This window comes from Apodemus sylvaticus, chromosome 2 (assembly GCF_947179515.1).
Source record: "Apodemus sylvaticus chromosome 2, mApoSyl1.1, whole genome shotgun sequence".
NCBI lineage: Eukaryota > Metazoa > Chordata > Mammalia > Rodentia > Muridae > Apodemus > Apodemus sylvaticus.
The window spans coordinates 132,293,648-132,582,005 of NC_067473.1; the positions used below are offsets into that span (position 1 = coordinate 132,293,648).

At 44.1% G+C, this 288,358-nt stretch overlaps 1 protein-coding gene across 1 annotated transcript; it reads right to left on the reverse strand.

Annotated features, from left to right (window-relative positions):
• Positions 1 to 4,968: 4,968 nt before the first annotated feature.
• On the reverse strand, positions 4,969 to 234,280 carry Pdzrn3 (PDZ domain containing ring finger 3). Its single transcript, XM_052174441.1, has 10 exons — positions 233,468 to 234,280; positions 219,303 to 219,389; positions 211,332 to 211,439; positions 27,200 to 27,447; positions 24,169 to 24,256; positions 11,860 to 11,958; positions 10,712 to 10,774; positions 9,134 to 9,235; positions 8,167 to 8,283; positions 4,969 to 7,412 (listed from the first exon to the last, which is right to left on the reverse strand). The coding sequence occupies exons 1-10, from the start codon at positions 234,188 to 234,190 to the stop codon at positions 5,856 to 5,858; spliced, it is 3,192 nt and encodes a 1,063-aa protein (XP_052030401.1). The 5' UTR covers positions 234,191 to 234,280; the 3' UTR covers positions 4,969 to 5,855.
• Between the last annotated feature and the right edge of the window lie 54,078 nt (positions 234,281 to 288,358).

The window sequence follows — 288,358 nt, forward strand, 5'->3', positions numbered from 1 at the left end:
TTTTGCAGGACATTAGTGAAGTCTGCCAAATCCATGGAGTTCTTAAGGATTTTTGGTGAGATGACTTACTGAATTAGAGAATATGTTTCAACTTGGGAAACCAGTGAAGGAAGGCTCATTATTTCCGAAGAATGTTAGTGTACCAAGGTCAGTTCCTGCTGGTTAAAAGGAAAACCTAGTTACAGGCTCCTGTCCTCATAGACCATGCCCTTTGAGCATTATTGTAACTGCAAGCTAAAGAGAAAGCAGACCATTCACACAGAAAACCCCATCTGAATAAAACCCAAAGAAGCCTGCTTTGTTCTGTAAGTGCTTCAGGGGAATTCACATTTAATCAAAATTGAAGACCACAGCCTTCGCATGAGAATTCTTGCATCTTATCTTGTTTTACTGATTTCCTGTTAATTAGTTGATGCTCTATAGAAACCCTGAAATGCTCAAATAATAGGAAAATAAAGCCAGGGTGTTATGACAGCTTAAGGCAGAGTTAGGTTTGCTTCCTTGGTTTGGGGCAATTTTTCTAACAAGTAACCTGTAACCTACTTCTGAAGGCTATGAGGACATAATTATTTGGCTAATTTTCATACTTCAGTTTATAATCCTCATTAGTTCTCCAACTAGTGTTCCCTAGGCTATGGAGAGCCCTACCTCAGCATGTTTGGGATTCTTGCTATTCTCTTGTTTTCATTGAAGAGATGAAAAACTTCATGCACATCCCCTGTTACTATTTTTGTACATTTTCACGTGTTCTTGCTAGGAGAGTTAGGCTATCCTGTGACTCAGAACTCCAGAGGGAACTCTGTGAAGTGCCTGTTACTTTAAGAGCAATAGCTTTTATTGGCACCATGAATGTGTTACAAATATTATGAACATAAACTGGGCAACACTGTTTTGCTCCCTGAGTAGATGCTGGAACAGTGATGGTTTTGATGAGATCTGAAGGGTTTGACTCTGGGAGTGCCAATTCCAGTCACTTACTGGGCAAAATTCTTTTCTAGAAAAAAAATTAATTTTTTCTTGTTCTATGTGTGCATTTTGTTCTCATGTATGTCTGTGAATTGCATGCATGCCCAGTGATCACAGAGGCCAGACAAGGGCATCAGATCTAATGGAATTGGAATTATAGAAGCTGGTTGCGAGCTACCATGTGAGTGCTGGGAATCAAACCTGGGACCTCTAGAAAAACAGCCAATGTTCTTAACAATCCTAAATTCCATATTCTTATTCCAATTCTCTCAAGCTCTAAAGTTTTGATCACATGTGTATGTCTGTATATGTTGGGGGTTGTGTGCATGTGAGTGTAGGTGCCGGCAGTGACCAGACAAGGGTACACGATCCCTTGTAGGAGCTAGTTACAGATGGGTGTGGGTCATCTGAAGTGGGTGGATGTTGGGACTGAATGCCAGTCCTCTGTAAGAGCAGCAAGTTCTCTTAATGGCGGAGTCATCTCTTTAGGAAGATTTTTTTTCCTTTTTTTTTTTTTTAAATAATTGAATATAATCTTCACTTACATTTCAAATGGTAAAACCTTTCCCAGTTTCCCCCTCCCCGAAAACCTCCAACCCCTCCTCCCACCTCTGCCTCCAAGTATATGCCCCTCCACCTGACCCACTCCCACCCCCCCTCGATTTCTCTTTGTTGGGGCATCTATTAAGCCTTCACCTGACCAAGGACCACTCTTCCCACTGATGCCTAACAAGGCATTCATTCCTCTGCTACATTTTTGACTGGAATCATGTGTACCCCTTGGTTGATGGCTCAGTCCCTGGGAGTCCTGGGGTGTCTGGGTGGCAGACATCATTGTTCTTCCCATGGGGCTGTAAACCCCTTCAGCTTCTAGGAAGAATTCTTATTGTGAGTTTACATTGTTGATAAAACCTAACTAATCTTGAAGAACTGACCCAAGAGTTTAGTGATGTAAGTTCTCTACACACACACAACCTAATACCGTCTGTATCAGTGATGTTCAGTAGAAATAGAATGTGGACCACATACAAAAACAGTTTGGGTGTTTGTAGTATGTACATGCTTGTATGCATGGGAGCACATGTGAGGGCCACTGGTTGATATTGGGTGCATTTCTCTATTGCTTCCAAGCTAATTTTTGAGACAAGGTCTCTCATTGATTTTAGAGCTCACTGACTGACTAGACAGGTTGGCCAGTGAGCACCGGAGCTCCACCTGTCTCTGCCACCCTCCCCTCCCTCCCAACCCCATCCCCACATACCAAGTTCTACAGTAATAGCCATGAGCCACTGCGCCCAGCTTTTGTGTGGGTACTCGAGATCTGAACTGGAGGTCTGATGTTCTGTCAGTGGGGATTTCACAGACTGAACCATCTCCCCAGACCCTACCTATGGCATTTAAAAGTTTTGTTGTGTTTTCGTTTGCAAAGTGAAACTAATGTGTTTTATTTAACCCAACATATGTGAAGTTACTGTAATTGCATTAGAAATTACTGCATTTTTTTTCTCATAGAAATTACTGTAAAACTTTGTATGATTTTGAAAAAGTATAATATTTTTGAAATGCATTTCCATTTAGACCAACCATATTTTATTCACTGATTTTTGGTAGTGCTGGATATACTACCCAGGGCCTCATGCTTTGGTTTTTACCATACATTTACCATTTAGTAGCTGGTTGTGGCTAGTGGCTGGTGGATTAAATGGTGTAGTTCTGTATACTCAACAAAGACTCACTCTACAGAGAGTTAAAGCCAGGGGTATCCAGACAGCAGAGTGGTTATACTGAAGAAGAAGAGCTTGCAGGTACTCACACTTCCTAAAGTTAAGTAGCTGTGAGCAAAACCATTAGCATAATGCCCCTAAGATTGTAGGGACCAGTGATTAAGCTGAATTTTAATGATTTCAAAGGCTGTGGCTGTCATAGGGAAAATGCCATCCTTGATATTCAAAGTAGGGATTCAGCTCAAAGGGCTCTGCAGGATTCAACCACAAAGAGGAACACAAATCCATACGGCTTATATTTTGATCCAAACCCCGGCTTCTTATGTGAGTAAAAGTGACTGGTAGCTAGGGCTCTGTAACACCTCCAAAACTGTATGCAATTTACATGTTATAGAAGTACTTTCCCCCAAACCCCCCTGAAGAGAGGCCCATGGCTTCTATCAGATTCCCAAATGTGTCCTAGAAGCCGGGCAAGAGGGCTAGTAGACAGACACCTTGGTAACAGTACATGTTATTTACATGGACTCTGGGGTTTCTCAATAGAGCTGGGAGAGTGTTCTCACTCTTACCCTGAGACATCCCTGGATTTGCCCACTAGCTCAGAAAGTATGTATCACAAGGCCCTTGGGAGCACACGTTCATATAAGAAATGGTAGATTCATGTTTCCTGCCTTAGACTCACTCTGGGGCATCAATTAGTGAAATGCTTGCAGTTTTTGGTTGAGAGTGCAGGATGAAAAGCATGGAAGTTGACTGTGCACATGCACGCTACCTGTCCCCTGAGTAGGAGCTGCTAAGAGGTCTGGGACCAGCCGCTGAGTTCTCAATTGGAGCTTGGCTATTAATGAGCTACCTTGTACTTCTTGCTTCCTGTTTCCTTCTGATTGTCACTATCATGCTTTTTATATTTTAGTTGATACCTTAGAGAAATTCCAGTCTGCACCACCTGAGCATGACGTGTAGCTGGAAATCTAGAACAGCAACTTTAAGGTGTTTTTCCTAAGTGTGCAGGCTGGCCCCTACAGGTAGAGATATTTCATGAGGCCAGATGAGAAGGGCTCCTATTTAATAGTCTTTGGCATGTTGTGCCTGTTAGGTTCCATCCTAAGTAGTCTTTCTGTTCATGGGCCATGCATGCAGCTCTTGCTGTTAATGAGAGAAATGGGAGAGAAGCTATATTCTAAATAAAGGTCAAGAGTATGCATTCCTGTACTTTATAGCAATGTATCAGATGTTTGTATTCTGTGAAATATTTTCTAGAGGATGGGAGATCTAAGTGCTGGGTCTAGAAGGCAGTGTGGGAGCTGTGGATGCTTCTCTGTTGAAAACTAAACCTGAGAACTATTGGGACTTTATAGCCCAAAAGCGTTCTTTGCAAAGTGTACTTGATTCACTGTGCAGAGCTGATTAGGCTTACGCAGTAGACAGAATTATCTTAGTGATGGCTGGTTCTAGAAGAGGTAGCAAACAGATACTTTACTAGTGATGAATCATTTTCTCAGTGTTTTATTTTCATTAAATCATTTTGTTACAAGTATAACTAGCAATTAGTCTTAAAATTCCAGCCCCAAAGGAGAGATCTGGGCTCAAATGGGGTCTGTGGGAAGAAATCATTGTCTGAGATGCCTAGGACACCTTCTTGCCATTTCAATCAAAATTTCAATTAAATCAATGAGTAAACCAGATGGCTGGCGTGACGGCAAATAAAAATGATGCCCTTCCTAATCTTATCTTTAGTTTCATTTTTCAGTGGGCATTATAGCTGAAATTGGTGTAAACATCATAATTGTGGAACACTGGTAGCAAATCCTCCGCTCAAGATCTTGACAGTTGAAATAGTCTGGAAGAGACCCTGTTTCCAAGCCCAGCTACTTTAGTGACCTCTGTGATGCCAAGAAAGCTATTGCCTGGTGGACAGACACACATCCAAGATGGAAAGCTGGACGAGACGTTTGCTAGGATGGGCAGAGTAGTGTTTGAGTAACCAAAGCACCTTCCTCTTAAACACAACCCTGCAGAGATGCACTTGCTCACAAGAGTTCCTATCCACAGGATACTGGGCTAGGTTGACGCTTCCTGGGAGGCGCAGCCGAAGCCCAGGAGGATGTGGTATATTTGGTCCCCATTCTTTGCCACCAGCCAGTCCTTGCTTTTTCATCGGTCTCTAGGCCGAATGGAGGAATCTGACGGTCTGAAAGTCTTAAGAGGTAGCAGGTAACACAAACCTAGAAGGGGCGGGAAATCGGCACTGCAAAATAAACACCCATGTCCAAACGTGTCAAATAGAAAATAATAATTTATTTTAACTTCATTTTACTTGATGTTTGCAACTAATCATGATTGTGTGAACTTGCTTGGTTAAGTCTGTCCCTTCCAATCTACAAAGCAAAGGTCTACAACAATGAGCACTTAAAACTCCACAAACGGTCTCCACCCACGACTTCCCTGTACATGCAAATTCTTCCAACAGGCGGCAATATTTGCAAACATGCTTTAAGCGTCCACAGAGCTGCAGGAAATTTTGCTTTCTTTTCTGTTAAAACCTTGATACTCTTCTTGGGAACCTTAACCATAAAAATGTTAAAAATGGATAACCCTAGTAGAAACGCTGTGAGTTTTGTGTGTGTGTGTGTGTGTGTGTGTGTGTAATCACCAACCAGACTTTATATGGGGTTGTGTCGAAACCCCGACTGATATAAGCTGTATGAATGAATGGTGAGTTGTATGAAACACATTCAGCGAAGTGACGTTACAAAATAGGGTCCCATTAAAAATACATACTGGCAGTTGCATTTTGTGTTTTAGGCAGAAAAAAAGCGTGTTTAACCTTCTTTTATATGAATATAGTTTAAACAAATTATTCTGTGAAAGTATGCTTAATAAAAGATCTTTTGGAAATTTAAACACTTTATGAAAAAGGTTAACAAGTAAAAAATTACCATTGCTATTTGAAAAAAAGCTGCTTGTTAATATTGCCTTCTAAGAGAGTAAGGGTGTATTTTCCCTCCACTGAAAACAGAGCCGGGACACCCAAAGTTGCAGGAGTGGCAAATTTAGACTATCAACATGATGGCCGGGCTTATATATACAAAAACTTGCCGCATTGAACGAGGCAGGGATGTCTACCCCAACGGTAGTAGTCTCTCGTATGTACACAAGTGAGAGTTATACAGTAGTCACCGACAGGAAGGAATTGTATACCCTAGTGCCATCTGGCGATTTTGTGCCGTGGGTTAAGAGTTCTTGGATAGTCATCCAATTGTCAAAAATCTTTTTGTTCCTCTTCTTCATCATCTTTTTGTGGCTCAGTTCCAGGATGTTCATTTCCTTCCTGTCGTCGGAGGCCTGCTGCTCCTTCAGACAATCCAGCCTGCTCTGCATCATAAACTCGCGCCTCCGCCTCTGCTCCTTGGCCTTCACCAGATGCTGCTTGCGCTCCTCCTTGCTCCAGTAGCGCCCCATCTTCATCTCGCTCATGGCGTCGTCATCCGTGGTCAGGCCACTGCGCTCCTCGCGGATCTTCAGCGCACGCTCGCGTAGCAGCCGGTCCCGCACTGGCCTCTTGGTGATGTAGCGCGTGCCGTCACTGCGGATCTTCACTTTCCATTCCATCCTGGGTTCCGCTGAGTTGGAAGAGTTCAAGTCCTTGCACATGCTCACCAGGCTCATCTGGCTCTGCGCATACTCCACCGCCGACTTCTGCTGGATCAGGTGCATGTAGCTCTGGTAGTGTTGCGCGTGAGCAGGGATGTGCGCGTGTTTGTACGGGGAGTGGTGATAAGAGGGCAGGTAGGCGCTGCCCAGCTTGGGGCTGCCTGTGGGGCTCCTGCTGCCATCACTAACTCTGCGCTCTTTGATCTCCAAAGCCTGGCTAGGGTCCAGCTCTTTGGCGCTAGGGTTGTAGTTTGGAGGGCTTACTTCAGGATCCTCGGTGATGGCGAGCAGATTCTTGGGCGATGGCCTGTAAGCTTCGATGTTAGCTGTGGCCCCTTCACTACTGCCCTCGGCCACTCTCCGCAGCGAGTTGTCCGGAGAGATCTCCAGGGTGAGTGGGGTACTCCTGCAGCTCTCCCCAGTGTTGTAGGCGCTTGAACTATCCTTGTCTGACTTTTCCGGCAGCTCAGTGATGTCCGAGAGCTCATGGCGGCGCACGTCCACACTGGTGTTGTAGTTGCGGAAGCCACTGTGGTGCAGCATCCAGGACTCGCGGTACTGCTCCTTGAGCTGCTGCATCTTGTGCGCGCGCACGATGCTCAGGCACTCCAGCTCGATGCTGCGCAACTCCTCATTGAGTAGCTCCAGCTCCTTGTCCACGCTCTCGGGGTCACTCTTGCCAGCGGCATCCAGCGGGCTGTTGGGGTAGTACAGGCTGTAGGGACTGGCGCTCTGCACCTGGCACTTGAGCTCCAGCAGTTCGCGAAAACGCTCACACTCATCCTCTGGGATGCCCAGGTAGTCCACATCAGTACAGTCTGCAGAGATGAAGGACTCGTTGCTGAAAGGCAGGTCGCCACTGCCCAGGGTGTCCTGGCTGCAGGTCAGCTTCCTCTGGCCCGCCAGCGGGTTGGAGGAGGCCGTGGCATCTTCGCCGTTATTCTCCTGTTCTGAGCTTTCATCATTGCGGGTGCTCTCATCCGTTCGCCCCACACCACTGTCTTTCTCGTGCTGATTGGATAAGATGGTGGCTGTGTCTGTGGTCCCGCCGTCTTCCTCATGCTTCTTCTATATCAGAGAAAGGGACAAGAACAACCTGTTCATGAGAAGTCTGGGGTAGGGTTTGGGGGTGGTGGGAGGGGTTGGGAGGAGGAAGTACCCAATGTCATCTTTTGTGTAGGACAGTTTAGATTGAGCTCTAAGTTCCTAAGGCTGACTCGCAGCATTTGAGGGACCTAGGGCCCAGGAAGTGGCCAGCCCTATCTCTATGAGTCTGGGCCAGACCCGTACCCTCACTTTTTTCAATCTATAAAATGGGGAAGATAATAACCAAATAGTAAAGGAACTCGTAAATAGGAAGAATGTGTAAGTACTCCTAAGAGACTCAGTAAATGGGTAATTAGGACTCTGACAGTGGCGCAGGAGGGAGCTGCAGGGCTCTGAGCAGCTCAGGTTAATCATAGAATTGCTTTGCTTTCAAAGGTGTGAATTAATTGTATTTTCCGAGTACACACCAACGGAGTAGTAGCAATGTCTCCGCTTTGTGTTTTTTAAGCCATAAAAGCTTTATAACCTAGGTGAGGTGGTGGGTACCTGTAATCCCAGCACCTGGGAGACTGGTTGCTTTGAGTTTGGAATTCACTAGTAACCATGTAGCCATTTCCAGGGAAGAGCTTGGTGAGGGAATTTATCAGCTTGCATTCATTCCCCTCAGGCTCAAACAGAAAAGCTCTCCCGAGGGAGTTTTCCGATGGCCCCCAGCATCTTGGAAGACGCTCGTTCTCCTTCGCTGGGGTGGCGTGGGGGCTGCCGCAGGGTTTACCTGTTGCAGCACACTGGCTGTGAACTGCATGGCCTGGTGATGCTGCTCCTCCAGCATGTCCATGTGTAAATCATCCAGAAAGTCGTTCCTGTCGTCGTCCATCCAGCCCTCATCCAGCTAGGAGAAGAGTGACACGCACGTGAGAGTCTCTGTTATCACCCTGAACTTAGAATCACCATGGATACACATCTATGGGTGTCTCTCTCTGAGTGATTCCAGAAAGGTTTAGCTGAAGAGGGAGGGGCGCCTTTTAATTTGGTCATTAAACAGGAGAAATCAAGTAGAACAGTGGATTCATTTCTCTGCTTCATGACTGAACACAGTGCAGACAGTCGCTCCATACCCCGCTTAGCCTTTCTGCCACGCTGGCCTGATTCTACCCTCAAACTGAATCAGAGTAAGCCCTTCCTCCCCGAAGCTGCTTGGAGACTATTTTGTCACAGCAAGGAGCTTTCCTTCCAGAAAGGACATTACATCAGAAAGAAGAATTGTAGGGCTCTTTCCAAGAGTCAACAAACCACAGTCTATAGACGTGGAAAGGACTTCATCGTCTGACTGATGGAACTCCACCCTACCCCACACTGGGGAAGCTTCTAATACCATTCCTCCACCCCTGATTTGATACTTTGTATCCAGACTTAGTGGTTAATGCAGTTAGTTACTATTTGAAAGACTATTCCATTCACATTAATATGCCTTCAATGTACTAATAAGTGGGACTTAGATCCAGGCTGGAAGGGGCATCTGTCAATCCTGCAATGATTCTTTTATTAGTCAACCTGAGGTGGGTAGGGCCCGTCAGGTTGGCTAAACCTTTGAATGGATCCCAAGTTGCAGTAAATTCAAACTCAAGGCGGTATGCACCTTTAAGCTCAGATATACTCTGACATTGCTTTGCAGGGCTAGGGACTTGGTTTTGATTATTTAAAAAAAAAAGTCTAACTTAATTCACTGGACGTTGACTTACCTGGAGCTCAGGCCTTGCAATCAGCAATGAAAAGTTCTTATTTTCTTCACTGGTTAGAAGAGCCACGGCCTCTTCACGGTTCTGTACTTCTATGCCATTAATCTGAAAGTAAAAGGGAGGGTAGGGGTGGGTAGCAAGGGAAACGCTGCGTGGAGCAGAAGTGTCCCATGGTGCTTCAGGACTCACCACTCACACTTATAACATGGATTCCATTTAGCTTTTAAAGAACGCTGACTTCTGGAGAGAAGGGTCTTGCTTAGCCGGAGGCTGAAATATTGTGGAGGGATCCAGGATATGATCCAGAAAACCCCTGATGCTCAGGCCACATCTGAGCCCTGGAATCTGACATCGCGTTTGGACAGGAGAATACATAGGGACTATATAACACGGGCACTTCCTGTTTACAATAGGGGAGAAAAGCAGAGGGTGCCTGCTGGGAGGGAGAGTGAGTGGGCAGCAGAGAGGGACCTGCCGTGGATCCATGGGCCGCCTGTGCCCAGTCTAGCAGGCTGGGTGGTAAGCCAAGTAGAAATGGCTCTCACCTTCACACCGACGGGCAGTGTGAACCCGCTGGCAGGACATCTGCCTGCCTGGCTCAGCAACTTTGAGTTCTGCACATTTTCGTTCCTGGGCTGATATTCCTCCAGGGACACCACGGCAGACCTGCTGACTTGGAAGTCGAGCCCTTCATCTGACTTTGCCACTCTATGTCAAAGAACCAAGAGGTGGCAAAGCGGGAGACACTGCTGGTTGTCATCATCCAGCCTGACAACACAGGGATACGGGGAAGGGTGTGTGTGTAACCCAGGCAGGGTGCTGGGGACTCCTTTTATTACTTCCACTTCCTGTTTTCAATGGTTATGGTTCTCAGTCAACTGTAGCAGCAAAACGTATGCTGAGGGCCACAGCCCTCAGGTGTGATGGTCTGGGTTTCTTTCCTAGGGAAAGACCCTCAATGCTCTCACTAAAGGCAGAGAAACAATATAGAGTGTGGTGGGAAACCAAAACTATACATGGTGGCTTGTGAAATGGGGAAAATGAACTGGTAGATTAGAAAGATGAAACTAAGACTGAGAAGAGCCAGAAAGAGAAGCCCGTGGGACAGAATGAAGCCAAGGCTCTGTGGCCCCACAAAAAGCCATGGGGCTGATAGACATCAAATGATAGGACGCTTGCATAGCACCAATGATGGCCTGGCTTCCTCCTCAGCACTGTATCAAACCAGGTGTGCAGGAGGTGGAGACAGGAGACCAGAAGTTCAGGTTCATCTTTACGAAGTGAGTTTGATGCCAAGCTGGAATCCATGAACATCTCCCCCCTCATCTCCCCCAAAATGATTACAGCTGGAGGAAAGAAGTAAGCGCTCTTATACAGGGTTCAAGGTAAAGATGTCACCTTTAGAACAGACTAGCTAATTAGTATCATTCACTAATCTAACATGGTTAGTCTGACTGAATTCCTGGTCTTTCTGAACTCCCCGGTTCCTGTTCTTAAACCTCTCCTGCATTTTCAACCTGAGAGCTATTTGCGGAACTCGCTTCTGTGCTGAAGATGTGCATCCGTGGACCGTGCACCCACCTGGATGATGCGGTCTCCTTCGCGGATCCGTCCGTCCTTGGCTGCGATGCTGTTAGGGTCAATCTGAAATACACAGTAGACAGCCTCAGCATGAACACAGGTACTTTCGAAAGGCTGTTGTTAACACATTATCACACACGTCCTTGCCTTTCTTTACTGAACAGATTTACAAATAGGACCTAGCATTGCGCACAGGGAGAAATGAACTATCTGTTTTAAGCTTCCCAGGGACTCTCAGAACTCGGCTTGCAGTACCATGCCCGAGGACTGGGCTCGGACCTGTAGAGCTGAGCTGGTGAAGAGGCAAACGTGAGAATAACTAGAAGCAAGTCAGAGACACGGATTAGGTGACAGGACACCCATAGGTGTGCTGCCTGGCAGCCCTACCTTGATGGCTTCCATACCAAATCTTGTTATCAAATTTTGGAAGACAGCTTTAAAAGTGAGATGTATAACTGGGACGAGTGGGACCGAGGATGACAGGGGTGACTTAAAACATGCTGACGTGACATGCAAAGCTTGGTGGGTGGTGCTTATCCAATGAGTTGACTGTGCAGTCTTTAGCAGATATGGCTCTTAGCCCAGCCCATAGAGACAGATTTGATTTCTTTGGGAAATTGGTTTTCTGCAAGCACAAGGAAGGGCTGCGCATGCATAGGAAAGTATTCATAGTGAAGTCAATTTCTCCACTCCATCTCTTCTAGAAAGATCGCTACGTCTTTCATCTGTGTACTTTGATAAGTCTACGTAAGTTACGTTTGATGTATATGACTGTGTATGCTATGACAGGGAAGACGGAGAGAGACTTTAAAAGATAACAGTCTCTCTGCCTCCCATTACACTTGAGTTGGGGAAGTGTGAGGCTGCTCTTCCCTCGGGGCTGAGCACGCAGACCATGGAAACGACTCCATTTTATGGTTGGTTTGCAGCTTCTCAAGGGTAATTTTGCCTTATGTACCAACATTAGAACTTAACCCCTGCGTAAAGATGTAACTCTGTGGAGTGTGATGGAGGGGGGCGTGCATCCTGTATCTTTCCAAAGATTCTCTTGGGGAGCTAGGTCTAGGGTTTCTAAACAAATACAAAGCAAAACAAAACCTAACCACTTTGGCTTTGAGAGGTTAATTTTCAGACCTTAGCTTTCATACCTCGCTTATATAAATCCCAATGTCGTCTTCGTCATCCGTCCGGTAGCACACAGTGAGGCCTAGCTTGTCCTGGCTGTTCATCCTGTAGAGGCCCACTTCCTACACAAAGAAAAACCTTCTCTGTGAGATTCCAGCAGGAAAGGGGAGCTGGGAGCGTGTCGAATGCTTTGAAAATATTTGGTTTAAATGATAAACTGGATTTCTTTGCATTCGACTGTGTAGAGCCAGTTAACTTACCAAACAAAAAGTGATTATGGACATGGGATCAATGCCCTGGGCATTTCTGACCTCTCAGTCAATATAAAGTCATTTTGAAAATAGTTATTTTATTGATCCTCCCCAAGAAAAATTACCCATATTTCAGTCAGCGTCAGGACCGCAGGGGTAGGGCTTTTAAAAAGCATTCTTTCAATGTCTGCCACGAACAATAATATTTCCACACCCCGAATGTTCCAGCCACTTCGGTACAAATGTTTCTAGCATGTTGGGCTAGATCATCTCACGCTGTGCCCCTTAATATGCACAGGCGTAGAACTTGCAAACAGATTACGCATAAATTGATCCGAGAAGGAGAGTAACGTGATAGTGTGCAATTAATGCTTTCTACAACAGCTGCGATATTTACAGTCGAAAATTAGTTTCAGCTACTGTTCCTGCAAATTAAATAAGATAAAATAGCAAACTGAACCCAATGCTGGGACCCACGGTGACAGGCAACGTTATTGTTTGTGCCAATTAGTCTGCACTTCCAAATGAAATCGGAACTTTGAAAATCTTGGGAATTCTGAGAGGATGCTTCTGGCTCTCTGTGAGTGGTTTCCGAGCCTCCTCACCCGGCCACTCACTCTGCCAGTGACTCAGGTAGGGTTGGTGCAGCTGGGGCCAGTTGGAGGGGCTTCCGGCTGACAAGTTATCCGGCCAGCTTTTTGGTCTGATTTTTAGTTTTTGCTGGGTAACCAGGAGGGTAGGAATGGCTCTGAGATGGCATCTTCAGTATACTCTATGAGAGCCACTTCCAAGAGGCATCTTTTGAGGGTATGAGAAAGGCACGGCAGCCTCTGTGGAGAAAGCCTTCCCCTCATGAAAGATGAGGTGCCCAACAGCACTGATGCCTTCAAACCTTCAAAGCAGAAAAACAGGGCACAGAGGTCCCAGGACAGTGTGTCAAAGCCTTGTAAATGGGAAGAAAGAAGGTGAATGTGGAAATGTGACAGGCAGCAGTCCCTATATCAGCGTGGGGAGCTTGGCTTTAGGTTCAGGTGGGCACTGCCCTGATCTGTTGTGTGTAAGATGGTTAAGAACGCAGGCACATATGCAAATCCCTAGTCTACCTTTATCTAGAAGCATCACCCTGGGCTTGCTGGCCTTTCTTTGCTCACAAGCTCAAGCCGGCCTGGGAGATGAAGCTCACAGCACTGGGCCTGACCCACAGTGAGTGGCAATTTAATAATTATGTTTGGGTCACAAGTAACCAGTGGTTACAACAAGCTGTTGGTGCAGCACGCCCCTCCTTAATAAGATGCTGTTGGTTTATTTTCTGATCACTGATATGTTAATTAATTCAGTGACTTCCTAATGATAGCTCTAACAATATGGTAAATTCTCATTAAATGAAACTGTTAATTTCTAATGCTCTAGTTGCATTAGATGGAAATTTCCTTCCTTGTTTGTGAGTATGCTAGGCAGGCCAGTATTCAGGGGTATATCTAATCATGAGGGTAATCTGCAGATCCTTTGGAATAACTAGTTTTCAACCTCCAAATACAAGCAGCATACCACATTTCTGCTTCCAATACCTCTCATGTATCCTCATTGGATTGTACTCCAATGACTGTGCTAAAGAGACCCTTGTTTGGCCATTTGTGGGTAGACAGTCTGAAATCAGTGAGATTTCATGATTAGTGGCTCAGGTCTTCCTAGCCAGGTACAGATCAAATGCTGCCACTGAGCCTTCCTGGGCTCTGACTCACAGGGCCCATTTGGTGCAGTCACAGGTTGGAGAGAAAGCAAGGCAAACATTGGAGGAAGACAAAGGAGAGAGACAAAGTATTGTAATTCCACTTCCAGTAGGATTAGTAGTGTGAGGGAACAGGTTAGGTTCTCCTCTGTGTGACTTCCCTTGAGATGACAGTGTCTTAGAAAACTAGCCCTCCTGGACGTGTGCTTCATGGTAACACTGAAGAACTCACAGGAGTTGAAGGAAGTGTATGGAAAGTTGTATGACATTGTCCTGATAACCAAAGGCATATCTGTTCAACTGAAGGTGGAGTTGGGCAGCTGTCCACAGGATAAGTTAAATACTCCTGCATCGGTCAGCCACAGACTGACAGCAAGGCAGGCGGGCTTGCTCCAGGGACCTTTTATCATAGCCAGGCGTGACTCTGTGACATGTGCTCCGAGTGGCATATGAGACCAGGAAGATGTTTGGAAATCATTTTATAGAAAGGAACCATGTATTGCATTAGGGGTTTCTGAGAAGAAAAAAAAAGATTTATAAGTAAGGTCCTCTCCTCCACAGAAAAGGATTAGATTTATCTATCTTGGTACTAAATATGTCAATACCTAAATCAAGTCTTTAGCACATGATTTTGGTAAATCCTATCTTGACAAGTACCTCCCTATCATTATTTTACTTGACAAAATTGTATAAGTATTAAGCTAAAAGACTTTAGTTCATCTTAGGGCTGGTGTGGTTCTGCTTTTTCTTGCCCATATAGATTTGTGCTCTAAACTTTTTATAACCTGGGGGAAATTTTTAGTACAAAATTGCAAGCAGAAATAGAAAATATCTTTAAAGTGCCAAAGAGATGGCTCAGTGAGTAACGTACTTGCTGTGTATGCATGAGGACTTGAGGTCCTATCCCCTGCAAGCTGTACATGCATTTTCAACCATAGCACTGGGGTGGTAGAAACAGGAGGACCTGGGAGCTTGGTTGCCAGCTAGCCTAGCTGGAAGAGCAACATCCTCCAAACTTAAGGTGGTATCAGGTAAAAGAAAGTACTGGAAGCTGGCCTCTGGCTTCTACACGTGAGTATACATACATACCTTCAGAAAACACCCTGAAATGTTATGGTATTTTCATCAGTGTCCCTGATAATTAAATCAAGGACCACTCATGCAAGTGTACTCGAACACTCCATGTGTTGCCATTAACTTGGCTTTCAGTGAGCAAGTTGGGGTTGGCCATTCCTTCCCTGAAATGCAGCAACATCTCAAAGTTCTTGAATTGAGCCCCGACGATGTGGGCACATGGAAGACTTTACATCTTATATCATGCGCCTGCTCATAAAGTACAAGCAAATTAAAATTATTATCTAAAATTACCTTTGGACTATATGCATATGCTATATATCAAATATAAATGAGCTTTATGTTTAGACCTGCTTTCTAGCATCTTTACCTCACGATCTATCTGCAAAGATTTCAAAATCTGAAACACAGCTTGTCCTAAGCAACTGGGGATACAGGATGCTCAACCTGAAATCGATTCTACAAAGCTGCTGTTTCAAAATCTGTATGGTAGAGAATAAGGTCCTTTTATTATAGTTGTTCTCAGTTAGAGTTAGTTTAGAACACACTGTCCCTTACAACAGCAGACTGAAGTAGAGATCAGCACTGCATTCAGCCTTTGAGCCCTGCTGTCCATCCTCAGTTTGGCTGGATCTGGCTGAGAAGCTATAAAGACAAGACTCCATTGTGGACATGGATGTGTGGTTCACCTGGCTCCAGCATAAGACATCCATCATTGGTAAGGAGACAGCAGGGGAGGGCACATGCTCTAACTGGAAATATTTGCCTTCTCTCAAAGGCAAATGTCAAAGTTCTCTCTTCTGCACCCACTGTAGTTGCCTATGAAACAAAACTTCATAACCTGATTGACTTTTAAGTATAAGAAAAGCAGCACCATTCTTGTTGAAAGGTGGTACAGTGGGAACAATTTTACATCTTGTTCTAAAAGGATTTGAGTGGTGGATGAACTGATGTTGGCAGTATACTTGATAAACAATAAACAGGGGCATCTGGAGATTAGGCAAATGCTTGACATTGAGCTAAACATTCCTCATGTTTATCTGGAAATTCTTAGAAACTCTTAAATGATAAGTTTATCCTTAAAAATAAGTTTATCCTTAATCCCTAATCTCCATCCCAGAGAAGAGGCTGTGGCTAAGCCAGAGTGACCTTAGCAGGTTTTTGATGATCTTGAGAAAAGGAAGTGTTACTTTCTTACAAGGATTAATTTTCCACTGTCTTTGGATCTGCATTGATCCATGTTTTAAACTTGGCTTAACAATGACAGGAAGGCATCCCTAGCTAAATAATGGATTATACACTATCAGCAGCATCCAGTCTTACCATGTAGGAGTGGTATGTTCTCAAAAAAACTGAATGAACTTGAGATTGTAAGGCAGGAAAGAAATACCTAATGAAAACACAAGCCTGGCTTGGTTACCAACAAAATGGTGCCAACTTCTCTTGATCAAACTTTTCAGCCATTTTACCTTTCTTAAATGAGACTTGGTAAGAAAGAATGGACGTTGCTCAAAGTTCTCAGGGAATTGCTCAGTTTTCAACATTTATTTCTGCTTCTGAGGAAGGAAGCCTAGCCTTGTTGAGCTCATAGTTGAAGGCATAGAGGTTATCAATACACAGCTGTCGTGATGATGAAGATAGGATTTCAAAGACGACCATTAATCAAACAGGTATGAATAATGCATCAGCATTAGCTGGATTACACCATTCCCATCCCCGGTGTCCTGTTGCTTATTGGTCTAGATGGACTATTTGATAAAAATGAGTAGCTGAGTCACATTTCAGATGAAACTTACATGGTATTCCAATTAGCAGTATTGATAGGGACACACCACCTTCATGATTCAAGGTCTTTGTTTCAGCCTCAGCAAAATAAATTGGAAGAAACCCCAAACCTAACTCGAATGGTTTATTCCCCTCCGAGAAGCCCAGTCACTTCTTCATAATTTCTTGTCCTACTAATCCAAGATGGCTATCAGATATCTAAACTGTTCCTATATGTACTCATGTAGTGATGTGTCTAAAAAGATCACGGTTTTACTTGAGACCTTACACCAAAATATTTATTTCTCCCTTCACTAATTATTTAGGAGCCAACATTTTGGCCACAGACTATTCCAGACACTATTTGGGTGTGGGCAGCAGAAGAGCCCACTCTTGAATAGAGCTTGGACGCTACCGGGATCGTCAGACAAGATGCAGATGATTGTGCTATTGTCCTACAGTGCAATTCAGCAAACAGTCTCTCAGCGATGTGATGCTAGGCAAGACTGAACTCTGATATGCCAAGGCCCTGGTTTTAGAGGGTGATACATACAAAGAGAGGATCTTGTGATGCTGGGGAAGTTAAGAGGAGGCTGACTCAACCAGAGTCAGAACCATGCCAGGTTCACTCAATGAGCACTCACCCTTTGCCTCATAGTCTTAATGAGAAATTCCTAGATAGATTACGGTCTCCCACAGTATCTCCAGGACCATCCCAATTCCCATCTGGTCTACTTCTGTTATTCTGAGAAATCAGAATCATGTCAGGATCCTCCCCTCCCCATTAAAATTATATATGGCCTTTCCATTCTGGTCTTATAAGGACATCATCGAAACAATGCAGGTGACAGCAGCTCTTAGGCCGGATAGGATGTTACTGCAGAGTCACCGGGGAAATTAAAACAATAGAGTACGGGGAAAAAAACCTTCATCAGACATCTATTTTCTTTTTAATTGCCTGCAGGAAGACCTGGAGCAGGTGTTCAGTACCTGAAAATTCAGGGGTAATTATTCAGCTGCTCCACTCTGGGGTATACTTGAGAATAAGCCCTTTAACGCTAGGCAATTTCACAATAACAGGGATTTGACACTTACCTAAATATGATCATTTTGTGTACTTTAAAAGGAACAACATCTGTTTTCCCCTCTGCATTGGCTTTGATAACATCCCAACACACTTGTATATATTTTCCTCACACAGAATAGGCATGGATCAGTTGCCCTTCTATCTCACTCAGCACGGATGATAAGCATTACGCTGAGAATGTGCCTTCTACTTGAAGACAAACCTGATCCTTCTGAAATCAGATCCAATATCTGCAACAAGACAGGTGGGGACCTCGCAGAGACACTGCCAGCAGGTCTAAGAACTCCTGTGAGGAGCAGGGACAGTGGCCGTGTGTCTTTCTGAAGACTAGGTCTGCTGTAGTCATAAACTCAGATCTCAGCAGGGGTCTGTTTGTTGACCCTCTCAAGCTGATAAGTAAACTTATCTCAGTATCCTTCTGCCGATGCCACCTGCCACGGACTAGAGGTACAGCCACTGTTTCCTAATGGAGAGTCCCCACAGCGAACCTCAGTAAGACAATGATGTTTCTATCAGTTTTATGCTACAGGAAGAGAACACCTGGGCCTAAGGACTTTATACAGAACAGAGGTCTTTTTTTCTTTGTACCTTATGATCTGGGAGGTATAGAAAGCCTAGTTCTAACATCTGCTTAGCTCTGTCACAATATAGCAGAGGTACCATAGTGTCTTAGTCAGGGTTTCTGTTCCTGCACAAACATCATGACCAAAAAGCAAGTTGGGGAGGAAAAAGGGTTTATTGAGCTTACACTTCCATGTTGCAGTTCATCACTAAAGGAAGTCAGGACTGGAACTCAAGCAGGTCAGGAAGCAGGAGCTGATGCAGAGGCCATGGAGGGATGTTTCTTACTGGTTTGCTTCCCCTGGCTTGCTCAGCCTGCTCTCTTATAGAACCCAAGAGCACCAGCCCAAAGGTAGTACCACCCACAAGGGGCCCTCCCCACTTGATCACTCATTGAGAAAATGCCCCACAGCTGGATCTCATGGAGGCACTTCCCCAACTGAAACTCCTTTCTCTGTGATAACTCCAGTCTGTGTCAAGTTGACACACGAAACTAGCCAGTACACATGGCAAACACATGTTTGAGAGAGAGAACACATGGTTCTGGGAAGCAAGACACTAAATGTAGAGGGTCACTTTACTTTGTAGCAATCAGAACAGATGCATCCCCTGAGCCTGTCTTTATATCCCCTGAGCCTGTCTTTAATCTCGCTAAATGCAAAGTCCCAGTGACCTGATTACTACCCACCAGGCTCAGCTCCTTAAAGGTTTGCCTAGTTCTTCACATGTTCCTTCTAGAGACCATGCAGCACGCAGACTCCCTATCTAACTCAGGCCCCGTGGTTTTCCCTTCTCTGCCACTATATTTCATGAATTAGGGCAGGTGCTTCTCTAAAAGCTAAAGGTGCACTATATGAACTAGTGTTTACCTGAGGAAACCCATCAGGACTAAAAGAGCACAGGAGGAAGCAGCCTTCTCACCTGCAGGACCTAGTAGTCACCGCCACTCAAAAGAACCACCAATGGGAGTGTCCGTTTGCTGGCTCTTCAGTGAAATGCTAAGCTAATGTCCAAGGGTCCTGATGGTCAACAGCAGTAGTTAGCAACCTGTGGCTCCCAACCCCTTTGGCAAGCCTCTATCTCTATCTGTATAAAAAATATTTATATTACAATCCTTAACTGTAGCAAAATTACAGTTATGAAATAGCAATGAGAATAATTTTATGGTTGGGGGGATCACCACAAAGGGGAACTATATTAAAGGGCCATTTGAAGGGTCACAGCTTTAGGAAGGTTGAGAACCACCGGTCTAGAGGCTTTCAGGCGAGCAGGATGGTGACTTCCTGATGGTGTATTTCTAAGTGGCTAATGGTAGACTAAATATAACAAGATGCTCAGAAAGAAACGAACAGAGAACGGACTTGTAAATGAGGTTGACTGAAAACTCTCCTAGCATTAAAATAACATGATTGCTGGGCTTGGAGTGCTAGCCAGACTGCGGAGCTGGTCAAGGTGCTGACTGTACAGGTCTATCAGCTGGAACTGGATCCCCCATATAAAGGTGGAAGGAGAGAAGTTAGTCCGTGGAGTTGTTCTCTGGCTTCTACATGTATGGCATGGTACATGTGCATCCTCTCCCTCCCCTCCCCCCCTCTCTGTCTCTCTCTCTCTTTCCTGCATCCCTGTCTCTCTCACCTATACACACATACACACTCTGAGTATTTCAATGATGTGGGTTATTCATCTCTGCTTTATTATTTTTTTTTTTAAAGAAAGTCTCTATGCCCTGTCACATGTCTTGGGGATGGCTTCATCTGTTCCTAGCCTGTGATGATTGTGTAGGACAATATGGATGGCATTAGTGAAGTGGGAGCATATACTGGTGCCACACTGAGTGACATGCCGGAACCCACACCTTACTGGTGTGACTCATGAGAAGGAGGAGATGTGGAGGCTTGGGCTTGGTTCCCTGAACCCATCGCCTCTAGATCACAGATTGTGGACTGAGACATTTGGGGGACCTTGTGAACTTGTGACTCTCTTGTAGTTTTAGGGGCCAAGGCAAGAGGAAAAAAAGCAAGAGGAGGCAGGGCTGCTGGTCCTTATTTCATACCCTGAATAATGAGGTTCTCAGACACCGAAGAGGCTCTTAGGTTGTTGATGTTGAAAATATTGCATCTTTTAGGTAGAAAGAATCAGTCTGGGGCAGACTTAATGCTGTTGATATTTACCCAATATTTATTTATCTTTAGTAAAGATAAAGAGAGCTGCAGTGGGCTCCCAGTCCTTGGAAGGCATCCGCATTAATAACACTGGGTTTAATAACACTGTCTTGTATTTTGGTGCACCGCTTTTATCTGTGGTAGTTGATCCCGACTTTCTACTTGAGGCAGTGGTATAGAAACTACCTTAGTTGAAATTATCTGAATTGAAGAGAAATACCTTAGTTGAAATTATCTGAACTGAAGAGAAATTAAAGGCAAATTACAGTTCTTGTGATAACCAGCAATGGGAAAATGTCATATGGGAGAGTGGTCCAAATGGGCAGGCATTGTCGAATCTCAGTGTACTATAAATATGAGTTCTTACAAACAAGACTATGTTTCTGGGGAGAGCCTATTTTTCCATCAGCTCCTCAAAGGGACAAGAGAACCCCCTGGTATGAAACCAACTAATTTCAACTAAACACCCCAAGCCACAATGTCTATGCTACTCCAGAAATCTAGCTTCTGAGATATTTGGAAGCTTCTAGAAGACTCTCCTTGTTCCTGTTATGATGGCTGTCACACAGCAGTATCATTCCATGAACAATGGACTCTTCTGGGAGGACCCTGTTTTCTTTTACAGTATCTAGAGAATTTCAGACAGAGGAATAAATGCCAACAGATCCAGAAAGTTCGCCAATGAGGTGTAGGGAATCTGTCTTTTGCATGTCTCCCACTCCCCTTGCGTATTTACCATGCCACTCCAACAGTCAAGGCCTTAATATCCTTCATGAAATCTGTTTAGTTTTGTATTCCCTTAATGCACTTGACCATTGACCCGTCTATTGGAAGAGGGTGTATTCAAGTATCCTGGAAGAGCAGCTGGCTGCTTCAAGAATAAAATGCTAAGTACTAAGCTGTGTCTGTCCATACCTAGCTGTCAGCGAGCATCCCTTTTTGTTGGCTGATTCTATACTTTTATTGACCTTCACCCCCTTCTGCAGTCAGACCCAGGTAGCTCTCAAGGATGTAAGAAGAAAACAGCTGTTCTAGGCTATCCAGCTGCTTTTACTGTGAAACAAGCCACTGCCAGTCAGCACCTGTTCTTCAGCAGGGCAGCCTAGACTGCACAGCAGTGGGCCAGAGAGTAGAGAAAATATGAATGGGTGGATTTCCTCTGGCTGACTTTTACATAGAGCTAAAGGGCTCACCTGACAGTATCATGTGCTGTCTTGACCCTGCTCTACAAAGTTAGTTTTTACATAAGCTCAGAATAATAGTAATAGTAATAATAACAGTAATAATAATAGTAATACATATTGAACTATTAAATGATGGTTTCCTGAAAGTACAAAGAATGATACAATAGAATTTGATATTTTTCAATTAACTCAATAGTGACAAGAGCACTGTAGTGGTTTGAAAATGCTTGGTTTAGGAAGTAGCACAATTAGGAGGTATGGCCTTGTTGGAGGAAGTATGTCACTTTGGGGGTGAGGTTTGAGACGCTTGCTTCTCCTAGCTACCTAGAAGACAGGCTTCTCCTGGTGGCCTTCAGATCAAGATATAGAACTCCCAGCTCTTCCCCCACCATGCCTGACTGGACACCGCCATGCTCCCGATAATGGGCTGAACCTCTGAACCTGTAAGCCAGCCCCAATGAAATATTGTCCTTTATCAGAGTTGCCTTGCCCTGGGGTCTTTTCACAGCATTTAGGAAATGTAAAGAAGGAGGTTTTGGGGGGCAGGTCTTTTTGTTGTGGGTGGGCTACATTCAGTCACCCTACTTATCACCCTATTGTTGAGTATTGTCCTTGAGTAAAAAGTGGTGTTTCAACACCAACCATGGCCCTATAACCTGATAGCCCCCTGGGTGCTGTAGTGGCAGACATGCCTTGACTGTAGCCAATACCTCTCTAATTGGACTTAATACTCATTCAACAAGAGGAAAATTATGCTTAGCACGGGAAACCTAGCAAACTACTTGGTGCTAATGGAGTCGTGGATCTTGTAGGAGTTACCCACAACTGCTATGTTACTCAACCAATATAATCCCGAACTATATTCTAAATCTTAGTTCTTATACCCACAGACAAGTATAGTCCTCATTCCTAATCAAGGAAACTCTTCTTTGCAACAGATAGCCCATTACAGAAAACCATAACTATTCTAAATGCAGAGTTGTATAGCCAAGTCCCAACTGATACATTTGTAATACAACTCCTACACTGAAGCTAAAGTATTATTGTGGGAAAAGGGATAGAAAGATTATAAGAACCAGGGGAATAGGGAGTTTGCTATCAGACCGAGTTTCCTAGCAATTTCAGAAGTTAAAGCCATTGTCTTAATTACATTTTTTTTTTTTATTGCTGCAAAAATCCCCACCATGACAGAAAGGCAAGTTGGGAAGGAAACGGTTTATTGGGCTTATAATTTCTACATTGTAGGCTATCACTGAAGGAAGCCAAGAAAAGAACTCAAGCAGGACAGGAACATGGAGGCAGGAGTCGATGCAGAGGCCTTAGAGGGGTGCCATTACTGGCTTGTTCAGCTTGCTTTCTTATAGAACCACTGGCCCTAGTATAGTACTACCCACAAAGGACTGGGCCCTCCCCATTAATCAGTAATTAAGAAAATGCATTACAGCCGGATCTCAGGGAGGTATTTCTCTGTTAAGTTTCTCTCCTTTCAGCTAAGTCTACTTTGTGTGTCCAGTTGACATACAAACTAGCCGAAATACCTATAAAGTCTCACCAACATGACTGGCAAACAATGAACTCAACAAGGACAGCAATAGATGTACAGACACTAAAGTGGATGGAGACCTCATCCCTACACACAGTGCTATACAGGCCATTAAGGAATGGGAGAGGGGGAGAAATAGCCTTCCCCAGGGAAGAGCACACAGATAGGTTACCAGATACCAAAAGTCAGCCTGCAAAGGTCACACCTACATGTAACAGTATGCAGATCAAGTAGGATGTATTCAGGAATACACAACCACAACTAATGAAGAAGGAGGCCATGTGAAAGAGAGCAAGAAGTAGGAAAGGGAAGGGACAATGATGAGGGTATAGTATAGTCTCAAACATAAAAGATATTTAAATAGTGGTGATCAAGGTAAGGAGGTTTACAGTACTTTTGGTCTGTGTGTGTGTGTGTGTGTGTGTGTGTGTGTGTGTGTGTGTACTTGTCTGTGCATGTATTTATAGGGCCATATATATCATATGTCATCTTCTATTATTTTCACTTTATGGTTTGAGAACGGGTCTCTTTCCTGAACCCAGAGTTCACTGACTCAGCTAAGCTACCAGGCCAGTAAGCCTTCACAATCCACATGTCCCTGCTCTCCCAAGTTCTGGGGTTATAAACACGTCACCATACCTGACTTTTATGTAGGTGCTGGGGATCCAAACTCCAGTACTCAGACAGCGAGCACTTGACCACTGAGCCACCTTCCCAGTCCCTGGGACCTCCTCTTGGCAGTTTGATGCGGGGACCTGACGGTTGGGCTTTGTCTTGAATTAATGGAAGGAGGAAGAAGCCGGACCCTGCCTTTCAAGGGATGGTAGCCGTGTAGATTACCGAAGGAGATACGGATGTTGATAATTTCATTATCACCCATGAACTACATCTGTGTGTAGAGAACTCTGGCCTTTTATGAGCCCAAGGGAGGCTCCGTAAGGACAAGAACAACAACAAGAAGAAGCCATGGCTCCTACCTCCAGCTCCAGCTCTTCCCTGTCCATGTCCTGGTGGATGTCCCCCATGTAGTCATTAGGATCATAGTATTCATGGGATGAGGGGTGCCTGGAGAGAGACAGAAGGTTGTCAGGGCCCTGGTTCTTAGATACTCATCTGTTTTCTTATCCCCAGCCACTGTCAGTACAGGAGCCCTTCCAGCTCGCTTTCCCTCTGTATGTGGCTCTTAACACCTCCCCCCCCAGTACTGCTATCTGCTGATGTGAAACAGTCCATGCAGACAGGGACAGTATTTCTGGGGAGAGTCTGTTGCCTCCATCAGATCCTCAAAGGTACTAGGAACTCAAAAGCAAAGCAAAAGCAAGCAACCAACCAAAACCATCAAAGAACCTGGTCAAGCTTAACTTCCGCTGGAGAGAGTGAATGTGCAAGTTAAAGACAGGCTGGGCCTTGTTTCCAGACTTCCTTCCCTAGCTCACCATCATGGATTGATCATGAGGTCATGCAACTGGTCTCTAGACAGAAGACGGGTCCATGTTCATTGCTGTTGTGTCTCGGGGCTTACTTTTAATCTTGATGGCAAACGCTCATATGTGAGCAGCGCTCAGGTGTGCACTGGTCTCTGAGACCAGTTTCGAGTGCCATGCTGGACACTGCTAAGCCATTTGCTCACACAGTGAATTTTCACTTTTGTTTTTTTTTTTGCATTTATCCGCCAGTGAGAAATGTATTTGCCTCCACAGCTTAGCCTGCTCATGTGTGTGATGTGAGTGTCCTTGCAGACATCCCTGCTCACAGGTCCTTGTGTGTGCATATGTCTTCATCCTTCTTGAAAAGCCAGGAATGCACGTTTTCAGGCTGGCACACATAAAACAATCTGAGCCCAGGGTCTCCTGGAAATGATGTTAATGGAACCTCCAGGAACAAGGGTAATGGGGACTAGAGTACATTTGGCCAGTGGCTCTGGAGGCGCTTTGAATCGCACACCAGATGCTGATCAAAAGCTCCTGCCTCCAACGGTACTTGGCTGGGGACCCAAAGCACCACATTTTTACAGGTCAGGCAGCAATCAAGGGGGCCCTGGCGGTCCCTCCCAGCCACTTAGTTCAGAAACAACAGATCAGACATGGGCGGAAGGGCAGTCCTTCTGTTTCCAGACCAATCAGGCAAATATCCATGCCTGCACTTAAGGGGCTTTTAGACCTGAGGATCCCGCTGTCCATTCTGGGCTTTCTGTTATCAACCTAATACCCCTGCTCAGCCTCAGCACACAGTCCCGCTGCTGTGTGACCTCTGGACTTTGTGATATTTCTCAAGTTCCCTCCAGGGGATAAGCCATGTCATGTTAGCTAGACTTAAGAGGAGATTAGGGGTTTGGTCTAAAAGGCTGTCACTCTGACAGTTTACCATCTGAGAGTCACACATGGCCCTGAAGGGCTCATCAATAACACAAGTCGTTCTGGACTGCAGTGTCAAGTAACTTGGTTTTAAGGCCATGCACAGGGAGAAGACCAGATGCTTCCCAGGATCAGCTGGGACACAGCGGGAGGGTCATGGCTGAGAGGTGAGATAGGGTAGCCCTGCTTTCCCACCACTGTCTTATGCTGAATAAAACCTTTATACGGCCAGTCTCTGTAGGTAAATAATGGAACACTCACTATATTACTGTATAGGTAAATAAGGGCCCTCACTCAACAATGCTCAAGTCTCTACAGACAAATCAAGGAGCACCGAGCGGGACCTCAGTCTACAGCATCCTGTCTCTATAGGCAAATAAGGGGGTGACAGTTCTTTGCAAGCTGGCGTGCTGTGTGAATGGTGAGTGTTCATGAAGGTCCTGTCTCCTCCCTGTTCATGCTGTCAGCTGCACAGGACTTCATTCCTGTCAACTGGGGAATTAGCCCCGGTTGCAGATGACAGCTAACCACTAAACCCACAAGATGAAAGGCAAGCCTTTGTCCAGGATTTGACAGAACCATAGGAGATGTGTGGGTGCTCCAGCTCCCGGGTGACTAATAGAACTCCAACAGGTACGGTTCTCTGCAAGAGCAGAAAATTTCTTTGAAATAATGAATCCAGGCAATTACCTGAACCCAGGCAGAGCTGAGATGGGGAAAGACAGGGGAAAGCTTGTGTCAGCTAAAGAGGCTGTGCCCTCAGGTTGCATGGTTCCATGGGTGAAAGCTAAATCTAGCTGGGCATCTTTAAGCCAGTGGTGTTGGTAGCTTTCTCATTTTTGACTTGTTCCTGAATTAACAGCCACTGCCGCCACTTCACTGAAGGCTTACCGGGTGATCAGTCACATGCTGTTTTGTTTAATTCTTCAACAATTCCATGAGACAGGCATAGCTTGCATCCTTATCTTACTACAGCATAGAAAAACTAAGGCTGAATGTAATAAAGGAAAATGAGGCAGACTCCATGGTAGAAATTAGTTTGGGAATCATGTCTATCTGACCAAGTCTTCAAATTGATTCATGTCTTCCGTAGAAGGTAGAGCTATGTAGAAAGACATTATTGAGGTGTTTGATCACAGCTACTATGCAATTGGTACACAGCAGTAATGATTTATATGGGGTAGGCCTGGGTTTAGTGCCTGGATGTGGGGTTGAAATGAGACCCAAGAAAGCAGAGTGCATAACCTCCAGGGCGCTTTCTCTGCTCAACAGCTTACTTTGTTGTCTATTTAAAACAACAATCAGCATTCCCTGCAGTGGTAACTAGGAAAAAAAAAAACCTTCAAATTACTCTTTGCAGTGATTAAATTTTACTCCGATACAACTTTTACAACAGTTGTAAGTAATTTTGTTCTTAGAATATAATTTGAATAACTCCGCTCCAGGGTTATAATAAAGTCATTAATATGTCGGAACAGTTTTGAGCAGGATCCAATTTATTGCCTCTATAAACAATAAAGTTAAACACAGGCAACTTGGAGGAAAATTATCACATGCATCCATTTCTTTCTCTCCATGGAAAGGAAGAAGGCGACCTTCCTGGAGTCCGTTGGCTGCACGTGGCAAGTTAGTAAGTCATGGCTGGGATACTTACTCTTCAGGCAGCAGGTAGGGATCCAGCACAGGTGGGCTGGGAGAAGACATCTTGGTCAGGGCCATGATGTGCTCAAAGGTGATGTCGGTTTGGGTGCCGGTGTCTACCAGCTGTGACTCTGAGGCAGGCATGAACATCTTGGTTCGAGGTGTCCTCCTCAACACCTGTACCACAATGGGCTCCTTGGCTGTCTTGAAAGCTTCCACAGCCTGGTCATGAGTTGCTCGGGATAAGTCTTTGCCATTGACCTATTGAGACATAATTAGAACGGGAAGATTATCAAAAAGCAGGGACTGGAGAGATCCGTGCATGTTTTAAGGGCTTCTAGGTGTGAACAGCCAAATGGAAGGACACTGTCAGGAGAACCAGAGAATGTTCAGTTCTCCCCAGGGAAGAGCTGGTGGGGGTGGGGGGGCTGAGGGGCTGGGGGGAGGGGGGAGGGAGGTAGAGGCTAGCGTAGAGGTATACAGGTCTGGCATGAAGTAACCAAGCTCACAGCAAGGGTGCCTCGGCCTCCAACCACAATGTCTTCAATGCAATTTCATCACTTGCTAATCTTCCTCATGGAAGAATACAGCAGCCTCGGGCTCCAGGCCTTCATCAGGGAATGAGAGCTAACTAGAAATTAATTACATTGTTTTGTTTTCATGGTGTGTAGTCTTCCCAGTTTGTGTTAAGTCTTCCTTTTCTTTAAAAAGACCACTGCAAATACCATATACAGGCCATAGATAGGAACACTATAAATGGAGAAAGAGTTCCAATGGCTAAGGGCTGGGCAAAAAATAGCTAGCTGAAATTTCAGTTAATATAGCATGTTGCTACTTCTGTAGCCCCGGTGTCTGTCTTTACTGAATGCCTACTGTCAACTCAGCATTCTAGAGACCTGAAAGGTAAAGCTATGTTTACCTCTCCCCTCCATTTTCTGCTCTAGGCTCCAGGAGGGAACCACATTTGAAACCGTGGGCATTGCCTGGCTAAGTTAAGACACAGGGTCCAATGCTTTCCCAATGGTACTGACAATACTAAATCCACATAGCTAACACACGATTAAAACCCCAAGAGACCCCCGACTGCAGGGAATAAGCCAGAAAGTGACATAACAAGATAGCTGATATCCTCTTCTAGCTATAGGACACCACACACACACACACACACACACATACCTGGGATATACCCTGACACATACTAATTTTGAACAGGATCTGCAAAATATATAAGTGTGTAAAGCTACATATGAACATCAGACCATTTGCCATGGGGAGTGAACATGGGGTTTTATTTTGCTTCACACAGCAGTGTTACAGTTTATAAAAGACCAAAGTTGTAGAGGAAAGAGAAATACACTGCTAAGTGGGGTAGGAAGGAGGGGGACTTAGATGGCAGTAGTCTCCCAGCTGTATTTAGAAGAAATTCCTCACAGAAGAGTCCTCTCTCTCTCTCTCTACACACACACACACACACACACACACACACACACGCGCACGCGCGCACTCGCGCATACACACACATGCACACACACACACACACACACACATGCACACACACACACATGCACATACACAGTCATGCAGACTTGGATCTTAGGACTAGTGTGGTAGACAGACTGGCCATCCCTTGTTCTGTGTTAGCTCTCCTAAGAGAATTCACCCGGATCCCCTTCTCCCTTCCCATCAGACCAGGGATCTTGCCATGCCAGGGAGACCTGTGCTATGGTTCTGAGTGACTGGCCTTGGCCCACTATCGTAGGAAGCTTAAGGTGGATTTATTTTTTAAAAGAGGTATGAAATAGGGATGGCCCATCTTGGATTCTGGGCAAGCCATTCTGCATGTGGTGGCATCTGGGGAGCATGTGGAGAACTAACCAGTGAGGTTGATGTAATCTATGGACCATGGTGGAAGGGAAGGCAATGGTTATCCTTTTGGTGATATAGTCCCTAGATTTTAAGTTATTGGATTTGGATCTTAAATTTCCATAGTTCAGAATGCCATAGCAAGTGTAAATATGCACAGACATACCGGAAAAGTAGATACATGCATTTTTCCAATGCTTCCTTAGAACGTTCTTCTAACTATACAAGAAGGACTTGTGGGAGTGAGTCCCTGAGGGCTGCAGCCTCATTAGCTCATTTCTATTGAACGGTGGATAGTGCAGAGCCTTTACTCAAATAAATTCCACAAACCTGCCTGAGAATCACCACATGAACATTTATGTGGTGCCCCCCAAAAGGGATGCACACAGCACCTGTGCTGATCAGGCTAAGTTTAGACTCCCCCATGTCTTGATGGACTCAATGACAAAATCGTGTGGGGGTCTCTGGAATTTGACTGTGGGGCACCTGTCACATTTCTTCTATGCAGCTTTGGAGAAAGAGAGTAGTCCAGAACTGTGCCTAAGAGATGTCTGTCTTTCCATCATTTCCATGAAAATGGCATTACTGCTTATAGCTGGCTTTCACTGAAAGACTTCTGACACATGTGTGTAAGTATTCAGTAGCCTCGCACCATGTGATTTCTCACCAAACACAGTTCAAGTTCACTCCTGAAAATGCCCAGTGACTTCCTCTCTTACATTTAGGGATTAGGTGACCAGAGACAGAAATGTGGAGTCAGGCCAGAGGTTTGTATTCTGGCTGAGTTTTGGGTCTATTTCCTCATTGGATGCAGATTTAAATACAATATAATGCTTCTTTGTGTTAATCTGAAGTTTAAGATAATATACATAATAGTGTAACATGCTGATGTAAAAAAATGTATTAGGACACCAGTGCTGAAGGTCAGCCTAGACCACAATAGTCCCTTTCCCAGGAGAAAATAATCCACAAACCGCAGCCTCAAGCTCCAGCCTGGCGAGCCTGCCTTGAGAGATCTGTTTACTGAAAGCCTTCCAGCGTCCTGCCCATCTTGTGTTCCTAAGCAAACAGTGTACACATAAATCTTTTCCAGCTTCAACTTGGGATGCTCAGGGGGTGGGAAGTGGGGGCTGAAACAGATAAATTTCTGAGGACTTGACCCCTGCCACACAAGCTCCTTGACAAGGTATTTTCAGGATCATTTCATTCCTTTAAAAGACGATGAGACAAGGCAGGAGTTTACTATCCTAGACGATCCATTTTTGCAGCCAAATTTGTTTTGAATTACCTCGTGCACATAACACTTATTACTCTGTCATCTTGCAATCACATCCCTATGAGACTTAGTGAGGTGATGACTCTGGTGCATGCTGGCAGCCAACCGAGAATGACAACCTTTATTCTCGGGATTAGCATGGCATCTACATTACACTCAACGCTGGTGTGCAGATGATGGCTACGATTAGGGAGGGGACGTGCACATCCAGTGACGTTTGGCCCAGTCAAATTAAATATCATTAACTCGCCCAATTGAGCAGATTGCCTTTAAAACACTTTATGCAGCTCTAAAACCAAGTAAATGGAATGTTTTGGAACAAGAAATGCTGATTGCAAAGTTTATCTTTATTATAAATTAAATGCCTAAGTTATTCACCTAAGGCTCTGGTTGGGTTCCCCACCCCCAACCCCTGGGGAATGAGGCACAATTATGGAAAAATCCAATCACTGGGTCTTGCTTGAGGCAAACGGCACCACAGAAAATATGACACGACACTAAGAAACCTTAAAGAGGCTCTTTAGTGTAAGGTCTTTTGTGACAAGAGACGGTTATGCTGAGAGCTTGGGAAGAATTCCTTCTTGGCTCCAAGGAAGCCTGGATAAAGCCAGTGCTCTTGTAAAGCAGTACTTGTGGCTCTCATTTCTATAGCTGATCAGAAAACAATACAAATTGGTAGATAGTCCATTCGGGGCTGAAATTCATTGACAACCCATTTCTCTTCAGTCATCTGCTCAATCAGCTAGTACTGGCTGGGGTTATTTGACTCTTGGTTGTCTGAATGCCCCCGGAAGCGTTTCCGGGGGAGCAGAAAGCATGAGCACATGGGAGCTACTTCAGAAATGGCCAGAAGACCGCACAGCAGATGGCGTTTTACGGATACAATCCTGGAGCGGCTTGGTTTGGCTCTGGCGACCAGATATCCCAGAGACTTAGGACACTTGCTTCTCCAACATGAAGACTGTCACAAGATATACCACTGCCTGTTGCTGTCATATCGTGTCATCTCAAAATCCAGGAGTGGGCCAGAGAGACGGCTCAGCATGCTAAAGTGCTAAGTGTGCAAGTCTCACGACCCAGTCTTTAATTGTCACTACCCATGTTTAATCCCCCCCCCCCCCCACTCCCAAAGCCAGATGTGGTACCGTGCATCTGTAATCCAAGGACTCCTACGGTCAGATGGGAGGACAGAGCATAGGAGATGCCTGTAGGCGTGAGGAGACCCTGCCTCACACGGCGGAAGGGGAGACCAGCTCCCGAACACCATCCTCTGACCTTCATCCCTGTGGCATGGCAAGCCGGAGTCTGCATTACCACACAGACACAAAGTGAGCAAACAGAGTTCAAAACCAACCCCAGGCAGCTTCCAAAGCTTTCTACAGCCACGCTGTAACACCAAAGAGACATGACGTGCCCTCTTGAACTTGGAAAGTATCTATTTATGAGGAACCACTGGGTTTCTTGGGATTAAACTTACCACAGTCACCTCTTTTCCTATGACACGTGGAAATGACCCCAGTGTAAAATGCTAATCTAGTTTTAAAACGGAACCGCTATAAATTGTGCCCCTGGATAAAACCCAGCTTTTATAGGGATCATTTAATTAAATACAGAGGGCACCGATCCCATTTTTATAAAATATCACACCTCTGTTTTCAAGCTAATTAAAACTTTGATTCCACTGAAGCAGGAGGTCATGGTAAACTCCATGGTGGGAGAGGAAAGGCTTTCGAGGCCTTGCTTAGGCTGAATAAAAAAAAAAAAATCAGGAAACTTCTGTGTGTCTTAATTTATTTCAAATTTATGATCTGCTCCAGGGCTCAGGAAGAGATGGTGATTATTCTAACATGTAGGCGTTATGGAAGTTAAGAAAAAATATGAGTCTTGATGAATAAATGGTGTTTAAAGATCGTGCTGCTGTGAATGCTTCACACATGTGCATACATGCACCAACTTATGCACACACACACCCCACAGCACACATGTGCACACATACTTCTAGACTATATTTACCTAGATCTGGGTTCCTATGCAGTAACAATGTGAACCTACATAAATAGCTTGGACTCTAACAGGCACCTCAGGGGTATCCTTGGGAATTTCTAAATGTGCCTTTCAACTTTCCTCACCTGCAAAAAACCCTCCCTTACTTCTTTCCAGTGTCCCCACCAATGAGCTTGTGGCCTGGGTGATCTTTCTCTTATATAATGTCAGTGATGGAACTCAGGACCGTGCACACAACCTGCCATTGAGATCCTCTGTTAGTGGACATTTTCCTTTTTAGAGGAGTCTTCCCTGTGCCTCACTTAGGCACTGATCATTTTTAAAATCATTTACTCTTTTCCTAAACAGGAATATATCTGGCTCTAGCCACTGAAAAGTAAGTTGAGGCATTGATGCTAAAAGTCGTACATATACATACTTAAAGTATATCTTAAATATTTAAAATGCTTCCTTCTCCAGGAACACTCCTATTTTGATCTGACCTCACTCCTCTCTTTAGCATCTAGGCTTGATAGCCTTACCATAGAATCTCATTTAAATATGGCATCTGCGGACCCACAGCGAACACTGGAGACCCCTATGGAAGAGTTGGGGGGAGGGTTGAAAGCCTTGAAGGGGATGGGACCCCTACAGGAAGACCAACAGTGTTAATTAACCTGGACCCCTGGGAGCTCCCAGAGACTGAGTCACCAACCAAAGAGCATACGTGGGCTGGACGGAGGCCCTGTCACATATGTAGCAGAGGACTGCCTTGTCCTGTCTCAGCAGGAGAAGAGCCACCTAATCCTGCAGAGACTTGGTGACCCAGAGGGGACCACCCTCTCAGAGGCTATGGGGGAGGGGATGGGGAAGGGCCTCTGTGAGGGAGGACTGTGGTGGGGGAGGCAGCATGTGGGATATAAATAAAAAAAACAACCCTGGCACCTGGCATCTGCCTGTCCATTAAACTCAGCCTGTTTGATGAGTGTGTAAAATGCACACAGGCTCACACTCTAGAAAGGTGATTCTTAAAGCAGCTGAGCAGTGTCTGCTAGGACACCTAGTGCTGGGCACTTGGAACAGGGCCCATCCCCCTCCATTCTCTGTCGATGCCCGAGCGACTTCTCTAGTATAAGGCCCATGACTGCTCAGGGAGAAGCATCTGTGAACTTCAAGTTGTATGAAACCATTGCTCATTCTGGTCAAAACATTGTCAGAGTGCCCTCTGCTCTGGGCGAAGAATGTGCTCTAGAAAGGAACCAGTGCACTGGGAAGGATGAGGAGGCTTTGACCAAGCTCGCTCCCCCCAATCCCCGACCCTGGGGGTTCTGAACTGTCAGTGATGAGGTGGGGTCATTCAGGTGAAGAATGGAGATGAGAACACCGCAGCCTGTGCCCCGCTGAACTACACTGCTTGAGGTTGACCAGCAGTGTGCTCCGCAAGCAGGAGAGCCAGGAGGCTGTAATCACCGAGAGGGCTGGCTGGTGGGCAAGGTGTTCACTTTTGAGGTGCTACCCAAAAAGAGAAAGAAAACACCCAGTCCCTACTTACGCTACACAAGGGTCCTGCTACTTATTTACGAATCTTTGGGTTTTGAGGAAGTCTTGCTACATTGCCCCAGCCGGCCTTTTAGCCTCCTTCCTCCAGCCACAGTCTCCCAAGTGCTGATGTTAGTTGCACTTTGCAGTGTTAAAAGTCAACACTATTGGCTTTCCATGAGGCAATGGTGAACACACAGTAGCTACCCTGAGGGCAGGAGGCTGGTAGGTCCTGGAAGCGTCATACCCAAAGTTTACAGCAATTGTTTCATTCTATCTTTTCCATTGCTCTGGTGTAAACTCTGTTGCTTCAGAAATAGCTTATGGGACACTTTTAATTCATTAGGTTGTTTTCCTCAGGAGCTGCATAAAAGAAAACATCTACCCTCAAGCTTCTAATCTCTCCCTCCATCTCTCTCTCTCTCTCTCTCTCTCTCTCTCTCTCTCTCTCTCTCTCTCACACACACACACACACACACACACATACACATACACACACACACACACTCATGGGGGGAGAGACAGAGAGAGAGAGAGAGAGACAGAGACAGACAGAGACAGACAGACAGACAGAAAGATTTATCTTGTTGACAGGAGGACTTTTAAATGATGTTAAAAAGTGTCGAGCAGTCTTTTTACATAGGGAGGACCCTCATGATTCCTCAGAAAGCTGCATAAGAGCTATCACTGGACTAAAACCTATGGCCTGCCTTGGAGCTGTGGTCTGAGTGCGTGGGATGGAAAGCAGTACCACTATGGGCTCCTTCATCCCAAGCAGGACATTCAAATCACATGCCTTAGTCTACCTGTCAGTGAAGTGGGTTAGTGACAAGACTAACTAGGGTGCTGATGGAATTAACTAGACCCCGAAGAGAAACTGCCTAAGATTCATGCCCCGCATCACAGCAAGTGCTGTGTGTTAGTTATTGTCCTCAGTGATTTGAAACTGACATGTGCTGATCAAGTAGTGACCCAGGCTCAGTAGACCAGCAGTTAGTAGTACCCAGCGCTAAACATCCCACCTGACAAGTGGGAGGAAAAGCCACATTTCAAACAAATCCCTGGGGAAATCCTGGGCAATGCTTGTTTCTGGGACCTGGGACCCACCTGAGGTCTGACATTCTGCATCTCGGATCCTTAGTGTCTGTTGTGTGTCACACACTGAACTAAGAGCTGTGTATATATAACTGGATCCTGGGATCAGCATCCCTTCTCACTGCTGTCCCCCAAACAATGACAAAAGCAACTTATCGCTTGTGACTCAGTCTGAGGTCCAGTCCCTAGGGAAGGGACCACGTGTCAGGAGCTGTGGAGGCGGGAGGCTCCTTGCTCTTATCTGGGAGGGTCAGAAAGCACTGACTGGGGAATTCTGTTGCTCAGACAGCTTTTCCTTTCTCCCCAAGTCCAGGGCTAGTGCCATCCTCCGTTCAGGGTAAATCTTCCCCCATCACTTAATTCCCTCCGGGAAATCCCTTATTCATATACCAAGCGTACATGTACCAAAGCATGCACCTCCTTGATACTCTAGGTGTTTCTTAATGGATCAAGTTGACAGTCAAGATGACCATCATAATCACATCTGCCTAGCAAGGCCCACCAAAGAGTAGTCAGTAGTAATAATCATTGCATCTTGGATGAGGAAATAAAAACATCATTGGTTAGCTAAGCAACTCCTAATATGGTGCTCATGAAGGTTGATATTGGATTTGCAGCAGACACATTGTAACCTCTGAGCTGCATGGCTAGTAGGCTGCCATTTGACCTGGGTTCTAGGAGGTTGAGGTGTCGAAACAAAGGTATGAGGTATAGGGGAAGCAATGCGGAGAGGGAAGGTTGACCTTAGACAACAAAACAAAACCCCCTGATGCTTGCCTAAAGAACAAAGACTCTGGTAAAGGATGCAGTTTGCTTGTATGTGTGTTGGTGTGGATGCCTGGGCTTGGCTATGGGATCCAGTGGACCCAGCCTGCTGACCTTACAGGAACCATCTTCATAATGGCAGCACGTTTAATAAACAGTAGGTTCCGCTATCCACTCTTTTTCTTTTTTTAATTGAATATCATCTTCATTTACATTGCCAATGGTAAAACCTTTCCTGATATCCCCCCTCCCCAAAGACTCCCATCCCCCCCCATGTATATGCCCCTCCACCCGATACACTCCCACCTCCCCCACCCTCGGTTTCCCTTTGTTGGGGCCTCTATTGACCCTTTACCCGACCAAGGACCACTCCTCCCATTGATGCCCAACAAGGCCTTCTTCTGCCACATTTTTGGCTGGAACCATGTGTACGCCTTGGTTGATGGTTCAGTCCCTGGGAGTCTTGGGGCATCTGGGTGGCCGAAATCATTGTTGTTCCCATGGGGCTGTAAACCCCTTCAGCACCTCTGGACCACCCTCCAGCTCCTCCATTGGGGACCCCACACCCAGTCCAATAGTTGGCTGCTAGCATCTGCCTCTGTATGTGCAAGGCTCTGGCAGGGCCCCTCTGGAGACAACCATGGCATGCTCTATAGTAGTATCATGGTTTGTTGACTGTTTAGAAGGTGAATCCCTGGGTAGGGCAGTCTCTGGTGGCCTTTACTTCAGTCTCAGATCCACACATTGTCTCCCGTATTCCACTCTTATCCCAGTCCCATCCTGCTCAATGGCAGGGAAGCTGAAAGCAAGGGAATTGTGACGCTGCCTGTCAGTGTGTTTCTCCCTGAGATGTCACATCAAATCTCGATGTGCATGCGTCCTACAAACACCCTCCAGGTGTTCTACGCTCTCTTCTGATGAAACACCAATTAAAACGGTACAGTTAGGACAAAAGTGATGTCAGTCATATGTTAATACAGAAAAAAAAACCCAACATCACACGTTTCAAAGTTCTTCAATCCTAAAGAAGTCAGGGCCATAGAACAAATGTTAAAAAATGTTTATTGGATGTAACGACTTCAAATTTTCCTTATCGGGATAATGAAATTTCCTAACTCTCCTTACATAGCACAAAGGACAGGCCAGTGGATACCAGGGAAAAGCAAACTTAATGAAGATAAACAGATTTCCTGGCTCCTGTGGTCTTGTTTCTCCAAATTTTAGGGTAACCCAGACAACCAACGATTTGAGATGTTTTTTCTTCCTCCTTTGTTTTCCTTCCAAAGAAGCAGAATTATAGGATGTGACACTTGGTTCACAGCTAATTTTGGCTTTGCATAGCCAAGAGGTTCATCTCAGGAGGCAAAACTTTCATCCTCTGAGAAAATGCAATTGTATTAAACCACACCTTTTGCAGTTCACACCCACCCAATGACACAGTACCCCAGATCACTTAAGACCCCGGTGCCATCCTAGAGACAGACTTCTGGAAGTGGAGGGGAAAGGCTGCCCTCTCTTCTCTCTTTCCTAGAGTTGTCATCTTGTCTCCAACAGCATCTTACATACACTATAATAACTATGAATTAAGGAAGGAATTTTAAATGTTCTCTGGACCAAACAAAGGTACCTGCTGACAGCCACCCTACCTTTTGTTTCTTTGAGGTAATAATGATGTTCAGCGCTTCTGAGCATCTTCTATGCACCACCCACTATGCACAAGCGTCTTACACACAGTGGCTCATTTATTTAGTTAATAGCCCATGGTGCTGTGACCCTGAAGGCAAGCAGAACCAGAAGCGGGAGCTGCCCCAGAGAGTTTAGAGTCTGGTTGAAGAAGAGAGGTGGTAATGACGCCACTGGTGAAGGAGGGAGAATGAGGAAGAGGGCGGAGGAGCGAGTGCGAGGTGGAGCAAGCGTCCATGGGCAGGAGATGCTAAGCACAAATAGGCTAAGACAGAAGCAGGGAGGAAGGGAACGTTCTGATGGGCGTAGCCACAGTCAGAGCTCCAGTGAGGCGACACAGCGGCGTATGAGGGGAGCCTTGTGCACAGATGGACTGGATGGGGAAGTGGGGGCTGTTATGTGCTGAGACTAAAAGCCTACTGAGGACCCTTAGGAGGTACACATGAGACGGCTCTTTAAGATTTAGTCTTTACAGTGTTTGCTCAAAGTATTTATTTGTTAAATATATAAGTAAAGTGAAACAATAACTATAGTCACATCAACATGTCTACCACCTTCCCCCATCTTTTAATCAAGTCTATTTAGTATGATACTTATGATGTAAATTTGCCAAGGAAGTAGAGTTTAGAAACTTGTATTAGAACTTTTATTGTGGCATTCATTTTTTATTTAATTGACTTTACATTTTGCTTACCACCCCCCTCCTGGTAATTTCATCCCACAATCCTTCCCCCTCTCCCGGGTACCTCCCCCCCATCACCCACCTTGGCAAGTCTCTGTGGGGCCTGGTGCATCCTCTCCCACTGAGGCCAGACAAGGAGCCCAGCTAGAAGAACACATCCCATGGACAGGCAACCGCTTTTGAGACGGCCCCCACTCTAGTAGTTCAAGATCCACATGAAGACCAAGCTGCACATCTGCTACATGTGTGCAGGGAGGCCTGGGTCCAGCCTCTTGTGGCATTCCTAACGGTCATTCACTGTTCAAAACAGTGCCATACTTGGTGATTCTCTGCATTTTCACTGAGTCCCACAGGGACTGTTATGTTTGTTTTTGCTTTTGCTCTCTCCAGTCACCTTGTCCCAGGCAGAAAGCTGCAGGTTCAGAGCCTGCAGCTCACCCTTGTACCGGCCTCTGCAGAACACTGGGTCTATCTATAGTCACAGCAATGGGATCACTATGGAGACCAGGGATCTGTGTCGGGGGAGGGCCACCACTTTGTTGCTTATGTAGCTGATATACAAAATTAAAGCACAGAACTCCTGAACTCTGCTCAAATTCTGTTTCTTTTTCTTTCTTTTCTTTTTTATTTCAATTTTAATTTAACTTGGTAGGAAAATTTAGGTTGGAGGAGAAAATATTAACTTTTCTCCAGTGTGAAAAACATTTCTGATTTTTTTTTTTTTGGTCATTTCTTTGAGAATTTTATACAATGTGTTTTGATCATACTTATTCCCCTCTCTTAACTCTGCAAGATCTGTCCATATTCCCCTTCCTGTTTTGATTTTGTCCTGTTTTAAAATCTAGCCAAGTATGATAGCATATGCTTATAGTCCCAGAACATGGGAGGCGGGGCAGGAGAATGAGGAGTAGCTGGCCAGTCTTACTATCTAGTGAGTCTGAGGACACCTTAAACTTTGTGAAACCCTGTCTCACAATTGCAAGAATGATAACAAACAAACAAAAAACAAAAACAAAAACCAAAAAATAAGAAAACTGCCAACTAATGCCAACTCCAACAAAACCAAACCTAACCCTCCCATCTCTCAGCTCCAATATGATTTACAATACATATAAATATTCCATGCAGGGCTTGCACTAACCTGATATATGTTTACTGAACTTTGAAAATATGCAGTTTTTAATGCCCTTTTTCGAAAGGAAAGACAACTTCTATTAGTAGAATGTATAAATCCTAAGTCATCGCCACTGAATTATGCAGGTTCTGAATGGCCACCATGAGAAATTAGTGTGGAATTCTGGGAAATATTGGCTGTGTGTGAAGAACCAATGGGAGTGAGTGGGGATGACTGACTTTGAGGGCGGCTACGGGCGGGGGTGGGGGGAAGATTTAGAACCATCATGAATCAAAAATAAAGTTAAGTTTGTACTTCTTTCTCCTAGATTTATAAATGTGGCTGGCACACGGGACAAAAAGAATGATGGTGACATTCTGGGGTATTTATCACCTGTAAAACAGGAAATAAAACGCCTCGCCCTCTCAACTTTGCAGTTGCTGAAGGGCTTTAAAGAATGGTCACATTATAATAATTGATTCTTGCTTTTTTTAATTTTTTTGTGATTAGACCTTGAGAACGAGAATTGCGAAATGATTCCATATCTTAGCATCTGAGAATGTCAGGGATGCAGGAGTGGTGACATATTTGTTGAAAGAGGCAGAAATTAAAAAAAAAAAAATTAAGGCTTCTTGTGGACAGAGCAAATTGATTTAAAAGTGCTACAAGATCCATGAGGTGTGTGCCAGGTGATTAAATGCTAGGAACAGATCCTTACAGCTAACAAAATCAAAGTTGGAAAAGTGTTCTGAATACTGATTTTGTGCAGCTCTGTGTTTATGTGTGAGAAAGAGAGAGGAAGGGAGGGAGGGCAGAAAGAGAGAGAAAGAGAGAGAGAGGGAGAGAGAGAGGGAGAGAGAGAGAGAGAGAGAGAGAGAGAGAGAGAGAGAGAGAGAGAGAGAGAGAATGAATCCCCAGTCACTTTTCAACTAGTTTTCTGAGACAGGGTCTCTCAGTAATTCAGCTAGGCCGTCCGGCCAGTGAAAGCAAGGGCTCTAGCATCTCTGCCCCCCAACCCACCCCAGAGCTTGGATTACAGATCTTGCTCCTGCAACGTTCAGTGAAGATGCTACTAATCTGAACTCAAGTCCTCATACTTGGGTAGCAAGCCCTGCTGATCCAACCCCCATTAGCCATGAGGTGATTCTTTATTATGGCAGGAGCTTTGTTAGGCTGGTACCAAGGCCTCCTGTATTGTTTCAGACGGGCTGCCTGAACAATTCACCAGTCATCTTCTTAGACACAATTCGATACCTCCTTCCCTAACCATTCTGCCACATCCTGGAAGCAGGATCTGGACTCCCAAGTCCCCTCCCATCCAATGGATACTCAGTGAAACCTTCTTGATTTCATTTTCGTGTCTCAGTTTTAGTTATATATCTGGGTGGTGGGTCCTCTGGAACACCCTGACTGTCAGGTTCAGCAGCAATCATAGAGAGAAGCATCTTAATTGAGGTCACTTGAAGAAGGTCTGTTTATTATTTTTTATTGACACAAGGTTTTATTTAGTCCTGAATTGATTGCCAAGGCTGGCCTTGAACTCTGATCCTCATGGCTCCAGGTCCTGAGGGCTAGGATTATAGGCCTGTGCCACTATGCCTGGTTTATTTAGTGCTTAGGATCAAACCCAGGGCTTTGTGCATGCTAGACAAGCACTCTACCTACTGAGCTGTAGCTATAGTCTGAAAGTCTGTTGAGATAATAAAATAACCTTTGGAAAGCTCCAGCTGAGTTCTCACTATGGTCTTAGGGGTTAGCCTGGCTCAATCCAGCAACCTCTTATTTGCTGTTGAATTGCTGAAGAGTTTTAATCATGAACCCCCGAAGGACTGCTATTTTGAAAGGAGGCAGAATACAAGTGTTCATGAGGATGTAGGAATTAGCTTTGTGGACACAGTCTCTCCAAGAGAGAAAAATGTGTAGCAGTTTCTAAGATGATTTATTAGACACTGGTAGAATTTGCTAGAAATCTACCAGGAGGAAATCATCTGGGAAGGAGTTAATGAACCAAACAAAACACTTGATAATGCAATTAGAATTCTCGGAGACGGAGGGGTTTCTTCCCAGAGAGAGGAGATGGGGGATTTGGTGTGAGAACATAGAGGCTGAGGTTGGAAGAAGAAATGTAAGTAACTGTTTACAGAGTATAGCTATCAGAGGGTGGGAGGAGATGGGCTGATGACCCGGTACAGTGAGTCAGGGCTCCCAGCTGGGTGGAGGCAGACTCTCAGTGTGGCTTCAGCTGAGTGCTGTGTGGCTCTGAGCGAAGCGAGGAGATTGCTAGCGGCAAAAATCTGGATTCCCATCCCAGGGAACAGTAGAGACAGCCACGGGAGGATGCACACGGCGCTCTAGTTGCTTGAGGCAACAGTAAATTTCCCCCTGCTTTTGTTTGGGTCTGAGATTTTCCCCCCTTTAAATCTCTTCTTAGCAGAGTTTGGAATCAACACAATAAAGCCCTATAAGCCTTCTATACTCTGACCTTATTCCCTTCAGCCTCACAGATGACCAAGCATGGTCATGACTGAATATATATGGGGAAATTCTGGCCATGTCCTTGTCCTGGGTACTGCAATGAGAACTATACATAATGCAGGTTATCTTTGATTTATATGAATGTAAAAATCTAAATAAAAACTAGAGATGTGACTGCAAGTCCCATCTTCCCTATATTAGTTCTTTAGCATGGTAAGGATGTGTTTACTATTTTGTCTTCCTCAAACATTCCTTCCTGTAAATATATATTGTGGTCACACAGCACTGTCTACTTTCCCGAGTGTTTTTCGTCTCCTCTAACTGGAATGTTACATGTTAAGTGTGAGACTGTCCTATGGAACAAAGCCAGCATGTGAGATGGACACATGAGAGAACCTTTTTGAGGTACCTGCCCTTGAAGACGACAAGCTCCTTCTGCTCTGTGGTCTTGGCCAGGCTGACAGCCCCATGCTTCCTGTCACAAAGCTTGGGATTCAGACCCTTTGACATTCCTAGCCCTTGCCATGGGCCATTACTGTTCTAGGAGAACATGGTGTAGATCTCACCCTGTCTCTGGGTGGAAATTACTATGAGGACATGCAGGTTATACATTATGTCCAGTGACTCTCTACCTTGTAGAAAGTGTTCAAAAATAACATAAAGAAATGCTGAAATTGGAACATTTTTTTCTCCTAGCGATCTATACATTTTCACCACTATGCCTTTCAAAGAAGTCTTGCTTTTATCCATTTCTCCTAAAACTGTTCTCTCTTGTTCCTTTCAAAGAGATGACTTAGCATCAATGATAACCCAATGATGTCCAAGAAAGCTGGCCTTTCTAAATACACATCCATCACTATGTCTGTCTCCATGGATACCTGCAATCCCCAATTTTGGAAGCCTGGCTGCCCTCACTTCCTCTAGTGCTGCTTTATCTTTTGGTCCCCACAGCTTTGACTACTCATCTGATGTGTCCACATTCAGAGCTGCTGCCCTGCCTTAGAGTCTCTAGACACAGCAGAACCTTGAGCACTGCTGGCATCTAGAAGAACTTTCACTTGCGCTTTGAAGGAAGGCCAGAAGGTGCACAGAAGCCCAGTCACTGTTCTACAACTACCCAGTCACAAAGCCACAAACGTTTGGACAACCTGATGATTCTAGATTGGAGCAGTGTGCAGCGAAATCCCTCTCCTTTTTCAACAATAACCAGGAGGACTTATACACGAGTAAGGTATCTCCTTGACATCCATTTCACCTCCCAAACTGCAAATCACTCCCAAAGGAAACAGCATGGTTTCCTGTGCCCATACTGTTGTGCTGACGCTGTAGCAGAACCAACCTCATCACTCTCGAGTATGCAGGCCACCTGGTGACAGGGACTGTCCTCTCCATCCTATGGTATGGTGACAGGTAGGAGATATCTATTTATGTGTGCTGGAGGAACCCATGGCACACCTGTCATTGAGTCAGAGAGTCTTGTGTCACAATCCTGTTTCTGTTACCCACTGGCTAGGTGACCCCAAGCAAATCAGGCATTCTACAGCCTCAACTGTCATCTTGAAAATGGAAATAACAAGAGTGTCTGTACTGGGTAGGTGTTGTGAGGATAACATGAGGGTCTTGTTCCTAAAGTGTGTCCATGACAATCCTTCTCCAGAGTAATGTATCATGAAAATGACAACCAAATATCTTGATGTTTAGTGAGATGTTTATGTTGTTAGGGAGAAATCAGACAAACATTCAGGACAACACAGACTTTAAATGCCTAGCCCAATGATATAAAACCTGGATGCACAAACTATCATGGAAAGGAAATGAAGACAAAACAAAAACAAAAACCCCAGGTCCAGGGAAACAGAGAAAGGCAATCCTCGTTAACAAGTTATTCTAAGCAGGGATGCAAGGCTATGGCTTTACATGTAGAATATGTTAACTGGTGTCTAAGTTGCATAGAGCATGCACTACAAGTTACACCCTACAGTTACTTCATAACTAAATAAAGTGGAAGGCAGCGCAGATGTGGGTTAGTATGACTTTGGGTGGGGAGGGCTGACATATTTTTCTTCCCACCTCCTGTTGGTGAAAATATTTGCTACAAAGGAGAGTAACTTCCTTCTATCTTTCAGAGACTCCCAAAATAGAAAACAGCTGCTTGATAAGGCAAAATTGGCTTGTAATTTTCTGAGTTTCCTTTTATTAAGATGCATGCCACTTTTAATGTAATATGCCTTGGCACTGTGGGTGGATAGGGGAATAGATGGTTGCCATGTATGGAAAAACAGGAGGGTGTCGTCAGGGTAAACTGCTTAACACGCTGGGAGAAAACTGTGGTTCTCCCAGATGTCGTTCAAATTAACTCTGCGCCCATTGGTAGGAGGCTGTGCATAGTAAATCTTGCCTGTGTTATTCGGGTCATGTGTTCCTTTTTACAAAAGAAACATGTTTGGGCCTTCAGATTTCTTTAGCCAGAAGCATGCAAAATGCAGGGGATGTGTGTATAAAAAGATGAACTCTAACTGGAGCCTGACAGATGCCTTCTTTCTTTTGCAACAAATGCTACAGCATGGGAGAGGGATTTTACTGCTGAAAAACACGTCACATTAAGAAAAATGAAAAGCACCCTTTTATCCTCCTCTCTCCCTTTCCCCTTTCTCTTTCTTTTGCTATAATGGGGATTTGAACGTGGGGTCTTGTGCATGCACTTTACCATTGAGCTATTATCTTCAGCCCAACATTATAGACATGCATGCATCTATGTATGCGAATATGTGCTTGTGTAAGGCACATGTGTAATTGCACATGTGTGGAGACTAGAGGTTAACACCAGGTGTCTTTCTCAATCACTCTCTACTGAGGCAGAGAGTCCCTCCCTAAACCCAGAGCTCACCAGTTTAGTTATCCAGCTAGACATCTTGTTATAGAGACCCTTTGTTTCTGCCTTCTGAGCCCTGGGATTATAGATGGGCTGCCATCCAACATCTCATTACTTTTCAGAAACAGTTTTTACATTTATTTTTATTGTGCATATGCATTCTATGCATGGCATTATGGGGAGACATGCATATGCCATGTCACATGTAAAGGTCAGAGGACAACTTGTAGAGTTATTTCTCTCTTATGTGGGTTCTAGACCTTAAGGAACTCAGGTCACCCAGTTCCTATGGTAAGCGCTTTGCCTCTAGGGCCATCTCAGGAACACTTTATACTTTTAAAAGATCTTTATAGCCAATCTCATTTCTCTCTGAATATTTATGATTTAGATTCCTTCAGAATTTGGGGTAGGTGGAGATTTAAATATAAATATGTTATTGGGTTACTTCTTAACAGTTGTATTAAATTATATTAAGTATTGAGTAATTCAAAGGCATCCAAGGTAATAGATATATAAAGATTGCTACAATGATACCCATGAGAAAAGCACTTTGAGCTTGATTGACATGTCAAGTACCAGGACTAGCCAAGCAAACAAAGTGGCCTTGGGGAAGGACTTGCTGTCCCAGTCATCAGGAATCACTGCTCAGCTGTAGTGCCATGTAATAGCTATGAATGCCCCAATCAACAGGACAGAATAGGAAAGCCAGGGGCAGGCTCCAACACATGGAAAAACTGACATTTCCTCTTCATGGGTGGAAGTTGGACTTTTATCTAAGGGATACTAAAAAATTCATTTATGAAAAAAAATGGAGTTGGACTCCAACACTGTATCATGCACAAAGGCACAGAAAGACAAGACTGATGAAAATCTGCACATAAACTTATAAAATATGCATGGAAGAGAATAAAGGAGGCTATCTTTATGGCTTTGAGGTAGAAAACATACTTCCTAACAGATGTAAAATGCAAACCACAATAAAAAAAGATGTATTTGGTTCCCTGGACGATGTCAAAAAGACACACAGACCTCTGCAAATATGCAAGAGATTTCCCAATACTTTGATTTAATGAGTTGGTACACAGGTCATGCCTTTAAAAACCTCGAAAGCTAAGAGAAAAAGATGGAAAACCCCAATAGGGAAAGAAATTTCAGCAGGCCATTTCACACACAAAAAATGAAACTTAAATATGGAATATACACATAACACATAAAATCTGGAACCTCAGTAAAACATGCTGAAGTGACGTGAGGTATATCTCTCCCTAGTCACTTGAAAAATTAAGAAGTCAGATGACACTAAGTATTGGCTCTATTATTGTAGTGGGTTGGCCTGATGCTGCTTGTATTCTAATGCTAATTTGGGATCCCCCGAGTTGTCCCAGAGTTGAACAGTGATTGGGAAATAATGATGCCAATAGCTAGGTAGAAGAGACATAGGTGGGGTTTAGATTTCAAGAGCTTGGGGTCAGGGAGGAGGAGGAGGAGGAGGAGGAGGAGGAGGAGGAGGAGGAGGAGGAGGAGGAGGAAGAAGAGAAGGAAGCTGGTTAAGGGTCAATAGAGCACAATCCTGAGGACTGCCCAATTGCAGTTAAGAGCAGTCCAGATGGACCATAGTAAATGGTAAGCAAGAACTTACCTGACACTTAAGGTAAGTGTCACTCTCCCTTCAATGCTTTTCTTCCTATATCTACCTCCTTGTCTCTCTCTAGTTACCTGCACTTCTCCCACAGCAGTGGTTCTTCAAGTGCAGCATCCAGCTTGGCAGCAAGTCGTACACTTAACTAAGTCATAGCACTTAAGAAGGGAGCATGACCCCCAGGGCTCTAATAAGCCCTGGAGGAGACTCCAAAGCAAGGTTCAGTCTGAGAAAAACCTTGGTAGAATTTCTGAACCTTGAGACTGGTTTAAGGATGTAAGCTCAAGTGAGATTCATTTCCCTTCGTTTTGCATTTTTGACAAGTTAAACATCAAAGAGACAAGAAGTTAAAAACAAAGTGGTATGAGAGAGTATCTTCCATCCTCTGAGTACTGGGATGGAGGATGAGGTGAGTGAGGCATGCATAGAGTGGAGACTCGTGTAGACATCGACTTGGAAGTATCTTACAAAAGGTTCATCTTCTAATGCAGTGTTTCTCAACCCGTGGGTCACCACCCCTTTGTGGGGGGGGGGTCACATATCTGGCATGTCAGATATTTATATTACAATTCATAACAGCAAAACTACAGTTATGAAGTAGCAACAAAATAATTTTTGCAGGTCATCGCAATATGAGGAACTGTATTAGAAGGCTGCAGCATTAGCAAGATTGAGAACAGCTCCTCTAATGGTTAGAGTCTAACCCAACACACAGACACATCCTAAACATGTCTAACAGGAGAACCACAAATGATTGGTTGGTGGTTAATTTCCACTGTCAGCTTAACAGATTTAGGATTATCATGGAAATACACCACAGAGTGCATTCTTGTGGGTATTCCCAGAAATCCATCCTTGATATGGGAAAGCAGGAAAGAAATCCATCCTTGATACACAGGTGGGACCATCTCACAGGCTGGGGGCCTGGACTGAATGAAAAGGAGACAGAGCTATACACCAGCACTTGCCTCTTTTTGATTCTTGGTTGTAGATGTGTGCACTGTGACCAGCTGCCTCACGCTACAGCTGCCATGTTTTCCCACTATGAGATGGCTGTACCCCAAAACTGTGAGCCTAAACAAACTCCCCTCCCTTAGATTATTTTGATAAGGTACTTGATCACAGAAAGGGGAAAAGTAATAAAATGGGTCAATGGTCTTATTTTAATTTTTTAACTTTTTTGTAGTCCTGGGAATGGAACTTTGGGCTGCACAATCTGCTCCTAAATTATTCCCCAGCCCCAGCCCCAGCCCCAGCCAATGAGACGCTAACCCGACGAACTACCTCCCTGGAAGTGGAGTCAGCTGTCATGTTTTGCCATCCTGGTCATAGCTGTATGGCTCAGCAGCAGAAGGATGCTGGTACTCAAATTCACTCCTTCTCAGAATTCTGAAAATAAAGAGTAGCAGTGCCTGTCCTAAAAATACATTTGATTCTGGCAGAAGTCTGCCTATCACCATCCACATTTCTGGAACTTAATTATATTATTGTCCTAATTACTGTTGCGAGGGGAGTGTCTGCACACTCAGGAGGAAGTGTGGATTTAGTTGGAGCAAGGACCCTGCCGCAGTGGGGTGCTGGGCAGAACATGAATGGTGGCACTGTGGGTGCACACGGAGATGTCCGATGACTGTTTACAGACAGATGTATGGTAACCTGTTTCACACGTGTAAACCAGACATTATGGAACAGTTTACTTTGAAAACGTTATTGTGTAAGGACTGGGGATATGGCTTATGGTTAAGTTCAGCAAGTGTTTGCTTGATATCTGTGAGGCCTTGAGTTCAACTCTCAGCACTGAAAAACAACAGGTTCTCAAGCAAAATAACTTTTAAAAAGCCAACAGATGGTTAAACTTTCCGTCTGCAGCTATGTGTCTGCAATGTGACTTCTGTGCTGCCTACGCATCTCACACGGACTTCCGAAAACCTGCCAGAAAAGTGTTAGTCCAGCTTCTTCCAGGATTTTCGGCTTAACTGAGAAGTGACACCAGCGTGAACATGTACCATGCTCCCTGAGAGTTCACGGGCTAAGGATTGATTGATGGTACCCCCAGCCCCTGACATGCTGACTCAGTAGGTCTCGGGGCTGGGTCCTGCTGCTTCAGGACCACCTTTGAGAACTAATGAGTTAAAGGAAACAGAATCTTCCAAAAAAAAAAAAAAAAGAAAAAGAAAAAGAAAAAGAAATCTTCCACAGTCAGATAAACCATCTTCCACACTTAAACCAAGGGTTGAATACAAAGACAGTTGCATATTTCTGCCAACAATTTCCCTTCATTTCTGCACCATTTCAGGTTATTCTTTACCCTGAACTGATATGTATAATCACAGTCATTTGAAAAAATATTTTCCAGCGAGGCAGGTGACCAGATATGTCAAAGGACCCTTTTCTCTGGAGTTTATCAATGGACTCATAACTCAGTGTGCTCTTGTGTGCCCTTGGTGAGCTTGAGGAAAAGTGGGTCATTCTGAGTAGGACAAATTCACTCCTGACACTTGTCAGGGCAGCCCTCGCCAGTCAATAGCTCAGCTGACTACATTTCACCAACAGTGTGACACCTGTCACACAGACGAAGGTGCTTCGGTTAGGGATCGGTTTTCCGGGCTTTGGGACCTGAGCTGCTTTCCTGTTTGACCCCACAGTGGTCAGAGAACACAGGGTGTGATGTGAGCACAGGTGTGGTGCTCCTCGGAATGGCTGACGGCATTCTGTTCTCTATCCTCCACCCCTACCTTTTGACCATGACCCGCCATGACCCGTCACGCATCATTAATGAGCACAACGGAACTCATCTATTAAACCTGCATTTCTATTCACATTTCCATATGTTTCTTCTTCCCTACCATGGCAGGTGTGTGGGTGACAGAAACACAGAGTGGCCCGCTGATGATTCTCCAGTAGACCTATCAAACTCGCCTCACTGGCAACAGAGACATTTGTCATTGCTAAAACCCACCTTAGACCAAAGTGGGACCCATTTAATACAGTTCTCCTTCGGAATTTGGTAAAGAGGTCTGGATAGTTACTGGGTTGCGTGGCAAGACTGGGGCACCCCAGAGAATGATGCAAAGCACCTTCTGGGGATGACATTTTTGGGGGTGGGTAGGAGGCTGGAGATGGGTGATAAGTTGTAGAAACTACTAGGAAGGGAACTATACAGAGTTTAAAGGATGAGGAGAGGACTTCTTGGTCAAAGAAGGTCTGTGAAGAGAAAACCCATTGAAGTCTTAAGAAGGAGGGATGTAGGTAAGAATGGGCACTGAAGGGGATCCCAGGACCAGGGTAGATGAATAACTGCAGGAAACTTATGGGCTATTAGAAGGCACCCAGGGATACAGTTTTGAAGGCCACCATGAAGCAGTTCCCTTTATTCTAATGGCTCCAGAGAGAGAACAAGCACAGGCTCAGAAGATCCTTGGCACATGGATGGTTGAGCCCTAGGGCTGAGAGAACCAAACAACAAAAGCTACGCAGTCCCCTCCATCTTCCTGCCTCACCGCCTAGGTCCAGTCCCTGCCATTACGGGTATGTATATCCCCACCCTTTTCTACATACTTATTGACTATCCTATTTCTTGTTCCTCAAAGCCATGAAAGAATTCAAGGTGATATCTGGAGAACAATGAGACTTCCTGGATTCATAGTGTAACAGGGAAGACAACATTAATATGAAACATGGACATAAGGCAGAGAAACATGAAGGGAAATCACAGTGGGCAGGACACGGCAGGCATACTCTATAGGAATACATTAGTGATCTATGGCACCGAAGGGATGATGTTCAATACAGAGATACTGCAGTGGCTTCCTTACAGGGACATGATGGTATTGTATGGCATGGTAGAAATTCTCAGTGTGGGGATGCACTGGTCCTTCAGAGTGGAAAGGCATGGCATGCTGGGAAAAGGTTCATGCAGGGATTTTGCAGTGGGCAGAGCATAGGGGCAAGAGGGCATGTGGAGATGGAGTAATACGCAGGGCACAGTGAGAAGGCTCTATGTAGGGATACGGCAGTGGGTGTGGCATGGGAGAAGGGGTTGGAGCAGTAGGTGGGGCATGGTGGGAAGGCTCCAGAGCTGGCAGAGGGTGGGGATGTTCCATGTAGGGATGTAGAAGTGGGTAGGGCATGATGGGAATATCCCATGCAGGGATGCAACAGTGGGTAAGACATGGTGGGAAGGTTCCATGCAGGGATGGAGCAGTGGGTGAGGCATGATGGGAAGGCTCCATGCAGGCCTTGATTCCACTGCAGGCTATTCTGTTTTCATTTCTTAACACTAAACAATTTATGATCCACTGTTTACCAATGAGAAAATAACACGTAGTGACAGATAAATACATACATTTAAAGAGTGACTCTTGTGGCCATAAACAGTTCCATTCTCATAAGGGGTCTCAGTTTACTTAGGTGGAAAGAGATGATCTAATTTAAAAAGCTGTATTTGTAAAAGGAGTCTCACAAAGTTACTTAGGCTACTCTTCAACTCATCTGTAGCCCAGGTGGTCCCCAAACCTGCGATCCTCTTCCCTCTGCCTTCTCCTGCGGCTGGAATGACAGACCTGGACTTCGAGGCCTGGGTAGGCCTTCTGTTTTCAAACCCTTTTCACCCAAAATGAATTCAGAAGGAAAACTAGCATCGAAAACAGTGCTTTTAGCATTGACAGGCTGCTTAAGCAAACACACTCCTATTTGCAGGAAATCTCGGCCTGGGTCAGCACTGCTGTGTGGAGGTCAAGTTTATGTTCATCCAATTAACTGCCACTGACTCTGTCCATACTTAATCATACCACGGCCCGGCTGCCTCGCAGCAGACCCACAGTTGCTCTACAGCAGTAAACTCATCTAATTGAGTATTGCACACAGCTAATTAAATATGAAAACAGGATTGTGTGCAGTCAAGTTTCCAGCCTGCCTCATAAACTTGCTGATTCTAATTTGTATTTACCAGAGAAATCTGGGCTTGCCTAGCCTATGAGTTAATAGGTCGATGGAGAAAGGATCACAAACAAGGACAACTGCTATGTCCGGGGACTACACTGTGACTGGGTAAAGTATATGCTCTTTAAAAACTAGCAACTCTTCTGCACAAGGCACAACTTTAATTTTAATACCAAGGGCTAAAGGGCCAGGGCTTTTTAAGATCATCCATTCCGGGGGAAATGCCTGGGAAGTCAGTGGGAACTTCCCACTACTTTGGAGGTCATTTCTCTTTGCCTAGCACACACCCTCCTTGTGGCCTGACTTGAAATGACAAGCTTCAAGGGGGATCTGCTTGGAGAGTACAGGCTCTTCAACCACACAGGTAAAAGCAGTCTCAACACACTGTCTCTGTCTGTCTGCTCTGTCTCTCTGTCCCTCCCTTTCCTCCCCCTTCTCTCTCTGTGTTATGTATGTGCCCAAGTGTCTGTGTGCATGAAGGGCAGAGGTCAACCTCTAGCATAATTCCTTAGGAGCCAGCAACTTTTTATTTTTGATACAGGTTTCTCACTGGGTAGTCTCTATCAGGATTACTCTCTTGTCTCATCACAATCTCAAAGACTAGCTATCTCAGCTTCTGGCCTCTTCCCACCTCTGCATTCTCAGCTCAGAGATTACAAGTAAGCACAACTAAACCTGGCTTCTGCGGGTGTTGGGGATCGAACTTGTGTCCTCATACTCGCACTGACTCTAATCACTTTATCCCAGCTGAGTCTAATGTTGGCCATGCACTCACTGGCATTGCTGACAAAAGATTTGTGTAAAGAAAGGTTCTCAGACCTGAGAGTTGTGGTGCAGAGGTGACACCCATCCCCCACTTATAATGCCTTTGCATGTCAACTGCTTCATCTTTGACTGGGGATAATAATAACTCCGTCTCCAAGCTGGGAGTGGATTCGATGGGACACCAGACGACTGGCATTTAGCATATTGTCAGTACACACTAAGCTGTAGGTAATGTTGTAGCTGTCTGCAAGTGTGTTTTCCTTGTGAATTTGTAAACTGGCGTGCAGACCTCAGGTAAGTGAGTTCCTTCCAGTATCTAGTTGGAAACAGAATTCCCTATCAGAATTATTTCCCTGTTGACTCATCGCAATCTCAAAGACTACTAAGATCACACAGACTCCCCAGGGGAATTTTGGATGGATGCTACCTCTGATCTTTTCTATTCCCTTCCCTGACTCTCCAGAGGAAGACCAGCAAAATACCCAGACAGCCATTCCACGTCTCCTGCTAGCACCGCTGACATCCCGCATGCCCTGGAATCATAGGTGTCCAGCTAACAGAGTCACAGACCTTGCCATGGGTATTTTTCCTTCCTTTTCACCCATAACTTGGCACCCATCCTCATCTGGCTTCCAGCCCCAGAGCTGAGAGGCTTGAACATGAGACTCTCTGTGCTATCCAATTTCCCCCAAGTAGAAGATTACACTCTTGACTACCTCCAAGTATCTTTCTTTTGGGCTTTCTTGTCCTTGAATTGGGAGGTTGAAGTTATCTGATAGGCCAATCTTTTCAGCTGCTCACTTAAACTCCCCATTACCAGAATGCACAGACTCTATCAAGCCCCCCCCCCACACACACACACACTGGAATACTGCAGGTATAAAATCCCAGGAAAATTGCAGCCCTCACCTGCTATGGGAAGACCAGGGTAGGAAGAGACTTGCTTTGTCTCCTCAAAAGTATTCAAGTGTCCCTCAAGGTCTCAGCACAAGGGTGTCAATGACTGTGTCACCCTTTAGCAAGCAGGTTAAGTTTGTTCTAATGTGGTTATAGGTACAATAAGGTGTGTGTGTGTACAACCAGAGGCAAAGCCATTGTTCTGTACCATTAAGCTCACAGCAGCTTCCCCCCCCCCCCAAGAAATTATAGGCAGCTTGCCGATGGCCCTAATGAAGAGCATCTCTTTGAATTATTTCTGGATGAGGAAAGGATCAAGCCAGAGCCTTAGAATATTTGATCCTCTTTGTGCTGCTGTTATGAAGGCTTACTGAAGCCAGACACCCTGGACTTTCTGGAACTGTAATTTATGGAAACCTTAATTTCTCTGTTCTAATAAGGTTTTGCATAATAAGGGTGAGGATACAATTACTAATTCCTCCAAGAGTTTTGTGAATTCCTCTGTGCTATGTTTTGGGTGCCCAAAGAATAGGTGGAAGGAGGAATTTTACTTAGCTGGCACAAGGTAGTGGGTCTGAGAAGTAGTTTGGGCTCCCTGAAAATAAATCTGCATGGTTCTATAAACTGCTGACAATACATATTTCAGGTGGAAGTCATTTACAGCAACTCACCGAAGGATACTTCAGACAGAAATAGCCACAAAATTTTACCTAGTAAAAACCAAACCAAATCCAGATTTCCTTCTGTTGGGACTGTAGTCTGGCCTTATGAGCAGAAATAATAAGGTTGAATAAAAAACGAGTTGACAAGAATTTGTTGTAGCTATCATACAGCTGAGCTTGGGAAGGCAGCTTAGTATTCTAAAGGTATATGAATGAAATTCACCTGAATGGAAGCTTCAGGATAGGTTTGGTGCTGATGATAAAAAACAAACCAAAACAAACCAACCTAACTAAACCAAACCAAACCAGGCACAGAGTTTTGAAAACTACCGTTTAACTTCCTCCCTCTGCAGCAGCCAAGCCTAACCTAGACTGCTTGGCCATCGGGGTCTGGTACGCAGCTCAGCTCACTTCTAGATGTTTGGCTCAAAAAGAGATCCCCCAGATCTCAGGTAAACTGAGGCTTAGAACATACAGCATGACGATGTGAGGGATGGGGACAGACCATCAGTGGTGGCAGTACTGTTGCTCACATCCTCCCATACGTCCCTAGACTGCTGAGAACAAGGCTTGTGTCCTACTAAGTCCTGAGCATGGAGTTGGAAGCCAAGGAGAAGTCTAAGACTTAAGAAGCCTGTTTTTAGCAGGTGGGACAGTTAAAAAAACAAACAAACCTTAGAATGCCTTACTGCAAAGAGCCAGCAGACATACAGACAGACACACCTTTTATTCACCCAGCATCATCACCCAGTATCATTAGATTTTGCCCTCAGATGCACATTCAGCTGTCTTGCTGTGTCTTGCTAGGGACACCCGCCCTCTGGTGGTTCATTCGAAAACAACACACAACTAACTGATCGAATTTGTTTTATTAAAGTCAAGCCTGGTTCTTTAAAAAAATGTATTAATAAGCCATTTGTTGTTATGAATCAAGAAACACACACCCATTTTTTTTGCTTGCCATCATGTTATTCTACTATGTTGATTTAAAAAACTTACCGGACTGTGATTTTTCTGTTCACTGAAATTATTTTTTAAAGTAGCCAAACTGATTCAAGAGGAAAATCCTTAACTGCCGAGTTAGGTTAGCAAGAACCATGTCAAAGCACCTTGTGCCAAACGGGACTTGAATGCTTAAAAAGAAAGCCATCAACATAGATGTAAAATAAGCTCTCTGGGCTGTACTGAACACATTCCCTGACATTTCAACTGAAAGTTCATGTTGTGATGTAGAAGCCGTGACAAATCACCTGCTGAGGGTGACAGTCTATAAGACCTAGTCACTTGCTTCAGAAGTTGCTAAGAGACAGTATGCAAGTGGCAAGTGTGAAGTATAAATGTGAACCATGTCCCGGTACAAGATGCTGCCGAAAGGAGGACTCAACAGAGGATTTCGCTGCACTGTAAGCAGTGCCTTAAAACTGTTTTAAACAGACACAAAAGCTGCAAGCATCCATCAGCCCCCCCACCCCCTCCTCCCCGGTCTCCCCCAACTTGTTTAAAGGATGCCTGACCACTCTCTGACCCTTCTTGTCTGGCTGCTCTGTAGAGCGCTTAGTTGTCATGGCGCTTGGTGACACAGCTGCTTCAAACACATCGCAAAACCATCAACAGCTATTTAGACTCTCAAAATCAAGCACCGGAAAGCTGCTAGGAAGCACATTTCTTAAGAGAGTTAACAGAACATCTCCTCCGGAGAAGCGGGCCAGGCAGGCTTAGGCAGAACACCAAGGCGCGCGCGCACAGAAATTCCCGATTCCTGCCCCAGGAGGGATGCTGCCAGGTGAGTACCGCGGAAAAACCTGCCGCGCTGTTACCTGGCAAACTTCATAGAGTAATTTGTACTGCTCCTCTTGCTTCTGCGCGCTGCACAAGCTGCATCCCATGTTGGGAGGAATGTCAAAGAAAGCCTTCAGGACCTCCTGCGCCTGGGAAGCCACTCCTTCAGCATGCAGGCATTGAAGGGCTCTCTGAGAGCCTCAGGTGAGTCAGGCAGCTACAAAGCCTCACACAGGCATGGCTCTCAGAGGCTGCAAAAACAACTCTCTGCTTCCTCCAGGCTTCCCTTCCTTCCCTCGCGGCATGCGCGCACGCACGCGCGCGCACCACGCACTCACACAGGGACACACGCGCGCGCGCGCGCGAACACACACACACACACTCACTCACTCACTCGGCTCCCTCCGAGTGACTCTGGCAGCTGGATTGTGGTCCAATGCACACGTTATATATACTGCTGCTCATGCATATTAATCAGGTCTCATTGACTATTCATAACAGACAATGATACAGAAGCTATAATTGCCAACTATGACAGTTGAAATTTCTCTAATTAACAAGCAAGTGCTCCAGTGGTAGGGAATAATAAAAAGACACTAACAATTTTGCAAGCCATTTTCTGGCAGTTACAAATAAACATGACTGCATTTTTTTCCAGCAGGGTCTCTTAGGATAATCCCTAATGCATTTCAGCTAAGTAGAAATTCATTTTTAAATATATCATAAAATTTCTGATGATATAAAATGTATTTAATGCTGCAGATAATGATGGCACATAAACAGATTTTATGGAAAGGACATGTTTTGAATAATATTCTGATAATGTTTAGCACTGTACAAAGTTGTAGGGGAAAAAATCATTCCACCTATGAATAAAATATACAAATGTAAATTGCAAGCTAGATCCGTGAGTATGTAAAGTAGCTGGGGTGGTGAGGAGAGGCACTGCCCTACAGGGGAGCAAGCAGATATTATTACCAACATACCCTGCCAATCCCAAAGGCAGCAGAAACTTATTTGTCAAAGTGACCTGGAAGGAACAGAGGCTGCCAGCCTTGGGCCGTATCTCCTCAACTATGCAAATGCCACAGATAGTGCAGAGGTGACACTTTAGAGCCAATTGTCACTGGCTGTTACTACTTATGCTCTGGCATCCCACAGCTGCCCAGGCTTCTGTAGCTGTGCCTATTGCTGTGTGTCAAGAAGGCAGGAAGAGGCAACCGAAAGGCAGAAGGTGAGAATGGACAGCTGTAAGGGGGGAGGGGAGGGAGGAGAAGGTGGAGGGAGAGGGAGTGGGGGGGAGGGGAGGGAAGGGGGGAGGGGAGGGAGGGGAGGGGCTCTCTCTGAAGACAATGTTTCTTGCTTCTCATTCAGTCTGTCCCACTGAACAAGCTTCAGAGCTTTTTAAAAAACTACTTACAAACACTACCACCCATCCACCCAACCCAACAACCAAACACCTGCTTGCCCTCTGCCTGAATATACTGCATAGGTGTTTCTTCCTCACCCAAATAACATTGATGAAAGTTCTCATACCAGAGCCATCACCAACCCCCTCCTTTGATAAAGGGTGAACTGTCTGAGAAAGACTCCCACATCCCCTGTCAAGAGGTGTCATGGGAGTGCAAGAATAATGGCTCCATTTTCTGGGAGTGGAGACACACCTGAGATGCGAGTGGACCTGTCCCAATTAACTCCTACTTAGGCTGCTGGCCAACAGGTGGGCAGGGTCCTATTTCTCAGACAGAAAATGAGGCACTGCCGCTTGGCTGGGCTGGCTCACAACTTTGATGGTTGGAGGGGAGGATGGCCATTTCCATGTTGGGTCCTTATCTGATGCTTCTGCCTCAGCTGGTACAAGGGGCAGGCGTAGACTAGACTGGAGGGTGGGTCTGGGCTGGAGTCTTGATCGGCAGCTGTGGAGGATTCTGGGATGGATCTTATCTATCCAGCATCTTGTGAAGCCTCATTCTCCTCACCTGTCATGGTGGGCATGCTAACCAGCTGCCTTCAGAGCTAGGTAGGAAACAACTTGGAGAGGGTAAGCCTTTCAGACACAGACTGGAGGCAGTATTTATCCATGCCCTTGTCCATCCCTACATCCAGTCCATCACTAAGCCTGGTCTGCTCAACCTCACTCGCCTAAAAGCCCTCTAGTGACTTCTAATCACGTTTGGATGAAAGCACAAAAGTTTCCCCAGGGACCCAGAAGGCCTGGCGAAATTTGGTCCTTGCCTATGCATTAGCTGGCCCTCTCCTCTCCTTCCCAGCGCTGACTCTCACCACCCTCCGAACCACCCACATCCTTCCTTGTGGATAACAAGGGCTCTCTTTCAAAGCTGTTCTTCCCTTCTCTTTCTTATTAACCCTTGGCCCCAGCCCAGCCCATAGGAACCTCCTTGAGGAAAGCGTGTGCTACGTCACCGCAGGCATCTTCTACAGGCACTGGCTTCCCATCGCGTTCATCCATGTGTTGTATTACCATATTCCTTTCCTTAAGATGATATAATCCCTCCCGCTGCCGTGTGTGTGTGTGTGTGTGTGTGTGTGTGTGCATGCACTCACATCCATATGTCCACATGCAGAAGCCAGAGGTGGACATCCCATGTCCTCCTCTATGACTTCACACCTTAAGATAGGGCCTCCTGCACTGAACCTGGAGCTTGCTGCTTTCGCTGTGCTGCTTAGCAAGCTCAGGGATCCTCCTGTCTTTGTGTACCTGCTCCTCCTCCACGCGCTCAGTTTCAGTAACACGCAGCCACATCTAGCTCTTACATGGGTGCTAGGTCCTTATACTTGCCTGGCAAGTACTTCACCCAGGAGCCATCTCCCAGTCCCTGGGATAACTTCAGAATCAGTGATGATCCTACTTACAGATGTTGATTTACTGTTTCCCTGCAGGAGGCTTACGCTCCCTGAGGCAGTCTCAGCATCTAATCACCCCCCACTCCCATACCCTCTACCCCCACCCTCCACCAGGACTCAGGAAACACAGGTTGGTTAGCTGACCCCACCACCACCACCCCTGCCAGGACTCAGGAAACACAGGTTGGTTAGCTGGATGATTGGAAGGGAGCCACCTGCCAGCCCCACAAAGTCATGACTGCAAGTGCAAGCTGTGAGCACCCTTGTGAAACAGAAAGCACTGTGCCTGCCAGGTGTCCATGGGAAGGGAAGGCTCCCTGTCATGGCTTCTAAAGTTACAGAGCCCCTTGGCTTCACAGTCTTTCTTTGTTTACTTACTTTCAAACAACCACAAATAGATGTTGAAGTGAAGGGAAGTTGAGTGATTAGATAATATATATATACAATCTTGTTATGTGTCTTTCAAGTTATTATCTCAATCTAAGAAAGTTGTAGTAAACACTCCACTGGACTTCAGCACAGTGCCTGTTAAACGGTGGATTTGGGAACATTTTGTAAGTTTAAAACTGTTGAAGCAAGTTGTAGGTTCACACCTGTAATCCCAGCAGTGAGGCAGGAGGACTGCCACAGATTATGGTCAGCTTGGGGTATATAACAAGACACAATCTCACAAACAAACAAACAAACAAACAAACAAAACATTCCGAAAGTATCAGGGTATTATTGATGTAACTATCAATATTTAACAAAATGCAAGCAATCAGAAACTTAAAAGTCATTTGTTCATTAATTCATTTTAAAGTAGCAGTAACTGGCTGAGACAGAGCCCAGTGCTTGCTATGTAAGCATGAGGACCCAAGTCCTCACGTGAAGCTGGGTGTGGAAGCACACATCTGGATCCGTGTGATCTCCTGGTGAGATGGGAGGCACAAACAGATATCCCAGACTTAGTTCATGGTCACCTAGCCTGGTGTATACAACAGCGGTTGTGTACAATAGGAGGAGAACCACACACCTCCTTGCTGACAGTGGGGACGGGGAACAGAGAATATACCAGACCAAGCTCTACCCCAATTCTTGGCATTAGAACCTCACATGGAATTAACAATGCAAACCTCCCATGTACCCACAGTGCCTAAAACGAGACTAACCAAGCCTACGTCTGCACCAGCGCCCTCAGTTTGGAATGACAGACCTAGCACAGGTACAATGCCATCTCACTGTCAAAGTCTTCATAACTGAGCCTGTAAGTATCATGGTCTTCTGAGGGAGGTTCGCTTGTGCACTAAAGCATTGGGCTACACTGACCCTGGTGGCAGTGTGAGGACACACACTGTTAGAGCCTGCAAGGGAAAAAAATGAAAAACTGCATGTTGCATGAAGACACACCCGGGCAAAGATATTTAATGTCTTCTCCCGTTAGTAACTGCATTATTTGAAAACCCCAACTAGCTTGCTGGAGCACTGGGCTGTTTCACCGCTTACCCTGTACCATCCTACACCTGCCTCTTTCTGCCTTTGTGGACATTTTTTAAAAAGTGCAAAGAAGGGTCAGCAAAGATCACTCAGTGAGACAGGAGCCCATTTGAAAGCGCTGAAGGGGCCCAGGGCATGTCTTTAGTAACAGGTCTTTGAAAATCTATAGATCACTGGGGATTCTGCTGGCTCATTCTTTTGTCAATTTGACACAAGCCAGAGTTATTTGGGAAGACTTCAGTTGGCCTGTGCTAAGCCTGTGGTGCATTATCTTAATCTATGTGAGGGGGCTCAGCCCACTGTGGGCAGATGTCACCCCTGGGCTGGTGGTCCTGGGAGTGAGAAGGAGGCGGACAGAGCAAGCCAATAAGCAACATGCCTCTATGGTCTCTGATTCCGTTCCTTGCCTCAAAGTTTCCTGCCTTGAGTTCCTGCCTTAAGTTCCCTGAATGACAGATTCCAAGCTGTGAGATGAAATCAACCCTTTCCTCCACAGGTTGCTTTTAGTCCTGGTGTTTTATCATAGCCATAAGAGCATTCACTAAGATGGGAGTGCCACTCTAGGTCAGCAGGTGTGGTTGTGAATTCACCTGAGTGGAACTGCTGAGTAAGCTCTCTAGAGGGAACATATTGTTTTCTGCAAACAGACTGGGTTACCTTGTCTGATACTTGAAATAGGATCTTCTCATATTCTCTGCTGTATAAAAAAAAATGCAGATCTCATCAGACCATGCACGAAAACTTCCAGATGGACTTCCTAGACAACAATATAAATGGATGTGGAATGAGGGGGCAATGAGGCAGGACAGTGCCACACAGAGCATGTGTGCCAGTGGGCGGGGAGGACAGAAATGTCCTCCCTAAACCTTCCAGCTGGTTGGCTTGATCCTAGAGCCTCAGCCCTTCCCCAGAATGTTTACCACTTCCTTTCAGATCACACTCACTAATTGGTCTTCCCCATCATTCCAATCGTGTTCTTCTCTCAGATTTTACCTTCCATCATGGCTAGAGTATTCATTACACACATGTACATGTGCACATGAACATGCACCTAACAAATTCACCATAGCACAGGGTGCAAGTTCTCCAGCAAGGGGCCAAGCCCTTCTATCCTTGTCCCTTTTGCTTCAGCACACTGGTGACTGGCAGCGTTTAGCTGACTTAGATGATTCACTCTCTGCCTGGAGCACCCAACCTCATGTCCATTATTATGCCCTTGACCTTGTCACAGCACTATCCTGCAGGCAATGGTGAAGCTTCTGTAGACCTCCCAGGAGAAGCTAGCCTGTGTCTACATCGCTTTCCTCCTCCTAGCTTGGAACTCTTCTAGGACCAGATCCCTTGTCTCACTCAGATCAAACTGCCCAACTCTCCCCTGTGAGGGTGCTAATTGTATACCCAATAAACGAATTCAATATCAGATACAGAACGAGAGTCTGAACTATGCAGGGCAGCCTTTCCAAGTTAGTTGAATATTGAACCAACAAACAAGATATTCAACATGGACAAAGGGATTACTTCCACAAGAAAGTTAAGGCCTAAGGCTTGGGGAAGATGTCTTTTCTGCCTTGGGTATGAGGATTGTTCTTAGGAACCCTGTATACCAGTTTTGGCCAGGGATTCAGTCAATAAGACAAGGCTAGTTTCTGATAGCTTATCTGAATCACAGTGAGTGGTCCCTGGGCTTGATAGAGAGTTGGAAAGTTGTTTTCAAAACAAAAATGCAAAGACAACATGTTCAAAAATATCAGTCAACGCCAAACATCATATGAGTGTGATTTTATTTCTGAGAAGCTCTCTATGTTCAGAACATCAGCTCAGGATCTCACATCTCATTTTAAACAATGAAAAGAAAAAAATTTTTCTTCTGCAAATTGATTGAGGGGCTGCTGTCTCGAGGGTGTTTAGGAATCTCATAGATTACTCTGGCTGTTGGAGACTGACAGCTTCCTGTTTGGGCATGAAGCTCTTAGAGATGCTGTGTCCTGCAAAGAGGTTGGGTAAGGGAAAAGGCAAGCAGCCTGCCAAATATGTACCACAGCTGCCTTCCAATATCAGACAGACAGATGAGCATCTGCCTCCAAGACCTGCTTAGCAGAACACGAAGGCCAAGAATGTAATAAAGGCCAGCAACAGGGGAAAGGCACCTGGTAAGTTCATGAGAGTGGCAGAAAAGATCTCTAACTGCTCTCATCTTCAACAGAAAGACCAGGTTGCCTCATGTCCTTGATCTACAAGATCACCTCCTGTTACATGTCTAGTGTTGACAGCCACAGCACATTTTGATGGTTCCCGGACCTCTTCCTGTCATGGGTAACAGATGAGTCTCCCCATTCCTCCTCCCCCCAGTTGGCAATTCCTGAGAATGGATTCCCCTAAATGCCTCTAGTGATCCTCACTCAGCCCTAGAAGACTTCACAAAGGATGTGGGAAGAACGAGTTGAGTTCCTACAAGGTCATCATGTGGGCTGTGGTGTGGGCATCTGGATAGGGCAGGGAAGTATGTTGAGATGACTCAGCCCAGTCTATGGAACAACTTACGGAAGGGGTGATGAGCTCATAGCACCTTGGGAACAGGGCTTCTGGGGTGACCACCTGCTCCAGAATGGCAGAGGAAGGCTCGTCAAAGAGCAAAAACTTGTCAGATTTCTTAGAACATATTCTACAAGTGACCAATAAATCAAGAAAAAAGAATTACAAAAACAACCATCTTGAATGATAGAAAAATCCTCTAGCATACCCTAGTTAAGGGTCATCAACCTTTCCCAAAAGAGTAGGGCTAAAAAGAAAATATATTTTGTGGGATAAGCAAAATCAAGACTATCATACTGTCTTGTATATTCATAACAACCCCGTAGAGATAGAATGTACCTATTGTTTGCAGGCCCTACCAAGATGGGCTATATGCTGATATGGTGTGGACCGTAACTGGCCAACAAGGACATCTGAGCTTGAGAAATGGTTCTTTGATAGTAATGGGAGGATGAGCTAGAGACCCTCACCACTCCACCCAGCCATTCCTGTTCAACCCAAATAGGAACTGTGGCTGAAGGAGTCAGGGTAATGTGCCCAATAACACACAGCCTGCACCTGGCAGCAATGAGATCAGAGTTTGACGTAACCCTAAGGCAGGTAAGACCTTGCCTGTCCATTAGGAATGCTGATGTATGCAGCAGGCTTTATAGACTATCTCCTTGTTGGGAAAGGGCTGGGTCTGGTAAAGAAAACAGCTCAAGAGACACAATGTCCTCACAAAATGATCCTAAATCAACACATGTTCTGTGAAGAGCGACCCTGCCAGCAGGACCGCGCAGGCCTGGCCAGTACCAGGATATGTCTAATCTTATTCTGGACAATTCTTCCTTACATGCATAGTCAGAAAACTACTCAGCCCACAGAGGTCTCTTATAAGTATGGGGGATAAGAAGTATCTTTAGATCTACCTCTGGTCTCTGGGCTTGGGTAATAGGATAGATGTGTAACAGGCTTCATTCTGCATGATGTGTGGAGGTGAAAGAGAGGCTCTGTGACCCTGCCTAGGTTTCCTCGCCCACCTTGCGAGTGCTCACAGACCTGAGGGAATCCGGTGGATGTGCTCCAACCCTTGGACACAAGGTTCCCTTGGGCAGCAAGAAAGCCCGGGTGTGAGACAAAGAGACAAGTGAGAGACAGAGGAGACAGAGGAGACATGGAGACAGAGGAGAGATGGAAGGTAGAGGTCTGGGTCGGAGTGGCAGGAACTGAGACAGGGGCTTAACGCCTTGGGTTCTGGAGAATTTAAGCCATGCTTATGGTGAGTGGCAGGCTCTGAGGAGAGAGAAAGGTAAGTGACAGGGTGATCAGAGCACAAGAGAGGGAAAAGGAGAGACTTTAAGGACACTTGAAAACACTACTGGTGTGTCCTGGAGAGTCACAGAATAACAAGTTGGTAAAGAATGCCCAGAAGACAACCAAGTTGCAAAACCATGGTGGGGGGATAAGGGGGTGGGGAGTAGCTAGGACCTTATCTCATTGTCTTACAAATTAAGTTAGGGGTTTCAAACTAGATGCTGGAGCACTGTCCACATTTAATCTCCAAACAAATTCTAATTAAATGGTAATTCTGAAAACCAGAAACATTTAAACATCAATAGTTGTGATCTAAAACATAGGTTTAAAAAATCTTTTGTTGAGTTCACAGGAACTTGCATTCCCAAGTGGCAAACCTGAGCAGGAGCAGGGCAAAGCTGTTTCCTGGAAATGGGGGGTTGGTTCTGACTCAGCTCAGCTGCTCCTACCATGGCTACAAGGAGCCAGGCTTATGCAAGGTTGGGGCTACATCACAATATAAACACCAGACCTCTGTCTGAGGCCACAGGTGGCAGGTAGGCCCACTGCAGGGAGGCTGTGGCATCAGGGAGCTCCTTCCAAGGGAGAGTGAGAACTTCACTGTTCCCAGCCCGGTGCTGTCATAGCCCAGGGCTACAGAGCGTGAATAGCAGTGGTGTCTGTCTGTGCTGGAGACTGAAGCCTTGTTTCCCTTTCAGTCCACTCATTCAGCATCCTTACTCACACCAGCCACTGTTGTTTAGGGACTAACACGGCGCACACAATCCCATGAACGCCTCATGCTTCCACAGGGCACCAGTCGCTTCGGCTAAGAGGACGGATGCTTTCCCAGTTGTCATATGCCATCCATTGCTCCTCAGCATAGGTAACATGTCTATAGCGTCTTGTCCTGTGAGGTCTTCTTCCCATTTCTCCTTCATGGCGTCCGGCTATAGGGAACTGCTATGATTGTTCATCAACTGCCCCCTGGTACTATTTATAAAATTATTTTCTTTAAATTTGCTCACTTGATTTTACTTATGCTTTTGAAATGAAATCTATTCCCCACAATGTAGAAAATGAATCACTTGCAATGAGTGAACAATACTGTATAGCAACTGTGTGAATTTAAAGAAGACTTAACTCTATACCACATAACACTATAGTACATTACACTTAAAGCTTGACCTGTTTGTCAGGTAGAAGGAGTTTCACCTTGTGCAGAATTCCGGCCTCACTCTGACTTTTCCCCACGTTGTCTCACCAGCTCTGCATGTGTGGCTTCCAGAACCAGTCTGTTTTCTGAAGGATATCCATTTGGGAACTGGCATATCTTCCCTTGCCTTTGCATGCTGCAGCCGTGAAACTCCATCCCTCTGCTCCTACATGCATATTAAAGCCAACTCCAGCTTCGTCACCAAAACTAGAGTTCAGCAGTATCTGCAGGGATCGGCATTCTGCCGCCTTCTTGAGGCGCAGCCTTCCGTCTTCCCAACCGTCTAATTTAAGTAGACAAAGGTGAAGCTAAGGGCTTGGGACAGGATGGTGTCCAGGACCAGCCTTAATTAGGAGAAGAACTTTAAGTTCCTGAAGTCAAGGACCAACACAAGGGAGAACTTGCTGAGTGGAGATGGTCCTGGAGCCTCCGGGCATGTGGCATAGGCAAAGTCCTCAAGAACTGTGCACTTGAAGGTGGATGAGGATGACAGAAGTGATGCTTGAGGAGGAGCCTGTGACTGTTGATACTAGGGGGCAAGGTTGGACAGAGAGATAGGGTAGGACTTCGGAGATGTCTCAGCCAACAAAAGCTTGCTGCGTGAGTATGAGAGCCTGACTTTGAACCCTAGAACCCTGTAGAAAACCTGGCCATGGTGGCAAGTTACCCTAATCCCAGTGCCGGTGGGGTGGGGCAAAGCCAGGGAGATTGCTGAGACTCAGTGGATAGCTCGCCCAACCAAACTAGCAAGATCCAGGCCAGTGAGAGACTCAGTCTCGCTGCCTCCTACCCCCTAGCCAGTATGGCTTGTGTCTTGAGGAATTATACCCAAGGTTGCTTTCTGATATCACATCCATATGTACACATGCACAGACACATGAACATACACAGATATACACAGGCACCTAAGAGAACACATGTACAGAATGGAAAAATGGCACCAGATTTGAGGCAGAGCAAGCTTAAATATGAATTTTGGACTGGGCATCCAACTGGCAAACGGCTTTGGAGTTTCTTCAGTGGCTCTCAGAGGGAACCAAAGCTCCAGTGGATATTTTGACAGCTTTCCCCTTTGGCCAGATACTGGAATTCAGGACACGTCCCCAGTCCCCATAGCAGACTGTTCTTTCTATGAGCTTGGAATTGAGTCATGGGCCACTAGTCTGTGAGGTCTGAAGAATCCAGGTAACAGTGGGGTGTCGGGCCTACATTAGCTGGGTGACTTGGGCATTAAACAGAAGCTGGCTCAGGAGTTTAAAACAGCTCAGAAGATAAACAAGAAGCACTAAAGACACTTACTTGGGGAAAAATTGCCAACTGAGGCTTCATAATTCACTTCTACCTATGAGGTTCAAGTGCCATCAAGTCTGAAATTACTTACAAAGCTTCTACCCTGGATTTACTTTCTATATAAAAAGACACTTCACAGAGTAAGTTAGAAAATGCCATCAAGACCAAGGATTTGTTTAAGAGGGAGATTCTGCCAACAAATGGGTAACACTAATTGTTTTTTTTAATCGTTCTCTGGGAAAATATAACAATCTAGTATATTTGTGAGCTGGATGGCTAAGCACCAGTGACGTTGTCCTTAATCTTAAGACGCGAAACCAGATATATGTGTGTCTAAATGCTAATAAAAGTTCTCTACCCTATTAATGGGGAGAAGTTGAACACTAGATCACAGGCAACACACTCGCTTAGGATTCTGGTCTTATGGCCAGACAGAGCCCAGGGGCAGAGAAAATGGAAGTGATTTAGAACAGTCTCTGGTAAGATACATTTGATATTAGTGGGCTTGCTGAAGCGAAACAGTAATACCAGAGAGATACAGAGGTGTGAAAGCCATTATAGTATGTCCAAATGGTAGGAGGCCATGACGCTGACATCTTTTGGGGGAGTAGCCTGTTATCACTGGCAGCAGTGTGCTGACCAATATCAACTAGAAAGCTGATGAGTGGGTGCTCTAAAGCCACAATTTTGTTTTTTTGGGAGGGAGGGAGGGAGGGAGGGAGGGAGGGAGGAATGGTAAGACCCTGTTTTACCATCTCCCTTTCCCAGTAGGAGAGACCCACGAGGAGGAGAGTGAATTCTGCCCAACTTGCTATGGCCTCTCTTGGGGTGAGCCCTGTAATGACAGGAAATGGACTGGATTTCACAGATGTGTATGGATACTGAGTGCTTCTTCAAAGATTTGCTTGGGCAAGGCATACCATGGCCCCTGTCAACCGCCTCATCAAGTAATTATTACCATCATTTGGATACCACGGAGTGGTGTAACTAAGGAAGAAACGTGCTACAAGGACACAGTCTTATAAGCATCCAAAAAGGCTTCAGTTGTTAGTATCTTTCTTGTAAGAGCAAACAAAACAACTCCTAAGCCATACTCAACCTAAATTAGGGAATTTGAACAGCGCATAAATAACTAATCAAACACACCCTTCCTAGGTTCACCCATTGTCTATGGAGCTGGCCATGTGGGCTTAGAAAAGACCCATGACCCAGGGTAGTGCATGTAGATGGAGGAACAGAATGGTTTTGGGCATGAGGAATTCCCCACCTGATGGAGAGGTGGGGGAGCTCATGGAAGGAGGAGGCTTCAGAGCCTCTCCAGTCACATGCTGAGCCATGCTGTAGCACACGAGTTCTCCATGTCTGTGCCTGCTGCATCCCCTGCCTGCTGCCCCACGACCCGCTGTCTCCCACAGCATTTCTGTCCTTCTCCTGCCAGCTATGTGGTGACAGCACTTTGGCAGCATTCTTGACTGATTCTGATTGGCTCGGGCTCCATCTTCCTGCTCCATGCCAAACCCCCAAAACACAGCAGGCTTTTTGTGGTCCCTTTTAATTCCTTGTTCTTGCACCATCTCCCCCATCCCCAAACCCCATGCTGGTCACCCAGGATATTAGTTCTGTTTTTCATTGCTGTGGCAAAATACTGGATATGACCTAAGGAAGAGAGGACCCATTTTATTCACAAGTGGAGGGTGGCTGCAGTCCCTCATGACTGCAGGAGCATGAGGCAGCTAGCCAGGAAGCAGACAGAGAAGGATGTCGGTACTCAGTCTGCTTTCTCCTTTTCATTCACTCCAGGATCCTAGCCCACAGGACAGTGCTGGCCAAGTTTAGGGAGGGTTTTCCAACCTCAATGAACACACGCTAGAAAGTCCCTCATGGACATACCCATGGATTTCTTCTCCTTCATGATTCTAGATGCTTCAAGTTGTCTATATTTACCATTACATTCAGACACACAGGCGCCCTCCCTTTTACGCCGAAGACCTTAGGCTTTCCGTACTAATAGGCACGCGCCCCTGGGTCACCGTTCATCCTGATGGGACTGCTGGCTATACCTCCTGTTTGTCCCTTTCCTCCAGCCCAAAGCTGTTCCTTATATGTCTTCCAGATTCACCTGGCCCCACCTCTTCCTCCAGCCTTCCCCTAACACTTCTCCACAGCCTATGTCTGACAGCCTTTACTTTCACCCACTTAAACGATTATTAAGTTGCTGTCCAGGATGTTTAGGGTCTCGTAGGATGCGGTCACCTTGTTACTTCATGGCAGCACTGAGATGTGTCCCTAGCCCCCTTCATCTAAACACCACTACCAGCTCCAGTTGCCCCCAACTGCAGACCTTTACTGTGCCCCCCACTCCTCATATATTGGGAGGCCAACAATATATATTTTGTTAGGTCTCAGTAGATGACCATAGGCCCTTCTGGCCACATGTGCCGGCTCTCCTCTTTCGTCTAAATAATGAGGTACATCTCAGAAATCACTACCTTTCTACGCCACAGCATAATACCTAGCACACATGTCAACCTTTCCCCTCCTCTATCATCTCTGTGCACGCTCGTGGAGAATATAGCAATTGGAACTGTCTGGTGCCATCTGAAGATACCTCTTATCGACAGACGAGCAAGGTCGGGCACCTGGGATTTGGCATCAGGTTGTTGCACCGCAGATCAGGCTCCAGCCCTGGCTGCCTCTCCCTCAGCCAACATTTCATCTAGCCACACAGGACTGTGAAGAATTACTCACATTCCATCACTCTGCAGAGGGTAAGGCTCCTAGAACCAATGGCAGATTTTTAGATTTCCCTCTTTCTCTTCAAACTCCTGTCCATGTCCACTGGGGGTGACACACGTAATATTTAGCTCTTTCCATCAAGAATCTCAGGGTCTCAGCAAGCCCATAAGCACATAGGCAAACTGTCTAAACAAGCTTTCAATGAGCCATGACAGGTGCAGGGAAACCAGAATGGGCAGACAAGACAAAGAGTTAATTCCACTTGGTTTATCACAGAATGTGTCGTTTAAAATACTAAACGCTGATTAAATCTTATTTTCCCTTGGGGAAACTTAGCTTCCATAGGAGCAACGGGTACACTTGATATAAAAAGATTCCCAAGAGAGAAGCATTATGGCCCTAAATAATTTAGGACAGAATTATTCAGATTTTTGGAGTGAAGTTCGTGGGTGTAGTAATGGACAAGGAACACGAGACAATATAATTGGTGACTACCCTGTGAAGACGTTTGCAGGGTCTGTCAACTCAAGCTGGAGAAGCCATGGGGACCCCCGACAGGACACAGCTACACCTGCTGTACCGGCCCAGTGAACAGCCATCACCATGGCTACCACAACCCAGTTTCCAAGGCTAGAAGAGACCTTTGCATTCATCTTGCGAAGCGGGGCAGCTGGATGAGCAGGGCTGATTTCTATGGGCCTTTGAACTTCTGATTCTCCTATACTTCTTTGAGTCTCATTTTAAGCCTGGTCTTTGCAGAGGTAGGGGAGGAGAGCACAGATAATTAAAGCTGAAAATATTCTCATTTTGTGGTGGGGCTAACAAGTGAAACTCCGGGTAATGATGTAATCCAACTTGTCAAAAAGGAAAATGAAAAGAGAAGACAGAAGGCAGGACAGAGCCTGGGGACCTGTGTGCCCTGTCATCTTCTAATTAACTAACTGATCCTTTAAACTGTCAAACTCGGCGAGACACTCTATGGCCTGGCGTCTGATTAATATTCATACTTAGGCACAGGATGCTCTCTGATTTAGGTCCCAGTGGTTGTAGTTAAACATCAGTCTTTAAAAAAGAGAAAGAAAGAAAAACCTGCCCGGCAAGCGCAAGGGTCCAGGTTTCACATTCGTAGGGAAATGAAAGGAGACCACCCCCAGGTCCCCGATCCACAGCAAGAACAAATCCCCACGGATCCATATTGATTTGTGAGTTATGATAAGGACTTGTATATTGAAAAAATAATTCTTTTGCTTCTTTCTTCTGGCAGCCATCTTGTTAATCACACTTGCAACATTATTGTTAAATAAGTGAACAGCACCTGTAGACTTCCATAGCATGTGGTAGTATAACCAAGCTTTTAATTTCAAACAAAAATAATTGAATATATAATTTAAACAAAACAAGCTCAAACTGAACATTTATTTAGCTGAACTAGTAGTAACCTTGACTTTTTGTTCATATAACTTGAGCTCCAAAAGGATATTATAATACAGACTTTTACTGACATGCAAAAGATATTTGTACCTGGTGTATAAGATGTGACTATAGCTGTGAGGAAACATTGTGGACAGTGACAAAACCAGGAACCTCAGGAGTGCATTTTCTTTACTGACTTTACTCTTTATTTATTAAAGACCTGACAAAGAAAAAAAACAAGCCAGCCCAATCTACTGCATTTGCTTTTAGGAAATATTTCTTAAATTTATTTTGGATTATATAAATGTGATATAAGGCCCAGGGTGTAAATCCATTCTACAGTGTCCCAGGACTTCCCTGGCAATCCACCAATCTCATCAACACTTCTATCCTGTCTCCTGTAGAGCTTATTCAACAGTCTCAGCCTATTGTTCTGTTACTGTCAAACTATTTCAACTTACAGTAAAAAAAAAAAAAAAAAAAATCGGGAACCCTGAATTCACAAACCGGGACTGTAATTCACAAGCATACTAACTCTAAATGGTATGGCCCTGCCAGATTTGGGGTATTCTCTGTAACCCACAGACATTGGAACCAGGTAGGTAATAAGAAATATTAGTACACTCCAGTCATTTTCATTGATGGAAGATGGCATGCACCCACAAAGTTCTAACACAGAGAAGAGGGGGTTCCAGATTGATCAGATACACACAGGCTGGCTCAACTTCAAGAGCAAATTCCTTTAGGCTTATTTGTATTTCTATTAACTAGTACAGGAGATAAGGAGGAAAACTATTCGCCAATATATCATCATGGCTGCTCTGGGTCACGCCCACCTGCAAAAGCCCAGCTGTGACAGGTTGCTCAGGAAGGACTGGCAAGCGTCTCCCTTCTTTCTCCTCTCTTGGAGGAGGTCATCAACATCAAGGATCAGAAAGCCACCCCTAGCAGTCAGTCATTTCTGTGATTTCTTACATTTTTACAAAAACAAAAACAGAAACAAAAAATACTCATAAAATTAAGAAGCTGTCACAGTCCAAGTGTCACACATGCCCACTTCCACTTAGAGTGGAGCCCTCAGGGGACCTACCGTTGTCAGTGCTGGTCCAGACCTGTGGACTCCCCGTCAGGAGGGTACCACCACAAAGGCAGGGACATCTCACTTCAGAAGGTACTCTAGGTACCCTGCTTGCCAGGTGATACCTTGTGCTGTGCTCCTCCAAGCTGCAGAGACCTCTTGAGGTGGGGAGCAGGCTCCTGGGACACCGAAACTGGCTCAGCTCCACGGGCAATAAAGTAATTAATGGTGTCTTTCAGGGCAAGCGCAGTAAAAAAAAATAATTGCTCTCCAATTTTTTACTGCTAATGAATGATTGGTTCAGTCAATATTTGTGTTGTTGGGAGGGGATGTGTGGATAGAAGTGTGAGTGGGTTGGAGAGGGAAGTCTTAGGGATGCAGATACTCAAACAAGTCTATCAGTTCCCTGACCAACTCTAAACTGCAGACCACAAACACCAGAGAACACACAGTATGGAAGATAGCACACTGCTTAACTCAACTGAGGCCAAAGCCTGATACTTAGGACAGGGTGCAAAGATACTCCAAATAGAGCCACTAAAGAGAATAAATAAGTAGGATTTTAAAAAAAAATGCTAAAGCTAAATTGGCTTCAGCGACCAGACTGTTAGCAGCTACCTGTCTCTCGCGCCTTGTCTAGCACCATGCCCACTGTGTCAAAACATAGCTTCCTCCTGTTTCTCAAAAGAACAAACAGCTTGCTGACGCCAGGTGACTCCACCCCTTGTAATCACTTCATGTTCTATATGAGGTCATCAGCTTTCTCTCTATTGGATTTCACAGACACTGAAGCGTCTCACCACACAGAACTGCATTAACAGCAGACTGTAAGATAAACATACTCTCGCTGCTCCCTGGGGAGTGGGTGGCTTTACTGTGCAGTAGAGACCCTGCACTTCTGTGTAATATGGAAGGGACATTGCGAGAACCAAACAGAATTGGCTCAGTTCCAGTACACAGAGAAGTGATCTGGATTCAGGGGTGCTTGCCGGTGGATTTGGTGTAGCCATGGACATATTTATCCCAGACCACAATAATATTTTGACTCTGATGGAAGAGGAAAAATGGCTTTCTGGCTATAGAAAGAAATATTTGATCTTCAACTATCACCCCAAAATTTGGTTGAATCTTGATTAGCTGTGGAGAACTGATTCCAGGACTCTTGGTGTATACTAATCTGTGGGTGCTCAAGTTCCTTACATAAAATATGTAGTAATTACGCATAATATCCTCTGCATATTCTCTTGTATACTCTGATTACTTATAAACTGAATTGTAATGCTGTACAGATTGTTGTTACCCGTGTTGTTTATGAAATAACAAGAAAAAGACTGTGCTTGTTTAATATAGATCTGTGTGTGTGTATGTGTGTGTGTTTGGAGATCAAATCCAGGGCTTTGCAGACTCTAAGAAGCATTCTACCATTGAGATTGACCTTCACACAGGGGAGCACACCTGTGGGCAAACTTGTGTGTGAGTGTGGACGTGTGCATACCAAGGCACATGTGTTTAGGTCAGAGGACAATCTCGGGTGTCAGTCCTCGCCATCTGCCTTGTCTGAGGCTGGGTCTCCATAGTTTGCAGCTCCTCTTCACTCACTTCTCACTGACTGGGAAGCTTCCTGGGATTTTGTTTCTTCTTCTTGTCTTGGTATAAGCATTGGAACTACAGATGTATATGCAACTGTGCCTGCATTTATTTTGGTTCCAGGATTAGAAATTAGGTTCTTAGGCTTTTGTGGTAAATACTTTCTCTCCACTGAGGGATCCCCTTGGCCCTGAATTTAGTTTTTGTGTGCTTTTGTTGTTGTTTCTTGGGTTTGGTACTATCTGTGATTAGCTAACTGCATGGATAGCTTATAGAGAGGCAGGATAATAGATTATCCAACTGAAAATAAAGACACCATAAATATGCTAAGTTAGTAATGCTATCTATAGCCATGGTGGGGGTGAGTAGAGGGTTTTAAACTTGAACAAACTTCACTTCCACCAACATGATGACAACCCTTTGATGTTTTCTCCAGGGAACTGTACATTCACTATATTCCAGAATTCTCTAAAACTAGCATGGCAGTGTATACTTTAAGTGTGCAAATCTATTCTACTTAAATGTGCTTTTCCTATCACTCCACTAATAGATCTGAACAGGTGTAGATTATGATGGTAACTCCATGCCTACCAAATAACAAAATATAAGGCCAAGTCACTGTGGGAACAGGCTTCTAGAATTGTCTAACTGGTGGTCTTATTCACAAACTGATTTTAATGCTTATACTTCGAATACATATACTTCCTTTTCTTTCTCTATAGGGTACTCCATTTTACTTGGTTCCAATTTTTAGGCAACTGTGGCATGATCTCCAAACAATACCCATCCGTCACTAAGTGGATATGGATGAGTAACTGTCTTTTATAAGATATTCACGAGGGACGGGCTCTCGCTAAGCTTGCAAACGGAATTCTTTAAATGGCCACCAATCTGGTGTTTAAAAAGTCATCTGCAGTTGTCCTTAACGTGTTCTCCTGCATAATTTATTGGGTAGCTGTCAAATATGTATGTGCACGCCTGTCTCGTAACCGACATCCGTACAGTGATGAATGAGATAGGAAGTGGGCTATGAACAACAAACGGACACTGGGCCATTGAATAAATGGAAGAAGAAGAGGGCAAGGATGAGGCACACCGGTAGGGAGAAGCGAGATCTCTCTGTTCGCCAGCAGGTGGGCCCAGCAGCGAACCCACGTTTACAGACACAGACTTACTTCACAGAATGACTTGCTCCGCACCATGGGTGCGATGGGCTTTCTTTCCGAACCATACTGACTGGGCCCTGCTTTAAAGATGTATATCACCAACATATAATTTTATACAACCCAAAGATTTTACAATGCCACGTGTATTGATACTATAATGTAAAACATAGCTTGAAAAACCTCTTAGATTTCCCCGAAGAGAATGCCTCATTCCTGTTAGTGGGGCCAAATAACGCAGTCCTTAGGGTTCCCTATGCAGACGATTGATGTCCAACGTAAAGCCGCACAGCGTGGTGTCTAAGCTAACATGCCCGTTCTGTTTGATCTCCTTCCATTTCCTGCATTGTACTCAGCGCCTCTTATCCCTGTCCAACATCAACAGGTCATCCAGAGAAGGGTCAGTGTCAGCCAATATAAATAACCATTATAAAACCTCTAGCATGCTTTAAATCAACAAGCCAAGTGGCTTATGCTGTTTAAAGTATAAATTCCAAATATTTTCATGGCAGAGGGTAGGCAAGGTCTATGAAAAACACAGTTAAAAAAAACATTAAGAATCAGAGTTAAATAATCCAGTCGTAGTGAGCCATGCGGGCACATGGTTCCCTATTTTAAAACCAGCTTGCAAACAAATGTCCATGTAGCCCTTCCTTCCCCTCTTGGAGAAGACAGCCAGCTTGGGTTTGAGGACCACAGGCGCCCGTGTTTCACAAGAGTTTCACACACATGGCTGACATTACCACCGTGTTTATAAACCCAGGGAGGCTCAGCCAAGACTATAACATCTAGAGAACTGGAAGAAACTCAGAGTATGAGGAGGAGGAGGTGACAGATTCCCCCTCTTGCCGCTTTCTTTCCCTCACCAAAGTGTATGAATAAAAGGAGACACTGTAACTACTACTAAGTGTCTCCAGAGAAAGGTCTATAGGAGGAAATCATGGGAAGGGGGCTGATGGGAACAGGCCAAGACTCACTGATGTCTGTCTTGGGAAGAATACTGAAGCCCATCCAACTTCCACATTCCTCTCCTTTTGTTCCAGTCTTACCTCTGTTGTTCCTAAACTCGGTCTGCCTGCTCTGGTGAGCCATGTGGAGCAGTTCCTACACATGCTAAGGGGGACACAACCATGCAGAACATGTACAATAGGGACTATAACCCTGAAGGAGCACTACCTTTATCATCGTGGAAAAAGTTGGCTGGGTGTGGTGGCACACATCTTTAATCCCAGCACTTGGGAAGCAGAGGCAGGTGGATTCCTATGAGTTTGAGGTCAACCTGGTCTGTGTAGTGAGTTCTAGGACAGACAGGGCTATATAGTAAGAACCTGTCTAAAAGGAAAAAAAAGGAATAGGAGAAAAAAAAGAAGCTCTAAAACAAGTTTGGAAAGCAAGGCATTATTTCCTAGATAACTAAATATGGTTGTTTTAATAATCATAAGCAAATGAGTCCACAATGCCCAGGTTGTGTCCAGCTTGAGACCTAGGCTGTTTAAAGCCAAGGATAGCTTTGAATGTAACCCCAGGCAAAATTGTGAAACTGACTTAAAACTGTGTGTTTGTGTCTGTGAGCTGTTTTGTAATTTAATTGCACAGTTCTCAAGCATGAACTCTGTATGGGAAAACTTCATGTTGCAATGTCCAAGGGTTAAACAAGTTTGAAAGAGGGTGTTTATAAATCTCATCACTGCATATTGTCATACTGGCCAAGTTTAGATGCTTTACCTGTTTCCATTTTGGTAGGGCTGACTTAGCATTTCCCTGGAAATGTATTTTGATTTTCTATCCCCTTCTGTAGCTGCTTTCTCCTGGAACCCCAGCCAGTTCTGCATATCTTCCTCTGAGCTATCTGCTCAGGAATGCACACGTGCTTCCTGGTGGACTGAATGCATGTCTTTAGGAGCCTTCTCCCAGCTTGTGAGGTAAGTTTAGTTTTGATTATTAGGGAAAGATATGCTTTACATGTTTATTTTAAAAAAAGTCCCAATGACTGGCCAATGATAACTTTCCCATTATGGTGATCTCTGCTGATTTCCTCTAAGATCCATCCCCTGAGTTACTTCCTTTGCTCTTTATGGTAACTCCACAGGGCAAGAACTTTCTGGTCCATGCTATTATTCCCATGTGCAGACAGAAAGGTGAGGCAATGACTCACGATGATTTAGAGCTAGAACCAGAGGGAACGTCAACAAATCCAGCAGTCGATCTGGGACCAATAAATGCCTACAAGGGAGTTTGGCCTTTAAGAAACGGCCACTCTGTGATATCCATGCTTGTGGAGATACACATCAGATGCAGGAAGTCAATGGACTCACCAAACCTGCTACCTACAGTGATCTAGCTTTGCCCATCGAAGTTCTCGAGATCCAGGTATAATGATTTCTGTTTTTATCATTTATATAACATATATTGTCTTTAAATATGATACCCATTCTCAGTGGTCTGCCTAGGTAGAAGATTTAACAGTTTAGCCTGCCTTTCTCTAGCATCAAGCAAATCAAACAGAAAATCAACGATGGATTTTCTTTATTCTCTTTCTTGTTTGTTTGGTCTCCTACAACCCAGGAGGGTCTTGAACTCACTGTGTCGCTGAGGACGGCCTGTAACTCCCGATTCTCCTGCCTCCATCTCCCAAATGTTAGTGTGTGCTGCTACACCCTGCTAAGTTTTTTTTGAACTAGGCAAACTGTACATTTTTCTTTCAGTAGGCCAATTGTCCTCATCTGACTCCATGTTAATTTTGCTGATGAGAACAGCAAAATTTGACCAGAACAGGCTGATTTAGATAATTCCATGTCCATGGACCAAAAAAAAAAATAATAATAATAATTGATGACATCAGCATAGTTATGGGAATTAGACTTATTAGTTAATTATAAAACCAGTAGAGGGAGCACAAACCCTGCATAAATAATCAACATTTCTGAGTGTCTTACAGAACAGCAGTTATGGAGATGAGAGAAATGTGCTTGAAGACTAAATGAGAAATTTCAGAAAATGCTCCAAGTTTTCTGGGGACACAGCCTATAGAGTCTCAAGGGTAAATATTGGCTTCTTGGGCACCCATGATGATGAAAAGTGGTGTGTGAATGTGTGTGTGTGTGTGTGTGTGTGTGTGTGTATGCATGTGTGTTCCGTTGTTTCATGGTGTTACACTCCCATCTGTGTTTGTTCATGATGCTGCCCTGTCCACTGGTGCAGTTATTATAGTCGGAGGGTGATAGTTGTGGAGTTGGCAAACACTTTCGTATCCAACCTACATCAGCAGGGTTTTCAATATGCTTGATCCAAACAAAAATTTAAGTATAAGTGAGCCAGTTTTCTTTTAAGAGACAAAAAAGAATTATGCTTGTGGGTGACTAAAGATTGGACAGAAGTAAAGTAGACTAGCAGCTATTGGTACAAAGAAAGAAAAATAAAATCATTCTTTAAAAAGCAAGAACCTGCATTTAGTCCTGGCTTGGGGGTGGCAGTGGCACACACGCCTTTAATCCCAGCACTTGGGGGGCAGAGGCAGGTGGACTTCTGAGTTCGAGGCCAGCCTGGTCTACAGAGTGAGTTCCAGGACAGCCAGGGCTATACAGAGAAACCCTGTCTCGAAAAACCAAACCAAACCAAACCAAACCAAACCAAACCAAACCAAACCAAACCAAAAAGGAAGAAAGCCTAAGAGGATGAAGACGATTGAAATACATTATGTGCATATATGGGAATGTCAGAATGAAACTCACTATTATGTGTAATTAAGAAAAACCATTCTGCCCTAGGTACTGCTAATATTTGAAATAAATGGTCACTATTTTCTAATTTAAGTCAAAGGCTATTCACAAGTTTTGTGATTGATATGCCTTATGCCTTCCACCAAAATAATGCTGTAGAAACAGAAGATAAAAGGCATTTGTTCACAGGTTGAGAGGGGATTCAGGGTCAAAACACTCACAAGTAGTCTAACTCCTTAAAATTTAGTTGTAGTCAGATTAAATATACTAGTACCACCTGATATGACATAACATTTAACCAAAAAATAAATATTGTAAATAACTTGATTTTTGTATTGCACGTTTGTTTTCTTATCTTCCTATACCCAACAAAGGCAAAGCAGAATGTAAATCAAATTAAAGAATGCACATCTTTATTTAAACTATATGTTGTATTCTGATACTATTTTTCTATTAAAGATTAATGGTCAACAGGGAAGATAGCTTAGCTGGGAAAGTTCTTGCCTTGTAAACAAAAGGACTTGAGTTCAAGGCCCACAATCCATATAACAAAAGCCAGGTATTGTGTTGTCTGCTTATAACCCCAGTGTTGCACAGATGAACACAAGAGGATCCTTGGGGCACACTGGCCATCCATTCTAGGCTACTGAGAAACTATTTCAAAATAGAATTACGAACAGGGCCTGAGAAATACATTGGAGATTGTTCTTTGGCCTTTACATGCATACATACCTGAGTGTACACACACACACACACACATACACACACACACGCTAATGGGGAAGGTTCTCCACTTTGGCTCATATTGAAACACAAAGAAGTTGGGGTCAGCCACACTGTCACAGAGCCTGCTGTAGAGGTGTACCTGTGGACTCCCTCTAACCACTGTCTGCAGTGAGTCTCTGGCCCATGGACATCCTGCTAATCCACTGCTCGCTATTCTATAGATGTCACTATAGTCTGAATACTTATGTTCTCACAAACATGCATAGTTAAATCTAATGTGCTAATGAAGTTAGCAGGAAGTGCCTTTGGGATGGGATCAATGCTCTCATAGAAGAGAACGAGAGAACTCTCTTATCCCTTCCTCCAGAGTAGGAGGTATTGAGAAGGTATCAGCTATGACCAAGAGACAGACTCACACCAGACTCCTTATCTGCCTGCACCTCTATTCTGGGAAGTAAACTCCTGTCTTTCACAAGCTAGAAGGCTGTTATATAGCTGAATTCTCAGAGGATTAGGGGAGGGGATAGGATCAGTCAGGAGACCAGAGGGGGTACACTGGGTTCAGGATCTAGGATCTGGTTATCACAGGAGATGGTGGCTGGTCTGCTTTTAATTTTTACCCTTATTCCCTTGAAAAACTCTGAATGTGATGGGCTCTCTAAATGTGGCCCTTATCAGTAATCTTCATCTCATAATGGCTTTGCCTTCTGTCTCGATGTCCTCCTTGAGCAATACAGTAGGCGTCCTCTTGCCTGAAATATCTGATACCCAGAAGGAGGTTATAATTTCAGGCAACTAGTCACTCCCAAAGCCAAAGCCAGTGGCTCCCCTTCGGAAAGAGTGGCTCCCCTTCGGAAAGGTTCCTTCCGCTGTTTTGAAAACAAAACAAATCCCAGAGTTCATCAGCTTTCTGGGAATGAGTGCTAGTACACCTAAAGGCAGATACTTTTAAGTCATTTTTATCTACACTGGAAGAAAAATGTCCCAAAGCTTTTAAGGTGAACTAATGTGTCTTGAACACCTGGTATGTACTACGGATGACCACAGAAATGACTACATGACTTCATAGTTCCCAAACCACATTATGAGTTTAGCATTCTTTAAAATTCTTACTTGACAGAACGCAAATCTGGGACTCAGAGCAGTTAGGTAACTTGCCAAGGTTATTCAGCTGTCACATGTCTGTCCACGGAAGCCCACACATGCCTTTTTGCTAGAGCTCATTACAGACCGTTTTCAAATGACAAAACATGACAAATTTCATGGAAGATGGTAGAATCCATTATTGTTAGAGTTCTCTCTCTCTCTCTCTCTCTCTCTCTCTCTCTCTCTCTCTCTCTCACACACACACACACACACACACACACAGTACTTTTGGTGCTGAGAATTAACAACAAGAAAAGAAGTAGTAGCAAATGAGTCCTGCCTTTATAAAAATTATCAGTAGGGTCAAGAGAATGACGGATGGCCAAATGATTCTGAGTGCCTGCATCAAGAGTCCTCACAGGTCAAGGCTAGGCTGCTCTGGGAGCCACCTCTCCCCGTCATCTATCAGGGTTCAAGACCAGGATCAGCGGTCCTGGTGTTCTGCGGCATTGTATCCTGATTGATCTTGACCATTGCTTGGAATGGTCAGGATTTGGGAAAATGTAAAATCCTTCCCAGGAAGCACAGTAGATTTCCGGCAAGTGCGGCCCACTCATTTTATTTAATAAGAAATTGATCAGCAAATGAATGATGCCTGTTTCCATCTGGTAAAGAACTTAACGGAGGCTCTTTGTGGATTAACTAGGAATACAAACATTCATTTCCTTTTGACTATCATTCATTGTAACGAGTGACAGTTGGTTTCAGAATCAACAGACCAGTTAGTGGGTCTCATCTAACTGTGTCAGGAAATGGCTGAAAATCTAAATCCTGTCATTTACTTCAGTGACAACAGCCATGCTTGAAAGAGCTAACCATTAGTCAGGCCTATGTTCCATATATATGTTTTTATTTTTAGCACATCACAGCCATGCACTGTCAATTCTGCAGATAATTCAGGAAGCTATTTAAACCTAGGGCAGGTAACTCAAGCTTAGAAACTGCAAACATCCTAAAAGGACTCATTTGGACACTTCTCCCACTGAATTAAATAGGCACCAGGGAGATCTGTGCCATCTCATGAATATATTAGGTGTTGATCAGCACAAATGTGTTTATATTAAAAATGGCTCTTTGGCTTCAATTGTCTGTTTAAGAGATACCAGTTCCCTATTGGGACCTGCTGATCATAAAGTCCTCATGATAATTTGGACATAAACACACATAACTTTTCATGTAGGCGATTCTCTCTTTTGGAGCGAGACCCAGAGAGAATATTAAAGCATTAGGGTGGTTCTAGGGATAACAGATGTATCTTATCACAGATGTGTCACACACACAAAAGGAGACCTACATGTCACAGGCATTGCCACGCTATCCCCTGCTTGAAGAATCCAAAGGACAGGGTTCAGTCAGGGTTCAGGGGCAGCCAGAGAAAGGGTCATGATTCACCATGGCGGGGCCAGTACTCGGACACAGAGTCTTTAATTGCTTAGTCGTCATTTCCCATATACTCTGGGGTGACATTGGGCCTAGAGTGATGAAGAAAATAAATGCACGGCGTCTCATGTGTTCTGCCATTTTGAAATGCTCTATTTATTGGCTCAATATTCATTAAAGAGAAGAAAAAAATTAGAGTTCATCTTTCATTTTTTTTTGCATCAATACCATACATTGTTTTGCCTGAGCATAAATTGGCATATTATGCTCTTTCAATTATACAGACAGCAAGATGTCATATGACGTAGGTTGCAATGACACTGTTCCTTATGCTCACATTTCTGATTGTTAAGGCTTGCATTTGGAAGGCATGGGTAATCAGCTCGGAGCCCTCCAAATGGAATGGCCTGCCAGAGGTATAGAATGGATTGTTACTGAGGCATAATGGAGTCTGTGAACAAATGAGCTCTTGATGTTGCCTAAGGTCAAGATGTTTTCTTTGTTTTGTGTGATGTTACAAGAAGTAAGTCTGTAACATTTCCATTTGGGCGTAATGGCGGGCCAGGAAAAAGCGAAGCCTTTGGCTGGGTTCTTCGTTCCCTGTGTGCTGGGTGGGGGCTGTCCCCCAGCAGTTCCTAGCAGTCAAGGCTGCGGTCACTGTTATAGTGGTCACCAGCAGGTAGGAGGTGAGGTGTGCATGATGCTGAGTCCCTTGCATGTGGTATCTCATGTGCTGTTGCCAGCAGCCTGCAGCTGGAGTGGTACTGGATAGACGTTTGCAAATGATGAAAGGAAGCTTGGTGGGGCTACGAAGCTCAGCCACGATTCACTGTGGATCAGCTTTGGTTTCAAGCTTACGGGCAAAATGACAGGTAGCACCTTGAATGTAGCTTCCCTACTCCTTTTATAAGTAGTTACTGTGCGGACCATGAAACTCCTACTCCTAGACTAAAAAGAAGACAAGAGAGGTTGGTGTATAAGGTACAAGAAGGGGTGGCTGTGTTAATGGCAATCTAGCTGCCTCCTACAGGCACAACCTGATATTCAGGGAGACCTGGGAAGAAAAGGGCTGGAAAGACACAAAGTGTGGAGCTCAGATGGTCAAGTGGAAGGGGCTGATTATCCAGATACAGACTGTGGGAGCCGCTTGCTTAGTCACTCTTCTAAGTCCGTTGCTTCCAAGACACTGGGCACCACTTAAGGCTTTGCCACGCACATGGATTGATGCTCCTCCTTTTTACCCATAGACCTAGTTATTTGCAGATGTCATATACGCGCATCTGCTACAAGGTAATTTCATCCTTAGAATGGCCTTGCTAAGCTTCATCTTTTAAAATACGACCTTCCGATTCCATTCTGTCAAGTTGCTGAATATCATTGATCTTACTTATTTGGGTATTGGCTGGTTGAACTGTGTAGGTGAACTGTTATATAGGAGTCTAAATTCCACAGGAATACAGCAGATACGATCTGTCTTCTACACAGACTTCATATTCACCACTTGACCTCGGGAGAGCAGCCTGATACGTTGTATGGTCTCACTGGATGTCTGATGGAGAAGGAATTGGGTCTGCTTAAGAGTCCTTCAGAGACATTTGCATTTTGAACTCACCCTCCGCCTCCACCTGTGTTTACTGTGGCACAGTGGTGCCAGGTGAACACTTATCTCTGGGTCTCAGGATTTGCTGAGGGCTTTGGGAAAATAAAACCCCAAACAAAAAAGCAAACTGAGCACTCCTTCTATATTTGACAAGGACAAGCTTGAATGGGCCAGGAATCATAGAGTCAGGCCCTCCGGTTTGTACAATCACAAAGCTAACCTGGTCTGAACATCGGGAAAATCTTTCGGGAGTCACAATTATTGTTGTACATTATTTGTGTTTAGTGCCAGAGAAACGATTTTCTTTTTGCAATATCTCTGCCCCAATAAAATTAAGAACTTAGTGGAGGCTCCAAATATCCCCCAAAGGACCCAGCTGAAAAAAATTTATTGTTTCTACTGCCAGAGGGACTTATGGTTGCTTTCTTAATAGGTATGGTCAGATATACCGTACGTTTCTTTGGTCACTAGGTGGATTCATTTATCTTTCTTTTGAAACACGCGCTGAAGGTTTTAAGCAAAAATAAGGCCCTTCAATTGATTAAATCTTCCACGGAAGGACAAATCGCCCAGCGGTTTCAGAATATATCTCCAAAACAAGAAGGCCTTGAAATGAAAACAGACACTGAAGACTGTATTTTCTGACTGCCAGTCAAGCTAATTATGCTTTATTCGAAAGCTTTGTCTATCAGCAAGAAAGGAAAAGGCAATTGAGGGCTCTGTCCTCGAACGGCTGGATGCTGCTTGGGAATAGAGCAGTGTGTTCACAGCAGGGTGCTGCTGTAATTGGCAGTTGCACTTTCCCTGCTACAGGGTTAATTCTCTAGCGGAAGAAACAGGATGTTAACGGGATTTTACAAATCTGACACATGGCATCCTATGTGAAATGGTTGACAACGGTTCTTCTCTTTACCCAAGTAAACATGGGTAGGGCCAAAGAGATCTGTGGACAGAAGAGAGGCCTCCGGGCATATCAGGGAGACCTTCGATCTGGGACCATCAAAAGCATACATTTAATAGGAAAAAAAGAGGTATGACAGTCCAGGTGCATGTGTCTCTGAGAGCCAGTGATGACACCGCAGCCTAGATAAGTAACCTTCATTAGCCTCAGTTGATCCTGCTTGTGGCTATCCCACTGAGGGTGGAGGCACAGAAGTCTGAGTGAGCCCGTGGCATTTGGGTTGGGGTGGGGTGGGTCCCTGGAGTGGGGTAGGACTTGGAATTACAGAAACACTTGTGACCCAGCAAACAGTTTTGGGCTCATCTCTTTCTCATTCTCTGGACACCCAGAAAATCTAGAATGCATTTTTAGGAAGAGCCAAATTGTTTTGATGTGGATCCCAAAGGGGGCTCCTTCACCACAATTCTTCATTCAAAACCATACACCCAGTGAGGTCCCTGGATTCTGGTTTAACTCACAAAGAGAATAGAAGAACAGTCTGGTACATAAAATGCTAGGCAGGAATGCATGCATTTCCCAGGAAAGGAACAATGACTTGTGTGCCTCCTCTTGAGCATATTAAGTGATGCATCATTTCATTCTTCTTTGGAAGGCCACTTGGGTAGCTTCTAAAAGGGGACAAAAATGGGTCCCTAGGAATGCATCCTGGATTCGCTACTAAGATACCCCGTTTATTGCTTCCAGTCACCATCGAGGGGCTGTTATCAGACTTGGCTGACGTTCCGTCTGACCCTAGCAGCAGAGATGAGGCAGGAAGCAAATTCACATCAGAGCCTCCGATCTCAAGAGCATCACATGGAGGGATTAATGAGGAGCTTCCAAGCACCAGGTACTGGCAATAAAGGCACGGAATCAGGTGAAGTCCTGATTTTCATGGGGAATTAAACCACCTCTTGATGCCACACTGTGACACTTAATTGACAATCTACTGGACTCTGCCTACGTGAGGGGAATAAGATTATAGAGGTGTATTTTTGGTCTTTTCTCTCACAGGTACACACACACACACACATACACGTCCAAGAATAATTTGTGTTTCTTTATTGACTCCCTTTCTCCGGCTGTGTTTTCTCTCCTGCCCAATATTCTTCAGGAACCCTCTCCTACCCTGGGCTGTTTTTAAGAAGGGAAGGGAGAGGCCTTTGCTTTCTCTGATGCCCTGTCACCCTCAGATTAGAGAAGGGTCAGCTTGGTGCTTTGGTGGCTCCTGTACCTTGCTCACATGTTACTCAATGGGAAGCCACAAAGAGCAGCCGTGACAGAGCCCAGCTGGTATTGACTCACCAGCCATTTCTATTGTTCTCACGGCCAGAGTTCTACCCTCTATCAACTGCTTTTCTGCTTCATGGCAAATACACATGCTAAGTGAAAGAAGCCAATCACAAACAAACACTATCTCCATGAGATATCAGGCGCAGTCACGTTCATGGACACAGAAAGTAGGACATAGTTCACCAGCGATGGGCTGAGCGGGGTATTGAGAGCTGTTATTTATTAGGTATGAGCAAGTTCTTTTTCTAACGATAAAAAAGTCATGGAATTTGGTGGCACAACAATGTGAAGGTATGGCTATGGAAATGGGGTCAGAGACACGCAAACTGGCAGCCCTGAGGACTGAGGAGGGTAAGGACAGATTGCAGGGTTCAGACAAAACAAGCGCGTCCAGGAAGAATGCAGCCCAGTCATTGCACCTTTGGCTAACACAATGCAAACGTCAGGCTTCCAGACCATACTGTTAAAGCTTTATGTTATTTAAAATACCTTCCACACTCTCCCCATTGTAGCCGAATTCAGTCACTCCTTGGTTTTCTCCTTTGAGTTAGTTACTAATTTGGGATCCATCTGTGAAAATACCATGGGGAAGACAAAGACATACTTGATATTGGATGGATTTTCCACAATGATGAATAGGTTAAAATCAAGACCTTGGGTAGACATTTCAAAAAACTGTTTACACTGCTTTCTGTCAACTCAACAGTAGGTAATGTTCCTCAAGCACCCCCAAATAAACAACCCCCAAATCTCCCACTGTGTTGATTAAGGCAAATTAAGTTGAGAATTTGGAGTCAGTAATGCTGCCTCTACCACGTAGCAGCTGAATGAAATGTGCTTTCCAACTAGCCTTACAGCCTCGGCTGCTGCAGTTTTGAAATGGGATAGTTAGTACTTCCATCCAAAGAGTCAGGGAGCTAGTTCAATTGGTAGAGTGCTTGCTGAGCGAGTAGGAGTTTGATGCCCGGAATGCAAGTAAAAAGCCAGGTGTTGAGATGTGTGCTTGGAATCCCCGAGTTGGGGAGATGGAGACTGGAGTTTGTGGGCCAGCTAACCTAGTCCAGGAAGTGAGTCCCAGAGCCCAGTGGATGACCCTGTCTCAAAACACAAAGGGGTCAGCCAGGTGTGGTGGCATAAGCTTTTAATCCAAGCTGGGGATGTGGTGGTAGGTGGGTCTCTGAGTTTGAAGCCAAGCTGGTCTATATAGCGAGCGCCACTATCCAGGGCTCCATAATGAGACCTTGTCTCAACACAAAAGGAAACCACGAAACCACCAAAAGCAGCAACGTGGGATGATCCTGAGGAAGAAGAACCAAGATTTATCTTAGGTTTTCAAAGTCATATGTGAATGCAAACCCTTGTACCCGATATCAATATGTACACACACACACACACACACACACACACACACTGCTGCAACCATTAAGATGTGTATCAGCTCTTGATTCAGAACTGGCACCTGGCAGGTATTCAAGCAGTACTGCACTGTATAAAATATAAGTTTTCTTCCTTTTAAAAATGGATTAAGGTGCTGGCCATGGTGGTGCTTGCCTGTAATCCCAGCCCTGGGGAGGTGGAAGCAGGGGGCCAGGAGTTTAGGCTGCCTTCAGCTGTATATTGAGTTCAAAGTCAGCACTGGCTGGCTACTTGAGACCGTCTCAGAAGTGGACTTAGCACACGGTATGGATGAGCTCTGAGCATCCTCAGCAGTCAGCCCTCTGAGATTCTGAAGCACCCTGGGAGTCATGGTTGGTGATCTTCCATCACGCCAGGTAGACACACTCTTGGACACGATTGCATTTCTTAATCAGCTAAGTGAAACTTACTCTCTGTGTACTGTGTATGCAGGGCCAGCCCAAGAGCTTCAGTCACTTAATGTTGAAAGCCTGGCCAGAGTGTCAGGTCTGTCCACAGCTGTCATTGCTCAACAACACAATCCCCTAGAGGTATGCATTCATTTATCAAATCCTTATTGACTTAAGCTGCAGGGTTTTCTTTTCTTTTATAATATTAAAAATATTACTTCTGTTTTAAATCACTTTCTTGACAGAATGGAAATAAATAACCTAATTACTTTTTACATGCTACTCATTTCTGATTGGATGCAATGATGGAAGATGAGCACTTATGTAAATACCTTGCTACCAAGTTTTGTAGAGTCTCACCTTCGGGACTATTAACATGCTGGGCCAGATAAATATGCCTTCGTTGCTGTCCTGCATGTGGTAGCATATTTAGCAATATCCCTGGGCTCTGTCCAGATGTCACTAGGATACCCATGCTGTCCCAACCAAACACATCTTCAGATATTGTCACTCATCCCTGGAAGCAAAATTCCCTCCATGTTATTACTACCCTTTAGGGCATAATATTAGGCCTGCGGTCACTAACTATGGCTGTCGGCTAAAACAATAATTAAAATATTGAACACAAAAAGATTCACGGTTATGACCATCAGTTGTGAATAATTTAAGATATTGTTATATTTAAACCATGTCACTCAATCAATAAATATAAATTAAATGTAATAATAAATGAAATTGCTTTGTAAACTGTATAGTGTTACAGTGCTAAAATGACACCAGTGTACTTGGGGACTCTATGAAGGATATGTTACTTGAGGGAATAACTTTTTATTAAGCCCGTGCTATGTGCTAAGTGCTTTATTTCCTACAGGCTCAAAAGAGCTGCTGGATGGAGGAGCAAAGGAGGGTCAGGAAAGCAAAGTAGAATGATGGAGGTCACGTCAAGATCTGAATATAGGACTATAACTTAGCAAGTCTGCGGTCTCCCATCCACTGGCAGCCATATGCCACACTGCCATTAGTGGACTGGCAGGAGATACATAAGAAAGATCTTTGACAAGCCCTTCCATCTCACCTGTATCTAAACAAACCAGCCTGGTCCAGTGTGAAAACCACAGCATGGAAGTGAAGCCATGTAGTTGTCCAAACCAAGTAGCTGTAAACTAGCACCTTGGGACCTGGGGTTGGTGTGCTCTCCTTTCTTTTCCCCTTAAACATCAATGATGAGTCTTAAAGAAATATACTTAAACTGATGCACATTAAAACAACAACAGCAGCAGCAACAACAAACACCTCAGATTCAGTTTAGCAATTTTTAAACTTTGTGTCTATCACAAGTTGAAATGTGCCACACACCCCACCCCCCCACTTCAAAGATGTGTGTGAGTCTAAACTTCCACAACGTGACCTTATTTGGAAATCAGTTCTCTTCAGAGACACTCCAGTAAAAATGAGGCTATTAGTGTGCCCTAATCCAGTATGACTGGTGTCCTTATACTAAAAGGGAACACTTGCACGTGGAGACGACACATATACAAAGAGGTTAGGGAGAGATGGAGAAGACAATGTGAGGCGAGGGTTGGAGTGAGGCATGTTCCAATCAAAGGCTATCAAATTTCTAAGCCAATGCCCAGAAACTAAGAGTAACCAAGGGAAATTCTCCTACAGGTTTCAGGGAGACCCTGCTCTGCCAACAACTTCATCTGGGATTCTTAGTCTTCAGAACTTTGATTCTGTCTTCCTAGCTATCCAGTTGATGGTAGTTATTTACTATAGACAGAAGAATCTCATACAGCGTCTATACAGCAAACATATACAGAGGTTTCTAATGGCAATCCTTCATCCAGATAAAAATTTGCCTACCACGTTACCCACAATCAACTACTATCCACTAATAATAAATGGAAAATTCCTAAAATAAATACCTCATGTTTTAAGGTATGCGGCATTCTGAGTGAAATGATCAAATCTCACCCCATCCTACTCTGATTCCTTTGTCCAGTGTATCCACACTGTATGTGCTGCCTGCCTACCAGTCACCTAGTAGCTATCTAAATTATCACATTACTGGTGACAGATTACTAGACTGTTATACAAGGAGTTCTGTTTTCCTTCATAATGACCTCTAAGCACAAGAGCCCCAAGGACAGCAATCTGTGGGTGCTAAATGAAAACTATGACGTGCCTTTGAAAAGGAATGAGGTGAAAACTCAAACCACAGCAAGAAAAAGAAAGCTGGGGAGGTGGGGGCGGGGGATGCTGAGGTGGCTGACATCAGAATGACTTGTTTCCTAGATAGCCAAGATCTGTACATGTCTGAAAATGTTTTTATGTCAAAGAAGACAAAGAAATTCACATAGCTTCCCTCCTCCCTATCACACCTCAAAGAGTTATAGCTATATTGCAAGGCAAGTGCTTGCTTGGAATTGAAAAGGCTGGGCGGGGCTGTAGATCGTCGGTAGAGCTCGCGCAGTGAGCATGAGCCCCAGGTTCAAAGGCCGATGTCGTGAAATGATGAAAGGTAGGATGGGATTAAATTTGCATAGGGATGATAATATAAGAAAATCATGTGTATGCATATATACATAGGCGTGCACTTATATGCAAGCTTATCCAGGGAGGGTTGGATAATATCTGTAATTTTGGGTAGCCATCAGAGGTCTCGGAAGCAGCTCTTGAGGATAAGTAGGGATGACTGCACTTGTAGTTTTATGAGCATGAAGCAAGCTGAGTATTCTGAGGGGAGCTTCTCAGGGAGCTGTGTCTGCCATATGCAAGACTTGGCGAAGTGCCATGGCGTCAGGGCCCTTACCCATGCCAACTAGCAGCTGGGCCCCAGTCAGTCTTCCCCACAGTCTGGCCTCTAGAAGGGCTTCTGTCTGCCCCTAGCTTCTCCTGTCTCCATGGCCTCTTTGGTCCACCTACAACCCCCCCCCCCCCACCCGCAGCCATCTTCGACAGCTTGCAGGTCAGAGATCCATGTGCTGCCATTCCTAGGGTTAGAATATTTGCTTATTATTTGGAGGGATGTGCAACAATCACATGCAATTTAAAAATTCAGACATGTGATTGCCACATAGATAGATTTAAAAAAAAACAAACAGTGGTGGCTGTCTGTGTGTGTGTGTGTGTGTGTGTGTGGAGGAGGCTGTGCTAAATGCATGAGCAGTTAACATTCGCATTCTCATTTAACTGAGAAGTGGGTCAAGAGATCAAGAGAGAGTGGTGGGTTAGTAATATGGAGGTGGGCTACAGAGTTTTTTCTTTTTTTCCCCTCAAACTTCCAAACTGCATAATGGAATACTGATTTACTAGCCCTTAAAATACCACCATGAAGAGACATCCCCAAGAGAAGTTAAGAAGTTTACTACATCTGGAATATCTGGGGCAGTGCGGAACACAGCACAGGGCTTCTCCCTGCTAAGGGAGTTGGATGCTGCTACTTAATTATTTCAATCCTGGCTTTGTTAGAGCTGCCAGCCTGGGATTTGTTTATAGGTGTCTTTTCCTTCCCATCTGCCTGCAGGGGCTCACCCGAGTCGTTTGTCAGGGGCTAAATAGCCCGAGGCCACGAGTAGACATTTACTTACAGAATCTTTAGACTCCTTTAAATAGGCCTTTGGGGTTTAGACACTGACCGTTCTGCAGTGATCAGCTCTGGGACACCTTGCTGGGTGTTGCTTTTAATTGACTAACCTCTATGTCGCTGTTCTAAACCCCTATAACCCACATGTGCCCTCGGTCTAAAGCTTCTAATGACCTTTCCCTGGCCCTCAACACATATGGCTGAGACAATGCAAACATCATTTGCAAGATGAGTAAATTCAATAACCCAATTACAGCTGTACCAAAGCACCATTCATCAAACTCCGGCCTCACCACCCTGTCTCTCTTAGTGCTCTGTTTTTCCATGGCCAGGCATTTGGGGGAAAGTTGCTAATCGATTTAGGAATGATTAAATTGAAATTTGTAACACTTTCCATTATTAAACCTTCAATCTTCATTACCACAACTTAATGATTACATCACGGCCGAGAAAAACAAATTATGGGTAGCTGGTACCATTCAGGATGCTGGAGTGGCAAGTACGTTGTCATAAATACCAGAAGTTTATGTGTGTGGGCATATAAATGATTGTTTGACATGTATAGAGGAACACCGAGTTGTCATTTTCTTGCCCAATGAAAATGTGCATTAAAACTTGGCCTATATGTCACCCTTTACTGCATGCTTTCCCTTTTTATGCGGATGGTGTTGGATAGCTGAGAGGGGACAATGTAGGGGACCTGGGGGCCTCACAGAATTAAGAGATGATGTGGATCTGTGCCCAGGAACCTTACTTCTAAAAGATGCTTGGACCAGAAGTCCCATGAGACCCTGAACAGAGGCCGAATGCTGCAGACCACGGAACGGTTCACACCTTCCCTGTTCACACATTTTTAGGTATAATTTATTTCCTTTTCTCAAATGCCAATATTAATGCACTGATTGAAAACTAATAGTGTTTTGTTGTTGTTGCTGCTTCTAGGCAAGCCACCCACTTTATGCAAATTCTCCATGCATCCTGTAGTTACCTATACTCTCAATGTTCTGTGGCCCTGAGAGACAGGCACCACCTCCCACCTGTCTTCTGGCAATCAATATTCCAGTAGGTCTAAGCATTCAAAACAATGGACAAATGCCTAGTAGCAGAGGAAAAAAATAGGATTTGAAAATTGTTAGACCATTCGAATGCTCAGGGATCTATGGGATGGATGGTGACCACAGCGATAAAATTATAATGGTTAAGTATAAGCACTTTCATTACAATTTCCAGACCCTCGGTGGTTTTTCTAGTTCTCTTGTTTTACTTGTGAAGGGACAGAGGCTCTGCTGGTTTGGGTGATTAAAGTCTTATGACATGCAGATACAAATAGCTAAGTAACAGCCTCTGGTCAATAGCCCTGGGGATTACTCTAAAGGCAAACCTATCTGTTCTGGCCAAACCACAGGTGATGGTGGTTGCCCCAGCCAGGATCCTCACTACGGCCTCAATGGGACTCTGTAATAGAATCACTCAGAGCGATGCCATTCCTGGGACCTGACACTCAGCAACTAGGAAGCGTAATAAACGGCAGTTGTCCGACGCCACCAGGGGCTGCAACAGCTTATTATGAGGCAATAGATAAGTGATATAATGGTCATATAGCTCTGAAAAGCTAAAACCATGAGCTTAACCCCAACCTAGCTAGCTGACTGTGTGGCCCACATTTATGTTCACAACGCTACCCTGCCTGCTTAGTGATGTTAAGTCACTCCTTTCCCCCGCTTCATAAGGGCAAGCACACTTTACTCCTGCTCCCACTGCCGCCTTGCTAGGGACTTTCAGAAGTAGCTGTGCTCTTTACCAGTCTGTCAGTCACCAAAGAAAAGGTCAGGGGTAACCCGCTTATCCTCCACGCAGATGGGAGAAATCCCAGCATGTAGCAGGTGTGCCTTCTTGTCTTGATCACTTCGGGGGGGAGGGGGGGGGCTCTATTACACAGGCTGCCTCTGTACGGCAAACGGCTCCAATAAGCAAATATAATCACATTTCCTAATTAACTTATTTATTAAAAAGGGTGGGGTAGATTCAGCTCAACAAATAGCATCTTCCACCAAGAGGTTCACACATTAGAGCAAATCACAGAATAATAAGATCATCATCATGTATTCTGTCTTCATTTAAAAACTGACTCTGGTCAGGAGGAGGAGGAGGAGGAGGAGGAGGAGGAGGAGGAGGAGAAGGAGAAGGAGGCAGCAGCAGCAGAGGCTGTTAAAACACTGCAGGTTCCCAACCCTAACTCCAGTTGGTACAAGCCCAGAGCAAATGCTGCTGTTGTGGTGACAGTGTAAATTTTTAATCCCAGAGAATAGCTCTGGCACCAAACAAAAGAGGATCAGCAGGAGCGCCCATCCATCCCAGGCCTCAGAAAGGTCCCTCTGGCCCAGTGAAGGGGGGAAAATGAGCCGTGAGGTATTAAGAAAGAAGCAAGCTGTGAACTGAACCAAACAGGGGGTGGTGTGGCTCATGACCCTGCAGCCTCATCACGCAGCCCTTCAGCCACAGCGTTGCTAATGAAGGGCGATGCCTGGAAATGAGTGGAGTGATCTGGGCTGTGAGGGCAAGGGTGGGTGGGAGCAGGATGCCTTCCCTAAGTCCGCTGGGATCAGAGCTGAGCAGGGTGGGTACCCAAACTTGGATAAGGTGATGTCATCACAGTGCATCAGTACCCAAGCATGTTTTAAAAAAGAAAAAAGAAAAAAAGAAAAAAAGAAGAAAGAACTGAAAGCAAGCAAAAGTACAGAAGGAATAGAGATGCCTAAAAGGAGGAAGTGACCGGAGAAGCTGTCTAGTTCTATGAGAGAACAAGAATGGGAAGTGCCACATGTCCCTGTCTCTGAGGTTGTGATGAAGTGAGGGTCTCACAAGTGCCAAAGGGACCCTGTGGAAGCCCCCCAGAAAGGGCTCTCACCCGCCTCGTGTCCTTCCTAAAACCCCACAAGCAGCTGTCCACAGCGACTGCAGAGCATCAAGCCAAGCCAAGCCAAGCCAAGCGTGCTGGCTGATACAGGGCGTTGGCCCGGGCTGTGAGTTGAGACCCGAAGCCTCTCTCCTTTCATGTTCCCTGTCATTTCTTTTCTCCTACAAATGAAATGAGTAATTCCTCCTCATGGCAGTCAATTTCAAATTCACAGGGCCCCCCTTCACCTCTGAACCTATTATATTTTGTTGCATAAAACCCATCTCAAAATAAACCTCTCAAAGTTGTAAATTAAAAAATAAACATTCCTGAGAAATGTCAAAGGCAGGCCTGAGAGAAAGGCCAAAAAATCCATTTAGGGGAATATTGCAGTGGATCCATCCCCAGAAAATTGGGGGGAAATGCTCAGTCTGATGATTGAATATAAATTCACTGCCTTCAGCCAGTCTGTAATGAAATGAACCGTTAGCTAGGGGTTACTATATACTTTTAAAACTGACTCTAAGATGAGCTGCATCTACAGTGGAAGGAGATCAAACAATATGTACCGGAATATTAAAATACAAGCCAGCAAGAGCAAATAGCACAGGGGCAAATGCCTCTGTGTAGCACCATCTCTGGGTGTGCAAATGACAAGCCACAGAGAACATCCGTCAAAACAGCAGGATGTCACACACACACACACACACACACACACACACACACTGCTGAGGCTGACAGACTTTCTGCAGGTACTGTATTTGCTTCTAGGAAAGTTTTTCTAAGGTCTCATCAGCTCCCAGCCTTCATGGTTCAGTATGTGGTTCTTAGGAGTGTAGTAACAAATAAGGCTTCAGTAGTCAGCCTCTAAGCTGGCCTCTTAGTGACTCGTGACTCCCAGCGTTCACACTTGCACACCTTTAGATCCATCACTCCCCTGCGATATCTCAGAGTTGTTCTGCATGAATGACAAAGGGGAGCTGGTGCGTTGGTCTTCAGCTTCTAACATTAGGGCAGCAGAGAGTTGGTGGCTCTTTTGCTCGATCCTATGTTCTATCTTCTTTCCTCCATCGTCTCTTTAGTCTTAGTGTTTGATACAGAGGAGACCGGATGGCATCTCAATGAGTCCCTTGGAGACATCTGTAGGATGGCTCTAACATTTGTACTAAGGCCCTCTAGTGAAGAGCCAAGGCCATGACAACAACCATGTGAAGAAACCTCACTTATGGATACCAACCCTTTAGATGACTCAAGTCCCAAATTTACAGCAAGATACTTTGAACCTAAAAAACACACTAACTATCTCCCAGGTTTCTTCTAACCGTCAGGAACTGTCAGGGATAGACAGCATTTGTTTCTTAAAGTAGTGCATTTGGGTGTAATTTGTTACACAGCAATAGATGACTATCAGAACTACTGTTGACAGCACATATTGAGTTCAGAGGATGTAAGAGACAGCCTGCGAAATGCTGTTCATGGAGTCACTTAATAATGCATTGGCGTCGATAATACAGGAGTCATTATTATTCCTATACACACCTCTTGAGGTCATAATGAGCACTGTGTGTCATGCTTGGTATTCAGAACACTGTCTGACACACAGTAAGAAGCACTTATTGATGTTAGTTAGTTAGAGGTTCTTATACCCATTGGACAGAGGAGAAAACCAACTTGCAGGAAGTTTCCCTGGCTCTGCCTACAAAGAAGCAACAAATCCAGGTGCCTTTTTCCATGGACCTACAAACCTAAATGAGAACACTCTATCTGATATTGGCATCTTAAGAAAGCAACCATCCACCCAGAGAGCCAAGGCAAGCAGCCGATTGACCACACCCTTCTTATTCACTATGGAGTCCTTTCTGTATCGGCTACAAACTCAGCCAACCGTATTCTCCAATCTCTAGAAATATTCTCCCACATTCAAAACCCAATGAAAGCCAGGGCTCAGTAGTAAAATGAGGCCAAAACCAACAGAGATTTTTATTTGGTAGGGAAACTCATTGAACATTTAGAGTATAGAACCAACTGAACACCACCATGAGTTTCCCAATGCACAGCCATCTTTGAGATGGAATAGTGGAATATTACATCAGAAGAATGAAAGATCACTGCTCTGGCCAAATCTGGAAATTCCAGAGACACTGATTTCACAGTCTGTATTCCTGGGTTCAGAGGGAGTGGCAGAATTTTAAAGAATCAAAAGAAAGCCCAGCTCTCCAACCCACACTGTAGTTTTTCTTAAAATATCCTACAGGATCAACAGGGATAAGAAATATGTCAAAAGCACACATTGAGCAAGTCTCTGAGGATTGAACTGTCAACACAGCTTTGATCCTCAGAGCAGAAATTTAGGTTCTATATAACCTGCCACTGAAAGAACATCTGCTCCCCACTGGGGGCTTGCAAATCATGAGAGTTTGTGGGGAAAATTTAGGAGGAGGGACCAGGTTGGTAAGAGGAGGTCACTGCTGGCAGGTCCTTGAGGGTATCTTGTCCATGGCCCCTTTCTTCTACACTGCAGAGTTCTCTGTTCATGTCATAGACACAGCTCAGAGAAGGGTCTGCCCTTTCCAAATCTCATTTCATTGAGATTTGAATCTTATCAGAATAACCCAGCAACCTCAAATCTGTTAAATTCCTTGTTTTTAAGCGTTTTCCAGTTATGAAGGACCAGCTTGGAGGGTCCTTCCTCTTTGGAAGCATAAAATTTCCTGAGTGTTCCTGTCTCCTGTTCCCCCAAAGTCACTCGCCATATTCGATACCACCAAGAAAACCCGGGGAAGAAATATCCCCTTTCCTGCTGTGGGCAGCCACCTGCTAGATGTAGTTAAATCCATGACTGACATGTATGCTCTACCTGAAAAGACCACAACTTGTGAGATTCCTAGTGAGTACCTGGAGATTATCCACATGATGAGGACTTGGAGTAATAGGGAGAAAGGTTTTTCTTTGCTCCTTTAGATTCCATCCACATCATCAATAGATAATGGGGAACCTCTGTCCTATCTTGCCTTGAACCAAGCTCCTATAAGGAATATAGAAGCAGCTCAGATGTGTCTTTGCACATCTGGGGAGCTCTGTAGTGTATGTAATTTAAAAGAAAGGAAGCAGTGGCTACCATCCACATGTGGCAAGAGGTAGAATGGGGACAAGGAGGGCTAAGATGGCGGGTGGGAGCTGGAAAGGAAATTAGGTTAGGTCAAGGAATAGTGTAGTACACTGGAATATAATTCTAATACAGACGCAGGCACCAGGTGTTCCAATAAGCCCCTTTGTTTGTAATGTGATTTTATTGGAAGCAATCCAATTACAGAGAAGTTCAAACCACCATCCTTGGGGTAAGACCTAAGGCTAGGGTCTAACTATTAATAACTGTATTAATGTTTCTCCTTATCAGGTGACTGCCTGTCCAAGAGAGCCATGATCCCCAAACAACTGGGGATTGAAGCCAACTTGGCTGAAGCCCCTGCTATTAAAATTGTGGCCCATTGGCTATTATGTCTGAGCCCAGGGTTGGCCTCTTGAGATTTGGTGTGCTGTCTTACCTGACCTCCTGAGCCATGCCTCTATTGAAATGGAACTTGCCCAGGATCCAGGCAAGTTGTCTTACATCTTTGTGTTCTGTACACAAGTATTTCTTTGAGGTGGAAGGCTTTCTAGGTGCAATCTAGTTATCTTCTAGTCCATGCAGTCTACACATATCCCATCCTTCCAGGACATGCTATCTAGTTAATACTTGCTATGGCCTGATTGTGGAATGTCCCTCAGAGGCCCATGTGTTTGGATCATGGATGCAGGATTGTCACACTTTAGGAGATAGGACAAGGTTGGTGGAAGACGGTCACTGTGGTCCGGTCTTTGAAGGTATCTTTTCTCTGGCCCTTTGCTGTCATGCTCTCTGTTTGTCATTCACCATGGAAAATCTTCTCTGCTGTGTGGTCTCACTTTCATAATGCCTGTTGCTCAGAAAACACAGGCAGAATCCTCTAAAACTTACCACAGGCAAAATAAATTCTGTCTTAAAGTTGTTTGTGCATTTTGAAGAAGCACTGAGAAAGTAACCATTGCAGTCCCTTAAACCTGACGTATAAAGTGTTGTCCTGCTCCATGCCCTAATTGTCCGGTCCAGGCTTCTTCTGAAATAACCAAAGATGCATCGTCCTTCTCAAGAAGGAAGGCTGAGAGTGCTACCATTCTGCCAAAATGCATTGCAGCACAGGCCAGCCAATATGGCATGATTCCTGGAATCCATGTAAAAGTAGAAGGAGATAGTAAAATCCACAAACTGGTCTTCTGGCCTCCACACCCATGCCATCTACACACTTCCATGCTTGTTTGTGTGTGTGTGTTCATGCATATGCTGTTGTTCCTGTTGTGGTTCAATCCAGAGTGAGAACGGCTTTCAACTCTTTAACATTACAGTCTTCCTTTGGACATCATAGGGCTCGGGGAACTACTCTTGATGGTACTTAATCTACAGTAAATCGAGCTCTAGTACATTAGAGAGCAGAACAAACACGTGTGCCTAGCCTTGTCTCTGCTTTAGTCTCTAGAGATGACATTTTTTCCTGTACTCTGAGGAGGTCAAAGAAGGAAACACAACTGTGACTCTCACAGAAACAGTATGTACCCCAGCATCTCCTGGGGCACTTGAGAGGTGGGTAAAACACCAGAAACAATCCACAAGGGTTAAGGGCGCTTTCCTTTCATGCCATCTGTGAGAAGCCACAGACATAGACTTTCATGAACTGATGTGTCCCTGTGCTGGGCCATTTTATGTGAGCTTGACATAAGCCAGAGTCACCTGAAAGGAGGGAACCTCAACTGAGAAAATGCCTCCATAAGATTGGCTGTAAGGCATTTTTGGAACTTACGATCAGTGAGGGAGGGTCCAGCCTACTGTGCATTGTGTCTTCCCTGGGTTGGAGGTCCTGGGTTCTATAACAAAGCTGGCTGAGTGAGCCATGGATAGGCAAGGAAATAAGTAGAAACCTCTGCATCCTGGTTTCTGTCCTGTCTGAGCTCTTGCCCTGGCTTCCTTTCAGTGATGGACTACAATGGAGAGGTGTAAGCCAAATAAACCCTTTTCTCTCCAACTTGCTTTTAGTCAAGATGTTTCATCACAATAGCAGAAACCCTAGCCAGGACAGACCCCCATCTGGTGGAATTGACATTATGGAGAAATATGTGAAAGCAAGTAATGGATTTTAGCCAGACACAAACCCAAGCTGAGGGCTGCTACTATATGGCCCAGTGAACTGTCCCAGGAAAGAAGGATGCTCCGAGTTCCCAAGTTCTGCAGTGTTTACAGAAGGAACAAACCCACCGAGTGTTCTCCAGAGGCTACTGGGAGAGCTTCCTGCAGCTCTCTGGCCCTCTGTGTTGTCTGGTGAAAGCGGCTGCCATGCAATCAAATGCAGACCTGTTCATTAAAGGGCAGGGAGTGGAGACACTAAATAGGCACGTGTGCCACAAAGTCAGGCGGGCAATCTGGTTGATCACCTGATTCACAGCACAGACCTCACAGAGGGGTCGTCTGGAAGGATTTAGGAGACACCACAGGCATAACCGAGTCCCTCTGCGGACTGCACGCACTTGGAATGAGGGTTGGTGGCTATGATGGTTAATCTCACTGTCAGCTTGACCCAAGAAAAACCACCTCTGGATGTACGAGTAAGGGTACGTTCTAAAGGTCTAACTGACCAAGAAACACCATCTTGAATGTGAGTGGCATTATTCCACAAGCTGTGTGCCACACTAGAGAGAGGAAGAAAGAGGTTGAGACCCAGTCTCCATCTCTACCTCCTGACTTTGGATGACATGTAACCAGCCACCTTGCACCCTGCTTCCCTCAAACCGTGAGCAAAAGCAAACCCCTCCTTCTTTAAGTTGCCTCTGTCATGTGTTTTATCACAGAAATCAAAGTCGCTACTGTAGTGGGAAAGTGGCCGTTAACTGTAGCAGTGACCTAGTCATGACCCGCATAAGCTTCCGAGCTGGTAGCAAACTCCCTCTACTTTTGTCTGATTTGTTTTCTGGGGAAAGACAGAAAGTCAATGATCCCAGTCCCCTTTCTAGAAATGAAAAGGGCAGCCCGATTGGTGTAAAGTGGAGGGAGGTAGGCTTAACGGAGGAGGTCAGGACGGGTGTCTCAGAAGGAGTAGAGTGTGGAAACAAGGACATACTTTGGTGCATTTGGGAGGCAGCGTGTATTCCTCATAAAGTCTGGGTGTAAAGAGAGATGGGTGAGGCTGTGGAGGGACTTGGAGTAACCAACTATATTCTCCAATGGGACTTAAGAATGTTTCATAAGGAAGAGACGTAAACAGAAGCTTCTTTGATGCATTTTGAGAGCTACAATGATCTGCAAGAATGAGTATTCAAACTGCAGTTAGAAATTATACTAGTTTAGGGGTGTGGCAGTAGGTCCTCCTCTAGGAAGAAGGTAAATGGCTATGTGTACAGTGCCAGGAATGAACCCCTTCACCAGGCTTTAGGTCCAATGAGGCAGCTGCTGATGAACCCCAAGTTGGAGAATTAGGGAAATCATAATGCATAAAACTATTAGAAAGAAAAGACTGAAGATAGAAAAGATGGGAGAAAGGAATGAATGAATGAATGAATGAATGAATGAATGAGGCAACGAGGGAATCAGGATGGAGGCCAATAGTCCTGGCAAAAGTGATAGCAGTGATAGACTACACAGAGAAGGGAAGACAGGAAGCAAACAGGAAATGGGTATAGTTAGGAGCTGATAGGCAAGTAAGAAACAGACCCTAGAAGATCTCTAAGATGCACTGTGTTCAGTAAGTTGGCAGAGATACCGGAACTGGAGGAAGGCAGTAGGAGCGATGGGGTCTGGGTTTACTACTCTGCTTGGCTTTGAGGTGTGTCAGACATAAGCAGGACTTTATTTGGATTTGGGCTCTGGAGGAGGCTATGTTAACCCAGAAGCTTCAAACGCCATGAGATGGCTTGAACGTGCAGTGGTGTAATGAGCTCAGAGGCTTGCTGACCGTGAAGTAGTTAGCTGGCCAGTGTGTCCTAGGTGACACAGGGTGCTTGTTGGATACGACAGCAGGATGGTCTACATACATGTCCTCAACCAAAAGATGGTTTCAAGATGCTGGGGGAGGAAGCTGGACTCTTGTACTGAAAGAAAATCAAGCAAGAATCAGTTGTTTCTTCAGCTTGGCTACTATTGAAGGATTGGAGGGAGGCACAGTGCTACGTGGAAGGGAATGAAGAGGGCTGATGTACAGAGGCTTGCTGCTTAGAGCACAGTCCAGTTCTGCAAGGGCAGCCGTGTAATCTCATCACAAATTCAGAACCTTGACCTCGAAGTCCTCCACAGACTCTTCCCGGTGAGTCTCAGGTGTTCAGGTCCAGGCCCTGGGTACAGCAGGCTTCTTTGTGAACACAAGGAAGGTCCTTGCTTCATGGAGAAGCAGTGCTCCCCCAGAGGAAGGGAGATGAGAGCAGAGTGAACTTGAGAATGAAGTCGGAAGAAGCGGAGCTTCCAACCTTTCTTCCTCTTCCCCTAAGGAGCCATGAGAACAACCTGCCTGCTGGACTTAACCCTCTGCTCCATTAAACAAAGAGAATGAGAACCCCTGCCTCAGGACTGCTCTGAGCACGGAATGAGACGCTGGATAGGCACTGCGAGCCCAAGAGAGGACGCGTGTGCACACAGGCACACTCACTTGATAAAGCTACCTTTTAATATTCAGTAGCATTGTTTCACAACTAGGTGAACTTCTCTTAACTTCTTCGTAGAATGGTGCTTCTGTCAGAGTTCAAGTCACCCGTGGAAGAATATTTCAGTAGATCACACACTACTTCTAAACCCAGGCTGTTCCTGGTTGGAGTTTTTCTACATCATTCACGTAACATGTAGTAGCACAGGTTGTGGTGGCACAACAGGAAGAGTATGCCAAGAGCCAGGGAGGCAGAATTGGGTGGGAACCGGCCTGCAAGCCTCCTCCCTGTGGACTAGCTCTCATACTATCAGAATGTGCTATGCAAGCTGCCAAGGGAGAGAAACAACTCCTCCTCCTACCCAGCTATAAAGCCCAAGGACCACAACAAAGTCCAGCTTAGCATGATATCAGCAACAGAGGAACAATGGCCCTCATAACTTAGGGGTAACCAACGGCTGTCTAATTGGACCTAAAGCCTGTTAAGTAGGAAGGGATTCATACCTGGCACCTCACACCTAGCCACCTACCTTCCTCCTAGAGGAGGACCTACTGCCACACCCCTAAACCAGTATAAATTTTAACTGCAGTTTGAATACTCATTCTCACAGATCATTGTAGCTCTCAGAACTCATCAAAGAAGCTTCTCTTTACAGACGATTCATACTACCACAGAAACCCACAACGGGTCAAAATGCAGAGACCAACTGACCATGGGTACCCAACCCCAACCAAAATATCTGCAATACAACTCCTATACTTAAGGCCCAGAGAACACCAAGGATGGGGCAGGAAGGTTCTTAGAGTCAGAGGACCAAGACATCTGCTTTGAGACAGTGTCTGCTGTATAGGACAGGGAAGCTATACCCACGAACCTTAGGAACATGGTTGCCTAAATAATACCTGTATAATGACAACAGTAATGTGACTGTGAATAGTACCACAAGACTTGACCCCTAGATGAAGAGCTATAGGAAATTAATAGCTACTGAGAGAATCGGTCTTTACCAGAGATGGACCCCATGATAGATTATCTGACCTTAAATGGACATCCTTAAACACATACACATATGAACAACACTCAATGAACTCAGCAGACTGTGCATGTGTGCACACATGCACATGCAGGTATGTGTGTATGTCTATAAATATGTAAATTAAGCTCTAACCTGGACAGTGTTACTGCTATCAAGATCCAAAATAAGATCTTTGCCAATGTCAATACCCTGGTAGTAGAAGATGCTCATTTTAAACTGTAAGATGGTGAAATGGAGAATTTTTAATTTTTATAGCTGCACCCAAAGACATGCATGTAGGGTATAAAGCATGACAAATCAATTAAGTCATTCGGGGGACAGTGACTGATGCGAAGTCAGCTGTTACATCTCCATATTAATGTTGAGCAAGAAAGCAGGGAAAACATACATGCAAGGCAAAGAGGATGGAAACACAAAATAGCAGCCAAGAGGCCATCCACAAAGCATCTATGTCGAGTAATTAACAATCGGTCTGGCAATGAGTGCCCAGGACTTGCTGCTTTCAATTTCTTTAAGTGAATTTAAACCTATTTGCCTGGCCCTGCTAGTACACAGCACGGGAGGTGGCTAAGAAGTTCTTGTGCAGAAAACCTTCATCTTCCTCAGAGGAAGTTAAGTGGATAAGGCTGGCAGAAGGCTAGGTAAGAGCACACTGTGAGGGTAGAAGAAGTTAACAAAATTAGGCGCATGACCACAGTGGGGCCTGGGAGCTATGAGTGGCTGGCTTCTAGGTCAATGGCTCAAACCCGACTCTGATGGGTAATGAGTGAAAGTTCTATGGCCTGTGTACGAGCCCACGATGGGAGGACTGGGATCCTTATCTAGGCACAAGCACACGGCTGGGACTTGGCAGGAGTTGGAGCCTGAGGGCATACAGACCAGAGAGGCAGGGGAAAGAAAAAAAAAATTACTCTACCAACCAAGACAATTTTTAGACAATCTCAAAACAGCGCCATTAAACCAACCAACAGAAACAGAAAAGGCTGCTTAATGGTTACAGGGTTTCTGTTTGGGGCAATGAAAGAGCATCTTGGAAAATGATAGTCGTGGGTGGTACAACCCCGAGGAGTAAGGGAGGCCACAGAACTGCATAAAAAAGATGGCCACGGTGGTAGCGTCTTACCTATATTTTACCACTATCTTTTAAAAATAAAAACACCACCCTACATTTAACTCTTTGGGCAACGAAAGTTTCTAAAACACAGGAATCCATACTCTGTAAGTTGAGTGGCAAAGCTGGGATGTATTCTGATCATTCACGAAGTTTCCAGCAACAGATTGGAAAGGGCAACGGGTAGCATCAGTATTAGAAAGGTCAAAGGTCAGCCGGTGGACTTCAGGTGGGGAAGAGTCCTTGTTTGTAGGAGACTAGAGAGATATGAAGGAATCAGCCTAAGAAATAGCCTTAAACCTGTGAACTAATACAAACTAGATCTTCACTTACTCTGAAGTTGTTGCCAAATATATTTAATGAAGAAACAACCTTTCCAATGAATGGGTTGGAACATATAATTACCCCACACTTGCCACCTGTAGAGCACCCAGATAGATTTTCATATTGAATATAGTGAAATCCAGTTGCATTAATTAGTTTTGGACAGGTCAAAACCAGCAGGCAAGTACACATCAAGTAGATGTACTGAGGTGTTTCCTAAATGGTGGCATCAGGTTCTAAAATGTAAAGTGCCTGCTCTTGTAAGGAAGTGGAGTTCAGACTGAGTGCAGGGTCATGGTCTTTAATAGAAAACGAATGATTCTTTTGCTATGGGAGGAAAAAGCCATCCATAAAATAAGAACCTAAACTGTGAGATGGAGCTGGGGAGCCTACTCCTTCATCCCTCCCAGGGAGCGTCACTCTCCGTTGTCTGAGAGATGCCCTAACCAGTTCTTCTCCATACACAGGACGAAGATGTAACAATGACCGGATCCAGCTAACAGCGTCTGGGACTTCTCTGGCCATTCTGGAGTCCCATTCTCAAGTGACCCTAAGCCTTCCTCTCCATTTGAATTTTGGCTTGTTTGTTTGTTCTCTTGCAAGTCCAGGCCAAAGACACCCCACTAAACAGTCAAAGCATCCACAATTACAACTTTCTCCAAGCATCTAAAATCAGCAGTTGTGCAGGCTGAGTAATTTCTAGGTCCCTCTTGGTGGCAAGTGCTGGCCCTCAACAGAGCCCACGTGATCTGCCCATTTCTCACTCGGTGCCCGCCCGGAGTGGGACCTTCCCCTTCTCATTACCCAAAGCATTCACCTTTCAGGCTGCTCCACAGTCGGGCAAGGCTCCCAGCACTATCTCCTGGGGGAACCCTAGAAACTGCTCTCTTATCTTCGAGCAGCACTAGGCAAAGAGCTGTGCTCTGCACCTGCTGTGGGCCGACTTCCCCCAATTTCAGATAAGCACTGAGCATGTGATGGAGATGCAGGGTTTTATTTTCTATTTCAAGGAGGTAAATGGAAGTCTCAGAGCATGCTCAGATTTTTAGATTACCTCCAACAGATGGGCCAACACTAGCTCCCTATCTATCCAGTGAAACACCCTTTAGAAGAAGGGGCTAAATGAACTTAACTAAATATTTCTGTTAGCGACTTCCTTGGGACAGAAGGCTATGCTTCTCAGGAGCAAACGAACCCGAAGTGGGGAGGGGTAGACAGACAGACACAGGCACCATTAAGGATGAAAGCTATTCTGTTTGTGAGTGTAGCTCGGCACACAGACAGGCACCACTAAGGAACTGATGATGAAAGCTATCCTCTGTGAGTGTAGCTCCACTGGATTCGCCCACCATGACATTCACAGTATGCTTGAGGAGCCCAGCTCAGTTAGGCAGAGAGCTATGACCTACTCCTGACTCCCAGGTGCTCCTACTCCTCACTCTTCCCCATTCTCTCCCAGACGCCTCTTCTCTGATACTGACACCCCAAAACAACTCCTCCTCTGGTCTCTTCCACGAGCCAAGCTTCTTCCCCTCATCTGTGGGTCAAAGCTGCTGTCCTCTCTGCCCAGAACAACTTTCCCAACTCTGCCTCTAGCTCACACTTCTGACCTTGGCTCTTGCCTTAAATGACATATTCAGGAAGCTGCCGGCCTGCCTGCCTACCAGTTGTAAAGGTCCCTCGGTTTTGTTTTTTATCTGTATTGGTTCACACTTCCTTATTACTTATCTAGCCCTAATTAGTGGAAATTGCGTTTATTGACAGTGGAGTAGATCTCTCTACTGGTATATTTCTTCTTCTTTTCTAACCAACAGCTTGCTTCTTTTACTTGAAGAGGCTCTGTGTTGTGGCTCAAGGCTCCAAAGTCAGCCTTAAAACTCATGGAGTTTTATCTATGCATATATAGTTTGTAAGGGGAATTCTATGACTCCACTAAGCATTCAAAAGAGAGTGAATACTCGGCTCTGGGGCAGTCCCTTTGGGTTCTGCCCAGCCTCTTCTTCCTGCTTCCACGTCTTCTCTCCAACCTTGGTGGGGCCTGGGCCTGGGCCTGGGCCTGGGCATGGATGGGCATGGTTGGGGTAGGATGTTTGTACTTGTGGCAGATTTAGGTGGGGCAGGCAGTGTCACTGTGTGTCCTGTGAGCCTCCCACACCCCAGCACATGCTTGGAGCAGTTGTGGGGATCAATCACTGACTGTGGAGCAGAGCCAAGAGTCCATGGTATGGGAGATACCTTGCTAGATTTCCCCAGCCTTTACCAAGGGGCAGGTGCTGACAGGACACAGCAGCAGGTGGGCTGGTGCAGGGAGGGGCCCCTGACACAAGCTTTGTTCATTCCTATCTCCCTGCCCAAGGAAGCATGATACGAAACAGCAAAGTCATGACAAATGGAGAAGCCAGGGGAGCACAGAACACTTTAGATTTTAATACTCTTATAACTTTTTTTCCTGCTTTTTCAAACAATGGAGCTTCTTATTTCTACTTCAGGTTGAGGCCTGCAAATAACACGGCTGGTTCCTATTTACTCTTGTGTCATGAGCAGCTAGCAAAGGGTTGATATTCGAACTCCATCGTCCTGTGAGAAATCGTTCAAAGCAGAAAGAAAGAGGTAGGAGGTATTCCACAGAAGACAACATTAAAAGGAGGCTGATCCCAGCATGGCCTAAAGTCAGACCCCAACCGTCTCCAGGTGTCCAATACAAGAGGTGGCTCAGAATATGCTTCCGGCCCACACGTGTGATTACAAAACGATAATCCAATTTTGGAATAGTGCGTGGAATCAGGTGTATTCTTTATGATCACAATCCTTCAATACACATGTCTAGATTCACTAAAGGAAAAAAAAATCCTTTCATGAATCTGTTTTAATGAGAGCTGTCCGATTATTATCAAACTATAGTAGCCATTCTAAGGCTGTGATGAAACCCGGTGGTCAATAGCAACTTGGGGAGGAAAGAGTTTATTTGGCTTACATGTTCGGATCACAGTCCTTCACTGAGGGAAGCCAAAGCAGGGATTCAAGCAGGGCAGGAGCTAAAGTGGAGGCCATGGAGGAGTTCTGCTTACTAACCCTCTCCCCATGGCTTGCTCATCCAGCTTTCTAATATAAGCCAGCACTACCCGCCCAGAGGTCTCACTGCCCCGGTGGGCTGGGTTCTCCTATATCAATCATTAGTCAAGAAAGTATCCCCAGCGACTTGCCTACAGGCCAGTCTGATGAAGACAATTCTTCAACTGAGATCCCCTCTTCCCAGATATGATTAGGTAAGGTCTACAAAAGCCGACCAGTACATGAACTTTACAGCCATCATTTTTTCTCTTAACTCTTTGCATCCCCATGCCTTAGGCTCGACAACAGCCCCTCTCAGGGTGACTCGTCCTTCTCCTGGCATTTCCCAGAGAGTCTGCTTTTGAGGGCCGCATGTAGAATTCTTTTAATGTCTGTCCCGGGGGGCTGACTCCCTGGCTGCACATGGGAACGTCACACACACAAGCCCACCGTGATTCTACTGACTCCTCTTACGTATGGCAAGCAACGGATGGATGATGGGTTTAGTTCTAGGAGCTTCTGAGCTGGGACTGGGGAGGAGTCTGGCCTCCCCTAGCTCCCTCTGTTGGGCTATTTTTGGTTTCTTTTTACATCAGTACCTGCACAGCAGCCGAAATGGAAAAAAAAAAAATCCTTTCCCTTGTATGAACACACAAAGGGTTTTTCTTCAACAGTTCTCCAGCTACACATTCTAATAGGAGAGCAAGTCAAGGACGCCTGAGCGCCTGAGGGGATGGTCTTCGGTGCTGAATTCACCTGCAAGCCACCACAGGGGGAAAGACCAGACTCTGAAGCCATAGTCACACCACAGTGACCTTTTCAACAAAGGCCTGGTTCTTGGCAGCTTGGTAACCCCAGACCTCCTTGCCTGCCTTCTGGAGTAAGGAATGTAGGCTGGGCTACTACTCCCCAAACCCCTGAACTTCAAAGGAATTTAAGCAACTCAGCCCAGTTTGAGGCCAAAGAAAACAGCACTCAAGGGCTCCCTGGCTAGAAGTAAGTCCAGGCGCAGCAGCCCTTCAGTACACAGAGCCTCTCTTCCAGTCTCTCGCATGCGTGCTGAAATGACACCAGGAGCCAGCATGAACCTGCTAGGCAAACACTCCAGGTTCAGGGGCAGTTCAGCTCTCTCCAGGAAAGTTCAGGGATGTGGCTGTGATTCCCAGCTGCCCCATTTACTAAGTTCACAAGTGTGGCCCTGTGGCTTCCTGGCAGGCAGGCTGCAAGAACCCCTGCACCACACAGCTACCCGCCCAGGTTACAAGACTCATATTTTACATCTTAACTCTCTCTGGGGTGCTTAGGAGAAACGCATGCAGCCAGATTAGCCTATAAATTACTCAGTGGTTCACTGGGGGCCCTTTCCTACTCTCCCCGTGGCACATATATCCAGCAGGGGAATCTTGGTGTCTAGATGCTTTCTGCTGCACTACTTAGGTTCTAGGTGGGTTCTACTGGCAACAGATTTGCTTTTTTCTATCCCATTTGACAGGACAGAAAAGCATGTCATCAACTAGGGTCCACATCCCATCTCCAGGAGAGATTTTAAACTGAGTGCAACACCAGGTGAGGTGAAAACTAACTCAGGAAAAGGAGTTTCACGGTCACTAAGATGAATACAGTACCTCATGCAGCAGGTGCCTGAGCAGGCCAGAGACCCATAATTCCAGGCACAATTTCTCGGGATGCTTTGTGTTCAAACAGCAAATGGAATGGAATTTCCCCATCCGATCTGTCTGTCTCCAGATTTCCTTCCTCCAAAAGAAAACCATGCAATGCAGCGAAAGAGGCATCATACTGGTTCTGAGAACTGGGGTGAGGTCACCATTTCTCTTCCTAGAGTTAGTCCTCTTCTGGGCTTGTAACAGTGCCCACTCTACTTGCCAGCTCCAGGGGACTTGTGAAATTTCTAAATTGCTTTGAAACACAAAATAAGCAGAATATGAAACAGGAACATTCAGATTTCGGTTTTCTCTGCAAACACGAAAGTGCCATGGCTGCCTGCTCGTCCTGGGAAGCTAGCTGCCGGCCTCAGCTGATGTCACAGGAGCAGCTGTGTTCCTCACACTGTCACTCTTCCCACTACACCCACACTTGGGATTGCTCTCTGTGATTTTAAGAAGCATTGCAGTTTATGACTTCGGTTCTATACTTGTCCTGGAAAATGTAGCATTGGCTGATTATCCAGAGCTAGGTGAGAAGATTTTCATCTGAGGCCGGCATGCACAGAGCTCTGTCAGGGACCGAGGGCTGTGAAAGCGTTTAAGTTAAACCCTCTTTATGGGAACTTGGAGGGAGGCAAACGGGGAAGGGAACTATTTAGGAGGAGAGGAGTGGGAGTATGGTGTGGTCCTGAATCTTTGATTCCTGAGCGGACAAGCTGGCCAGCCTTTGAGAGACCTTAAGGGTGGGTGTGGCTAAACTGTAAGGGTTTCAACTCTTCCTTTTTTCCTCTTAAACTGTGTGGACTCAGGAGAAATGATGCACAGAAGTCTGACAGAGCAGGAGGGGGTGGCCAGACCTTGGGAGCTCTCTAGGGCCAGAGAGAAGGAGGTCTGGCTCTCTCCAGTTCAGACCGAGCATTTCCAGCCCCCAGGGAAGGCTGAACTCTCTCCATACTTTCTAACTTGTTTCTGAAAGCTTTGTGAAAGTGAAAGGGGGGATGGCAGGCGTGCCACGGTTAGACAAAGAATTTCTTGGCGTCACACTGCAGAAAGTAACTGGTGAGTGGCAACCCGCATGGCCTCGTACGCAAAGGGTGTTCTGTTCTTAAAGAGTTAACCTGGGGTGAGGTAGCGTTGGTGAGGGAGCACTCTGGCAGATGAGGTGAGACAGAGAGACGCATTGGTTCACTTGCTCATGAACACACGTACACCAGAGAAGGTGACAAGCTCTGGGAGTCAGGTTGTCGGCAAATCCACAAGCTGTTAACTGTCTGCAACGCATCTCATTCCAGCCTATGCCACACCCCGTCAGGCCCACAGCCCTCACTCCATTCTCCCTGGGCACCCAGCCTTTGGCCCTCTCTCCACACAGTCCAGCTGAAGCTCAGCCCATGCTATGGTGGTAGCTTTAGTGATAAGCTCACACCAGAGGCCTGGCCCACTGGACTGTTGCAGACCTTTGGTGCTAGCGAGTGGTTTAGTCAGCAGTACAGGACCTAAACTGAGGCAACGGGAGTCCTCTGTAAGACTGCTGCCGGGCTGATAGGATTGAGCATGGAGTCTCTGAGGCCAATCATAGTGGTTTGTGGGACGAAGTTCTCCTTACATCCTGAAGACAGCGGAGTTCACCCCAGTTAAGTCACACAGGGACCACTGTCCAATGACAAGATCTCAATGTCTAGACTTAGCTGAGCCTAAAGCTAGATACGGCTCCAGCCAGTGACCGGGACTGGGACATACATTCCAGACCAGCATATTCTTTCTTCCCTGGCCACCACTACATTATTACTACATGCCACAAAGATTAAAACAGAGACCGAAGAGGCAGAGGACTGTGGCAGATCTTTAACCTCCACTCATTAGAAAGTAATTTTGGCCAGATGTTCACATCTAGCCATTCCTTGGAATAACACTTTTTCCTGGGTTGTCTGAAGCTCGAAGCAGAACAGGTCTGGTGAATTTATACCCCGCTGCTCCTGGGAAGGTGTGTGACTAGTAAGATCTATGTCTGTCTCATGAAAGGTCATTTGCTGTCAGCCAAAACACCATAAAGGCACTCAAATACCTCATATAGCATTTATGAAGGGGAATGTCTGGACCCTTGCAACAAAAAGGGATTCATGAGGCCTCGTATGGACTGTTTTATTGAAATGTATTTAATATATGTTTATTGCATTTTGTGTATGTTCTAAATTTATTATATTAATGAGATGTTGGTTATGGTATAATGCTTTCTTTTGTTTCCTTAAGAAGATTAAGTTTTTATCTATTTGTGATCATCTCTTCTGCATTATTTTAAAAGATATTTAGGCTGACCCATTCACTTATTTAATTCTATGTTCTGTGTACTGGCAAAAGACAGCATCTAAAGAGCATACACACTACACACATATGTGCACACACACAAACACACAGTAGTATAGGCACACACATGCATGTATACAAATGCATATGAGTCAAGTACATCTCATGGGCAGGTTTATATTAAAACTTTAGTGTGTGTATGTGTGTGTGTGTATGTGTGTGTGTGAGCCAGCATGCTCACACTTCACTTTTTATGTTTATAAAACATACAATGAACATAAACAGTTGCCATACAAAGTGTATACAGTACAGAGGACAATAACTCTCTGTGCTTTCTGGCCAACATAAGGACGTTCTCTGAACTGCTGATGCCCTGCTGAAGGTTCCAGCCAACTTCGTACACATGCCTTCACAGGGTACGTGTTATTGTATTCTTATGGTCACCTTAAAAAAACCCTGATACTTTATTACCAAATGTTCTAGCACACGTACAGTTCCAGAGAACGGCCTCATTGACTCCGCACGTGCGCATCCGGTGCTCCCATCATTCTGACCCCTGACCTTGACCCTGTTTCTTTTTATTTCTTCAAGTGTTTTAAAGCAAGTACCAGAAGCCATTTTGTTTCCTGCTGAAATCCTTTATATACTGTGTCTCTAAGTATGGGAGAATAAAATAAACAAATAAACAACCACTAAGACACGGTTACACAATATTACTGCTAATCCTCAGTGTCTCCTAATCCCTGCCAGTGCTCAGACTTCCTCAATGCGCGCAAATGCTGGCTGTGGTCAGTAAGAAGGTCAGGCAAGCAAGTCAGGATACAAACAAACCAAACGCTGTATTATTCTAAAGAGATTTTACGTGAAGCTTTCCTGCATAGACAATCTTCCTCTCAAATCGTTGCGCGGCCGTGAAGTTTTACTATATCATCAATAGCTTCCTGGATATTCCCAGCTCTGATGCTCACGGAAGTCTGCAGGGGACGTGGCCCCCTTGCACCGACCCTGTGGCCACCAGTGTATAGCTGAATCATTAAGGGATGGAGGCAGCAATTGGCAGGATTTACAAATTCCCGAGTGTATGGATGCGGCCAGCGGAGGAACGAGATGATAGGGCCACAGACGCACGCCGTGCCTAATAGACACTCTGGGCCTTATTTCCTAAGCTTAAAAATAATTGGGTAAATATTCCACAGTAGCTGGGTTTGAGGAGTGTTTGTTTTGCTCTTCTTAAGATAGCATATGATTAATTTAAACACAGCCATCCAGGGGCGTCTGCTTCCCTGTTGCATTTGCTTTGTGTGGCAAGGAAAGAAGATAACAGTGTCACAGAGCCAGGGCACACGCATGCGCCTTTGACAGGCAGACTGTTGGGTTATGCCGGGACGGAAGACTTCTGTGGGGTTTGGAGCTGCTTTTACTGGGCATGCTTATCATAGTGAGGGAAAATATGGAAATTCATCTTTAAGTCACATGATCTTTTTTTTTTTTTGTAATTTTTGGTACTTTGTTTAGAAATGCAAATACTTCATTACATCTGAAAGTAGAGGTATGAGTTGACTTTTAAAAAAAAATCCCAAAACATGAAAGGCACAAAAATTAAAGTGTGGGGACAGGGACAGTGGCTTGGTGGGTAAAGAGCTTGCTGCACACACATGAGGACCTGCGTCTGGATCCCTCAACAACCCTGTATGAGCTAGGCACAGTGGTGCCTGTCTGTGACCCCAGTGCTGGGGAACAGACACTCTGGGTTCAGTGGGAGACTCTATTTCAAAAACCAAACCAAACCAAAACAAAACAAAATGAAAAACAGAGCAGAAAGCAAGCCAGTCAGAGAGCCAGTGACAACCTCCGGCCCCCACATGTGTTCAGATGAGTGCATCTGCATCCACATGCACATACAACACACACACACACACAAGTGCATACACACACACTCTACACATGCAGAGTTCAACAGTGACTACTGACATCACAAAACCAAATTTTTTGAGTGGTTAAAGGTGTAGTATGATGGTCAAGGCCCTGCTGAGCTGTGGCGCACACTGATGATGTCAAGGCCCTGCTGAGTTGTGGCTCACACTGATGATGTCAAGGCCCTGCTGAGCTGTGGCGCACACTGATGATGGTCAAGGCCCTGCTGAGCTGTGGCACACACTGATGATGGTCAAGGCCCTGCTGAGCTGTGGCTCACACTGATGATGGTCAAGGCCCTGCTGAGCTGTGGAGCACATTGAGTTCAATCCCTTGCACTCACACATAAATAAATAAATAATCCTACCTGGTCTTCTTCATACCACAGGTTCTTTAAGGCCCATCCTCCAGGAGCCCAGTGTATATATATCCCATGTAACCTGAGAAGACGGCCCTCTGTACCAGGGGGGATGCTTATCAGTCACTCTTGAAAGCAGAAGAGGGATTATGAGTGGTGCCCAAATTCCCTCTGCCACTCGCCTAACAAAAGACAACCACAAATGATCACTCCAGAATGAGCGCACATGACTGGGTGTCTCTAAAACTCAACGGCAAATGTAAGCTCACCCAACAGGTACATCCAAAACAGAGAACTATGTGCTATTAATATTTACTATAATCTAACTCCTTTTTTGGCACCAAGCACCCCACCCATGGCCTTTCTTTGAGCACCTACAGGTAGGAAGGGCTCAGCAGCAGTTGTATGAATCACTGTTTGGCCTTGCTGCTGGTTTCTGAGGTAAAACTGGAGAGGAACATTCCAGTGTGAACAGAAGCCACACTGTTACTTTATGAGAGGAAACTAGGGTATTCCCAGGGCCAGTGACACCACATGAAAGAGGCCGGTGACCACAGGCCCTAGTCTAAGGTTTAGTGGGACTGTAGCTGAGAGCCTGGGGTCCCTCAACTGGCCGACAGCATGACTCATCCTGGTCTTCATTCAGCTAACACCAGACACTGTTCCCAATGTGTGCCCAAAGACACATACTATTGTCACAGAACAAGACATACTATTCTTGGCCTCATCGTCTTTGTTTTGGTATCCACACAGTATGGTGGTGGATTACCCATGACCTAGTCTGAAATATTCAGGGTCCAAGTTTGGTTCTAGATGATACTAAGCTCACGTGCCACCAGCTACCATTTTTGCACACAGAGAGCATGGACCATGACTATTTAGCTCTGATGGATAGTTATTCCTGTGAGTCCCGAGACTGACTCATCCTCAGGAATATTCCAGAAACTCTTATTACTTCCAGTGCAAATCTCTGAGGTAAGTTCTCTCAGTATAAAACTGTAAAAGTTGCTGATTTTCTAAAATGACATCAATTCCAAAATTATCCTGGTCATTCCCTAGATAGGAAGAAACTGGTGTGACACCCAAAATAGATTCTTTTCAAGTGTTCAGAGCCTGGGGTCAGCAGGGTCTTACTACTCTCTGACTGTGTCTACCTGGAAAAATAGCTTTAAATAACATTCTCTGCCTTGTACGTCTGTGATGGCTGAAGTTAACAGAAACACACACACACACACACACACACACACTCATGCACACTCATGCACACACACATGCACACACATGCAGACACATGCACATACATGCACACACATACATATACACACAAGCACAAACATACATATACACACATGCACAAACATACACATACACACATGCACACAAATATACATGCACACACACATACACACATGCACATACATACACATGCACACACACATACACACATGTACACACATACACATGCATACACACATGCACATACATACACATGCATACACACATGCACACACATACACATGCACACCCACACATGCACACACATACACACATGCACACATACACACATGCACACACATACACATGCACACACACATGCACACACACATACACATGCACACACATACATACATACATACATACATACACACACATGCACACACAAACACACACGCACATACACACATGCACACAGTGCCTACACCAGGGTCAGCTTACACAGAAAGCACAGAGGAAGGATGGCAGCTGACAATGCTGCTGTGGCTGTCATTTAGAACAAGATATTTCTGTTATTACTTGGCAAACCCAATCATCAAAGGAACGAGGGGTCACAAGGACACGAAGGGAAGCTCTAAAAAACAATCATGGGCTTATTAAGATTGAACTTGGCCTTCCAAGCCTCTTTCTGATTCCCACTTCCCACTGGGTTTCCTTGTGAGATGTGCCATGCTTTGCTCTGGACTCTCTAGTGAGCTGTTGACTTACCCATCAGGGCTCTGGTCTATGCCAGTGCCCTGACCTGAGTAGTCTTCTTTAAACCCCGCCCCCGTGTGCTGTGGTGCAGAGTGGCTCCCTATTGCAGACCAGATGAAGAGCGAAATCTTGGTCCTTTCATGGGACCTCTCTCTATCTAGCCTAACCACCTACCAGTTCCAACCTCTATCCAGGTGTGTCACCACTTTTAAACCACGTACCTTCCAGGCAATCTCAGCACTGGTCTCTGCCTTCTAACTCTGAATGCCCTAGTATAAAGCTTTGTTTCTTTTTAAAGACTAAGCTCCCCACTGCCGTGGGTATGAACTGATTCTGAGAATCCGGTTGATTTTGAACTGTAGCAGTTTTCCTTCGTTTAGTCTGATTAAGCCTTGTCCCATTTATGTGCACATGACTTCTTCCAACAGACCCCCTTAATTCTCAGAGCCAAGCATGAGTCTGTAGATCCTTCTGGTAAGCCTCTTTCTCATCTTTTGTTCTTACTGTGTCCAGCTAGACACTCCAGAAATATTTAAAATCGTTCAAACTTCAAGGGCAAGTTGTCATTATAAACTGACGAGATCTGGCTATGGGTTCATGAGCCCAATTAGAACTGTAGAACCTAAACACCCAACTACAGCTCCCTTGGTTTGCTGTGGGGCTGTTAATAGCACAACCAACTTCTGCACTGATGTCCATTTCTGATGGACACCATGCCAACTCTCTGCCTGAGCTGGTGGCATTCATCCAAGTGCTTTATACTGTCAAGTGGGATATCCGTGAGCTTCAGACCCGATATCCTCTCCTCAGGACTCCACCTACTTTTTATAAGCCCATTTGAGTCTCTGCAGAGATGCTGGAGAATCTGTTCCCTGACCAGGCACATTCCCTTGCCTTCCTACTGTTTCTGTAGCACCTGCTGCATTCCCCTCCCTAGTGACTGCAAAAGATTGCACAACTAGTTGGGATCCCTGTAGGTTCCAGGAACTCCGGTGGATACCAAATGCAGGGATGCTCAGGTCCTTTATACAAAACCGGTGCAGTGTTTGAATGTAACCCAGGTGTGTCTTTCGGTGCTCTTTAAAACATCTCTAGGATACTTCAAGTGCTCGATAAAAAATATAAATATTATGTCAGTAGTTGCAATGTTGAAGGAATAATGTCCAGAAATATGGCAGTAGCAATATAGAGTCAACTGGTGTGTGTGTGTGTGTGTGTGTGTGTGTGTGTGTGAAAAGTCTCAAATTGTAGGTTTGCTGACTCCAGGAATGCAGAACCCACAGATAAAGGGCCAAATGTCTTCCACTCCTTCCCAGAACCTCGACTTTCTCAATACACACCATGTACCTACGATATAAAAAGCATGAACAACAGTGCAAAGAGAGGCCAATGTGATGCTATGCTTTCTAGGGAGACAGCTCAGGGGCAGAGTGTTTGCCCAGCGTGTGCAGGTACATGGGAGATTCCCAGTGCTATGAGAACAACCACAACCACCATCACTACAACATCAACTTAAATCAGAACAAAAATTTCTCTCCCACAGAACCAGAATAACGCTATAATAATAAATGTGGCCCTTTGACTCCATATTTGGTGTGACTATGGTGGGTGATAAGTGCTGTCTGGGTGCTACCACCCGCTACCACACAGTGAAGCTCCCTAAGTCGTCTCCAGCAAGCAGACTACCTGAGGCATTTTCCTCAGAGCCCTGTTATTAAGAAGAGACACATAACATGGCATGCAACAAGAGAGAACAGCACTCGGTACAAGAACCCTGGGTTAGCTGCAGACTGAGAAGTGCAATGAAGACGCTTGTGGCCCTCAAATCGTGTGTAAAACCCTTCTCTGAGCTAATCATCATGTTTCCAGTCAAAATTACAGTGTGGCTGCAGCCAGAATGACACACTTCCATAATAAAAGAAGGTTCCGTAATGATGTCCTTTAGTGTCTAAATATATGGCTTCTCTTCAGGAGGGAATTATCAAGGGGGCCTGTCCAGTGACACTTCTGTTCTCTGTAGCAGGCTAGAAACAACCAAAATTCCCTTCAATATTCATTAGCTCTACTTAAAATGTATCTTCCTGAGGTTTGACTCTGAATCTCTCTCTTCCTTCTCTGCCTCTCTGTGTCTGTGTCTCTCTCTCTCTCTCTGTGTCTGTCTCTCTTTCATGTGTGTGTGTATATGTGTGTGTGTGAGTGTGAGTGTGTGTGTATGTGTGTGAGCGTGTGTGTGTGAGCGTGTGTGTGTGTGAGTGTGCACGTGTATGTGTGTGACTGTGTGTGAGCATGTGTGTGTGTGTGAGTGTATGTGTGTGTGAGCGCATGAGTGTGCATGAGTGTGTTTGTGTGTGTATGTGTGTGTGTGAGTGTGTGTGTGAGTGTGTGTGTGAGTGTGTGTGTGTGTGCGTGTGTGTGTGTGTGTGTGTGTGTGTGTGTGAGTGTGTGTATGTGTATGCGTAGGCCAAGCTAGCGGAGGATTTGGGGTATTCTGGTTTACTCCATCTCATTCTTCTGAAACGAGATCTCCTACTGGAACTGGTGCTGGCTGGCTGCCAGCAAACCGCAGTCACATGGTCATCATGCCAGGGCTAGAGGCGTACACAGGTGTGTATGACCACACTTGGCTCCCCACAACCCCCAGGTTCTGGGACTTGAAATCAGGTCCTTGCGCTTGTGTGAAAAGCACTCGTACCTTCTGGGCCATCTCTGTAGCCTGCCCCAGAACCTTCTGCCACGTAAGGCAGTTCGTTCACAGTGCCTACCTGGTATGTTTTATGTCCTAGACTTTGTGGCAGGAAATCAGGTGAAGTCCAGAAATGGGAAATTTAGCTATATGATCCCAGAACTGGCAACTTGGTCAAGGGCAGTAAGTAGCCTTTCAGGCCAGGAATCCTTGAAGATCAACACCGCCTTACAATCCACCTCTTGGGGAAAGGCTTTGTAAAAACATATGGTATCATAGCGCCACCTTCTGGCACAACTGTGCCATTAAACAATCTTATAGGATGTGGATTTCTTCAACCCAGTGTAAAAACCAGGAGGAAGAGATTCTTCACATTTTCTTAAAAATGGACAGTTTGAAAAGTACAACTCGTTTTTTTAAAATCTGTTTGGCTTTTGTTTGTTTGTTTGTTTACATTTCCAGGGTTAGGCAGAAAACTACAACTCTCTAGTCAAAAAATGCTACACTAACAGTTGTGAGTTCTGTTGCATTAAATAATGAAATTTTATCTGCATTCTTTCCTGTCTTAAATATTTAGTTATCTATGATTAACAACTGTCAATAAAGGACATGGCTCCCTAAAGACTTCTGAAAGAAGCCAACATGCTCTTGGACATTGGATTTCCCTTCATAAACAAAATCTAGATGTGATCTAGTGGCTCCTTTGAGATTTTAGCTTTTCCACTGGCTGCTATCTTTACAAGAAAATGTGTAAGTGGTCCTGGGTTTCCTTGAAGAGTTCCTAAAGTTTACACATCTAGTGAGAGTGAAAGTCACAAGTGATGGAAAGGCTAGCCAAGTGAGAGCACAGAACCAATGTCTAACACACACACAACATGCATACACACAAAACATATACACACACGTGCACACACACACACACACACACACACACGGACACTCACACTCATACACACACATGCACAGACACAGGAGCTAAAGCAGCATGAGTATGCTCTCTGTCTCTGACATACACACACACACACACACACACACACAGAGGCTCACACACAAGCATGTACACACACATGCACACATACACACACATGCACTCTTACACTCACACACACAAGCGCAAACTCATGCACACATACATGTGTACACATGCACACATACACAGGCATACACATGCACACATACACACATGCACACTCATACACACACATGCACACACTCATGCACACACATGCTTCTTTATTTCTAAAATTTCAAAGAAGTACGATTTCATTCTTTGAATAACAGATTTCCAAAGACTGAAGGACTGTTCATCTTAAATCAGCCCTCCACCACCTATAATGCTTTATTCAGAATATTATTCCTCCTGACACCACCTCCATGCAGTCTCTCCGGTAAGCAATGACAGTGCTTTCTTTTTTCTTTTTCTTTTTTTCCCTTTGCACGGTAGTTATTTTTTATTATAGAGAACACTACCTAATGTTGTGTTCCCCAACTTTGCAAAGTCTTAATTGACAGAATACAAGCACATTTCCAAAAAAATACAACCCAGCCTTTATCCAGACTGAAGTCAACTGTCTTGGGGCCTCCACAGACGTTGTCTTGAGAAACTTGGTAAAAAGCTTTGAACTTCTTTGGGACAGAAAAGCATCTCAGACTGAAATGAAAACCCTACAATTAGGGCTTTTATCCCAAATTTATCCAAATATTGGGTTCTGAACCCTGGCACATAGGCAAGAAAGCAGGAAGAGGGAGGGATAGAAGGCACACAGATGCGTTTTTGTATTGCAGGCACCGTGTCTGCCTTGGGGACATAACCCAGTGAGATAGAAATCCCAGCCACAGGGACTTCTTGGCTGTGGTAGAGCTGTGGATGCCTGTTCCAGGCGTGTGTGAGATTGGCAGCTTCCATGCCCTTCAGCTTCTTCATCCACAGCAATGAGCATCTCACTGCCGACTGTGGCTGTGTGGCTGTGTCTCGTGGGTACATCGCGCTTCTCTCCACTACACTTCAGCCCGCTAGAGCTGTGGTTCTCACCCATTCCAATGCTGCAACCCTTTCCTGCAGTTCCTCATGTTATTGTGACTTCCCCCAACTGTAAAATGATTTTCCTTGCTACTTCATAACTGAAATTTTGCTAGTTAGGAATGGTAATGTAAATATCTGTGTTTTCCAATGGTATTAAGTGACTTCTGTGAAAAGGTCGTCTGACCCCCCCCCCCCAAATGGGTTGCAACCCACAGGTTGAGAGGCACTGCTCTATAAAAGGAGGCATTGATAGCATAGAATACAGGGTTAGTCATCAACTGTGTAGTATAAGTGGCAAAGGAACTCGTGTAAAATTTACATGGGATTTAATTAGTTGATAATGGGTCGTTAATTGAATGGCTTAGGAAAGGAATCATATTCTGTTGGACACATAAAGGCTCCATTCAGGAAGAAAGATTTGTTTTAGCTCTGCCCTTCTCGGCTAGCAGAACCACCTGTGCAAATACGGGGCTTCGGCCTGATGACAAGTGGGGTTTTATGGTACCAGGAAGATTTCCATCTCCATGACAACCATTCTGGCTCCAAACAGGGAGTGTTATGTTTCTGGCATCCACCTCTCATCCAAGGCAGCAGACTGGATTAGGGCCTCACACACATCCACACGGTCATTCCTGGACAACCATTTGACAAGTCACTGCTGGGCAGCGACTATCCATCTGATGGGGTCTGCAGGGACTCTGTCTTCTGGGTGACACATTGTTTGAAAGTGAAGTAAGTCTTCAACTCAACAGCTCCCAGAAAGCTAAGGCACTTTTCTCATCTCCGAAATCTGCCACACGTGCAGAGAGGGTAGGAGGTGTGGTTGCTGGGCACAGAACCCAGGCAAAAGCCCTTCACAGGCTAGGCAGCCATCCACCAATGAGCGTACACAGCTTCAGTTTCATACCATCTCCTCTTTGTGGGTCTGGTAACCCATCCAAGGCACTAGATTTTGCATAGAAATCACAATTTATAACTATTTCACTTAAGTATATGTAGATAATGTAACTTATATTAATCAACACAACTTGGATATAGGACTTGGTTCCACAAACGGCCTCCTGGAAAACTCCCTCAAAATATGTTGGAAGAAACACACCAGCCATATTCTTCAATGAATGCACTTGTGATATGGAAAAGAGTTTTTGCAGCAATTGCTCCTGGCTCTTTGCAAATGATATTCCACAGAGGTTTTGATTTATGGCCAAATCCCATTCGAACTCTGAGATAGCGTGACACCCGAGGGTGGAGGCTCAGAATTTAAGAGTATGGCTTTGCGGAGCTGAAGGCAAAGATTCCCTTCTTTTAATTAAGAAATAAGTTATCTTTCTGGACACAAGTGGATACGTGCCACTTTATGTAGCTGATTTTCATGAATAATGATGTCAGAGGTGCCCCCTCTGACAGACCCTTCACACAAACTCTGGTCTTAGCCTTTGTCTCAGAGTCCAGGGTGTAGGACTTTGCTCAGAATTGAAACACTCAAGACTTGATCATAGTACTCTTTTTACCTGACAAAGTTTCTTGCTATTTTAAGGGTATTGGACTACAATATACAAACTAGAAATAATGACACAAAAGCACCTCTTTCTTAGCCAAAAGTTTCAGAACACCAGTAAGTTAAATTAGGAGAAAACCATCTGACGAACCAGTAGATCATGAAGGTCCCAAGTCAAACTGTCTGTCTACCTTCTGAAAAATACCCTATCATCAAACTTATCAAATCATATCACTGAATGACTTAAGAAGAGTTACTTTTAACCTTTGATATTTATTCGGTACCAAAGGGCTGCATGTTTTCAAGGCGTTTAAGGTTGTATGTAGTTTCTATGTCATTCTGAAAAACTGGGCAGAAAGACAGTAAAGATAAAGTGCACTGCAGTCCAGCATATGAAGCAATAAATGAAACCGCATGGGATTAAGAGACCCACCATCCCCCACCTCCCACCCCATCCCCCACCCCATTCTCATCCCCCACCCCCAGCTGACTCTCCAACCTGATCCCCTCCCTTGATGAAAGGTCTGCTCCAAGTCTAGTTCCAGTTACTTAGCCACTCAAACGATATGGTCTTGATCGGCGGTTCTCAACCTTCCTAAGGCTTCGACCCTTTAATACAGTTCCTCATGCTGTGCTGACCCCCAACCACAACATTATTAGTGTTGCTACTTCCTAACTGTAATTTTGCTACTTTTCTGAATCATAATGTGAATATCTGTGTTGCAAGCCACAGGTTGAGAGTCACTGTTCTAAATGGTCAGTACATTCCTTTATGTGTGACACACATTCACCCTGAGACCACCCCAACCAACAGAGGTGGCAAAAGACCACAGCCTTGTGATGCCAGCTGGTAGGAAAAAGGAACTAAACATGATAGCATCCCCCGTGGTCTCCATTCATGAGAAGGTGTCTTTGTCTCCACCGGGATAACATATTCTATGTGACTTCAGAACAATTATAAAGTCAAACAGCAGCACAGGTAGAACACTGAGTTTATAAAGAGCATGCTCTGCCATGGTTGTCTCTGGAGGGGCCCTGCCAGAACCTTACACATACAGAGGCAGATGCTAGCAGCCAACCATTGGTCTGGGCGTGGGGTCCCTAATGGAGGGTGTTTCGGAGGAGCTGAAGGGGTTTGCAGCCCCATGGGAAGAACAATGATGTCGGCCACCCAGATGCCCCAGGACTCCCAGGGACTAAACCATCAACCAAGGGGTACACATGGTTCCAGGCAAAAATGTGGCAGAGGAAGGCCTTGTCGGGCAACAGTGGGAGGAGTGGTCCTTGGTCAGGTGAAGGCTCAATAGATGCCCCAACAAAGGGAAATCTAGGGGTGGGTGGGTGTGGGTTGGGTGGAGGGGCATATTCATGGAGGTAGGGGGTCGGAGGAGAGGGGGTTTGGGAAGGGGGGAAACCAGGAAAGGCTTTACCATTTGAAATGTAAATGAAGATTATATTCAATGAAAAAAGATTTATTAAACACAAACCACTTTATTTGTTTATCCCTGGCCCAGTGATAAAACTATAGTGTGTTCAGACTTTCGTGTATCTATTGGAGTAAAATAGCTGCAAGGTAGTGTCAGGGTTTTAAAAAGATGTATGGGGCTGGAGAGATGGCTCAGTGGTTAAGAACGCTGACTGTTCTTTTAGAGGTCCTGAGTTCAAATCCCAGCAACCACATGGTGGCTCACAACCATCCGTAATGAGATCTGATGCCTTCTTCTGGGGTGTCTGAAGACAGCTACAGTGTACTTACATATAATAAATAAATAAATAAACCTTAACAAAATAAAATAAAGAGCATGCTTTAGACACCAGGAGCCCTAAGATCAAGGTGTCAGCACTGGGTGTGAAGACCTTCCCTCTGTATCTGCACATAGCCGAAGATGGCAGCCAGCCCTGTGCTCTATAAAGCCAGCTTGCTTGCTTGCTTCTGAACCCTCTCTCCCCCCTCCCCTCTTCCTTTCTTTTGAAGATAGAACTTCATGTAGCCCAGGCTAGCCTTGAACTCTCTCCCTCCTTCTGCCCCCCCTACTTCCTCTCTCTTTGAGACAGGACTTCTTTTTTTGTTTTAAAAAATATTTATTTATTGTATTTATTTTTATATGTAAGTACACTGAAGCTGTTCAGACACTCTAGAAGAGGGCATCAGATCTTGTTAGGATGGTTGTGAGCTACCATGTGGTTGCTGGGATTTGAACTTGGGACCTTCGGAAGAACAGTCAGTGCTCTTAACCGCTGAACCACCTCACCAGCCTGAGATAGGACCTCATGTAGCCCAGGCTAGCCTTCAACTCCCTATGAAGCTGAAGGCGACCCTGACCTCATGACCCTCTTGCATCCATTTCTGGAGTGCCGGGATTACAGGCACACTCTACCATGCCTGGCTTACATTGTGTTAGGGTTTGGGGCTAAGGCTCTGTGTGTGCTAGACAAGCACTCTACCAAACAGAGGAGCTTCTCTTCATGAGCTGGGAGAAGCCCTCCCTCATGACCCAGTTATCTCTTACAGGTCCCGTCTTAACGACGGGAACATTTGAATTTTGGAGGCAAAGCTCACAGGCCAGAGCAAGGGCATTGCACATGACACCTCGAGGTCCCAGGCTAACAGAGACAATCTTATTTATGCTCACCTCTTATGTGCAGGGCAATGGACAGGAAATGTTAGTTGTCTGATCATGTCATCCATGAGTTTCCTTCCTCCTCCCTCAGAAAAAGTAAATGATACTCAGAGAATAAGTGTCTGGGCTGGCGACGCCATCTTGCTTAATTTTGGAAATGTATTTAGAAAAGCTTGTTTTGCGCTGGCTATCACCCCTTTCATGGGACACGTAAGATGTGTTCCACCAGAGAAGAAGTATAACTGGCCATTGCCAAATGACACAATGGCTGGATCCAGTAAGGTATCAACAACCAGTAATTAAATAATGAAACTTAAAAACAAAACAAAACAAAAAAACCTTAACCATAAGACAGAGGTTAAAATTTAAACTGCCCCTGGACCACATGAAAAAGATCAGCTCCAGATTTTATCAATGAGAGAAAGGAGGGCATGACTTTTCTGGAGTGGTGTCATAACTAAGGTTATGGGGACTCCAATTCTGAAGACACTTTGCTTAAGGAAAATGCAAAACATGGAAGAAAGGACTTACCCAATCTTCAGGACAGCTCTTCTCCTCAGAGTCCCGACTACAACAGCAAGAGATAAGGAACCTACAGTAGAGTCGCACGGATACTGTGCAGCCTTGAAAACCTCTGAAGCCCACACCCAGCTGTGATGAAAGATGGCTCGTAGCTTACGGTGTACTGCTACGGTATATGGTGGGCCCGTTCTGCAAGGCGCACAGAAGACACACACCCAATGTCAGGCTACTTTTTTCTTCTGCCTTGTGAGATGTCTCTCACTGAAAGGTTTTAAATTTTTTTTTTTTTTAGATGAACTGCACGATGTCAGTAACTTGGGCGAAGTTATAGAGTTCTATCACACTAGATCTAATTAGAACCATCCAGAAGAGACGTCACTGCTGGCAGCTGGACACTTGGCTAAGAAGAGGTGGAATGATATGAAGTCCAAATCAGTCTCTGGACTGCAGATGGCGAGGAAGGCTGCTTTGAGAACTCACAAGTCAGACTCTGCAAGTGAGACATGTCCCTTGACTTGCTCCTCGCCTTCCAACATAAAATGTCCTTCTATATTGGCTGAACACCCCTGCAGAGCCTTACTGTCCACCCTGTAACCCCTTCACCATGTTGCTGTGAATTAGAAAAAAGGCATCAGCCCAAGTAATTTCCTGGGAAGGCATCCTTCACTCTGATCCAGGGCTGGATACATGAAGCCAATCTTGCATCAGTCTCCAAAAAATCTCAGGATATGGCTTAGTTGTGGTCTGCTCACCTAGCACACACAAAGTTCTAACTTCTACTCCTGGCATCGCATAAATGGGGCACGGTAGTACATGGCCATAACCCCAGCACTCAATGTGGAGGTGGGCTGTCTGGCTGGAAAGTGAGTACAAGACCAGCCTGGGTTACAGGAGACCCTGTCTCAAAATCTGGTGACCCGAATGGCTGGGTTAGAGAGAGAGTGGGAGAGAGGGAGAGAGGGAGAGAGGGAGAGAGGGAAGGAGGGAGGGGAAAAGGGAGGGAGGGGGAGAGAGAGAGAGAGACAGACAGACAGAGACAGAACAGGTGGACTTTCACAGTAAAGCCAGCCCAAGTTTTTCCATACATGCTTCCAACTAGCTGTCATAGGACAGCTAGATCCACCATAGAGGGAGGCAAAGGTTGGTGTGCTTCCAGCTAGGACCAGCTCTGCCATTTTCTTTGCATAGATCTGAGGGGCCACTAGGGGGCGATCTAGGAAAGGTCGGTTTTTCCATCCTTAGACCAGGCATCTAACTCCCAAACCTGCCACCTAAAGGTACTAGTCCCCCACACAGGCGCTCCTTTCATTTGAATTATGATTACAAGTAGTCTCTTTTTAACTCCTCTGGAAATGCAATCGGAAAGGGGTTTCTGTCACACCCCTGTGAAATGGGAAGGCATGACAGCTAGAACTGAGACTTTGAAAATCACTTTTTTTTTCTATTCTATTACCCTAGTTATAACCAAGCCCCCCTCCCCCCTCCCCCAGCCTTCCAAACCCAGGGGTGGGGTGGGCTGTCGAGGACAGGAGGGACTGGTGGGGGTTGGATGGGGAGCAAGACAGGAAAATAAATGACTGTTGAATGAACAGCTTGTGGGCCTTTGAGGTTTTATTTACATATTATGACTGTGGCTGTAAACATACCTAAAACTTTCTACAGCAAAAACAAGTCCTCCAACCAGGCCTGCCTCACTTGCTATTTGGAAGCTTTTTCGGTGGCTATTGGACCTTCACCACCCGACGGGGAGCTTGCGATGGGACGGGACAACTCCCAGAAGCTGCCTGCCCCGGATCCTTTACGGGAGCAGGCTGGATATAAATAATAATTTTTAAAATGCAAAGACTTATTCGGTTGTTGACATCTCTCTGTTTTTGACTTTTCCTTTCCTATTTTTTCCAAGTCTCATTGAGGAAATGGCGTTTCCCCCCTGGCCCTAGCACGGTGTGGGCTCAGAACAGCACAAGTCTGTCAGCAACCTGTAGGTGACAGGCTCCGGGAAGGTGAGAAAGGACATTTCACAGGCCATAAGAAGCAGGCGTGGTCACGGGTCTGGTGAGGCCAAGAAGTTTTTCTCTGCTCTGTTTGCCTCTGAATGAGGCACTGTTTGTGAATGAAGCTCATGATGTCATACACCCCCACCCCCACCCCTCCCCCCACTTGCCTCAGTTTCCTCTTCTACCGAGCTATTCAATTGGATAGCAGGTGGGGTCTTTTGGTTCTTGTGGTATCATGGCTCAAGGCAGGCCTGATCTCAGCATGTACTAACTCACAGATAGGCCTTGCTGGGAGCCCAAGGGGTTGCAAATCTGTCCCTTAAGAGACGCGCACAGAAACTTACGTTTAAAATGGCGATTTGGGGCATTCAGGCCTTCAAATGGCACAATGGCCCTTAGGAGCACATCTAAGGCTTCTCATTTGGTTCTGGTTGGCCAATCAATTCTTGCCAAAAGACACCTGAATAAATACCAAGCAGACAACTTCTAGTCCTGCCTCCTGGCATGGGGGTGTGCTCTATGACAAGAAAATCGTGGCAAATGTTTCCACCTGGGGACACAAGGGCCAGGGCTCCCTTCCACCCTTTCCTTGAAAGCCACAGTTGCAAATGTTTTGACAACAGCGGATTATCTTGAAAGGAGTGGCAACAACAAAAAGCCATTTGTTTCTTTTACTGTGACTGATTCCTTTGTTGGCCATTGGGGGTGGGGCTGGAGGAAGCCAGGCCTCAAACAAATGTTTCCTATCAAAGGGAAGTATTTTGATAATAGCCCCATTGGTTTGCAACCAGCTTGGTGAGCTTCTTGTCTTAAGCATCCTCTGTGTCTCCTGTCTCTTCTGATTCAGTCCTTAGCCTGGACTCAAATATGGCTGCAGTGAATACAGTTCTCAAGAATGTAAAATCAGCGCCCTATACACTGGTTTCGCCCAGGATGCACGAGCACTTATAATGGTCCACCTGACAAGAAATACTTTAGTACCGTAAGAAAAAAAATATGAGGCTGTCCGAGAAGCATCATCGTCTGGCAAAGCAAGCAGAGGCGGAGACAAACCCAATATCCAGGTTAGCATCTTGTGTTCTGTGACCACAAAGATACCCAGGCCAGGGAGGGAGCTGGGAGATCACATGAGTACCCAACAAAAGTGGAAAGAACACAGTCAGAGGCTCAGAGACGGACCTCTGTGGTGAGGAGGCCTCTGGAGGGCAGGGAAGGGGGCGGGGAAGGGGCCTGTGGAAGGAGGGCTCAGGTTCTCCACAATGTACGATTCTAAGAAAATTTCACATCTTTCAAAAGATGGAGGGAGAAAAACAAACTGCTAAAGATCGTGCAGCAAAAAGGTTGCCAGAAATACTAAGCAATCCCTGAGACTTGATTTTCTTCCATTTGCTTTCTCTATTAAAAATCATCCTTTTCGAGGCTGGAAAGATGGCTCAGTGGTTAAGAGCAACCAACAACTGCTCGTCCAGAGGTCATGAGTTCAACTCCCAGCCCGGAGGTCATGAGTTAACTCCCAGCAACCATATGGTGGCTCACAACCATCTGCAATGGGGTCTGGTGCCCTCTTCTGGTGTGTCTGAAGAGAGCAATGGTTGGTGTACTCATATACATAAAATAAATAAAAACAAACCCAAAGTAATTTTTAAAAAATCATCCTTTTCTCCCAATTAAAAGAACAAATAAACAAGCCCTTAGCCTTGTATGCCCAAGACTCTGCCCATTCCGGAGAATTAAGCCACTGGAGAAACTTCAGTCAATGCAAAAATAGAAATAAAAAGGCCCAAGTAGGAAGCAGGGCCTGTCCTGCCCACACAGTCCTGTCTTGTCTGTATAAGAATACTTTAGACCAATGAGGTCTGGTATTCCCTGAACCCCATTTCTCAGTCAGAGGACCAGAGGTGAGCACAAGCTCCGATGCAGGTGGGCAAATCCTGCTGCACTCACACTGGTTCCTGTGCATTTGGATGCATTTCCCATAGTTCCTGTTTCACAGCAGCAAGGCCCCTGAAACCCCATCCTTGGGGCAGCTGGTCTCTGAGCAGCTCATGGAATGGAAACAGAAAACAGTCCTGTTTCTTATTGCACTAAAGTTCCATCCACGGCACCAGTAGACAAAACGGAGCATGCTGGAAGAAGAAAAAGGGAAAGAAAATGGGAAAGGAAAAGAAAAAGAAAAAGAAAAAAAAGGAAAAGAAAAAGAGAAAGAAAGAACCCAGCTTGCTGGCTAGCGGAAAAGGGATCCATGTATTTGGACCAAAGCTTGCTGGGCACATCTAAAACAGATACCTCATTGTGCTCAGTTTAAAAGGAGCCCTTTGGAAGCAGGGCCTTGTGGGACTGACAGTTAAATCACAACGGCCCATATTGACATGGATGGCTTCCAAGCGTCTGGGTGAATACATAATATTTCCATTTCACAGGAACCAGGGACATAACAAGGCAGAAGCCAGGGAGGCCGGGCTGGAAACCCTGGTTAACAGGATTCTGTTCAAGATCGGAGCGTATGGCCTTGCAGAAAGTTCACACTCAGCTTCTGCTCAAAGTTTTTTTTTTTTTTTTTTTTTAAAATTAAGGAACAAATTTACCAGCGTGGCTAGGAACAGCTTGGAGCTTGTGAGTTGTGTGTGTGTTCATGCATGCAGGGCACAGGGAGGACATCCGCATGTGGAGGTCAGAGGTCAACCTAGAGACCTCTTTCCTCAGGAGCCATCCACCTTGTTTGGCTCTGTTTCCCTAGATGAGATCTCTCACCGCCCTGGGACCAGCCAGTTGAGCTGGGCAGGCAGGGCTAGGGATCCACTGATTTCTGCCTTCCCGGGATGGGATTAAAAAGTTTGCCCCCACCGTGCCTCTGATCATAGGGATCAAACTCATGTCCTCATGCCTGCACAGCAAGCACATTAGTGAAGCCATTCCCCCAGCTCTCAGGAAGCCTTCCTATCTATGTGTGAAACCCCATCCACTCCCAGGAGCCTGCTCCATTGTGCAGGCATTAACAAGGAAGCTGGATGACTCTGGGCTTCTTAGGAAAGGGTCCAGTCCCACAAGCCTCTGGAAGCAGAGACCAAGTCCAAGTTCAGACAGGAAACACCTGGGCCTCCACCCCCACTCCAAACACACTTTACATTTCAAAACAGATGATTTGGAATTGTTCATAAATATTTGTCTTGCTTCAATAAAACACTTTGCAGCCAGTTTCATAAACCCTTGTGCAGAAGGCTAAAGCGTACACGCTATGAGTGGTCCACATTCTTTTACCATTGCATATATTTGTGTGGACAATATCCTGGGAACATAAAACCCAAAGGCAGGCATTTAATAGTGTCATACGGGAATTTCAGTGTAGTTTTCTTTCAGGGACACACAACTCTCTGCATCTATAAATAAAGCTCAAATCAATCCCTACTTGTTTTTGAGCAGTGGAAAAATAGAATTAAAATATACACTCAACTCAAGTTGTCCTAACATTCCTATTATAGAGGCGGAAACAGTCTCTTGGAGGCTTAGTGAAATTTTACCATCATTGATTATCAAACCCCAGAGACAGGCTAGAGCCAAATTAAAGACAAAAGGTAGAGCTATACTAATGGCCTTGGAGCCAACAAATCCTGTATTTAAACATATTCTCAAACATACCGAAACCTTGACAATGTTTTCAAAGTTGTTTTAAACCCTAAAGTGAGAGTAGGTTCCATCTCTATGCTAAAAATTCAATGTCAAAAAGCCCCCTTTGACCTAGTAGTCTTCAAATTGTCTATCTGGCTGTGGATGTGGCTGGTATTCATGTAGTTTAACCAACACAGCGATGACTAGATATGTAGCATGTCTTACACATGGAGGGCATCTACAGCAGACACCTCAGTGTGCTCAGTATAAAGGAAGGAAAGGGAAAGCTTTTTTTTGTAGGAAAAGCTAGGGCTCTATAGAGTTACCTCTGAGAAGCACCCAGGGAAGTCTTGTGCCCCACCCCAGGGCAGAGCTCCCCCCATCCCCCCACCCCCAACCAGGCCTATCTGTAGGGTGCCTGGCTTCATTCTGCCTTAGCCACTTTTGGAAGGCAGGAAGAAAACAGAGTGACCAAGAATTAAACATAAAAGAGGGCCACAAGAGAGCAAGCCTCTAGACACAACCCTAAAATGGCCTCCAGGGAGCTGTCTCCTCTCCGCTCCTGCCCTCCCCTCCCCCTACAACAGCTGGGACGAAAAATTCTTCAATTGGCCATAAACTGCTTAACTCTGGAGCGCCTGAGAAGTATCAGGGCACTGCCCCATTAATGGCGATTAGGCTTGGTGATGATAAGACACTGCTTCGAGCTCCTCAGAGCCATAAAAGGTGGCGGTCTGAGGTAATGATAAGCCAGCCCTGAGCAGGCGGCAGCCGCTCCACCTAGGTTAAGGATTAACGTGTTGGACTCTGGCCAGTTGAAAAGCTGTTTAACCAGGGAAGCAAACTTGTGAACGATCACATGCCCCTCACGGCCTCTGCTGCTTGTCCATTTAGCTTTGCACCGTGTCTGCCCTGAGCTAAGGCTCAACCAGAAGCTCCTGCAGCCCTGGAGGAGCCGTCCATCTTTCTGACAGCATCGACCCCCATTAAATTAGCGTGGAGCTCAGATGAGGAAGGGTATTGATACAGAGGGCGATGGGGCACAGAGTGATAAGGAATGGCAGACCGTTCAGAAGAATCCCATTTGTTTCTATCCATACACCGTCTGTGACCTTTTGGTTAGTATGCTCCTTCATAGGCCATGAGGATGTGTAATGACCAGACTGTCATGGGCACACACTAAAGAGAGAGCCATTTGGGGCGCTTAATCTCATTTTCGGGCAGTGCATTTGAAAAGGGTGATTAGTCCCGCAGATGTGCAGTTACCTTTGGGTGGGATAAACCAGACAAACAAAGGGTACTTAAAGTCATCTTCAGGATTAGAGAACCTTCCTTTGATCATGACAAAAAGGAGGTTTTCTTTCTTTTTTTAAGACTGAAGAGCTGGGTCTCTGGAGTAGGAGGTCTGGGGTCTGTTCTGTTTGGTTTTAAGTTGGGACCGATGCTGGGAAGGATTGGGAGGGCGAGCCTCCACTATTCTTTTTCACGGTGCAGGTTAGGGGCACACGGTCCAAATAGGAAATAGAGGCATGACGTGTGTCTAATCTGCGTATGTGTGATGAAATGAAGAACTGTTCTTTTCAAGATTTGGGCTTTAAAAAGTTGGTGGTGAAAGCCTGGACATGAGACTAGGTTGGGGAAGAGCTGGGTGGGTTCAGGAGGTTTTAGGCTCGAAGGGCCAGGGATACAGATGAGGAAACGAGGCAAGCTATATTACACAGGGAGGAAGCCATGCCTACAGCCAACCCGACGGCAAAGCAACAGGTCCCTGAAGTGTTGTCCCTTAAAGGATTACCTCCAAATCTCAGAAGTCTACCACCCAAGGACCACCAGGAGGCAAAGCCTGAGTATCCTCTTCTGACTCATAATCTTTTCCACCAAAAAACAACCTGGAAACACCCAGAAAGAAATGTACTCCCTCTATTACTCAAAGAGTTGCAATGAAGGGACTGGGGTGGTGGTGGTTCACTGATAATGTGTAATGGGGTGCACTTGTAAGTTCAGTGCTGGGGAGGCAGAGACAGGCAGATCCCTGGGGCTCAGCAGCTGAGTGAGTGAGTTTCGGATCCCAGTGAGGGATGATGACTTCAAACACAAGGTAGAAGATTCCTAATGCACAACACCCAAGGTTGTGCTCTGGCTTCCATAGCATGCACACATGTGAGCACACTAGCACATACATGCAGATGCCAAACCCAACATTGGTAAAAAGGAAATGACCTCAGACATCGCTGTGCCCTGGCATCAAATGAGACTCTATCCAAGACTTTTAATGGATGAATTTCCACCGAGAGGCGGAGCTCAGGAGTTATCCAGATCACAGTTCCCACAGGAAAGAAGCTTGCAGCCACTGGTAGGTACCTCCTGAGTTTCCATCTCAGAAGTATCACTGTGTACAACTGCCCTGTCCAGAGCAGATCCAGTTATGTGTGGTTATCTTATGTTACAGCACTTTCACACAGACGTCAAACATGCCTGCTTTCTTAATGACCATAATGTACAAGGAAATAACTTTCTTTAAATAGCGTCAGCCCAGGCCTATGCACAGCCCTAAAACAAGAGTCCTCTAACCAACACTGAGAAGGGTGACTGCGTGCTTCTGAATGAAGGCAAGTTCTAGTACCCAGAGGGCACTGGATGAGACAGCTTACAAACCCTTGCTGCAGAACCCGTCCACCTGAGCACTTGCGGATCTACCTCATTCTTTAGAATGGAGCTTCCCAATTCACGGATGGGCTGTCATGTTGGCTATTATTATCATCATCATCATCATCATTACTACTACTTTATAGACATATTTTTATTTTATATGTATGTGACTTAATTGCATGTGTGTAAGAAGTATGCCACATATGCAAAGGGACCACAAAGGACAGAAGAGGGTGCCAGATCTCCTGGAACTGTAGTTACGCGCTTCTACATCTGTGCTGGAGACTGAACTCTGGTCCTCAGCAAGAGCAACAAGTATGGATCCATCTTTCCAGCCTCAAATCGGCATTCGTTTAACATTCCACTTGTTTCTAAGCAAAGAGCTATATTGTCATAGTAATGTTTTATTTCACTGTATAATACTACAAGAAAACCCATGTGTGAGTGTGTGTATGTGTGTATGTGTGTGTGTGTGTGTGTGAGAGAGAGAGAGAGAGAGAGAGAGCACATCTCAGCTACCCTTTCATGATTATATGCACAATGAAGAGTGGTGGAATTCACAATGCAAACAGGAGGTGCCTGTTAGTTTCTGTGGGTGTTGCCCAAAGCCACTCTTATTTACACTCCCACCATGGTTTACAAGCATGCATGTGCTGATGCACTCATCAGTGCTGCCTATTATCAGACAGCTACAGCTCTGTCAACATCATTTGTCCTGCACTTTGTTTATTAATGGAGCTGAATACTTTTCACAAGTGTATTGATCACATTCTTGGCTTACTTTCCTAGTGGGCAGTTTGTTCTTTTTACTTGACATGCAGAAACATGTTAAAAAAAAAAAACCAGAACCAACCCTTTCTCTGTCCTTGCAAGTTTATATATATATATATATATATATATGCATGCACCATGTTAGGTTTACACTCTAGGTAATCAAATGATCAATTTTTGCCTTTATGGCTTTATGTAGGCGGGATGAAAAACAGCTATAAGTTCAAGCCTATAAATAGGTACCCATGAGAAGTATGGAATTAACTCTGGCCAGAATTACACTCAGCTCTGACATCTAAAACAAACACTCCAGAAAAGGTCTACACTTGTTACAGGACAGAGTGTTCTGGACACCTGCCCAAACCTTCCAGAGCTGCCTTGCTACAGATCCATTTATGGTCTGGATCTGCTGCAGGCTGTGCTCATTTGACTATGGATTTAGGCACTGAGGTTTCCTACAACCCATAGAAAAGGCTCCACACAATGGCGAGTTTAGGTTGTTAGGCTGGGCTGTTTCGATAGCTGTGCCAGGTTTGGGAGACTCTCCATTTATCCCTACTCATCAAGTCCCGTGATCATGGAAGGATAGAGGTGAAGGCTCCAAACATCTGGAGGCAGGAGTGCGGGTATGTATGCACACACGAAGGGTAACACAGTGGGAAGGTGTCAGGGTCAAACCTGGATCTTCCATTTCCCACCTCTGTGACTGTGGCTAACTCGGTTCACATCTGTGACTCTCAGTGTCTATACCTGGCAAATGAAGAGGAGACTTCTATTATCTTTTGAGTTTATAAAAGTGATAAATGTAGTACCTATTTCCTTAGATTAGGTGCTTGGCCTGTAGTGAATGCTTCCTAAATAAGACTTGTCATTACTTCATCAGATCAGTCATATGTGGGACTAATAGGGAAAGCTATGATACAATACCAAACAGATCAATGTCTCTCTTGGTTTATAATTTACCTTACTAATGATATGTCAAACAGGGTCTGCCCACATGAAAAGAAGTCATAGCTCTGCCACAACATGCTAGCTTACTAATATACCCTCAACACCTATGGCTTTTTTATGAACAGATAGATATTAGATAATGGAAGTCTTCAAATTTTACAGTCACAGACAGTTTTAAGCTTGAAAGGATACTGAGAGGCTCTTCCAATAGGCTGAATGGCTGTGAAATCCTAAGGAGAGTCTTCGAAAGCCAGAGGGTACTTGTGGAGCCTGCAAGTGTGGCAGCTGAAATGCTCAGTGCATCATTTAACTGAGTCCATATCTGTAATTTACACATCTGAAAACAGCTTCAAGGTTCACAAGTACAATGATGTAGAGTGCCTTCAATCTAGTCTACTTAAAATAATGAAGTTACGTAACAAGATGCTCTTTGATGCAGACTACCACATAAGGTGAACATGAGCATTAGTCTTCCTGGTTAAAGTAAACAACACAAATACAAGATAAAAGATATGGTATTTCCTCAAAAATAAAAAAGGAGAATTACTATGTGCTCCAGCAAGTCTATTTCTAGAAATAAACCTCCTCCTAAACTGCAAGTAGGGTCTTGAAGAACTATTTGATAACTCCATTCTGAGCATCATTATTCAAAATTGCCTAAAGGTGGAAGCAACCCAAGCATCCTATCAGCTAGTGAACAGATGAAGTGTGAAACATCATATGAGTACAACTGAACTTTCTGGAGGACGGAGATTCCAACACACAGTGCAACATGACTGAACACAGAGGGTGTTAGGTGAAAGTGCAAAAGCCAGTCCAAAAGCTACAAATACTACGATTCCAATAAAAGAGTAGCTCAGGTTTGCTATTATAGAGCTGCAGTTATAGAGACAGAAAGTAGAATGGCATTTGCCACGGCAGAGTCATGAGATGACTAGGATCTGACACCTGATGGACACACATTCAGCTTGAGATGATGACAAATACTACAAAAATGGAGAGTGGTAATGGCTGTGCGAGAGCAGCAAAGTCTTTAATGTACCCCAAGTTGGATACTAAAAATGGCTAAGGGGGCTTAGGAGATGACACAAAGGTTAAGAACTCTCGGTGCTCTTGCAAGACTCAAGTTGGGTGCTCAACCCCCACACTGGGTGGCTCACAACCACTTGCAATTCTTGCCCTTGGGTCTGACACTGTGTTCTGGCCTCTTGTGGACATATCCCATCCTCCAATACACATAATTAATTATTTTGAAAAGTGGTGGAGACGGTAAATTTTATGTTATATATATTTTACCATATCTTAGAACAAACTGAAGAGGAAGAGGAAGTGGGGGAGATGAAAGAGGTGTATTTATTCTCTCAGTCAGTTTAGGGTATTGTAACAACAACAACAACACGTATTATTCTGGAAGCTGGCAAGTCCAAGATCAAGTCACCAGCAGGTTTTGTGTCTTGTAAAGAACTGCTCCCGGGTTTCTGAAGGTGTCCTATTGCTGTTTTCACATGAGGGAAGATACAAGGCAGTTTTCTGGGCCTCTTTCATAAGATAGCACCTTTATAACATTGTCACCCCACAGAGGTCCCATTTGCTAATTAGTATGAGAACACTGTCAGTTTTCAGTGTGAGAGTTTTGTGTGAACACACACAGATCACAGCCTCTGTGTAGTGTAGGCCCCACAGCGAGCAGATGGCATAATTATAATCAGATTGCCTTGCAGAGTAGGAGCAGGGGGATTGCCATGAAGAATAGAATGGGAACTGTACCAACAACTAGAAGATGCAATGGAGAGCAAGCAGCTAGCATAGTGTCCCATGGTGTCCCAATCTCTCACAAGAGGGAGGCTGAGGCAGGAGGATCTGAGATCCAGACTATTGTGGGGAATTTGATGAGACTATATCTCCAAATACAACAAAACCTTGTATGTTGATATTAACAGAAATAAAGCAGAGCTAATGGGGAAGTGAACCTGCAGTTATCCTAAAAACATTTTAGCAGGGCAACGCAGAGAGAATGCAATGAATGTAAAGGCGCCAACCTGATTTTCTTCTCGACTCCTCTTCTGCAGGGTTCTCTCTGGTCAGTGAGGGGACTGCAGATGGCAGTGGGAAAGAACGGGGAACACACAGTGGTAGCACCAGCATCCAGGCAGATAGACTTGTACCACCATGGTAAGGAAACCGACCACAGCACTGAATGAAACGACTCTCAAGCAAGCTGCAGAAGGGGGCTGAGGCCCAAGGCAAGGCATGCTTGGGAAGAGAAGGAGAAACCCGGCAAAGGGGCGCTTCCTACTAGGAAATGCCGAGCAGAACCTTGAAGGGATATATACTGAATGTGGAGGAGTGTTGACTTTGGGACCAGGATGAGGGAAGCATGCCCAGTGTGTTCCTGTATAGCCCTGCATGGATAGTAAGACATGGGATTATTTTCACAAAGTGATGATACTTCCAGCTTTGGCAAAACTGGACCAGAAAGCCTGAGTCTAGGCCTGTCCCCCTAGGGACAGCAGCCAGTTAGAGATGCTGTGGGAATCAAACGAGGGATCTTGGCAGGAGAGAATCAAGAACTTCTCACATCTTGAGGGGAGAAGGTTCCAGGGACCCACTGTCAACATATTTTCTCCCTGAGGAGACTGTACCTTGGCTGGTGTGGTGGCAGCTCCTGAGTCCTCCTTTCGGCCTTGTTCATCCATGGATGAGACTTTTGCCTTCTGGACAAGGTTGGAGTCAGAGCCTGAACCGCCTCCCCCCCCCACGCCCAATAATTCTTATTTCTAAGAAGCAGAGATCAGCTGACAAAAGCTTTGCCAAGCTTCAGAGGATCAAAATGTACACTCGGGAGGGGTGGGCGGTCAGATGGCGCCGGATGAAAAAGACGCTGGGCTCACTTGCTGCCCTGTGGTCTCTGAGTCGCCTCCAACACAGCACAGTGGAGGAATCAAGACCTCCACCCTATGACCTAAAAAAATGAACCAATCTCTACAAAACATACTCAGCCCTGTGCAAGAAGCGAGTGGGGAGATCCTAGAGAGACTAACACATCTTCCATGCTGTGAGGACACCGTCTAGTAGTCTATTCTGTTACCCCTATGCTACCTCGTCAAAAAAGCTAAGGACAAAGATCTACCATCCCTACTATCCTCACTGGGGCTGTCATTTAGGAGCAGCCTCTCCTAGGTTTGGAAACTAAGTATCCCCCCCAGGAAGGGTAGTTTGAAGTATTGGCTGACCACGTATGTCTACATTCATGCAAAGGTTTAAATCTACTTCTTCACAGAGGGCAGGGATGCAGATCTCTGGTTGAAGAGTCAAACTTAGCCTTCGGGCCATTTTTTTTTTTAAATGAGGTTTGTGAGCTTTTAAATGACCAAAATAATCCTATTTTGTGATGTGTGAAACTCTATGAAATTCAAATTTCTGTTTTCCAGAAATAAGGTTTTGATTGGAACACTGCCACGCCCACTTGTTTTTAGTTTTGTTAAAGAATTTTTTTCTTCACTGAGAGAGCCAAGAAACTGTGATAGATGAGTAAATAGCTCACTGACCCGAAATGTCCAGTCTCTTACCTTCTGAAAACACCTACTGATCCTCCAGGTGAGAGTATTAACAAATAGGACACTCATGAGGTATGCACCCAGCCACCCCCTCTTACGTAGAGTCATTTTAGATTTAACTTTACACTCTCCATTCACTGATACATTAATGAGAGACGTTTAAATTTGTCACAGCAACACACCAGCATGCCCTCCATTTAAATGTACAGAGCGCTCATCTAGAAAGGTTCAGATTTATCACTACCTGTGACCATGCCCAACAGGTTCTCTGCTTCCTCAGCCTCAGTCTCTGCAGCAACAAAACGGGCTTTGCAGGAGGACCAGTTTTCAGAGAGTTTGAGAATTAAATGGGTCAGTGAAATCTGACCTCTTTTGGGTGTTGAGACCTGTTATTCATTCAAGTTCTTTGTCCAGTTTTACATTCAGTCTTGCCGCTGGGTGAACAGGTTGCCCCTTCTCAGGATAGAGTTACTTGCTGCTGGTTGTGGCAGCCCTTCCTTAGTTGTAACTGGGGGAACAAAAATCTGTGGCTATGTCATGCCCATACTCTACTACACCTGTGCAGCCAGCACAGAGGTGTAACAGAGTATCTCAGGCCAAATGCCTGGTGTTCTACTGGGAATCTTTACCTCTTAATGTGGTATCCATTGTGGAGCAAGTATCTGTATTGTAGAAATGTATTGACTGTCATCTCAAAACGTTGTTACTGTTTATGGAGGGTGATACCAGTCTAATGAAGGTATGCTCTTTGGAATTTGCATTGGAGATAAATTACTTCTGTAAGGCCACAGCTTTTATATTTGATGTATATTTATATTTAACATATACAAATATATAATTAATATAACTTGAAGCATACTACTTTGGGACCCAAGTGTTAACTGTGAATTTACTCACACCTCAGTGGTATGTGTCTAAATGAAAGTTAGGTCTTAGGAAAGCACAAGATGTTCTAACTAATGAGATATGACAAGTAAATAAAGATAGACTTAGTTGATGAGAAGGAATTCTTATTATTTAGAGGCAACATGATAGGCTATTTCCAAAGAACTTTTATATATAACAGATAAAGCTATTTTAAAAGTTATCAATAGCAACAGCTGCTCATATATGTTCACATATATCCATGTATGTATTCATATATGTGCATAATGCATACTCACACATATAAAGCATCAAATAGCAAATAAAATATGTGATGATTCTTTGCCAGGAGAAAAAGCCCATGTTTTTTCCGAGGAACATGGGGAATGTGATGGAAGAAAATGGATCGGAGCACTTCAAATAACTGGAAATGAGGAGTGCAGAAACGGAGCAGCTGGCGAAAGGTCCAGAATGCAGTCTGATGATCTAGGGTAGAGATGAGAAGGCTTCAAACAGACCTCAGCCCCAGCACACCACAGCGGGGCGGCGGGAATCCTCCCTCATTCAGGCACTGCTGGTGAATGCTTTTTGGAAGCTGTTTCCATTTAGGAGCAAACATATTCAACTGGCAGAAAGGAAGCAGAAAGCTTTTGGGAGAGCAGCAGGAAATGAATTGTGTGGGGGGTGCATTTGCAGAGACCTGGGAAAGGGTCCAGAGTGTGCTTGTTAAAGAAGTTGGGGAGTCTGGGAGCCAGTTTCCCAAATTTACAATTTGGCGATGGAGATGTTCAATACCGTGAATGGATTCTCATTCGCAAATGCAGAGGGATTGCTTGCTCTTCTTGGAGACTGTGTCTGTCATCAGACACTTGTTTTTTGGGTGTATGGGAAACATTCGAATTTGAAGGTCTGGGTTTTACTTTACTATATCATCTTGCATAAAGGAAAATGGGACACGATAGATGAGACCATCCTCTTAACATAGTTAAAGTCGTAAGTGTATCAAAGAGTAGAGGTTGAACGGCTAGCTGACAGAACTTAAAAAGAAAAAGATAGTCTGTGTAGCAAATACATAACTCCTTTCCCCAAAAGAGATTTTTAAAAACAGATGCTTAAAAACTGTAATAATACAAAATACCTTCAACACTATAGGAAATCACAAAGAGATTTTGAGTTCCCTTTGATAAACAAATTAGCCCCTTACAATTCATAGGGCTTAGAAAAAGCTATGGCCATTGGGACAGCTCTGACCCCTGTGGCCACTCACTGTAGGATGGCCTTGCAATGAGCCAGCAGCCAGGTGCATCCCTGGGACTCAGAAAGACTCTGTATTCAAACGAAAGAGAAGTCGGCCTTCTCCTGATGCTTTGATGTAAGATCAGCCATTTCTAATAAAGGGGACTTCCCCCCCCTAGACAGGGTTACAGAGCAGAAATCTATATTTAGAAGGCTATGTTTATACTGGCAAGCTCCCTGTTTAATTAATTTCCATTTATAAAGGAATGACTGAGATTGGTGACATTGTTAACTAGGCATGCAAATTAAAAGGGAACATAATCCAACTGTACATTGTGGGAAAACAGCCAATGTGTCTCAGGATGGAAAATGTACCACAGACGGTCAAGAGCTGTTTCTTTAATGATATAGGTAGTATTATTTCTAAAAGTTTAAGAGACATTGCCTCAGGCTGCGGAGACCCTTCTGTTGATAGAGTGATTTCCATGTAGAACTTGCATTTGAGCCCCTGAATTCGTGGGAAAACAAACCAAACAAAGTGAAGGGCCTGGTAGGCATGCTTGTAATCCTTGGGCAGGAAACGGGGAGGGGGGAGCCCTAGAACGCTGGCTAGTGAGTATAGTTGAATCAGAAAGCTCCACGGCCTAGTGATAGAATGAAAACCAAGGACATCCCTGGGTGTCTTTCATTAGACTCCATATGTTTACAAATATCATATATGAACCTGTATATGTAAGTTTGCACACACACACACACACACACACACACACACACACACACACACACAGCTTTCTACACGACGACGATCTAAAGTTATGGTTAAGAACAATCAGAAAGCTTTTGGTGGTTCTGTTTTGTTACAAACAGCAAAATAAATTAGCATGCATTTTAATGTTGCCCAGAACAGCGTGGGTCAGCATCTGTAATGTCAGGGTTCTTTTGAGGGCTTCTTTGTGCAGAATTACGAGCCCGTTCTATCTTTTGATTTTAAGTATATAAAGGCAGAAGAACATTGTGTTTTATGAATGCATGTCAGGTTTGAAAGAAGCAAACCTCATAAAAGACTACTAAGGGAATATTTGGAGGCACAACTTCAAAAACCTCCTTCCTTCTGTTTTCCCACATTTGGGAGTGGAGAGAGGGTTTGAGAAACGGGGCCTGTTGTGGGCACTGAAAAGGCCGGCTCTCTTTCATGTTTATAAATTTGAACATATGTAATAAAATGGGGAACACACTAAATCCGCCAGGCAGCTGAGGATTCCTTTTCAGACAGATTATGAATATTTCTAAGCTTAGAAGTTCCTTTACCCGTAACCATGTTCGCTGCTGACAGGGAAGCTATTCAGAAGCCCTAGGGTTGGGATTTTCTGGTTTCTAAGCTTACACATGTCATCTTCTTATTGCAGAAGGAGGCACCATACATGGCACATGGCTGGCTTTTCTAGATCTCACACCCTCACAGAGCCCCACTCTTCTGGATTCTGTAGCCACACTCTCTTAGCTTATATTTTGTGATGTGTCCCTTTTTGTCTGGGACACTGGCTTGATGCTTGTTTCGCTTCTGTCTATGCTCCCACTGGGCTTGGAGCTTCCAGAGGGCAGAGATTATGACCTCATGGTGAAACACAGGCCTTAGAGATGGACTGCTGGGTTCCAGTCCTGGTTTTACCACACCCTGGCTAATACAACCTCAGCCAGTTACTGAACCACGATGGACAGAGGGTTTTCCCATCTTCTGTGACAGCAAGTAATACCTACCTTACGTTTTCTGCTCAAAATGAAGTGTGGTGCTATAAGGAGATCACTTAATATGATGCCTGGCAAACAGTATGCATGCCATGAATACGTGCAGTTATCCCTTACCACTGTGTATCAAGCACAGCGCCGACTCTGATGTTAACAAGTGCTCAACAAATACTTGTGAAATCAACTTGAATATATCAGAGTATTTTGCAGGCACTCCTATGGGACAGGAAAACATAGAACTTCCTTAGAGTCTCATTGGCAGGAGACTTCAGTGCCTAATAATGATAACTAGGAAGGTTATTTCCCTTATGTAAATGATTTTTGGCTTTGTTAACCTGACTGGGGCAGGGGTAGTGACAAACAGGGCACAGACTATCTATGAAAAGCAAATCACAGAACAGTGTTTATGCAATAAAGCGCTGAGGATGGTCCGGACCCACTCTCTAGTCCTGCCTCCCACTCCCAAACTCTAAGTCTCCTCCATTCCGTTCCACAAAATGGGGGCCCAGGCACAATGTAACTTGCTGTGAATGACTGTAATAAAAGCGGAGACAGCACATAGAGGGGACCTCAAGGCTAGATCTCAAAACCCAGCTCGCACATTTCAGAAAAGCAGGCCTCCCCACTCATTCCTTTGACCTTGAAGACAAGCCAGTGTGTGGCTGTTTTATACTGCAGACAACACTATCAGGAATCCCATCAAGTCTGTAACAGAACACAGTTCAGAAAGGGCCACTTTGCCTGCAGAGCTCAGGGCAGCCTGAACACAGAGGTCCCTGAACTTGCAACAGATAGTGTACTGGGCAATTCTTCCTCAGGCTTTTTTGAATTCTCTTATGGCAAAATAGAAGATTCAAAAAGTGCATCCGTACAGGACCATGAACATCAGCCTGGCCGCTTTCAATCTCTAAATTGAGGACATGCACTTAGAAGAATCCTATATGCTGTGAGCTGGTCTCAGAAATCTCGAGTCCATGGGTAAAGCTGCACCAGGGAAAGTGGCTGCCTCCCCCCCCCCCCCCCACTGCTTTGAATGGCTTAAGTAATTATGAGAAGAATGTACCACCCTCATTAGCAGACAGACAGCCTTTGCCAGAACTACAGTCACTGGAGCTCAGTATTGTTACAAAGACAAGAGGAACCCTAAATCATCACTTCCCATGTCCTGTCCCAGACCACCCAGAGAAACCCTTTGACCTAAAAACCAACCAAAGAAAATAAATTTCCATTTACTCAGAATGGGAAACAAACGAACAAGGGCGAGGGAGATCGCTTCTCTTCTGATGAACAAACTTGGAAGTTTCCATTCATGAGGGCTCTTCCCGCCCTACAGCAAAAGCCCATTGGCCCACGTTCACACACAACAAATCCAGATAAATCACTCTTGTCAAGATCAGGGGCCAAGTGCAGAGAGATCTGAGGTCAAGGCCTGCTCAGCCCAGACGAAGGAGGTGAAAGGCAAGATCTCTCCTTCCTCCTCATGTGGCTGCCTTGGAATCTTTTAGATCTGCCTCAGAAATCTGCACCATGAACAACAGGTTCTAAAAGGCTGCTCTTTAATATTCTGAGTTTCCAGCCCTGCTTCATCCAGCATCGCAGGAAGTTAAACTCCTTAGTGTCCCTTCTAAAGGATGAGGATGCTTCGAATGGAGTCTGAACTTGAAACTATGGAGAAAGAGCTGTGGATAATGGTCAACAGGACAGGTACTGAGGAAAACAAACCTCATAAAGGCTAGGAAAACTAGAAACTAAATAAATGTGGCTATCTCCAGCAGACTAGTGTTGCAAAAGGACTATGCAGCTCAGTTTTCACTAGAATAGAGACTCTTCAGGGAAACTGTCAAAAATAAACAGATGACCCCCCACATCTGGATGGTCTTGTATAATTCTAGCATTTGGGATATGTTCTACAGGAGGGTCAGTAGAATAAGGCATTCCTCAGGTATACAGCAAGTTCAAGGCTAGCCTGGGCCACAGAGGAAGACTAAACAAATAACTTGAGCATTGGACCATGCTTTACACATGAAGTCATAAAGGTGACTTCGAATTCTGTCCATCTGAAGATTTGTAGCCATGGCTTGCTCTTTTTCCAACTGTGCCTTTGATCAGACTCACAGCATAATAGGGCCAGTCAGGGAGGATGAACAAGCCAAGATAGGTAAGAGCAGGCGCCAAGTGTGCTGAGAAGGGACAACACAGGCAGAAGGGGCGAGGGCCCCTTCTAGAGCCTGTGCTCTTCAAGCAGAATCTGGTTTAGTGGGGGGGCGGGGGGGGGGTGTGGCACTGTACTTAAATGTCTTTTCTGGAGTAGGAGGGAAAGACAAGCAGACACACACATAACAGGGACTTGCCTTAAAACCTGTGAGGAACCAGCAACCCCAAGACAGTTCTGTTGGGGTTTTGTCTAAGCTCCACCCCACACCTACCTGGCAATAGCCAGGTATGCCCCGCCCCAGAGATCTGGCCCACTATAAGAGGGGCTACTTGCTCCTCCTCTCCCTCTTTGCTCTCCGCTCTCCCACATACTCTCACCTCTCTGCCCCTGGGGCTCTCCCCCACCCTCCATGTGGTCATGGCTGGCCTCCACTCTCTCTCTCTCTCCCTCCTCCCTCTCTCTCTCTCTCTCTCTCTCTCTCTCTCTCTCTCTCTCTCTCTCTCTCTCTCTCTCTCTCTCTCCCCCACTAACTCCCTTCCCCTATTCTGAATAAACTCTATTCTATACCATGTCTGTGTGTGTGTGGTCCCTCAGGGGCAGAGGTGCCCAGGCAAGGGCCCGCCTGGACACCTTCTCCCACGCCGCCTAGCCACACTCACCTAAACCCTATATTACCCCCTTTAAGCCCTTTCATCATCCTGCTGAATCCTTCATCCAGAAGTAACCCTGAATCCTTCAAGTTCACCACGGTGTTTAATCTACATTCACTAAAAGGACTCGGGCGCCATGAATGGATGAATGTACATTTCAGAATAGTGAGTGATGAAGACTTTTTTTAATGTTCCATGCCTTGAGATGTGAAGGTCCGTTTCAGAACTGGAAGCCACACATGCAAATAAAAATGAAGTCCCTCTCTGGGCAGGATACTGGCTGCTGACTTTCTGCTTAAGTTCTGTTTCATTCTCTATGCTCCCAAGCAAAGACTAAGAAACCCTAGGACTGAAAGAAAGATCTGACTTCCGGGGCTGAGAGATCTAACTTCCTGCTTCTTACCTGCAAAACAGAGGCTATGTAGGTGTCTGAAGCCTCTGCCGCCAACACGCCCACCTATGGATTTGATTCAAGGAGATACAGCTTGGAACCCAGCCTCAAAAAAGCCTCCTTGTGTGCAGAGACGCAAACAGATGGCCCGAGGCTTGCCTGTTTCCTCCATTCGATGTTTCCACACCAAGGAATACACTGACAACATTAGCTGGACCTCTGAGCTCTCCTGTCTCACTGACCCCAGTATAGTCCAGATAATTCCTTCCTTCCGTGGCAATCCAGGAAATACGCCTTTCTGCCATCTCAGAGTCAAGTCATCAAGCAAACGACTCTGAGGGTTGAGAAAAGGGGAAAGGAAGATGCAGAATTAGTGAGTACTTGTCCTTAAAGGTATAATGAGGGGTTAGACAGAAAGGGTAGAGTAAGGGGTTGAACTTTCTTCAAAATACCTGGATCCATCTACCTCACATCAACTGACTTATTGATTAGTTCTTTCTCAAAAGAAAAAAAAAAGGAGAAAAAGTAGGTGGGGGAACAAAAGAAAAAAGAAAAAGACAAAGAAAAAAAAATCACAACTACAAAGTCAGCTTTCTCTTCCCTTGGGGAACACAAGGTCTTCTTGAGTGACAAAAGCCCGGCTACTGTTACTTGCTATTCTGTCTTGGCGCAGATGGAGCAGACATCCTCAGGTACCCATTCCATGAATGCTCAAGCCCCGTATAAGGAGTAGAATTTGCATATAGCACACCTTCCTTATCCTTCAGTGTATCAGCTCTTAATGACTTGCAGTACTTGATACAATGGAAAGCCTGCATTGATTGTCATTACACTGCTGTTTAAGGTTCAATCACACAGACAAAGGTCTTCATGTGTTCAAGTACAAACACAACCTCCAACCACCACACATCTAGCTATATAATGCTTTGTAGAACGTTTTTATAATGCTTTATAGAATGTTTTGTGTTTGAGTGTAGGTGACCAGTGGTTGTTGAATCTATGGAGAGGGAACAATGGATCCAGAGGGCTGGCTGTAAGAGGAAACAGAAAATTAAGCGGGAAACTCTTAACACTGAAACTCCCATAATAGCAGACAGGAGGCAAAAGACCACAAAAGCTAGAGATCTGTGCAACTCTGAAGTGGAGCTGACTCGAGAACGCCTTTGGCAGAGAAGGGCAGGCTCTATGCTTCCTGGTGATGCGCAGATATTTAAGTTACACCCAGTACACGTTCTTCAAGATAACAGGGAAGTATAATGTATTTTATAAGTTGAATAAAACTGTTAAAAATCTAGTGCACCACAAGAAGTTACAATAGCTTTTACCAATCAAGACTGGAGTTACTAACCCAACTCAAGAACCATCAGTGACTTTTTCTGAGACAGTTTTCTGTACCTGCCCTTGAGGGGAGACAGATATGGGAGTGAAAAATGTTCATCAGATGGGGGTGAGAGCAAATCCAATCGCTTTGCCAAGAGACCAAATTTTGTACAATTGTCCTGTAGTGAGCAAGTCATTTCCTGCCTCTGGACCTCCAGTTCTTTGCTCATAAGTATAGGAGAGTCAGCACCTCTCTCTTCAGGCTGCTAAGAAAGCTAAGCATTAATGTACAGAAGCCCTCAGCATAAAGTCTAGAACCTAGAGACAGCTTATAGCTGGAGCTGTCACATCATGGTCCCTGTGATGGTTAGTGTGGCTTCACATCTTTTCAAGTCCCTCTGACACAGTTCCTTAAGCTGTGGTGACCTCACCAACAGCCTAAGGCAGAACCACAGGACAACAAGTTCTCTTTTGCACTCTGCAGGGAGGCTTGCCTCATGGGTTCTGCTGAGCAGAATTTCCTTTCAGCCCCGAGTTAACACTGGCATGCTGGAACAATGACCACAAAGATGCCTAGGAGAGGTCTGGCTCTTTTACTGAACACAGTATAGACACTTTTTATGACTTGACACTCTGGCAATAAAAATTAAGTGGTTACATAATACTGCTATCAAATGACAGAACCGTGATTATCTCCTTGCTCACTCAGAAGAATGGACACTGGCTGTGAACTACCATGAACATATGAGGCCTCAACATCCATGACAAGTATTTATTAAAACCAAGTAAAATTTGATGTCTTGAGAATTTAAAAATAAAAAAAAATCAAAGTAACCATTAAAGAGACCTTGTAAAATGTCCTGATGTTAAGCTAATCTGTGCTAAATGTAAGAACCAAACAGCTTATAAAATTGTAAATATCACTCATAGCTAAATATAGTCTCTTAAATTGCAGTGTGAACAATACAGGTCAAATGTGTTTTTTTCCCTTTTAAGTGAATATCATCCAGAAGACACAAGGATATGAGTTTGTCTCTTAGGAAGAAAAAAAAAAATCAAGGAAATCTTTGGCTTGTAGTCACTGAATACATACCTCAAAAATGTACCTCAAAAATTCCTGAATCTTGAATTTAAAGAAGAGGCTCACTGAACCAACCTATCATCTGATAGTTTACTTAGTTGTGGCAAGTTTAATAGGTTTTGATAAAGATCAGGCAAAATATGCACAAAAGAAATACCACTTTAACCATCCAACTTCTTAAGAGTGGCAATTCTGTCCCCAGAGGTGTTTGGTAATGAACTTCCTTGCTTGTATGGTGTCATCTGAATTTCGTCTTTGCTCCTGGGTGCACCACACAGTCACTCACCTGCCTCACTATATTGACGGAAGATGGTCAGACCGTATATCTGGTTACAGAGGCTCATCTTCTTCCTGACCCACTGTCCCCACACCCTCCCTAAATATAACTTCCAATTAATTGCTGCCTTGGCAGGCAGCAGTCTCGGCCAAAGAGATGGCCTCTCCTGAGGCACGCGGTTGCTTAGTGTTCAGAGATGACCTTATTAGACTAGAGCCACACACATATCTCGGAGCTTGTAGGTAGACTTCCAAAGTACCAACCCCACATACAGAAAATCCGCTTCCAGTTCAGCCTAATGTCTATACTGAGTAGTGTCAATCAAGAGCTCAAGGGGTCTATGAAGGTACATCAGTAGGAAAAACAGTCTAGTGTACTCTTCTCTCTGGAGGGGCAGCTGCCAGCTCCCGCTCGCTGCTGGTCCTGTGGGAAAGGAACAGGAGGCAGTGGGTTGCCAGACTCTCAGTTTTCAAATAAAGCCAGAAACCCAGACTTTGCTGTAAAAAAAAAAAAAAAAAAAAAAAAAAATCTGGTTCTTAAATTCTGGCAACAAATTCTGAACAGTTTTGAAACATGGTGTTGGTTTGCCCGAACACTTATCTTGGCCACATCTGGCCTACAGGCTGCCAGCTGTGGAGGTGGAGCCCAGAGGTCAGGAAACACAAAGAACAAGGCTCCTGTAACGGACTTGCAAAGGACCCAGGCCAACGAGCTCACTGCTTTGCACACGTTACCTTGCTTGATCCTAGTTACACAGTCTCACAGGGATACAGCTGCCCTCCCCGCCCCCCCACCCCCCACCCCGTTAAACATCTGAAGAAGGCATTCGGAGACAACCTTGTCTAAGTTTTCCTAGGTAGACTCCGATCTTGGTAAGCCTCACTTTAAACTCTGCTTTCCTACTAAAGCATGCGTCACTGCCCTTCCCCCCACCCCCAACAACAACAATTTAAGTAAACCTGGAAGAAGGGACCTACGGTTTGAGGGTGAAATGTCCCCCATAGGCTCACATGTTTGAAATACTTGGTCCTGAGGTAATAGGCTCAGTTTGGAAGGTTAAGAAGGAACACGCAGGAGGCGAAGCCTCATCAAAAGAAGTGTGTCACTGGGCGGTGGGGGATGGGTCTTGAGTTTTTTTCTTCAGATGTTTACTTCCTGTCTGTCTCCTGCTTGCTGACTGCAAACACAGTTTGAGGAACCACCTCAGCCTTCAGCAGCTGCTGCAGTGTCCCTACTGGGATGGAGTATATCCTTTCTGAAGCGTTGAGCCTAAATAAACCTCATTTGAAAAACTGTCCTTCCCTGGTATTTTACCACAGAAAAGACAAAACTAAACGAACCGACTTAGGCAGTACGATACTCCTCTGGGGTTATGTGGTGGGGTATGTGTGAGGCTACCTTACCTGCTGTTGGGAACGGTCAGTGGGCCAACGTGAGAGTCTAAGCATGTCCGGCCACACTTCAAATGCATGACTTTCAGTGGGGTGAGTGCTGGTCGGTGGGCTGTAGACCCAGGCAGCTTCAACATCAATCTGCTAAGCTCACTGGTGAGTAAAATTGCTCTTAAAAGTAAGAATTCGAGAAATCAAAACTGGCCACTCTTTTGAGCAGCTTTTAACTCCCTGATCTTTATGTCTATAGGTTTCCCACATAACCACTTGATTCTAATCTGATTATTTCAACATCAAAGAGAAAACTGGGGTCAACAGCAAACGGGTCAGAAACCAAGTGCTTTACAAAAGAGGTCTAGCAATTTCATCCAGAAGGCTCTCCTTAATTAAATTAGCTTAATCTAGTTTCCATATTCCTTGATTATTATTTTTTTTTTCCAAAATGAAAGCCAAAGCAAGCGGGATGCAGAAAGAGTGCGCGGGCTGTAATTACAACTTGCCTCCATTTCACCGGATAATACAGCCTCTGTGAAGGGGGCGTGCAGTCCACCCAAACTCCCACCTCCGCCTCCAGTTCTGACCGATTCAAAAACAAGCTCCCGTTATTTACAGGACTCACAGAATTTTTAAAAGTTTTCAATCATCCATCAAGCCGCTCCCTAAGGTAGCAGGAATGATGACAAAACATCTGTGCAAGGAACATTATATAGTCTACACATCTGAAGACTGACATGCTTTCCGGGCCTGGATCTTATACAGTAAAAGGGGCTCGGCAGGCAGGATATGTGACCGATATCTATAGTCACCACTATTATTTTTGGGACATCATCAGCTGTATCATGAGAAGCTTATACATGTGTAACACATAAAATAAACCACCGTGAAGAAAGATAAAGACACAGCTATGTGACCTATTGTCTAGTGTCTCCATCTCTGCTTTCTGTCCTGTTAATCTTGAACAGCCTTTGGGACAAAAATAATCTCTTTACCTTCTCCTGTCTATCATAGGTAGACCTTTTCATCAAGGCTTACCCGATCCTTATTCCAAACAGCACACATCTCCCCTTTGCTTCTGCCACAGAGTCAGCTAAGTACCACGGTCATCACACACATTGACTTGGCTTATTTCTCATCTACGCCCCAGTGAAAGGACAGTGTCACTAGCATAGGACCTTTATATCTTTTGCTCATTTCGAAGGCATCCCTATGTAAATTTAAACACGATTTTTTTTTTCTTTTCTGTTAGCTTTTCAGAGACAGGTCTTCCTAGGTAATTCTTGTCGGCTTAGAACTCATTATGTAGGCCAGAACTTGTGGTGATCTCCTTGCCTCTGCCTCCTGAGTGCGTGCTAGGATGATGAGTATCCCAGGTGGCTCATACTTGTGGAATAAATTAATATACACGGGCCGACGACCTCCTGCGGGCACCACAATGCAGCTGCTTTAAAAGCAGGGCTGCGATTCACGGTCTCTCCTGAAGCTCCCCTGGAAGGCCTGACATGTAGTGAGAAGTGGCCAATCAGCAGGCATATAAAGGGCATTCTTTAGTCAATTCTGACACTCTTTCTTTACAGTGGCAAGAATACATTATTCACCCATGCTCAGTCAAGTTTCCAAGTGGAGAAACAGACCCAGTGGAATACTAGTCACCTTTAAAGGGGGCAGGAGAATGTGCCATTTACAAACACTTGGATAAATAAAATAAACTGTATTTCACACAAACCTGGAATCTAATGAATAGAACTCATGGAAGTAGGCCATGATATCAGGGGCTGAGGAGAAGGGCTGGGGGGTGAGGGGGAAGGAGGCTGTTGGTCAAACAAAGTTCAGTCAGAGAGAGGAATGGTTAAAATAATAAGAGAATGCATTCAGGGGCTGGAGAGATGGCTCAGCTGTTAAGAGCAATGACTGCTCTTCCAGATGTTCTGAGTTCAGTTTCCACATGGTGACTCACAACCATCTGTAACAGGATCTGATGCCCTCTTCTGGTGTGTCCTAAGACAGCTACAGTGTACTCATGCATAAAATAACTAACTGAATTTAACCATCCCATATTATATGCATGTGTCAAAAAGAATCCCATCACAGCCTATAATATAAACAATTATTAACTGAAAATATATATCTGAAGATTGCAACAGAAGTTACATTGCAGGTTTTGATGGGGACAGGGACACTGTCCAAGTTTTGGGGCAGGCAAATTCTGGAGCTAATTAGATTTTTTTATATGTTGATTTTATCATTTTAAATTCTGCTGAGATTAGTAGAAGGAGCAGACTTACCCAGTCTCCCAGAAGAAATGCTCATGGGAAGGAATGCATCATGGGAATAAGAAACATGGGAGACAACAAGCTTCCTCCCCAAGCTCCTTCTGAAGACCATGCCCGTGACCCCAAGGGTTCTTGGTGACCTGTGTAGCAATGAGCATCAGAGAACAGCGCAATGGGCCGCCCCAGGTTCCCATGGCCAACACAAACGACTTCTGGTTTACCAAGCCAAATCCAGAGAAAATTGGTCCTGCTTAGCCATGTCCTCAGAGAACATCTGTTTCTCCTTCTTCCCAAGAGCACAGCACCCCCTAGCCTGCTGACATCAGCCTGGATCTGAGCTCTGTGATAAAATGCACCTGGGGGAAGGAAGCTGCGTCTAGAGCCCTGGGCGGAAGGCTAAGGACCAGCACCTGCTTTCTCCAGGGCTCTTTTCCTTCCCTTCGAGACAGAGCTGACTCGGCTTCTTTGGCCTAGAGTAAGGAGGCTGATAATACAGACCAGACCTACCAGGCAGAAACAGAACAGGAGCGAGACAGACACCATCTCTGCACACTGCCACAGAAGGTCGATGGACTAAGCAGGCTGATACATTGTTATTGGTTTTGTGGAGATCATTTCTTCACATTCCAGTCTGTTATCAGCATATGCAAAATAGGCCTATACCCAGCCTGTACTGGCTAGTTTCCTGTGTCAACTTGACACAGGTTGGAGTTATCATAGAAAAAGGAGCTTCAGTTGGGGAAGTGCCTCCCTGAGATCCAACTGTGGGGCATTTTCTCAATTAGTGATCAAGTGGTGAGAGCCCCTTGTGGGTGGTGCCACCTTTGGGCTGGTGCTCTTGGGTTCTATAAGAGAGCAAGCTGAGCAAGCCAGAGGAAGCAAACCAGTAAGAAACATCCCTCCATGGCCTCTGTATCAGCTCCTGCTTCCTGACCTGCTTGAGTTCCAGTCTGACTTCCTTTAGTGATGAACAGCAATGCGGAAGTGTAAGCTGAATAAACCCTTTCCTCCCCAACTTCCTTCTTGGTCATGATGTTTGTGCAGGAATAGAAACCCTGACTAAGACACAGCCTTAAGAAACATATTTCTCTCTTTACTCCTGAAAGGGAGACAAGATGGACCATCAACCATTCAAGGGCCTGGCAAAAGGGAGGCCAAAGCATTTCACCCAAGTAATGCACCCTTCATTCTCATGGCTCAAACATTTAAACTGAAAGCCAAGGCTCACGAAGAACAAAACCAGACCCTGATCTGTGCAGCTGCCTTCCTTGGAGAGAATATCTTGTGAAAGTTTCACTTGATCATTCACATGGAGAGAGCACAGAGTGAAAACGAGTTCCACTCAGACCCATAATTAGCATAATTGCCTGTCACTCTCCTGCACTCTGTCCTTTCATACACTGCAGGACCTGGGATGTAATGGACACCTGGAAGGGCAATTCCAGAAGAGTATTTACTGTGCACCCACACGGGGAAGACGGTGTTCACATAAGCCAAACTGACTCTAGCTATCCCCTGGAGACAGCCAGCCTGGCCTTTAACTGCAGGTTGAGGGAGAGTTTATAAGGATATGAATGGAGGGTTACTCCTTAATTATGTATTTGAAACTCTGATGTAACAGAAAACTATGATATGATCTAGACAAGTCCCCTTAACACACACACACACACACACACACACTAAATGTGATTGAGATAAAACAACAACAAAGGTCCTAAAGAGTATAATTAGTATACGTTGGAGGAAAGGCATAACTTTTGCTCCTGGTAATAATCACCGAAGTCTATGCTAACACACTCCACACTGAGCCATCTGTAGCAGAGAGGAGCATCTGCTGACTGCCAGACAACAACTGTGTATCCCAGAGGCATTCAACCTTCATCAAACTGAACCAGGTAATAAAGTACCAAGAACACACGCTCCAATGTCAGAACTCATCCTGAATGTTTCTAGTCCCTGCAGCCTGCCTGCACAGGGCGGGCATGAGGTGGGATGGGGGTGGGGTGGGCTAAAAATGTGGGCACGGAACACAGTGGGCTCCCCAATGGGGAACCTTGCAGAAGTTCAGGGTCTGACTTGAGAGCCCAGTATCCTTTCTTTCAGTGTGGACACCTGAGAATGTGGCCTTGCTGGCAAGACAGGTATGCGAGTCATTTTGGGGTATTTGCCATGTCTGCTGCACACACACACACACACACACACACACACACAAGGCACATCTGAGAAGAACTCTACCCAGCCCAGAGACTTCCAGCTGCTTCTAATCCTGAACATGGAGAACTTATTTTAAGAGACAAAGGCTTCTTTAAACCAATATCCATAATTTACAGACTGGAAGGAGGGCCCTGTGTCTAGAATGCCACACATGTTTCTCAGCTGTCCCCATCCTTAAATCACCCATGGTGACAGGTCCCTATACAAGGGAACTAGGTTTTCCTATACTCCAGACCCCCAGTCTCAGATATGAGGCAAGAAGCAACAGATTCCAAGAGAGATATGTTCAAATGACCCAACTTCAGTGGGAGAGGTAGGCGTGGCAGAGGTAAGGAGGAAGGATGCTCTTGAAGACTGGTTGCTAACAGGCTCTCCTACATGGCTAGAGCTGTATTCACTGTACGCTATCCAGAGGTGTCTCCTCTTGTTGGTACTCAAATTGGCAACCAAGACTCAAACTCCCAGCCCACATGACTCAGTCTTCATCAGAGCAGTGAAGGAGTGGACCAGCTAGTATGGTCTGGTGTGGCTCTAAGTTCTACTGACCTTGAACCTCTCTCGAAGGTAGCTGGAGTGATATAGATATGCAGGTTTGTAGAAGTGATACTCATTGCTTCCAAACCTGGATCATCCCTGTACCACGGCAAAGAAGAGTCCTCACCTCCTACTGCACGACCCTTGGCTCCCAACTTGAACAAATCAGGAGCATCTGCTGTATTAAGCCACTGAAGGTTTGGGCTGAGTTTGTGATAGTTTCCACTGGTGATGGTTAGCTAGTACATATTAGGAAATTGTGTTGATACTTGGCACGAAGAAATTCCAGGCAATGGCCTCAACATCCATGACCTTATAGAGTATTTTAAAATAGGAGCTAATTCTAGGTGATGGAAGAATCATCAAGATCCAGCCATTGGCTTCGGCAGAATTTGAGCAGTGAGAAGCACCATCAGTACCCAATTTACTGCTCCAAAGGGAGTTTCTGGATCAGAATGATTTCTCCGGGCTCCATCCTGTCTCAACTGTGCCTGGGCTTGAATCCCCAGAGAGCATTTACCAAGGCAGACAGTCCTTTCCACTTGCCCCAGGCCTGGACCACATCTCCGATGGTCTTAGACACCCCAAGATGCATTCGCATTTAATTTTCCACCTTCATTTTATACTTCAGACTTGGAGGAGCTTTGCCTGTGTGTTCCAGCAGCCACAAAAAGGCCTTCTCTAATAGCTTCTGAATGGAAAGCAGAGACTTCTCATGTTCTTACACAACACACACACACACACACTCCACATACTCAAATACAACATGGCTGTCTCATTTTCTGTAAGTACTGTAACTCCCCGACCCTCTGTACTGGCCAAGGGGAGCCTTTCAAATCAAACTACAACTCTTAAAAAAGCAATGTAGTGGTTCTTCTTCTTCTTCTTTTTTTAAAATTGGAAAAATGAGCTTAACCAGAGCACTGGGGACTCCAATTACAACTATTTACCTACGTGCTTTTATAATACACATAATTCACAAATTGCAGGCCGCCTTTAATGCTGCGCACTATGCATTTAAAAAATGTATTTATGATGTCGAGCTATTTCATCTGTGGTTTCTTGAAGCAACTCCTCACTCAGAGTGCTTCTTGGCCTTCCCTCTGTAAAGCAATGAGCTAACCTTCAGCAGTACAGAACACTTCAGAGTTTTGCAGGCCTCGTTTTGCATCCAATTTTTTTTCCCCTCCTGCATAGAACATTTGATTTTTCATCTGGTTTTCATTTCACACAACGATGTAGGTAAAGGCAGACTCTGGGCCTGGTAATTACGCCCTCATGGCAGCCCCACTGATGCACATGAGATGTCTGCTAATTACAATGAAAGGCTGGCTCCCTGCCTCAGAAAGTGACTGGGTTTCCGAAGGTGTCTCTTGCGCCTTAGTCTGGTTGCCTACAAAAGAGGAATCATAACCAAAGTACTTTGTTGTATCAAAGTACAACCTTAAAGAAATGTGAACTTTATAAAACTATCCCAGAGACTCTGACAAAAGTATACAGCACTATTTCCCATGTGGGAAGACAGCATAAAACCTGCCCTCACTCTTCAAGAGGGACAACAGACTGGTACTTCTCTATTGGCCAGCCTTACTAACTCTCCCTTCATTAAAATATCAAGCAGTTCCTCAGATGATAAGGGTTTGCTCCCTGGCAGCCTTAAAACAGCCTTATCATGGCATAAGCTGCTCTCAACTGACTTGGTTTTGAACTACTAACTATCCCGGAGGAAGTCGTGCCCACTTGTAAAGCATTCCTACTCAAGGGAAGTTTTAGGTGCTTAGAGAAACCACGAGCCATAATCTGTGGAAATGAGGTCACAGTGGGTTGAAAGTGGCCACACATGGCTTTGCTGTGCCTCTCAGACAGAGGAGGAGTCAGTTTCCTCACTGAAGTCTAGGTTAGCCTCATAACTAACAGAGGCCATCAGAACCCTGGGGGATTTGTCAAAAAACCTGTCACCCTCCAGTGAGGTTCCAAGTAACATCTGTCCTATCACAAAGCTTGTGTGACTCTCTTGGAGCAGATAGGACCACAGAACCAGACTGACCCGATACACAGCATCAGTTGCTGGACACGGGGCGAGGCCCTTGGGGTTAAAGCATCCCTACCAACTGTAATGTTACTAGGTCCAAACGAGCAGGAGAAAGAATGCACAGCTAATTTCCATATTCACAAAATCACTTGTGTTGTTATTGCCGAGTGTGGCCTATGTACACACCTGTGTGGGTATAAATAAATTTGTCTACTACACAGAGGTAAAAAGTGGATATTAGGAGACTTCCTCTATCATCCTCTACCTTGGTTTTTTTTTTTTTTTTGATTTTTTTGTTTGTTTGTTTGTTTGTTTTTGAGACCGAGACTCACACTGACTCTGGAGCTTGCAGATTGGCTAGACCAGCTAGGTGGTGAGCTCCTGGGGATTCACTTACATCTGCATACCCAGTATTGGGGTTATAGATGCATGGTGCTCGTGCCTGGCTTTTACATGAGACCTGAATCCAGGGACTTATGGGGTACAGCTATCACTTCCCTGGCCCTTGGTGTGTGTTTTAAGTAACAGTTTTGGGAGCTGGTTTGTTATATAGCAAACTGGATAGCTGAAATGAGGTAGGAAAAAACAAAGACCTACACAGAATTATTTCCAATGGGAATGTCTACACAATCCCAAGTGTCAGATGTCACCACAAACCCAAGTATCAGATACTACTGCATACAAGTCTCAAAGGATTACTTTTAAAAGCAAACCAATGAGTAGTTGTGAGGAGCAAAAATGCACTCACAAAACGAGCAGAAGAAGGATATTGGGGCGCTATGTGGATGAGGATTTACGGCTGCAGAGAAAATTCTGCAGTACATCCCTCTTCAGTAGCCCTGGACTACTGACCACTTCTGCAGAAGTGAGCCCAGCAGGCTTTGGAAACCTGTTGGCTGGAGAAAGGAAGTTGCCTCAAGATCATGAAGGTGCTCTTGTTAAACATGCATGAGGGAGTTTTCATGAAACTGGTCATGAAAGCCTTTTAAAGCAGCATTTCTACCACAGCGTGTTCTGCATAGGATCTGTCTGAAAGCTTAGTTTGGAGGTGTTGAGAGAAGTTTGTGAGCTGTCATTTGACCCGCTTGGCAGAATCTGTAAAAGCTGATGCACTCAGGTTGGTCCTCTCACAAAACTGAGGCCCCAGAACTTGTTTGTGAATCTTCTCCTGTGAGAAATGATGGGATCACCCAATAGAACACAGCGAGAGATTCTATAAAACAATAGAGCAGTGTTGCATAACAAAGGTTTGAGAGCTGTAGCTAGGGGCTGGAGAGATGGCTCAGCAGTTAAGAGCACTGGCTGCTCTTCCAGAGGTCCTAAGTTCAATTCCCAGCAACCACATGGTGACTCACAATCATCTGTCATGGGATCCGATGCCCTCTTCTGGTGTCTGAAGAGAGCTGTAACTGGCATGAAGTTTCTCTGTGGAGGCAGAAGAACTTCTATGTATTTTCCAGAAACCATTTTAGCTAATTAAATCACTTCTCCAGCAATGTCTATTTATCCAGTTCTTAAAATACACCTTATTGTTGTTTGAAGTAATCAAGGGATCAAACAGTCTAATGTATTGTCAAACTTTTTGAGAAGCAAAGATGTTTGGGGAATCTGTTGAGACCTTTTTAATTCCATTTACAGAGGTTAGCAAGGAATTTGCATTGAATGTTGGCAAAAATAAATGGTGCTTCACTTGAAGAGAGTATGCTCTGGATGGCTTTCCAGTCTTCCAAAGATGACTCACTTTTGATATATATATATATAAATGAAAGATCCTTAATGAAAGATCCAACTTGCAAAACATTTTTCTTCTATTGAAATGACACATGTCCACTGCAGAACATACCAAAGTTTCAAGTCTGAAGACAATATAATCCTTTAATCTTACTTTTCAGAGATGTTCAGCATAGCTCACACTTGTTACGCATACAATGTTAAGTCAGTGGCCAATATTCTTCATGTGTATTAGTCCATTGTATCTACCTAAGCCTGTGAGTTATACACCATGGTTAACTCATTTAGAAATGAGGACTCTTAGGTTACCTTGGTTACATCATCTGTCAGCCTCAAAGGGAAGGGGTTGGACTTTCTGGCCTAGGACTGGCAAGCCCAAGGTCTGAACCATTACCGCATTGTATTCTGATGCTTCCTTTTCTGCTGTTGTGACTTGGGGGAGGAGGTGGGGGTTTGCTGGGACTTAAACTTAGCCCATGCAAGCCAAGTGAACTGTGTACCACACTGTGTATATTTTTTTCTTTTGAGATCTCGATACACTTATAGCAGATTCACCTTTGTCAAAGTCTTCTTACCTATCTTCTAATCCACACTAATTTCTTCTGTGTGGTGACATAGCCATTCCAGGCAGTCTGCTGTAACCCAACTCAGTTTGCAAGGGTCACCGTGCCCTGAGTGCACGGGAACTACATCTGACTTTCCTGCCACTTCCTGATATCACTTTGGTTTTAGTCAATGCTAGAAATACCCTGGTGCCTGGTAAGTTGAAAGACAGTGTCACAGTAATTCACTTTCGAAGACTCTTTGCAAAGCTGGGTCCTCAGCTTCAGCCTTCCGTGTGTTGGGGTTGAAATCTTGACTGGCATCTCCAACAGATGAATAGACCCCTACTCCTTTTAGGATTTTTGTCTCTCCCACACTCCACTTCTAAGCAAAATCTTGCTATGCAGTTGGCACTGACAGGTGCCAGAGATGTCTGGTCTCATAAAACCAGACCAACTGCTTGACTCAGAAATGAGGTACACTGCAGAGAGTGGGCTCAGAAAACTCAGTCCCAGGAGGGAGGGCAGACAGCACAGGGCATCTGGCTCTATGGCAGATAACAGGAATGGAGCAGAGATGAGTACGTATGCATGGAAGGGAGTGAGTGCTTACATGCCTCACTTAGATTCTGCAACTTTCATCTGTTACTAACAAAATAAGCTCATGATCATAAAAATACCAAAGAACAAAACATATAGAACAAATCAAAAGTTTCCTGGGTGGAGCGCCCCTAGGCCCAGCGGACACTACTTCCAGACACTCCTGCCACCTGTTAGTCTTCTTCCTACCTACCCACAGGTGCATCAATGTTTTACATCAATGTGGCCACGCCTCTCCAAGAGTCTTTAAGCTTGCTCTTTTAATGCCTTTTAGATTGGTATACCAATCTAGGTATACCTCTAATTTTGAGGTGTTCTTAAGTCTTGAATGCTGCTGCTTGTTCTAGATTTATGCTAAATGTATACCTGGCCAATGGGAACTGTCTGCATTTAGTGTGCACAACTTGATGTGGTACTTCAGACACATACATGACAATCACCACAACCAAGCTAATTAGCATATCCAAAATATGCTAAATAGCATAATTTGCAATGCTATTTTCTTTCTGATGTTTATGGATATGTTTATTGTAATACCAAGGATTCCCACCAGAGAAAGACAACACTCCCAGGATGCTATCCTTCCACAGTCCCACAACATTCAATTTTATGAATTTTTTTCCCCATTGACTATGTTTTTTGTACTTTCTTGGTCTGGTTTGTTGTTGCTGTTTTGGTTTTCTTTTTTTTTTTTTTTTAACTGAAAAGATCAAGTTGAGGAGAGGTGTCATCATTTTAAAAGCATGCAGGTGCACGTGCGCACACACCAAATGCTGGAAGTCAAATGCTTTCATTTGGGGAGGGAATTATACAGCCGAGCACCACAGACTTCACACTATGTGTGAGATCAGATGTGAAAAGGGAGCCACACACAGCCAGCATACCAAGATCACTGCAGCTGTGGTTCCACCCCTGATGGTAAGTATAGACATACATCAACAGCAGCAGCAGCAGCAGCAGCAGCAGCAGCAGCAGCAGCAGGAGACACTTTTACAATGTGCATCTAGACCGCCCCGCTCACTTCACGGCACTCAACAGTAGTACCCAGCATTCCTGCTGCCCTTTTGTGAGGCTCACCGGGTCAAATGCCCACTGTCTCCTGGCAGATCTAGGGCAGAGGATCCGAGTCCACTGAGACTGAGGTAGCTGCCTATGTCTCAGAACCCTATGTCCAAAACCTTAAAGGATCCTTTCCTCAAGACTCTGAGAAGTGTGAGCAATAGAAAAGAGTCAGTCCAGGATGCGAGGGTTTCTACAACCCTGTTTTCTTTGGGGAAGGGGGTTACACCACGAGGAATCCTCCCAGCTGTTGCCTGAAAGGGCCCATGAGACAAGTCCCAGTAACAAGGCTAGCATCAAAGCGACATAAGTAAAATGCAGAATGGATAAAGGGCAGATGATTCGGATAGCTCAGAAATGTCTGCGTTCTGGGGACACTCAGAAGTTCCGCCAGCATTTATTAAAGCCCACTGGATACACAGAAGACAATACATCATCCTGGCCCTGAGGAATGGCCCACGGTGTACATTTAAACCTAAGAGAGAGGAAGTTTCACAGGGCACACTGCAGCTTCTGATCTTTGAGACACTGTCAGATCTAAAGTACCTGAAATGCATTGGTGAAAACTCCTAAATCTCCGGACTTCCCGACTAGAGGAATAGTCTAACAGGAGTGCTTTCAGTACGGGGTTTGCATAGCTGAGTTTCTTTTACACAGCAACAGAAGGGCTGTTTAGAGGAAAATTGTGTTTGAGGTTGGAGTGGAAACTATGACTCTTTCAAACTAGGCTGAATATGGTTTAAATAGATTCCCAGCCTCTGTGTATGTGGAACCTGTAACAGGTGGGGCCAGGGGATGAAAGAGAAGTCAAGAAGTTGTGTTCTTATAGGGGATATTGGGAATCCAGAGTGTGCATTCTCGTTCATTCATTCATTCATTCATTCATTTCCCCCTCTCCTCCCCCGCCTCTCTCTCTGTCTCTCTGTCTCTCTCTCTCTCTCTCTCTCTCTCTCTCTCTCTCTCTCTCTCTCTCTCACACACACACACACACACACACCTTAACAATGGATCCAAAGACAATAGTCTAAACAGCCACAGACTAAACCTTTCTTAGAATCTGTAAGTCAAAATACCCCATTGCTCTCTTTAAAGTTGATGATCTCAAATACTTTGTTGCAGTGTCACACAGCTGACTGACAGAAAGTTGAAGAGCCCAGTTCCCATCCATCTAAGCTCAGTCCTTGGCCTAGAACAAGGGATGATCTAGAAGAAACTGCAGGAGGACCCAAGTGAGGATCCAGTCTTGAAGCTAGAGACCTCAAAACAGACCAAGGACTCATTGCAATGAACATTTGCAAGAAAAGATGTGTGGACAAAAAGGTCGACTGTGGGACACCCTGTGACACACTACAGCATCCACAGAGAGAGGTTTCCTATGCTTTGTTTTGTCTTATTTATTGTTTTTAATTTTCTTTTTTTTTTGTGTGTGAGGGAGATTGAGAGGGAAGAGGGTGGATGCAAAGGGATGGGGAGATGAGTGGTGTTGGGTTACATGATGTGAAACTCTAAAGAAGCAAAAAAAAGTTAAAAAAACAAAAAGACTGAATGTGATTGTAAGGTTTTCATAAAGTAAATAAAGATATACAAACAAGTAAAACATAAGGAACATGTACAGTACAGGTAATACCTAAGTGTAGTGTCTTCACATGGGTGTGAGCAGCTGGTTCCATCTGGTATTCTATTCTGAAACATGAATATATGTCGAGGGTTGATATGTTTCTGAATGTGTGGGTGTCGTTTGAATTTCATGGTATGAATGAACATGAAATAAAAGCTCTGGAAAAAGGTGTGGGTTCAACAGCTGGAAGAAGATTTTAAAACTGGCTTCTCGCCCTGTGGTACCTACATATTTCCATATATCCAGGTTTTGGCCTGAGAAAGTTCATCAGCATCCTGCATGAATGAGCAAGCCATCGCAATGCAAAGATCAGGACCAAATAACTTGCATTCTGCTTAAGACAAATGGCTAGGTGAGGGATTCTAACCTCTCAATGGATTTCCACAGCTCATCAACCCAAAGCACAGAATACGCCACAGATGCTCTTGGAGCCATCGCTGGGAGCAGGTTGACTCATTTCATTTCTGTGGCTTTTATAGGGGAAAATGCTGGAGTCTAACTGGCAGCAGGTAGAGTTTTCCCTGAAAGCTTATAAGCCCTTACTGCTGAAGAGACTAGACACACGGAAATGTCGTTAAGTAAGAAAACATCAGTGCCAAGACCTGTCACCCTGGAGTCTAGCCTAGAGTTGTTAGGAACCTTCCATACTGCCCAGTAAAAGGACAGATGACAGACAGGAGAGAGGGCTTTTTCAGCAAAGTCCTTGTTGCATAAGAATGAAGCTGAGAATTCAATTCCCTGAACCCAATAAAAAACCAGGGGACAGTAGGACCCTGGAGCTCACTGCCCGGCTAACCCAACCAAACTGGTAAATTCCTGGCAAAAAACAAAAACAAAAAAAAAAAAACAAAATCAAAAACAAGCAAACAACTCCTCCCTAGTCTGTCTGTCTCAAACAAACTAGAACAAAACCAACCAAACAAAAAAAGATGTAGCTGGCTCCTGAAATATGCCTGTAGCTGAACTCTGGCCTCACAGACACCTGCACACTTGATATGCACACACCTAAATATGTAGACCATATATGTACACAGAGAAAGCAAAAGATGGGTGTCAGTGCAGAGAAAACTCATGGACAGGATCTGTGCACTGCAGAGTCTTAGACATAGCGTAGAGACCTGGGACTGGGCAAAGCAGCGTGGCTCTAAAATCCTCTGCTCAACCCCCCTGCTCCATATACTTCCATCTGACTATCTTGTGTGTGTGTGTATACGATTGTTGTAGACAGAGGTCTATATAAATACCACATACTGAGGTGTCTTCCTCAGTACTCACCATTTTATTTACTGAACCCAGAACTTGAAGATTCAGCTAGGCTGGCTAGCCAGGGAGCTCCTGTGGTCCTACTGTGTCCCCATTACCAGCTGAGATTACAAGCTCATGCCAAGGCAGCTGGCCTTTAGACACTGCTTTGGGGAGGTGAGGGTTGAACTCAGCTCCTTTGGCTTGCAGAAAAAGCACTTTCTGAACTGAGCCAGAAGTCACAGTGCCGTGCCCCTTCCCCAGCCCCAGAGGACTTTATGTAAGCTTTGTGCACACCCCTGCACCACAGTATCTTCTCGGCTTTGGCTGAAGCTGTGAGTGTGCCCAGTCTCTCGGTAGAGGTGGGCTGCCTCGGCGCCAGAGTCCATGGAGGCCTGATTCTATTTTCTCTTGGCAACTCCCAACTTCCTGGTTCTAAGAGGAAAGGGGGAGGGTGGTTAACAGTCCCATGAAAGGGCTCCAAAGGCTTCTTGGACACCAAAGAACTCTTACAAAACTACATTTTGATGAGCTACATGTAAATGAATCAGAAACACATGGCTCGCATTTCCTTCGCAACACGCCAGACTTTCAGAGGGAAGTGGTGGGGGCGTGCTCACCGTGATGAATCCACATTCCTGGGCAAATATGTTAACAAAGGGGGCCCAAGACCCAAACGGAGGCTACGATGCCCCCTACCCCTGATCATCTTCCGCCGTCCCTCCACGTGCACCAGCCAACCTGGGGCGTTAGGAAGATCACAAAACCATGGCCTTCCCAAACTGACAGGGCACTTGAGGAACAACTTTCTCTGGTGTGGGGATTTGAAAGCCTTTTGTAGCTGTCCCTTGCAAAGCAGGTCATTTCTGTTGACAGGGAATCATGAAGCAGAACAGCTAAAAGCTCAGTGTCTACAAGATCCCAGTAAAAGGACAGAGGTGGTATTTTCTTGAGAGGGGTACAGCGGGTTAGTGGGCCAGAGTGGAGGAACTTTAGAGCACCTATGGATCGAAGAGTAGTCTGTCCTGGCGCCTCGATGTCCCACTGAGGCTCGGTGTTGTTGTCACTCAGATGGAAGCAGGGAAGGAACTGGGAAACACAGACACATCGTGACCTTGGCCTCGACTTTCTCTCACAAGCATTTTATTAAGTCAATGAAGTTTAGGAAGGCAATAAAGGAGCTTGGGGTTGGTGAGGTTTCTGGAGAGAGCTCACATCACAGGGTCAATCATTCAACACCCATTGTTTAAAAATAAAGTTAACTAGGGTGTTTTAATTTTACATGTCGGAAAGCCAGTGTGTCCAAGTCAAGAGACTCTTCCCTAGAGGAGGAGAAAGAGGAGGAGGAGGAAGAGGAGGACAGGGATAAAATTGTATATTAAAAAAAAAAAACAGTGAAACAAAAGTGAGAAAAGAAAAGATAAGAAAGACTGGAAGGTGAGCACACACTGTAGAGGCAAACAGTCCAGGGAACGCATCAGAAAAAAACTCCACAAGAGCAGCGGAGAGAGAAAATGGTGTGGGAAGCAGTACCCACCCCATGTGAAGCAGAGAGCTGGCTGTCACCAAACATCACACATCACAACAAACTTGTTCTTTTTGATAACCCAAATGGCTGGTGGCGTGTCTCCACATGCCTTGGAATGCAGCCACAATCACTTTCTGTTGATAATGCTAGGCGTAATTATACACACGTCGCACTCCAACACTGCCTTCCTCGGAGCCGAAGGCACAGTGTGAGTTTTTTTGCATTGCTGCAGAAATAGGGCAAGCTCTGTTCGCTGAGCCCAGGACCTGCTAATTCAACAATGGAGAATGGAGGGAGAAGCAGCGCAGACGTCAGTTTTCATGATTACCACTAATTAGGGGTCTGGTGAATGTGCAGAATGGGGTCTTTTCTTCTCTATTGATGAGCAAAGGGCACTTGACTGAGAGCGGTGCCACAGCAGGAAGGAAGGGAAGAACCGGGGGTCAAGCTGCACTGTCTGTGTGGGCGTGGGTTCAAAGGCCAGTTCTGCGAGGTCTCTGCCTGCAGAACAGCCGCACAAACACATTTACATGCACATCAGCCAGGGGAGCAGAAAAACACAGTTATGCCACAGTCGTACACCTGACACCCAGCACAGATGGAGTCCTGGGACGCTAGACAGTGTGCTGTGGGGTGTTCACTTAAAGTTCAAGGACAGCTTTTGAAAAGGAAATGGTAGTAAAGGACCAAGAAATGGGCACAGGGAGCTGTTTAAATACCAGATAGGTATACCTCAAAATTGTCTGTATATCCTGCAGATCAAATGCCCAATGACAGGGGTCAGGTAGTAAGCTTGAGTTAGCTTTCGCTGCTGACCATACTGTAAGCTGATTTGGGTGTCCAATATTTGGATGCTGTGGCCCAATATTGTTGCCTGCAAAGTTTGCACTTGAGAACTGAGTTATACAAAAAACAATCATAATGTTTTAAAGAAGTTTATGAGTTTGTGCTGGGCTGCATTCACAGTGACTCCTTGGCCGTGTACACTAAACATTCTTGGAAGCCTTGGATAGATACACTGTCATTAATTTCTGCCTGGGCTATATAGCCCTAAGGAAACTTCTTGGTCATTGTAACAATTCTATTGACTTAAAACATATTCAACTGAAGAATAATCTTTTGGGGCCTTTGGCTAAGACTGGGTGTAAGTAATAACGAAGTGCTATCTACCTCTACCTGGCTCTTTTCAGAGACAGGCCTCAGTTGTCTGCTGGTTAATGGGGATGATCACATATGAGTGGAAAGAAAGAGGAAATTGTCCAACTTAGGTATGAACACAGAAGCAAGAAATTTTAATATTTATACCAAAGGCAGCTTTTTAAAAAATGATTTGTTAGCTATCTACCTATTTATTTATTTTATGTTAATGAGCATTTTGTCTGCATGTCTCTGGGTACCATGTGCCTACAATGACCGGAAGAGGGTGTAGGATTCCTCTGAGACTGCAGTGACAGGTGGTTGTGAACCACCATGTTGGGTGGGTGCTGGAAATGAAACCTGGGTCCTCTGGAAGGACAACCAGTGCTTCAGCCACCAAGCAACCTCTCCAGCCCCACTGGCAGTTATTTTACCCAAAGACTCATGGGTATGTATCAGGGTTGACACTGCTTTCTTTTCTTTTTCTTGTTATAAAATCATGCACAACTCCTAGAAAATTCTTTACAGACTAGTGTGTCTCAAAGTGGGTTCCCATATCCAGCTGCAGCAGCATCTCTTGGGGGCCCTGTTAGGAACACAGGCTCCTGGCTATGCAGGCTATGTATGTGGGTATCCAAGGGGTAGAGCTACTTGCTATGTTAGGGGATTGTGACAGAACTCAAGTTTGAGGGTGTTGGCACTAGACCATTGCTCTCCAACCAACTTGCATGGTACAGACATGAGTAATACTCCGGAACCAAGTAGCATTTGGTCCCACTATAAGTCAATTAAGTGATCATCCTCTGACTGTGTGAACCAGACTTCCATCTTTAAAAGTTCCTTGGCTGATTTTACTGAAATCCACTGTTGTGGGTGGGTAGGCTTGCCTTAAAGGAGCCACTTGTGAAGCCTCCAAGATAAAGATATTTATAGTGCCTGCAAGCAGGAGCCTCAGAATGATTGAATTACCTGTGTACTATGGCTTCTGCCCAAGGGAGCCCTGGTTAGGTTTGTGGGCTATAAGGAGGGAGGTGAGGGAAGGGAGGATATGTATAATTCTATTTTAATTAAAATGTTTAAAAGTGACTGTTGAGTTGAATTCACAATGCTGCTCTTCAAAAAAGAAAGGGAAGGGAAGGGAAGGGAAGGGAAGGGAAGGGAAGGGAAAAGTCAAGTGTCAGTAACAGCTAGACACTGGAGCAAGGGCTGAGGAAGAGAAGAAAGGGGGCAGGGATGAGATGCTGGTGAGTTGGAAAGGGGTGAGGGGAATGGGGAGGGAGAGAAAGAGGAGGGAACTGGGGAGGGAAGGGAGAAGAGTGGGAGTCAGGAACATTCACTTCCAGCTTTGGATCAGCCTCAGAAACCTCTGAGCTCTCTGGGAAGAGGGTCAGGAACGACTGTTCTGAGGTATTGCTGCCTTACAGATGTTTATAATTAGTTTATCAGAAGGGAAAAAGAATTTAAGCTGAATGGTACAGAAAGGAGCCTTGAGTGCTTGTAAAAAACTAATAAAGTCCAAAGAATTGTAATGTGCCTTGCTGAAATTCAAGTGCAACCATACCACATACAGGTAACCAGGCAACCAGGCAGACGTCATGGTAAGGTCAGGGGCCATAGTGCGTGGTTGGCTCTGGCACCTGAGGCTGAGCAGATGATCGTGCCACCTTCCTGACCAACATCCACATGGAGAGCACCATTCCTAGCTGTGAGTGTGAGGAAAGCAGTTACACAGAAGAAGGCATCGCCCTGCCCTCTTCCGTTCTGCAAGACATCTGCCTCACTTCCTGCTCACTGCAGGTCTTCTAAGAGGTCTGAGTGTGTGTCTCAGCACAAATGCTCTTTATTAGCCAAATCTTGTTGCTATGACCAAAAGATCAGCATAAGACAGGAGAGCTTTGAATATAGAAAATAAAAATATTAAAAAAAAAAAAAAAGACAGGAGAGCTTTGATTCATGGTTTCAGAAGGATAGTGCAAGCCAAGGCATGGTGGCTGAGTGGTTTCTTTCTCTAGAGACAGAAGGAGGCTACTGTTCCTAGCATCCATCGTCATCTGAATAGGACCCAGAGAACTTGTCTGGAACTGATCCAAGCTACAGCCTTCAAATTCAGCCCCCTAACCCCACAAGGTGACCCACTATCAGCTGAGAATCAAGTATTCAAACACATAAGCTAGGGGTGTGGGGTAAATCAAATGTAAATCCTAAGAGGTTCTTTTCCTTTGCTTTTCTTTCCTTTCCTTTCTCCCTCCCTCCCTTTTCTTCCTTTCTTATTTTGAGTAAAGCAATTGCTTTGTTTTAAGTATGTAGTACTGTTTGCTAACCTAATAAAGTGACAGAAAGAAAAGAAAGCATGCAGCGTGTATAGCTTATTGTTTATTTTCTTTTAAATTCTCTGTGTCTTTCCTTATTTCTTAACGACATTCTTCACCACTGCCCCCAGTTCTGAATCAACTGTTTCAATCCAACAAATACATTCTTTGCCTTCCTCACCATGCTACCCCCCCCAACTCTATCAGATTTTAAGTTCCTTCAGGTCAAAGGCTGTGTTTGTTTGGAACTAAAATATCCACAAAGTTAACCTCAGCTCCGCAGAGCCTGAAAGTCGCCACCACCAGGTCCTTTGCTCCCCAGTCCCTGAGTATCGATCGGCGAGACCTGTTGCTCCCAGCAAAGCTGTCCATTATGAGGCTTACTCTGATCATATTAACTCCCTCAAGTAAAATGCATGGCTTATCTTCATTTTAGATTCGTAGTTCACAAGGAAAGAAAAGCAATACGATGCTTGATGGAAGTCAACCTGAAATCAGAGCCACAGGGCCTTATTTTCATCTGTTGCCTTATTACTTCTGTGCCCTTAAGAAGGCTGTTTGACTTTTTTAAAGCCTCAGTTTTTGCACCTGTTAAATGGGACAGTGATGTGACCTACTCTGGGGTTATTCTAGGGCATGAAAAACTATTACGTCTTGTGTATGCTATGAGAATGCGTCTTGTTTCCAAATGCCATTTAGAAAGCACCGAGATAGGGAAGGGGGACAACATTTGAAATATAAATAAATAAATAAAATTTAAAAAGAACTGAGATGAGAAGGCCAAACCTCAACTCCAGAGCAGTCTATACCTCTGGAAGAAGTGAGGCAGAGGGATCAGATGAAGCCAAGAGAGGTGAGGTGTCTGTCCCTATTGGATTTAGTGCCTTAGAAAATAAACCAGGCCTTGCAGTGTCCTGTCAGAGCATTCTAGAACCCACCACATCTATCTTGGTTACTACATATCAAACTCCGATACACTATAAATGTTCTATGAAAAATAAAATGGGCACAGAGAGACCAGGAGCAGCACGAGGAAAAGCTGATGCACACCCTTGAGAGTTAATATTAGGAACAAGGAGCCAAGGACTCCACCACCATTGCCTGTTAAGTCACTTTGCAAAGGTCCGTTCCTGACAATCACCAATGGAGGGTGAAAGTGTCCGCTTCCATTGTGGCTGGTGATAAAAATGTTCTTTCTTATGGCCATAGCTATACACAGAGGGACAACACAACACACCATCTCAGATTTGCTCCTAAGTCCTTGGATACAGAAAGAGGAGTCAGGGGCAAAAGGGAGGCAGAGTGTCAGAGGCCACGCCCTTAGTGTCTGTGAGGACAGCTCCAGAACCAGTGCTTTTCCGGCTATGTTGGTGGAAGCTCATGTCACTGTTTTCCTGCTTCTAACATCAGGGTCTCACTGGAAAGTCCTGGAGACAGTAAGGGGTGCTTGTTGAGGGCTCCCTCCCGGAAGCAGTCAGGCTCTGGTTATATGTGACTCTTTTCTCCCACAGTGATACAAAGACTATTTTCATTGTCTTATTGATCCACAAAGGACCTGAGCTGCAGGAAAGAAGCCACACTTCTAGGAACAACCCCTGATCAGAAATATCAGCCCATCTATGTCCCACTGAGGTCATTTCATCTTATTGCTCATGAACTGATAAAACTGGGATATTTTCTTCCCTGGGAAAAATATGATATGTAAAACATATATAGCAGATCCTCACGCTGCCCATGAGACTTGTGATCATGGACATCCATGAACAGCTTTCAAAGGCATGGCCCCATCACACTAACTTGATTCTTAAGGAAGCAAGGGAAACCACAAATGATTAGATACTCAGTGTTTGTTAGTGGATTCTAGCTGGATTTGTCCATAGGGCCATTTACAGATAATTTGCACAAGGAAAATAGGTACCTTTGCATGGCAAAGCATGATAACCAGACTGTTTAGAACTTGAAGAGATTGAGGAAACAGACCTTCATAGTGAAGGTCAGCATTCCTTTCAGGGTAAACAGCACTGTCCTAGGGCGCCTCCAGGATGACTCAGGAATTCTGAAACTATCAAGACCCACCATAATCACAGAAAGATAAACAAGCCCTAGTATGTGTACACCACTGTGGTCTGGTTCGGTCCTGCACAGAACATCAGGTGACTGTGGCTGAGGCTTCCTTCCCTCCTGATCTTGCTCCACTATCCGAGAAAATTCTCATGCAAAACAGACTAAGGCCAGGATACGGCAAACCAAAGAGCAATTCAGACATAACTGTCCTCCTGTCATCGTTCAAGACAATCCCCTTTACTCCCCATGACTCTGAATGAGAACTCTGATCCCTATCTGTCTTAGTCAGGGTTTCTATTCCTGCACAAACATCATGACCGAGAAGCAAGTTGGGGAGGAAAGGGTTTATTGAGCTTACACTTCCACGTTGCAGATCATCACTAAAGGAAGTCAGGACTGGAACTCAAGCAGGTCAGGAAGCAGAAGCTGATACAGAGGCCATGGAGGGATGTTTCTTACTGGTTTGCTTCCCCTGGCTTGCTCAGCCTGCTCTCTTATAGAACCCAAGAGCACCAGCCCAAAGGTGGTACCACCCACAAGAGGCCCTCCCCACTTGATCATTAATTGAGAAAATGCCCCACAGCTGGATCTCATGGAGGCACTTCCCCAACTGAAGCTCCTTTCTCTGTGATAGCTCCAGCCTGTGTCAAGTTGACACACAAAACTAGCCACTATCCCAGAGCTGAGGGAAGTCAAGGTCCCTGAAATGAAACCCAGACCTAGCATCTCAGGCTATGCCTCCTGATGACACCTCCTGGTCTTCAGCATTTCCTTGTGTGATCCCAGAGCACACGGGAGAAACACTCATACATACATACATGCCAGAGCAGATGTTCCAAAGGGGACAGAGAGATCACCTGGTGTTCCAAGGTGTGGTGAGTGTGGGCAGGTGAGGAGGGGCTGCAGGATGATGGGCAGTGCTCAAATATGTATACATATATGCATATGTATGCAAATATACATCAAGATATGGATGCATAAATCAAGAGTTCACCATTCTAAGAACCACACGAGGCTACAAGCTCGAGGAGGAGTTGGGAGGAACACAAGAAGCCTTCAGCTGCATTCACACATCTCACTGGCTACAGGAGACGCCGACCAGAGGCCAACAGATCCTGGAAATGTGGCCACCATAAGCAGAGCTGATGACTGAACAGTACAGTAGCTTCCATGCCAAGGATGGGCAGGAGGGTGGCTGCCACTCGGGGCAGGAGAAAGGACTGGAGAAAAGTATTAAGGGTTCAACTCTCTCATCTGTTCTTATCTATATGGGCCCAAATCCCAACTGGGCAACTCAATAGCTGTTACACTTCCTGGGTTACAGAATTTCTCTGCAGTTCATGTTACTTAAAGATTAGGCTGCATCTGAGAATTACTGTGGACACACATGCACACGTACATACATGCACATGCACGCACACGTGCACAGAGGAAGAAAGAGAGAGAGAGAAATCCAGAGAGAGAGAGAGAGAGAGAGAACTGTGCTGGACAAGCAATCGGTGCTTTATAAGTGTCTGTCTATTGAGGTCTGGATGATATGTAATAGTGAAAAAATCGTAGCAAACCACAATGCACATCCACAATGGAACGACTAAATATTTATACCATAGAGTATCATATAGCAATTTAAAAGCTGGGTTAGTTTTAGATATCTTTCATGGCCTGCATGTGGTGGGAGTGGACCTCTGTGAGGCCCATGTGTTGAAAGCTTAGACTCCAGTTCAGTTCTAGAGAGGTGTTGAAGCTCTTAGGATATCAGGCCCAGTGGGAAGTAACTGGGCTATTGGGACTTCACTGAAAAGAAATGAAAGGTTCTTATAGGATCCTCAGTTTCTTCTGGTAAGACCAGGTTATTACAAAATACAAGCCTGGCTTTCACTGCACCCTGCCCTTCCTATCTCCTATAAGTACTTCTTGCATGCATGCTCACTGGTATGCCACCTGCCTCCGGATGAGACAGCTCTACTGGCCCCTTGTCATGAGTGCTATGCTGTTCAGATAGTCTGTCTCTCAGATTGTGGGCTAAGGAAGCCTCCTTCCTTTATAAAGTACCCAGTCTCAGAAATTTCACCATAGCAGCGGAAAGCTGGGGAAGAAGAAGAGGAGGAGGAGGAGGAAGAGGAGGAGGAGGAGGAGGAGGAGGAGGAGGAGGAGGAGGAGGAGGAGGAGGAGGAGGAGGAGGAACACACTCCCAGATACACAGAGAAAGGAATAAGTCAATTCCCATCTGTCCTCACTAACCCTGAGAATGAAATGACACTATGTAAAATCCCAGCGGGCTCTTTGCAGACCCTATGTGGCAGGGATGATCGTACACTAGATTGCTGTTTTAGGACACAGTAAATCCTGAAACAAAGGCCTCTGTAGCAAGTGAAAGAGCAGATGCCAGAGAGCTTACCTGGTGGTCACTGGTGTTAATCACTGAAGGAGATGAGTTGCAGGGAAAATTTAAGCAGGCCTGTCTGTTTTCAGGGGCAATTAAGAATTTATAGCTGGAGCTTGCTTTTTTAAAAATCAGAGCCAGCGATTACTTATTTCTTGAGAGAATATGATAATGTCATAACCACTGACATTTGTTAAAGGAACATCTTTGGAAGTCCCACTTAATTCCCTTAGAGCACACTAAAACTTAGCTGTGTCATCTGGGATATCAAAGAAATGTTGAGTAAAAGGCTCTGGGGGAGGCTCTCAGAAGGACACCTTTGTTCTCAGAGTAGAGGGACCAAACAAACAGCTGCAGTGTGTATCAACACTCTGAGCCCAACTCGGAATGCATGAATCCACAGGGGATCTCTCATTTGCTGAGAGACCTACAGGTCCAGGATGTTTAGAGAGAGCTCAAGTCTCTTAAGTCATTAGAACTTTACCATGGCATTTTTAAGAGAAATGTTCTTCACGCACCCTTCCTTATGAAACAAAACAAAACATCAGAAAGAAAAAAAAAAAGAACACCACACAACAGTCCCACAATTCTTAGGCTAAATTGAAGAGCACTGCTAAGTTTTCTCATGGGAAATATGCATAGCAAGTTTACATGACAAAAGCAAAACCTTCAGAAGATTCAGGCTTTCTGATCTCTGAAGAAGAGATGAAAGTAAGGGTCAGTTATAATGTTTACAAAGCAGCTGTCATTTAAGATGTGCGTGCATGTGCATGCGTGTGTGCACACACATGGACACACACACATACATGCACACACACGTGCATATACACACAAACACACACATGCACACACACACACACACACACACACACACACACACACGTACATGCACACACACGTGCATATACACACAAACACACACATACACACACACTAGGCCGGGGCAATGGCTCAGCTGCTGAAGTGCTTGCACTGTAAGCAGCAGGGGCTGAGTTTGATTCCATCAGATACTACATAAGAAAAGCCACGTGTGGTAGAGCAGGCCTGTAATCCCAGCCAGGGAGAGCGGCTGGCTGTGCTGACTTAGTGAGTTCTTGGCCAATGAAAGACTGTCTGCAAAAGCAAAGTGCATAGCTCCTCAGAAAAAGACAGTCAAAGAAGTCCCCTAGCTCCCAGAGGCACATGTGTGTGTCCATGCAGCCACAGCCATGAGTCTCTGCTCACACACATACACACACAAAAAGGCTTAAGCAGAGGACTGTCAGCAGATGGATTTATGTCTTCCTTCACCCGTAACTAACACATTCATAAATTCAAAGGCCTGTCCAGTACTTTATACCTACAGGGCTGATCCCTAAAGAGGGAGACTCAGGAAAAGCAATAAGAAGATGCTGAGGGAGGCCTAAGAGGAGATTCCTGGAAACGTTCCCCACCACTCAGCCTCCCTTGCGAATCTCCTTACAGAGCATGCCTCTTAACTCCCTACAAGCCTTATTTCTACAATGAGTGCCATCGGAAATCCTCTCCTCTTTGATATTTTGAGAGTGGCTTAAACACCAAGAAAAATTTCAATATAACTACATCAACAACAAAAAAAATCTATGGCCTGTTTTCGGTTATGGAAATCTGGGGATTAAAAAAATAATATGCAAAAGATATGGTTTGGGGACCTAATGATTGAATCCTTATACAAAATAGCACATTACTGTAACACCAAAAGAGATGCCTGCAACTGTATACTGTAAGTAACAAACTGCCTTACCTAATTTCTCTGTTCTGTAAACACCTATGGTAAAGCCTAATTATTTGCAATTAGGTACAGTAAGAGATAAATGGGAGGGATAAAATAGAGTTATTTTAATATACTACAACAAAGCCGCATGGATGTGGTCTCTTGCTCTTAGAAAACCTTGCTGTACTTTACGTACCTTCTCTGCATGGTGACAACCTGAAGTATCATCATGGACAAAGGGAGGGTGTAGCATTGTGATGTCATGTTAGGTTACTACTTATGGGGGGATTTGAACCCAAGCACTGTAGACCGCTACTGATTTACTCTGTCACCACCACCATGACAACCAAGACAGCTCCTAAGTGACTTACAAATAGGCAGCCTGGACAGTGTGGATATGCCTAACGAAGAGATGATTCACATCTGAGGTAGAACGGATTCGGGAGGTGCACAGTTTCAACACTTGATTCTTAATGAAACATGATTTCTAATGTAAGATTTTTTTCTTTTAATGGTTTTAGACTTTTGCTGACCACAGGTAAGTCAGTGAAAAGTGAAACTTAGCTAATATTTAGGGAGGAATACTATGTTAAAAGAAAATTAGAAATCATGATCAAGTGACTAGCAAGTGCTTGGAGATGACCTCACCAGAAAGCAAAGGTAAAAGACACAGAATCTGAGCAGCTCTCAGAAAGACAAATCCTGTAGAGTGCCGCAGGCCCAGGACGCAAGCCCATCCCAGTCAATCTCTTCAGCACGTTTGGGCGGGTCATTCAGGGGCATCCCGGATTCTGCCTGGGTAGCTCTTCTATTCCTCTCTCCAAGGGATTGCCCACTGCTGTGTGACCATGTTTGGGGTTCACTCAGAAGAGAAGATGTGACTCTCACCACTGGTGCCAGACCCTGTCTAGAAGCTAGGCAAGCGTGGTCCCTCTTCTCCTGCCCTCCAAGTTCTGTACAAAGGCACAGAGACCCCAGCCCTTGCCTCTCAGGCCAGGAGTGGACAGTACTCCTGTATTCATGTGCAACTTGCTGCTGGGAAGCCAGCTGCTTGCAAAAGACACAAGCATGCTTTATTTTCTAAGACCTTCTCCATTTCCGGGGGCAGACAAAGTACCACAGCAGGGACAACAGCTGCTCTAGGTTAATAAAATCTGAATTATCTGTGCTTGGAACTTGATCAGTAGTTTGAAGTAAGAGAACTGGATCCTGTGACTACTTTGCTGATGATTTGAATTCTTTCTTTTTGCAGCAGCAATAAGCTTTCGGGGTTCATCTTCACTCCCAATGTAGGTTAATAATAATACCATGATAATAATATCACAAATGGTACAACTGAACTAATAGTTATAAATAAAATAAAAGTAAGTACAAACCTGAAATGTATTTGGATGTTTGTGACCAGGTCCTTCCTTCCACTTAATAGTTAAATTTCCTACGTTATGTCTAATGGTTGACATTTTGTTTCTTAAGAGTATTTAAGTCACACAGGGAAACTGCATTGTTAGAATGATTCAAACAATGTACTTTTAAAAGTCTTCTTTTAAATAATGTAATTAAATTTTATAAGCAGTAAGGGCTACAACTAAACACCATTTAGTCCAACTTGTGTCTTACAAACAAAGCCAGGGAAAGAAGAATAGAAAAGAGTGGGGTAAGAGCTCACTTGGTGTGAGCTCATGAGCTCATTTCTCTAAGCATAAAAATAGGAGAAGTCACCCAAACACGAAGCGATCCCTTCTAGAAGGCCTGTTCTCATTTTGTTACACAGTCTTCCTTTGTTTTGGAAAATGGAAATATATTCACTTTATGATTGGAAAGAAGCGTTTATTTCTTTAATGGCTGTTTTCCCTTTAGGGATGAAGAGATCAAATATAGAAGCCCTGTTTCCCAAAATAGGCCTCTGTAGTATAGCCAGTTACGTTTATATAACAAACATAAAACCTTTCCTGGGGCTCTGAGTTATGGGAGAAAACTGCTTGGGTATGTAAGAGGAACACAATCTTCTGAAGCATATCTGCAAAGTCAGAAGGAATGCGCTGTGGTTTGAGTTTAAAATGTCCCCCACAGGCTCATGTACTTGAGCACTTGGCCCACAGCTGGTGGTGTTGTTCTGAGAAGTCATGCCAACTTCTAGATACCGGGCCTAGCTAGCAAACACTGGGGTGGGGCCAGAGGGGTCTAGCAAGGCTCAGTTCCAGCCTGAACCTTCTGATTCAAGATCTACCAAGGTATAACAAGTGAGGAGAGAAGTTCCTGCCAGTACCCCTGGAGTCAGGCTGCTGCACTTCCCTACTTTAAAACTCTAAGCTAAATCAAAACCCTGCTCGCCTTAAGTTGCTCCTGAGAGAGATTTTGTCCTGGCAACAAATGTAACAACACAACATGTAATTTCTTTTTTTGAAAAGCACTAAATATCAACATAAAGATCTTAATATTTGTAACATCATGCAAGCAGCCCCTGCCGACCTGAAGTGCCACTGAAGGGTTCAAAGTGTGAATTTTGAAGAGTGTTTTCTAAATTTAGCGTGCCCTACACTTCTACACACAATTAGTAGCAAACACTGAAATATGCACCCCGTCACAGCAGAAATAAATGTAGAACTGGGCAAACTGAGTCGACTCATCCACCCTTGGCCTTGTGCAGACAGAAGCACAGCCATCCAGACACCGGAGTGCAAACGCGCACTCTCTGTTCTCTTGCTGTCTAGACTTTTCGTACTGGTCTGAGGTGAGCCCAAGTCTACACAGAAGGTCAGATGGGAAAGAACTAGCTTAGGGGCTCCGAGGGCAGACACAGCTGGACCACCAAGACACTTACAAATATAATTGGGAGGAAGTGGGGAGATGAAAACAAAACCAAAACAGCAAACAAAACCAAACAAAAAATAAACAACTCTAGTTACTTAATTACGCTGCATAAACTCTCAGGACAGTCACCTCAAGCCTGTGGGCTCCTCACTGACAACCCACAAAATCAGGAATCCAAGCTCTTCATTGACAGCCTACAGAGAGAACAGAAATCTCTCTGACTGAGGATCAGGGAAACTATCATATGCTCCCAGTTTTCCCAACAAGAGCGGACAGATGTGACTACATATCGCAAAGCTAAGAATTCCAGAGAAATGCTATAGTAGTGTTAACAGGGGTCCTGTCCTCAGTGAGTCTAGGCAAGAACACCAGGCCTTCAAACTCCCAGGCAGCCACAACCAACCACCAGGAGCCAGGAGCTATGCTCTCTCTCCAATTTCCATCTCAGCAGCTTTGGGATGGAAAAGAGGCTTGACTAACAATGGCCTTCTCAACCTGAAACTTATGCTGAGAAGTGTGTGTGTGTGTATGTGTGTGTAACATATATTAAATGAATGATATAAGATATATTAAATAAATTAGATATATATTATATTATAATATAACGTATATTAAATGAAAGATGCAATAACACTTTCCTTTATTTCCAGTGCTATGTTATACAGAAGGTAAAATGCTTTGATATCAGATGATATCTGATCTCCTAAATATGCTAATACAGGGAACCATAGCCACCTTTTAGAAGTTGTCTAAGGTATTCCTCAGGGAAAGATGCTCAATTTGATGAGCAAGCGTCTTCCACCCTTTGGTATGTGCTTGCTAATCTCCCTTTCCCAAGGGTTTCAGGAAGGTAGAGTCTTCTGATGATGCTATCAATGCTATCTTCTAGCTGCTATATATGAGATTCATTTCCCATTTACACAGGGAAGAGACTGTTGCATGTCAAATGCTTTTGGATTTTTTTAAATTTGCATTTACATCAGGGATAACAAGTTGCAAAGTGGACATAAGAACTCACAGTGCTATCTGATGTGCCGAGGCTGGCCAGCACTGGATACAAGTTTAATATGCATGCAATTAAGGCCAAAAGTCAGGGAGGGTTGTCTCAGTTGTTCAATTGCGGGCTCTGGAAGCATAAGGACCTGAGTTCAGATCCCCAACACCCACATAAAGAGTTGGGTGTCAGGGTAAGTACCTGTAGCTCCAGTGCCCAAGAGTTGGAGACAGAAGGACTCCTAGAGTTCTCTGGCTAACCATTCTAGCCAACTGGTAAGTTCCAGGTTCAGTGAGAAAAATTATGGTGGAAAGATAATGAAATAGGTGCATATTGACTAACATGTAGTCTGCTCATGCACACACACACACATGTATACACTACTCATACATATGCCTCATATGCATGGGTGGACACACACACACACACACACACACACACACACTCAAAAGCCTAAAGAACTAGAAAGTAACTTACCAAGTCATGTGCTATATCTTCTGCCTTGATAGAAAGAACCAAACAGTGCCCACTTGTCTGTAACCTGGGTAATGCTCAGAGTATATCTCTACCATCACTACAAGGGATGTCTCACCAAGGTCTGCACAAGTAATGTCAAGGGAAAGAGCAATCTATTGGTGTTAAAAAGGTTAAAATCCTTCATCTGACTCCATCTCTTCAAACCTCAAGAGGATAACGTTTTGCACAGTTCCTTTTAAGTCTATTTTATTATTGTGTGTGTGTGTATTGTATGTATGTGTGTGTGTGTATTGTATGTGTATGTATTGTATGTATGTGTGTGTATGTGTATGTGTGTATTGTATGTGTGTGTATGTATATGTGTGTGTGTATGTGTGTTTGTGTATTGTATGTGTGTGTGTGTATTTGTGTGTGGGTGTGTTCAAAGGCATTCATGTGATCAAGGGAAAGCTTTCAGGAGCCAGTTCTCTCTTCCCAACTTTACATGAGTCCTGGGGGATTGAACTCAGGTCATTGGACTTGTTTGGTTTACACCTTTACTCAGTGAATCATCTTGCTGGTCCCTTTCTCAAGTCCTGTGCTAGCTCTGATCCTCCGAATCCACTTGCCATCAGAAGACTCATCAGTACTGCTGGCATTGCCAGTTTAGCAATGAAGAAACAGAGAAGAAAGTTGAAGCGAATGAAATAAAAAGCAAAACTCAGCTGGGCTGCTCCAGGCTCCCCACAAAGACATTAGGGAAGAGAATCTTTTAAACCCAAAGACCCCCTAGCCCTGCCCTGTGGTGTATTCTATGATCCTTGCTCAGGAACATAATACTCAGAAATGCTCACCCAAAATATCATCAGCACACATTTGTCAAGTCTGTCAACTCTCTGCTCTCCTAAGAAGCACTGTTTTAACTTGAGTGGTACTGGCAGCATCTAACTCACCTCAGCCCCTTCTCTATAAACTGATAAAATGCTTTCAGGCTGAATGGAAGAATTTACACTACCCACAGACAGAACCTGCCATATTACATTTTCTACAAAAAAAAAAAAAACCCTGAATGAACTAGATAAATCAATCATCATCATCCAAATGAAAAATCTTCTATTTATTTTAAAGGAGCTGCCCCCTCCCAACACCTAGCTGCCTGTGTTTAACATCATACTTCCCATTTCATACAACTGCCACACCTACTATGCCATGTGTGCCTACTGTGGGTTTTTGCAAGTTCCCTGTGCCAGATACTTGATTTTGCTGATGTCTAAATGTTCTGCCTATATATAGACATCGTGGTAACATTGTTTACCATCAGGTTCTTCACAGAGATGGCTTCATGGGGGTTTTCATTGGACTCATACAACCTTCTAAGAGCTCTAATCATTAGCTCACTCTTAGAGAGGAGGGAACTAGGGCCAGAGCACAAAGCAATCTGCTTGGAGTGGCTGGGAAGGCAGAGAGTGAGCACTGCAGGTGACTTGGATGCAGAGACTAGGCCACTAGTGGGACCTGAAGCCACTCAGGTGGTGATTGGTCCTGCTGGAAGCATCACTGGCAATCTCCACTGTTGTGAACAGGCTCAGTCTTCCACGGATTTTTGGTAGATACAAAAAAAACAAGTTCTGGAATCCTTCAAGGCCTAAATGTCCGATGTGAGTAGGGAGGAACCTGGCTAAACCTAAGGTTTAAACCTAAGGCTAAATCTAAGCCTAATAGGTTAATATTTTTATACACTGTCTCAAAGAATAAGGTCAATGGACCAGCAGACCAATGAGAACCGTCCCCACACCTGGGCAGGCAGGAGAAACCCTGCCATTTTCTAAGTCAACTCTGCTGAAGCTACACTTCGGAGGAAACCTCTTCTGGTCTCAGAAAGGCTAGGACTGTCTTCATTCCTCCAGTCACTTCCTGAGGCTAATCCTTTGAGAAGAGGTATCCTGTGTGCAGGAAAAGGACAAATACAGCTGTGCTTTTGCTTGTTCCTCAACCCAGAATTGACCTTAATACTTGCATGCAATTGAAATGGTATAAAAGTAGATTTGGAAAAACATTAAACCTGCCTCAGCCTCAGAACCAGCTGGGGCCATATTTAAAAAAAAAAAAAAAGCCCAACACTGAAAACAATCAATAATTAGATCTTAAGGTGATCAGGGGACAAGAGAAGGGGATATGAGTCAAGACAGCTATCTCCAGATAGGGTGGGTGATGGTTCCATGATTTTAGGCTATATGCCTGATTTTAGTTGTAAGAGACTCAGAGGGGTGCCTTAGTTTTGCACCTTTATAGCCAGACTTATTCAAACCAGTTCATTTTCCTGGTTTGTACAATGATCCTTCCACTAACAAGGATACAGATGCTCTCAACTTATAAACACACATGCGCCCAGATTATTGGATTAAAATGTCATTTCACAGGCTTATCTAAATACATACTTTCATGCCGCCGTCTGCCCCAATACCCTTCCCATTATAGAGAAAATGTTCAAGCAGTGGCTTTGTCCATAGAGGCCCTGGGGGTGAAGGTGGGGGTGGGGTGGGGTGGGGGCAGAATCTGCATCTATGGTAGGTACTCTCCCCCAAAAGAACCACTAACATGTCACCATCTTAGAAAACACTCATTATCTTTAGTGAAATGACACCTACATGGTGGGAGATTCCAGAGGGAAAATCCAGGAACAATGGCCAGTTGTTCTTTGTTTCTTTCTTTCTTATCTTTGATGTTACAAACTACATATAAATAAATTAAATAATTATACTAACTTGTTTTATTATTTTTGTATTAGATCATATAATTATTTATATGCTTTATATTTTAATTTTTGTGTATGTATGTTTACCTAGATATATGCATGTTCACTACACATCTGTCTGATGCTCGAGGAAGCCAGAAGTAGGCATAGGATTCCCTAAAATGGAATTTCAGATAGCTGGTGAGTTGCCACATGGGTGCTGAGTACTAAACCAGGAACATGTGGAATAGCATCCCTGCTTTTAACTGCTGACCCATTTCTCCATTCCAAACCATATCTTATTCACCCTCAGAGTCAGGGAATAAACCCCAAATGCCTCAACCTAATCACAGATATTAATGGTCACAATTATGACATGTTCTAGCCCACAAACCACCTAGGGCTTCTTTTAAGAGAAAATGTTTCCTTTATATTTATACAGTTTAGAAAACGTTGCCTTGTTAGAGATAACGGAAAAGATCCGTTTGCTGTGTCTAGGTGAAATGCTTGAGCCTCTGGCAGACATATTGTGGCCATGAGACAATAGCCTCACAGGCTAACTCTGACGACAGAGAACACAGATCCTTGGTGAAAGCACTGACTCATTCAAATCGCTGTCCTGGGAATGACTTGGTCCTTGTGCCCAAGATAGCGTGAATAAGCTGTCTGGATCTAAATCTTCTATTACTTGTAGCCGAAAATAACTAATACAATTGGACCAGTGGGAAAATAAAAGGAAAAAAAAAACTCCAGTTGCTTATTAGACATGCCTTGCACAAAGGTCATCTAGAGCTGGATTTTTCTGGTTAACCCACATGGCAGTGTGGTAAAGGAACAAGATTAAGAATGTGGGGCTTTGAAGAATGTGGCCATCTGTCACCCAGAAAGGAGCTGTCCACAGCTCACCTGGATACTTCCCCACAGGTGTCAGACTGCAGTCTGACGGGATGGGATTTACAGACAGGACACTTAAAATGCATATGGATACGATAAAGATTTAAAAATTAGCAACTAAAAAAAAAATCTGTATATAGATGCCAAGTCTAATCATTAGAAAGTTCAAATCCAAGGCCTGCCTTCCCAAAGTTTAAAAGTTTCTCAAGGTTTACAGCAAAACTGATGATTAACAGATTTTATCGATTCTGCTCGAGGAGGACAGGCATTGGAACTGCTTCTAATTCAAAGTCCACCAGGGATGGAAAAGTCCCCAGAGCTGGTCCAAGGCGTCTGCTAAACATTATTCGCAGACATCTGCACATAGTGAGGTATAAACCCGGCTTGGGTATGACAATGTGTTTGGGTACAAATCTCACAGCTCAAAGCCTTCCCTGTCTGTGCTGCCTGACTTTGAACACATGCATTCAGTGTATAGCTTGACCTTGAGAACTTCAGCTGTTCTCTTGTTTCCATAAGGATTAAGCTCAGCCCATGGCATGATCTCCATTTGTAGGAAGGCAGGAGCTGAGGTCCAGGCAGAGAGAAGGCAGGGAAAGCACTCGTGGCTTCAGGAAACATGTTCATGCTCTGCTCTTGTCAGGCTGTAGCCAGACTATCACCCAAGGAATCCCATGGTGAACTGAAGGAAAGGAGCCTTACTCAACTATGGTGTCTAAAGGGTGATTTAACAATTAAACAATCACCTTTGAGAGTTGACTGGGACCCAATAGCTCCATCAGCATGGAACCTGCCTCCATCTTTGAATGACTGACACAGAAGGAGAGAGGGAGAAGAAAAGGTGGGAGGGAGGGAGAGGAGGAGGGAGGGAGGGAGGAAAGGAGGGGGAGGGAGCATAAAATTTGCCGACATGTACACACATACACATCCTGTCTCTTGTGCTGCCCTGTGTCACCTTCAGGACTCTGCTAAGAAAAAGGACATCAAGACATAAGGCCCCTCGACCTTCAGCTTGGGTGACTGTGAGCTAAAGTAAATCCTCTTATCACCCTGGGGTGTCACCAGCAAGAAAAAGAATCAATAAATGTCCCAAGGGGACACACAGACCAATGAATATAATTAAATAGGACTCAACAATTGAAAACCCAAATAAGTGCATAAAAATAAAAAGCAAAAGTGACCCATGTCAACAGGGGAAAAGTGAGGGCTGGAGTCTTCATTTGCTACATGGAACGAGGTGGGGCACCTGCCGCTGGCGTGCATACTGCAGAGTCTTTGGGATGAGGAGGCCGGGAACGAACCACGGGAAAGACTGGCCACAGAACCAAAGATGGCAGCCACCATAGTGTCACTATCTGGGACAAGACGCAGGATCAGATTGGTAACATGTCCACCTCCACGGATCTATCATGATGATGACAGACAGGCAAAGTTCCCTCTCTTTCAATTCAAGGTTCAAAGCCCTATGAACAGCAAGTGCCTTGATCTTTAGTTTTCCTGTTAAGAAGACTTAGTTGCTCCAAAAATAGATACTCACTGCTATCTTGGGTTTCATGCTGTGTCTCAGAATGAGAAAGATGGCAGCTACTTTCGTGTGAAGATCTACATAGTTTTTGAGATCTACGGAGCTCCAGAGGGCTGTGCTTCCATACCTATGCAGAACCGCACACTCAGAACTGTGAGAATGTATACTGCTAATGCAAAGTTAAGCAGAATCACTCTCCACAATGACCTTGTGACAGGATCCTCAAGGGAGGCCAAGCAGCGGCAAGCTGAGGACACCAGGGAGTCTCATTTGATACCACAGCAGGAGGCAGCAAGACAGTTTGGAATTTTCTGGCTGACCACCAAACCCTGTTTGTGCCGGACTCTTTTTATAGCACGGGCTCCTAATGTTGTTGATGTTTGCTACACTATTATATACAAAAAAACCAGCCAAGAAGATCGTTCTCCATTCCCACAAACTGGGACAGAGAGCAATGCCCACCAAGATACTTTAGGGATGCTGAACTGCTGAGCCCTGTGGCCAGGTGATCCTGGGTACCATCCTTATTAGTCTGGAGGCAGAACTTGAACTCAGGTTTCTCTCCCTCCCTGGTACTGAATTAGCCGAGTGCCTTAGAGCTCTAAAGCCCAGCAGACATTCACAAGACTTTACCTGGCTTAAGGCTGGGGGCTGGCTGAACGGGATAACAGTAGCAAAGACACAAACATTTCCAGGGGCTCAAGGAAGGGGCTTTGGATAACTAGACATTCACTTGTGGCGTCAGCTTGGCTATCTCTTAAAGACCCTGCCTTGATTTTCACATCTGTAAATAGGGATGGCAGTCTTGTCCACCCTGACCCACCTCACTCACCCTGGAGCTGTTTGCAGGGTTAAAGGCAAGAGGCAGAGGTTCTCCACAGACTCTTGACAGTGACTCAGAAGATGCTGCCACTGTAGCCTTCCTTCCCTTCAGCATCCCCCCACCCCCTTTCTTCCTAATGACTCGCTCTGAGGACACATGAGTGGTTTGGCTCAATTCCTGGTCTCCCCTACCTAATATAAATGGTATGAATGAGGTCAGACCTCTGTTCGCCTCTCTGCATGTTGGCATCCTAGACAATGGCTGGGGCCCAGATGGCTTCTAGTACCTCTTGAATACAGAAATGAATAAAGGCAGGGACAAATGAATAAGATAAAAATGACCAAATGAACAAATGAAACTGGCCAACTCACAGAGCTCACGGATAAGATGGGAGTTGGTAGATGTTAGGATAGAAAACTGTCAAGAAAATCATCAAATACATCACACAATCATTACAGGGGCAGTTCATCCCCACCCTACCCTCAAACCGCCCACCACGGTCACTCTGTATGGGCTGTACTATTCTGGTGACTGAGTAGTTGCTCAGGTCCTACCCTCATAGGCATTTGCTGGAGGAACAGGGCTTCAATAGGGTCCACTAGAAAGGAGTGGATCTTCGGTAAGAAGGTATCTGTGGTGGAGATGATAAGAGCTAGCTTTCTGATCCCTTCAAAATGATGTTAAAACCATGCATTCCACAACAAAAAGAACAGGAATAAGACAGGGGTAGGGGGTGGCTGAAAGAAAGAACGTTTGTGAACGAGTTTACATAACCTTTAGTCCAATTGCAAATGTAGCATACTGATGCTCATACACTACATGCTCTGGAAGGCCTCCGATTTTTCCTGTTTTTAAGTGGTCTTTGAACCTCCTTTTCCTCAATCGCCAGGGGTGAGAAAGGTGATTTATCACCCGCTGCCAGCCTTCTATGCTGCATTCCCACCATAAATCTTGCCTTTGTGAGAAGCTCTTATCTTCATAAACAGATAGCATCGGCCCTTACTGCTTTTTATGTCAATGTCCTTTTATTTAAGAATGGCCCTGTTTTTGTTATAAATCCCAGAACATATTAGCAGAGGACACTTTCAGAGCAAACTGTCTAGCGAGGGGCAGCCCCCAGAGTCACATTCTCACTTCTAAGTGAGAGCGAAATCCTTAAGTCAACACATCCTACAGAGGCTGTGCTAAAGTACATTTTTCAAAGGCCCATGCCATTTGGTTGAAGTCAGCTCTGGAGGGTCACATACCTTTTCAATCAAAGGGGCAGTTACCCATATGAGGGGCCTGCAGGCAGAAGCAAAGTCTCCTGACATCTCCCTTAGCCTTCATCTGTCCCTTGCAGGCTGCACACCCTGCTCCGGGAGTGAACCCTTCTGTGGCTTCTCAGACCAAAGAGAAAAGTGTCTCCACAGTTTAGCATCCCACTGCCCTGACTCCCACTCGACTCCCACTCTGCGACTCCCACTCTGCGTAGACAGCAGGGTTTACTTCCCCCACTCCTCCTTTGATGGTCCCACGTTGGGACAGGGTAGGGTGAAGGCTAGAAGATTGGGGTTAGATTTAGCAAACATGCCCCCAGGTAAATTTGTACTTCAACTAAACAAAGGACAGCATGATTGATAGCTTCCAGAAAGTGAATGAGATTTGAGGCTATCCAGTGAGTCACAGGGGGTTCTTAGGGGTCATTTAGCATCTGCCTATTGCATCAGATAAGGAAGCCTGAATGAACAGCTAGTGTTTGGGTATTCAAAGTCATTCTCTTCTCAAACCCGAGAGCTTAAAAGAAAATCAGATCCCAGAGTTCTTTCTTCTAATGTTATAAACTAATAAGCTTATTGTCTCTAATAAGCTCTGACAAAGTTCCCATGGTTAAACTGCTAGCTGGAAACTCAGTCATGCGGGAACCCAGTTCCATGTTTGGTTCAAGTCCACCCCAGAAGGTTCCTAGAAAGGAAAGGAGAAGCTTTGGTTCAATTCATTGCGCCACAAAGACCTATCAGTGGTTTCTGATAACACATCACTCTTTATAGGCCTCAGAAGCTCACATGGGGACCAGCAAAGAAAGCTCTCTCTGCTTTCTGTATGAACCACCCCCATAAATCACAGTGAACATTCCTGCTGTCAGAGTGTATGTAACTCAGCCACCATCCGATGCGCCTTGTTTCCCAGCGTATTCAAGTCACTACAGGAACGGGACAAAGGTGTTCCAAAAGAACTGACACCAAATGACAACACGTTGGATACCAACAGAAATGATCAGAGGGGTTGGCAGATAGCTTGGTTGGTAAAGGGCTTGCAAACATGCACTGCATCCCCAGAAACTTCTAGAACTGGGTATGGTGGAGCATGCCTGTAACCTAACCTGTTCCCCAAATTAAAACAAAATAAAACAAAAACAAAATCAAAATAAGCAAAGAAGGAAGGAAGGTTAGAAGGAAGGCAGGCCATCACATCACACAAGGCTGGGCAGGGAAGCAGCTTTCACTAGAAGAGTATCTCTCCTCCTTTCTATAAACTGGAGCACTGTCCCCATGCCCAGGAAGTCTACCCACCCACGTGACCTAGACTTTAGTGTTTTGGTGGGATATCTGGGAATACTGAGAGTTCCGAAAAGACGATTCCTGCTTCTGCCTGGAGACCTGCAAGCAACTACAAGTCTCCGGCCACAGAGGGCTTGCAGCTCAGCTTTCTGTGCACAGTGTGGGGCTGGGGTGCAGCAGGAGCGGGCTTATCTCTGAGCTCTGAGCAAGGCTGATACTGACAGATACCTGGAAACCAGCGATGGCTGACAATTCACCTTAGCCACCTTGAGGTCCTTCAGTTTCCCTTTGTGCCAGGACAGGAACCCAGACCAAATTAGCAACTGGGCAAGGCAAGGACCCCAGACCAAATTAGCAGGCTAGGCCAGGGCTCTGGAGCCTCCAATTGTCAGGAAAGGAGAGAACATCCTGAGTACTCCGAGATCAATTGCATTTATCACAGGGCGAAGCCAGGGACGGCATGGAATGCATGCATGCCGGAAGGAGCCTGAAAGCAAAACTGTCCTCTAAATCAGAGCTTAGTCACTGGGTTGGCGCTATGCTTCGGAAGAACATTCTAGCAGTATCTAGGGAAACGGAGCCTACAGGCCAGTTATGACTACCACTATTTTTGTTTTAAATAAAGTTTTATTACAACACAGCTGTGTTCATCCACTTCAATATTGTTGCAGCATATTGGTGTTTTCCCAGCAGCAGAGTCAGGTCCATTGTCCTCAAAGCTAGACACACCGACCACCTTTATAGAAGAGGTTTTCCCAACCCTGCTCTACGGCGATACATCAGATATATAAACTGGACTTACTTCACACACAGGGGTTGCCTGTGTCAAACGACATTGTAGCGCTGTTTTAAAACATCACAGCTAATAGAGGGAACTGCACCCACCCTACTCAAGATGAGGTGATGGCATCTGCCTTCCCACAAATGCAAATGTGTGACTGTCAGAGGAGCACCGTGCTTCCCTCTTAGCAGCTCCTCTGAACACAAGTGGTTTGCAGGAGCAGAGAAACCGCCTTTATTCTGACATCCCAGAGAACTCACAGTTGTCAGAATTAACAGACGCACTGAGTCCTGCTTGATATTTGACACTTAGGCAGTAAACAGAAGAAAAAAAATGTCAGCTATTAATTAGCTTCTGGGGTGAAAGGCTGACCTGTTGTAAGTACACTCTAACCCCCTCTCTGGGACCCTCTTGAAGAGCTAATCTCTTCCCCACCAGTCTAACCACTCTGGGATAGAGAAGCTTTCCTGGCTATAGCTGAATAAGATTAGAAAAGTAGCCTGGGTATTTGGCTGTGCTAACTACCTAACCAGTAGAAAGAACTGACAGAGGCAAGGGATGCCTCTTAGACATCGCAAACGTATCATAAAACACCGACACAAAGGAGTGCGACCAGACAAATACAGGCATTACTGCACCATGGCCCAAGAACAAGCACAAGCACCATGATTTATACTGAAAAGCAAGGACGCGGTTTTATAATTACAGAGATGATTCTGGAAACTGCCCAGAGGACTCTGGAGCAAGCAAAGTGTACTTAGAGTTCAAATATCACATGGGGGGGGGTCGAATCTAGAACCTGAAAATGCCACCATCATCGCACATGTCCAACTCTTGTCATCCTCCCGCCTCTGTGACACAGGGGGACAAGCATTGAGACTCAGGAAGAGATGCTCTCTTTCTGAAAGAGAGACTGCTTTTATATGCTCAACTATGGCAGCCTTAAAATCTGTTTCACCAACTTCCAACCCAGCTTATCTCAGCTTCCCTGGCTACCCAAAGCTTGAATCCACCACGGCGGTCTTCAATCTTTTTCCTAAAACGTTGCATCAAGAAACATGAAGTGCATATCACCCAGGAAGAAACTGAAAGCCAAATATCACCCAGGCCTTGTCTGTTTTCCTGAGGCTATTGTTTTACCCAGAATCATATGCTATTTCTAAGTAATTCTTAGTCTCTCCATTTCCCTTGACTGTGAAGAAGGAATGGAGTCTTAGGCAATTTGTCGTCCTCTGTGTTTGCTTATTTCCTGTCGTGCTCATATTAAGCATGTTAGCAAAATTGTTAAGAGTTTTTGATCTGCTAATCTGTCTATTGACAGTCTGAGGTAATCACTGCAGTCACTAAACCTTCATAGGGGATGTCTGAACCTTCCCTACTTAAGACTTCTTTATAAATATCTACAGCCAGCTCCAGGAAGTGCTACATGGGAAAACAGGCACTCCTAGAATTCAAACCTCTTCTCTCTTTGTTGGGAACGGAGTTTCAAGCAGTAACTAAAACAGCAGTCAAAGAATAGAAAATTAAAAAATACACTTGAAAATGCTTGTAGCAAGGACAGGAAGTTATCATATCTGTGCCAAAGATAAGAGTGCGAGGGAAATGACCTAGTGGGTAAAAGCGGTTGTCATGGAAACTTGACAACCAAAGTTTTCATCCCCAGGACCCACATTAAAAAGCTGGATGTGGTGGCACGCATCTGTAACCCCAGTGCCCAAAGTATGGTATGGAAGACAGGAAGAAGAAACATGCCAGCCAGCCTAGAGCACACAGCGAAGCAGGAGAAAGGAGAGACTCTGCTTCAACGAGGAGGAAGGTGATAACAGATTCCTGAAAGTCGTCCTCTGAACTCTATATGTGCCATGGGATGTACTTACATACCAGTACACACACACACACACACACACACACACACACACACACACGCGCACACACACAGAGGGGGGGGGAGGGGAGACTTATGGGAAATGGGCCAAAAAGCTTAATATAAACAGGGAAACACTTCAAAGACATATACTAGGACTTCTTGGAAAGGACTCCAATAGCTCAGGAAACACTTGTCGGAAAGGACAAATGGGACAACACATAAACTGAAAGGCTGAACAGCAAAGGAAACAACCAGCAAGATGGCCAAAGAATCTTTTCTTAAACATCTGGCAGGAGATTAATATCTAGAATATATAAGAAACTCTAAACTTCACACACATGCAGGTGGATGTATGAGCACGCACACACACATATGTGCACACACACACATACACACAGTACTTCAATCAAAATATGAAAGTACTCAAATTAGACACTGATTAAAAGAAGTGGTACAGATGGCCAGTAAACACATGAAAACATGCCCAACACGCTAAGCCATCGGGGAAATCCAAATGAGACCTGCATTAATATTCCATCTTACCCCAGTTAAGATGGCTACCAGTATAAATTGTAACTATTATGATAGATGTGGTGAATAACCAAGATTTGCATCAGTTTAGGTGCTTATCAATAGAGTAGTCCTCACTGACACCGGAGAAAAGTATCTTCCTCATCACTTGTCTGCAGTAAGGCATAGTGATGCATTTCTTCAGGAATGCCTCAACGCTTGTCTTGATGCTCCCCCAGATCAAAGCTGTCAGTGTATTATAGTGCCCATTCTATGTGCACAGGCTCACTGCCTGCTGAGTAGCTAACTCCTGTTAGATACAGACAATATATTTGTGTGGATGCATTTACATATGATGTGCATCAAGCTTCTTCAGACATGAACAGAAAACACAATCAACTCAAAGTCTACTGAAGAGGCAATGGTTCCTTATAAGCCTCTCCCATAAAAAAGTGGCCCCTAATGTGTCCCAACGTCACCACCTGTTCCTTTTCTATGTTATATGACATCTTACACCATTTTCTTTAGAATCCTTGAGAGGCAGGGGTGGGGGCTGATAATCCAGTCACTGGAAACCTAAGAAGTCAGGTGAGGGTCCAGTAGATCTTGACTGAGGGGGAATGTCAGTTTTCTAAGGTTAGTCTAGGACCCTTCAAAGACCTGAACAGTTCCTTGCAGAAGCTTTGTGGATGGACTCCAAGGAACTAAGGAGTTCCCTTAAATTATGCAGTGTGTGAACACTTGGAGACAAAATACCTGGCAAGAAGAACCAGAACGCTCATTAGATCTTGGGGCGATCTAACTTCTAATTGACAAAGAACCTCTCATGTGAGATACTACAGTCCACTTCCAGAATTTTCTATAAGGCTATGCTGAGTCAAGGCAGAGGCAACCATGTCACCATTATTTTTCTTTCCTCCTAACAGGCCTTAAAAGCTCCACTCACCAGTGACTCAAGTGACCCTACGATATCACCACAGAGCATTCCCTACATGGGGTGGGGAGGGTCATGCCTGTATACAAAGATGGCCGGGTTGGACTTCTTCTAAGTGGTCTAACTATGTAGGTGATAACAGGGCCTCTTCTGTGGCTGGTGGCCATTTTGCCCATGAGATAATTTCTTGACACGCAGCATAGGACTTTTATTTAATCTTGACCTGAGCCTGACTACAAAAGTTGCACACGACCTCTCCTATCTCTCTGAGCATCTATGGTCAGTAATTTTCAGAAATGACTATGCTTTGTTATTGCTGTTATTTTTCCAGAGTGCAGCCTGCATTCAACCTTGCTTTCTAATAATAAAATGTACCTCAAACTAACAGCTAAAATACAGTATGGTTGCCTGCATGCTCTCTCGTCAACAACTGTTACAGAACATACCAGAAGTTACCCAAAACCATTGCATTCTCATTAAATGAGGACAAGACTACCAGCTGTTTGGGGGTAATAGGGACCGTGACATGAAGACATACTGAGACAGTTTTACTCACTGTCTGAGTTTCCTGCATGTGCGGACATGTGTGCACAGAGGAAAGTGTCCAGCAAAGAGAGAAAATCATCAATGATGATGTCTCTATCATTATCCAGTTTAGCTCTTGTCATGCCTTCACTGTGATCAGCACCTCTGACCTCTTTCACACTCTTCCCTTGGGGATTGGTTCTAGTGCTTTGTCTTAATTCAGTTCCCCAAACCACACAGAATCTACGTGTCCAGACGCCAATCTGTCCCAATCCATTTTTGATGGATCAATAAAGAGCCAGCGGCCAGTGGCTGGGCAGGAAGACAGAGGCGGGACTTTTAGGATTCCTGGGCAAGAAACACAGAAGAGGAGTTCAACAGGGGCATGGGGGCAGGGACCACGCCATGAAGGAGCAGGAGAGCGAACTGGCCAAAAGGTCAAATGCACGCAGGCAGCTCACTGGGTGGGGTGGCGTTGCTCTTCCCTACTCTGGCTGTGGACAGAGTTAATGGAAGGACATTCTTCCCACATAAGCGCTCCTGTGGACCGTGCAACCACAGAGGCTTCATCATGGCCAAAGAAGCCTCAGGCTGGGAACTCAGCATTTTCAGCACCGGTGCACATCTTCTCACTTGGTGGACATACATGTCATCCTCAACTGGACACCCCACACCAGTTCCCCTGTTCTCCTTAGTAGTCTCTCCCATGATCTCCTACATACTTATCAAGCTATACTCTGTAAAGAACGCCCAGCAGCCAGGAAGTTTTCTTTCTTGCATACGCATCCTAGTACCACTAAGGGAAGCAAAATTTTAACAAGAGGCAACAGGAAAAACTCCCCAAGTTAAATAGGATAGAATATTCTTTCAGGCTGCTTTCATCTGAGCCCAGAAATCTTTAAATTAGGCTTTAGGGAAATATGCATCCTAGGCACTAGTTTATGACAATGACAGTCCTATTTTCATATATGGGAATAAATGGCTCCATGTTAGGTACCACCCCACCCCTGTGTCCACCCTATCACCAGAATCCTACAACCAGCTTATTCAAAATATGGGCTTCCTTACGGACGAAAACCAGCTTTTTATATCCAGTCTCTAGGAACATTTGGTAACGGTAACATGTACCACTACTTTCAGTACTCCCTTAAATTGAATCAAAGTGGTATTTCAGTTTTTCTTTTTTTTTAAAGTACAAAATCCTTTAGTTCTTGCTCTGTCTCTGAGGTGGTCTGAAACGTTAAACCACCACCAATTAGCTTTCTGCTTTTGCTTCCAGTGCCACCATGATTCTCCTCTCTCTCTCTCTCTCTCTCTCTCTCTCTCTCTCTCTCTCTCTCTCTCTCTCTCTCTCTCTCTCTCTGTGTGTGTCTGTGTGTGTGTCTGTGTGTGTGTCTCTCTCTCTGACTGTCTGTCTGTCTGTCTGTCTGTCTGCCTCTCTTTCTCTTTCTCCCTGACAGGGCCAGGACACCCCCCATCTGCCTTAGTAAATGATGGGAGAAAAGAAAAGAGAAAAATGATGTTCATTTCAAACACACAGGTTCCTTCTGCTCTCCTTCAAGGGAGGAATCCTGAAACCTTGTCACATGCAGCAGAATCAGGACCACTCCTGAACTTGACATGACATAGAGGTGAGGTTGGGAAGGGACAAAAAGAAGAGGCCTGGTGAATAAAAACGTCTACCCCAGGAAGAGGATAATGAAAGACAGGCCCCTTTCACTTTGGAGTTGAACTTCAGTTCTAAAAACCACTTTGTCCCCAATTAGGAAAATGGCTACGCTTCCAGTACAAATAAGTCTTTCCTAATTGGGTGCTCTTAACAGTGTTGAGAGAGGGAGGGTGGGGGGTGGAGAAAATAACTAAAGACTGCTTTAGGAAAAAGAAAAGAAACAGAATTACTAATAAAAACCCCCTTCATTTTTTTTAAAAAAAAGTGTTTATTGCGCTTTTTACAAGAACAGTTATTCTGGTTTAGCTTCTAATGTTACAAGTGGGATGTCCTGAATCAATAGCACTCCAAGCAGGGCCTCTAATATAAATATAGACGCTGCATCGCATTCTGTCATGAATATGTTCATCCAGGTGAGTGTGGCAGGCTGAGCAAAAGGCTACATCGGGCACGCATGTCGCCTTCAGCGTGGACAATGGCAAATGAGGCTAATTAGGTAGAGGGCTGCCAGTACCTTTTCAACTTCTGTCATTGGAGTCTCACAGTAAAGGAGCAAAAGTTCATCTGAAAGACTCTTGCAGTCCCAAGAGACAATAATATGCAATAATTTTACCTTTTCTAACAATTTTAGCAACAACAGAAAGACACTTTTATTTCACCACCACCGCCCACCAATAAACTATTTTAAAGTGAGTCCGGGATTCCTTCACCTCCAACACGGAGCAGTTATTTCAGTTATCAGTTGGCTGACACAAAATCCCGCAAGCATACAGGTGCCCAAGGTGTACGCAGGAAAGTTTAGATTATATCGTTGTTCCTTCTTCTGCTTATTATTCGGAAGCATAGGAATTCAAGTTGTAAAGTATCTGTTAGCGGCTGAAAACATCTGCAAGGCTGCTTCTCCATCTTTTGATGCGCCCTGCATTCTAGTGAATAGTCTAAGATGTGATTCCCGTACTTATTGTTACTTTTTATCCCACAGAACAGAAATCTCAAACACTGTAGTTGACAGAAGGAAGAAGGCAAAACCAGATTTCTCTATTGCAGCTGACATTTTACATCCCTGGGTCATGGCATCCGTCCTTGGGTGGGGTACAGTAGCTGGAAGTCATGGAGAGCTTTCTCGAACTTCTTGCTTAATGCTCTCAATTGCACCCCTGGCCCCTGAGCTCACTTTCCTCTGTTGATACAGCACTTCACTGAGAACTCGGTTTAATTAAGTGACACTGGCAATGGTCTTGTTTCCTGGAATGTGTATGAAAATTCTGCAGGGACAGTGGCAGCTTAGCTTGCATTGAAGAAAATTCATCATGCAAAAGAGAAAGGAGCAAAAGGCTCCCTCAGCAACCCAGCTTCGATGGCATCAGCCTTGTGTTCTTAAGCCTGGCTTGGAAACAGAGGAGAGATCTCAGTCCATAAATGAGGAAGAAGAGGAAGGTGATAATAATGCCTAATACTCTCCAAGGATGGCGGCACCTTCCACAGCCTCATGACCAAAAGGCCCAAACACTGAAAATAAATTTCAGGCCACCTCACAGAAAGCAGCCTACACAGAGATAATACCATTTCCTGCATCTGCACTCAAGACAGCTAAGAAAATGTTTACTTACAAGGTAAAAATGGGGTGGTAGCAGCTGTATATACATTAACAGTAGTTAATGTAGAATCATGAGGATCTAAAGCCCGGGTATCACTAGGACCCATGTAAAAGCCGAACATGGCAATGCATCCCTGGAATACCAGTGCTGGGGGCAGGGTGGGGTCTAGCAGGTCCTGGCCAGCCAGTCTAGTCAACATGGCAAGCTCCAGGTTCAACGAGAGATCATAGCTCAGAAAATCAGGTAGAGAGTGATGGGAGGAGATGCCTGGGGTTGATATCTGGCTTCTACAGTAGCACATGTACAAGCCAGGGCACCATAGCTATATACACACATGTGCACACATACATGCATATACTACCTACATGCATAAATGATGATGATGATGATGATAATGATGATTATGATGGCAAGATGTAAATTCATGATGATGATGATGATGATGATGATGGTGGTGGTGGTGGTGGTAAGATGGAAATCCATGAATGCGGTAGACTTCTTTATTTAAGTGTTCATAAACCAAAGGCTATATATCAGAAATTCAACTTTTGATTTTCTTATGATGCTACTGTACTTATTGTTTTTATTCTTTTTAAAAACAAAGTGAGGGAATCCTCATGATTTCTCTTTGGAGAATCTATTATCTCCAGTTCCCTCTTCAAATGAAAGAACCTTGCTCCACGACCCCCTACCGGCTTTGAGACAGAGATCTATTTTTAAGTCGCTGCTATTCTTGTGTGGACAGCTGGCATATTCCACCTGTCTGAAGGATGTGTTGTCAAAGTATCAAATGCCTTCCAGGCCTCATGACATACAGTCACCTACCACGAATGCTTCTAACATGTGATGGGCCGCCAGTATGCCCTCAGCAGTGGCTCATCTGACTCCATCCGTGTGATGGGCCGCCAGTATGCCCTCAGCAGTGGCTCATCTGACTCCATCTGTGTGATGGGCCGCCAGTATGCCCTCAGCAGTGGCTCATCTGACTCCATCTATGCCTGAGTCAGGCAGCAGACATGGACTGAATGGGCACTTTTCATTCTTCATCAGAAGTGGGGCTAGGTACTGGGAATAGCAGATGCACACAACTGAGTCAAGTTGACCATCTCTTAGGAGCTTACACACTCAATGAGGCTCTCCTTGTCCTCAAACATTCCGTAACCTCCTGGGGCTACCTCATCATAAGGTAACAGGTGAAATCAGAAGCATGCATGGGGGTAATTTATGACCCCCCCATCAGCTTCTAGAAGTCAACTGCCGTGCCTATACCCTTTGAGGGAAGACATTACTTTGTGTATCAAAGCACCATTCTCAAAAGCAATTTAGGTTTCCAAAGGCTGGACTCAGCTTTCCTGGTGGTAAGTCCACCATGGTGCCTGGATCCCTGGCTACTGCCATCCACACACTGGCTGTGTGTTCAGCAAGAGATCATGAGCAGAAAAAGCCAAAAGGCAGAGGAGCTCACTTTGAAAACACATTCGTATATCCTAATGTCGAATCTGTCTCCATTCTTCTGGCAATGGTGTAGGACTCACAGGTTGCCAGCAGCAGATCTGGCAGACTCGTGGGGTATAATATCAGCAAAAGAAATCTGGCCACCTAGGAAGTACACGTCCATCTTTCAAAGCAAAATGTTTTCAACCTGTAGGCCACTGCCCGTCGGTGAGCCGTAAAATCAACTTAGTGGGCAGCAGACAGCAGTCAAAGAAAAATGAACTCCATAGAAATACGAGACCAAACTGCATGGAGTTTGGATAGATATCTCTCATGAAACTTATTTCCATTTTAAACACATGTAACAGGCCCATTCAACATCCGGGAGTACTGCAAATATAAGTCTTGCTATAGGTCAGAATGAGAAAATTTAGCATAGAAAAGCTCTTTGAAAGAGCAGACCGGCATGGGAGAGGTTTGGTTGTATTCCTATCTGTACTTATATCAGTTGAAAATGCACATATGGTCAATAAATGTAACTGGGATGCTTAAAGAGAGCATAGCATTTTAAAAGTCTGTAAAAACGTTACTGCTCTGCCTCGGGAGACAGCCCAGCCATCAGCACATCTGCTGAATAAGCATGACCCATGTGAGCTCAAAGTTCTGGAACTTTTCTAAAAAGCCACCATTGTCATGTATACCTGGAACCCCAGCACTGAAGGGGCATAAACAAGAGGAATGAAAGGCTGCCAATCTAGTTACAGGTTCAGGGAGAAGGTGGAAAGTCATAGAGTAGGAGTCCCGACACGTATGTAGAGGTATGCACACCCACGAACACCCAAAACGTATGCTGCACACATTTACTCTCATACTACATACCGAGTTTTAAAAAGTGAATACAAACTAATTTTAAAAACAATAAAACTTGACAAAAGAAGTCAATCTTTTGATGTCTGGTTCATGACACCAATTACCTTTCTGCCTCCTGCTTGCCTATATGTGTATAATAAGCCTGCGGAGTCTAAGAGATGGGATCGGATCCTCCTAAAACCGCTATGGCGGGTTGTAAGCTGCCCAATATGGGGGTTGGGCACTGAGCCAAGGTCCTCTGCAGGACCTGCAAGTGCTCTTGAACACTGAACTACCTCTCCAGCCCCTGCCTCTGGAACTGTTCAATAGTTGTGAGCTTCTTCCTCTCTGTGTGGATTCTAATCTTGAAAGGTTTCACCCTTGACCAGAGAAATCCAAGTTGCTGCACTAAGCAACTGTTCAGCTAGGACTGCTGCAGGGCAGCAACCGACAAGAGTCAGGGAGCACAGGGCATTCATGCAGCTCCCCACTGCTTTGGTACCTGTGGAAATCACTACCAAGGAGTTTGATTGACCCAATGACCAAGTCATTATTCTGCCCACCTTCAACTGACCTGGCTGTATACTGAGAGGACCAGCCAGATGTGAGACTCCGTATTCACGGTGTCATTTGTAAAGATGACCTTTTAATGATGACACATTTCAGACAGTGAACAAACCACAAGTTCATCTCTTGGTGCCTCTGTGCAGCTCTGGCACCTCAAACTATTACCTAAAAGATGAACTGAAGGAGGTCCGCACTCTAAAAGCCTCTCTGTGGGGGTCTGATCCCCACTACTACCCTTACTTATAATACCCATAAAACTGATTTACTCTTCAACAGAAAAGAAATCAAGGCAGGAGGATCACAGTCCTCAGCAGGCAAAGCATCTTTCTGAAATCTGCTTTTCTGGTTTTATTTTGACCACTGTCTTTTATTTACAGTACCTGAAAACAGACCTACTTCAATGCTGCCTCGATCGATTTCCTTTTAGAACGGATTTAGGCTGGAGAGATGGCTCAGTCATTTAGAACAGTGACTGCTCTTCCTGAGGTCCTGAGTTCAATTCCCAGCAACCACATCGTGGCTCACAACCATCTGTAATGGGACCTGATGCCTTCTTCTGGTGTGTCTGAAGACACCGACAGTGTACAGTGTACATAAAATAAATAAAACTTTTCTTAGAAAATGAATTTAGGCAAAAAAGAGTGTTTCTTTAAAAAGAAAATGTTAATCATTAGCAAAACAGGTGATGCACATGGCCAGAAATGAGCAGTCGGTAAATGACTGCCTCGAGTGGAGGGGTGACCTGCTCCAGCTTGAAAAGAGCCAGTAAAGGTGGCTAACTACACCCCTTACCCCCTCCCGCCTCTGTCAGTCATCTTCCCTGGGCTGAGGTGATCTCTGGATCTCCACTCTCACTCCAGGATGCAGATGAGTCTAGCAGTGAAGCAGGATTTCCATTTGCAATAGCTCCATAGGGTACCGGATGCAGAGCTACTTTCATACCCTCCTGGCATATACTGCCCAGTACAGCATGCTAATAGACTTAAAGACGCTCACTCAGGGTGAAATGGATGCCTGTCACTGAGGAAGGCTCAATCAGCCCCTGTCCTTTCCCTCCTTCTCGCCCCCTTCCTCCTCCTCCTCTTCTTCCCCTCCCCCTTGCCTCCTTTATCCCTCCCTCTCCTTCCTCTCTCTCCCCTCCCCCCTTGCCTCCTTTATCCCTCCCTCTCCTTCCTCTCTCTCCCCTCCCCCTCCCCCCTCTCCTTTCATCCCCCTCCCCCTACACTGTCTAGATTGCATTCTGTAGCCCAGGTTGGCACTCTTCTTTCCCTCTGCCTTCTAAATGCTGGGTGTGAGCCAAGGTGTCTGGCTACATTTCTCTCTTCTTAAATCTCAGTTGCCTTCTAAAAGATCACTTACAACCAGTGTGCGTTAAAACCAACCAAAATGCCTTTAATATTTTAACATTAAACAGAAAACAAAAAACACTAACAACAGTAGCAATAACAACAGCAACAAAAAAAAAACAAAAAAAGACAGCAAACACTTAATATGGATCTAACTTTCACACAAACAAAAGGAGCACAGGAAGATACTGTTACAATAAAAACAGCACCTTCCTTCCGTATTGGCCTCTTTCCGAATCAGTATGATCCCTAATATATGCTATTACAGCTTGTAAACCTAAGGCCCTTTGTTTTTCACTTCCTGAGTTACTAACATGTCAGGAAGATTAAGTTCAGCTTTCCCACCCCCACCCCACCCCCACACCCCTACCCCACTCCCACCCCCACACCTCTACCCCACTCCCACCCCCACCGGCACGGGAAGAGATCACAGGGTCCCTCAGCATCTCTGATAGTTTGAACAGAGCTTACTAAGCATACACAGACATTCAACATCTCGATGCTATCCGGCTCCTCCTGCTCTCCAAAGGGTGCTCATACAGGATGAGGCTCATGTAAAAGCAGAAGCAGGACCCTGGGACACAAGTGTGCCACTGCTACCACAGATTCACCTACATATTCACATAAAGACACACCCTCCCACCCCCAGTACTAGGGATTGAACCTAGGACCTTCTGCATGCTAGGCAAGAACTCTGTCCCTGATCTCCAGTCCCAGCCTGACCCATCTACTTTTTTTTTTTATAAACTTTTAAATTATAAGCAATCAAGAAAAATCATATTTACCCAAACACACCATATTTGAACATTGGCAAATAGGTAAGGTAAGGTTTGGAATGTGATCAGAAGTTCTGGATGACATTTCTCTGTGACTCTAGCAGATTCTACAGGGCTTTGTTTATTTCTGTGTTTATCTTTCCTCTGTGGATCTTATTTCTCTGTTGTAGCTTCAAAGAGAAATGAACATTAACCTCTGCTGATACCAAGGAGCCTATAAGGGCAGTGGACTAGAAACACTGTCTACCTCAGTGGTTTCAATAGCTACGTTGTTACTGCTTAATGGAAGGAGGGACACCTCTTACCCACCTCTCAGAAAACCTGTTTCAATAGTGAGGAGAGGGCTGGAGAGATGGCTCAGCGGTTACGAGCACTGACTGCTCTTCCAAAGGTCCTGAGTTCAAATCCCAGCAACCACATAGTGGCTCACAAACATCTCCTAATGAGATCTGACTTCCTCTTCTGGAGTGTCTGAAGACAGCTATAGTGTACTTACATATAATAAATAAATAAATCTTTAAAAAAAATAGTGAGGAGATTGGGACCACTCACAGGTGTCAAGATTTCCACACAAATACAACAGACTTTCTTACACTCAGCTCTTTGTCTTCTTCACTTGGCAAACACAAGCAAATCTGGGCCCATCGCATGGCAGAATTACCTCACTAAACTTTCTTATGGGCACTCTGAGTACTCCACATATTTCAAAGGAAGGCAGGAAGAATTAGGAACCTAATCCGAATGTCCCCACAAACTGACTTACTATCATTATTTCCCATTTCAGCTAGAGTTTCAGACAGGGGAAAGACAGGTCCTATGTGTCATTCCCACGTCCCCCTTGGAGTCCTCCCATAAGCCACTGTACCAACGTTGAAACAATCAATCCAAAAGCCTTTTGGTCAAAACAAGTCTTCATACCAGTGAGTATTCCAGTTTCCATTTTTCTCGTATTTTTCACATTTTTCACATCGGCAAATTGTATTACTGCCAAGAGGATATGCATGTTCCCCTATGTGCATGCACATGCGTATGTGCAGATGTGTGCATGCAAGTGGAGGACTGCGGCTGCCATCGAGAGCCGTCTCATCACTCTCCAACGTACTCATTGAAGCAGGATCTCACAGAAGAACCCAGGACTTGCCAATTCCAATGCAGGCTAGTCTAGCTCATGAGTCATGTATAAAGGGAGGGCCTGTTCTGCTCTGGCACTTTAAAAATAGCTGATATCGAACACTCAACTGTTTTCTTTTATTTTTAGAACACTTAAGTCAGCACATATGTGATGAATTACCCTGTTGTTCTCACTAAAAAGTAAATTAAGAATTACTTCTGATTGATCAATTATCGTCATTTATATGGCCCAAGGAAGTGACAGCCTTTATGCAATCCAGATTCAGAGGGGTCACTGATTTCAAACAAGACATGTAAAACAAATTCAAACAGTCTATCCACGACTGTAATTTCAGGTTTATGAAATGGTGCCATGAAGCCACCATCAAAGCACTGGCTCGCCGGAAGGCCTCTCCAGCCCTTCTCAAAAACCTACAGGAAAAAAACCTGGCCAGCATTTATTCTGGGGCCCAAATGACAGTCTTTGGACACATGTAGTATTTTCTTTCTTAAAGCAGTTATAGGGATAAGTAAAGTTGTTCATATTTTTAAGAAAATGCAGTTCAGAAAAGATCGCAGAAGCTAGTACAGTCTATAAAGACAGCAAGTAGTAGAATTCTACTCTGAAACTCATTTCCTCCTGAGTCTATGGTTCTTCATTATCCACTACACAATCTTCAAATGACTCCGAGGACACCTGTCCTCCTCTATGCACATAAACTGAAACCTGTGAGAGGACTCACCAGGAGACATCCCAAAGCTGAGACTCCATGCATCCAGGCCTACCTCTCATGTGGCAGGACTCCACACTAAGCCCACAAAGGAACAAAGGAGTTTCTGCTCTTATCCCAATAACACATAATTCATGGTAGTTTCATGAGTCCCAACCAGATAAAACAATGAATCGTGGTGTATCTTTCTATGGTTTGGTAACATTTTGAGAGAATGCAGGTTGGATAGATTGGGCTAATGAGTTCAGAAATCCACATGTTTGCAGACATACACTTCCAAGCAGAAACTGTTTCAGAATGAGAACAGCGGTCCCCTTTCCTGGTTAGTGAACATACTAACTCAAGTTGACTCACCCAAGTTCCTCGAATAGCAAATCAGAAGATATACTTAGCATTTCCCCCCTAAGATTGGGATTTTTTTCTTTCAATGGGAGAAAGAGTGGTTATGAAATCCAAGGCCCTCAAACTCTTGCCTCTCGTAATTCCTTAGAGCTGTCAAAGGATCCTCTAATACAAGCAAGAGACAGGAAGTAAGGCAGATGGAAACTAAGACAATTGAAAAAGCCAGAAAAGCAGCATGGAGTATGGCCATGTTGTTCACACTAAAAAGCAAATTAAGAATTACTTTTGATCGATCAATTATCATTATTTATATGGCCCAAAGAAGTGAGAGCTGTTATGCAATCCAGATTCAGAGGGGTCACTGATTTTAAACAAAAAATGTAAAACAAGTTAAAATGGAAGAAAAGGGTGGACTGGCCCTCAAAAAGTTCATTCACTATCAAAACAGCCAAAGAAGGGTCAAAGTCAGAGGTCTTCATTGAGCAGGGTAGCACTCAACATGGTGGACTGCCTGTCCCATCAGCCTATCCCTGTACAGCTCATGGGACTCATTAGAGGAACCATGATGTGATGTTGTTTGCTGCCACCCTGGGGTGGGTGCCCAGGAAAAGTGAAATCATTTCAGCTCAGTATTGGTAGGTGCTACTCTGTTCTAAGTCTTCCTTATTGTAATTCCCATGGACAGCTCTGATGGTCAACATTACCTCCATAGTACCCATGTCAGACAATCCTGCCCTAGCCACACTCTGTTTAGCTTCAGCTTTCAAAACCACATCTACCTACTGGGTTGAAGGGAATCCCCCTAGCGCTTTCTCTAAATTTTAAATCTGATCATTCTATGCAAATCTAACACCAAAGTCTGTAGCTCTTTTTTCTCTCATAGCACCATACACAAAAATAACACTAAAACTTAATTCAGCAGGAAAAAAGGCACTTGCTGCCAAGCCTGATGACCCTAATATTTCAATTCCTGTGACCCACAAGGTAGAAAGAGAGAAATGACTATTCAAAGTTGTCCTCCAACCTTCAGAATTGCATATTCACATAAAAATACTGAAATACATTTAAAAAGCAGTAATGAATTTAAAGGCTCAACTTTTTAATAAAGCATGTGGTTTACTGCTTTTTAAAGCCCCCATACTTTAAGATAAATTCATAGCTACCTTATATGGAGAAGGTGACTAAATATCAAAGTCACCTAAATATTTTATCTGTATTGTCACCAAGGGTTTGTTCTACTGTTTTGTTGTCCTTAGGAAATTATCTAAGACTTAACTTTTGGACCCGATATTCACTTGAGAAATTTAATAGGATACTACGCACTTCTAATTTATTCTTAGTTTTAAATATGCCTTGGGATCTAGTTAAATCTTAAGGTGAGTATGGGAGACGGGGTCGGAACTCGCAGGGAAGCACAACTTGCCTACATGAAGCAAACTGATTAACCGTCACAGGGTGGGAGAGAGGCAGCCAACAGGACACCAAGACTGCAGAGCGCTCTGAGATGGGCGCCCATCCATCTCCACATGCAATGCATGTATTAAGAGCTTTGATAGGCAAACCTGCAACTGTTGTTTTCGAAGGTTCTGTATATGCTGGTTGTACGAGTTTTCTCTTCAAAGTAACTAAACTCTCAACAGAAATAGGTTATGAGGAGAACTCATCTAGGCCCATAGTTTGAGAGGTAGGAGGTCACTGTAGTGGGATTCGCAGCAGGGGGAGCGTGTGGTTGGAGCTCTTCACATCTTAGAAGATCAGAAAGAAGGCAAGGAGGGGTGCCAGCACATAGCCAGCCTTCTCCCTTCCCCCCTTCTATTTAGTCCCTCGATCCATCTTATGAGCCAGTGTCACCTATATTCAGGGTACAACCTCTCTTAGTTAAACCTCTTTGGAAGCTCAAATAGCTACACTGAGTCTCCCAGGTGATTCCAAATCCAATCCTGTTACAATGCAGCCAAGTGCTCTCTTCTTCACTTTCACTGTTCTCTGTATTACATAAACAGGAAGACTTCAGAGAATTTAGCATCACAAAATAGAGTTTCAAGTATTTCAAGTTTCCTATGATCCCCCTACAAAATACCTGTATTAACCAAAAGCTGTTTATTAACTCGGACTGTTTCGCCTTTGCCAAGACTTTGTCAGACCACATGAGCCTTTTTTTTCACCTTTTATGTGTGTTTATATGACTGGCATGACATGCTGTATGCTACAAAGACATTTATCTGAAACTCTAGTTTGGTACGCAAAATAGTAAGAAAATAATAACAAGAGTAATAAATACTAAAGAATAGAGACACGGCACAAAGAGTTCCATGTATCCCCAGAAAGAGTACCACGTGATCTGTCTCTCTAAAGGGCAAGGGAAGAATACAGAGGGAGTGTTTACTTCTGACTGGTCACAGGCTTATCCTGGAAAATGTATATCTCTAAAACAGCACAGGGCTTTCTCCCATAGTCTAATAGCAGCACCATGTTCTTACTTAAACACACAGAAGAAAACAGACCAAGGCATGTTTTAGTTAAGTTATATATTTAGCTTAGGTATAAATTCTTATAATGTATACTAAAATATGAATCTGAAATAATTACCCCCGCTTGTTATGGTAGCAAGAATCTTTTGTCTTGCACCATCTCCTTGACCAGTTCAGGCGGCACAATGGGTGGTAAATATGTGTCCCATTCTCGAGACAAAAGACATTGAGGCTCAGCGTTAAAGATCGAAAGACTACAGAGAGAATCGCTGGGTAGAGGCTCAAAATCATTGGGTAGAGGTGCTTTGCTGGTGCTTCTTTATTTTAGATCTGAACATCAAACTGTTGAGTACATATGACAAGGAAGAGCAAATCATCACTTACGTACGAATGGCCATGCAAAGGTTCCAAAGCATAATTTAAGTGCGCCTCTGGAGAGACAGAAAGTACGACCAAAGCTTTACCCATCTTCCTCTTCTTCACACCCATGGCAGACATTGCTGAATGGTCACCTGGGAGATGTCACTGTCTGCCAACAGAAGTTAGTGTAGGAGATGCAGTGCCAAAGTTGACCTCTGGAAACAGCTGGAATATTACTAATGGCTGGTCCCTAGACCCCACCTGCTCTGCAGCTGGCAGTGAATTTTCTGAGCATAGGTTGGGCTACATCACATATCTTTCATCAAAATAGAATACATGGATAATGTGGTGGTTTGAATAGGAATGCCCTGCCCCCCTCCCTCTCACCCCCCTACCCCACGTTTCATTTGTTTGAATGTTTGGCCCATAAGAAGTAGCACTATTACGAGGTGTGGGCTTGTTGGAGGAAGTGTGTCATTGTGTAGCTGGGTGTTGAGGTTTCATGTGCTTATGCTAGGCCTAGTGTGGTGGTCTCCTTTGCTGCCTACTGATCAGGATGTGGAACTCTCAGCTCCTTCTCCAGCGCCATGTCTGCCTGCATGCCACTATGTTTCCAACCATGACAATAATGGACTAAACCTGAGAATTGTAAGCCAACCCCAATTAAATACTTCCCTTTATGAGAATTGTCATGGTCATGGTGTCTGCCCACAGCAATAAAACCCTAACTAAGACAGAAAACAAGGGGATTAACGTTTCCAAGTTGTACAAGTTAAGTTCTGTTCATTTTGTTTGTTTGCACATGGGATCTTGCTCTGTACCCCAAGTTGTCCTTCAACTCAGAGTCTGCCTTCTTTAGCCCCCTGAGCTGAGGATTTACAGCAGGGGCCACCATACTCAGATAGTTTACATGCAGGTAAATGTTTGTGTGCAGAGAACACATGCATATGTGTGGTGGCCAGAGAATGACCCCAGGTACTATTCTTTCTCAGAGTTGTCTACTTTGTGTTTTGAAGCAGGATCTCCCACTTGCTTGCTATTTAGAAATTAAACAAGACTAACTGCTGAGTGAGCTCCAAGAATCCTCCTGTCTCCACTCCTGAGTATTATATTTGTATGTGTCCATCTATGTCTAGCTTTTTTGGTGGTTTCTAAGAAATGGACATAGGCCCTCCTGTTAGCACAGCACAGTGAATACTTTACAGAAGGAGATATCTCTCCTGCCCCAAGTCTTTCCTCATTAAAATGACTTAACTCACTGAATTTTCTTGTTTCGTGTTCTCTTGTTGAATGTGCTCAGAGGGAACCAGTCACTGTGAGCTGCACAGTGTGAACCCGTGGCTTTATTTTTGACATTATACAAAACCAGATTGTCTATGTTTGTGTCGGTTTAGCCCATAATACTTGCTATCTGTTCTTGCATAAGGAATATATAGTTTTCTCACTTCTGAAATGAATAATATAACCAAGTGTTCTTTGGCTCATAGAAATCGTTTTTTTCTGTAAAATCAAACCAAGCCCTAAATAGAAACATTTTAAAGATTATTTTTTTCTTCAGTAAGTTTTGATCACTGGCAACGTCTAAACAAATGTGAATGATTTAATTCAAAGGAAAAAGTGCACTGCTCACCATTTCCAAAAGTTCTCACCCCAGAACTGGAAATCTATACAGAAGATGAATAAAGCCAAACACATGGACTTGGGCTAAGATTAGACTTACTGACGTCAGCATGGTTTTCCAGGCATGCATCTGGATGAATGCTGAAGGAGAACAGAGTGAATAGCTGGTGTGTGTGTGTGTGTGTGTGTGTGTGTGTGTGTGTGTGTGTGTGTACATGCACAGAGACAGTTTTTCAGAGACTCTGTCAACTAAGGATGACTGGAAGCAATGAAAACTCCCATCAGCTGAACTTGGTGCTATATTCTTATAATCCTAGCTATCTGGGAAGCTAAGGCAGTAAGACTGCAAGTTCAAGACCAGCCTCAGCAACTCAATCATAGCCTATTACAAAAGGAAATCAAAAGAGGGCACTGGAAAAAGTTTCATGTTAGACTGAGGAGTCCACCAGGACCTGACAGATAGTCCCCAAGCCACAGCCACAATGGGCGGCCCAGTGGGCCCCAAACCAAAACAAAAGGACATAATGTGGGAAGTGAATTGGAGTGTGTGTGTGTGTGTTTATGTGCGTGTGTGTCTATATATTACTTGTGCTTTTTCTTTGGCTTTGTTTTGTTCTATTCAAGTTTGTTTGCTTTTATCTTTTTACTTTTTCCTCTTTCTGGCTGTCTTTTTTCTTCTTTTTTTTTTCTCTTTAGATGTCTGTCTGTTTTCTAATGAGGCAGAACAAAGGATGAAGATGTAGGTGGGTGGAGAGAGTCTAGGAAGAGTTGGAGGAGGGAAACCCCTAATCAGAATACATTTAAAAACACAAAACAAAGCAAAGTTTAATCAGAAAGAGTAGACTTGAAGCATTCTCACCTCCCTCCAAAAGATGCAAGAAAATATTTTGGTATGGAAGACAAAATTAAAGAATTATTCTTAGGTCAAGGAAACTCAAGAAATATGAAATAGGAATGAAATCAGTGGCAGGTGTGACGGTTAATTCTGTCAACTAGACATTTCCAGAGAAAATTAACTAAGGTGGGAAGACCCACCCTATAGTAGGTGGCATGGTTTCATTGACTAGGGTCCTGACTAAATTAAAGGAAGAAACTGAGCTGGGCATGGCCTCCACCTCTCCACTTGCTGACTGGGTGCAGTGTGACCTGTCATCATGCCTTCCTCACTGTGATGGACTGCACCCTCACAAGCTAAGCCAAAACAGACCTCATCTTCCACTTCTTTTGTCCTTTATTTTGTCACAATAAGAAAAGTAACTCATACCACAGGGGATTTTCTTTCACTATAAAAGAATAGTAGTATGGGGAGTAGTAAGAAAATGTGAATCAATTCTGCAGGTGACAGTTCTGGGTCACTGTTAACTCCCAGGTTTAGATAACCATTTTGTATTTATGTAAGAATTTAATTCTCAAAATGAAAAAAAAAAAAGGCGGGCTGTGAGAGGGCTCAGCAGGGAAAGGTGCTTGCTGCCAAGGCCAGCAACCTGAGTTCAGTCCCCAAGAAACCCTGCATGGAAGAAGGAGAGAAAACCACCTCCCTCCCTCCTGCAAGCTGTTCTCTGACATCCACACATGTGCATGTATGCAGAACATACTCACAGACACAGAAATGAATTAAAAAATACTGACATTCTTATGAGCCTGATGTTCTGTCTACTGCATGAAGGAGGCACACTGTACCCTCATAAGCAGACAAACAAGTGGAGCCAGCAAAGGCTGAAGTAAATGGAGACGTTACTATCTACGCAAAGAATGCACAGACGTGTGCCTGTGAGCCTGAAGTTACATGAATAAAAGGAAAGCAAATCAAAAGGAAGAGAGTTCTCCGGTCTTTAAAGAAAAGAAAAAAGAAAAAAGAAAAAGGACACTCCACCATGTTGATTCATACATCATCCTGCCACTTGCATTGGTCTCAGAACATTATCTTCCCTATAAAAATACACACTGGTGATCCCTGGGCTGCAAACTAAGCAGCCTGGCTGGGAGGGAAGACCCTGCTTGGCTTTCTAGGAAACCTGGCTAGCAAAGACAGCACAGTCAAACAAAGGCAGAGGAAGAGTGGCTCATGTCAACCCCCCCTGAGCTCCACACAGATCCTGGCTGCTTTCAGGTCTCCAAGTCAGAGAGCTTTTGAGCCACGTGTGTGTTTAGGAATTCTGGGAACGGAGGGTGCGATGGCTCTTTCTCTACACCCACATAATCACATTTGCCGGCTTGAACAAAAAGCCATTTCAACCACACAACTGCTCTAGGCTTTTATCGCCATCTGATACAAGTCCTAACCAAAAGAAGACTGAGCTCAGTCCTCCGATTCACAAAGCTTCAGGATTTAACTCATTATCTATCTATATATCTATACACATGTATAGATATAGATATCTATATATGAGAGACAGATACACATATATGCTAAAGAGGGAGATGGGAAGGGGAGGGGATGGGGAGGGGAGGGGAAAGGGAGGGGAGAGGGAGGAGGAGAGAGCAGTACTAGTTTTGAAGTGAGCTTGCCAGGCTCTCTGTCCTTAGGCTTTCTGAATTTTTTTCCCCCATGGACATTCAGCCAAAGGAGGTGTTCAGAGAGCTTGCCAAGCACACTACATGATAAGGAACTGGAGCAACAGAGCAGTGGCTCAGTGTTGTGTTGGCTGGACTACAGAAAGATGGCTTGTTCCCTGCCTGGCACAGCCCCGATGATTTTTTTAGGCTGATATTGCTTTTACATGTTTTTTTTCAACTTTTGCTCTTTCCTATCATTACATCAGACTTGGGTAGGATCTGCTTAAGTCTAAACTCCGGATCACAGAGCTGCGTTCTGTTTGTGAGGATCCTGCTCCCGTCAGTTCATAGCTTTGGATGCTATGACGATTCTTCTAATGTTCGCAATAAGAGCACCGCTCCTTTGAGAACCTTGGGGGTTTTAAGGTATGAAAGTGTTATACTGACTTTATCAGACAACTCAAGACAAACAAAACCAAAAACTTCTCAGATGCAGAAATCAGAAGCCATTGGTAAAGTTAGGGTTTCGTGAGAGGGCTATAAGATAGATAGAGAAATGTACTTTAGCCTCTTAAGAAGAACAAGCTTATATAGAGTTCAAGGAAGAGTCAGGAGCAGGAGAAGGCCCAGAAGGTTTGGAGGTAGAGGGGCAGGAAGGACAAAGTAAGGATCAGAACACTGACCATGGAGAGCTTGCTGTGTCTCTGAGGCAGATGTGGAGGAGGCAATCTATACACACAGACCCAGGCCAACACAGGACACACAGTGCTAGCACATAGCAAATGCTCCTGCCACATAAGCTAGGAGGGCACTTCATGCAAGGGGCCCAACAGTCCCAGCTCCTGCTTCCTCACCGGGCCTTGGCAGCACAGTGCCCATCTGAGACTGTCACTCAGGCAGCCTGGGAAGAAAGGGATGCTGACAGCTCCATTCCTGAGCCAAGGACTGTAACCCATTCAACACCACAATAGGTTGCTTCAACGATGGCAGGCAGTTCTCTCAGTAACAACAAGCAATGCCCTGAGAGCCTGCAGCTGGCACAGCACACTGCATCTACAAGAAGGCATGGCTTCTGACAGCATCACCACATCTCCTAAAGCTGATGCACCCAGATGCTCATGCAGCCACTCATAGGGTACAGTCTCGCCCTGCAGAATGGATGAGGTTACATCTCTCTCTGGATTTACTATCAGCAGCCTCTTGAAAGAACTAAAGTTCCCACACCGGGCCTCTGCTAAGCTTGCTCACTGCCTTGGAAATGGGGAGATTTGGGGTAGGAAAACAGGAAGCCTAACTCTTCCCATGATGAAACACACACACACACACACACACACACACACACACACACAGAGCCGGCTTTGTGCCTCCTGTTAATAAACCCCAACACAGATGAGCTGAACCAGAGAGCCTATATGAAGTCATGAGAATCACTGTATCATGTCAGAAGAGATCAGTACCCAATGGAGAAGAGCGCGCTTTGCCGGTTGTGATGATGCATGTAGCGACTCTCTATTGGGAGCTCCCTTTCTGTCTCAACAGTGGGGCGTGATTAATATTTTACATACTGTCCAAAGGGGGAGTGTGACTTACCAGAAACCGTACCGAACATTTCAAACACAGATCATCGTCTGCCAAGAGAAAATCCTGCCCAGCTGGAGATTTCTCATTTGCAAAACTTAAGAGCGATGAAATTCCATGACTTGGAGAAACTGGCTGTCTGGCCGATGCCTTGGCAACACAGGCTGCACTTATCTTTTTGAACAATAGTCTCAGAAAATGTATTTGCTTTCAAAAACTATGGTGAATGCATCTGAGCTCTCAGGAAAGGGGCTGCTGACCAAGCAATAGGCTGTTAGAGAAAATCTATTAATCTAGGCTGGAAAGTCCAAAGCATAAGGTTTAACTCCAAGTTCAGATCTTGTTTGAAGGTCAAAGGCAATGTAACAATATTAATAGCATCCTTAAGTCAAAAGCAAGTATCTGTTAACACATAAGTAACCGTGGCTCTTATTCCCAGCCTTAACTCAGGTACTTTGTTTACCCAGGAAGATTTAACTCTGTATTCCAAAGAGGACATACAATTAACCTAAGAAAAACTACACTGTACACTATTCAATTGGTTCACATAAAACTGAAACATTGAAAATTCTGTTCTCTATCTTCTTGACACTTTGTGCCCCCAAGAAGATGCCCGAGAGTAACATAAACTTCACTTATAGCTTAACATAAAAACACCCAGGAGATACATATGCTGAACACAGATGTCTGGGACAGCAGACTGCTCAGGTAGTGTGACATTTTTTCTAGCTTTCTGTTCAGTGACTGGCAATGGTCATGGATGCCCTTCCTCTGCCATTGAGCAGGTCACCTGGAACCTCACAGTTACTCTTTCTCTAGAAGGGGATGAAACAATTTAGTTCCCAGAAATACTCGTTAAATAGAATGCTCCAAAACAGCAACCAAAGGGAGTTTGGTCTTTCAAACTTTGCAACAAGAACCCATACAAGGAGGCGAGAAGCCATCAGCTTCTGATCTGTATCCTAATCTGTCACTTGAATACCGGAAGCAGCGCTGTCTGGTGCTTATGAGGGATCCATCAGTGTCAGTCCACAAACCTGCTACACAGTAACTGAAAAGCGAGTCCACGCGTGCTGACGTGAGAGGATTCTACTGTCCACTTTGACCTGCATGCTCCAGGCAATCACCTCGTACAATGGACCTCAGGCAAACAGCCAGGAGGTGAGCATGAAAAGGCACACACACTGCCTCTGTAGAAGCTTTGCTGCTGTGCTGTGAGCACTGAGGAAAGGAGAGCGACCCTTTCTGAGGCTGACACACTGACAATTTGAGTCCCAATTTGCCCAACAGGGGCCTGATCGGCTGTTTCTAACTAGAGTACAAACCCTCGGATGGTTGTTTTGCACAGAGCTGGAAACAAGGCATAGCGAACAGATGCAGGTCTCCATTAGATGAGCCAAACTGTGAACATGCCACCCAACCCCCTCCCCAACCCAGTCTCTCCTTGCTGAACAACAGCTTCACACCAAGGCAATCAACACCGATCCCGTTACACACCACCCTCAAAGTATACTGCTGCCCCCCCATCCCCACACGAGGCGCCCCTAACCCCGGCCCCCTAAATATCCCCCTGCGAGCCAGGCAAAGGTGGATGGATGGCAGGCAGCCTATTTAGACACCAGCCAGTGTTCACATACCTCAATAATCCTGTCATGAATTTGCAGGCCTCCTTCCTTGGCTGCAGGCCCGCTGTCAACTATTTTGGATACAAAGATTCCTTCACTGGAGGATCCATCTTGATTGTCCTTTGGGTTTAAAAAAAAAAAACAGGCATGAATGCTAGGCATGGAAGTTAGCATGGGGAAAAAAAACCCAAAACTTTGCACTCTGCAACCTTAGCTTGTCAAAAGCGGCGTTCAGCGGGGGAGGGGATGCTGTGTGTGTCCTTTAATTTCTGTTTTAAACTGAAACTGGCTCATATACATTGTAAAAATATTCCAAACTGGAGCCAAACTTAGAGCACAGGAGGGGCGCGCTATCCTTGAGCAGCCCTCCTCTCTGCTCGGTGAGATGTCTATTTCAGCATGTGTATGCACGCTGTCCAAAATATCTGAACGCACCACCTTCCTCAGCACTGGAGCAGGATCGCACCCAGCCCACTCTCACACCCGGCCGGGCGGTTTTTCTTTTCCCTTCCATTTATTTCCCTTTCCCCTTCCTCCCCACTTCCCATCCCAGCACCTCTCCTTTCTCTCTGCTCTCTCCACTTTCCATCCTTCTCCTCCTCCCTCCAGCCTTTGATTCCTGCCTTTTCTTTTCTCCCCTCCCTCCCTCCCTCCCTCCCTCCCTCTCTCCCTCCCTCCCTCTTTTCCTCCCTCCCTCCCTCCCTCCCTTCCTCCTTCTCTCCCATCCTCTCTTCTTTCCTGCTATAGGTGCAGCTAAGCCACACTTCCCACACTGCCCCATTTCCCGAGACTGAATGGAACAGCAACTTAGGAAGTGTGGGCAGAGTCCAACCGACCCTCTTGCCATTCGTCAAGGGGGCGTGATAATGTCATTTTGAAACACCTTTGCTCACAGATACCAAAGGTGGAATCCTTAGCAATTTAAAGGACTGGGTCAAATTTGAGTAAGGGACAAACACTGCTGAATGGCCCTACAGAGACCAGCCTGAGATTTCACTAGACACTTCCTCCACTTGTTACCTACACAGAGAATCGGTACAGGGGTCACTAGGTAATAATCTAATTATGAAAAGGGATATTTACAAATAAAGACAAATAGGTCAGCTAATTTCTCCAAGTCCCTGCTTCCCCTAATTAGAAAAGGGTCCACCTGCTCATTCACCCATCGCACCCCAGCTCGCCCACAAACTTCTGTCTACACAGCACTAAGACAAGTCTTCTCCAAGTGTTTAGAAAGTTCTAGTGATTAACAGATGGGTTTTTAAATAATTACATGGCACATGCATGTGCTGTTTCCAAACAAAAACATCTGATAATATAATTGATCTTCCCAAAAGGCCAGTAAAACAAAATGACTTGAAAAGGAGGCAGAGAATACCCACAGAACTCCAAACCACTCCATATTAAACACAAGAAGACATATTTTAATAGTGCTCTCCCTATAAGTATATAAAAATACCATGGCCAAAAATAACTATGAAAATATAACATTTCCATCTTCAAACGAAGAAGAGAGATGGAGAACAGGGGAATAAAGGAAAATAGAGAGGAGAAGAGAGGGAGAGAAAGAAAAGAGAGGGGGTAGGAGAACTATTCTAAAGAATGACAACTAAGGTTGAGAAGATACATTCTACAGCCTCTTCTCTCCCGTGTCTCTCTCTCTCTCTCTCTCTCTCTCTCTCTCTCTCTCTCTCTCTCTCTCTCTCTCTCTCTCTCTCTCTTTCTCTCTCTTTCCCTCTCCCTCCCTCCCTCTCTCCTTCCCATTCCCTCCTTGACTCTTACTTGCCATCTCTGTTTCTGTGTCTATCATCTGTCTATCTGTCTGTCTATGTATCTATCTATGTATCTATGTATCTATGTATCTATCTATGTATCTATCTATGTATCTATCTATGTATCTATCTATGTATCTATCTATGTATCTATGTATCTATCTATCTATCTATCTATCTATCTATCTATCTATCTACCTGTCTATCTATCTATCTATCTATCTATCTATCTATCTATCTATCTATCTATCTATCTATCTACCTACCTACCTACCTATCTATCTATTCTTGGATCTCTTTTTTTCCAGAACAAAGAAACAAAACTCCAGGCTAACATGAGCATTAAGAATTTATCAACAGTCTATTCCCACGCCATATGTAGGTCTCTAAGTTCCATCTGAGTTCCATCAATGCTTTCTTAGAAGTTGGGTCAGCACTGCCATGGGTGCTGCATGAGGCTAGCTCTCATCAGTAGCCATCACTACGTACCATCTCAGCACTCTGCTCACACTAACCCTTCACCTCACTAACTAAGAAGCTACAAGCATCCTTTCCTCTTAGCAGTACGAGGGTTTCTGTTTCCAGAGGACTTGAGAGGTAGCAGTCACGTGCTTACTCAATCGTCACAACAGCCACAGAAGTAAGGACTAGTGTCATCTACCCCACAGGAGGAAAGCCTGAATTTAGAAAAGCTAAATGACATGAAAGGCACAGAGCTAAAGCGTAGCATGTCTTCCGTTTCCTAGAGGATCTTCAAAGACAATACTTTCTTTCCAGTGAGAAAGCTCACAAACGGGGTTCAACATCTCAGTCTACACGACATTCCGATTAAAGTAACCGAAGAGTCTCACTGGACAGCAAGACTTAAAAGCAAATTGCACTTCCCGTAGAGGACATGCTGATACATCTCATAAAAGGAAAATAACATGTCTGGGTTCAGCCATTTTGCATTTCATGGACAGAGAAGAGATGCAGGATGAGCTTTGGTTTGCTTTGCAAAACACTATACTGTGCCTAAATAACTATCATAAAGGGATGCAAGGAAGTTCAAGCAAAAATCTAAGAGGAACAAGCAACACCCAACACCAGAATTCGGTATAAAACAGTAGTAAAGGGTGAGGCCTGGAAGCAGAAAATACAAAGAGGAGGCTGTGGTAAAGGGTCAGCTAGTAAAACATTTGCCTTACAAGTATGAGATCTTGAGTTCAATACCCCAGAACTTCTGAGAGTACACAGGCACAATCATACATACACACAGACAGACAGACAGACAGACACACACACACATGAACACACTAGTGCAAGCAATCAAGGCATGGCAGTACTAGATTGCAATCCCTGTGCTGTAAGGTAGAGACAAGTAGATCCCTGGGGCTCGCTGGCCAGATAGCCTAGTCTAGTTGGTGAGCCCCAGGCCAGTGACACCCTGTCTCAACAGAAACAATGTGAAGTTCTCTTCAGCAACACAAATACTAAATCAGATCTATACAGATACAGAGACTAGCAAGTCCTCTACACAATGATGACAGGGAAGTTCATAGCTTTTAAATTACCTGTGAGTATATAATTAGATACTTTGTTACTAGTGCTTATACTTCTAAAACATTAAGTAGAACAGACTGTTTAAAGAAGTGACACTGGGGGTGGTGGCACATGCCTTTAATCTCAGCCCTTGGAAGGTCGAGGCAGGGGGATCTTGGTATTTGAGGTTAGCCTGTCTACATAGAGTTCCCGGACAGAGAGGGTTACACAGACAGACCCTGTCTCAAAACAAAACGAGGAAAAACAACAAAACAAACAAACAAATAAACAAGCTACCTGCACAAAGAATAAGAAAAGTGATTAAGTAGCTAGTTATTAATGTATAAGTTACGGACAATACAATCTATCCTTTTGAAGTTAATAAAAACCATGTGGCTAGTGCTTGAGGAACAGTTGGAGTGGCCATCTGGCTATAATGCCCAGGTGTACATATGTGAGCACACACACACACACACACACACACACACACACACACACACACACATGTATACATGCACACAGAAAGCACAAAAATGCAAGAAACCAGCTGAAATCCATTCCTGACAGCCATATTTTCCCCTTGGGTATCTGTCCTCTGTCTTTGTCTGGCTCCTCTTCTAACATACTCTAAGTCTGATTTATTAATCAAGGTGAACTAATGTACCATAGGACTTGTTTTATTATCTTGAGTCAAAGAAAAACAAGAAGGGTTGCTTTCGTTCCAGGAGTATCCAGATATAAAATACACTTGCCCCAGGCTTAAATGACAGAATACACCTGACTGGCTACTGCTTCTTCAGGAACATGAGAACTGATAAATAAGTGATGGGGTTTGGCTGATGGCATCAGACAGAGACTTGTGCAATGGTACTCCTGATGTCAGTGGCCCTGGACTAGGCTATTTCACTGTCCAACCAAGCATCTCATAGGATTTCCTTGGGAAAAGACACTCGCCATTTATACTCCTTTCAACTTCCAGACCTGATGATGTGTATGTCTGGCTGCTTAGCTCTGGTTCTCATTCTGTAGACCAGGCTGGCCCCAAACTCAGAGATCTTGCTTCCTCTGCCTCTGAGTGCTGGGACTAAAGACATGTGCCTGTTCCTGGAATTCAGCTCAGTTTTTTTCCTGTCTACTCGGAGACCTGCCAGCCCCTCCTGCTCCAGTGAAGTGCAGAATACATTTTAGATTTTGATATGCTTTTTCTGCTAAATCAGAAAACTTGTAATCAACACTACATGAAACCCATCAATGTAAAACTGAATTTCCTTCTGGTTTCTGCTGTTCAGAATGTAATGGTTTATATTTGTGTGCAGCTGCATGTAATGAGGGCTCAAGCCACCCCCGTGTGTGTGTGTGTCTGTGTGTGTGTGTGTGTGTGTGTATGTATGTGTGTGTATGTGTGTGCGTGTGTGTGTGTGTGTATGTGTGTATGCATGTGTGTGCGTGTGTGTGTGTGTGTGTATGCATGTGTGTGTGTATGTATGTGTGTGTGCGTGTGTGTGTGTGTGTGTGTATGTATGTATGTGTAAGTATGTGTGAGTGTGTGTGCGCGCGTGTGTGTGTGTGTGTATGTATGTGTGTGTGTGTAGGTATGTGTGTGCGTGTGTGTGCGTGTGTGTGTGTGTGTGTGTGTATATACATGTGTGTGTGTGTGTGTAGGTATGTGTGTGCGTGTGTGTGTGTGTGTGTGTGTGTGTGTGTGTGTGTATACATATGTGTGTGTGTGTGTGTATACACATATCAGGTTTCTTTTTCAGGTGGGTCCTAGAGACCAAAATCGGGTCATCAGCCTCAGTGCAAACACCTTTGCCCACGGGGCTAAGTCGCCAGCAGCTCCAAACCTCATTTGTTTCTTGAGAGCAAGTCTCTTACTGAAGCTGAGCATGACATTTGAGCTAAGCTAGCTCAACTAGCCTAGGCAGATAGTACCTGGAATCCTCCTGCCTCTGCCCACCCTCCAGCGGCAGGGCTACAACCTCTGGCTTTATGTGGATGCTACAGACTGAACTCCATTCCTCATGTGTGTACAACAAGCACTTTACCCTCTAAGCCATCTACTCCGTCCCCACACAGATTGTTAGCTCAGGACCAAATCAATAGAGAATGTTTTAAAAGGCTACAAAATCAGGTTGGGCTTGTATTAAAACCTATTTTTTAAAAGTAAAAGAAGTGGGCACACACGCACATACTTTGAAAAGCAAAAATCATCTTCTGAGGGAGGAGAAAAGCCCTTCTTCACCCCTCCTGGGGTGTGGCTGCCAAACAGCCTCCTGGAAGCAGCATAATGGGTTTCTCAGCAATCACCACCCATACAAGTGCCTCTCCACACCAAGGTTTTACAAACACTGGGCTTTGATGTGGTTCCACCTAGGGCAGAGACAAGGTCTTCCTAGTTCAGGGTCTGTCTGCTGTAGACGTTCCTGAAACATCTAGTAAGTGGAGTGGATCGTGGTTTCCAGAGGTTGTTTAAATCTGACAACAGAGATGGCAGAGGAGGGAGAACTATCACCAAAGCGATCAAAGGGAAGCCCATGTATTTTCTGGGCTAAGAAGCTTACATGCTTTCTCCTCGGTGTGCTTGTTTGTTTGTTTGTTTTTCCTTTAGGGTGCTGTACTTGCTGGTGGAGGGCTCTAGCACTGAGCGATACCCCTCCCCACCCCCACTACAAATATGCCTTTTTATAAGCTGGCACAGACCCAAGCCCCTCTTTGTTGTTAGCTGAGGTCAAATACTTACAGACTGAGGCCTGCCTGTCTTCCTCCTCCTTCCCAAGGCTGGGGCTTCAAGAGACTAGATCAGAATAATGCAGAGGCGCCCAGCCTGGCATCACCATCAACTACAAGAGGGGAATTCAGAAAAAGCTCCAGCCTCACACGGTTTCTCCAGTTTGGTAAGATTTCCACAAAGCTGATGGGACTCTGTGAGCTCATTCCTCTGGTTTAATAAAGTGGGCAGGGCTGCTGCCCCCACCCAGCATTTAAAATGTTGTCTCAGACAGATGACGTTCATCATTTTATCTACTACATATCGTTTCTGACAAAGCTGTCAGTTTTTAAAAACAAAACTTTGTTTTCGAAACTGTGGTTTTGGCTAAAAGCTACAGAAATTCCACCATAAATCTCCCGTCACTCCCCTTGAGTGAAAACACAGCGCAGCAAGTCACTGCCCACACTATTTCAGAGTCCAGACCCAGCACTGACTGCATCCCGTTTTGATCATGTCGCTGCACAACCCTCAACTCAAACCATTTGATTATGTCTAGCTGCCCCAAATCCTACCCCTGCCCCAGGGGACCCCTAGGTCTTGCAAGCACTGCCAAGTCCACTGTTTTCTATCTCAGTGATCTTCAAATACTTTCAAAAATGTGTGTGTGTGTGTGTGTGTGTGTGTGTGTGTGTGCATATATAGAAAACCAACACTCAGGAGGCTGAGGCAAGAAGGTCACGTGTTCTGGGCCAGGGTGGATTCACATCAAGAGCCTGTCTCTAAACCTACACATTCCTTCAATTGAGCAGAGTCCTGTTTTCAGAACTCAGTTCAGTGGTCCTTCTCTAAGATGCCTTCTCCTTCAGAGCATCTCTAGTGCCATGGTCCTCTCTTACTCCATCAGTCTCTCCATGAGAATGTGAGCTCCAGGAGGGTGGGTGGAGTATTCCCCATCTCTGCAGAGCTGGCACCTTCTCCTACTGCCGGATTCAACAGGCCATCTTCTCTAGGTTTTCCTGACTGCCACCACCAATGATGCTCTTTCCACCCCATTTTTTCCAGTCTATGGTTAACACGTAGACTTGTTTTGTGCCTGACAACCCCAATCCCCACCCAGCAATCACTCCCTGACTACAGGGTCCCAATCTCTTCGCTCTCTACTGTACCTACCAGTCTCTAGCAAATAACAGTGCTCAGTGTGTATTTGTTGAATGAGCAAATCCTGTTTTCTTGAACTATTTTTAGTTGGTAAACAAGGTCTAGCACATGGTCAGTGCTAGAACAGAGGAAGAGACAGCAGACACTCAATTGATTCTCCTTTTGCTGAGAATCTGAAGAGCATCCTTCACCATCCCCAGAGCTTTTCCTCAAGACATTTTTTGTCAAAACTAAGCTAACAGACTGGAATTTGACCTCTTCCATCTAGGAGAGGGGCCACTGAGGGATGAGATGACCAAAGAGCTAGCCTGGGAAGAAAAGAGGATGGGACTAGGCCTTGCCCATGAGTAATGCCAAGGTGGCAAAGGCTAGTTTCAGGTGTCATTTCCATATGGGGAGGATCCCACAATCTAGCTTAGTTGGGAGATAACTGGTCATTAATCTCTAGCTACATCCATATCACATAACTCCATTCAGTCCTCCTGCCAGATAATCACTGATGCAACCCTAAAGGTCAACAGTTTGAAAGAGAGATGTGAGGCCAATGTCGTAAAGCAAGAGTAAGAAATGTCAGAAACATAACACTAATCAACGTGAACAGCCCTTAGTGTGAAAACATCAGACAGACAGACACACAGACAGACAGACAGACAAACAGACACACAGACACACAGACACAGACACACACACACACACACACACACACAAACTAAAGACAGCAGAATAAAGCTATCGAGCATCCAGCCCACATCTTAACCTCACTTCTAACCTCTACAGAGGAAAAAAACAAAAACTAAAAGATCATTTTAGCAATTAACATACCACACAGGGTCGGCCACCAATGATATTGAATCCCAGGGAGCCAGAGTCTCGATGCAGGACAAGGGTCAGGCTTTTGGTCTCTTCACCCTACAAGACAACAAATTAGTTAACATGTTGATTTGCAAACAGCAAATTGAGGGTAGCATTTTCTTCTTATACAAGGAGACTCATGACTATGGAGCTAATTGCTTTATAAATTCTTATCTCTTGAGAAGTTTGACCGCTGAAACGTTTAGACCACAATTTGAAATCCAGCCTTGCCTTTAGAACCTTGCAGACATGCCTGGGATGACCACAGAAGAATGTCTGGAGGCGTCCAGACAGGCCCCCAATCATCCATTATCAATGACTCCTAGGTCTACAGATGCAGCCTTCTTTTGGCCTGCAGGACTCTGGCTGTCTAGACGGCCACTCTCTGTTTCTCTCTACTTCTCAAGGACAGCATTCATGCCACATCACGAGAGGGTCAAAGGGCAATCCTCTCGGAAGTATGAGCACATGCAGTGGTCCGTCAATAGTCCCCTCTGTTTGGGAGACACAGTGTGTGTGTGTGTGTGTGTGTGTGTGTGTGTGTGTGTGTAAGCAATTGTCAGATCCAAAATGGGGAGTGAAAGCAGAAAGCCCTGAGCATGTTCCAGAGGGGAAGGGCTCATTTCCACACAGTCATTACTGACTGATATGTAGAAAATGTAGAACCCCTTAACACAAGACATGCTGGGTAGAGAGAACTAGACTAGACGTCACAACGACCTCAAATCCGACAAGCTGAAGTTACCTGGGACAGGTCACACAGGCAGCCAAAAGGGACAGAGATTCCAGGCACCTCAGTTGACACTCTTTAAGTGATAGGAGGACAGTAAAAATAGAGTCATCTCGTGTACAAACTGCTTACTTCTTGTGCCATGACACACCTTAAGTTCACTAACGCAGCTTTAAATATTTTTCTACTGAGACAGGTTCCAGCTCTCTGTATTGGACCCTGGAAATTCACCCAGATGGACTGGAAGTCCATCTCTTCCTGTGCTCTCCGAGAAGGGTGAAAAGTTAGAAATACATGGCACTTTGAACAAGTTATCGTACATGGCTTACATGCCTGGCTTTCATAACAACCGATGATGGAAACTGTACAGTTACACAGTAATCCAAGGCAGATGCGTGTGCTCTGACAATCTCAAATGGCATACAAAGAAGAACACATGATCAAATGAACCCAAAGTTTACTTTCAGATCTACTGTGTGAAAATCATGAAGATAGACTGAACGGGAGGGGGGAATAAAGGGAGGGAGCGAGTTAGGAAAAGAAGAGAGGAGAGGGAAGGGAAGAGTGGCAGTGAAGAAGAGAAAGAGGGAGAGGAGGGAGGAGTAAAAACCAAAGAACTTTACAATGCTGTGTTTCCAATGGCAACAGCTAATATTTTCAGTTTTTGCTATATGCCAAAAGTTATACTCAAACTGAAGTGCGTTATTTCATTTACTAATCCACACAGTTTTATAAACAGATGCTATTCCCATCCTCCAAACACAGATTGTGCCAAAGATATTACCTGTCAATGAGCTAATGCTAGGTCGAGCTTGTGTTTAGATGAACAGCCTCCTGCTTTGTTTCAGTGTAGCCTGGAGAAGGGAATTCTATGCAGGTCTGCAAAATCTCTACCCTGTCCCTCATGCTGCAACTGCTAAAATGTCAGGAAAAGGGGTTCACTCTAGGAAGGTTTGCCCAGGATACAGAAACAGAACAAAATCCTGAAGTTGCCAAGGAATGCTATCTGAGGTGCTCAGAGATAGGGCCTCGGGTATTTTTGAAGGATTAAGAAAGCCATGCCCAACACACAACATTCCTCAGCTCAGCAGCAGCTTACAAAGAACCTTTCCCCCAAGTCTCGTTGGCCCTTCACGTCCTTGCCGGAGGCAAGCCATGAGAAGAAGGAAGGATGCTTCGGCAGTATATCACCTAGGGCTGTGTCACAGCATATGCTCACGTGTAGAAGAGTCACCAGGGATGGGATGCTGAGCTGGCGAAGCTGAAGGTCAGCAGGAACTGAATTCTTTCATTTCTCTGCCCAGTTATCAAACGCCTTGCTCTGTTCTCTTCCCACAGGCTTCAGTCCGCATTTCCTCTCCCACTGTGTTCTCCAACAACCTTCACTTGCTCACTTTTGCAGTGGGAAATAGGAATTACGGTTTTCACCACCCCATCCCACACAAACATCAGACTTAGACACATTCATCTCAGAAAAACTGTGTAATCTGCTCCTGGTCTCAAAATACTTCAGAAAAAAAATGTAGATATGGTCTCCATTCAATTACATTTTACCAACTAAAGAGAGGTAGATATGCAGGCAGGTGTGCAAGAGCTCTCACCCATGCTGCCCTCCTGACACTTTAAACTTTGGTACAGTGGTGTCTTCCACTTAAGGGAGTGTTGAAGCTGTACTAGAACATATGGGGGTTTATCACAAGCCATGCTATGCAATTTTCTCCAAAATTCAGGGTGGGAGATGAGACATGGGAAAGGGTCTAACTATATGTGAATGGCTGATTAAGAGACACATCTGTCTCTCAACACAGGGGCACAGGGACAAGGCTCACACACAGGCTCAAGGTTAAACAGAAATAAAGAGGGAGCCTGGAGCCTAGAACTGAGGTCTGTGACACTCCAGCACCCATGTTCTCTGTGGGACGACTCTAAATGTTTGCACCCTGTCCTAAACCTGTCTGCACCAGCTATGTGTCAATCTGCCAGCTGAGGGTTCCATACATCCCAGGACAGCTACAATGTCGTCCCACAAAAAGTGTACAGGACAATTTCATATAGTAATATCAAAAGGCTGAACACCCCTTGATTATATGCTTTTATAGTCTAACAAGCATACTGGATTTTATAAGAGTAACTGTGAAGACTGAGAATGTTTTCCAGAGCTTGGTAAATCCTGAAAGTGCCCCTGACACCAATGGCACCTTAGGTAAGACCTTACACTTACAAGTCATGACTTGAGGTCATTCTCCTGATCCACAGAAAGGGATTAATAGCTTCTTTTCTCATGTCATGGGTACCATGACAACAGATGATACAGGCCATACCTCACATAAGCCTAGGTATACTGGCCCATAGTGAGTGCTCAAGACATAAGCATGGCTGAATGCTGAGATAGACCCTGACGCTGGGATGTCCATCAACCCATCAGGCACTATTCCCCCAAATCCGTTCAGCAGAGCATAGCTTAGTCAATATTTAGGTAAGCTTGAAGAACTGGCACTGAAAAGAAAAGACATTTTAAAAATAAACCAAAAGGGAGATACTACTCTGTGGTACATCCCTCCTTTTTTCCAAGATTGCAAAAGTCTCTAGAATACCAATGGAAAAAATACCAGGTGGGCACATTTCACATCAGAGGGTACGTGTGACGAGAAAAATGGAGGAAGGCAGCTCAGACTCTGAGCAAAGCACAGACTAGAATGGCAGACGACAAGGTGGGCTATGGGCCAAGCAGAACGGTAATGGGACACAGGATATGGCCACGCAGATTGGGGAGGCAAGGCCGATGGGGAGCAGATGCCACCTGCACCAGCGCAAACCCACGAAACAGTGAGCGTGGCTCACTATGAGCTGTGGAGGCAGAAGGGGGAGGGGGCAGAGTTCTTGGGGATGGCTGCCCACTCTGGTCAGCACCACAGCCCACCAGACCCCGGGCTTAGGGCTGAGAAGGAAGCAAGAGAAGGAAAACAGTGGCAAGTGGAAGCCAGGTGAGTTTTCCTCAGGAGCTTTGCCTTCAGCTGTCCAGACTCTATAACAGTTCTCATGTCTCTTCCCTAGGAGCCGATAGACAGAGGAGCGCGTCACTGGGTGAGAGTGATTATGGAGCCCGCTGACACGATTATTTCTCATAGCTGGACAGACAGATCTAACACACTGCTGTCAAGCTGCTGCCATTCCAGAACTCTAGCCAAGGAGATAGCTGGGCCCTTACTGTCATGGCGGTCTCCTTGGGATAGCCTTATATCTTTAGGGTAGAGAAAGGACACAGATTAACCTTAGAGAAGGGGCTATGACTATACTCAAACTAGGGCATGAAACCTCCAGAGGTCCCAGGCCAGAAGGCCATGAGAAGAAATAAAAGCACTATGAATGTGATTTTGCTTAAAACCCCTCTTTCCTCTTCCAATATGGATCTATTGGATCATTTGAAGTCTCAGCTGCTTCTGCTTTCAACTCTACAGGCAGCTTAAGAATCTGGGGAGGGAAGGAGATGTCAGAGTGGAAGTCACATATTCTGCACACTGCCACAAACCTCCTAATGATGTTTTACCCCTCAAGGACTTTTTAAATTTAAAGGCAAGCCACATTTATCTGAGTGGTCCCATGCGATGCTATGTCCTGGTGTCAGCCTAGCGTCACCAGACTTTATCATGTTCTCACGTGCCAGAACTGCGGAATGCACTTCTCTGTTCATCTCATTACGTCATGTGTTGCTCCACTTTGATTGTCTGGGAGACGCTCTTGTGAGGGCTGTGCTTTCAGCACTGAAGAGTGTGACCTGCCCTCTAGGGATGGAAGTCCCTCTGCCTTTCAGTCCTATTCTGGTACTTTTCTCTGGCTTCAGAAGCTTGCACTGAGGCTATCACTAATCAGTATGGCCCTTTCAGCAACCACCCGTAACTGTCACTATGAACTCTTTCGAAAGCTCCGTTTTGAAAGTGAGGGCGGTTTCTGGTTCAGAGCAGTTGTGGGCTCCTGGGACAGGGAACTGGAAAGCTGCCCAGTGGGTAGAGGCGGAATGGAACTGACTGACCTGACCGACCGACCACTAGGCTGTCTGGGCTAACAGGACACCTCTCAGCTTCAGATTAGCGAAGTTCCTTGAGGCTCCCACAGCTGGGAACCAGGCCCGTCTGTTGTCGAGTGACATGAAAGTGCTGTATATTTGGCTGTCGCCAAGCAAAGAATGTGCAGGGCTGTGGGTTGGAGGGGACAGAGGAGAGAAAGAGCCATCTGCCAGAAGTTCTGTAAGGATGGACTTGGATATCTTCACTCCCTGCACTTGAAGCCTTTTGTCTTCTTTGTAGTTCGGCCTTTGCCATTCTCAATGAAGGAGCATAGACTAAGACCGCCTTGTAATTCAAATTCAGGTTGAAATAAAGGAATCTGGGAGGAAGAACAGAAGGGGACACTGTTTGAGCCTGAGGCAGAGGCAGCGGCTGATGGAGATGATACTTGAATACGAGTATCAGTTGGATGGGATGGCCACGGGAGAACGAGCGGGATGTGTGACTAACTAAGACATTTTAGAGAGAATGGAGAGAGAGGAAGGACCCAGGAAGACAGGGACTTGGGACCAAAGGACAGCATTTGCAGGGCCTTCAGCTCTGCCAAATCACACCCGCACATCTGCAAGCCAAACGGCATGTGTTTGGAGAACAGTGTAACAGAGACAAAGAGTTCTCACTTCTGCTCTACTCAAGAGTTTGCCACACTATCTAAACAAACTGCAGAATCCCCGAGCGCTTGATTTCATATTTCCACGAGCCGAGCTCCAATTCCATCTCTCTAATTTGTGCCATTGACTCATTTGCTTTGCTCGAGACTGTTCATAAGCAATGATTCATGGAAATAACCAGATGCGGTGCAAAACACCGCCGCCACGAGGACCTCAAGTGCGGCATCCTCGATGTGTCCGCCAAGGGTGTGTTATGCTGCGAAAGTCTGTGTGCCCTCAATACTGAGACATTAGGAGATTGGGAAATGGCTCGGTCAGTAAATGCTTGTCTTGCCAGCAATAAGATTGTCACAGGAGGTGGTGGTACACATGTATAGGGTCACACATATAGAGCCTCATGGATAGAGCCAGTGCTAGGGATGTGGAGACTGGCAGATCCCCGGAGCCCTCTGGCCAGCCAACCTAGCACACATAACAAGTTCTTATACCACTCAAAGACTCTGTCTCAAAAACACCTGAGGAATAACACTGAATGGTGCCCTCTGTGCCACATGTGTGTATATGTACACACAACATACACATTTTAACAGTTTTGTTGAAATATACGTCTTAAGATAATGATATTAGTGGAAGCAGAGAGGCATTGAAATGTGTTTAGGAATCAGGGCCTTTTACCTGATCTATAAAAGGCATAGGGTAAAACAAACAAACAAGCAAAACAAAACAAAACAAAAAGACCAAAACACTGTCCACGAACCAAGGCTGCTTCAGGCCTTCACCCAACACTGACTCTGCCACGTTTGTCTTCCTGGACTTCTCAGACTCCAGAGCTCAAGAAACCAATTCCTATTGTTTACCAGCTGCCCGATTGATGGCATTTGGTTATAGCAATCCAAATGGACTAAAACAGGGTGGATAAGAGTTTGCGAAATTTTGTCTTTAAGGCGCTCTCATTATGTAGCACAGGGACAAGCCTTGAATGTGATCCTCCTGCTGTAGCCCCCTGAGTAGCATGGTAAGAAAATTTTAAGTTTTAAACATCCAAAGACACACCCAAAGTATTTTCTTTGCCAAATTACAGAGAGCAAAGCCTACTTCACTTAGCAGCTGTAAACCCATTATTTTCTTGTTTATAGGAACTGGGAGTTCCTCTCAGAGTCCCTGAACACCAGGGAGAAGACACATGTAATCCTTTAAGCCACAGTGTCTAAGATCTGATAGGCAGCTCTACTCTGGGTACCTTGCATCCAACCCTGACCCTCAACCTAATGGGACTCTGTCCCTCTCTTCATGGTCCTGCAGTAGAGCTATGGGCACTGGAAAACAGCTATTAGCCAACAGGGTGAACTGTCTGCTAAGGACTCATCTGGCACATCCACTGCCAGTTCCCATGGCTGTGGTTGCTGTAAGCCACAATCAAACCAAGGATACACACTGCCTCTGCCCAGTTACACACCTGCAATTATGGCATGGATGAGAGAGATGGCCACCCAAGCCCATCTGGTAGTTATTTTCTTTACAAGAGCAATCATGGTGTTATACCAATCCCTTTCTTATTGGACCTAGATTATTAGGGCACCATTACACCATTACTGGGGCCAGGTGGAGAATGGCAACCTGACAGATACAAAGCTTGGATAGGCAAATAATAAGAGTTAGGGCGATTTCAATTCATAAGTCAGTGTCTGACTGCTCCCTTGAGCTGAAGATGCTCAGTTTTGCCTTTGTACCAATCAAAGTCCACTACAGCACCTGATATTCCAGCTACAAGGATGTGAGGAACCGATCAACGGAATATATTTGGAAGAATTTTATCTACTTCCCACCCTGAGCATCTCTTGAAATAACTTGGATAATAATGAAAGAAATAAAGTACTACGACCATCTCCTGGACACTATCATTTTGTTTTGTTTGCTTGTTTATCTACTTTGCCTGAGTGTCTCTGCTAGCCAAGCTGTGGTCTCTACTCCCCATGCTTTGATTGCATAAGATCTGTGAACATGGCAATTTCTGTAAGGGGAGGAAATCCATGCATTGGAAGGCAAGAAAAACCAGCAGAAGCAGTCAAGGGAGTATAGTGGTCAAGGTGCTCAACTGTCTGGGTCTGACCCTGTCTACAACAGGGAGTGACCAGGTCTCCCTGAAGATGAACTAAAGACTCCATCCACACTCCAAGCCGACACAGAGCTAGGCACAGATGACAGCAACCCTTCTGAAGCCTGTGGAAACTGCAGAAGAGTACTTCTCAGAACGATAGTCTTCTTTTAATTTTTAAAAATTTTAGTCAAAATATAATTACATATTTCCTTCTTCCCTTCTTCCAACCCTTCCCATGCTTCCTTCTCAAATCTGTGACCTCTTTTTCTGTGACTATTATTGATGTATGTGTGTGTGTTCATGCATAAATATGTAAATAAGTAAATACAATCCAATGTGTCTGTTTAGGATTTCTTATATGTACATGATTTCAGGAGTGACTAATTGGTTTTGGATAAAGTATTCTTATTTTGATAAAAGCGTATGAGATTGAAGTCAGGAAACACTAGGTTTAAAGCCAGTTCTGCCCTTACCATCTCATTTCTAGCTTTAACCAAACTGGTTTAGAATGTTTCTGGGTTTTTTGTTTGTTTGGTTGGTTGATTGGTTGATTTTTGTTTTCGTTTTCATTTTTTTGGTGGGGGTGTTTGTTTTCTGTTTTGTATGTGCACATGTGTGTATCTGTTTCTCTGTGTGTACACATAGATTCAAGTATCTGTTCATGTATGTGGAGGTCAGAAGTCAAGAAGGCCTGCTGTCTTCCTCCACTGCTCTTCCCCATCTATAGCTATGTACCCGTCTATATAGTTCCAGGCAGGTCTCTCACTTCATCTGGAGCTCGTCAACCCAGCTAGGCTGGCTGGCAAGCAAGCAACAGGAAGGCTCTAGCCTCTGCCTCTGTCCTGCTGGCATCACAGGTGTGCACTGCGGTGCTCACGTTTTTACTTGAGTGCTGGGAATTCAAATTCAGGCCCTCAGTGCTTATACAGCAAGCTCTCTCCCCAGTCTCTGGCTTAAAACATTTTATAATCTCTATTGAGAGAGAGGGAGAGAGAGAGAGAGAGAGAGAGAGAGAGAGAGAGAGAGAGAGAGAGAGAGAGAGAGAGAGAGAGGGAGGGAGGGAGGGAGGGAGGGAGGGAGGGAGGGAGGGAGGGAGGGAGGGAGGGAGGGAGGGGGAGAGAGCTGGAGAATTCTATGTACCCTAGAGTGGTGTCTCAAGACGCTGTGGGGCACCCTCAAGTGTCAGTGCCAGTGAAACCTGCTCAATACTTTTCCTTTAAGCATTCTGGTTCCAGTCCAGCAAGAACTACCCAACACACAGATTCCTGCTTATCAAACGCACGCCCAGAGAGGCATGCATCACCTCTGAACACTAAAAGAAACCACTCACACATCAATCTCAGGAGAGTTTCCAACCCCAAGAGCTTTACACACTGACTCCAGTATAGCTAATCTATCTGTAAACCAAATCTTCACCTTCTTCATAAAGCACTGAAACAGAGTGTAACTGTCAGCCCACATTTCTTCCAGCTGAAAGAAGCTGTTTTGTTAAACACACCAAGGAACAGCTATTTACTCACACTTGTCTGAAACAAAGGCACCCGAGGGCACAAACAGTATAGATTCATTTCAAAGCCTTCAAGCATCTGGAATACTTCTTTGATACAATTATTTGTTAAATTAATTTATCTCCAGTTCTAAATGGCCAAAAAACCAGTTTCAGGGATTTGAAGCTTTATACCACTTGATCTGGGTGGATTTCATAGAAGAAAAACAATGTCTCCCCACCCCCCCCCAAAAAAACCCCTGGAAACAATTTGAGGTATGGATGACAGAGGAAAACTTGTTCGTAATACAAGTCCATTTTTCATGGGCAACCTGAATGGTTTTTACAGCTGATAAGAATGGTCATCAAGGACTTAGTTAGGAGCCACATGAGGAGGGCTGTAGCAGGGAGGAGACAGTCTTCCACCAGACAGACCCTTCTAATTAGAGAGTTATAACTAGCATAAATTCCACGAACAAGGGAGAGCCTTAGGATGCCAGACATCATCTATAAGATCAGAGAAGCCTGGCTTCTGGATATAGCAATGTTGGACCAAGACAGAAAGGAGAGGAAGTCGGTTATTTACTAAGGGATAAACTTAAGTGTGGACAGAAAGTCCCATGGCAAAAGGAGAGAGAGACGGAGCAAGTGCTGAGGAGAGGCATGATTGGAAATACAGTCCCAGAGTAGAGAAAAAAGCAGGTGCAAAGGCCCAGGGCTAGTTAGTTAGGAGCCTGGAGGCTTAGCCACAAAGCCCTCAAAACTCGGAGAAATCAAGACAAGAGAAAGGAGAACACCAACAGGTGGGTGTAGTTGGGTGCAGTTTGCTAGATTATTTGGTTCCGCCAGCCCAAGGCAAAGAAAGTAGAATAGAGTGAGATGTGATTGACACTTGTAAGAAGTGATTGCTAGTGATAGGTCAAGAATGACGTGAAAAGAAAGGGTGTGGGGAGGAACGGCTAGTCCAGGCAGGAGACGATGCTGGGATGGCGGTGGTTGAAAGGAAGGCCAGTCTTGTTCCTCATTACGAAGTAGCTGCAGATAGATCTGCTTATCACAGCTCAGGGACGGCTGCTCTTGGAGGTGTGCTGATGTTAGGGTGTGGTGCTAGCCATGCCGCAGCACTAGTAAGTACCACAGGCACAGCAGGAGTCAATCAGTGCTAATGGTGGCTGTGCTGAGGTTGAGAACCTCTGACTGAGAAAGATTGTCTGAATGACCTAAGAGAAGAGTAAATAGGTAGGTGCAAGACAGGTTTAAGAGGTAAACCAGGATTCCACTGACTGCCTGGACTCAGAGGGTCAAAGGGTACAGGGAGGAGCCTTCAGTTTCTCAATGACTCTGAGGTTTTACCAAGAACTGCTACTTTGCCAGAGAGCAAAACTAAACATGCTCGAGGATGCCTCTGCTCTTACCAACAGGTTGGTAGGTCAGGGTGGGAAACCGAGGGTGGAAGCAAGTCTCTTTAACTAAAGCATGCCCTCCCAACCCCGTCCCAGCCAACTACCAAGAGATGTGGCCTTAGCAAGTCAGAGGTATCTTCCTAGACCACTGCTGTTGATGTCACTTTTAAAATGTTATCCCTGATCTTAAAATGTTTAGACAATGATCTGAAGGGTAGGAATTAATTCAATGGTTGAAGACTTGCCCAGCATTGATAAGGCTCCCGCCTCCATAACCCACACTGCACAGAGGGAAAAAAAATCATAAAAGAGAACTGGGGATACAGCTCAGTGGTAGCATACTTGCTTAGCATGTACAAGAACTCTAGGTTCCTGAGACTGGCTATGGGAGAGACTATAGCAAATGGGTTTCATCACATTCTTCAAGCATTCCTAGCACACTGGGGTCTGAAAAAGCAACAATAATAACACGTCAACCAGAGCAAGCCACGAGGTCCGATCTAGCCAAGTCCGAGGTGAGGTGCTCGGGGGTTGTAAGAAACGGAATCAAGACAACAGGAAGAACGTCAGATCATTTATAAATCGAGTTTTATTATACGCTTCAGTTTATACCAGAGAAACAAACAATGGGTTTTAGAAAAATATGAAATAAAAGTTTTGTATCTGAGAGTTTCCAGGCAACTTAAATCCTTCTGCCTCTGGAAAGGAATAAACAGAACCAAGGAGGGACAGAAAGTTGGCCCAATGAAATACACAAGCCCTTAAACAGCTCCTCATGGGAGGAGTTGCAGCTGACTACAGGAAGAGCTGACCCTCTCAGCAAAGGCTGAGGAGGGTTAACTTGGGAACAAGAGGAGCAAGCGTCCTTAAGTCCTGTCTGAGGCCGCCTAAGGGTTAAAGACTGAGAAGCCAGCTAGGGAAGCCTTTGGACCAGGACATCCTTGACTGTCCCCAAGTCTGGCACAAAGGTCCATGTAGGTCCTGAGCAGGGCTACACCTTCAGGATGGAGTTTCTCTGTCTCTCAAAATCAACATCTTGTTCCTGAACTTACCACCCCTGATTCTCTGCCCTACTTACCCAGCAGAGCTTCAAAACACATCCCCGATTTTTATTCAAGCATCATATTTTTGACCCTAAGGGAGAGTTTACTCAAACATCCCAGAAAGAAAATAGAAAGGCAAGAAGAAATAATAAACTATCTCAACAGTGAATGATGTATGAACTCAGAAGGAGTGAATGGCTTATTTATAAATAAGCGTCACTCTTAAGATGACACAGGAAGCCCAGACGACAGCATAAACAAGAGACACTTGGGAAAGCCTTTGCCCAAAGCCTGGCGCCTGATTGAAAATCAAGCTCAACCCTCTGTTTGGGTGAGTTGCAAGCTCACACCAGTCTCTTGTGCGCCTGTGCGGTCCTCTGTGAGCCTCAGAGCTGTAAATATTTGCCCTTCGCCCAGAGCTGGCCAGCTGTGGAGACTGCAGCTGACAGACAGGCCAGGGGCCAGAAAGGGGGTGAAGGGTAGAAACTTGCAGGCCCGGAATGCAGGCATGGAGCAAGGGAGGGGAAGTGGGGAGAACAGAGCAGACATAGGTCTCTGGGGGCCCCCTTGGGCAAATATGCTCCCCTCTCTGCCAGGCCATCTGGAGAAGCAGCCAGAGTGGCAGCAGCAGGGTCCACACCCCTTGCCAGGCAGCAGAAGCACCCAGCTGTTGAAAACGTGAAAGCTCGCTTGCAGGAAAACTAGTGGTTTTCAAGTAAAGGAATGTAGTTCCCTAGAGGACACTTGACAATTTCGGATTGTTGGAATTTGTAATAAAGTCTGCTGGCATTGTATAAGTTGAAGCCAGGAGGAGTACTACTGCTCAATGCTCTGCAGAGTATCTGACAACAGAGACTACCAATAACAAAGCCTTACCAAGCCCCCAAATGTCAGCACATGCCTAGATTTAGCCAAAGTCTAGTAAAAACCTATCTTTTCTGGAAGGCAGAACCTAAAATCCATGCTTTTTCTTCTGAGTCCCACTGTTGGAATTTGGACAGGCCAGTTCCCTCCTCTATGAGGGTTAGATGAAGTGGAAAATATCCCTACTCTTGGTGGCCTTTAATAAGTAGAGAGTAACAGGTACCAGTGGCTATACTGAGACACAGCACACTTGTGATTAAGAACAGGGCCTAATGCTGTGACCTTTTAATATAGTTCCTTATGTTGAAACTGTTTCTGGGCAATAAAATAAAATTGCTTTATTGCTACTTCATGACTATAATTTTGTTACTGTTATAAATTGTAAACATCTGATGTGCAGGGTGTCTAATATGAGACCCCCAACCCACAGGTTGAAAACAACTGTGCTAGAGACAAGTACAGTCAAGATCCACCTCCGAACCTTTAAAGCGCTGGCCCTAGCATACGATTGTCCCTCCAGGAACGGAAGTTTCTCCATGTACAAAATATTGTACTATGTTTTTTATGAAAGAGGGGAGTAGGAGGAAAGGAAAGAGGGGGAGGGGGAGGATGAGGAGAAGGGGGAGTAGAGAGGGAGGGGGATAGAGGGAGTGAGAAGAAAAGAAAGGAGAGGAGAGGAGAGGAGAGGAGAGGAGAGGAGAACACTTGAAGCTGGACCTCAGGAGTGGAGGCTGACATAACTCCCCTGAGCAGCAGGGTAGGGGAATGGTACAGGAGTGGTTGAAGGTAACTGCAGGTACTTTCTGTCCAGCGCTGTGTCAGACGATTTTCTACATCCTCACCTTGATGGAAGCAACATCATTTTACACTTGGGGTAACGATTTTCTACATCCTCACCTTGATGGAAGCAACATCATTTTACACTTGGGGTAAACCGAGGCACTTGTGGAGGCTAAGCCACAGTGGTTACCAAAAGGTGGAGATGTTTGAATTCAAGAAGACTACCATTTAATTATTACTTTCCAGTTATTGGAGCAAGTGGGTTGTTGGGTTCTTTCTGGATTGCCCAAACCAGTTCTCCTGGGGTGCCTGGCTGTGTTTCCCTGCGGCAAGTCCTTAGGAGCCACAGTTTCCAACTGTAGAGGGGTTAAGCTACTTGCTCAAGGTCAGCCAGTGAGTTGGCAGGAAAGTGCAAGTTTGAATTCAGCCTTTACACAGGGGCCTCTCCTCGCATCCCTTCTGATCTGTACTATAACAACTCTGTGGCCACCTCTCCCCCCTTGGAGCTCAGCAGAACCATGGATCCAGGTCACTCCATGCAGTGTCACATTCACAAGGACCACAGCTCTGCTCTTAAGCCAAGATGAGCAGCTTTCCGGGTCTCAGGCTGGTGTGCTGGGCAAAGTGTCGTCCGTGACTCTGGAGCCACGTTCTCTGTTCCAACCCTATACTTGGTTGTGAGTTCCTTTTTTGTGTTTTTATGTTTTTAGACACACCCCGGCCCCCAAAACTGCTGTAGCTTCAATTCACTCTACATGTCCTGTCTTTTTGGGACCATATTTTCTCAGTTGGGATAAGTTAAGTAACCCGCACGAGTGATGCAACTGGCAAGCACTGCTAACAAGAGGAGGCCAGAGATGACCCAGGAAGACCCTGGCATCCCTATACTCCACGGACCTGGACCTGGACCTGGGTGGGACTCTGAGCCAGCTAAGGAGGGAGGAGAGAGGGAAGGAGAGAGGGAGAGACAAAGACACACACACACACAGAGAGAGAGAGAGAGAGAGAGAGAGAGAGAGAGAGAGAGAGAGAGAGAGAGAGAGAGAGATTGCTTACCTTGCCGCCTGGCGGCGGGGCCACGCAGCGACTGAGCGAGTCGAGGCGCGCACTGTACTCGGTGAACTTCTTCTGGTAGCGCAGCGCGGTCATCTGCAGTTCGAGCTGCGCGGCGGCCAGCTGCGCCACCAGCGACTTCTCGCGCTTGCCGGCCCGCAGCGCTTCCTTCTTGAGCGCCTTGTGCAGCGCGCCCAGGCGGGCCTGCAGCGCGCCGTTGTGCGCCCGCAGAGCCCGCGCGCAGCAGTGGCCGCCCGCTCGCTGCTCGCCGTGCGTCAGCGGCAGCCCGCAGCCCTCCTGGCAGCGACCCACGGGCCGCGCGTCGCACGCGTCGCGCATGTGGGCCTCCACGTCGCGTCGCAGCAGCAGCTGGCCGCAGCCCGCGTGGCGGCAGCGCGCGGGCGCGAAGTCGCAGCGCTCCAGGTGCTCGGGCAAGTCCTGCAACTTGACCACCCGGCCGCAGCCCCGCGCCGCGTGAGCGCACTTGATGTCCAACTTGAGGATGAGACGCTTGAGCGGCAGGACGTGGTTAAGTTCCTTGGCCGAGAGGCGACCACGACAACGCGCGGGGCAGCTGCCCTCCTGCACTACCCAGGGCAGCACGCAACCGGCGCAGAATACATGGCCGCACGGAGTGGTCAGCGGGTCCTCCAGGACCTTGTGGCATAAGGCGCACTTCAGATCAGGGTCCACGTCGCCGTCAAAGCGGTCCAACTCGAAACCCATGGTGGCGGCCGGGGCCCGGTGTCGCCGCCGGGCGACCGGCCGCCCCCTCCCTCCCTCCCTGCGAGGCGGCCCAGACACGCCGGCTACGCCGCCCGCTCTCTAGCTAGCTCTCCCAGGACTGAGCCTAATTGCTCCAGACTTCCTCGGAAAATGCCCGAGGAACAGGACTCCTCCGGCCGTATTGGCTGGAACGCGAGCGCACTCACATCTTGCCTCCCGGGCCTCGCGACCCTCCTTTTGCCAAAGGGAGGGAACCTCCAGGCAGAAGAGGCTGGGGTGACCACAAAGCAGGGAGACCTGCCAGAGACCGGAGATGGGACCCCTCTTAGGGGAATCTCCTCTCCGCTTTCTTGGAGGATTCTCTAAAAGACAAAATACGCCAGCAGAGAGCATCTCCCTCGGTTTGGAGCTGCGTCTGTGACTCTCGCCCACAGAAGTTTCCTGCCACATCAGGACTTTTCATTCCCCACCTACTTCTTTCTCCTGTGTCTGCCTTTCAGAGTGAAAAATATCTAAGGCCCTGCTATCACTGTATTTACGGTCGTTATTTATTTATTTCACTGGGGGGGGGGGGGGAAGTTACAGCGGCTGCCGGACTCTGTAGCTGAAACTTTGGTCCCAACCAGGAGATCTGCGAACTATAGTGTTTAGCAGCTAGAGGTTTCTAGGACCAGAAGGCGAATTTGCAGGAATTAGATTCTCCCCTCCAGCTGCCTGGATGGGACAGGCCTGAGTGGTTGGCTGTGTCAGCTTCTTACATCTCTATAAAGAGGACACTACAGTACTGCAAGCATTTTGTGGAGAGCTTCTAAACTAGTCCCTTTAAAAACCAGCGCTACAATGTTGCATGAGAGCACTTTAGGTCCATTTGAAAACTACTGCCCCTGATTACTGGAGCCCTGATTACCGGAACCCTGACTCTGCCGGTTGAAGGAGGCACTTAAAACTTCAAGTGTCTGTAGCACTGCCTAAGCCAACTGGCCAACAACATCCTTTCATCTTGTTTGTGTTGTTGTTTTGTTTTCCTTAAATACATTTATTTATTGTTGTTTGTTTGTTTGTCTCCATCTTCCTACTGGAGCAGTTCAGAGAATCGCTCCAGACAGTCACTTTTGAGAATTTTGTGTCCTTTCAGATTGTGAGCCAGTGGTCCACATGGAGCCTGAGTGTCCATGGAAGGAACCTACCAGCCACGGAGAAGCTGCTGGTCTGTAGACATCCCGGATTTTAACTTGACGGGAAAATCCTTGCCATCCGGAGCTCTGGACCAGAACCACTTTCAGAACCAGGGCAGCTTTTCCAGCATAGTAGCAAGCCTGGCGTTTCTGAAACACCACTTTTGGGATTCCAGTCTAAGAGGAAAGCTCCTAACGTTACCCTTGGCCGTTTTGTTGTTGTTGTTATTGTTGTTGCTTTGGTTTTTCTACCTCCCAAGGCTGTAGACATTCCTAAGAAACAACCAGTCAGTCTGGCAAGCAGTCCTAGTGAGGGTAAAGTCAAGTTCTGGAATTCTCATTTTGAATCTGTTGCCAGATTCTCGAGAGAATCTGGAAATGGAGAGCTGAGAATTTTGTGTCTGGTGTGGACCCAAGAAAATGGGATTACAGCCTTCATTTTGTCTAATTACTTTTACTTCTGTCCTTTGTCGGCTGCTGAAGACCCATGACCTTCACTATTGAACTGCTTCATTGGAGGGAGAGAATTGCCTTGATCTCTATAATGATTAGTGTTCTGAACTGACCTCTGCAAAACTGTTGCTAGCCAGATTGTTCGGTGCACGGTTGAGGTCCCCTAATGGTGTTTAATCCTTACGGTGGCCTTTGGTGTCTAGTCGTGATACTTCTGTTTCATTGCCTTTAATCAATGAATGCATTTCTTTTTATAGTATTCCAAGTGATGTGAAATAGTCATGACCTTTGTTCAGATAAGCCCCGTCAGGGAGAATCTTCCATTGGTGCATTTATTAAGCCGTTCATGGGCTCTCATGTAAGGGTAAGTGGCAGCTTCTTTCAACCAAGGTGTGTGGGCTTGTCAGTTTTGTAGACAAGCTAGTGTCAACAAGGTGATAATCTTCAAACCAAACTGGTTTTGAGGAACTCAGGGGAAAACGCCACAATACACCATAAATGGGAAATTAGCACTTACCAAGATGTACACTTCACTTCAGAGCTGTCTCCCCACCCATCTGTGGCCCCCTGATGACAGATTGGGGGGTGAGGGGCAGGTTGCAAAGAAAGAGAGAGAGCTGAGACTACAGAGATGCTGTCCCCTATTGTCAATCTGCCCCTTCAGGCAAAGGTGAAGTCTTCAGAAAGTCTCTACTCATTAGTTAACTTTAGTATTAAAATTCTTGGACATCAGTACAAAACAAGCCAGATAAACCTCCTGGAATGTGAGGGCAAGGGGAGGGGGGCATGCATGCTGTTCTATTACTGGATTGGACAGGAGAACCAAGAAACAAAACTATTAAGAAAAAGAAGAAATCAGAGCATTATCTGTTTTTTTCTTTTCTTTTTGTTTTGATTTGTTTTGTTTTGTTTTTCCACTAGTAACATATTCCTGCAGACCATTTTGTTGAGGGACTGCTTGCAGTATCCTGGGATGGTTAGCAACATCTCTTGGAGATGCTCATTAATGCAGTGACAAAGGACCACTCTCACCCACCAGGTGTGACAGCCAAGTCACTGCCAATGACTCTTGAGGAAAAGCTGCCCAAAATGAGCACAGCTGCAGTGTTTGAGGGCCACCTGCTCTTCACCCAAAAGCCAGGCTCTGACAGATGACAGAGCTGCCATCCTCAGCTGGCTGCAGAATCACCTCCCCAATCCGGGCAACAGAGTGAGAAGAGAAGGCAACCCTGAAAAATAGAAGCTTCACACTGCTATCAAACACGCAGTAAAACTACAGGAAGACAATTCTAGACAAGACACAACTCCCGAGCAAAGACTCTGATTCTTCTGACCTGGATTATGTGTTCGCTCAACTGTGGCTGCAGCATCTGGGGGTAGAAATATGGGCAGTTCTGGACAGAGAGATTAGTGACTCTGCAAAGCTTTGTAGTCCTCCCTATCTCTGCCAGCACCTTTTTACTACCTTTTCTGTGCCTTCCCCCATCCCAGTACTAACCAGGTTTGAGCCTTCATAGCTTCTGAGATCAGTCAGTCAGGGTCCTGTGTCTACAGCGTGGGTCCTGGCCAACTTCATTTCCTCTGTCTGTTCTCAAGCTAGGCAGTGGAAGGCAGAGAAGAGAGATTCACTCCCACATTTGCTGTCCCAAATGCACAGTTTTTAGGCTTCTAAGATCATGAGAGAGAGAGAGAGAGAGAGAGAGAGAGAGAGAGAGAGAGACTTATCCCTGTTTCTAAAGTGTGTGTGTGTGTGTGTGTGTGGGCAATGTATGGACATCAAAGATAAAATCTATGATTACAAAGATTCCCCAATTTAAAAAAAAAATGCATCACAGGTTGCATGTGAAGAGTAACATCAAAAAACAAAACCCAGAATCCCAGGAGCAATGAATAAATAGGAAAATGTCAATCTGGAAAATGAATTTTTCCAGGCTTTTAGCTTCACAAGCCAGTATATCCTTTAAAACAAACAAGCAGGCAAACACACCCTTTGAAAGCACTGCTATTCAGGCCTATGATCTAGGAATCATAAATTATTAATTTTAATTTTTCTCTTGGCACTTTCTCCTCCACTCTCATTTACCCAGTCTGTAAAATTATGATGTTAATCATTGCTTACCTAGCACACAGTAATAATTGCTAATTAGCTAATTTTTATACGTAGAAACCTGTGAAGACATTACATGGGTGCTAGGCAGTATTATTATCTGGCAGTGCTGAAGAACACCGTTCTGTCTGAGGGAGACACTGAGGTTACAGTGTCTGTCTGCTCTTTCCATGGGAATGGAAGCTGATAACAAGCTCCTCCCAGGCATCTTCTCCTCAGTGAGTGGTTGGACCAGCAAAATCCTGCAGTGAGATGGTGCTTACCTGAGAGCCTGCAAGTAGGAGCTGTGCAGCAGAAAGTCCTGCTCTGGGATTGGCATCTTCAGGGATCAAAGCATCCATGAGACAAACTTACAGTGCTCCAGAGAGCCTTCTGTTCTTTTAGCACAGTACACAATCACCTCTGTGTACTTTAATGCAAAATTTGTGTATCTAAATGCAAAATGCCCTTCCAGGGCAGGGAGAAGTCTTTCACTTGGTAAAGTCCTTGCAGTGGGTGAGGATCAGAGTTCAGGTCTCCAGTACCCAAGTGAAAGAAGGCTTGGTGCAATACTGGTAGAGGCAGAGACAGGGAGGGGGGTCTCCTGGAGCCTTAAGGAACTCCAGTCAGCAAGTCTAGTTGAATTAGTGAGTTCCAGGTTCAATAAAAGACCTGACTCAAAAAATTAAGATGGAGAATGACTTCTAGTGTCAATCATTACATGCACCTAGATTCTCACATGCCTACACATATACCTACTCACACATGAAAACACAACACACACATGCACACATACATATACAAATGCACACACACACACACACACACACACACACACACACACACACACACACACACTACCAGAAAATCTTTTTGCTTTATTTCTTAGTGATTTTTTTTTTTAAGATCACAAAACAATTTTTATTCTTCTGGTATTGCTCTGGACAAGTGATTTTTTTTTTTTTGAGGTATCAGCCAAGCAAGAAAACTGTGGCATCAGTGTTCTTTGAAATCTTCTCCCGAAACTGTGGTTTTCAGTCCCCAGATCAAGTGGGCACTTGGTGATTAAAAAGTCAAAGCAAAACCTTCAGCAGATTAGTTCTCTAACGGCATGGTGTTTCTAGGATAATCGTTTGTTATATTTCAGCAAACAAAAGCCACTTTAGCCTTTCATTCTCTTTCTGCTGTCGCACAAGTACAGGCATGAAGTGTTTCCCAAAGCTGGCTAGGAGCCTTGAGAGACAGGGACAGAAGAAGAAATGATGGAAAAACTTTACCCATGGTCATGTTTTTCTATCCAGGTAAAGTGGAAAATGTGTCCAAGCAAGCGTTGGCATACACGGCACGATGTTGGCAAAAGCACACTCCATTTTGACAGAACATAAAGAGGCTTAGAAGTGGAATCCAGAAAGATGAAAGGGCTCGGAGGACAGTGACTCAGTCTGTCATTGGTGGGAACCTTTGTAGTAACTTATAATTTATCTGCGGGTTATGTAAGCTGAAAGATGAAGATAAAGCCAGGATGCAGACCTCGTGCTCACGCTGGCTCTCTAGGCCTGAACTGCAGTGCTTTGGAGAATGGTTTAAGCTGTGGAGGATAAGGAAAAGCGTGTTTCTTTCCCAATGTGCATTTTGCTTTGTTTTTTGTTTTTTGTTTTTCTCCCAGAGGAGCGATAACTAACTAGACATGGCAAGAACTCTCTAGTATAGAAAAGAAAGGGGAGACCAACAACACAGCTCCCAAGAATCCTCAACACTTTCTGGGAAGAGTTAAAACCAGACACTCTTCTCAGAGTTCAATAGGAGATGGCGCTTCTGTCTGTAGACAGGATCCTGCCTGACATTGCTTTGTTTGTTTGGTTTGGGGTTTTTTGGACATTTGATATAAAGTACTGATTTCATGCACCTACATAGAAATCTAGAAATGAGGAAAAATAACAATATTTGTGTATATGTGTGTGTGTGTGTTTGGTTGGTAGGTTTGGTTTTTCGAGACAGGGTTTCTCTACATAGCCCTGGCTGTCCTGGAACTCACTCTATAGACCAGGCTGGCCTTGAACTCAGAAACCTGCCTGCCTCTGCCTCCGAAATTCTGGGATTGAAGGTGTGCGCCACCACTGTCTGGCTAATATTTGTCTTTCTTGAATTGGCTTAGTTCACTCAATATGGTTATCTGCAGTTGCAACTTGGTTTTCCTACAGATGGCATAGCTTTGTTCATTAAAGCATATATACATGTATGTGGTATGTGTGTGTGTATGTGTGTGTGTGTGTGTGTATCTTAAAAAAATAAAAAATGTATTGAGCTAAATTAATAATGTATATATAGAGAGATTCATTTTATAGCTAAGCTACTTACAATCATTGAATAGCACCCTTTTACTAAACAGAAACAACTTAAGAAAGAAACAATACATATGATTGTGCTCTCAGCAGGGATTGGCAACAACTTCCTGTAGAGATCCCATTAATAAATACTTTCAATTTTGTGAGGCATGCAGTGTCTATCAGGAGAACTCAATGCCAAGGAGGCAGAAACCATATGTAAATGAATGGATATGGCCGTGTGCCAATAAAACTTTATTGTTTTAAAAGGCTAGATTTGGCCCACAGGTATTGGTTTGCCAAAAGCTATTATACATGAATACATTGCTTTTTGTTTTTTGCAAGCAGAAACGCAGCTGAATTTCTGATATTAAGGCCATCATCATGAAACAGAGTTATAAAGATCTTATTTGAAACAAAAATAGATATTGGCTTGGTAAATAAGTCTAATGGCCTGAACTTGATTTCCAGGGCCTAGGTGAAGGTAGAAAGAAAGAAAGAACTGACTTCACATAGTTGTCTACCATTTGTGCATGGGCCTCTCCAGATCATGCACCAACATACACAATAGCAAACCGAGGCATTATAGAAAAAAAAGCGCTCAGCAGAGTCATGGAGTAGTGTGCGCTTGTGAGTCAGGAAAGCCTGCATCAAAGGCTTGTTCTGCCAATTCTGCTGACAGAGTCTTGAAGGCCAATCATTTCATTCCTATTTCCTCACTGCTACCTGGAGGCATTGTTTATTCCTTATTGTGCTTCACAGAGCAAATGGAGAATGTTGTAACTTTTAAACGAGGACATGTATTCAGAGTGGCACACTACCAGAACTTCCAGAGATAAATGATGTTAGGAATGAATGAATGGCTGTCTCGAAAGGGCAGATGAGAGTGACAGGCACTGCTTGTGCTTCGGAAAGGGGCGCACACAAGCCCAGCCCAAGCTCTGGAGCCCCAGAACTGAAGATGATCTGACTGTATGTCCAGGCAATGACTAGTGGAGATGCTCCAAAATTAGCTCCGAAAATAGTTTGTTGATAAACTTTAGTAGAAACAAATTAGGGACAAAAGGTAAGAAGTGGCTCCATGTGAGTTGTCTCCCTCCTGGAGTTATTTATTATTTAGAGAACTAACCCGGTTACCATAGTGAATCTGACAATACGTAAACAATTGCAGACAGGCAACAGAGAACTCGTTGTTTTCTCTTTAGGAAAAACTGGTGCCAATGGTTTTTCAGGCAATTCCTTCAAAGTGCATGACTAGACAGCAAGTCTTTAGGGTCAAAGGTGTCCAGCACATTAAATGCAAAAGGAATTTTGCAGAAACCCTATAACTGAGACTGCTAGTTAAGACATCTCCATAACTAGAAACCGGGCTTTAGACAAATGAAAGAAACACTTGTCCAGCCTTTGTTCAACTGGCTCCAATGACTGCAACCAAAGAGTCTGTGTAAGAAAGTTGAAAGTTCATGTCTTACTCTCTGGGTCTCTAAGACTGAGTATGGTTTCTGCCATCCAGAAGATGCTCAGTAAGTGCCCATGGGCACTGTTGGCTGAAGGAAGAGAGGATGCCGACCGAGGCAACTTTCTCAGGCTTCCGGGGACACAGACTCACTGTTCTAGAGCATTCTGTTATTCAAAGCCCCTTCACAGCACTGCGGGGCATATTGGAGACAGTCCCTGATTGCATCATGTTATATTCCCCACTCAGCATAATTACACCATGGGCTTTTGTCTCCCTTGGTGCCAGCCAGTCTCAAAGCACACGCTACTTCCTCGCTTTGCTTCTGTTGAGCACTGGGGTTGCCCCCTCATTATAACCCAGGCTTACAAATGCTGCATCTACCTCGAGTCACGTAAGCCCCGGGTTCTACACTTCAGAGAAGCAGATGGCTTTTCGTGAAGGATGGAAGCCAGAAAGGGGAAGAGAAAATAGTGCAGGCTAACCCAGGGCCAGAATGGTGACAGAAGCATATTCTGTTATTTTGTTTATAGTTTAATTACTATTCATAATTAAAACGGTTTTCCCCAACTTCCTAAAATAAGTTTATTCTGGAGCATGCCCACTCTGTCCATTCTCCCTTCTAAATGTCTCTCCTGTTTCTTTCCCGCCGTGTTTGCTCAAGGTGTCCTCTCCCTTACCAACAATTCGGCAGTTTTTTCCAAGGATGTTTCCACACCATGCAACATCCCAGCCCAGTCATTCCATTTTACTCTGCATATTTTTGCAGTAGAAATCTTAAAATGAAACACTAGTCTTGACACTAAGAACTGCAGAGCAGTTCCTAGCTCTAAGAGAAAAATTGTAACCACACGTGTCACTTCAAGGGTTGGATGTGATGTCACTCCACTGTAAGGCCAGCATCATTTGGTGACTCTCACTCATTCTTCTGTGTACACATTCTGGTGATTAAACAATAATGCGTGTCCCTTAATAGCCATCCTTCCCTGTCTTAAGGATAAAGGTAAGCCCAGATGTGGCAGCGCCTGTAATCCCAGCACTCTCTTGGGAGGCAGAGATGTCAGGATCCTTTAAACTTTGAGGCTATCCTGGACTATACAGCAACACTGTATAGCAAGAGCCTGTCTTGAAAATCAGATAAATTTAAAAAAATGGACAGCATCTGAGTTTTCCCTAGCTATAACACCCATCTCCAAAGCATATATCCAACTCTTTTGAATTCTATCCTGTAGGACGCACACAGAGAAGTGATGAATTTGAGCAACTCATGTTATCTCTTAAAACTAAACAGGCTTTCCTCTGGATTTCCACTGTCTCTCACGCAGACAAGACCCTTTTGCCCAGACAGGATCCTCACAGCAGCCTGTAGACCCAACTCAGGGCACTGTCTGTTTATGTAAGTGGGGTGTTCTCTCTCTTTCCATAGCACTACCCATGGCTACATTTATAGGGCCCTGTTAAACTTGAGAAGATACCATGGGATTCCTGTGACCAGCAAAGCCATGTCCAGTCTTGTCCTTCCTTGGAAATTCTGCCAACAGCTGTCTGGTTGTAGGTGCTCTGTGGGTGGGGCAGGGACATACACATGAAGAAAGAGGGGCAGAGGTTCATATCACTGTGGAACTGGCCTCAGGCTAAATGGGGACTTTACACAAAGGAGGGGTTACACTTTTACACTTAGAAAGTAAGCCTGCCTTGTTTAGGGAGCCCTTTCCTTCAGCTGTCTGCGCAGAATTTGTCAACATTTGCCTTGTTTGGAACTGGGAATCAATCGTTCTTGCTTCGAGAGGCTGGGACGTGTACTGTAGGTAAAAACAATTGCCCTCTTTTATGCCTAGTTGCTCATTTCCCGTAGGATTTATCTCCTAGAAGTGACAACTGGAATGTCTCCAGGCACTACAAAGTGTCCGCTGGGTCAAAATCAATCCCATTTGAGAACTTTGATATTATAGGAATTTGACCAGCCATGCAAGATGTCCTTCTCTTTATACATGCAAAAAGCCATACCAAGAACTCACACTTGCTCACTGGTATGTGTGTGTGTGTGTGTGTGTGTGTTCATGCACAGATATGCACATGTTTGCAGAGGCCAGGACAATCTTAGGTGTTGCTCTTCAAGCACTGTGCACCTTATTTTTTAAGACAAGCTCTCTCATTGGTCTGGAGTTGCAGAGTAGCCCACATTGTATATTCAGTGAGCACTTGAGATCATTTGTCCCAGCCTTCCCAGCAATGCTATAACAAATGCACATCACCAGACCAGGAGTGTATTATGAATGTATTCATGTGGGCATCACACTCAGCGCCTTATGTTTGTAGGACAAGCACTTGACTGGCTGAGCCATCTCCCCAGCCCTCACCCATCATATAGGTGGCTCTTGGTCCCTCTTCACTTAGCTATCGTCTATTGTGTCAGCATCAATGTCACCTCATCAGGAAGTCCCTGCTGATGCTTCCACCAGACAACTGTGCAACCTGCCTCAAATGCTGTGACCATGGACACACCCTTCACTGTTGACAGAGAGTTGTCAAGGCCTTCAGATGGGCTTTGGTGACTGACTGGCTACAGTGACACTGACAATCTAAAAAGCAAGCAGAGATTTGTAATTTACAGAGAAAACAAACTCAGAACTCACTGTGGTCCAGACAGTAAGAGAGGGACTCACGCTGCTGCTCAAAGAATTAAGGGGAAGAAAGAGGAGGAAAAGGTTTTCCTCACAGAGTTCCCATAAGCCAAGGGACCTGCCTTCCTCCCATAGAGGCCAAACATCTGTGGAAGTTAATACATTTCTAAATTTCAGAGAAACATATGGATTTGTACTCTGCCTTTGATTTCAAAGTCATTTGCTTCTTAACCCTGTATTTTGCAGGCTAAATGGTTATGTGCGGTGATTTATTGACCCTGTAATATTCTCCTCTAAATGAAGTTAAAAATAATTTCTATGGCCACATTTTAAATTCACATGGAGACAGACAGGTACCCTCTCTGTTCTGCAACCTCTCCTACCACCTGAGGGTAGAGGTTAACCATTCAGATAGCTCTCCATGCTTCCTCAGCACAAGCCCAGATGCACAGGCCCGTGCATCCCACTTCCCTCGGGTTACTTACGTTCTGGTCGGTCAGTCTGATTTTTCTTTGATCTTCCTCCCTTTTCCCTCATCTGTTTATGAGCAGAGGGATCTTTCTTGCCTTCACTTAATAGGTCTTCTCTAGGTGTGTTTGTGTGTGCACATCTTAAATGGCTGCAAGAGATCTTTTACCAACAAACCAAGAACATGTATTCAGAAATGAGAACTGATTTTTAAGACTTATTTTTTTAAGCTGTTTAAAGATGCTGGGACAGCTGTAAGAAGTTAAATTTCTTCAAACCTTAGTTTCCTCATATTTTCAATGAAATTAATAATCTTTGCCCTGAGGTGACGTGTGGGTTGGCTAACACAGCTCTTTGCACATGGTAGGCATGTGGTGTCAGCATGTTAGGTAGCTCTGCGATCCATTAGCTCTGACTTCCCTAAAACCCTGAGATAGGTCACAGACATCTTTGAGGTAAGCTGAGCATGGGACAAATACAGTTGTGTTCTGTTGAAGCCCAGTCCCCAGAGACTTTGTCACCTGGCTTTCACCTGTCCATCTAAGATGACCTCGGCAGGTAGGATAGGTAATCTTCTTGCCTGCTTGACTGGATTTGACATCTTTGAGGGTATTTCCAGTAAGGTTTAAATGAGGTGGGAAGACATACCCTAAAGACAAAATGGGAACCCAGACTGAAGAAAAGGGTGGAAGGGGTGTAAAGGGTTGATGAGCAAGCAGCGCCATTCGTGTCTCTCCGCTTCCTGATTGCGGATGAAATTGGCGCAGGCACCGTTCATCCCTTCTGCCATGTCTTCTCTACCATGGACTGTATCCCTTCCAACTAGAAGATAAAAATAGCACACGGCTTCCTCAAGTTCTTTATTGATTATATGTTGTCACAGCACCAGAATTTGCTCTCTGTCTCACCATTCCCCCAACCACCGTGTAAGCACATGGTGAGCACCTGATAATAGAACGGAATGACGTGGACATGTGGGAAGCCCTGGGGAAATCCAAGGCAATTTCTATAGACAAGACAGGAACACGTGTGGCATGTACACAGGCCCTTGGTCAAACGCCTGCCGATGTTAGTGCACGCACCAAAGCCTAAGTTGTGACCATGTTAGTGAATCACTCTGGCATTTGACGTTTATGCTATTGCTTTTTTAAATCCTGGGTTTTCGTTACATGTAATCTTATCATTCCATGTGCTGACCTCCAAGTCCTGGTGATGTGTACAAGACTGTCCCCCCTGCAACTACCACCTATCTGTTTTCTTCCTCCTCATGAGGGGTTTCCCACTGAAGTATTCTAACCGTGATCGCAAAAAAATAAAGATGTGACCCCATGACATGAAACTTACAGATTAGGTAGGGAAGTATAAGAGATGATAGATCTGAGAGAGGGGATATATTTTTTTTTAGCACTGTTTCAGCCAGAATATACTGCACTGCCTTTAACAGTTGGTTTGGTTTGGTTTTGGGGGTTGGTGGGGCAGGGAAGTATCCAGGGTCCCATGTAGCCCAACTCAGCCTTGAACTCATTGCTTAGCTGAGGATGACCTTGAATGGCTGATCCTCAAGTCTTCCATCTCCCGAGAGTTCAGATTAAAGGCATGAGATGAGTGTTGGAAAATTTTGGAAAGACCGAAGCAGAGGAATAAAACATTGAGTGGAAGGCCACAGCGACATGTGACCCAGAGTGCCAAGAACAAAAGGCAGCTTCATCTTCTATGTCTTCAGATATGGAAACCCTGATACTAAATTACATTCTATGGATTTTGAGTCTAGCGGGGCAAGGGAATAAGGAGAAAGAGATGGAGAGCAGAACTCCTGCAAATGATTGAGGTGTTGGTGACATGCTGCCCCCGAGAGACTGCCTGAAAGGAAGAAGGAACTTTCACATTGATGGAGTCTCCAGGTATTCGGTTAGCTAGAAGAAACCATATGACAGGAACCACAAGGACAAAGCAGACATCTGGATCCCCATCACTTAGAGAGTTTAATGTGAGGTGGTGACCTTGCTGAGGAAGTGACTATGGGAGGGAAACTTGAATGAGGTGAAGAAGGAGGATATAAGACTGAACTTGAGCCAGGCCATACAAAAGCCTCCATTTTTATTTATTGACTTTCCTGTATATCTTGACAGGGGGGAAAATGAAAACTTTTCTACCACTGAAGAGAGAATAAAGTGACTTTCTATGTTCACAGTCCACTGAGACAAATTTGTATTTTCTTGGCTACTTTATTATGCTACAAGTGATTGTGATTTTTATTTTTATTTATGTAGATGAGAGCATGAAAATCCTGTCCCAAGAACTACTGTGATATTATAGTTTCAGCCATTATAAATTTTTTTATTACCCAAAGTAGGTGTCTCTAAATGATAGCCAACAAACACATGTGGCTAAATAAGTATTTGCAATATGCTAAATAACTGAAATGGATGTATTAAATATATAGCATATGGCATTTTGAAGATTCAGGATAAAAAGGAAGGTATCCCATTCTCTGAATTCTATTGACTCCTTATCAAAAGTCCTATTTTAAAATATATTAGGCTGTTGAGGGACATCTGGGTTCTTTCCAGATTCTGGCTATTATAAATAAGGCTGCTATGAACATAGTGGAACATGTGTCCTTATTACATGTTGGAATATCTTCTGGGTATATGCCAAGGAGTGGCATAACTGGGACCTCTGATAGTACTATGTCCAATTTGCCGAGGAACTGTCAAACTTATTTCTAGAGTGGTTGTAGCAGCTTGCAATCCCACCAGCAGTGGAGGAGTGTTCCTCTTTCTCCACATCCTCACCAGCATTTGCTGTCGCCTGAGGTTTTGATCTTAGCCATTCTGCTAGGTGTGAGGTGAAATCTCAGGGTTGTTTTGGATGACTAAGGATGTTGAACATTTCTTTAGGTGCTTCTCAGCCATTCAATATTACTCAGTGGAAAATTCTTTGTTTAGCTCTGTACCCCATTTTTATTAGGGTTATTTGGCTCTCTAGAGTCTAACTTTTTGAGTTCTTTGTATATATTGGATATTAGCCCTCTGTCTGATATAGGGTTGGTAAAGATCTTTTCCCATTTCTTGGTTGCAGTTTTGTCCTATTGACAGTGTCCTTTGCCTTACAGAAACTTTGTAATTTTATGAGGTCCCATTCATCAATTCTTGATCTTAGAGCATAAGCTACTAGTGTTCTGTTCAGGAAAATTTCCCCTGTGCCCATGTGCTTGAGGCTCTTCCCCAGTTTCTTTTCTATTGGTTTCAGTGTGTTTGGTTGTATGTGGAGGTCCTTGATCCTCTTGGACTTGAGCTTTGTACAAGTAGATAAGAATGCATAGATTTGCACTCTTCTGCATGCTGACCACCAGTTGAACCAGCACCATTTGTTGAAAAGGCTATCTTTTTTCCACTGGATGGTTTTAGCTCCTTTGTCAAAGACAAGTGACCATAGGTGTGTGGGTTCATTTCTGGGTCTTCAATTCTATTTCATTGATCTACCTGCCTGTCACTTTACCAATACCATGCAGCTTTTATCACTAATGCTCTGCAGTACTGCTTGAGGTTCGGGACACTGATTCCTCCAAAAGTTCTTTTATTGTTGAGAATAGTTTTAGCTATCCTGGATTTTTTGCTCTTTCAGATGAATTTGAGAATCGCTCTTTCTAACTCTATAAGGAATTGAGTTGGGATTTTGATGGGGATTGCATTGAATCTGTAGATTGCTTTTGGCAAGATGGCCATTTTTATTAATCCTTCCAATCCATAAGCATGGGAGATCTTCCCATCTTCTGAGGTCTTCTTCAATTTCTTTCTTCAGAGACTTGAAGTTCTTGTCATACAGATCTTTCACTTGTTTGGTTAGAGTCACCCCAAGATACTTTATATTGTTTGTTACTATTGTGAAGAGTGTCATTTCCCTAATTTCTTTCTCAGTCTGTTTATCCTTTGAGTATAGGAAGGCTACTGATTTGTTTGAGTTAATGGTACATTTATACAATGGAATACTACTCAGCTATTAAAAACAAGGAATTCATGAAATTATTAGGCAAATGGATGGAACTAGAAAATATCATCCTGAGTGAGGTAACCCAATCACAAAAGAATGCACATGGTGTACACTCACTGATTCCAGAAGCTTGGAATACCCTAGATACAATTCACAGACCAAATGAAGCTCAAGAAGGAAGGCCCTCAATGGAGGAGCTAGAGAAAGCTCAAGGGGTTTGCAGCACCATAGGAGGGACAACAATATGAACCATCCAGTATCCCCAGAGCTCCCAGGACCTAAACCACCAACCAAAAAGTAAACATGGAGGGACCCATGGCTCCAGCTGCATATGTAGCAGAGGATGGCCTGGTTGGATATCAAAGGAAGGAGAAGCCCTTGGTCCTGAGAAGGCTAGATGCCCCAGTATAGGGGAATGCTAGGACAAGGAAGTAGGAGTGGGTAGATTAGTGAGCAGGTGGAGAGGGGATGGGTTAGGGGGTTTTCAGTGGGGGGACGGAGCCAGGAAAGGGGCCAACATTTAAATATATTTTGTAAGTAAATAATATATCTAATAAAAAAGTTTGACTGAAAAATTATTATAAAAATAAATTTCACCCACTTTTACTTAAAAACAATACAACTTCTAGAAACTTCTATCCTTCACCCGTGGCTTTACACTGCATTACATTTTTCTTGGAGAATCTGGGAGAATACGTGTGCTTTAATAGATATTTGTGGATGAAATGGTTTCAACACATAGTATCATAGTATTTCTTTTCTTTTTATTTTTGCCTTATGCTCTCTCTCTTTCTCTTTCTCTCTTTCTCTCCCCCCCAAATGTTCTGCTAAAATGTAATGTGCAATTACAATCACAGTTTCAGCAGCAATCTGGTGACTGGTTATTCCAGGGCCACTCCCAGAGGCCATTTAACTCTGACAGTTCCTGTCCAAGTGACCTAAGCAGGTCTTCATCTGTCTGACTCTGTTTTCTCACCTGTGTTATTAGTTAGAAGAATATGCAGAGGCGACATAGGAACATTTGACAAACAACTTTGTACTGTGCAAAATAATAGATTTTAATTAGGATATATCATGTATCTGAGGTGTAACTTTAAAATACATGAAGGTCTGTGGTGTTGACTGATTCTTCAGAAAGAAAAAAAGAAAAAAATTGAGGAGGGTTTATATGAAAACAATTTATGGGGACTTGTCCAAAAGAGAAAAAAGTCAGTAAGGGAGTGAAACTGAGATCAACTAAGGTTGTCACAGCACAGCCCACACCCTCCTGATGAACCCTGCATGATTTTAAATAGTAGTGGTGAGTACATTGTGCCCCATGCCTCCAGTGGCCCCTGTTAGGGACCAGAGAGTGTTTATACCCTCAGACACATTGGCTGTTGATGGAGTCTTGCTCCCTAAAATGAAATGCATGCATCCCAGATACTTCTGTTGTTTGACACATAGGCAGAGCCTTCCCACCTAGCCCAGGGGCAGCGATTAACAATGACAGGTGCTGAGTTTTGGGCACAAGTGGAGACACCTTATGCACAAACAAGACAAAGGGATGTAGGGGAGAGGAAGCCAGGCACAGCACATGCCAAGGGCCCACTGTCTCACAAATGACTGCATTGCTAGTGCAGTACACTGCCAAACACTGTATTAGATTTGAGCTACACCACCACCCTGCATAGCTGCAGGATTCTGCCTTCTCTTTGAAGTGCTTCTATATTGAGCTCATGTACAAGGAGAGCCTGGTAAGGGTTTTCTTAGGTCACGAGCAAGCCATAAAAAAGCAAATTTTCAAGGGCAAGAGGTTAAATCAAGGAAAGAGGTTCACTGGTTTTACAACCACAAGTAGTTTCTATTTTTCAATAAGCCATCCCCCTTGGAAGACATGGCTGAATGGGCAAAGAGCTCTCTTGGGGCAAGCCATGCCTTTACAGTTTGATTTTCTTTGGAGTCAAAGGGGAGAAAGCAAGCTATGGTTTAAAACTCTCCTTTTCATCATGATTCTGAAAACGCCTTTCAGTACTCCTGTGATTTAGAGTGTGATTTATAAAACATGGTCTAAAGATTTACTTACTTCGAGATCTTACATCTTGTTTTCACGATCTGCTGTAGCTCGATAGAAATTTACAGTCCTCTTGGCTGGGTTGATATAGCCAGTGGCTTTTTCTCTTCACCCACCATGCTTTCTTACCATCCGCCCCATTCTTGTGATTACACAGCTAGTCCTAGAGATGTTGAAGGCCAACAAGGACTATCATTGTGCAGCCTCCCCCTCATCCCTAGACAAAGGGACATTTTTTCTTTCTTTTCCTATGTAAGTTTAATATAATGAAGGGCAAAGAAAACTAAAGTGTTAGCTTGGATTCAGGCACGTTCAACTGTGTGACCTGGGCCAAGAGCAGACAGACTATGACCTGTGGGCAGTCTAGTCTGTCTCCTGTGTTTGTATGGCCTAAGCTAATAATAGATGTTTACATATTTAAATGGTTAGAAGGAAGTCAAAAGAGGAGCTATAATCTGCCACATGTGAAAATTAAATGAAATTCATATTCCAGTGGCTACACATGAGGTTTGACTGAAGCATAAGCAGCCCTTTCATTTGTGCTTTCTTCGTAGCTAATTGTGTGCTGTAGTAACAGAGATACTTTGTTAGGACAAAAACTAAAGGTTCCACTAGCTAAGAAGTCTTTATTAGTCATTCTTTTAGGGGAAATCTTTCTAATTGTAGACCCAAGACAATTCACATTACTTATCTGTACAATGTGGGCATATTTATACCTTTAATTTCCAAGCACTGAGCTAACAAGGTAATATATGTCACGTAGGCAAAAGCCCAGACTCTGAAAACTGATAATCATAACTTCTATCCTGGCTCTATCACTTACTGTCTCTTATTCTGTGTTACTTCAGGCTTGCAGCGACATTTCTTAGCCTCAGTTTCTACTCTGGGAAGTGAAAATGAGGAGAGGTAGGCCTCATGATTAAGACTGAGTATGAATGCATAGCTTGTGGCAGAAACTGATGTGGCTTTCAACACTGCGATCAGCACTAGCTGCCGCCACTCTCACTGTTGGCAGCCGGGAGAAAGATTCATATTTATTAAAAAGTAAATAAATTATAGCTTTTCCTCATCAGCTTCATATAGCGGCTCACTTCTATGTAATAAGGAACCTAACTAGTGGAGAACTGAATCGTACCTGGTGATGTTGTTCCTTTCCTCAGTCTTTGTCTGGAGGGTCTCCAGTCACTGAACCACAATCAACACAGGAAGAACCCTGGGGAAACCCAGACAATGACCTGCACTCCTGCTTTAGTGGTATTTATTTCTTAATACTGTTAAGAAGTAATAACTCTGCAATTTCTTAAACTTTTCTTGAATTCTTCTTTTTTATTTTTTTTTTGACCATATCATGTGGTCTAAATTCAATTCATCTGGTTTACAATATTTAGCATTTTGCAAGCTTGGGATTAAACCAGAAAGACTAAGAAAAAAAATACTCTCATTTAAAATGTAAGTAAAACTTCTTCAAAGGGAGCCAAGTCACAGTAGCTAGGGAAGAAGTTTGTCCTGTTTTCTTTATTAAATTTTCATTGGCTTGGTAGTGCTGTGTCATCTATTCCAGGCATGGTTTTAAATTATTAATTTCCATTGTTGTCTTGAATGTTTAAAACTGAATATAGAAAGTGCAACTTTGGAGGCTCTTGAGGATACTTAGAGGGGAAATGAAGATGCAAGCTTGTCTCAGGAATTATGAAAGTGACATTAGGAAAATCTAAAATAGGCTTAGCTTTCCCTTACAAGGTAATCATTACTAACACAAACCTCCAAAGAAGAGAAGCTGGTGTACTCTGTTCACTTAGATTTATATCTTTAGCGATGTCTCTTTCCGGCATGTAGTTATGGTCTCTCATATGCCCCTTTCATTAGAGATAGTCAAGTATTAATCGTGTTCACACCTTCTTCTAGCACATAGTCATGAGGAGATGGCTGGAGAGAGAGCTTGATCAGTGCAGTGCTTGTCATACAAGGACCAGCACCTGAGTCGGAGCCCCAGAACCATGTAAAAAGCTGGGCATGGTGGTGTGCATTCAGTGCCAGTGCTGGGAAAGCAGAGGCAGGTGGGTGGAGCCCTGATGGTTAATGGCCCACCATCTTAGCCTTACTTGTTGAGTTCTTGGTCAGAAATAGACCATGACAATGGTCTTAGGTATGTTGGGAAAGATACCTAAGGCTGACTTCCTGCCTTTCTGTGTGAACATATATGAATATATCCATGAATACATGTACATACACATACATATGCACACACACAAACACATACACATAGGAAATGAGAAGAAGATACATTTTCTTTCAACTTTTTTTATTGGAAACTCACCAGGTATCAATTAGAATTGACACATACCTTAACCAGGACTCAGGAGGCAGAGACAGGCAGATCTCTGTGAGTTCAAGGCCAATTTAATCTACAGAATGAGTTCCAGGACAGGCAGGGCTGTACACAGTCAAAACCTGATTCAAAAAATGAAGAAAAATAAAACAGAAAAAGAATTTGGATCTTTATGATCTTTGTACCACTAGAGCCTATCTCTGTGCTTGATATATAGCAGGTATTCAGTAGATGCCTTTTGGATGAATGACCAATACTACTCTCAGGGAATTCCTGGGCTAGTGGCACAGACAAATGTGTAACAGTTGTATGAGGGGTCAGAATTATTAATTGATTATGAAATAAATGGCTAGCCAAAAGGGAGAGAGTACCGATCTATGATCTGTTTTTTACCTACAGACTTATCTTCTGCCCTATCATCTTGTACCTAGACAGAACCTTTTTTCTGCCTCTCAAAAGAATTAGGGGAGAAATATGGTAAGGTATTGATTTTTTACAGAAGTGTTTGCTACCTAGAACATATTCAGATAGGGCTCCAGAATCAGGGTCGCTGTCCCTACAATCATACGGAACACTTGACACCCTGGAATACTATCTGCCTGGTCACAATTGCACATCCCTAATTCCCAACTGCTCCCACAGCTTCTAATTGTTTCATGCCTAACAGGTGAGCTCTCTCACCTCCCTACTTCATAGCTAGACTTTACTTTGCAGGTTGAAAATTCCTACAGATACCCTGCTACACCAAGGGCCATTGATACTGGGCATGCATGTTTAATTGGCCTTACCTTCTGAAAAGCAGCTTAGGAGTATCATACCTGAATGTCACACTCCTACACACTCCAGCCAGAATCACTTCTTCAGCAACCACAACAAGGGAAGCTGTGGAGAAGGAAGAGAAGTGGCTTGGTTGTTATTTGCCACAATTATGATCAGAAGCTCAGAAGTTCTGAACACAATGTGAGTGGACTGCAAGGGAGACAGGGAGACTGGTGAAGAGTGAAGCTCCCAAGGAGAGTCATGTCTTTTTGGGATATAGGCTTATGGGCTAGCCAGAAGGAAGATGAGAGAACTGTGGTCTGCAACATTCAGAATTCACACGCCTATGTGTGCCCCATGATTGCTTCTGTACAGGATTATGAAGTGGATGAAATGGAGCTGAGAGCACAGACTAGTGTGTTGTTTGCCCTAAGTGGAGTGGTAGACACAGATGTCTAGAGACAGAAATGGGAATTCGGAAAAACTGACTGAATCTACAGGAAATAAAGTTTGGACACCCTACCCCATCTCCGGACAAGTGGAATCATCTTTAAATGTGTCCTGCAGAACTTAGGTACTATTCATTTAATTTATAAAAAGCATGTCTCTTGAACAAAAGGGGGGTGCGGGAGTCAGCAGGCCTGGTTCTTATTTCTTCCCTTTCATTTGCCTGGGAGGTTCTATATAATCTCCAGTTCTGAAGCTGGCTGACATAAGGACTGAAGCATAAGCAGAATCCGGCTACTGCTTTTTATAGTCCTCTACCTTAGCAGAAGCAGACTACACAGATGCACAGCATTTTCTAGCTTCGCACTGAGGCCAGCAAAGGAAAAGAACAAACCATACGCTGTGGTTTCTCCAGGATGCTCGGATTTGAAAAGGAATTGTCTTATGTCTAAGTAATAAGCAGTGTGTGTGAGACAGACGCACCATTGTTCTCTGCATCTGGCCCATGATTGGAACAGGAAAAACATAACTGAGCTGCACTCTTGTTCCCTTTTACAGAGATGCACTGTAATAATAGATGATGATACTTATTGATTCTGTAGACTACATCTTTGGTAGAATTTCTCCCTTACAAGGTTTGTTTCAGATCACTCAGTTCCATGACTTAGTGACATCTCTTTGTGAAGCTTCCTTCCATCACCTGTCAGTCAGCTTCCAAACAACAGCTTCCATGTGCATAGCTCTTTGTCCTGAGAGACTATGCATTCTCTCCACACCAGGCATGGCTGCTGAGAACTTATTTACACACGATCCCAATTGACCCACCACCAGTCTAGGTCTACTCCATTGGACCATTCGGTGGCAAATACCATCATTTTTCCAGTTACTCAGATTAGAAATGTGAGTCTTATTGTGTTGTTTCTTCTTCTGCCATCTGTCCACAAATAACAGATGTACGTGCAAATCTTATACCAAATGTGATAAATTATATTGATTATCAATTTGAGAGGAAGGAACTATTAAGGAGATAAACCTCTGGCCGTGTCTGTGAAGTATTATCTTAATTTGGTTAATTGAAGTGCGATACCTACCCTAAAGCCAGGCAGCACCATTTCTTGGATTTGGGTCCTGGACTTCCTAGACAGAGAAAGCAAGCCTAGCACCAGCACCGGCCACTCTCTGTTTCCTGACTACAGAGGGGGTGTGAGCAGCTGCCTTACACTCCTACTGACATTACTTCCCCTTCAGCACCCAGCAACAGTGAGCCAAAATAACTCACTTTCCCCCTGAAGTTGCCCCCTTCAGGGTATTTTTAGCAAAGCAACAAGATCAATAACAGGTACACCATGTTTCATAAATTCTTATCTATGTCTTGAACCTTACTATAAGCCAGCCTCATTCTCATGCCTGGACTGTAGCAATAATCTCTTGGTTGGAGACATGCATTCATCTTTGCTGGCCTTCACATGTTGTCTATGAAATATACACAAAAAATGATGCTTCAAAAATACTTGAATTAAGATGTCTTTAGAAAATCCATCACTACATACAACAAATATATTCTAATGGAAAAAAACAATTGAATTTCATCATGCTATTCCATCAGTTAAAACATATCAGTGCATCTTAGCCCATCCACACTGGAGTCCTGTACTGGTGTTGTCTTCATAAGAAGTTCTCAATTCCCCACCCCCTTCTCTCCGTCCCTCCCTCCCTCCCTCCCTCCCTCCCTCCCTTCTCCCCTTCCCCCTCTTCTCTAATCAGTCCTAGATACCCTGGAAAAGCCTCTGCAGTTTCTGACGACAATGATCTTTCTTCAAGTTTTATCCTGATGGGTTCCTTCCTATCTTTCATGCACATTTTCCCACATGACTTGCTATCTTAAGAGAGGTCTTCTTGACTACCCAACCTACTTCCACAGTGCTTGTCACTTAAAATTTTTATGTATTTATATCTATCAAGTAGTTATTGCAGAATTTAAGTTCTAAGAGGTTTAGCTTCATTTTACTTATGTCTTCAATTCTAGCGTCTGAAACATTGTAATAAAGTCATGTTACCAAAACAGCAAATAAACAAATGGAGAGCCTTTTTATTCTTTTTCCCAAAAAAATGTTCTGTTACCAAAAGATATTTTCTTATCTCTAGATCAGTCTCTTCCCAGAATAAACCATCACTTTCTATTCTGGTTCCCCATAAAGTTCTTCCATCCTGGTCCTCCCTTCTGTGCTCCTGAGCAGAACATGGAAAAGACATAAAGTACTGAGCTGGGAACACTCAAGTAAGAGTGCTTTGAAGAGACATCCTGGCTTAGTTAACATTTTACTGCTGTGAAGAGACACCATAACCAAGGCAACTCTTAAAAGGACAACATTTAATTGGGACTGCCTTACAGGTTCAGAAGTTCAGTCCATTATCATCAAAGCAGGAACATGGCAGCATCCAGGAAGACATGGTGCAGGAGGAGCTGAGAGTTCTACATCTTCATCTGAAGGCTGTTAGCAGAATACTGGTTTCCAGGCAGCTATGATGAAAGCCTTAAAGCTCACATCCACAGTGACACTCCTGCTCTAGCAGGGCCACACCTTATAATAGTGCCACTTCCTGGGCTGAGCATATACAAACCATAACACGTTCCAACTGCTTTGATCCTTAAGCACTTTTTGTTTCCAATATTTTTGGGAGTTGGGTTATTTCATCCTATTTCCTAGCCTCCCATACATTTTTATATCCGAAGAACTTTCTTATACTGAATTTTTCAACTTAGTTCTCCAGCTGTCTTATAACAGTGCAAATATTAAGTGAGTCTGTTCTGGAATCTCTAAAGTTTGTTGTCTTTGATTTGCATCATTCATTTATGCCAGCACTTGAGTACTAAGTAATAGAAATTAACTGAATTAAATTGTAACAATTTTGATTCATTTTTAGCTATTAGAAATGTAGGAACTAAACAAGGAATATGATGGACAAAAGTGAGACCCTAGAAAATTTATCACAAAGAAGCATTTGGGGATCAGAACATGGTGACTATGCCCTTATATCAGCACAGTCGGGGGGAGAGTAGTGCTTCATTATTTTATATCCTTGTCATACTCGTGACTCAATTTTCTGGAAGAAGTAATTCTGTAGGCTTGGTTTTCTAGAGTAGGGAAAACTTACCTATGACAACATCAGTGAAGAAAATGACCTCTCCCATTCAGGTAAGCATTAACAGCCAGTAGCATCTCAGGGAAAAGTGGGGTCTCAAGGGTTTCCCCCACCTTCAATGATAGAATATTGATGGGCCTCATCTAACAATATTGTGCAGACAACCACAGCTGTTTGAAGACCCTGGATGCAACGGTGATGCCATGTCCAGAAGACATCACACAGCACTCCTCTGGCAAATTCATGAACCTTTGTCTCTGATAATACAGCTAATTGACAGTAATATCTATCCAATGACACTGGACTTGATGAACCCATTGAGGTTCAGTAGAGCTTGATATGGATTCTCTCTTACAACAAGTGTTGTATAACCAACATACTTATGATTAAACTATTAACTAAGATTACACAAGAAATAAAGATGGTTCCTATGCAATGGTGAAACACATCATCCAAAAAATAAATAAATAAATAAAGGTATTGTGTTGGTTTCTTACTGCTGAGCCATCTCTCCAGCTCCTGTTCTGTTGGATTCCAAGTGATGATTTACACCAACAATACAGGGTAATGTCCATTTTCTTGTCTTATGGCAAACCCTTTCAGGTCACTAGGTGAGATAACACTGCTCTACTTCTCAAAGCAGGCAGATTTAAGGGCTTCAGAGGAAGGGGGTTTCCCATTAGCATCAGTCTTCTTGATAGGTTCAAGGAACTGAGATTTTTTTAAATAGACATTTTTTTCCAGTGCTTGAGCCAATGTGCATATGTTCCCCATCCTGTAAGTTTGACCTTGGTTAGTTTCAAAAGCAATGGCCAGCACTGTTTCAGAGCAAATGCAATTTACATTATCTGATTGTCAACAGTACAGTCTCTCTACTTGACATAGCCATGGTCTGCAAGTACAACAATAATAGATTTATATGAAGCACTCTGAAAGACTTAGGGTAATATTATTTTACATAACTTCAGCCTTTAATCAGAAACCATGCATAACACTAATACTCTGTGAAGAATATAAGGGTAACCTATGGTTACTGAGAGCATCTCCTTCACTTTTATATAGGTTTACAAGTCAGCCTCTTTAGTATATCAATTCTTTCAATTCTAATTTGATGTATTTCACTATATTAAAACAAAATAAATACACTTCAGCATACAAAATATTATATGTATGTATGTATGTATGTATGTATGTATGTATGTATGTATGAATTTAAATTCATGGGTACTATATCCAGGATCATTGTCTGATATTGTATGTATCATTTAAAATTTTAATTTCTTATTCTACAAGGAAATGTTCATGTCTTTCCAAGTAATCTTTCACACAGACATTTATTATATTTTTGCTTTCAAGGAGAGTAAATGTGTTTCTTATTCTGTTAATAAAATGACAACAAAAAACAAACAAACAAAACAATGCTCTTTGAAGTTACCAAAGTCATCAAGGCTATATATTTGCTTTATATATAAAGCATCTTTGAATCAGGCAATGTGGGCTTTGAGTAACAATTAAAAATTTTTGTGCTCCCAACTTCCCCTTGATCCTCAAAGGAAAATGATTATAACCATAACTGGGCTTTAATAAATTAAGGGAGAATGAGAAGCTGAACAGAAATGAGAGCGCCGAGCAATTGCTGATTTGATCATGGCAGACATTTCTCCTGTCTCCCAGAATTCCGTATTCCTGGGGTCTGATCAGGTGAGATTTGCTCTATTCTTAAACATTCCCTGGGACCTCTGGTTTATATCCTCTTTGAGATAAGGAACGTGAAGTTGTGGTAAGAGGCACGTTTAGTATAGCACATACATATACCTAGTGTGGATCTAGGGAGGCCCATGAAGCCTGATTAGCTGTGTCAAAGAGCGCCATGAAGCCAACCGTGGCCTTCGGAAGAGTGAAGTTCTTCCTGTAAAGAGACAATCCCAGTCTCTGCTCAGGTACAGAAAGGACTCTAGACCTTTTTGGAACTTTTATGTTCTCAATCGTAATTAACAAATGTTAGCCTGTTAATGTGTCTCTCTCGTCTATTTGTTGTTTGTTCTTGGAGGAATTCTGACCTCACAAGGCACACTTGTGATGTTGGATCAAGATGATTTTTTTTAAAACCCAGGCAATGTTTTTATTTCTCCTCTGCACTACTTTTTAAACACCTCAGGGTCAGATTCCATTAGTTCATCTTTATCTTCTGATTTTACAAGGTAGAAGACTATTCTGGAAAGTGTGCCTCCTTCCTCATTCTCATTTATTATAAGTTACGAGGTAATCAAGACCTGCATGAAGTTCCTTTAGATTATCCCCTAGATAAGATTCAAGTGACTCCTGAGAATGACATAGATGAGAAATGGTGTGACCAATTAAAAAAGAATGCTCTTGTAGTAACATGACATCAGGCCATGGTATTCGGAAAGTTCATCAAGACTGGAATTCAATGACAGGGAATGAACAAGGTGAAGAAAAGCCCAGGCTACAGACTTCCACGGTGGCAGGAGGCAGTATTTCAAAATGCATTTAAACCTGGCATAACTTATGGTCTTGCTGCTGATCTTGCAATGCTATGAGCAGTCTGTAGGTTAGAAACTCCTCTTATCTCAGTGCCTGTTTTGTATCATCCACTTGGATTAACTCTTCCAATTTGCCCATAATCTTCAGAGCCCTGGACTGGACTGTAGAATGTCATATGTGTCATAACAAATGACCGTCTGCAAATGGAGGCAGATGCAAAGAGCATACCTTACAGACCTTCTTTTGCATTTCTTGTTTCATAGCATGTATGGGAAACTGATCTGCTTTTTGTTGTTACAAAGAACTAGTATGGCTTCCTAGCCTGGTTGCCAAGACACAGCTTGCAAAGGTGAGTTGTGTGTTGTTCCTGGAGCCCTGTTTTCTGGCTCTGAGCTAGTACCTCTGTCAGGATTCTTGTGGGCCTCCAAGAGCATCCTGCTTTCCTGTGGAACACTTCAGGGCCCCCAAATTAACTAGATTGGAACCTTGCTCCACCAGTCCTATCCCAGTCAGATTTGCCACCCCCATCCCAGTCGAAACTCCTGGGACACAGCCTTCAGAGGGGAGTTTCTCAAGGCCTCCTGAACTTTATGTCTATCTCTGTGCTCACTCTTAGGTCCTGAAGGCTCTTGTGGGACCCCAAGAACCATTTACTACCTTGTGGAAGCCTGCAGAGACCCCAAGAATCTCCTACTTGGAACACAGCTCCTCCAATCCCTTGCCAGTGGGGACCGTCTAGGGCACTGGCAGCAGAATCTGGTACTCTGACCTCCAATGTCTGGCCCACAGTTTCCCCACCTTCCTGAGAAGCCCTGCTGTCATCAAATCATCCAGCCAACACCAGAGAAAGCTAGATTCCTAAAGGACATCTTAAGAACATAATCAACAAGAACCAGAACAATAGGGTACCACCAGAGCCCAGATATCCTGCTACAATAAACCCTGGATATCCTAATGAAACTGAAGCACAGGAAGAGGATCTTAAATCCAATTTTATAAAGATGATAGAGGCCTTTAAAGAGGATATGAATAAGTCCCTCAAGGAAATACAGGAAAGTACATTCAAATAGGTAGTGTCATTAAAATATGAAGCAAATGAATATAAAGAAATATAGGAAAATATAATTAAATGGGTGAAAGATATGAATAAAACTGTCCAAGACTTCAAAAGAGAAATAGAAGGAATAAAGAAAACATAAGCTGAGGCAACCATGGGGATAGAAAACCTAGGAAAGAGAACAGGAACTACAGACATAAGCATCACCAATAGAATACAGGAGATAGAAGAGAGAATCTCATGCATAAGATACAATAGAAAAAAATCAATATACTGGTCAAAGAAAATGCAAAATCTAAAAAGTTAATAACATAAAACATCCAGGAAATTTGTGACACCATGAAAAAACCAAACCTAAGAATAATATATATATAGAAGAAGGAGAAGTTTGCCAGCTCAAAGGCTTAGGAAACATCTTCAATAAAATCATAGAAAAAAATTCTCTAACCTAAGGAAAGATGCCTACGAATGTACAAGAAGCTTAAAGAACACCAAACAGATTGGACCAGAAAAGAAAATCCTCCTGCCACATAATAATCAAAGTACTAAATATGCAGAACAAAGAAAGAATTTTAAAAGCTGCAAGGGAAAAAGGCCAAGTGACATATTAAGGAATATCAATCAGAATTACACCTAGTTTTTCAACTGAGACTCGAAAGCTACAAGGGCCTGGGCAGATGCTTTATAGACTCTAAGAGACAACAGATGCCAGCCTAGAATACTATTCCCAGCAAAATTTTCAATTACCATAGATGAAGAAACCAAGATATTCCATTTGAAAAACAAATTTAAACCATACCTTTCTATAAACCCAGCCCTACAGAAGATACTAGAAGGTAAACTCCAACCCAAAGAGTCTAATTTCAAGGAAACATAAGAAATAAATCATTTTATACCATTAAAACCAATAGAAGAGAAAAACACACACACCACAACCACCACCACTCCTACCACCACCATCAAAATAACAGGAAGTAACAATCATTGATCATTAATATCTCTCAGCATTGATGAACTAAATTTCCCAGGCTAAAAGACAGGCTAACAGAATAGATGCATAAACAGAATCCATCTTTCTGCTGTATATAAGAAAGCTATCTCAGCAACAAAGACAGTTATTATCTCAGTATAAAGGATTGGGAAAAGGTTTTATAAGTAAATGGGAACAGGAAACAAGTTGAGGTAACCATTCTAATATCTAATAAAATAGAATTTCAAATGAAAGCAATTAGAGAGGGAGACTTCATACTCATCAAAGGAAAACTTGAAGAGGACATTTCAACTCTGAAAATCTATGCCTCAAATGCAAAGGCACCTACATTTGTAAAAAAATCACTAAAGCTTAGATCATAAATTGAATGCCATATATTAATAGTGGGACACTTCAACATCCCACTCTTACCAATGGACAGGTCACTGAGACAGAATAACAAACTAGCATAGGTAATGGACTTAACAGATATTGATAGAACATTTCACCCAAACACAAAAAAATATACTTTCTTCTTAGAACCTCATAGGAACCTTCGCCATATGTTCAGTCACAAAGCAAACATCAAAGGATGTAAAAAAAAAAATGGAAATAACCCCATGCATCTTGTCAGATCACCATTGTTTACAGCTGACTTCAACAACAACAGAAAAAATAGAAAGCTTCATATACACGAAAACCGATAACCTTGCTATTCAATGGGTCAGGAAAGAAATAAAGAAATTAAAGACTTTATAGAATTTAATGAAAAGAAGGGCAGAACATACTCAAACATATGGGACACTATGAAAGCAGTGCTAAGAGGAAACTTTCTGGCCCTAAGCACCTACATAAAGAAATTGGAGATTTGTCAATCTCAGGAATTAAAAGTACATCTGAAAGAAGAAGAAGAAGAAGAAGAAGAAGAAGAAGAAGAAGAAGAAGAAGAAGAAGAAGAAGAAGAAGAAGAAGAAGAGAGGAGGAGGAGGAGGAGGAGGAGGAGGAGGAGGAGGAGGAGGAGAAGGAGGAGGAGGAGGAGGAAGAACAAGAGGAAGAGGAAGAGGAAGAAAGGAAGAAGAAGAAGAAAAAGAAGAAGAAAGAGGAAGAACAAGAGGAAGAGGAAGAGGAAGAAAGGAAGAAGAAGAAGAAAAAGAAGAAGAAAGAGGAAGAAGAAAGAGGAAGAACAAGAGGAAGAAGAGGAGGAGGAGGAAGAAGAAAAAGAAGAAGAAGAAGAAAAGAAGAAGAAGAAGAAGAAGAAGAAGAAGAAGAAGAAGAAGAAGAAGAAGAAGAAGAAGAAGAAGAAGAAGAAGAAGAAAGAAGAAGAAGAAGAAAGAAGAAGAGCAGCAGCAGCAGCAGCAGCAGCTCAGGGCTGAAATCAATCAATTAGAAACAAAGAGACCAATACAAAGAATCAACCAAAATAAGAGCCTTTTTTTTTTCTGAGAAAATCAACAAGATAGACAAACTCTTAGCCACACGAAGTAAAAGGCAAAGGGACAGTACTCAAATTAAAAAAAAAATCAAAAATGAAAAGGAAGACATAACAATGGAAACTGAGGAAATTCAAAGAATCATTAGGTCTTCAGAAGCCTGTACTCCACAAAACTGGAAAATTTAAATGAAATGGGTGATTTCTCTACAAATACCAATTACCAAAGCTAAATCGAGACCAGCTAAACTATCTGAATAGCCCTATAACACCTAAGAAACAGTCATTAAAAGTCTCCATACTCTCCAAAACGGCCCTGGGCCTGATGGTTTTGAACAGAATTCTACCAGATTTTCAAAGAAGAGCTAATGTCAATACTCCTCAAACTATTCCACAAAGTAGAAACAGAAAGAACATTGCCAAACTCATTCTATGAGGCCTCAGTGCCCCTGATACCTAAATCACACAAGGCCTCAACAAAGAATGACCAATTTGCTTTACAAACATAAATACTTAACAAAATAATCATAAACTGAATCCAAGAATGCATTGAAGACATCATCCACCATGATTGAGTAAGCTTTATCCCAGCGATACAGGGGTGGCTTAATATATAAAAATACATCAATATAATCTACCATATAAACAAACTGAAAGAAAAAATATCACATGATCATCTCATTACATGCCCCAAAGTGTTTGGCAAAATCCATGAATAAATCATTCATGCTAAGTCTTAGAGAGATCAGGGATATAAAGGGCATATCTAAATACAGTTAAGGCAATATACAGCAAGCCAATAACCAACATCAAATTAAATGGAGAGAAACTTAAAGCAATTCCATTAAAATCAGGGACAAGACAAGGCTGTCCACTCTATCTCTTCAATATAATACTTGAAGTTCTACTTAGAGCAATAAGACAACTAAAGGAGAGGTAGGGGATACAAATTGGAAAGGAAGAAGTCAAAGTATTTCTTTTTGCAGATTATATAGTATATATGTGACCCCCCCAAATTCTACCAGAGAACTCCTACAGCTGATAAATACCTTTAGAAAAGTGGCTGGATACAAATATAACTCAAAGAAATCAGTAGCCCTTCTTTATACAAGTGACAAATGGGCTGAGAAAGAAGTTATTGAGACAATATCCTTCACAATAGCCACAAATAATATAAAATACCTTGCTGTAACTCTAACCAAGCAAGTGAAAGACTTGTATGACAAGAACTTCAAGTCTCTGGGGAAAGAAATTGAGAAGAAGATCAGAAGGATGAAAGATTTTCATGGATCAGGATTAACAGTGAAAATGGTCATCTTACCAAAATCAATTTATTGATTCAATGAACTCTCCATCAAAAGTTCAACACATTCTTCTGCATGCTGACCTCCAGTTGAACCAGCACCATTTGTTGAAAAGGCTATCTTTTTTCCATTGGATGTTTTCAGCCTCTTTGTGGAGGATCAAGTGGCCATAGGTGTGTGGGTTCATTTCTGGATCTTCAATCCTGTTCCATTGATCCTTCTGCCTGTTACTGTACCAATACCATGCAGTTTTTAACACTATTACTCTGTAGTATTGCTTGAGGTCAGGGATACTGATTCCCCCAGAATTTCTTTTGTTGCTGAGAATAGTTTTAGCTATCCTGGGTTTTTTGTTATTCCAGATGAATTTGAGAATTGCTCTTTCTAACTCTGTGAAGAATTGAGTTGGGATTTTGATGGGTATTGCATTGAATCTGTATATTGTTTTTGGCAAAATGGCCATTTTAACTATATTGATTCTACCGATCCATGAGCATGGGAGGTTTTCCCATTTTTTGAGGTCTTCTTCCATTTCCTTCTTCAGAGTCTTGAAGTTCTAGTCATACAGATCTTTCACATGTTTGGTAAGAGTCACCCCAAGATACTTTATACTGTTTGTGGCTATTGTGAAGGGGGTCATTTCCCTACACAATGGAGTACTATTCAGCAATTAGAAACAATGAATTCATGAAATTCTTAGGCAAATGGATGGAGCTAGAGAACATCATACTAAGTGAGGTAACCCTGACTCAAAAGGTGAATCATGGTATGCACTCACTAATAACTGGATATTAACCTAGAAAACTGGAATACCCAAAACATAATCCACACATCAAATGAGGTACAAGAAGAAAGAAAGAGTGGCCCCCTGTTCTGGAAAGACTCAGTGAAGCAGTATTCGGCAAAACCAGAATGGGGAAGTGGGAAGAGGTGGGTGGGAAGACAGGGGGCGAGAAGGGGGCTTGCGGGACTTTCGGGGAGTGGGGGGCTAGAAAAGGGGAAATCATTTGAAATGTAAATAAAAATATATCGAATTAAAAAAAGTTCAACACAATTCTTTACAGATCTTTAAAGAATAGTTCTAAACTTCATATAGAAAAATAAAACAGTCAGGATAGCTAAAACAATCCTGAACAATAAAGGATCTGGAGGCATCACTATCCCTGATCTCAAGCTGCACTAAAGAGCAATAGTAATAAAAACTCTAAGGTATTAGTATAGAAACAGACAGATTGATCAATGGAATCTATCTAAAGACCCAGAAATAAACCCGCACCTCTACAGACATTTGATTTTTGGCAAAGAAGCCAAAACCATACAATGGATAAGGGAGATCATCTCAACAAGTGGTTCTGTTTTAACTGGATGTCTTCATGTAGATGAATACAAATAGATCCTTATTTATCACTCTGCACAAAACTTGAGTCCAAGTGGATCGAAGACCTCAAGGTAAAACCAGATACACTAAATCTAATAGAACAGGATGTGGGGAATAGCCTTAAATTCACAGGTACAGGAGCCAACTTCTTGATCAGCAAACCAATGGCTCAGGCACTAAGGTCAAGAATCAGTAAGAAGAGATTATACCCCGCTGTTGATTTTCATTCTCTCTCCCCTGCTCTCCCTACATATGATCTCTCTGCCTCACCCCACTCTTCTCCCCATCTTCTCTTCCACCCATTTGTCTTTCAAGAATCTATGAAATTGAAAAGCTTCTGTAAGGCAAAAGACACCATCATTAGGTGACAAAATGATGGCCTACAGACTGGGAAGAGATCTTTACTAACTCTACATCTGACAGAGGCTAATATCCAAAATATATAAATAACTCAAGAAGTTAGACACCAACAAACCAAATAACCCAGTTAAAAAATGGGGTATAGAGCTAAACAGAGATTTCCCAACAGAGGAATCTCAAATAGTTAAGAAACAGTAAAGAAATGTTCAACATCTTTAGTCATCAGGGAAATGCAAACCAAAATGACTCTGAGATTCCACATTGCACTCATCAGAATAGCTAAGATAAAAAACTCAAAGGCCAGCACATGATGGTGAGGTTGTGGAGCAAGGGCAACAGTCCTCCACTCCTTGGGGAAGTGCATGCAATCACTTTGGTGGTTTAGAAATCAATTTGGTGGTTTCTCAAACGTTTGGGAGTAGTTCTACAAGATCCAGCTATAGCACTGCTGCACATATATCCAAAAGATACTCCTCCATCCCACAAGGACACTTGTTCAACTATGTTTATAGCAGCTTTATTCGTAATAGCCAGAACTGGACACAAGTTAAATATCCCTCAACTTCAGAACGGATAAAGAAAATGTAGTTTATTTATACAGTGCAATACTCCTTAGCCATTAAAAACAAGGACATCATGAATTCTGTAGGCAAGTGGACTAGAAAATATCATCCTGAATGAAGTAACCCAGACCCAAAAATACATGCATGGATGTACTCACTTATAAGTGGATATTAGCCATAAAGTACATGATAACCACACTATAATCAACAGATCCAAAGAAGTCAAATAACAAGGACCCAAGGGAGGATAGTTGAAATTTTTCTCAGAAGGAGGAAAAATAAGATATCAGAAGTCCATGGAAGGAAAGAACTGGGTGGAGGAGGAGATGGAGATGGGAGTGGGGCCAGGAACTGGAGAACATATGTAGAGAGAGCAGAGGAGAAAGGGAAATCTTACAGGGACGATCCCTAGGACATGCCAGAGACCCGGATAGGGTGAAGCTCCAAAGGGCCTCGGGGGGCAACTCTAGCTGAGACACCTAGCAGTGTGTGGGATATGGATCTTGAAGAGGCCACTTCCTGTAGCCATGCAGGACTCCAAGAGGAAGTATATGGACAGCAAGTCACCCACAAAACCTTTGGTCCAAAATGTAGACCCTATCTATAAGATATACAGGGATGATGATAGAGCAGAGACAAAGTGAGTGGCCAGTCGATGACTGCCCCAAATTGAGACCCATTCCATGGGCAAGACCTATCTCATGACAGTATTCATTACAGACAGAAACCTAGCACAACTGTCCTCTGAGAGGCTCCACCCAGCAGCCAATGGAACGAGATGCCGAGACCCACACCAAAACAGTAGATGGAGCTCAGGGAGGATTGCAGAGGAGTTGGGAGAAGAATGGCAGGACCTGAAGAGGACAAGAGACTCCATGGAAAGACCAACAGAGTCAACTAACCTAGACCCTTGGGGGCTCCCAGAGACTGAATCAACAACTAACGAGCAAGCAAGGGATGGATCTAGGCCTCCTGCATTTAGTATCAGATGAGCAGCTTGGTCTTCATGTGGGTCCAACAACTGAAATGGGAACTGTCCCTGAGCCTCTTGCCTGCCTGCTTAGATCTGTGCCCCTAAATGGATCACCTTGGCTGTCTTTAGTGGGAAAGGATACATCTAATCACACAGTGACTTGGTGTGCAAGGCAGGGAGACTATTCTGGGAAGATGACACCTGGAGGGGTGCTTCCTTCAAAAGAGAAGGAGAAGGTGGATGGAGAAGAGGACTTGTATGAGGGGGTACAGAAAGGAGAAGGGGGCCTGGTTTGGGGATGTAAAGTGAATAAATAAATAAATAAATAAATAAATAAATAAATAAATAAATACATGAATGAATGAATTAGCATGGAGGCAGGAGGCCTCAGGTAGAAGAGGGAAGGATACAGAGATATAGACATCCTAGATCCTGACATCCTAGGCCTTAATACCCTTGACATCCTAGTTCCTGACACTTTGTACTCCTACATGAAGAACCCGATTCTCTAGAAAGCAGGAAGCTTCCCTTCTCTTTTTTTTTTCAAGCTCCTACTGGCTTGGTAGAAATCTACTGTCATCCTTCTAGAACAGACTTGGAAGGTACTTCCTGACACAGAAAGGAACTGAGACTGGTAGCTCAGCTAGCTGCATCACTGACAAATGGTTAACTTTCTTAATTTTCTTCATTTTTTCCCCTCACCTGGGAAATTATTATTATGGTATTTCTTGCAATGTGAGCTGGTGTAAGCCAAACACTAATGTAACAGTGGATATATTACAGCCAGCAAATCACATGAATGATTAACATCTCTCACTTTGATATTTTAAAAGCACCCTAAAGATATGCTTGAATGACTTAAACAAAGGACCCTGGGATGAGAAATAGGATAGTATGACCTAGCCAATGAAAGACCATCTGGGATTGTAAGCAAAAAGACCAGTTAGAAAGAACATCATTGGAGCATTTATGTGAGATTTGATATCAGACTGCAATAGGTATCAAATTCTCTAGGTACTAGAAGGAACAGAGCTAAGACATTCTTATGCATACAGAAGCAGTAAGAATGATATTTAACAATCACCACATCAAAGAGTTGATGTCATAGTTCTTTATCTGCAAGATGGCTTCCTGTCAAGTCAGAGGAAAGCTCAAGGAACCATGCTGGTGAGAGCAATAACTTGTGTATCAAATTCTTGACCTGACCCAAGCAGCTTTGGAGCCTGAAGCCTAATGACTAAGACCAAAGAGAGCTTTGTTGAGCAGGTTACAGGCTGACCAAGGCCATCCAGCAATGAACCTTGTCTATGGGGTCATGCAAGGACCATGGCTTGCAGCTGTGGCTAAAGCCTCAATGACAGAAGTTATTGATGGCCACCCTTTGTTCTGGTTTGGTAGAAGGCAGGTGACAATGAATACCCACAGAATGAAAAGGTTAATGTTGGAGAGGTTATATGACTTCAGGCTTGTTAAAAGAAAACAGAAAAGAATTTGCTCAAACATCAGATAAATGGGTATTTTTATATTTCTGCTCTTATCTGGATGAGGCCCAGCGGGCCTGAAATATTTATTATAAGAGTTTCTTGTTTATTACGTTTTATTTTATTTGGCTCTTGGAAACTATTACAAAGATTAATTTGATGATTGGAGCTGATGAATAAGTTCCATAATTAATTTAAAGCTTAACATGACCAAATGCTATTTTTTAAATCTAACTAACTAATGAGACTCTTCAGAATTTACAGGATTACCCTATTAATCAACATGTCTATGGGGAAGTTGCAGGGCCTCATCTTCTCAGAGCTACCAAGTCAACAGTCTATTCAGACTGTAACCTCATACTCCAGCTTGTTTTATGCTTGCCTACCCTGGCTTTAATCATGTTTGCGGAGTGCATTGAGGTGTCACTCTCTTTCTTCATTTCTTGAGATTATTCTGGTTATTGCACTGAGGGTGTCACATGGTACCAAGATAATGAGTTGTTATTGTCCTGGCCCCATGGTGGGCTTTTGTTAATTGTTCCATTAAAATGGAAAAGGCTAAACTGGCCATTCTTCAGTGAAAAATAGTTCTTGAGTCTCCAAGTCTCCGCTGACCCTGTGGACTAACGAGTCTACCATCCTGGGTCTAAAATACAAGTGTCTTTCATCAGAATCCAACTTTTCTGTCTGTTTTCACAAGCATATTAAAACAGAAGCCCTGGATAGCCATTGGCTAAGAGGTGAATACGTTCATTTGTTTTCATTTGTTTGCTCAATTGGTCTTGCAAGGCACTTTAAAAACACATAAATATTTTGCTTGGAGATGCAGCTACTTCCTGCATTTATGAAGGAAAAAAAATAAATAAAAGTGCTGTTTATTTTTGCAGGTCCAGATGTGGACTGAAGACCATGCTGGAGGGAGTGAAGGATGACTGACATTGGCTTGTAGCTCCTCACTAGCACAAGGGGTAAGCCAGTGGAACCACTCTCCCAACCTCCAGCCTCAACTTCTCTAAAGAACTAGTAGCTCAACAATGGAGTGAAGTTTTGTTTTGTTGTTTTAAGTTAAACAAGTTATCATGGCAAAGAACACTGCTATTTCTTGCAATTTTAAGGTCTTTAATAACTGACTTGCTAAAAATGCTTGAAGACAGCATAAGAAAAACACAATATCGAGAAAGGCAAGAACTTTCTGTATAGAACCCCAGGAGCCTGGCAGTAGCTCTAAGGATTGGCAAATGTGACTACAGGAAAGGCAAAAGCTTCTGCATAGCAACCAGAAGAAAACTAACAGCAGAGCAAGCAGACAGCATACAGGACAGCTACGCTGGAGACCAGAGTCAGCGACTACATGTGGACTATACAAAGAACTGCAAAAACACATCACAGAAGAAAGAGAGCTACCAACCAATACTAGAGCTCTCAACAGGAGAAATAGGAATGGCCAATGGCCAAAAAAATTCTTGAAAGTGTTCAACATTTCTAGAGATTAGGGAAATGCAAATTAAAATGACTTTGAGATTCCATTTCATTCTACTTAAAATACCTATCATCAAGGAAATAAATACTGGCAAAGATTGGGGGAAGAAGAATTCTTATTCTTGACCGATGGATGTGTAAACTGATGTAGACATAATGAAAATCAGTGTGGAACTTTCTTTAAAATATTAAAAACAACCGGACTTGGTGGTACGTGACTTTAATTCTAGGACTTAGGAGGCAGAGATAGATGGATCTTTGTGAGTTTATGGTTAGTCTGGTCTCCATAGAGAGTTCCAAGACAGCTAGGGCTATGTAGAGAAATCCTGTCTCAATAAGACAGCAAACAAGCAAGCAAGCAAACAAACAAATAAACTCAAATAAATAATAGAATTGTTATATGACAACAATATTATTCTTTTGCCGATATATAAAATTATATATCCTATGAAAGAGATTTTTGTATATTGGTGTTTACTACACATACTGGACTGGGCTATCTAACATCAATCATTAAATAAATAAATAAATAAATAAATAAATAAATAAATAAATAAATAAATATATAGGCCCATACATCTGCCTATAGGCAATCTGGTAGAGGCATTTTCTAAACTGAGGTTCTTCTTCCCTGATAACTCTAGCTTGTACCAAATATATGAAAAATCCTACGAGGAAATGTTACTGTATGTTAATTAAAAATAGTAGGAGACAAGCAAATGGAAGTAGTAGGAAAATATATATTAACTTGAAACTTACTTCTTTCCCTATCACCTCACTTTCTTCAACTTTATAGGGTTTGTTTGTTTCTTTTTTGCTTGCTTTTTAATCTTTGAGTGAACTTTTGAGGCAAAATTAAATGTTTGCTCTGAGAAATGTAATTAAAGCTTTGCTCATTTTCTTCCTATTGGGCCATTGTTTTTTTTTTTTTTTTTTTTTTTGTCTTTTGCTTGTTTATAAATCTACAGACTAGTAGTTAAGTATTTACAGGCAGACATTATGTCAAACATTATTGTACAGTTCAGAAAATACATAATCTCAAAATGAGTTGGTGGTTGGCACACTTAAATATATCTGACTTTTCTCTTTGAGAAATCAAAGAGGGAGGGCAAAGAAACATGAACACAGTGTATGGTCCATGAAAGGAAAAGTGGGTGTTCAGGACCCCCAAAACTAGGTCTCAACACAAAGGAGCTTTATTTGCCTCAGGGGGACAGAGGGCAGGGATAAGGGACAAAGGCAGGGGACAGAGGAAGATGGGGAAGGATGAGGGAATAAGGAGGAGAAGAAAGTAGGCATGGGAGATGGGTAAGAGGCCTTAATCCAACAGGGGACAAAGGACTGCCTCTGGATAGAGAGGAGACAGACATGGTGCATAGGAAAATGGTGGTTTATAAAAGTAAAATGAGAAATCCTGGGTTAAGATGAGATGTTTCATTTTAATTGAGCATGTTAATTAGGTGAGCCACAGGGGGCCTTTGATTGCTGAATTCAATACTTCCATAGCTAGATCTTGGTAGTCATCCTCAGGTGGAGGAGTTGGCTAAATAAAGGAATGGACATTGGTGGCTCATTTTAGGAATGTAGTCTAGTGGCTTTTAAGAAGGTAGAGGGAATCAGGAGAAGGGCAAGTCCCGCCGGAGCCATGCTTGCCATAACTTGAACTAGCCAGTGTCCCTTCAGTCCACTTCTAATTTAACCTGTATCTTCACCTGCTTATCTTTCTAACAGAAAGCACACTGATACGTGTGATTGCATGGTAGCTTCTGCTAACACTGAGAACTCAAAGCACTGTGGCTGTTTGTTATGAGGCTGCACAGAAGCATCTGCTGAGATGGATGCTGTGACTCAAAGAACTGTAACCCTTTCAGTTACCATCTAACTTTATTTTGACTAAGTAATGTGACTTTTCTATCAACTTCAGTATACAGTCCAAGCCTTCAATAATAACCATGAAGGGCTCAATGAGCTACCTAGCTTAAAGAGATACTGCAGGCCAATTATAAGGTCTTATAATTCTAAGACCCCTATAGATCAGTCTAACACCATTCCTCTGTATACCTGTAAAGATGTCAGCATTTCTTTCTGACTTTGAACCCAAATTTTCTGTAGCAAAAAGTGTTACAGAAATTGGCTACAAACATTTATTTGGATACATATTTTCCATTCTTTAGAATCATGGATATTCTACTGAAAATAGTGTTTGTGATCAAACTGAGCTACAGTGCTAGAAGATACAGTTAAAATCTTCAAAGACAGAAGACACACAATACAAAAGGTACAATGAGTAACCACAGAAAGAGAGGAAGTGGAATGGAAATTGCTAGGGGTCAGAAGAGATAGAAACAGAGGCTTCATGATAAATGTCAGAGCTTGAGTGGGAGAAGAAGAAAAAGTTGTGGGAAAAGTCATATCTCCAGGGTAGTACTGTCTCAGAATACAGGAGGATGTACAGGTATAATTTTAAACTCCCCAGCAGTCATCTTCAAAGACACAGAGAGAAGCAAGTAACATTCATTTTCTAAATATAGTTAGCTTGATGATATATAGCAATACTATCACCAAACACTTATATAATCAATAGAAAACACTACCAACTGGATATTTAATATTTTTCCACAGTGAATCTTTGAATGTTGATATTTGCACTTAAAATCACATTTCAATTTGAATACTATATTGCATTCAAAACCTTTAAAATTTTTTAACAGCATATTCTGGGTGAGTGCTCTACTACTGAGTTATATTCTTGGCTGTGGACGTTCTTGACCTATATTTAGAGGAGATTAAATACAATTATACTTGAATAAGTGGATTCACATGTTCCAATGTACCTGAATGATTTCCAAAATGCTTTATCTAATATAAACAAAATATATCCTCTAAACAACATATAATCCTCTAATGTATATGTGTTCAATTAGAATTGGCTAATATCTTTTTAGCAGAATTTATCTGATTTTTTTTATCAAAATTAATCTAATGTCATCTCTGTGTTTGTTCAAATTAAATAAATTTATCATTTCAGATCAATTTATGACTATTAACATCACATTTTAAAGGATATACCACAAATGAAAGACAACTCTAGATTTTGTCAATATCAATAAAACATTCTTTAATTTTTTTCTTAGTGTTTCCCATGGTAATTTATCTGAGGCTAACAATTATTGTGCCTAAGTTTTACTGTGTGAGTGATTAGTGTCAGAACATGTGTGACATCATCATTATTAGTTGTTTTATAAAGTTATGTCTCATTAATTTTCAGACCTGTCTAGTTAGATAAGTCTTTTCAACTTCTAAATGAAGTTCATTCATATAAAGCCTGATATGAGTGTGATCAAGAAATTATCCTATGACCTTTTTTAGTTTGATTATTTAAATTTCTAAAATTTTTTTTGTTGTTGTGGCAAGAAAATCTTGAATTGGTGTGGGATTTTTATGAAACTCTCTGAGGATTCAACCAATGAATTAGTAAATACTTAAGACTGCTAAAATTACTATTGTCTTTGTTTATCATCAATACTTTCCAACAATAACCAACAAGGACTCCTAGAATTTCCACATATATTTATTATTTTAGAATACTTTTAATGATGGCACTTTCACAGAGTTTGCTTTAGACAACTGAGCACAGGCCTGGGAGATGGCTCAGTGGGTAAAGAGTTTACTGCACCAGTATGCAGTGGAGATGGGACACCCAGACCTCATGTTATGGGCATGGTAGACAGCTGTTATCTTAGAGCAGGAGGCACAAGCAGGGAATCCTCAGAGCAAACTCGCTAGTCAGACTGGCCAAAATGGCCTGCCTGGAGTTTAGCAACAGACCTTGCCTTGCTTTATACAAGGAGGAGAGCAATTGTAGAAGATACTTGATTTCAATCTTGGACCTGTCACACATACACAATATACACATGAGCCCCTGACATGTACCCACATATATGCAAACATACATGCTTGCAAGCACAGCATACATACATACCTATGTCAAAAAGAGAAAAACTGGACATATTTTAAATACAAATTGTACAGTGGAACAAAGCAATACAAGTCTCAGTTATTTCTTGCTTTGAAATGACATTAACTGGTATGGCTCAACGGGTAAAGGAACTTGTCATCAAGCCAGATGATCTGAGTTTCAGCCTCTGGGACTCATATGGTAGGAGGAATTGACTCCTGAAAATTATCCATGAGTTCATGGCGCGTGTGTTCGTGTGCTTGTGTGTGTGTGTGTGTGCGCGTGCGCGTGTGTGCACGTGTCCACATACATACAAATATGCACTCACAGTGTACACACAATGCAATAAAAACATTTAAAATTGCATTAACCTTAGAAATTGACCTAATTATCTAGATATCCTCTGTCATGAGAGAAAGTTTTTGGTTTTTGTTTTTGCTTTTCTTAGCAGATATAAAAACTGAAAAATATCTAATAAGTTGACAGTTTTTGTTTGATTTGACATTAATGTTAAACTTAGAACCCCATTAAGACACAATGTACACAAAGCACTAATCATACAGTATATCTGCACAAATTATTTAAAACTAAAAGATTTATGACCTTTTCATGTTTTGAGTCAGCTTCTTTGATACAGTAGAAAAGAATCCATTTACTGAATCTCTTTCATTTTTTCACAATTATTTTTCTTAATTATTTTCTAGTACCATTTTATAACAACTTGATTTTATTTCTTTACCTTGTCTGCAACTACAAAACAGCTTTGTTTTTAAACACATGTACTCCAATTATTTATGATGAAACAAAATTATAAGATCTGATCTTATTAAAACAGTTTAACATCTTTTCACTGGACATTTAATTTGGATTTTAGGTGATTAATTTCACTGGATTCTATCTTTTCTTTCTTTCTTTCTTTCTTTCTTTCTTTCTTTCTTTCTTTCTTTCTTTCTTTCTTTCTTTCTTCTTTCTTTCTTTCTTTTTTCTTCTCCTCCTCCTCCTTCTCCTTCTCCTCCTCCTCCTCTTCCTCCTCCTCCTCCTGCTCCTGCTCCTCCTCCTCCTTCTTTTTTACACTGGAGAGGCAGTTTATTACCAATAGAACTGAACAATGTTTTACAAGGGTCTCCATGGGTGACATGGACTTAAAAGTAACACACTCAGTCACTAATTCTGAACTACAGCAAAGGGATTCCAAGAGCTCAGTTTGATAAAAGTTTAGAAACTAAATTCTAATTTTGCAATGAGTGTCCCTAGTTTAATCAGCCATGTTTATTGTGGGCACTGAGTAGGAGAGAAACAAATATATCACATATCTATTTTAGAAAACCACCCATCTGGGACTGAGAAGTTTGCTTACTCACTAGGACCTTGGGTAAATTACATTCTCTGCATCTAACACTATGTAATGCAACTGCTAAACAAAGGCCCTGAAGGAGCTCCGTGATGTGCCCCTCTCCCCCCCATCTCCATCTTTCTTTGTTGTACACGTCAACAGCCATCAAATGGCCTTTTCTGCTACCCAAAATGTTCTGTGACTTTACCAGATGGCTTTTGTTTGCTGTGGATAGCACTTCTAATGTGGGGCATCTTTACAGCACCCTTGGTGTTCTCTACCACTTTTGATTGCCTCAAGCTCCTATGAATTCATAGGAATCCAGGTAAAACTCCTATGTGTAATGTTACAAATCCCTCAGTGCTTTCAGATTTGGTTCAGCACAGATGTCGATTCCCGAGCCAAGTAGCTGTGGAGGTGAAGTCACATGCCCCAAGACACAACCATGAGAGTAGTAGTGAGTCCACATAGGGTAACTCCTTTTCAAGCACAGCTTCATGCATGGCTTCTTGTAGGCACCCGTTCCTTCACTGACTCTGTCCATTTGTGTGGAATGGACTCTATAGTTGGTCCTCTGAATTTCTGTATTATGTTATCTACAGAGGTAACCAACTGTCTTAGTGAGGTTTCTATGGCTGTGAGAAAACACTGTGACCAAAAGCAACTTGGAGAAGAAAGGGTTTATTTTGTTTATATTTCCATCCCACTGTTCATCAAGGCAATGAAGCTATCAACTAAAACAGGGCAAGAACCTGGAGGCAGGAGCTGATTGTAGAGGCTATGTAGGGGTGCTGCTTATAAGCTTGCTCCTCATGGTGAACTCAGTGTGTTTTCTTACAACACCTCCAACACCTCCAGCCTAGAGTGGGCACCACCCACAATAGGAACTACTGTTTTAATGGCTAAAATAAGTATTTCATATAAAATACTTATTATGTTCCATCTGTATGGAACATGCACAAGACATTTTCTTTTAAGTATTCTATATATAACACAGCATGGTCATCTTCACAACACTTACATTCTATCAGATATTTTGAACAATGAAGAGATGCTGTAAAATAATGGTTGTATGCAAAAACCAGAGACAAATTTCCACTATTTTATAAGAGACTTGAGTATATGGAAATTTTAGTAACCTAGGAGGGGCAGAACCCACTAAGGGATCCCCATATTTTGTTTTAATGCAATCTTTGAGTCTAACTTTCTATTTCCCCAGAACTGGGTTATGACTTAAGAAAACTTTCACTAATCAGTAAACACTGAACACAATCTACACTAGAAGCATTGAAAAATGAAAATACAAAGCATGTATGTTGACTTCAAAGCAAGTTCAGTTTTGAAGTACTTTTATGAATTTGCCACCAATAATCTATCATACATGTCCTAAGAGAGGTGTAGCTTTTCCATTTTAAAAAATGTGAAGCATCTAGAGGTAGGGAGATGTCTTAGTCAGAAAGGTGTTTGCCATGCAAGCATGGAGATCTGAATTCAATCCCAATGCACAGATAAAAACTTGGGTGTGGCAGCTTATCCCAGTGTTGGGAGGCAGAGGTAGGAGGATGATCAGGGCTTGTGCGCAGGTAGTCTAGCCAAATTGGTGAGCTTCAAGTTCAGTAAGAGACCCTGTCTCAAAGAGACAGTGAAGGGCAATTGAAATAGGGACCCTTGCCGTTGATTTCTGATATCCGTATGTATAAGTGCACATGGCTTCACCATCCTGCACGTGTGTGCAGTCACATGAAGGCAGCTATGCAAATGATTTGAAACAAGTATTCAAAACAAGCTGTGCTGTTCAGTGTTCATTTAGCACCTGCTTCTCTTCTGCATGATGAGAAGAACCTTAGTTTGTAGCAAAGGCCGATTTTCACAATGAAAAGCCTCCTATTAGGTTCAACTTCAAGCTTCTAATCTGGAACCTCTGAACACAGAGCTGAGGAGACACTGATGTTGCCTGTTATATACACCTCAGCTACATAGGTTGGTTTCTTTTAATAACTTCAGGAATGCAGGAATAAACTGTAGCAAAATAAATCAGAATTACCTAATACCTTTGGTCTTAACATCATTCATAAAATTATAAATTTATGCACTTTGATTTTTCATAATGCTATATGTAACAACAGGTTCAGAAAAATTTAAAAGATTCACAGTGCTATTTTGAAGCTGATACATGCTGGATCTAAATGTGGCTGGATCAAAGGAGTTCAAGTTTGAGATTGACGATGGCATAGGTCAGAAAGATGCCACTGAGTTCCTTAGTTAGTCTTAAATCCATATGCAGGATTTAGCTTCTTGACACTGGAGAGGAAGGGAGAAAAGTCTTCTTTAGAGAAAAAAATCAAGCCAAGGCATGAGAGGATAAAGAACTTGGACATGAATGGAAGGAATCAGTGAATGGGTCCTTTATTGGAAATCAATCACGGACACTAACCAAACTCAGTCCTGATTCATCTCCAACCCACCCATTCTGAATCAGTGACTGTAATAACAGCAGTCATGATGACAGCTCATTCTGATTGCTTTGTCTGTACCCAGATACAGCTGTAGCCAGGGAACCTTTCACCATCCCAGGCCTAAGATTTCCAGTCTCCTCAGTTAACCCATTCATGAGCAGCCATTGCCTTCCCTGGGTAAGGCTATGCCCCACTTGGAATTTCCAATGAGCCTTCCACTCACCATCTCCATTCCCACATCCCAGCACAAGCTCCCGTGTTTGCACTCAGCTTGGGAAATATTCAGTGCAGACTACAGAAATATTTTCCATATCTGTGACTTACAAATATGAAAGCAAAACAGAGATGACCCAACCCTTAAAGAAAGATGGAGAAGAATCTATGTATTTGAAGATGTAAGAACTTCTCTGTGTTCATGTCCAATTAAATTGCATTCTCCTGGCCAGGGTACACCTTTAAATGTAAGGTACTGTTTTGGAGAACAAAATGGACCCATCAATACTCATAAAGACAAATGACAAATTTTGCAGCCTTGGACTCATTGCATATAGAAATGCTGTTTATTTACATTAAAAATCAAAGCAGTATAGAACCTAATAATTCTAAGTCAGTCTCCCTGTGCATACACTCTGAGTAGTTGTAGAATTGTGGGAAGATAAAGGGACCTTTTCTTTTCATCAGTTTCTCATGCAGCATATAATCTTCTTCCTCAAAATTCCCAGTTAAAAAGTTACAGGGAGCGTGTTCCTACATTGTCACAATTCCAAGCAAAGGAGAACTGAGAAAGGTTGAAAACCTAGCTAAGATTCCAAATTCTGTAGTACAAATAACTCAGTTCTTGCTTGAGGATCCATTGGTGTGGTGCCTTGGGAATTCACTTATTCCCAGCTGGGGTGAAAGGCCTCCTTTAGGGAGAAGCATTGTCTGTGACTACAGGTGGAGAGTTGTCTCCAAGGGTGGCCGAAATGTAAAATTGGAAGGGAAGTGAGCACGCAGGGGGAGGGTGGCTTAACTCCTTAAGAGTTGCCTATCATGGTCCTCCCAGGAGCTCCCTACTAATTGAGACACTCTACAGCAAAGGGAGCTCCAGGGAAAGCCACATAACTTGTTAATTACAATAATAAAATGTGTATGTTTGCATGCCTGCATGGGTGGGATTAGGCAAATGATGCCTTCTTTTCTTTCCATTTGTAGTTTGGCTTGCTCCTACAAAAATCCAAAAGGCAAATATCCTTTTGCTTCTCCAATAAGACATGCTGAATTACAGCAATGCTATTTTATGCTAAAGATAAGGCCTTTTTAAAAACGTGAAAGATAACAAGAGGTACAAGGCTTCAGAGCAATCAAACCCGCTCGTTCGTGCCAATAAACAAGTGCCATGAACTTACTTTCTTCTAATTTAGAGTCAGCCTGTTTAAATTATTGCTATTTGGCCCGGATCATTTCATAGGGATTTAATTGTGCTTATAAATCCTGTCTTTCAAATCCATCTCTTTATTCACTTCATTGCCCTCCCCCATGTCTCGTTTTGCACATGCTCCCAAACATATCAATAATTTATGCCACCATGCTTTGTTTGTTCCTTTGTAACTACACACATGTTCTGCATTGTGGAGCAATGGTAAAGGAACCGTGTACATTGAGAAGAGGTCTTGAATTTTTCATGAAAGCTAGTTGAGGCCAAATGGCATTTTGCAGATCTCAGGGAAGGGTTTCAGAACAGAATAGACATAACAACAGCGCTAACAAGGGTAACATTTGTTGAGTGTCTTTTAGTTAGAGTGTATTTTAGGAAGAGTTAAATACTACAACTCTTACTATTGGTCTTCACAATTCATTGCAAAGAAGGCCTCAAGCCTTCCACGGTGTAGACCCTGGGATGGCTCAACTGAAGGCAACGCTAGTTCACACAGCTAGGAAGCAGTGGCTTCAGCTTAGGCGTTCAGACCTCAGAGTCCAAATAGTTCCCTGACATTTGGTTCAAGCTCTGCTTTAGTGCTAGGTCTAGAAAGAGATCATCTAACTTGTCCTGAAACTTGATTTATTTTTTTCTTGTCTACCCTTTTCTTAAATGACTGTTAGATTTCAAGATTTAGCAAGGAAACCTGAGGTTCTGATGTTATTTGAAGTAGAGAATGAAGGAGTAGGATGTTGTTTGCACTGTTTTCTGTTGGGACTCAGGGCGTTTCTTCCTAAGATGATATTAAGTTGATAGTGGTTATTCATCTAGTCTTATTCCTTGTCCATATTCCTTATCAAGGTTCTCAGATGCATCTAGTTCAGGGGTCTTTACACAGCCTAGCTATCTGTCACTTCCTATTTTTATTTATATAGCTTTATTGGAACATAGCTACATCCATTTACTGAGTATGGTCTGCATCTACTTTTGTTGTACTATAGCAATGTGAATAATCAGGAAAGACTAGCTAAGATGAAAATATTTACAGTATTCTAATAGTAAAACATACATAACCTCTGCATTAATGAACTTTATACCTTTATGAGAGATGTAGTTAAATACTCATCTATTGCTAAAAATTCAATACATACACACACACACATGCACAGTATAGGTGTAAATAGAAGTAAACACATACAATAGAGTGAGGGGGAGTGGATTTTATTGTACTCATTACTTGCTACTGATTCCTAGAAATTGATCTTTTGAATCTTTACTCTTTTACGTTAAAAAGTACTTCCTTCCTGGGATGACAAAAATATTATTCGATTTTATACTTGCTCATTCAAATTTAGTGACTAGATTCTGAATTTCATCTATGTGTTTGATATGTTAGGCTTGGCAGATACTGTGAACAGATGTTGATAGTCACTGAATTACTAATTCTCTGACCTGATCCCTCAGTTGGCTTAGAGATTAGGAAGGACTTCTGTTTTCTCCCAGTTTTAACTCTTTTTACTTGGATGATAGATTTTGTTGGGGAGTTCAGAATTCTCCTAAACTTGGAACTCAGGCCAGCTGAGCATGGCTTTCTAGGCTTTATACCAGCAGACCACAAGATGCTGGAAATATATTTTATGTGGCCAGCAATGGTCTCTGCCAGGTCTCTTCTTGGCTTCTGCAAGCTCCTTCCCAAATGTCTCTGCTTCATCAAACCTTACAGCTCCACTTCTTTAGTAGATTCTGGCTGTAGTTCTGTCACAGTCCTTTATTTCCATTTGTCTGCCACTTAAAGCATCCTCAAAAGTCTCCTTGGCACCTTTATCCTAATAGGTCCCAGGTAGAATACATCTATTTAGCCAATCCCTCTCTCCAGTCTGGACTACACCCTTGGAGACAAACACGGATAATAGAAACAGCCGAAACCACTCACACATGTCACACCTAAGTAGGGAAATAGCTGCAGGGCGAGGTGGAGGCAACATTGTGAGAACATTCGGGAGAATTCTGTCTCTCTGTCTAGAATCTAGTTTAGCTTATTACCTTCAGGTCCATCTGCTCTCTCCTGTATCTTACCTTTACTTCTTAATCCCAAATTCTGTCTCTTCTCAACTGTAACCTGGTTCTCTAGATCTCAGACCCAAATTCCTGAACTCTACTTCCGTCTCTTTGTCTTATGTAATACTTGACCATGATAGGACCATCACAATGAAGGGTTGCCAAAGAGTTACTGAGTATTCAGTGTCTTTTACATATGTTATCTAGTATAATCCTTGAAACTATCTTGTGAGGTAAGACTGTTATTATTAGGATAATAACGATTATGTAATTTACAGGTGAGGGGGCTGGACACTAATAGGTTTAGGGAACTTGTCCAAGGCTACATAGATTGTGTATGGGTGGAATTAGAATCCTAGCCAGGTCTGCTTGGCTCCACGGCATTATTACCCTGGTTTCTTTTTCCCACTTGTATTTGCACTTAGGTGATTCTGCTCTTGCATCTGACTTTAACATATATGTCAGGAGTCAGTAAGATTGTCTGCCAAGGACCAGGGAATAGATATTGTCAGTTTCTAAAGACAAGAAGCCTCTGTAATTGGTCCTATTATTGCTACATGGACTTGAAAAGCAGTAGGCAGCACATATCTGGTGGGGATAGATGTGTTACATACCCCTTTATTCATAGACATATAAATTTAAATTTAAATTCATAGTTTTCACATGCCACTAATTACTCTTATTCTTCTGTGTTTTGTTCCCAACCATTAAAGGAATGCAAAAGCATTCTTAGTTTATAAGCAATACAAAAGTAGGCAGAAGACCAATTCAGCCTCTGGGCCAAAAACTTGCCAACCCTTGTTCTACGTGATATTGATTTCAGGTTTGTAATTTTCTGAAAGACTCAGCTAGTTACTATAATATATGGTGAACTTTTCTTTTCGTGTTCACTACCATGATAGTGACAGATGCTACTTGAAGAAGGTCCTAGCACCACTCACTTCCATTTACTAGATGAATAGAGATGAACTATTTTTCTCAGGCTGCACTTAGCTAGGAGATAATACGGTCTAATTTAGACAGCAGGCCTTCTGACCCCAAGGCTGGCATCCTAAGCATGAAGCTATGCTTCCTTTCTGGCTCCTATGAGATAATACACATTAAAGTTATTTGAGAACCATACAGGGTTATATAAATATAAGTTAATAATTATCATAATTGTTTGTGTTACATCTTCATCCAGGTTTCTGAAGGGATTGGATTACAATCAAATTGATGTTAATCAAAACAAAAACAACTAGGCGCGCTGTGGGATGGTATCTATTTTTCTGTCCATCTTAGTATTAGATATTATGAGCATTAAATTTCCGTCTCAAATCAGCAATTGAGGAACCCTCTTAAATTGTATATGGTATGCTATCTTCTCTGAACTTTCCTGAACTTGGCCTTGTGCCTCATTACTGATTCAAACCAAAATAAGCTGTAGACAGGCAAGAAGCTGCGTATTGATAAGAGTTGTGATTAAGTTTTTGTATTTTTTTACTCATTCAGTTCTTTTTTAATTCACTTCACTTCCTATATTAGATAGCAAGAGAGACATGACTTAATTATTGAGAATACTTTGGAGCCAAATGGAAAATTACACTACTACTTACTCAGATGCCAGGGTAATTAGAGCCCAATTATTTCTCCCATTTGGCACTAATGAATGAAGATCAATTAAAAAAATAATGTAACTGTGAATTGCCTTTATTGAGCAGAGAGCTCTGAGTGGCTGAAATTGTCTACTCTTTCCCTAATTGAAAATACCTAGTCAAGGCATCTCAAATCGTGACTGTGTTCGTGTAATTTTAGAGCACTTTTGTTTTTAAAACTCACACAGATGGCCAAAGCCTGGCATTGAATCATTTCCTGGGTACAACACACTGCTCTTTCTTCCATGGGGAGAGTCAAAACACGGGCTCAAGAAATTTTTATTTCCCTAGTGATAACATCAGGGTTTCTGGCAGGGCTCTATCATTGCTTCTGGGCAGGTTTTGCCTGGGCTAAGATGGAATGTCTGATTTGCTTGTCTATTTCACTTTTCTTCTGATTAGTATATCCGCTTCATCAAATGCATTCGGAAAACATTTATTTTACTGCTTTTTTTTTTTTTTAAATCTCACTGAAAGAGACATTTCCTTGATTAGCATATTGGGATCATTTTGTGGGGACATGGTCCTGCCTGCCCCAGGATCTCTCAAGAGCTCCATGCTTGCCTTTTAATCATCTGGTCAAGTATCAATCACTGGAGGGTCCTATGCTGTTTAATCTTATCTAGCATACAGTTTAGGTGGGATATACAAATGCTAGTTCTTTAGATTGGTCCTAAGTCTGGGTAAGTACTTCCTCTGGTGCAGGTAGAGGGGAATCTCAGAATCTTCATTCTGTGGGAGCAAGAGGACCAGACACATCCCAAGGGAGTGCTGCTTATACAAAAGCAGCTGATAAATCTTCTCACCCAACACACCTACTTGTATATACACTCTAAATCGCCTCCTAGTTTTTAAGGCTTGTTTTTCCATGTTACTGCACTGTACTCCAAAGAACTGCAAGAACTACGCAAAGACAGTTTCACCCTCCATATTCAAATGAAATCTTGAGGCTCCAGAGTTTAAAGGATAATACAACGCCACACCCAGAGTTACAAAGACCCACCATAGGACTCATGAATGATGCTTATAATTGTGCAGGGTAAAAATTGCACAGTCATCCATTCTCATTGGAACGCCCGACTTAACTGAAAATAATCGAGAAAGGACAGACAAAGAAAATTATGGAACGCATGAGTCATGATGAAGGGAAACCTTAAAATATTGTTCTCCTAGCATTTCCTTGTGTGGAACAGGATTGGGTGGGGCCAAAGCCTGAATGAGCTGTGGTCAAAGGCTTGGCTTTGGGGTTGGGCAACTAAGAACTCAAAGAATTCTTTTGTTCTGATGTATACATCATTGAGTTGGGACACTGCAGATTTAATAGGGGAGAAGACCAATGATCAGGATGCTAAACTCAGCCACCAGTTTTGGCTGTTGTCTTTGTGCCTGCCTCTGGGGCAATAGCTTTTTAGTTGAGGTGTCTCCATCACTGTTAGGTGCACTGAAAATGAGAATGCAGGAGGAAGGGCTGTTTAGCAGGAACCTTCCACCAATCTGGCACATCAAATTATGACCATTAATGAGGGCATCCATATGGTCCTATAACTTCATGTCCCTGCGCGTAGATTACCGAAATAGCCACTTTCTTTTAATAATCCTATTAGCACCTTGTAAACAGTGATTTTATAGTTTGCTGTGGTTTCTCTGGGTTGCACAGTAACGGAGAGATTTTAAGTGAACACATTTTAAAGAGTCCACATCTTTCACTGTCTTTTGTCAATTTTTTCTTGAAGAGCCAAGAAAACACACCAATAATTTCTCCATTTAGGAAATGGAGACTATCCTTTTTCTGTTCATTTTATTTTTATAACTTAAAGAAACTTGCTTATCATCTTAGAGATGAAGGAGAAATACAGAAGGATGCTATAGAATTCTTCATAATACTAGGGTTCATTTGTAACCTCATGTCTTAAGTCTTAGCCATGGCATATCTTTTTAGCTCTTAGCTTTCGCATCAGCAACATGAGATATTGCCTGACCGTCTTCATAGCAATTTTTTTTTTGAGTTCATAAAATCTTTCAGGAGAACAACAGTCTGCTTTAGAAGTTACTACAACAAGGCTCAGTGTGTGAACTCCAGTGGGCTCCTTAGATAATTAAGATGAACATAGCTCTTCTTAGAGATGTGTTGGGTCAATGATATATTTTTCCCAAAGGCATTCAGAAAAGAGGGTGAAATGGGGGTCTTGGAGAGTGTGGGAGCTGAAGTTTGTACTTGTTTATTTGTTGACTATTTAAACAAATATTTATTGTGCTGTAGAGGCTTTGTGGGGCCTGGAAGATACAGTGTTGTATAAAATGACTGCCTGATCTCACAGATCTTAGGTTTCTTGAAAGGGCCAGATAAATAGATCATGAAAAGAAAGGTATAATGTAACATGGTCCATGAGAAACAATGGATGAAGTTCTGTAGGAACTGAGAATGGTTATATGTGTGCAGAGTAGGTGAGGATGCTGGGTCTGTTTTATAAGAGTATAGACAGGGCACCCCTCATTGATGGGGTGACATGTGATCAGAGTTCTAGAGAGAGATACCAGCTATGTGAAAAACTGCAGAGCTAGTTTCCAGTAAGAGATAAACATGAGTCCAAAGTCGTGAGGTACAAGTAAACTGCCTGAGGCAGAATCAGAACTCTGCATGGAGAAGGTTTGCTGCGTGAAGGTATGACTAGAGAGGCAGGAGGAGAATCAGGTAGGGTGTATGCCACACGTGCCTACAAAGAGAGCTAAGGACTTTGATGCAAAGCAAATGAAAGGCTAGCAGCCAAAGGGAAATCATGTGATTTGCAATGTACAAAAACTATGTTGCCTTTTGTGTGTAGGATGATTTTTTCAAGCAAAAGAAAGGATGTTGGGGGAAGACACTGAAGACTCTTGCCTGTAGGCAATGATGGCATTCTGCATCAGAGAAGCTTCAAGAATGTGTGTGAAGAATGGTTAGGAGATGTGTAGGTGGAAGGACTTGCTGTTGGAGTAGATGTTGTGAGGGAAAGTACGGTGCCAAAGAGCTGTGGCTTTAATGGTTGGCATTGAATAACAGGTGAGTACACTGGCGTTTCCCACCACCGAGCGACCCCTCAGCATGAATAGTGATGTCACAAAATCTTGTGAGATGTGCATTCAAAGGATATCTAACAGGAATTGGGCACATGGAGATTTTGTCCTGCTGATATTCACATAGACAAATTTGCATGAAGGCAGTGTTACAGTTTTCAAGGTATCATTAGCAGTGACTAACTGAAGCTACTTGTCCACGTCAGTCCACTGGCTTCCTTCTCTCAAACAATGTGTGGCACTTGAACGTCACTGTGATTTTTGCCAACCTCATCACCTGAAAGGATTTTTATTTTCAAAGTATAATTGCTGTATCTGTTAGAAAATCTCACCTGATTTTTATCCACGCGTCTTTGTTTTTCATAAGAGAGATATATGCTTATGTCAACTACTCTATTCTTTCCAGCGTTTGAACATGGAACTCGTAATGACTATGGCTATCAGTGCTGCACACACTCCACGGGCAGCCCTTAATCCCCTGGACAATAGCAGGGTTCAAGGATACAGACAGGTGCAAGGGATCTGATTACCAGGCACAGGAAGAAGAGAAGTAGTGTTTGTGATCTGGTCCTGATGGGGCTCATTACAGATGGGTCTGAAGTGTTTCAGACTCTGCCAAATCCAACAAATAAGATCGACTCTTATGAAAGACATACACTCCTGTGCCAACAGCCTGGAACTGCTAAAAAGGACACTGGGGGGTGGGAGGGGCTGAAATAAGGAATGATTTCAACTGCTTGACTGAAATTGTGCCCTGACAAAGCTTGGGACCATGTTGTTTATAAGCCACAAATCTCAGATCAAATTGGCATAAGCAAGAAGGGGCATTGCTGTCCCCTGCACCATTAAGTAAAAAGATTCACTTCCTGAGAGGCTGATCCAAGACCTAAATGAAAATGTAGAACTAGTTCTTTAGTTTTTTTTTCCTGTTTGTTTGTTTAATTATTTTTTTTCTTGTTTGAGAATTTCATACATATATACATTTGGGTCCAGTTCCTGTCCTTTCCCCTCAACAATTTCACGTTTTCCTTTCTTACAAACTCACAGGGTCCTCTTTGGTGTTTTGAGAAGAGATTAAATCGTAGTTTAGAGTTATTCCAAAAATGTTACCTGTTTGAGGGTAAGGGGTGAAGGGGAGGCAGAAGGAATGGATATTTCTCAGAGCAGGACAAAAAAAGGGAGGGAAAGGGACCTTTTCTTTTTTATTTAACACCAAACAACAAGGCTGACAACACCTGGATGATGAAGTTTAAGAAAAAAGAGCAAACATAAATAATATGTAGATGAGAAAGTTCTAGTTCTAGTTGGCAAGAAGTGGAAATGGCTGATCAGCATGGCCAAAGTTTGTCCAAACAACCAGGACTCCTCAGTTTTGTAGTACCACACACACGACACACCACATACTTGGATTATAGGAGGATCTGGGGACTTGGGGATATACAAATTCACACTTACACATCCTCACC

What these genes read in the sequence shown, in the direction of transcription:
- Pdzrn3 (XM_052174441.1), bottom strand. Translation starts at nt 234,190, where the DNA reads ATGGGTTTCGAGTTGGACCGCTTTGACGGCGACGTGGACCCTGATCTG. An exon ending in AAGGAGACCGCATCATCCAG is followed by an intron (nt 9,236 to 10,711) that starts GTGGGTGCACGG and finishes TTTTACTTTCAG; the next exon opens with ATTAATGGCATAGAAGTACA. An exon ending in CAGCCAGTGTGCTGCAACAG is followed by an intron (nt 7,413 to 8,166) that starts GTAAACCCTGCG and finishes TCTCTGATATAG; the next exon opens with AAGAAGCATGAGGAAGACGG.